At 44.3% G+C, this 288,358-nt stretch overlaps 6 protein-coding genes and 1 long non-coding RNA gene across 12 annotated transcripts in view; 4 read left to right on the top strand and 3 right to left on the bottom strand.

Annotated features, from left to right (window-relative positions):
- Positions 1-8,544, bottom strand: part of KCNG4 (potassium voltage-gated channel modifier subfamily G member 4) — a 23,969-nt gene extending 15,425 nt beyond the window's left edge. For both annotated transcript variants that reach the window (XM_090063858.1, XM_090063859.1), the window contains exons 1-2: positions 7,935-8,544; positions 6,332-7,128 (exon numbers count right to left, since the gene is read on the bottom strand). In XM_090063858.1, the coding sequence (XP_089919984.1) occupies positions 6,332-7,078 (747 nt within the window). In that variant the 5' untranslated portion in view covers positions 7,079-7,128; positions 7,935-8,544. The remainder of the gene's footprint in view (positions 1-6,331; positions 7,129-7,934) is intronic.
- An 82,380-nt stretch (positions 8,545-90,924) lies between these two features.
- WFDC1 (WAP four-disulfide core domain 1) lies at positions 90,925-110,240 on the top strand. The gene is made up of 7 exons (XM_090062989.1): positions 90,925-91,532; positions 100,545-100,740; positions 101,302-101,385; positions 102,864-103,004; positions 105,189-105,230; positions 105,902-105,976; positions 106,734-110,240. Exons 1-6 carry the CDS (start codon positions 91,377-91,379, stop codon positions 105,958-105,960), a joined length of 678 nt encoding a protein of 225 aa, XP_089919115.1. The 5' UTR covers positions 90,925-91,376; the 3' UTR covers positions 105,961-105,976; positions 106,734-110,240.
- A 9,947-nt stretch (positions 110,241-120,187) lies between these two features.
- ATP2C2 (ATPase secretory pathway Ca2+ transporting 2) lies at positions 120,188-159,082 on the top strand. Its single transcript, XM_090062371.1, has 27 exons — positions 120,188-120,301; positions 134,783-134,890; positions 136,184-136,300; positions 138,007-138,096; positions 138,178-138,213; positions 138,320-138,381; positions 140,454-140,562; positions 140,646-140,795; positions 140,890-140,958; positions 141,551-141,626; positions 141,788-141,854; positions 143,085-143,209; positions 145,228-145,325; positions 146,249-146,350; positions 147,452-147,541; positions 149,223-149,324; positions 150,229-150,382; positions 151,287-151,457; positions 152,454-152,551; positions 152,647-152,697; positions 153,178-153,344; positions 154,246-154,314; positions 154,415-154,531; positions 155,670-155,817; positions 156,898-156,993; positions 157,307-157,448; positions 158,589-159,082. Exons 1-27 carry the CDS (start codon positions 120,203-120,205, stop codon positions 158,702-158,704), a joined length of 2,829 nt encoding a protein of 942 aa, XP_089918497.1. The 5' UTR covers positions 120,188-120,202; the 3' UTR covers positions 158,705-159,082.
- Positions 159,083-161,491: 2,409 nt separating this feature from the next.
- MEAK7 (MTOR associated protein MEAK7) lies at positions 161,492-175,451 on the bottom strand. 2 transcript variants are annotated; one of them, XM_090063207.1, is made up of 8 exons: positions 175,341-175,451; positions 172,734-172,924; positions 170,291-170,521; positions 169,481-169,625; positions 168,418-168,855; positions 166,244-166,362; positions 164,924-165,103; positions 161,492-163,816 (listed from the first exon to the last, which is right to left on the bottom strand). In XM_090063207.1, exons 2-8 carry the CDS (start codon positions 172,899-172,901, stop codon positions 163,697-163,699), a joined length of 1,401 nt encoding a protein of 466 aa, XP_089919333.1. In that variant the 5' UTR covers positions 172,902-172,924; positions 175,341-175,451; the 3' UTR covers positions 161,492-163,696. The 2 variants fall into 2 exon arrangements, with proteins under 2 accessions (XP_089919333.1, XP_089919332.1); XM_090063206.1 differs by lacking the exon at positions 175,341-175,451 and adding an exon at positions 175,035-175,227.
- LOC149857077 (uncharacterized) lies at positions 175,429-206,537 on the top strand. Its single transcript, XR_016444256.1, has 3 exons — positions 175,429-175,554; positions 191,460-191,553; positions 201,890-206,537. It is a non-coding gene; the product is annotated as an uncharacterized LOC149857077 (long non-coding RNA).
- Positions 206,538-243,776: 37,239 nt separating this feature from the next.
- On the bottom strand, positions 243,777-270,894 carry COTL1 (coactosin like F-actin binding protein 1). The gene is made up of 4 exons (XM_090062454.1): positions 270,513-270,894; positions 270,060-270,142; positions 258,341-258,498; positions 243,777-245,212 (listed from the first exon to the last, which is right to left on the bottom strand). Exons 1-4 carry the CDS (start codon positions 270,587-270,589, stop codon positions 245,102-245,104), a joined length of 429 nt encoding a protein of 142 aa, XP_089918580.1. The 5' UTR covers positions 270,590-270,894; the 3' UTR covers positions 243,777-245,101.
- Positions 270,895-271,090: 196 nt separating this feature from the next.
- On the top strand, positions 271,091-287,059 carry KLHL36 (kelch like family member 36). 4 transcript variants are annotated; one of them, XM_090062452.1, is made up of 5 exons: positions 271,091-271,433; positions 276,258-276,339; positions 279,391-280,464; positions 281,800-281,957; positions 285,699-287,059. In XM_090062452.1, the coding sequence occupies exons 2-5, from the start codon at positions 276,280-276,282 to the stop codon at positions 286,252-286,254; spliced, it is 1,848 nt and encodes a 615-aa protein (XP_089918578.1). In that variant the 5' UTR covers positions 271,091-271,433; positions 276,258-276,279; the 3' UTR covers positions 286,255-287,059. The 4 variants fall into 4 exon arrangements, with proteins under 4 accessions (XP_089918578.1, XP_089918579.1, XP_089918577.1 ...); XM_090062453.1 differs by lacking the exon at positions 271,091-271,433 and adding an exon at positions 275,658-275,888; XM_090062451.1 differs by lacking the exon at positions 271,091-271,433 and adding an exon at positions 275,745-275,884.
- The last annotated feature ends 1,299 nt before the right edge of the window (positions 287,060-288,358 follow it).

The raw sequence follows: 288,358 nt of genomic DNA, 5'->3' as shown, positions 1-288,358 counted from the left end.
GTGGGCATGAACCGTGATGGCAACACTGCTGTGCAGTAGCAAAAAACTACCGCACAGTAGCTCGTTGCTACTGCACAGTAGGGTAAGAAACAACCCCCATGCACCACCGGGACTGCACAGTAACTTTGACTACTGCATAGTCATTTAGTACTTGCTAAAGCTAAAGTGCTTGTTAAGGCAAGTACAAAATGAATGCACAGTAGCAACTGCGCAGTCAGGTGCATGTGTAGATGCGCCCAGTATGTAGTATATAAACTGTCCCATACACTTAATAAGTATTATAATGATTTCAAAAACTTCTTAAACACACAAATCTGTATGCCCATTTTAAAATTTGTACATATTTGTAAAAAGAAGTGTAGAGATTTTCAGTTCACTGTAGGACTGATGAAAGATGCTGAGCCAAACAGATGTGATTTTTCCCATTGTAGTTGTCAGGAGTTATTTAGGGATTGGTATTTAAAATGCACATATTCATTTTGGGCCTATTTTATATACATACAGACTCCACAGCAGAGAGTCAGCTGGCCAGTTATGTATCAAAGCATCTACATGCATATGCTTGGTGAAATGGTCTTTCGATGCTTAACTTTATTAGATCCCTTCATAGTATCTGATGCAGTAGATTGTGGCCTATGAAAGCTCATCTATCTTTGAACCAGTTAGTCTCTAAGGTGCTACCCTGCCTTGCATTCTGCTTTGGGTTTTTTTAAACATCCCATTTATAATCACAACTGCTCAAATCAGACAGAAGATTGTGACTTTGCTTTCAAGTGTCATGTCCTTTTGTTGAAATCTTTGCAGTTGATTGTGGAACCGAGTGTTTTATTCTTTCCTGTAATATGTTCTTTACACATCAAGGTCAGCATGTCAAAGCCCCTTTGAAACTTTGGGTTAGATTCGGATATCCCTATTCCTTCCAAACAGCGCATTACTCTAGTAACAACCCCCACAGAACTCCTCAGAGAATAAGGTTCTGCTCAGCAGAATAATTTGGTCTGAAGTAATTGGCTGGAAAGTTGTCCTTTGGGGTTTTTGTTTTTTTTGGATCAATATTCAGACACTGTGTTATTCAAAATGTCTAAAAAAGGAAATAAACAATCTCTGTCAAAATCTGGCCGTCACATCCAATTTAACCCAGGTGATTGCTCATACCAGCTGGCCAGATTACACATTGATGGGAGGTCCTATCTTTCCAGTACATAAAGTCACCAAAACTGCCCTTACATTAGGTGCATCTACACGAAACACTAACTGCACACTAGCTTAATAACACTGCACAGTAGTGTGCTGGGCAAAACCGTGCTAATACGCTACAGCATAGTAGCATTAGGCTACTGCGCAGTTAGTGTCTGAAAAAACCCGTGTGCTGGTGCTACTATGTAGTGGCACCGATTACTGTACATTGATTTAGTACTTGGTTATCCAAGGACTAACTTAATGCTCAGTAACTACAGTGCATTAATGAATGTGTAGACACACCCAGTGTTGCTTTCTATATGGGTTATCACCTTCATTTTCTCTATGGTCTCAACTTCATCCTGTAATGTGGTCATTTAATTCTGTTCCCAGAGGACTGGCTATAAAGACATGGTGCATCCTGGAGCATTATGTTGCAATATCTTTGCACTTGGTATAATGTCCTTAAAAATCCAGGGAATATCTCTGAACTGCTTCAGTGTCAATAGGTACAGAACTTGGGTAGTCAGAAAACTTAAATACTGGTGTTACCAACACCGGCTCTACAAATACAGCTTGTTGGATTTAAGGTCATTCAAAAGTACGGCTGGAAGGGATCTCATGAGGTCCTCTTGTCTAGTCCAACCTCCTGCTCAAGGCAGGATTATCCCACACTAAACTGTTCTCGTTTGCCTTCCCAATAAGGCCAATAACAGGTCTTTTCACCTGCTCAAAACACTTTCTTTTCTTCTGCAGTTTCCTCAAGACTCCAAGTTAACTTTGAGTTACACTGAAATGTCTTACAGCACTGACAGCAAGCGTACCAAAATCACAAGTAAGGGCTGCCAAAAGCAAGGGATTTTAAATTCTTGGGTTTTTATAAGATGATTGATTCTGATTTCTTATTATTTGCTTTTCTTGAACTCTCTGGAAAACCAGTTTTTGTCTGGGAGACTGATTCTCAGTCACTGTAAATTATCAGACTTCTATGAGAACCAATGGCTCAGAGACAGTTTGCATCAGTTCATGATCTGCCTCTAATTGGATCGTGTCTTTTTTTTAGCTGGCTTGAGGGAGACCCATACCTTGATCTGTGCACCCAAATTGCTTAACTTGTAGGGGCTATTACATTTTGCAAGTGCATAAATGACAGTCCTACCTACAAATACATGTTTGTGTACCTAAGATTTGGGTGCCTTTTCCATGACAGAACACCCATGATTTGGCTATTGCTTTCACATGAGCTAGGGACAGAAATTACATACAAACCAGGATAAGTGATTGGAAACTGGTTCAAATCTGTAACACAACAGGGATTCAATGCACATAAACCACTTTCAAAGTGGCTGAAATGGGTGTAAGATAAACCTGGATGGATGTAGTATCAGACTTAACAGATTTAGGTTAAATTGATTTATTGAATTTCTGTCCCAGATTCCCACGTTAATTCAGTGTCCCAGCATCTCAGGGTGCTTTGCACTTCCCTGTACCACTCTCCCCCACCTCTCTTCCCCTTGCAGAGTGGGTGGGCTAGCCTTGGCCCAAGCTGTCTGGTCCAATGGAGCAGGGAGGTGTGCTCTAGCACTCCCCAGCTTCTGGCCTGGGCCACAGCAGGCATGTGGCTGCCTTTCCAGAATCAAAAGTGAATGTCTGTTCACTTGCTTGTCGGTTCAGTCTATGCAGCTTAGAATAACTTGCAAAGACTGAGTCAATTCAGCCCCTTTCTTTTTGAGTGTTTGTACTTAGCAAAATTGTCTAATCTGTCATGAAACCGGTTTATACTCTTCTTCTGATTGTAAGTTTAGGATCAATGTTGACACCCACCACCATGGACTGATCCAGAGACCCCGTGCAGTATAAGTCTCACTCAAACAGTAGAGGCACAGTTCTATCTTCTGTAGCTATAATTATTCTCTGCAGTCTTGGACCAAATGCATACCCTCCCCACCTGCTTTATTTTACTTTCAGCTGTAGTTGTACCTTTAAGACCTCTCCTCTCTGGTCTGTGCCCATGCCTGGAGAGATGCTTGCCTGCCTGCCTGCCTTCCTCCTCTCTTGTTGCTATGGAAACCGGGTTTTCCCGATGCTGATGCTCCTGATTCATTTTCTGCCATAGCTTTCACTTCCCCTTCTGCCTGCTCTTCTGCCTGCCAGAGCAAGCAGGGCTTCATTGCTACAGCCACAAAGGCAAACGACTCTGTTGCCTGCAGGGGTGGGACGGCTGATCCTTCAGACTGAAGCGGATTCAATTTGTACGGGTTTCCCTCCTCCGCTTGCTTTCATCCTCCTCTTGGAGCTGGTATCCGGCCAGTTCCGATGCCCAGAATGTGCCGGGATGGTGAGAGAACGGAGCCTAGAGGGGTGCACGAGTCCACCGAGGTAAAGCTTTTTTTTTTTTAATTCGTATCTTGAATGTGATAGCCCCTGCTTTCTTCATTAGTGGCCCTGGAGAGTTAGTCCTTTTCTCAGGAAACCTGCGCAGAAGCGGGACCCAAGGAATCTCCCGAAGCCCTCCGACTGCGGGAGTTCAGAATTCGAATGCTGCCACCGCAGAAAACCTGCATGGCAGCCTTGTGCTTGAGCAGGCATTGGAGAGAAACAGAGCACGTGACCTTTGTGTTCAGCCCCAAAAGCCAACGTTTCAGATACCGATTGCTTGTCTTGAGCAGCCACCCCAGGCCTAGGCTCTGTTGCAGAGACGGTTGGGGGAAGAATGATGAATAGAAGAACGAGGAAGGTTACAGGTTGTAGGCTGCAGCCTTTTTTAAAACTGAAATCCACACTAGGAGTTACTTGCCTCGCTCTAGCTGCAGTACTGCTCTTAGGTGCCCAGAAAGGGGAATTTAGGTTTGGCAGCTCCTGATTTTAATCAGATGCATTGACAGGCTTAGCATTCACATCTGGGAAATGCTTCCTAGTTCATGTGGTCTACCTTTCTGCAAGCCACACTCCTGAAAGCAAACTCTCTTGTGCTCTGCTAAGCCTGGTTTGAAATGGCTTGAACAATAGGATTTTTGCCACTTTGTTTTGCATCTGGAACACTGTTCCACCGGATTAGAGACTTTTGTATTATGTAACATTTCCTGATATCAAGACTCATTTTATCCTTTGCCCAGTTTCTTTCCAGTCCCCCGCCTCCCCAGCACACACCCTCGGCAGATTGCCTCTGAACTGCTGCAGCAGTTCACATCATCATCCTTGGTTACACTTTCAACTTGCTTCAAGTAATTTTACAAATAAAAATCTCTATTGATTCACAAAACCTCCATACCCTTCAATACCGTCCTATGGGATAGAACATTTTGATGGCAATAAGATTACTGCAAAGCCAGTTGCAGCTATAACCCTGTGCTAAAAGTGCGCGCCTTTTGGAGAGGGATTTAATTTTAAAAAAAGAGAGAGCGAGCATTAATCAGATCTAGCTGAGATGTACTACCCCCACTGTGTGCTGACCTTTCCTTTTAAAATCCATTATAAAATCATTTATTTAGTGTCTTGAGCTTTAGATGAAATACAGCAAGGCAGTTTTAGAAACAAACTTAGAAGGGAGCGGTATTTCCTAGAGAAGTTTTCATACTCTTTTGGCTTATAACTATAAGAAGGATGCTCTGTATTTATAACTCTTCCTTAGAAGCAGGGAAGTGTCTTAACAGTTTTTACTTGAAAACAGATTGTCTTGTGGGTTAGCTACTAGAGATCCCAGCATATCACTGAAGGGCTACAATCTTTTTATGCAAATATAAGTAGAAATCCAGGAGGCTAAACTGAATGGGGTATGCTAGCTTTAAATTCCAGCTTCTTGTGCAATCCTTCATTTTATTGAAAGACATCAAATGTTATGGCATATCTTCAATGGGGTCGTGTTCTGCACTTGTCTGAATTACTACTCAGGCAATAAAGCACGTAGAAATTTCAGTGTTGCATGCATCACATTGGGCAGTAAATGTGCAAATGGTCTTATTAGGCAATTGCGAGTAAAGTGATGAGAATCTTATCATGTAATAGCACTAATGAGCAAAATGATTAGGGTTGGTTTAACTGTGTAGCCTTTTCAGTATTTTCAAAGGTGTATAGTTATTTAAAAGAAAGAGCTATAGAGTGCAGGTTAGGGAAGGATCCAGTGTTCATTTGGTCATTTTGGATGGTATTATACCTAAAAGTTCATTAAAGTACTAACTCCCTTTTTCTTATTAGAATGACAGATATTTAAAAATCCTGGAAGTAGCTGGATCCCAGGGAACAGTGTTTTAAGGAAAGATTCCATGTGTGATATAAGTTTCATTTATTTGCCCTGAGTTTCTAGCAGGAGATCTGTGTGGCGAAGGCTTGTCTGTGTTTAAGGAGTTAAATTTTCAGCCCCCCCTTCAGCAATGCCTCCGCAAATTTTCTGTGCATACAAATGCAGGGAGCAAAACTTGGGCACTTGCTTTGGAGGCAAGCTTTGGAGTTCTACTTCCATCACAATAGATTGCCGGTATCTCACTTTATTTTAATATCTTTATGCAAATATTGCAGTAACCTCCCCCTGTCTTTTATTTGTTCTGTGAAAATGACTTTAAGAACTATTTCAGTCTCCTAAATTCAAACCACATCAGAGTCCATCTAGTTATCAAACCAGAATACAATGTGAACTTTTTAGCAAAGGAAGTTGGCAGGAAAAATAACTTCTTTTGCTGACATAGTCTTTCAAAGAATTACTGATAACTAGAGGGCTCTTTGGGTAAGACACAGACAGCTGAGGATGAAACTGCTGTGACTGAGTGTGCGATCCTCAGTGCTAGCACCAAACACAATAACTCTTGCTCACCCCTTTTTACTAAGCGGGGAAAAGAAATGCTGTAGGGTAATGCTTCCCCACGTATTTCATTTTCAGAGACTTTTCTGTGTCCCTGGCTAGTAATCGATAGCAAACTTAGTTTCAATTATTTGTGCTTGACTAGCTTTGAAAGAGATAAAAGTCAGTTTAAGTAATTGCTTCCGTTCTGTAAAACAGATAGCATTAGATCCCGTTTCCCTGAGGATCCTTGGTGAGGATGCCGTATCTTTCCTGCCATGCATGTCTAACAATGACAGGTTTGCATCTCATAACGCTAGAGCAAGGTTACGGAGGGCTTTAATCCTAGTTAAAAAAAAAAAAAAAAGACCGACTTACCCTGTCTTCCTCAGCTCTTAAGTCCGGCATTGTGCTAACACAAAGGCTTATGGCTGTGGTGGCCACGAAGAGAATGGAGAGACAAGCAAAGACTTTGCCTGGGAGTCCGGATTGAGGGTTTTCTACCATGTCCCTGAGTCTGTTCATGAACTCTCCGCATTTGGTCTTTTCATCCAAGACACATGCAGTATCCTGGCTCCTTTGCATGTCCTCCTTGCGCATCTCTGCCAGCTCCTGCAGTTTCTGAAACAGCTTTCGGAAGCAGCAGTTCTCCAGGTTGGACTCTTCAATCCCCCAGTACCTCAGCTCCTCCTGGAATGACAAAGCACACATGTCTCGCAAGAGCATCAGCTTCCCCGCTGCCAGGAAGCTGACAATCATCCCGAAAGCGCTGGGGTTCCTATCGAAGAAGAACTCTTGGGTGTCTTCATCGTAATCGTCGCAGAGCTGAATAATTTCCTCGTAACTGCTGCAAAACTTTAGCTTGCTCAGCCGGGTGAGTGGGAATTCATCCAACGTGCTCCAAGGTAACAGGTACTTGATGCCTCCAACATTGATCATGATTTCCCTCTTCAGATCGACTTTACAGAGCTGATCCGAGTGGTAAATCCTCCTGGCTCTTTGGTAATGGACCCCTTTGACAGACGGGGTCTCAACAGAGACAGGAAAGAAACGGTTCAGGGAACTACAAGAAGTGTAGCTAATGTTGCTATAGTCTTGATCGCTGCCTCCCGAGAGAATAGGCATCTCTGAGAGTTCTCACTGGGACGTTCAAAATGGCATCAGGCTGGGGTTAGCTGTCACCCGAAAGATGGAGAAGGAAGGAAGAAAAAATAGTAAAGGTTATAATGGTAGAAACGGCATCACAGATGACTTCCCTACAACACAAAGTGTGTGCGCGTGGAAAAGTCATCTCTGTGCCTCTGCCTGAAATCTGCCTGTGAATGCAGTTTGCTTTCCAGTCTCATTGGTTGTCTGGCAGCACACACTTACACACACGCGCGCAGGCACACACAGAGGAAAAAACAACAAGCCTCGTTCATAATTATTGCTCAGCAATGGCTGATTGAAAGATGGGGTGTGAGCAGAGCAGGCTATTGGTTTTAGAGCACACCTTGGTCATTAGCCTACCTTTTGAATTTGCTAGCACTGGCGGGCTGCTTGCCTCTGTGGCTTCTCTGAAATGCACATCAGCTTCAAAAAGCTGTGCAATCCTTATTGAAGTTTTGGGGGCCAGTTATCAGTCAGCAGCTGGATGCTCAGTTCTGAATTGCTTTAACTTAGAAGCTCTCAAAGTGAAATGCCTCCTTCCTCCCTACACTCTTTCCTGACAATACTTCTTCAGGGTGCTGCAAGGAGTAACTAAGTCAAGTGCTAAAAAAATCGTGTGTTCTTATTAACCCACCCAGATACCACTGCACATTACTGAGAGGACACTGGAAGCCAAAGCGACCCAGAGAACCAAGTCTTCTCCCGGGCAGTGGCCTGATCACAGACTTCTTGGTAAAGAACAGACCCTTCTCTTTGCCCATCAACTGTGCCGATGCTTCACGGCTCCTCTCCAGCATAAAAATCCCAAAGCAACTTCCGCAAAGTTACTCACCACCTTGATGCTGGCTGCTCCCAGGTGCCTGGCTTCCCCGCCAGTGGAGAATGCATGCTGCAAACTGATCGACTCTCCTCTGAGTTACTAGCCAGCAGAGAGACCTGGGGATATTTACTGTATTGATCACATGAAAAATTAGTAGTGCACTCTGCAAACCTCATGCTCCTCTCTCTCTCTTTCTTTCCCTCTTGAAGAGAGGCAGAGTGGTCCTGTGTATCCTTTGCAAAACAGGGACCTTCCCTTGCTATCAGAGGCTCAGGAGGCAGCTCCTGTCCTGGGCTCCTGGGGCTTCCTGGTGAACTGAATGGAGAGAGCTAGTGGAGCCTGCCCTCTGCCTCTCCTCTGCTTCCCTTGGGGACTGTCAGTGAAGTCCTGAAAGAGGAGGGGAGTGGAGGGGGAAGGGCTTAGAACTAATCTCTCCAGCATCCATCCATCCATCCGGCAGGCAGCAGTCAGATGCAGCAACTCGGTAGCAGCCTCAGGGGAAAGGATAGTCCCGTCCGATCAGGTTTAATAATAAATACATTGTGGCAAAGCTCATTAGCAAAATGCTCCCTGTCCCCATTAATGCTTTTAATCATCACATCATTGTTTGCCTTGCAGAGACCAGCCGATTTTTCTCAGGACAGCACGGGCCATCTTCAGCAGGCAGGACTCGCTCCTAAATCCTCTTGGCGAAGCGGTACGTTCAGGAGCCCTAGAAGTTGCTGGGGAGATGGGTTCTGCCACCAGCCAAATTTTTGGGAGAGGACTTTCTTCTGCCGGAGGGGAGGGTCTCTGAGCCTCCTGCCTGGAGGGGATATTTCCCATATAACTACTGAAATGTATCCTCCTGGCTTTGGGGAGTCTGGGACCTTCTCTGCTCTGCCTCACACAGGCAGGAGCTTTGGAAAGAGTATCCTCTCCCTCTCCATATGTGGCCCAGGAGGGGATTGGCCATGCCTGGTGGTTGACATGCTGAGATCTTTGGGTGGCTGCTTGCAGGGCATCCATCAGCATGGAGATCACAGATTCAAGCAGTGTCCTGAGCAGCTGACAGGCAGATCCCAAAGGGTAGAAACCCATGCTCATATTGTTGCCTACATCAGACCTTGGGGGGTCTCTTTGTACCTGGATAGGCTGAAGCTAAATAACTCAGATCCAGACCTAAAATATTCAGATCCCATTGCAAAAATTAGGACCGTTTGCAACAGGGCTCACTGAGTGGATTTCATTGGAACCAGGACTTTATTCCAGTTATCTCTCTGAGATGCATGGCCATAGACTGTGCACCACTTCCACACCCAGGGCTAAATCCTGTCCCACCTACTATGGGTCTAGGTGGTACTTAAGCATGTAAGCATCTAAGTGCGATCCTACACAAGACCCTTTTGAACAGTGGTAAGAAAGGTACCTTCAGTCCTTCACGCACCAGTAGGTGAGTTCCTGCTGCTTTTTTTGTGACCTAATCTTACGGCAAAGATGGAGGCATGTGACAAAGGAAGACATGGTAAGTCCTTTACAGGCAGAGCAGAACGGGGTTGTACTCAGGCACTCAAACTACGTGCCAGTTATATGCCTACCTGAACCATGCTGTAAGGAGAAATAAGCTACTGATGAACTGCAAAACCTATGAATCTGGGTGGCGCAGCTATGTATTAGCAGGCAGCATTAGCAGCAACACTATGGTACAATTCAGGACAGGAAGCCTTCTGGTGTAACCTGGAAATTAAGTGCCTCTCCCTTGGTCCAGAATGGTTCGCAGAAGATTCACTACTTATCAAGCTCCCACACACAGGTGCTAATTATGCCATCTCCTGAGAAGCCCAGATAGATGCCTTCAGGCAACTGAGTCTTGAGAGTGTAGCTCAAAATCACTTGAAATCCCATCCCTTTAATACAGGTAGCTTTTTACACTTCCGATCGGTTGTTCCCATGGACTTTTATGCAAAGAAGCAGCAAACCTGCTCTCATTAACTGTGAATAAATTATCTTTTTAAAGGGCAAAACAATTACTGTTTCTGCCTTACCCCTCAAAACCCTTGTCTCGGGTATTTCAAGGTAGCATTTCTGAGGCTAATCGAAACAAGGCCTGCAGCAATGAATAAACAGTATCATCGAAAGAACAGCCCTGATTTTATCAGCTTTTTTAAAACTAAAAATGCATATTTTGGGGTTAAATATGTCACCCTGAAAATATGCATCTTATTTATTTTGCATTAGTCACCTCAGTTGAACCAGTGCCCCACAACTCTAGAAGATGACTCAGGAAAATGTAATAAAAGTCCCTGCCCAGAAAAGGGCACAGTCTGCATAGACGAGATGGGGAGTGGGTGGAGGGTATTATCCCCAGTTCATAAAGTTAGGGCTTTATGATCCCCAGTTCATAAAGGAGACATAGGGTGCATCTACACGAGATGTTCAGTAGCCTAATAACTGCTCAGTAGCTTAATAACACTGGGCAGTAGCATGCCAGACAAAAACTATGCTAATATGCTATCGTACAGTAGCATTAGGCTACTGAGCAGTTAGCATCTGCAAAAGCCTGTGTGCCAGCACTACTGCGTAGTGGCAACCATCACTGCACATTGATTTAGTACTTGGTTATTCAAGTACTAAACTTAATGTGCAGTAACTATGGCACATTAATGAATGCGTGACAAAAATCAGGATTGACCCTGTATATCCGAGAGTCCCAGGGTGCTGCCTAAACTGCAAGACTTGGCTTCTGCTCTCTTTATGCTGTTTCTCCCAGGTTTTCTCCCCTGATGCTGCTTCTGCACTAATCACCGCGTCCTCTCCATCAAATGCATCAGTCTCGGAGGCTCCCTCCGTACCGCATACTGCAGCGCAGTGGAGAGCAACCCCAGATAGCTTGGGTACAAGAAGCAGAGAATAGCCACAGGAGCACAGAGCTCCAGGCAAGCATTTTTAATGTTTTCAGTAAGGTAAATCAACCAGTACTGAGTTCCTGTGACTTAGCTGCTTCTGGTATCTGAGGTAGCTTGGATGTTTCTAACACTGCATTACGCTATGCAGTGTAGCCATATCTATAGTCTCGTTCTAAGCTCTCCACTACCTGGTTACTTAGCTGCTATGTGTTTTTCAGGCTAGCTCCATACACCTTGCTGTGTGCATCCCTGCATAATGGGGAACCCTCACCTTGTTACTGGAAAGTGGTGTGGCCCATTTAAAGGAAGAGTTTTTGTAGCACAGACACAGGCATCCATCAAAGCAGGGATTAAGAAAAACCCCGAGGTCAAGGCAGCTGACAGAGGAGGTATATGACCGGAAAGGGGCAGGCTTTAGTAGTATATAAACCAGAGCAGGGGGTTAGATATAGGAGGCTGCAGGATAAGGAAGCCTTTCTGTGAGAAGGCTGCTACTGATGACCTGGCAGGGATCCTGGGGAGTGCAACCAGAGGGACGTGATTCAGGGCTCTGAAGAAGTGTGGTAGGCAGCCAGTGCATTGGGCATTTGTGCTGCGGCCAAAAAGCTTATGTTTGGGTTTGGGTTTTGCCCCAGAGGATCAGGGGGGACTAACAAAGGGGTGGTCTGGAGGTGCTGGTAGAGCCAGAGGCAAGCACAGCTAGGGAAAAGAAAGAAAGGGGCCAGGGAAGGCTCAGGATGAGTAGAAGACCCAGGGGAGGCTCAGCAGGAAAAAGGAAGAGTCAGGGAAGGCTCAGAGAAAGAGAGTCAGAGAAGACTCCAGGGGTGAGGAAGAGCCTGAAGAAGGCTCATCACCTGGGGAGGGGTGGGAGAAAAGAAGATGAGGGTCCAATGAAGGAAAAGGGGGCAGTGAGAAATATGGCCTGAGTCCTATAGTCCAGTAAAGTGGGGACTGTTAAAGACACAACAACTGGGAAAAGGCAAGGAGCCATGAACAGACTGAATGGGGAAGGGGCTGAAGGCTCATTGATGGATGATGCTTAGCATGTGTGAGGCATGGGTGTGTCTGGGGGGTGGCTGGAGGTCATGGCTTAAGCCCGTAAGGTAAGCATGATTGGGAGAGGTGACCATTAGAGAAGAGAGCACCTTAGACTCATCAGTCTTCGAGGGCAGCTTCCCTTTCATTCAGTTTTTATCAAGACACAGCTGGCAAGAACGTGAGGTGAGACCTCGAGAGACAGGGAAGAGAGAGAGCCTGGCAGGGATGAGGTGGGCTTTAGGGGACATCACAATGGTCCTAAGTTGCCTAACCTGTTACACCCCCATACACTTCCCTCACTCAGGGTGCCCCACTGACCCTCTTCTTCTCCTTATACCTGCTCTGATCCATCTTGCTTCCTCCTAGATACCCCTCCAAACATGTCATCTCCTGTTGCCTTCTTGCCACCTCCAGTCTAGTCTCATTGCTTTTATTTGTCAACCACCCTCCCTGCCCCTGCTTCCCTTTCCTTTCTCTGGGATGTCTTTGCTATTCAGTGGGACAATGAATCTCAAACTGAGTGAGGCAAATGTAGGGGGGTGTAACAGGTAACTTGCTCTCTCCCTGCCTCCTGCATTTCCTTTCTACCAGCTATTCTGCAGCCAGTTGTGAGAGCAGCCTGACTCTGTCAGGAAGAAAGCAAGAAGAAATCTCTGTGAAGCTGGAGGTGTCCATCTAACGGGAAAACAAACCAAGGGAACTCTCAAAGCCCAAAGGGGTGCCTCATGCAATAGTGATTGATGCAATGCAGCATGGTGAAGTCCACTTAACTTCAACCAATAATGACGGGCTAGATGGTGCTATTTGCTTATTTGGCCAAGTTGGGGAGCAGTAGGAAGTAAGGGTTCCTGCACCCTCACTTGGCCTACGATGGACCTGCTGCCCAGATACACCCATCCGGTGGATGCAGAGAGAGAGCCTTATTCCCTAGTTGCATGCCAGATTGGGAAGTTAGCTGCCTTTATTGAAGGTTGGAGTACTCCAATTCCCAAAGTTAAGAGGGAGGAGAGCTATGAACGTGCATCTCAGTTCCTACCTGGATCTCACCCTGGGGTCAAGCAGCTATATAGCCTTCCTTTCTCAAGACCTGGCTCAAAATGCTCCATCTAGCATCACATGTCTCTATGTAAAATCGTAGTCCCGTGGCAGAACTCTGATTTCAAAAGAGGCAGGAGCAGATCCAACAAATCAAAAATGGCCATTTAAATGCCCAGCACAGAGCCACAGGGTTGGTAGGATCCTGTCAGCATGGTTGTGTGGGGGACTTTTCAGTGTCCAAAGAACGGGAACATAGAAGAGTTTGCCACTAGAAATCTTTCAGACGTGATGGGACACATCCATCTGCAGGCAGAGCCATCCCTTGGGGGGGCTATTTGGGGTGACCTCCCCAGGCCCCGTGCTTTGCAGGGTTCAGAGAGCCGGGTGCAGGAGTTGCGGCCCCTCCTGGCCCCACTCTGTGCCACCACCACTTGCCACTTCCCCACACCGCTGGCTTCACATCTGGCTGCTCACTACCCCTCTTCACCCCCCGCCCCCCGCTCCATGCTGAAGATCGTGTGCCACCTGAGGCACGCAGGGCAGTGCTACAGCACTAGATCTGCCCCAGACCCCCCTAGGGTCAGATCTGGCTGCAGGTTTCCTAAATCTACAGACCCCAACTGTGAAACAGTCAATAATCCTAGGACTATAAATTCTGCAGAATATGAAGCCTCTCAATATCATGGACTCGACATGGCTCACGCAGTGATTTCTTCGCTAGAAGGATTGAATGATCTCTTTTGTTTCCTGGTTCCTCTCCCTCTGGCTGTGCCAGGCAGCAACTGCCAAGCTGTACTGCAGTCTCCCAAGGCCAGCAGGCTCAGGGGGGCTGGCAGTCCACGGTGGTTCTTGCTTCTTGAGCGAATAAAATCATATTCCTCAATGAGCTGCTTATAGATGGCTGGTGTATTGCCTCATGCCAAGGTCCTAATCTGCCAAGGACCACCGCTGTCTGCTGCGTTGCAGAAGTTCAGTCTGACGAGCAGGCCTTCTCTCCCGCAGCCACGTCCCGGCACAGGAGAGAAGAAAAGGGCATTTAGGAGTTAATAGGCTGGTCTTATACCAATTTCCTGGCTGCACTGCATTCCTAGAGCAGCATGAAGCAGCTGGAGCCGGAGCCAGGTCCTGACTTTGTGTTCATGGAGATCATTAGTGCTAATCATATTTGTTTATAGCAAGCACCTCACAAACCACGGATCACAGATTCTGAAAACTTAGATGCTTTTGGGTCTTCCAGCCATTTTGGATACAGTAGCCATGGCATGTAATAAAGACACTATTGTCAGTGTCTCCCAATGGCTTTTTCTGTAGTAATCTTTAAACATAATACGAGGATAATTGCTTTCCCTGGCATCTCTAACAGAGGAGGCATTTCACGCTTCTGAAGTCAGAGAGAAAATAAAAGTGTAAATCGAATTAATTATTTAGAGAACGTGAATGTGCTGAAAGAACGCAAGATGTAAAGAACGCCTTGTCTTACAAAATCCCACCAATATCTTTATTCATCAACTTAAGAAAGATCAGTGGGTGGATCTCACTGGGCATAACTCAATGGAGTGATACCTATGTATATCAGCTGAGCCTCTGGCTCTTCCTGTGCGAGGAAAGATTCATCTCTAAAGCTCTGCCGGCATTCGGGCCTTTATGTTGCCAGTGCCACATGAATTCCTAGAATAAATAAAATGATTTTCAATGTTATTTGCAAAATAATTCAGACCTGAGGTTGAAAGAAGCCTTTAACATTAGAGAATTAGTTGAAATGCTTTCATTGTCTTCACAGTTGATTAGCACTTCTGGAATTAATTGGCTTTGGATAACCTTGCTACGTGAAAATTCAGAGTGCTTTTAGTTTCCTGTATGAATCTTTTGGATATAAGAGGAGAGCTGTCTTCTTTCTACATTTAATTATAATGTAAGAAATCACCAGGTAAACTTTTACACTGGTGTTTCATTCAAAGCACCAGTATTAGCCTCATGCTACTTATCTCCCCATAATTTGCTCTTATGGAGCAACAGAAATACCCTTTATTGCCAAATGCTTGTTTTGTATGGATAATTAAATTGACAGTAATAGGCCACATTTACCACTGTATTATTCCAGTTCTACCTTGTCACGGGCGTATTCATTCCAGCAGAGTTGTGCCAGTGTTGACCTTGAATTACCCCGAGATGAAACAGTCAATGCCTGCTGCTGACTTGTTAAACATTGCAGTTATAGAAGCTCTCGTCATGGCCCACAACTCGATGATGCTTAGCACTGTCCAAGCGCAGAACAGAAGCATGGGCCATTACTCCTTTGGTGAAGCCAATTGCCCTTGGCTCTACTTGAGTCTTATGCAAAATCAGCAAACGTTTTTTCTCTTTGGAGTTGTACCACCTCCGCAGGATGATTTACTCTGAGGCTAATCCTTGATGCATCAGAGAAAGATGGGGTGGGGGAATGGGGGAGGAGAACAGATCTAGATCTGGATAACTGCATCAAGAGGGAAGCAATCCTTCCTGACCTCTGTAGGCAAACTACAGAACCTAAACATGAGATCTGAGTAGTCATTGTGTCATTGTGAAGCTGCAAATAAAATGGGTACCTTGAGAACAAATTTCCTGTTCTCTCCATGGCCAATGAAGGAAGAGTACAAACAGGGAGATCCATGTATTCCAAGGCCAGAAAGGACCACTACAGCCTCAGCCACAGCCATCTGAGGCCATAAAATTTATCTTAAAGGCTGGATTAAAGCATGCTAGATTAGCACCCAGAGCTGACCTGAAGGCCTGCGGGGGAAAGCAAAGTGAGATTGCTTGAAATAAGAATTCTCTTGGCAATCCAGACTTTAATTTTCCCTCTTGCTTTACCCATAGAATTTGGACTGTGCACTTAGCCATTCCTATCAATGGAGAAAGTGTTTCCAAGCTGTGAAAAATGTGTAGCCTGATAAAAATCGGAAATGCTATAAATACATTGTTTCAAAGTGCCTTTGATCCTGAAGCTTCCCAATGGGCTTATTAAGCATACTGTGCTTATGCTACGTGCTAAAGAAGCCACTTCAGCAATCTGGCTCTAGTTTGAAGACAATAACAGATGAATGCCCAACCCCACTGTATGGTAGTGTGGTGAGGAAACCATGTAGCCTCTAGTCTTCCAGAGAATGCCGGCAGCAATACTTGGCCACCAATGTTTAGACTGTTTCAGCTATTTTAAAGTAGCTCTGGGGTGAGCTACAGCAACTATAGCAGTAAAAAGAAGCAGCAGCTGGTTGCTTCTAACAGGCACTATCCAAAGAAGACTGGTTGCCTTTAAGAAATTGCAAGGTTTGGTGGAAGGAGGAGCTCTGGAGAAGATCAGAGGTTGGACAGGTATGTGCACCCTTCCAGAACTTGCAAGGTTTGAGGGAGGAGGAGGTCTGGAGAAGATCAGAGGTTGGACAGGTATGTGCACCCTTCCAGAAATTGCAAGGTTTGAGGGAGGAGGAGGTCTGGAGAAGATCAGAGGTTGGACAGGTATGTGCACCCTTCAAGAAATTACAAGGTTTGGGGGAGGAGGAGGTCTGGAGAAGATCAGAGGTTGGACAGGTATGTGCACCCTTCTAGAAATTGCAAGGTTTGAGGGAGGAGGAGGTTGGGAGAAGATCAGAGGTTGGACAGACATGTGCACAGGGAACAATACTACCCATTTGAAAATAGCACAAAGTGAAGATATCACAAACTGGCTGAGTTTAAGAAGAACCCCGCTGGCTGTGTCCAGTCCTACCTGAATGGGCATTGTTACTGGGTTGTTGGGGAAAATGCATATTCATATGGCCAGGTATACTTTTAATGGGCCACTGATCTGACAACTGCCATGGAATTATAAACCATAATAAAAATGGTGTTGAGAGAAGAGAGGGTCATGTGGCTACGCCCTTGTTCTGGAATCTGGCTTCAATACCTAACCCTGACAGAGCTTTCTCTGTCACCTCAGGTGATTCACTTAATTTCTCTGTGCCTCAACTTACCCACCTGTAAATGAGTAAATCACACTGCCTAGTATTATAAGAAATCTGTTCCTGATGGCACACTGATAAGGTTCAACACTGATGGCAAGCACATATTTAAAGGGCAGGATACACAAAAATACTTCCCATCTTCAGTAAGTATGTTGGATGAAACTTTTTAAATAGGTGGCTAAGTTATTGCTAAGCCCAGTTATATGGTTCTCTGAAGAACATAATAAGGCAATGCTGTTAGTTTGGAGGTAGAAAGCAGGAACAGTGTTAAAATTATATTAGCAGCAGTGACGAACTACCAAATTAAAATGTGAATCCCTAAGCAGGAGAACTAGGCTTGAATACCGAATATTGTTGATTTCCCTCCTCCCCCCTCTTCCCTTTCCTAAAAGGATTTATTTCTGGAATCATTTAAAAACTGCTGAAAGAAAGCCTGGGAATATTATTATAGTTGTTACTGGTGAAAATTGATTGCTTCATCTTGTTCCTCTTAATAGTGTACTATTAAAATGAATTACCATACAAATCCAGTTCTGCATTTATGATGCATTAAATGTCAAAAAAGAATTATTCTAATTATATTTCTTACCAAGGCATCAGATTATACAATATAATATAAGGCAACTTGCATAAAAGACATTGTTGTAACCACCCAGTTGTTTAAAAATATTCCCAGGCTCTTAGCTTCTGTTCTGCCTCACTGAGGTGCGTCTACATGTGCGTATTAATGCAAAGCAATAAACTCTGACACTTACCATGCCAGAGTTTATTGCTCCCTGTTGCTGCTTTTATATGTGCTCTGGGACTGCAGCATGTTGAGCCAGGTTGGAGCAGCTCTGGCTGGCAGGGGCCCCAGGAGGCCAGCCTGCTGACCCAGGGCCATGCCGGCTCAGCTTAATGTGCTGCGAAGGGGTTGTCTGGGGCACAAGGTTGCTCCAGTGCAGGGCTAGCCGGCAGGCAGCCCCCCACACTGAAGGACCTTTGTATCCCAGCCAGCCCCATCAGTGTCTATACATGCAGTGCTGTGGAATAAAAAACTCTACAGCAGGGTAGTGCTTGTATTTACAGGTACTACTCTGCTGCAGATTTTATTAGTTTCCCGTGGCCTGATAACATGTAGATGCTGAGACTTTACTGCAGAGCCAATTAATCTGTTCCAGGTAAAGGTGTCTTGTAGACATGTCCTGAGACCTTTTCCCATTACAATCGGTGGATCCATCTACATGAGACGCTTACTGCACTGTTGCCTAATTAGCTCCAAAGTAAAGTGTCACCATTAACATGAGTGGTGCTATTAGGCCAAAGTAAACTTATTAACTCCACCATAGGATAGTACTGCCCAGCACAAATACTATCCTACGGCAGAGTTATTTAATCCACTGCAACACACGTGTAGATGGTGACTGCAGCTGGCTGGAGCATGAGGGTGCTACAGTGCAGGGCTGCCTACGTACTAGCCCCACTAGTAGTACCCTAGTGCCCCAGCCAGCCCCTTTGCAGCATGTTGAGCCAGGCTGGAGCTGCCCCAGGCTAGCAGGCTGGCCCCCCAGGACCCCTTGCCAGCCAGGCTTAAGTCATTAAATTGCATCAAATTAATGTAACATGTAAACAACATGCTCAGTGAGCATTTAACCAATTCCAGCTTGCATATAAATACTTGAGGATGTGAGCTATACGTATCTAGCTGAAAGAAAATGATGGGTTCTGTTCAAAGTCCACTGTGCCTGATGAAAAGCTTCCTAGTCACTGGGTTTTGAATCAGATTATAGAGAGGATAGAGATGGGCTTTTCTTTGTGGCTATGGAGGACAGGACTAGGAGCAACGGCCTCAAGCTACAACAGGGAAAATTTAAGCTGAAGATTAGGAGGACCGTGCTGACTATGACAGTGGTCAAGCGTTGGACCAGGATACCAAGAAAAGCTGTGGAATCTCCATCCTTGGGCACTTTCAAAAGCAGGTTAGACGGACATTTGGATAGGATGATTTAGACAGGGATGAACCTGTGCTTGCTGCTGCCATAGGGGAATAGACCAGTAGGCAAGGGAATACATCTGGGCCATCTTTACTCTTCCGATTCTAGCTGCTCCATCAGCTCAGGGGATTTTTGTAGCTGTAGTATTTTAGAGCAGCCTGAAGGGTCCTCTGCTTTCCATCACAGAACTGGCTCAAAATGCAGGAACCCAAATACCAGGGGAGTACACAGGGCATCTTTGTCCCCCTGAACCCTGCGCTGCAAGGGTCTCTTCGGCCTGTTATTTCCTGCAGACTGTTTACTCTTTTCTCGACCTGTAACTTTTAACTTCTGCTTTGTGAAGTCAAAGGAAATACCATTGACCAGTCACAAAATACCTAAGGGGAAGAGAATCAAAGCCTGTTTCATTTATTTCAATTTTAGAGCTCTCAGCACAATTGACTCTGGAAAGGCCTGACTTCTAGGGAGGTGATAGGATACATGATTCACTTTTATAACACAGCTATTGTCTTAAATGCTGCAAAGGTGCACTAATTAATCCTAAAACCAAGGGAAACATCCAGGAGGATATCAAGAGAGAGACAAATGGAACTAGAGAGAATAAAGTAGATGCAAGGCATTAATAAAATTATAGCGAACCTAGAAAAAAGCAAGCTACTACTACTTGGTGTAGGGGGATAATGTATAGGAAACATAACTATATAATAGGGAAGGAGGCATGGGACATGAAAAGGAAGCATCTGAACACCTGTTGTGATGAATGAGCTTGTGATGTGATGTGATGTGATGTGGTAGCATAAAAACCAGCATCACATGCCCAGTTGCCGACTATCAAATGAACGAGAATACACCGGCGAGGATCTAAACATAATGCCATGAGGTCAGTCAGTGTGGGATCAGCTCAAGTGTTGTGCCCCATTTTCTGGATTTATAGAGAGATATTAGATATGTGAAGGCACCCCAGCCCAGGGAAGCTTTTATCAAGTTGGCTGAAGATTTGGAAGTGCTAGCTTACGAAAAGAGCAAAACATTTAAATAGAGGACTGTTTATAAATGATACGGTAATGGCTTACTGATATCAAAAGGTGTCCACATTAAGGAAAGTGTAATATTCCTGAGAGTGATCCCTGCAGGGACAATTAGAAATAACTGGATAAAATCAACTATTTGACTATTCAGCTTGAACAAGAAAAATGTCCTTCCAAGAAAGGTCCCTTCTGCTCTTTCCATGAAGCTTTTCACCTAGAGCCTTCATTTACAATGGGGATCTGCTGTGCCTTCAGGCACTGGTAGCCAGCCGCCAACCCCGTGGTACTACGGCATGCTCCACGTGTGATCAAGGTAAGCTGCAGGAGGATAAAGCTCATGGCGGGTGACCCAGTTTATCATCGTTTTGTGCTGATGTCAGCAGTACTAATGCAAACCGTGGCACTGGATTGTTAGCCAATGGGCAGTAGGTGGAAGGCGTGGGCCTCATTTCTTCTCCTCCTTGAGCAGCTGGACCCCAAGCTTTTATTCCTGGGTTCATCTCCATGGCAGGAAGATTTCCCCAGTGAAGAAAGGTGAGGAATGGGAAATGATTTTGTCTCTAAAGCTGTGCACAAGTTGACTATTGTTCAGATTGGTTTCCTTCCTTTTTTTTAAACCCACTAATATGAAGTCCATATATAGGTATTCCTGCAGTGTTTCCATCTGAGACCCTTCCTGTGATTCATACTCATCGATACTCCATCCTCTGCATTTTTATTACTGCCTTGGTACATGCGAAGACATGAAGGGATGGGAGCTTTTCTTGGGATATTGCTATGCCTCAAAATGTATCCAACACTTTCTCTAATAATCTGATTTTCTCCATCCTCTCTCTGTTTTTTCCTGCCTAAGAAATCCCGCTGAGAAGTTGAGCTACGTATAAATGCACGTTGTTACTAGCAAGGAACAGAGGGAGTCAGGCAATTTGATGGCAGGGATGAACCTGGAAACCAGAAATCGGGATTTCTGTAGTTAATCTTGATCACCTTACACAAAAGCAAGCAGTTAATGTAGAGTCACTCTGCATCCATACACTTGGGCTGGAAAAAGTGGCAATGATCATATAAACAGCAGCAGTTTTGAAGTCTTGGGTAAATTAACATCAGTGCATAAGTTTTGTGCAGAACCTGTGCACAAGGATGAATTTCACCTCCAGAATATTCCCTTTGTACCGAGTGTGTTATTAGGAGCTAAAAACCAGAATAAATTAGCAGCATTGCTTTATGTGGAGGTGAACATCCTCTTCTACCACACCATATTTAATCTGGGGTAAGGAGAATCAATATGACGGACTAGCTGGAGAGGAATTATATGGAATTCATCAACCAGGATGGTATCAGAGGCCTTGCTAACAGCAAAATGATGTTGTTTGCTTTGCTGAATTCCTTCCATTTTCCTGTTTTCCTCCAAATATGCACATCGACTTCTGTTGGAAGGAAGTACACTAGAACGGGGATATTCTGTGGGGCTGGGTTCCTCAGCCCCTGAGAAGATTGGAGGTTTGTAGACCTCATGAAATTACATATTGCTGCAGCAAACAGTGACACCGTAGTGCTCCAGCTGAGTGGAGAAACTGTAGCTTGCAAATTAAGTGGGTCACTCCAGCTGGCTAGGAAGGATCCAGACTTGACTATAATACAATGAGCTTTTTAGTCAGGTGGTAGTAGTATCCCATTGCCTGTGTGCTCCAGTGTGGCTGTTCATACTCTGCAAAGGCTTGTAAAAGCAATGCAAATGTGTATTCCTTCATCCCGGCATTGGCAAATGCATCCCCGGATAAATCAGTGCTGGAGGAGATGGGGATCTAAGCAGAAGTTTAAAAGCTTAGCAAAAGGCATCACTTAAAAGTGAAGCCATGGCTAAGTAAATGCGACGCTGTCTTACTCAGCGTGTCTGATCCCTGCGTGTGCTTCGAGTCAGCCCTGCTGATGCTAGTGACAAATCTGCTTTTCTACTGTTTATTTGTGATACCTGACTGTAGAGCCAGCCCTGCTCAGAGGGTCAGGCAGAGCCTTTTCATTTTTGTGCCTTGTCAACAGAATCGTTTGCTGAACTCCAGTCACTTATACCTCTGTGACAAATGAAGGCAAGTGAAGGGCACCTGAGGGCGTAGCCTGGCTTGAAGGGTCTTTATTAATGATGATACATGAGAGACAAAGAACTGGGACTAGCTGAAAAGCCTGGGACAAGATTGTGAAATGTGTCACCATTTTTTGCCCCCCTCCATCTTTTTCTTCTTGGGATGAAATTTAATTTTTTTTGTGAAACACCTCTCTGAAATGTGAAATTCCATCAACATTTCACTAGCCAAATCAATAAAAAAAAAAGGTCAGTAGTCAATTTTTGTCTTCAAGCTGGGCACATTGAACCCAGAGTAACTTATCACTTGATGCCAATTCTGATATCAGCAACCTCCCTGTTCAGCCAGCTTTCCTCCAGAGCTCAGATCTGAAAAACAGGGAGCGTCGGGGGTGTACTTCTGTATAGACTCTCCAAGTTTCCTGCATTGCATGCTCCTACATTTTAACCTAGAGCTGATGATGCTTTAATATTGACTACCAATTACTTGTATTGCAGTAGTATCTAGGAATCCGCGTTATGAATGTCTTTCTTACCGAGCTTTGTGTCGTACGCTTACAGAAGATAAAGCTGGTCCTTGTCCCAGATGGTTTCAGCTTTCAGCTGAAATAGCCATGGAAGTAGGTTTGATTGGACCACAGCACTCTATTGTAACTGGCACTTAAAAGGCGAAAGGATGCCTCTTTGTAGCTCTCCTTGACTGCAGGGTGAGAATCTGAAAATGCTTCATCATCATTCTCACTTAGGCTTTTTCAAGTTAGCAGCAATTGCTCAAATGTTGGGGAAATATGGCTGTGAGCCAAATCCTGCTCCCAAATCTTATCCATTATAGTTGTGGAAGTGACTTCCCCGTTAACAGTCAATGGGCTTTGTCCATGTGAGCTTGGCTGGCAAGATTTAACAGCAAATGCTAATGAAGTGCACATGCCAGGTTTCCTCAAGCCAAGGCCAAGACTGAATGTTAATAGGATCCATTATTAGAATACTTTGCATTATATTGTGGGCAGGGAAGCTGATGAAAAAGGCTTTAAATCTCCTGATATCCCCAATTTTAAATTAATATAATGTCTCATCCAGGGTGCAGAAAGCAGAAGTGTCCTTGGACAATATTAGCACATCTTAGGTTGATGGGTCTTTTGAATTGTAATCCTGTCCAGAATATATTTACTGTCAACTTAATTGGCTAATGGTTATACACTGAAACATCCTCAAAAATAAACTCATATGACAATTCCCAGCTATTCCAAACCTTCTCCCTATTAGATTCATACCATGCATCATCTCTTCAAAGGTCTCTCTGTACAATAAAAGCAGATGGCGGTTTTGCAGTCGGTAGCTGTACTCCTTAATAAAAGATTCAGTGTTTTTCAAAATACCTTGTTTTAGACAGCTTTCATTGCATTATATTTACAGGTATAATAAAAAAATTATGGATGACACCAACTATGACTCGTATTCTATACACAGCATGCTTGGGAGTGAATTTGTTATTCATGAACATGACATTCAAGTAACCCTTCTTGGAGAGAGAATTGTAAAACGTAGGCATTGCATCCCTTTTCCTTGCACGGCACCAATCCCATTCCTTTCAGTTTCACGTCTTGATACTAACTACAGAGTTTGGCCAACTCCCAGTCTCAACATAATGTCCGTCACCTGCCTTGCTCCAGGACCTTCTGGACTGGCTGTGGGGAGGCCTGGACAACGTGGATCCCCTGCGGTCCAGGCTTGCAAGACCCCAGGTTGGTTTTTCTCATCAGGATATCACCAGATACTGTAAGGATGTAACGCAGGATCAGGAAATGGCCAGCACACAGAGCAGAGTTTGATCTGGGCTCAGCAGCCTTGAAAATGAATAGCAAATCTATTTACTTAGTAGTAATTATTATGTTGCTTGCTCTGTTTGGAGCCTCTACAGAAATATTATCTTAATCGACTTATGAGAGCTTGGACTCCTGGGAAAAGACCAGCCAGGTGCCAAACACTTTTCTATTAACCTTAACATTAAGAAGAACAGGGCTACTCTTAAAAACCCATAAGACGTTTCTTAACTATTACTATATCTGAGCACCTGTTGCAGACAGCTTCATACTTCCCTCACTAGCTGCCTTCTAATTCAGTCCATAATTAATTGGAAAGTGTTTTTATTGCTTTCTTTCATAGTATTCATTTCTAATAAATGAACTCGGAGAGGAAAAAGCTAAACTCTCTTCGAGATGGATTAGCTCTGAGAGGGTGGTAGACTATTTCCATAGTAACATCTTAAAACAACTGCCTACCATTCCAGTTATTAAACCTATTAGTGACAGTCAGGATGAAGCTAGGCATCTGATGATCAGCCTGTAATTTGTTTGTCTGTAATAATATCCAAATCTGCTATTTTGCATGCAAACATGGTAATGCAGCAGCTACTTGAGCAGATGCAAAGAAGCCTAATTTCAGTTCTTTATTCTGTGGGCCAATCCCACCATCTCCCTTACAGCCCCGTTGTACCACTGTAACTTCTACCCACCTACGGTCTCCATACTTCAGCAGAGAAAAGTGCAGCCATAGAACCAGGATCCCTCTGCCTCAGGTTCCCATCTATGAACCGGGAGTAATAATACTATTTTTCTCCTAATTGTTGACTGTCTTCTCTCTGTCTGCCCCAACCATGTGTTGGTATAGTGTTCAAATACAGTGATACAATGGGCCTCCAAGCTTGGTTGGGCTTCTTTGCTTCTGCAAAGAAAAATTATGCTTAACATCAGGCTTTGCCATGTCCAATGCATAGGAGATTTAGTTCTTCAGATCTGTCTGAGATGAATGACCTGTGTCCCAAATGAGTTGTCATACGATGGGTATGCATCTGGAGTCATTCAGAAACAAGGAACCTGTAGTGTCTTTGATAGCCTGCTAGGGCTACTTGCTTTAAGAACATACACCTTAAATAGAGATAAATTGTTTGACTTTTTTCCCATTTGCACATGAGTCCGATAGGAGTATATTGGTTTAAGTCAGGAAATCAGGTCCTTATTTCTTACTTGCTATTTAATTTGTATGTGGTTTTAAGCTGAAGATGTTATAGAAGGTGTAAGCCATGATTTCATACTGAGCCTATCTTGATTTTTTTTTTGGATGCTACTCTCTTGGTCATTTATTGTTGGAAGTATTTTAAATGGAGCTGCCAAAAGTTCGGATTGCCATGACATTTCGCTTTTGCTGAGTCTTTTGTCTGATACTAAGCAGGATAGAAATGTAGATGCATGAGCCAATTTCTGTTTTGTTCTGGCATCCTGATCAACACAGGAAGGTCAGCTGTTGGCTTCCTAGACCGTAGCATCTGGTTTCTCAGGTATGGACAAACAAGTTATAGAAAATTGAAAGAATGTGGGGACCTACAGTGCATCAGCTGTTGCGTACACTCTTACCCAGGGTAAAAGCAAGCTAAACTGCCATGGCTGATCCCTCTTTTACCCTGATCTTTACCTACTATGTTACCACTCTTCACAGTATGTATGTCTGCACTGCAGTGTACCTGAATCTGGGTGCCCCAGGTAGCCTAACCTGAGAGTAAGTATGTACATGGCAAAGATGCACTCAAGCCATACCCATGCTGCTAACTCATTTACAGTGGTGTTTCACGGACTTGCACAAGGGCACATCTCATGGTTTCTGGTGGTTCTCCAAGCTATCCTGCACTATTAAAACATTATGGACGGATGTCTCTGTTCTTCCTAATCCCCTGTAAAGAAATATTCTTAGCCCTCCAGCCCAATAATTCATTTCCAACTTGGCCCCTCTAGACTTCCATCCACAGACTTCATTCCAGGTGGAAATGTATGGATCTAGCTCACATCTGTTAGAAGTGTTGGCGGTACTGCAACTCTTATTTTCGCCATAATGTTGGATGGGGTACACCACCATCAGTCACATTTATTACCTCTGTAATTCTCATTCTGTATTCTGTGAATTTGCCAGTCATCTTTGGACTAAATGGTGCTGCACTATGGAGGAATCAGCCCCACTCACTTCCTAGCAGCAAACAAATGACTAAATAATTTGTCCTCCTTTGAGTTTTGGAGCTATTCTCTCTATCCCCCTATTTGTGGAGCATACAAGCCAGTTGCTGTATTGGTGTTACTTACTGTTGGCTTCACTAAAGAGCAGTGCTTTGACCAAGGTCCTCCCCTGGGTCCAGGTGACTAAGAAACTATTTGTAAAAGTAGTGATTTTCTCATTAACAGGATTGCTCAGGGACGGCCGTCTCAGAAGTTTAGGACAAAGGCACCCATCTCAGGAATATCATGTTACTCTTGAAATAAGACTACTTGGTGTGGTTTGCCTGGTAGACAATCAGACTGGCCTGTCTTGGTCTTGCTTTCCTCCTGCCTTTCTTTGTGTGAATTAACAATGATAAAACCTGCGGCTGAGACTCCTTGCATGCTGCATCTATCTAGACACCAGCTCATTAGGCAGCTTGTCTTGTCTATCTCAGACAGCTGCACTGGTCTATGGTGGCAGTTGCAAGACATAGGTGAAGAGGGCAAATAAGGAAAAAGGGATAAGAGTACTCTTCATACCTCTACACCATGAAAGAATATACTTGTTATGGAAAGAATATGACAAACTGTTTATATTTAACTTGTGATAGACCACATTCAGCATGGGCATTGCAGCATAAATACTAACACTTCCTAATGGTTGCTTTTGTGCAGAACACTTTAATATTATTCTGCTGTGTTAAGTTTCTCATTTGTATTCACACTATAACTCTGAAGGATCTCATCATCTCGTCTCTGACTGCTGGCATATATATATCTTGCACAGCGACTGATACCTGGCTTTGAGAAACGTACAAGGCGAAATCACTTCTCCATCTCTCTGTGTTAATAGAGGAACCTCAGGGCTATTATTTGAATAGGAGCCATTAAAGCTCTCTACAGCATACCTAGGAGACTGGTTCATAAAAGGCAGAAAGAAGTTTAGCTTTATGATTTGCTTTAAAAAGATTTAAGATCCTTCAGGAGGAAACTTTGTATTTAAATGTTGTGTGAGATAGCTGTCATTTTTTTTTTTAGCTGGAGAAATCCCAGACAGCCTATTTCCATAGCCTGTAGAGGATTCACACCCGTTGGTCTGGGGTGGACAATCATGAGCTTTATACTGGCCATGAACTTGGGGGTGAACTAAACAGGGCTGGGCACAATATCACCTTTGTCCTTTCAACACATGTTCACAGATAGTTTAGAGTTGCCCTAACACTGTCTTAAATTTGTCCTTGGTCCACCTAGCAGAACAGCCAGCCGCTCTAATAATGGGGGGCATGGCTTTCAATGCTCATAGTAATTTCTTATTCAGGAATTACATTATGGAACAGGCAGATGAAGTGCTCATATGGGCACACAGATGCAGAGCACCCTGATCTGGGTGATGCCGACAGATTGTACTCCTGCAATGAGCTTTCCCTGAAGGGACCTGGGGCGGGGTGGACTCTCCCCTGCCTTCTGGGTCCTTCTGCCTCGCTCATACCCACATACCCAATAATCAGGGCCAGAAATTATTTATAAATCACTTAGAAAATCTACTGAAGAAATTGGCTTTAGGACAACCAAGATGATGCTTGACAGAAGGGAAGGACGGGTGGCGTCCAGAAGAAAGGCTGGGATAGTCGTTCTTCTACCTGACGTTCTCCTATAACCACTATGATACCCAAGCACTTCACAATCACAATGTAAGCATCCCTCTGGGATATACGGGTAGGGAATTGAAGGCATACAGAGACGAGGAGGCAGATCCAAAAAAAAGGACCTAAGTGTCCAAATTCTGATCCTGAAACTCCATGCTCAACTTCCGGGTAAACTTAGGAGTACCTTTCATAAGTGCCTCAGCTGTAAAGCTACCTGATTGCCTAAAATTTTGCTCCTGCACATCCCCAGAAACACCTCAGTCCTCACAGTACTGGTGAGTTGGTGCCTATTACATGCCCAAATTGATGAGGACCTACCTCTTAGACCTTAAACAGATGGGTCCTGTACACCGGCACCTATTGCATGAAGGCCACACACAAAAGCAGTAGTCGGGACTGTCTTTGACACAACTGGAAGAGGAAGAGTCACCCCCTCTTCTCTTTATAAATTAGCTCAGTGGTTACAGCACTCTCTTGGGATGTGGGAAATCCAGATGAATTCAAACCTCAGCCTGACAGCGTTCAAACCCACATCTCCCACTTCCTCCCTGGAGGGTGCCCCAACTTATTGGCTATAGGTTATTTGGGGTGGGAACTGGGAACTCTTCCTCTTGGAGGCTGTTACACTTTGCAGAAACAGGTTCAAGGTTTATTGAACTAAGTGGAAAGAAAGGGAAAAAGGAAGACAGCATGAGTCGGTTGTCTAGTGGTTAGAGTATGAGCATGGAAGAAGGCACCCCTGGTTCCTAGTTTCTACTTCAAGGACTATTTAATGTAACATTTCTGTATTGCAATTGAATTGAACAAGGTTGAACCAAGAAAATGTGTTTTTTTCCCCTGCAAGAAAAAACAAATCAGTGAAAGGTGAACATGCTTTTGCTTTTGTCAAAAAGGTTTTTTTTTCAAATATGAGTTTTGTTGAAAAAATCCAACTTGAAAACTAGAACTTATTTGAGCTTTTATAATATCTGCCCCCAAAGCTATGGCTTCATGGTTGCTGAAAACTGAAATATCTTCAGTTTTTCATGTTTCTGGGGTTCTTCCCCACCATCAGAAATCTGAAAATTGTGGAAGAAAATAGAATCTTTTACATAATTTTCTGCTCTTTCCCCAAAATATTTTCCATCAAAAAATGTTTCAGTGGTAAGTTTCTGATTGGATTTGTAATGTGGTTCTGTCCTGCAAATTGATTCAACACCTCCAGAGATGACTGAGTGGTCCAAGTTCAGATCTTACACATAACTGCTCTAAAATCAATAAAGTCACGCCAAGCATGACTTTATGCCAGTATGTTTTAAGAACGGGCCTTAACTGACTGATTTCTTCCATGCTGAGGGAGGATGTCATTTTTCATCAACAGAAGTTGGTTCAGCTGTTGAGGACAAAAACACTTTGCAGGGAAAAAGAAGAATATCGGTTTTTAATCGTCGGTGTTAATCTGTTTTTTTGTGGGAACTTATGCTGAGAAGTTTTGTGTCGAGAAGTTGTGCCGAGAAACAAAGCTGGGCTGTGCACCTCTGCAGCGTTCCTACCAAAGCACATTGATAGGTTCAGAGCAGAGGAGCGGCTGCTTGCCAAGGTTGGGTATAGCTGGGTATTTGAGATGCTTATCCTGTCCGCTCTTTCAAATACCGATCTACTGTTCTGCAAAAGCTGATTTCCTATCTGCTGCTTATGGGTCAGAGCAGAGCGCATTCTGGCAGGAGAAGTTAAGCAACAGAAGAGAGAGAGGCCTGGATAGTCTCTCACTCAGGTGCCTTGACCAGTGCTTCTCCTCTCCCCCACTCTCCCCACATCCCGGTAGGCAGAAGGGAACAGATATGAAGAACGTGCCACAGTGGGGTTGTGCAGAGATGGAAAGGAGCAAAATATCTGCGTGGCCCCTAGGTGGGCAGGGAAATGTGGGTGGAGCCAGAGGTGGTTTTGTGGGAGGAGCCAAGAGATGAGGCATTAAATGGCATGCTGCCCCACCTGAAGGCTAGAAATAGCTGGGTGGAGAGGTTACAGGGCTGCTTCATCCTGCTTCAACTTTTCCTTGTTGCTTTCTTCTCAAGAGGACAAAGTCTTTGTCCCTGTGTCAGTAGTAGTCTCATCGGGGTTATTGGGAGCTTTGCCTGTTTCAGGACGGAGTGCATTGTTGGAGATCTATAGGATTACTAGAGATCACTGACATCGCTTGAAAAAACAGGGGGTTTTATTTAGAAATAGGCTTTTACAGGGAGTGGAGGGGGGGAAGGTTTTGTGAACTGTCAATGTTGCTAAAGGTTTCTTGAAAAAAATGTTCACGCATTTCAGTAGTTACGAAGTTATTTTTACCCAAATCTATTTTTTAATCCATAAAGAGTTTCAATGATTAATTTCATAGCGGCTTTTTGCTCACATTTATAATAAAAATTGCTACCACTTGGAATAAAATCTTTGGCAAAAAATGCTGAAACTTTTTAAATCAGACCCATTATTAAGTAACATGAAATGAAAGCAATTTGAAGTTATATCATATATATGTGTATGTGTATGTATCTATGTGCACGTGCGTATGTGTATACTGTATATATGTTTATATATCTATATGTGTGTGTCTGTGTGTGTGATGAAGTAGGCTGTTGCCTATGAAAGCTCATGCCCCTCTGAACCAGTTAGTCTCTAAAATGTAACCCTGCCCTACCTTCTCCCTGATTGCAGACTAACACAGCTAACCTGCCTCTCTCCTAAGTTAAAAGCATTGTCCAAATGTCGCTGCCTGTGCATTCGAGTCCCAGGCTTCATGTTCTAAAATTGTGAAGGTACTTTTTTGAAAATCTGACCCTACATCAATTCCTCCCCATAGCTTTATTGTTGCTATTCATGGAGCGTAACAAGTAACAAGGCTTTTCTAAAAATGAGGTGAGCCAGTTTAAAAGCTGCAGATGCATTAGGACATGTAAAGACAGCAGATGAAAAGTCTGGTGTACACACCAGGATTATGGAGAACTGAACCAGGGGAATAAATTAGGTACTGCAAACCATTTTCAAAGGCCCGCTGTTTGGAGTTAAGCACTTTCTAGTGTGACCTATATATTAATTCGGCATGGCCCACATGACTGGAAATGAAAGAAGCACATTATTCCTTTTGAATGTAATGATTCTATAGCAGAAAGTCATCCTTACAAGGTTAAACTAAGTCCTTGTTTTGCTGGCCTATTTTGTTGGCTCGCGTCTGTATTTTCCAAACAGACCACGATGACTTCCTTGCTCCAGTTTTAATGACATATCCAGAGGGGTTTTATATGTTTGTTTTTTGCATGTGTAACAAAATTTGTTGCATTTGTGTCAATATGTATTATGGAGTTTGTGGTTATCCAGGTTCACACGTGTCTCCAGAAAGCTTGTAGCATACAGAGTGGCTATCAAAAATATGAAAGCATATTTGCAGAGCAAAACGAAACAGGATTCAAGGAGAATAGGCTATGGTGGATCTGTGAGCTAGAGCAGAACACTGGCAACTCCTTGAACAATATATTTGATATTAGACTTTACTGATTTCCTCTAACTCTGCTTTGACTTGGTCTCCCACGATGTAAATTTGGGGAGCTGCGACATGGATAACCCAATTTTTCTGGTGACTAGAAAACTGGCTCCGAGGCAGGACCCAGAGAATAACGATAGATAGAACTGAGTCAGCATGGCGCTTCGTGACCAGTGGCCTCCCGCAGAGTTCAGTACTCAGACCAGTACTTTTTAACATATTCATTAATGATTTGGATTTGGGTGTTAAAAGCGGACTGGCATAATTCTCAGATGGCACCAAATGATGCAGGACTGTAGCCATGCTGGAGAATAGGTTGGGGATACAGGCTGAGCTGGACAGGCTCACAAGGTGGATCAAAACCTGATGATGTTCAGTACCGAGAAGTGTAAGGTGCCTCACCTGGGGAGAAACAACCCACAAAATATTTACAGGTTTGACAGTGCTACGCTTACTAGCACCGCAACCGAAAGGACCTTGATAGACCGTACAATGAACATGAGCCACTAATACGATGTCGTAGCCAGCAAAGAGAACAAAGCGCTGGCGTGTATCTACCGATGCATCTCAAACAAGACTAAGGATGTCATCCTCCTGCTTTACTCAACCTTGGTGAGGATGTAGCTAAAGTACTGCATCCAGTTCTGGGCACTGCACTTTAGGAAAGATGTGGAGAGGCTTGAGAGGGTCCGGAGAAGGGCTACACGTGTGCTCCGAGGTATGGAGAGCAGGCCATACCATGAGAGGCTGAGAGACATGGGTCTGTTTAGCCTGGAGAAGAGGAGACTCAGAGGGGACTTGGTGGCAGCTTTTAAGTATATAAGGGGTGTACATCAGGGACTGGGAGAGCGTCTGTTCACAGGGCTTCCCAGGGGAAGACTAGGACTAATGGGCATAAATTGCTAGAAGACCGCTTTAGATTAGACGTAAGGAAAAACTTCTTTACAGCTCGAGCATGCAGGGTCTGGTGGTACAATCGCCTACTCTGCATATCTTCAGAAAACGTCTGGACACTCATGTTGCTGGGGTCAGCTGACCCCAAGTGTCTTTCCTGCCCGAGCACAGGGGGGCTGGACCTGGTGACCTTGAGAGGTCCCTTCCAGCCCTAACATCTATGCATCTCTGCTGTCGGTAACTCGCTTCTATTCCAGGGTGGGAGAGAGATTCTGGAGTTCAAGTGCTCCTTCTTGAAGGTGCCACTAATTATGAATATCATCGAAATCAGCTCTGACTGGTGAAATACAGGTGACCAAAGCATTTTGGCCCCCAACCTATGGATGAGGTAAGCCCAGACCATTTTTATGTCTCTACACAAATTCTAGAGCCATCCACACGCCAACCTGTAATGCACTGAGGCTCGTTGCCTTTCAAGGGCAGCTGCTGGTTTGGGGCACAGCAACAAGAAACACTGACCCCCTTCTGGGAACAGCTTCTTGTAAAGCACCTGCTAGTCTCCACCTTATCTTTCCTCCATCACTGCTTGGCCAGTGTTTCTTGAATGGAAAATGCTAATTGATGTATCCATGGCCAGATGGGAACAGAAATGGATCTTCTTATTCCTCTTCTTGCCTTTCTTCAGGTTCTTTATCATTATTACCAGGGAACTGTAAAAGAGCTGGGGACAAAAAACGTGAATGCAATGAAATACAATTCACGGTAGTAGTACTCGTGGTAAAACCCAGATTAGACTGATAGGCTGTCTTCACATACCACTATGCATCGCTGCTGAAAAAGAAATCCCCATCTGCAAAGCAGCTAGAAATGATAGGCTTCTGACTTCTTCCTCAGATAAAAAGAGGTTCAAAGGCTTGTCAGTACTGAGCTACAGAGGCAGCTCTTGTGTATCTGACAGGATCTGTGTGATGGGGGTGGGGGGAGAGGTAGATGAGAGAGAGGAAAGATTAGGCAGAGAGGAAAGGCATAAGGCAGTCAGGCAAAGAGAGATTGAAACACAAATTGATTGAATGACAAGTGATCTGGAAACAGGTACCGATGAGGAGACAGGGGAAGTGAAGGGAAGCAGAAGTTGTGGAACAAATGAGCAGGAAGGATCAAAGGAAACAACAGGCAGAAGGAAGCAAAGGTACCAACAAAATGAATGAAGATAGAACAAGAGCGGGGTTGGGGGGGGGCAAGGAAAGTTAAATCTTAATTTGCAGTGGAGTATATCATGGTTGGCAAAGCAAGAGGTAAATGCTCTCGTCTTGCTCACCAGGGAGAATGTTTGACACAGGTGTTTGCCGCCTTTGCAAGGATGGCCAAGAAGTTATCCCGGGGGTGTATTGAGGCTGAGCTCAGCTGGAGTGAAGGACTATCAGAGACTTCATCAGGGAAGCAAACTCAACGAGCATCTCTCTTTTTCAGGGATTGGACTGATCTCAAAAACAAGGTGTGATAGGAGCCCTTTAGTTGGCTTTGGGGGGGGGGGGGGCGTATTTGAACCTCGAAACAATGGGTGTTTTGATTTCTTCTTCATGCACATCTGATTCTCACAGAAAATACCCAAAGAAACTGAAACATGAAACCAAACTCATCAGGCAGATGGTGAAGCCTGACAGTTTTTTTTTCCCCTTTTACAGCTAATTAAGTTTGCAAAGACAGGGAGACTAATGAGGGCTTTGCTCTCTTAAAAAAATAGCCTTAAGAAATTTGAAATTTCCTCATGCAGCAACTATCCTCTCATGTTTTATCCTTATTATGTGACTGTGTAACTGTTACATTAAAGAAGACTGATGCCAAAACTCTCTATTTTAGAGGGGAAAATGGTTTCCTGAGGAAGCATTACACACACAAACACACGCACACACTTTTTATTGAAGACAATGGGCCACCTGAATGGCTTCTATCAGCCCTGGCCACTATTAGCTCATTTGGTCAGAGCGGGTTAAACTCATCAGATGCTTTACCTATTGTGTCACCACACTCCCTATGCTGAAACAGTCCCACTACATTCTTAAACACAAGGGGATACTTGGAGAGAGCTACTAGTGGCACATGTATCATCCACGAATGCTCAGCCTAGTTTTGGAAGCTCTACTAATGCAATAGGAAGATTTTTAACATTTGAGTTCTTATGAAATACTTCATTGAAATTTCCTCTGCTCCTTCATCCCACCCTTTCTCCCACTTTAAGAAGGAGAAAAAAACCACCTTACAATTCCTCACATGGAAGAATGGCTGTTTTATCCCTTCAGGAAGGTCCACTCTTTAGCCCAACCTGAATGCTGGTTACCTCCAGGCTGCGCACGTATGTTGTTAATGTCCACCGTCCCAACTCCTGAATACTTGCAAAGTGGAAGCATATTTCATGCTAAAGGTAGACCTAGTCTCCTGGCTCTGAACCAACTGACCTCTGCAGATGAGAGGGTCCAGACTTGCCTCTAAATGTTATGACTGGCCCTTATAGCTATAGCATGGACTGATCCGAAACTTTAACCCTGAGCACTAATATACAATAAGAGAGGTCAGCTGACCTTTGTCATTGGATCATAAGAAAATCAGGCTGGAAGAGGTCAGGCTACATGAGGTCATGTAGTCCCGTTTTCCCAACTTTTTCCAGCCCAAGGCACACCTACATGAATAAAAATTCTCTGAAAAACACCTGTTAAGGCATTCCTCAGCCCCATACTTATGAACTCATTGTAGCTCATTGCCATGACACAGCTGTTCAGAGTCTCACAAGCTGTGCATCCCCCACAGCCAACACATGTGCAGTAGATGAATTTCCTTCTGCTCGGCTGGTTCTCCCTCTCCCCCACAGCCAACACATGTGCAAGTCTTCTGTGAATATCTCATCACTGAGGCTTATTCGTTAGCACTGGGCAGGCACACATGATCACTATATTGCCATAGTGTGTTGCACGGCAAAGTAGTATGCTGCTACGTCACTGGAGGGCAAGGGGTAGCTGCGCCCTGCTTGTTTTGCATTTTATACATGTGGAACTCAATTTTTTGCTGGACTGTAGAGGAGTCTAAAGCAGCAGGATGGGAGGCATTTCAGTATTTCATGCCATCGATATTTAATGCCTTAAATATGCCAATGACAGTTTCATATTTGAAGGATGAAAAGAAACTTGTATTTCTGTCCATCTCAGGCTGCCAGAAGATCGAGTCCAGTATCTGCAAGCTTGATAAGCAAGTTTGCCACAACAGTTTAACCATTATTAATATTACATGTCTCAATATGAATGAGTAAGCTTTTAAAAATAAGTATATAGAAGTCAAAAACCCTGTTAAAGTCAATGAAAAGATACCCATTTTCCCCCAGGAGTTTCTGAATTAAACACATTCAGGTAGTTATTTTGCATTATTTCATTGGTATGAGATTGCACAAAAATTAGTATTATGATTGCACGGGGATAGTGGGTCACCCTAAGTGACTCCAATGACATCTTTGTTCAGCATCCCATCATCATCCATTGTATATACCTTTTTAACAGAAAACTGTATTTTGCACTTATTTCAGGAAGCCACTAACTGTTTCTGATTTTTTTTTTTTTGCATTTGTTGCCCTGTAAAGACTTAAGGCAAACTATTTTGAAGGGAAGAAAAAGAAGACATTTGAAAACTTCAGAGAAGCTGTCTAGAATAGCCTATTTATAAAAATTCACAGCTCTATACCGATCTCTTGGCATCCTCCAGTGCTAAAAGCAAGTCAATTGTTGTGCATCCCAGTGGAAAATTTGCTAATCTTCTTTTGTAAAATGTAGAAAACTCTAATTCTAGCCATGCAGGGTTGCTACAGCAGAGACTTCAAACAGGTCCTTGTTCGAAGTCTGAATATTCTCCATACTGCACCACAGTCTGATTATGTTAGTGGAGATTTCATGCTCTGGAGGACAGAAGAAAAGTTTTAGTGATAGGTTTACTTTCCTGGGAGGTGCTCAGTGATTTATAATGCTGGAAGCCATCCTAGCAGCAACTGAATGTGGGAGGAGAATCATAGAATCATAGAAAAAGGTGAATTGGTTAAAGGAGCTTGAGAAATGTCATTTATCAGATGGCTTCCCATTTTGTCACATGGATCACCAGCACATTATAGCTGGGGCACAATGGGGCCTCAGTCCAAATCTAGGAACTATGGAAATATGGCTAAACTAATGCAGAGTAATAATTAGTGTCATTCACCTTTCCAGGGACATGATTTACATACTTTATTTCACAATGTTAATTTGCATTGTTGTTGTTGTGGTTGTTACATGCATTTTTTCTGCTCTTCCAGAGAATGAAAAGCAGTCACAGAGGAAAATAATATAGAATTACAGGCAATCTTTAGGCACTTAGGCTAAATACAGACAGTCAAAAAGCCCAAGGCTGAATCGATTCAATCTTTGCAGGTTAGTCTAAACTGCATAGATTGAACCAATAAGCAAGTGAACAGATATTCACTTTTGATTCCAGAAATGCAGCCACATGCCTGCAGTGTGGCTCAATCCAGGAGCTGGGGAGAGGGAGGGGGGGAAACACTACAGCATGCCTCCCAGCTCTGCTGCAGCAGACAGCTTGGGCCAAGGCTAGCCTGACCACCCTAGGGGCGGTGGGGGGTGTTGTGAGTGAGATACAATGCATCCTGGGCTGCTGGAGGAATATGAATTCATTTGAATCTGGGACAGACATTCAATAAACCAATTTCACCTAAATCAGTTAAGTCTGCTGCTACGTTCCTGCATCTTTAACTGGTTTTGGCCATTTTGAAAGCAGTTTATGTGCACTGAACTTCTGTCGTGTTACAGATCTGAACCAGTTTCTGATCACTTACATTGGTTTATGTGCAATTTCTGTCCCTAGGCTATGTGATACGGTGAAATCTAGTGTACTAGTACAGTCTTAAAATCTTCTACAAAGCATGATTCACTAACAGAATACTTAACCTTAGCTGATTAAAACTAAAGTATGCTATAAGTACATGGAGTTTATATGGAGGGAGGGAGGGAGGCAAAAGATCAGCCTCCCTGCTCAGAGTAGGAACAAGGGGACAGTCAGCCTGCAGAAGGCTGCAGTGTTCATAGTGTTTAATTCTTAAGCAACCTCCTATTTTTAAAAATTACATAAGAAATCTTATCTTGTTTCCAGTGAAGCTTATGGCAAAGTATTTATATGTCTATACATACTCATGGGCATGGACTGATAGATTTTAAAGTCAAACAGGACATATTAGTTCTTCTATTCTGACTTCCTTAATAACAGGATACATAGAACTGTATCCAGCTACTCGTATATTGAGCTCAGTGATTTGTGTTTGAATACAGCGTGTCTCCTAGGAAGGCACAGCCTTAACACGAAGAGCTCAAGAAGAGGCAGAATCCACTTATGACCTTCATAGTTTGTTCCAGTAAATAGCATTAAAAATCTGTCCTTGTTGCTTGTTATGTTTAATGATATATTCAAATAAAACCCAGAAAAAAATAAGGAAATTCTGTAAGATGAGGAAAGAGCTTGATGGAACTTGGTAAATTTTTGTCCTCAAATTATGGTAGATGCTAAATATACACCATGACATGGTTCCACATTGAAACATTAAACACTTGCTTTTCTGCCTTTCTTTTTTTTAGACTCTCTCATTAAAATAAGTGGCATATGGAGGAGCAAAATAAATAAATGTCCAAGAACTTGGAAGCCAAAAAAATGCACCGTTCACAGGTGACTCAAGGGGAGAAAACGCACATGTACAATGGCAGTTTTCGTGACAACGGAACAGAGTACCGGCTAGTTTAGACTTACAGAGGCCTGGAGGGGTTGCAGCATTTTGTGCATAGAAATAAGTAATAGGTAAATCTGACAACAATGCATTTCATTTATAGACTGTCTCATGGGTGCTTTGGTACCCAACAGTTTCCCATACTCATCTTACTACAACCCTTGTACCAAAGAAGGTGGGGGGAGTTAAGGCAGCACATTAAAAAAAAAAAAAATGTCTGCATTGGTACAACGATATTCCCCACTGCCTGAAAAGTACTTTGCTTAGAGAATAATGTCGTCTGGGATCCGGGAGACAGAGCCACTCTGGAAGCCCGCTGCTTTAAGGGAATGTGGAAACCACGCTAGAGCCGCACACGGTCATCCAATTTAGAGCCCCGTGGCTACATCATTTATTGTAGAGGACAGCAGCATTGTTAGGTCCTGGGGCAGGAATTGTCTCTTCACGTGTGCTGTGGCAGCACTTAGTGCAGCACTCTCACCTGGGGCTTCTAGGCATGACAGCAATGCAAATAAAAATAATGAGGCCCCAGTCCTGCTGCGCTGATGCCCATGGACATTGTGCTATTGACTTGGAAATGGGTCAGCGCCCTGGTGAGAATTATAACCGTTTTCTTATAAGGCAATTCTGACAACCCAATAATATGCCAAGCATGGAAAGTGCAGGCTTGTTTGCATAATGGAATATCAGGGCAAGGCATATATACAATAATTATTTAACAAAAAATAGCAGCACAAAAATAGGCTGGATTGTAAATGAGCTACATAAAATTAACTGACCCAGGTCCTATTGAGAGTGTATGCTCTGAATATTTCTAGCTATATTTACAGAAGAACTCTTGTTTCTCATCCTCCAGGCTTTAAAGTTATTACCCCACTCATTATGCCAAATATATTTTGTGTAAGAGATAACGTAAACCATCCTTCGTTTAAGCGGATTACTAGAATTAAATACTACATTTCAACAGAATTTAAAAGGAGCACCAAAGCAAGATAATACTTCCACCTATGTGGTGAGGAATCATTTATTAAATGCTGCCTATGAAATAGCTATAGATTCCAGCTTAAAATGTACAGATCATTAGGAGTTGACAGCAGCAGCCTTTAGAAATGAACCAACAGGGTTTAATGTGAAAATAATTTGTGTAGCTAGCTATTACTCTGTACATCAAGCACTCAGGTTTTAGTTCTGTTGGGTGATTAAAACCATATCTAAACTAAGGTGCCAGATTTACTGTAATAAGTTCTCATTATTGTGTCACAGCACTGGACTATACAACATATTTTCAAGGAAGGAGATAAGCCCCATAAAAGCATATTTGTGGTTTGCAGAGAAAATAATTCTCTCCAGGTAGAAGCATCACTTTCTTCCAGTGATCCATATTATGAAAAGGTAACATTTGGAATATAACCTGGTTGACTTGACAAATGGGATCCATTACTGAACGGTGTGAATTATGAGTGTGAATTAAACACAAGGAGGCCAGAAGGTAGCTGAAAGTCTATAAGAAACATGTTTCTATGGCCCAAATCTGGTTGTCCTAGCTGGTTAATAATAGTGGCAGGTTCTTTAGGGCATGCCTCCCAGAATCTGTGCAGGCTATCCCAGCTTCCTCCCCCTTCATGAACATGAAGGATTCAAGTAAAGCAGCAGCAGTGGTGTCACTGGTCCTCATTACACTATACCCAATGCAAGGCCTTTTGTATAAAAACTACCCATGCATCTGCTGCTGTCAGCAACAGAGCAGCTGAGTGTTGTCATAGATGTCCTCTAAAGAAGGAGAATTGCTTTAACAGTTCTGGAATACACTGCTGCACACTCAGTTATAAGCTTGCCTTTCTGCAGACCAGGGCCGGACACAGGCATGGGCAAAATGGGCATCTGCCTGGGGCCCGGACAGAAAGGGGGCCTAAAAATGGTGGAAATAATGATTATTATTATCATTATCTCTGGTGAAGGGGGGCCCAATACTAAAAGTTTTCTCAGGGCTGCTAGGAGTCTAGGTACAGTGCTGCTGCAAACACCCCCAAAATGTGCTGTGAAAAATCTGCTGCTGTGCAGAAGTGCTAAACCGCGGAGCCTGCCCGCCTCTCCCACGCCTGGGGGCTGAGCTGCTGGCATGGACCAGGTAAGGAAGGGCAAAAGGTATCCCTGTGAGTTTTTCAATTGTTACTGCTCTGGGTGGAAAACTGAGGGCAGAATTTTGCTCTCAGCTTAACTCTGACGGACCATTTCTTGCTTGGGGGTTATTTGTTTTATAAGCACCTAGATCTAAAACTCTGCACTCTCCAGTTAAAGTGACTTCCTATATCCATGTATTGATTTATTTCCACCTCTGGCTCATTTGTTCCAGCTTCTATAGCAGCTCATCCTCTTGCCACAGTAAATTTTAGCTGTCTTGGAGTAAAATGTACCTACTCCTTGCCAAGTGCTGATCGAAAAGTCCTTTGCTATTCTATGTCCAAACTTAGCCTCGCTCATCTATGAGAGTGGCTTTCATCCTCTGTTGTCTGATGGGCTGTGACAATTTCCTTGGCATTTCAGGTGATGAACTGCAGTGCACATGGTATGCAGAAATAGCCTGACTGCCTTCCAGCAAAATGTCATTGCACTGATAAAACTAATAAAAATCCCAATAGAGGTCTCTCCACTGTAGAGTCTACCTCACACTTAAGGTGAATGTACATCTGAGGTTGTAGGAACACCCATCTGTTCAACCTACATCATGAAGGGTATTAAATTACACGGACAATCTAATTTCAGTAATTTATGGAGCTGGTGGCCATCACTAAGAAATGTGCTGGAGTCAACATGAAAGAAAGAAGACAATGCTAAGGTCAGCCACGTGATATCCTCCTTTGTAAGGTGTGTGTGCTACAGTGCTCGTTGGTGTCTTGTACCTCTTTTAGCCGGGTGATAAATATTTGAACCAATCACTTTATGTTGTTTTTTTCTGTGGAAAGCAAAATCAATCTTGAAGATGGGCTTTGTCCTGGAGCCTACATCCAAGTTGGCCTGCTTCTTACATTTCAAACGAATAAAAATTTAAAGACAGCAGACCAAATCCTTCTTTTGGTGATGTTGGTGTAAAGGTAGCATGACTCCACTGAAGTCAGTTAAATTACTCTGGAATTGAGCCAGTGTAACCAAGAAGCGTTTTTGCCCTGTTTAAAGAATAAATGGTATATCTAATTCATTTTGCAATTGTATAACTTTAAAGGGGAGAGTCTAAACCTAGACAGCATAAAGCCAGCCCAGGAAAGCTTACAGACCCATCTCAAGTGGGCTGAGCATGAAGACCGGACATCTCAATCTGCCTCTGCTATTCATTTACTGTCAACCTCACGTCTCTTAGCTTCAGGTTTCTCATCTGTTCACAGAAATACAGATGGACTGTAGAGCTTAATTAGTTCATATTTGCACAATGACACATCACAGCTGCTGGGAAAACAGGACTCTTAGCAGACTGTTGTGCTTGGATTACACATATATGATCTAAGCTCCCTGAATATGAATAGGCTGTGGCACTCTGGTTGGTCTCTTTGGCTCACTTCTGGGCACAGAAACGCCTCCATGGAAATAGCACTCTATATTCCAGCCAACCTAAGCCTGGTGAACCATTGCTGAAATCCTGTAGACATCCAGGGTACTTGTACACGTGATGACATGGCCATGTACACGTGACAAAAAGTGACAAGAACTCACCATTAGACTAGAATGACATCATCACCATGTACACGTGCACAATGGGTTTTTTGAGCATGGCAACTTAGACCACCTCTGTTGTATTTTAGTTTGGTCATGGCAAATTGTCCCATCATGGACAAAGAAAATCTGTCCTATGTACATGTCCAGGAAGGCAGCAGGAGGGCGGCTGGGTGTGCTGGTAGCCGGAGAAAGCAGCAGGGATGGTGCACAGGATGCTGGAAACCTGGGCAGGCTGGTGGAAGCTGAGGCTGTGGGTCCTTTACTAAATGGGGGACGCAGCCTAGTGACAGAGGATGCAGAAAAGGCTGAAGTGCTCAGTGCCTCTTTCATTTCAGTCTTCACAGGCTAGGTCAGCTCCCAGACTACCACACCAGGAGCAGGTGACCGGCCAGCTGTGGCAAAACAGGTTAAGGACTATGTAGGAAAGCTGTACATGTGCAAGGCCATAGGGCCGGATGGGATACAACCAAGTGTGCTGAAGGAGTTGGCCAATGTGATTGCAGAGCCATCGGCCATCATCTTTGAAAACTCATAGTGACTGGGAGAGGTGCCAGACAATTGGAAAAGGGGAAATATAGTGCCTGTCTTTAAGAAAGGGAAGGAGGAAGATCCAGGGCACTACAGACCAATGGGCCTCACCTGAGTTGCTGGAAAATCATGGAGCAGATCCTGAAGGAATCCATCTCGAAGCACTTGGAGGTGAGGAAGGTGTTTTAGGAACAGGCAGCATGGGTTCCCCAAGAGCAAGTCATGCCTGACCAACCTGATTACAAGTGACCAGCACAGTCACATAGTGCCATGGTCTTTCTTTTTTGTCACATTTTCCTGGTGGACACATCTGCCATGGAAATACAACAAAATTGCTACCCTGGCACTACTTTGTAGCATCATGTTTGCAATGTCATAAAACATTTATGATTAAACTTGATTTTTATATGGTCATTAAGTGAAAGGAACACACTGCCAGTGAAGAAAGCAAATACATATTTTAGTAACATTGCAGTTTGACCCACCGTGGTTTGCCATTCTCAGCTCAAAGTTTAAAATGAAACTAAAACTCACGAAGCACTTTTATCTCCTTCCAGTTAGGAATTGTCGTTTCTTTAGTTTTAATGTTTATGCAATGAAAAATGGACTTCAGTGTGTAGGGGGATATGGGAAATGGGCAGCCTTAAATTTCAGTGTCACCTGTGCAATGATTTCTTTCAGATAACCTTAACTTAACCAAATACTTATGCATGTATTCAAGCTTCATTGGCTCCACATAATTTTAATCATGTGCTTAGAAGAGCAGGGCCAACACTAGCTGATTAAAAAAAAGTCATGAGACAAGTCATCCATAATTAGAAGACTGGCTTAGAAAGCAAATAATTTTTAAAAGTTGGGCAGACTTTTTATTTTCTTTGTGGTTATAGATCATGTAGAGCAGGGGTAGGCAATTATTTTGGGCAAAAGGCCGCTTACTGAGTTTTGGCAAGCCATCGAGGGCTACATGACAGGCAGCCCGCGGCAGATTAATATTAATTTTCTAAATTTTTTACTGGCCCTGTGGGCTGGATAGAATGGCCTGGTGGGCCGCATCTGGCCCCCGGGCTGCAGTTTGCCCACCCTTGATGTAGAGTGCACTCAAGTCAGAGTCTCAGTCTTTTGTCCGCAACCAGAAAGGCTTTTAAATAATAACCTGCTTTCAGAAATGGGGATTTCATGGACAAAGTTTCCAACTTTTAGAAATGGCCAAATCTCATCAGAGTTAGGTTCCATCTCATTGAGAAATGCATAAACTTTCATAGATGGCAGCCTGCTTCATCAGACTCTATGAATGGACTTGCAGAGAGCAGGCCTGGAAGACAGTGAAGGTTGGAAACGCTGTTTTAAATGTGTGCGTTGTTGCATCAAAGCCTTGAAGCATGAAATCCATTGAATAATGCTAAGTTGCTGTAACCAAGATGATCCTTCTTGGCAGGACAGCTGGAATTTTAGATCTCTTGGGCTAGAGCTATTTTGTTAGCAACACCAAATTTTATCTTTTCAAAGAGATCTCCGGGGGAAGTACTTGGCCATCTACACCATTCATCATAAATTCTGGAAATTTAGGAAGTAGACCATTTTATTCCAGCATTGAAACATTTTTCTAAGTTTCCGGTCTGATTGAATGTTGACAGCGGAGTGCGTGAACCGTTGGAACATGAAATAACCTCCCAAAAGAAAAATGCTTGTGGGCTCTACTAAAATAATCAGATTTTAAATTCATGCCCAATCTTTTCTCTGAATTACCATAACTGCATTGCCTCGGGTTTAAAGATTAACGGCTACAAAGTAATAGGGGCGGACGGCTGGTACTGTGTGGGAAACGCTGGTCTCATTCATAATGGTGAAAATTTACAGAGGCTGTAACGCGCTGGCTCATAACTTATTGAGAGCAGAATCTGATCCCTGTCAAACGTGCCCGGGGTTCTGCTCTCCCAGGCGATGAGCTTTCTGGTCGTAATTTAGTAAAGCACATAGACATATGCTTCACGCGGATGATGTGCGTAGATCTACTGACACAATCTGAGAGCGTGTGCTGGAACGCTTTGCTGGATCCAGGCTATAAGGCTTGCAACCCCGGGTCCTTAACGTGCTATGGGCAATGTATCCAAGGGCCAATTATTGACTATTTCAGGCAAATATTTCATTTGTTGCCTCTCTGATGGCAAATTGCCCGTTAATTGTGTCTAGTGCCTGCTTCTTGTCCAGATTAGCCAGCTATTTGCATTGCTACAAACGCCTCACCGGCTGCCTCGAACCAGCTAGAAGACTGGGAAGGGGGGTTAAATCCTAGGCAGATTCATACCTATCTGTCTGGCCTGTCTCCTGGAATAATTCATCTGTAATTTGCAGAAATACAGCCTAAAACTTCCCTCAGAGCCAAACCCTCCATAGCAGCCAGTGGGAGCTTTGCCTTAGCGAGGACTGCAAGACTTGCCCCATTTCCAAAGGGTGACGGCAGCAAGGTATCAAAATGCCATTGAAATGAAATGTGAGTTTTAAGCCTAGTTCCCTGGGGCCTTCTGTGTTATCCCAGACACACTTTTTTGCTGTTTTCTAACTGTACCCTTAAGGACAATGTGTTTTGTTTCTTGTGGCTCTTCTCTCCCCCAAAGCCCATGGCCAGACTCCCTGCATCTATCTTGTTGCTCATCCTCCACCTGATCACTGCGGGACACTGCCAGTAGTCCCTTATCTCTTGCACTCCCACGCCTTCGGGCTGCAGCAGAAGGGATACAAGAACAAAGGGAAAGGCTGTGTAGTAAAGATAGAGAATGAAAGACTACGGAGCCTTACAAATAAAGAAAGGAATAAATATCGTGAGATAAAGGAAAACAAGGATAAGAAAATACTGACATTGCAGAAGTCAGGTTTGGCCATTGGCTTCAGCGGAGTCTCATTTCACCCTGTAATAATTCTGCACTGAATAGTCAGCCATATATGATCATCTATAAGCATTAGTTTTAATTGTGTTTCCTAGAGAGTTTGTGGGGACGCAAAGCTGAATTCAGAGATACAAAACTCTATGCCAGTAGGCACTTAAAATGAGAAAGGCCTGATTCTCATTTACACAGTGCAAAGTGGCCTGAATATCACTGTCAGAGCCGTGTAAAAGAAAAAGGATAGAACTGCCCTTGGAAACTAAAGGAGAAATGGTGTCTCCCCCGCTCCCACCATTGATCAGCTGTCAAAGTTTGCCAGTAAACTACAAAGGCCATTCTTTGCAACCTGCCTTCAGGCTTCACAGTTCTGTATTTTTTGCCTAGGTTCACAAAGACTAAAGAGGAAGCAAGGAAAGTGTTCAGCAAGTGCAGCCAAACAACTCTGTGCCATGCCTCCATCCAGAATTGCCGCTCGCTGATATGTTCTGCGTAAACTCGAGAACCTCCTGTTGCCCCCAAGAACAAAAATCTCACAAACCCCTGGGGTTTTGTGTGTTGAACTTAATTGTTTCTTCCTTTTACAGACTTAGTTATTGCTTCCTTTTACATGCTAACAACCCAGTATGCCACTAGATTACCCAAGATAATTCGAGGGAGAAATATGTGTCTTACTGTACAATGAGAACTATTGGAAACCCTGGAGCCTGTTGCTCAGTGTAGCTGCAATTTTGCTGAGTGGAGCTGGCATTATGGTCAGTGCTTTACAGCTACTATACAAGAAGAGAGAGAGGAAATGAAGAGAGAGAAGAGATGTGCTGATTCACTTGCCTATATTATCTGTGTGTAAGATAGATGCACACAAACGTATCGGTGACTGTGTCCTTTGTTTAATTCATAGTGTGGAGAATTGTAAAAACAATTGAACCAGCATCTCCATATCCATTTTTTCTAAACTACAATATACGGTGATTAGCTGAACCCAGAAGCATTCCACCAGCCCTAGACTATGGAGATGTCCAGTCCCACACTTGAGCTTTTTATCTTGACCCTGTCAGGATTTTTACACAATTAGCTGCAAATTCTAATCCTAATTCGTTGCCGCAGTGGTGCGCTAAATGGGGGAGTGCACCGCAACAGTGACATAGCTGCCAATCACATGTAGACCCACGTTATCACTATGTTGCCATAGTGCCCCATACGGTGATGCAGCACGTTGCTACGGTGATGTAGGACGATGTGTGGACATGGCCATAAACTCTGTAATCCTTCATGGCATCACAACCACCAACACAGTTGCTATTGGGATGAATCCACTGATGAGACTGCCTTGGCCTCAGAGCATCAGACAATTTTTTCTGACTTGCTCCATAATCCTAACAACCCCAGTAGTGACTGGCATCCAGCCCACTGTGAACTCGAGTTCATTTAAAGATCAACTTATTCGTTGACTTCTAAAAACAGATGCCAAGAGAGCGATGCTTCGTCAGTGTGGACAGATGGTGGCCAACCATTTAAATGCTTCTAGCAATGCGGGCAAAGCCAAACTGGGCAGCGCTGCAAGAGATGTTTACCACGCTTTCTCTTTTAAAACCAGATTACAGCAATGCAGCAGTTCAGTCCATTAGGGATTTCTCTACAGCGGCAAAGGAAATTGTGTGCGGCACTGTGTTCGGACAGAACCGTAACAACAGGTGTTCTGGTGTCTGCTGTCAACACTTCCCAAGCCAGACCCGGAAAGCAAAGACTAACTGCAGGCCCCTAATCTCCTGCTACATTTCATAATTGTTTGTTCCAGCATTTGCTCAAGTGGCATAAACCTGGAAAAACAGTGGAAAATATTTGGTTTGACCTTTCAGAATTAACCAACTAACAAAGGAACCCACAATATAGGGCTAACAAAAATGTAAATGGAGAGATGAGCCAAAGTGAAGACTCTTATTAGGAAGTGACCACTACCAGTAATGAGCATTTTCTATGATTTTGGTATTTGATATCCGTCCATATGGTCTGAAGATATTGAATATTTAAACACAGTCATTATGAATACAATTTCTTTTGAAGTAGGACCATGAAGGGGGGAAAGCATTTCAAATTAATAGAAAATAATCCCAGGTTTGTGTTCTGCTCAGTGCTTTGGAGTTAGGGTTGATGAAATACAGGCTCGTTTTCCAGCTCTGCCAAAAACATTTGGTGTTGCCCCCAGCAAGTCACTCTGGTTCTCTTCTTGCAGAATAGGAATAGAAGGAATGAGGCACATTGTGAGTAGAGCTGTGGGACTAGTTGATTTTTTAATGTTTTAATTTTTTTGGATTTTTGGTTGAGTGGAAGAAAAATTGAAAGAGAGCCATTTGTGCCTGACTCAAAGTAAAAGTTATTCAGTTTTTCTGGTGAAACGAAAATCTGGAAAAAATTCATTTTAGCATTTCTGGGTGAACAAAACCCATTTTTCTGAGCCTGAGTGAAATGTGTGGTTTTTTTCCTGCTATTTTTCCATTAAAATGATCTAAATTTTGATTTGAAACATTTTTGCTTTGTAAATATCAATGCAAAATTTTTCAGTTCCTTTAATTTTCCCCCAAAATAATGAAATGGATTTGTGAATTGTTTCCATCATCCTGAGTCTGCATTCTTGAGCGAGTGAAATCCTTGACTGAAAAAATGTCTTCAGCTCTAATTGTGACTCTGAATTCTGTAAGTTGTGTGAGCCATTCAGAAATGTGGGGACATTACACATACCTGTTTAGATGTAGCCCAGGCCAGATCAACTCAGATAAAAATAGGAGGTGATGTCACTATGTAGGCAGCACTATGCTCCTGTACTTGTAACAGCATATTATGGTATTGTGGCATACTTGTATGGGGGATACTAGCTGAGCCTCTGCAGATAAGAGGAGGTGGATCAAGAATGATTTCTCATCCATCTTCAACATAACCCTTTGCTGACTTTGCCACTTTCAGTCCAGGTGGTGAGTGCATGGAAAGCAAATATTGCCTGCTCTAGAGCTGTGTGTCACATGCAGACACCAATTTAAATGCATTTTTAAGAAAGGAAAAAAATACTTCTAGTGATGACTTAACCTAAATTCAGTAGAATCTGTAGGAAATTAGCTGACACTATAGGGGAAGAGGCTGAATATATTTAGAAATAGATACATGCTAGAATATAGCGAGTGGGTTTAGAGTGCAGCTTCGATGCCCCAAACTTAGACTCAGACTTGATCATGGAGGGTCAATAAAGAAGAAGGTCCCTTTGGTTACGTAACAACCATCAGCAAGTATCTCGCTTAAATCTGGATTATGTAATGCGGGTGAAAATACAGTATTGGCCAATAGTGTCACATCTGGAGTCAGGAGTCGGGAGCAGGGGAGCATTCATGAAAAATAGATCTGTCCAAGAGTTAAGATGATTACCGGATGTGGTTCACAAGATTAGAGACGTGGGACATTTTGTCAGGCTGTTTTGTCCCTTGACTGCGCAAAAAGCCATCGCTGCGCTTCTCCAGGGCTCGGGCGGGGACTCGAGGCTCCAGAATTCACTGGAGAAAAGGTATGGAGAGAGAGAAGGAGAGGGGAGAGCCGCAAGTGGGGAAAGGTGTGGGGAGGTGTCTTGCTTGCTCTCATCTGAATTTTGACAGCTTCTTCCCTCTTCTCCTCCTTTGTAAAGCAATGTATAAAGCCAGAGCAGAGCATATAATCAATCTCGCAGAGATTTACATGTCTTGGGCAGTGCAGATGTAAATTATTAACACGACCTTCCTCCCTGTGAGCCTTTTCCGTTCTTATCTTTACCCCATTTGGTGAAATGGCAGAAGCACCAGAATGACTGCGAGTTATCCTTTCCTTCCCCGGGCAGGGAGAGTGATGGGGGTCAGAGCTGTATTTGAGTCAGAGACTTTTGGACAAATGGGTGGACTACTAGCACAGGATACATTTTATAGCTCAGGACTGGAAATCTCAGCCTGACTTCCTGTGATGGAGGAGGCTGGGTGAGCTGGATTCTCACCTGCAGTTCCAGTGGGGAGCACTTTGGGGGGGTCACCATGGGCAGGCTTTACCACAAATAATACTTGCAAATAGTTCCCTAAGTAGGACGTCTAGATGCTCTTTTCATCCCTGCAGGAGATGGCACCCTGGGTCTGGCGGCAGGGCCCATAGACTGCTCCTTGGCTGGTTCTCCATGACAAAGTTTCTCAACCTGTGGTACGTGTAGCCCTGGGGGTATGCAAGACATGGGCAGGGGGTATGTGGGTACCCCAACACTATCTCTTGCCCTCTTTTCCTCTTCCAAAACTATGGTAAAAAATCCCCCAGTAATAATTTGGCATGTCACGCTTTACGTGGCACTGGGTTCAGCCCTCCTAGCTCTGGCCAACATCACTTCTACCCCAGGTACATACTTGAGTTGTGCACCCCTGGTGTAAAAGGTGGCAGCCCTACCCACACCAGATCAGACATCTGTCATATCACGGCCTTGTATACACAGCCCTTCTTCCAACATACAGCATGCATTAGTCTATAAATATAAAATCCCCTGGAAAATTGAGTGTTGGGGTATTTATTAAAATTATCAGAAGTTAGGGGGTACTTGCTACTTAAAAGCTTGAGAAACACTGCTCCATGACATAATATTTCATTGTGTTGGGTGGAGGTTGTCCCTGGGTGAATACTAATGGTTTTGCTGCAAGCGGGGCTGGCTGAGCCTCAGGAGAACGAGTGAGGCTCGGAGAGACCTGGGAACGGAGGAGGTCCCAGGAAGGACAAAGCAAAGTCCAAGTGAGGGAACTGCAATGGCACAATCAAGACTGTTTTCGGACCAGTCTGCCGGGACATCAGCACTCAGACACTTCTCTTTAGGACACTGGCACTCAGCTCCTCTTCTTTAAAGAAGGAAGCACCCCCTCCAGCCCAGAAACCGGCCAAAAAGGAGGAGCTCTCCGAGATGGGGTGCTATCCCCATGGAAGAAATGCTAGGGCTAGCTCCAGGCGGTCCTCAGAAAAGAGGGACTGAATAAAGGTGCTTCTTGGGGATTCCCGAGGAAGCATTTTCCTCTTGAAAGGGGCAGTGTGATCCCACGTGACACATCCCAGTGGAAGAGCTGTCTGAATTACAGGTGGTTGCAGCAGGTTGGGCAGATGAAATCCAGCTCACAGTTAGGTTTGCCTGGATTGATGCTCCTCTCTCTTTAGGAGCACAGGACTGGTAGAGATTTCTTGCACTGAGTCCCATTCCTGGTGAGCGTAGTCCTCCGTGTAATAAATGAGAGGGAGCACAAGAACATTTGCTCTGGTCCTCGGTTTAGCGCTATCCCCAAGCACCCGAGGACAAACAACTCAGCACGGGAAACCAGCAGGAGAAAGCCCTTTGTTCATGATCCCTGAATACTTGCAGGATCATTCTTTCTCTTAATTTTATTGGTATAGCTGCTGCTAATTGTAGGAGTTCCCCTATAGGGGGTGAACATCTATGTTCACTGCCAGTATCTGAAAATCTTATTCATTCGGCCAACTTCCAGCCCTCCAGCCAGGGAAAAGAAAACTCATGTGACTTTTATGTGAATAATCACTCAGATTAAAAATAATCCTGATTAAAAATAATCCCAGATGGTCCATACCCACTAATTTGCTTGGACAAGTAACATGAAAAACAATTAGGAATAGAAAATGCTTTAAGGGGGGAAAAAAATCATGATCGGGCTGCAAAGAGGAAAAAGGGTTACATTCATCAAGGAAAAGCTTACAAAGAGTTTGCTCAGCCCTGTCTAATTCCAAGAGGAGACCGTGTTAAGAAGTTGTCAAGCCATGTTAATGAAGTGCAAAATCAGTGCTCAGTCCCTTGAATACAAAGCGCCTTTTCCATGTTACCGTTACTTGACCGGCACAGTCTGTGATCAATACGGGATCTGACCCGTTATGCTAGAAATGCAGACTCTTGCAGTCACTTTATAGTCGCTTTTCCCACCGGTAGTTTTCTATTGGGTAGCTACAAAGATACTGTCTTAACTGTGCCTGGGTATTACTCTGTTTACATCTATCCAAACTATGTTTGCACATAATATAGCCTAAGGAAACCTGCTTTTCTTACTGCCTTCACAATGCAAGCAAACCTATGGTTTGGAGACATTTGTTCAAGCTCATCTACTACAAGCAGAAGTGCTCCCTCAATAGTTATTGTAGCATGGCACACACAACCAGCCGGTACTTTCAGATTCCTCCCATCAGCAGAAGCAGGGGGATGAGATGGGCTCGATGTCTCAAACAGTCACCTCCAACAAAAGAAAAGCCCACAAACCCAATCATCAAGGCCATTAAAAGACAGCGGTATCTCCTAAGTCGAATAGCTGTCTCCAGCATGTTACTGGGAGCAACCCAGTGCTGCCCTCATAAATACTAAGATACAGGGGATCTGTGGGAATTAAGTCCTTAGAAAGCAGCGATGTTGTGCACAGAGTCAGGTCGCTCTTCATCCAGCCAGCTTGCATTTTGGAAACGTTTTGTCATTATATAATCCACGCTCGGCATCAGCTTTGTGGCGTCAGTCTTTTCCCATTACTCTAATAACTCACATCCCTGGCCACATGCACAGTTTATCTGAAATATGTAAATGGATAACATAAACCTAAATCAAGCCTGTAAAACCTGCATCTCATAAACTGCAATCGTTGCTCGCCAAGATATAATTAATAGAGCCTCGTTTAACCCAGGGAAGCTTACTTTTTATCTGCAGAAATATTAATACCTTCCTCGTGATCGAACTCTGCTTAATGTCAGGGATTTCGTGGAGATTAAGAGAAGGAAAGAGTGGAGATGGTTGGAGGCAAGTTTATATTCATCAGCACCTGATTCTGCCCCCGGAGGACTTGGGGATTTTTTCCGTCGATTAAATTATAGCCGTGTGTTGCTTGTCCTTGAAATTTAGAAAACTGAAAAGGCAATGGGGCAGAGAGTTACGTTCTTGTTGTAGCATTAAAAAGGCTCAGGAGACAGGAGAGCTATATAGTCAAATTTCAGGCTCCTCTTTGTATTTCTGGACAGGGACATCCATTGCTTCCCTTATTGCTCTCAGGTCTCTCTCCTGGGAGATGATTTTCAGTTTTTCCATTCCTGTTCTTAGGACAGAAACAGAAGAAAAGGCATGGGTAGCTTTTGCATTGGCTGATTTCCTGCAGTTGTATTCGCCAGAGGCGTGATAGGAGTCAAGGCTACGGCAAGAAAGGCAAGGAAAGTGCTTTGCCCCGAGGACAGGGCATCACATGGTCGAGGAAAGATGTGTTCAGAGATGCCTCCACTGAGAAGACCTAGAGAAGAATTAGGGGCCAGCGGGCCTCTACAGTGAGGATAAGAGATGCTTGAAGGGACCTTGATTCCCTCCAGGCAAAGGGCTCAGACTGGATTTTAGAAAAGCCTTCAACTGCCAGTCCACTTTTCCCTGAGGAAGAATGTCGTTTTTGGCATAGAAAGTCGGTGATTAGGGGAAGAACTGGAGGGAGTGGGAGCAGGTAGCATGTCTCCATCAGCAGGCTATAAAGGAAGCTTGTCATGAAAGGGCTACTTGAAAGTCAAACTCTTGAGGGTCTGAAACTTTTGTCTGACTTTTTGCTTACCCCAGAAAGGAAGGAGTTCGCCAAAAAGTTGTTATATTCCAGTCCTACAACCGTCCTCATCACTAGTCTCTGAGCAACCGCATTAAATGATGCATGAAATGATTTGTCTAACATCTGCCATATGTGGCTCACTCCTTTTCTCATCCTCTTCCCTGGGGGAGAATTGTTCATGCAGTGCCGTTTGCTGCCGTGGTGTGTTTGGAAAGCTAACCTATCAATCAATAAGTGGGGAAACTCAGACGGCTTCCTGAGTTAAAATGCCATTTCACTGTGACACGATCTTGTTTGAATAAATAAGAATCGTATTTCTTTAATGACGTGAAAAGAATCACCATGCCGCCTATTGGCTTTTTGCACCGTTGCACTCACGGGGCATTCATTGCCCAAGCTGCTGCTCCATTAAGGCATTCCCTTCCTTTTTGGGGCTATTTTATTTCTATCAAATTATTTTCTAAAGCTCCTTATGCCTTACTGCTAGGTTACATTTTTGATCAGAGAAAATCTCTTTCAGAGCCCCCGATCTGTTTGCCAATTACCCAATCAATTTAAATTGAGCCTTTGTTCTCAGCTTATATTGGCACTTAGTGGGGCGTTTTTTCTTGGTCGATTGTTTTACAACCGGTTATGCTCAATGTTTCAGTACAGTTGTACCATTTGCTCCCAATGTGTCCTTCTTCACAAGTTTATTTCAACTGATTTTACTTCTTAGTACTGTCTCAGTGGGATCTGACTCTTAGAGGAAGGAGAATAGTGTGAAAGAACAGAAAGAGTACTGGAAGTACTTAACATCCAATGTTTCAATCAAATAAATGACTCAAGGACTAATTTTTTGCCCTGTGTTTTTGCAGTGCTTAGCACAATGGTATTCCTGTCCATGACCAGATGGATTTTAGATACTATTGCAGCACAAATAATTAGAATAAAAATTGCTTTGTCACAGCAGCCATGGAAAGGGGGCAGGAATCTCCAATGGCAAGGTCTTAGCGAAATTAAATTTAGCTGTGCTACTAGGTAATGCATTCAGCTACTTGGATGGAAGATATCTAAGGAAAAAATAAATGTAGCATAGTAAAGGAGGACTCTTCCTTCATGATGATGTTTACAATAGAGAAATGTGTACTGTCCAAATAACGTTGCTGTAGCTACACTAATCCAAATCCTTGTACTTAATTCGGTACATTACAGCATTACAATGACTTCTCACTCAGTAATATCCCACAGACTAAATATACCCTAAATCAAGTATATTCAAGTGCCCAAGGCTGTGAATATTGAAGTTACTGTATTATTAGGGCATTTATGCTACGTCTTTTATCTCTAGACCTTTTCCTCACTGTCACTGGAAGTCTCTGAGAAATGTGCACAAAGCATGCCCTAATGCCTACTTTCTTCCTAGCAAATTTGTAAATGATGGTCATGTTATCCATTGTCTCCTGATAAGTCTGAAATTGTGATCGCCTGGGATCAGATATAGCACTTGTACAAACACTCTGTAATTCCTGGTTATGATACATCTGACTGAGCCATCAGATCCGATGAGAGCCAAGATAAGCTCTGGACATAGAAGTAATTGTTCATTACAGTTTTAAATGACAGAAACCAAGCTGTGAACTCCACGCTATCTGATCTGTACAGCGTATTGAAATAAATCCCTTGACTCTCTCACACTCAAGAAGGAGAGGGACAGTGGGAAGGACAGTAATGCTCAATAAAATGTTTCAAAAGTGGGGACATCTCAGAGAAAAAGAGGGCCTACCAGTATCTCCTTTCTCCATTTACTTTTGAACCTTCCAAAAGATAAAACTATCAAGAGCTTGGTCTGAAATGTCCACAAGTCAATGGGCATTGTTTTTTCCACTGATGTCAGTAGGCTTTTGGCTCAGGCTCTGTATGATTTGCAAACAGGAAACATTAACATTATCAATCAGTAAGGGTTTCTGGCATGCAACCACATGTGCCAAAGGTCATGGCTGTACAGAAACAGTTCAGCACTAACTATAATCAGATCCTATTCTGCCTTACAGCCACATAGTCATAAAGCTTTGCATTAGAAGCGGACCTCAGATCTTTCTGGAAGTGAACTTTTGTTTTCTATGAGAAAACATTTCAGGACAGTATATTGTAGGTAGAACATCTGCCCTGTTCAGATATCTAAGATCAGATGCCGGCCTTTGTATTTTATGAATATGCGAGTTTGCAGTAATTCTCTGGGCAGCCAAATCCAGACAATGAATTCATAATCCTTGTTACTTTCCTAGCTTCCCTTCCTTATCATGGTGGAATCAGCATGCTTTCTCCTAAATGCTAATGAAAAGCAGGAAGCCTTTATACCCAGGAGCCAATGGAAATGAAAATGCACGTCTGCAGCCGTCAACAACTGGTCCCTTGCTTTGGCTCTTAGGCTACAGCATTATTTACTGTGTGGAGTTGAAATGCCCACAGAAATGCTTGCTTGTGGAAGCACCGGTGGGAATTTGCAACGGTGTGCATCATACGGTTCTGTGTGTTTAGTTTTGCTTTTACCTCCCTTCCTACACGGGATGTGTTGGCCCCAACATGGGTGGGAGCTGGTGGGGGGCAGAATTCAGAAAAGTCCAAACGTTTATTTCACATGTTTCCAAATGAAGCATTTAGATTTCTTTTTGGTTTTTTTGGAAGTGTTTCCAGTCCAAATTTACCTAAAATTACTGGGCAGAAATAATAATAATAAAACGCAATAGCCAAAAGCAAAGTGTACATAACGTTCATTTGCATAAAAAAATGGAAAATTCTGGGTGTTGTGTTTGTTTTGGTGAGAAAAATTGAGACGGGTTTGCTTTGAGTCTTTTGAAAAGGAAAAATCAACTGCGTGCATAGCTAGGCAGGTGCTCTGTGAAACAGGCTTGCACGAGGTCGATGTAAGATGTCTGCCTAGAAGCCACCTCGTGCTCCAGGTGAGCTTTGGCGTTCCTTTAAAAATGTGAACCACCAACCCATACGAGTGGGCCCACTTGGCCGGGGGAGGGTTTCATACCAAGCAGAGACTCTAGGCTGTCTCTTCTGGTTGCCTTCAAACCTAACCCTACTCCAGGCTGAAAGCCATCATCACCTTATTGACTGACCGATGCCCTAAGTGAAATGAGATGCTAACCTCTATTCAATTCCTCACTGATATGAGCTCTTACAAGGAAAATCTGGCAGTCTTGGTAAATAAAATTAGAACTGAAACCCAATGGCTGGTGCTTAGCCAGCCCCGGCCTTGGACGATCACATCAAGGTCAAGGAGTCGTGAAGCTTATGCCGCCCTCTCTTGTGCTGCTTTTGTTGGGTGCATGGAAATCTCAGGTTTCTAGTGCAACCCCATCTGAGATTTTCAAGCACAACTGCATTTTACTCAGTGGAGGGCAGGGCATGGGCAGGGAATACTATCTGTATTCAACCATTATTCTGAGCAAAGGAAAGAGCTGTTAACTCTTTGACTAATTTCCTCCTGATTTATTTCTCATCTGATGGCATCCTCTTGGAAAGCCTGTGGTTAATTTGTAATCTTTCGTAAAGTGCCATATGGGAAGTCATTTCACTTTCAGCTCATCTGAAACGAAAACACTAAATCAGGTCTCTATTTCAACACACGACAGTTTTCATCAGATCCACTGCTTTCTCCCAGCTTTTCCTGCCTGAACTGCATTATCTGCGGTACGCACTGGGCTTAACTCTGTTAGTCCTCAAAAGAAAGAAAGAAAAAAAAAGAATCCAATTTATGCGTTATGGCTGTGAACTTTTAATCTAATTGCATTTCTCTTTCCCCCCAAATTGGATAATTTTAAAAGGGCCTCGTGATCCACCACTAATTATAGCTAATGTGACAGAAATGCTGGACGAAGGCCACTGAAGTCTATGGCAAAACTCCTATTGACGGAGGAGCTGGGATATTGCTTGTTTTGGATGCTCATGAGGGGCATTAACGGTTGCATGATGGCAGCATCTGGGAACCCCCTGCCATGAATTTTGCTTTGTGGCAGTGTCCAGGCAAGGAGATCGTTCTTGTTCCAGCACCTCACAGTCTACATGACAGGCAGGAGCAACCAGGTGGATGAAACAATACACAGGGAATATGGGGCAATAATAAGACTAGCAATATTTTTAGCATAAAAATGAACAGTTTAATTGAAGAATGTAGTCACGGTAGAGTGAAAGGCTCATGTTTTATTTTCCATGGGTCTGTGGTCCAGACCCACGATCTAAACCTTTAGGTTCACAGAAAGTAGGGATGGAAGTGACCTCCGGAGGTCATCGAGTCCAGCCCCCTCCTCAAAGCTTTAAGGTGTTTGCACATGACAAGTCAATGATGTGGCATTCAGGTATTTTGCTGTAGGAAGGCTTTGGTCATGGAAAATTAACTGTTGCAGGTGCATGGGAACTACTTTCAACTTTGACTGTACGTTTGAGAACATCTCTGGGTAGTCTAGTTGCCTTTCCAAGCCGTTTCCTGTTACACAGGGTGTGAAAATGTGCAGCTCCTCAAATGCACGCAATTTCAGGGAAGTATATAAATATGCATATTTATATGCATATTTAAGGTCAATATACAAATATGCATATTGATAAATATGCACGTGTTGCCCCACTGTGCCACCTACAATAGTGTCGGGGTGGGGGTTGGTTGCAATTTTCATCACTCTTTCCTTCCTCAGATGCTGCACAGTAAATAGATGAATTTCTCTCTTCCCTGTGGAGGTCTCTGATCTAATGTAGTTCAGGGAGAAAACAGCATGAGGGCAGCATCTGCAAAACATTATTTATTTCTGCACTTCTCTGTTGAACAGAGGGGGCCTAGAGTCCGACATGAAAGTCACACTTTTCCAGGTTCCTTTAATTCCTCTCGATGTTGAGCTGTTACGATCTTCCTTTACAATCAAAATGTTGCCATCACCCTCCCATCGCCCTTTCCTGATAGTACAAGAAGCAGAATTTTTAGTGGGGATTCAAATGGTCTTGTAGGTTGATATAACAGATATAAGACGTGTTAAGCTGGGACCCTTGGCTCTACATGTACCCTTGAAATACGTCAAAAGAGATGTATCCCGTCTTGTCTCCCAGCCGCACTGATTGGGTAGTTTTTTTATTTCATCTAGAAGGTGAAATTTGGTTCTCATCAGGAAGCCAAAGCGTTCATTAAGTCTCCACTGCAGCAGAAGTATGCAGTGGTTTACCTCCTAGGCCGTAATCGTTAAAGGGAAGGTTGTTGGAAACCCCCTGTAGCCTCCAGACAGCTGTCTGGGGGGTGTTCCCATGATTCTTGGGAGGCTTGTGGTCAGACTTCTGCACTGAAGAGGTTTCCATGAAACCTGATAAATATTTTGTTCGTCGCAAGCCGTGTCTCAAGTGTTTTTCCCTCTACTCAGTATACGACATGCATTTTTCCCCATTATAATTTGAAGGTTGCTCAGCTCCTGTTACATAAGTGGCTCTGGGGGCTGGTACGTACGTAACCTGCAGCGTTTTGCTAGGTTTAAGTACAAACTTGCTCTCTAGTTTCCTCCAATTTTTTGTCCGGTTTTAATCATTATAAAGGACCAAGGGAAGCAGCTCAGCCCGACCACTTCTGAGACGCTTCAGCATGGCACACCGTAGGCCTAGCTGCGCTTCTTTTTCAGCAGTGGTACAGCTGATCTCTAAGGAGTTTTTGGCACTGTCATGAAAACCTGCTCTGAGCAGACTTTCCTGATGGGAGGACAGAAGTGCCTGTGCTTATGCTGTTGCTGATGCTATCCATTGCTGAAGAGTGGGTAAAAAACAAAAGCATATTTTCAGGACAGACAAGGCCGCAAAGTAGCAGAGAGATCATCTTCAATTCTAAGCAGGGCATGCACCGTATCGAGAGCATACGGTAACTTTGTACCATATATAGCATCTTTTTTGTCATCGGGAGGATAGATTATTCTGCTCATTTTTCTTTCTTTCTGATGAAGGAGTTATCTCTTGCAGGTGGGAGACGTTTAGGGCTCCATGGCATAGTTGTTGCTGTTTTGTTCTGTGGGTTTCAATTCTGTGGAATAATAACCAACTTCTTAATGGTCTACTATACCTGGCCCTATGCAGCATACTAAGGACCTATGCAAGTCTGGAAGCTGAAAAGCCATAATGTAGAATGCAACTACATTTTAGTAGTAGTATACTTTATGAAATGTGTCCTCGGTGCCTATGAAGGCTGCCAGATTGAGTATATTTGTCTGTGTGTTCAGAGCAAGTCATCACTTGCTTCTTGTTCCTACTTGCCAAGGAATCAGACGTGGCATGTTGTAGACAATGATTGCTTCTCAGCGTGTTTCCTTTTCGCTGTACTCCTGCATATGGTAAAATAACAGGAACGCTGTTCTCTGCTCATTAATGCAAAGCTTTGGTCTAAACATGAACCAGCGGGGGATTGGATTGACTGATTGATTGATTGATTAGTTTCACTAAATTTTTCACCATTTCTGAACCAAGAGTTCTAGATTTTTGCGTTTTTATATATATAAATATATTTATATATATACATATATATATATATATATATAATTTGTATCCAAGGCCAAATTAGCCAAAACTAATTCCAAATCCAAGAGTCCAGAACCATAAGTGGCCCTACTGGCAAACATCCTCCACTTACACCTGGGGCTTCAGATGTTTCCAAAATTTTTGGCGGGCATCCTACTTGCAGGCCCAAGCCTGGAGGCTTGGAGTTCGGGTGCCCCCAAGTTTTGCTTGTCTTCAGCCATATGGTCCTTGGCGCAAGCAAGGGAGGAGACTCCCATTTCCGTAAACTGGACTTAAAGCCACTGCGCTTGGCTGGTGCTGAACCACACCAGAAGAGCAGTTCTTCTGCAAAGGAAAACTGCCTTCTTGGACACAGATACATGGTATTTCCCCTGCCAGGTTAAGAAGCCATGGTGCTTGATTTGAGCCTTCAAGAAGCCAAGAAGTGCTTTTTGCATGTCACCAGAGCTTTACATTCAGTCGAGGAAAGTATATCTAGGATGTTGCATGGGAAGAATTACTGCTGTCTAGCAACAGGTCTGTTCAATTTGCAGTGAATAAGAGAGTCAATGGAAATGCTGTGCCCCCCATGCTGCCCAGGAATTCAAATGTTCCCTCGCCATGGATGGATATCTCTGCTCATTTGCAACAAGACTGTTCTTGATTGCACAGTGGAACAGATTGGGAAGACTGTGACAAAAACTCTTTAAAGGCCACAGCTCTTCAGACAGGTCTGACTTCCACTCTTTGAACTTCAGGAGCTCTTCTGTGTAGTAGAAACTCTGCTGCAACAGAGGGCAGGACCAAGGGGAGCAGACAAAGAGGGTTGCTGGACACCACTTGGGTTGGAGAAGGGTTTCCCTGCAGAATTGCACCCGACAGCAGTAGCTGATCAGAACGAGGGCAGCTCTCTTTATGGGATGGCAGATCCCCGAAGAGGGTGATTTCTCATTTAGTCACTGATATGGGACAGCAGCACTAAATTAGGAGGCTGCTTGGAACCCTATTGCAAACCATGCTGGAGGTACTTTCATTAGCTAATCTGCCCCCTGAATTAGCTAATCTCCCTGTTATTTCTCCCTATTAGAGCTTTAAGAAGTGAAGGTAAGGGCTGTTATCCGTCCCCCCATCGCCAGTGCAGAAATGGAGGCACAATGCTAATCAAATGCAAGTCTTCAGCTGCTGTAGGTCAGAGTGTTTCCATTAACTCCAGTGGAAGGATGCCAGTTTGCCCCACCTGAGGACAGGCGCCCGCCTGCTCTTCCTCCGACTTGTGCAATACGTCTTGATGCTGCTTTCAGAATAAATCTGCAAGAACTCCACGGAGAATTTTGGTGCAAGGAGTCTGACCTATGCATCCCCTCTGATCTCCGCCGAGTTCTTCGATGGGACGCAAATGCCACTTTTCCTTTACCATAAATGTTTTACACCCCGGTCCATGCATCTTAATTGAAAACGGAATGAAATCATCTTTTTGCCTAACTGAGCCTGACGCTCATTTGTTAGTTGGTCATTGATCCGACACCTATTACGCACATGAAAGGACAGCCAGCATGCCATCAGCTCTTCAGATCTGAGCTATACGCTGCTTAAAATCTGCAGGGAATTCTTCGGCGATTTGGAAGGAAAAAACATTTTCAACCCCTCTAAATCCAATTACTTTTGATAATGTTACTGCATCAAACGAGCCTTTGCTGCTGTGATCTTCCCAGGGATCATTTGAAAAGGCATGGCACGTATAGGTTGTCAAGCGACTTCTCAGGCAGGGTGGGGAAATAAAGACAGGAAGAGGAAAACTGATCAAAACAATTTCTCAGACCTGTGGTCCTAAATTGGTATCTATAGATTGGCAAACACCGGCGTGCAGCTGACAGTCTGAATAAATCAAAGCAAATAAATATGGAAACTAAACTGAATAAAGAGAACTGGGCATCTGGGGACAAGTGGCTTTCCAAAAATAAATAAACAAATGAAAGCAAGCAGTAGATAAATGGCACTTAAATGTAACGCTGCTCCGTACAACAGCTTCAAGTTAAATGAAAAAAATAAAGCAGCACTCTACCATCTTTTCTTTTTCTTTATTTTAGGCCTGCTCAAACGGGCATTTTATTTCCCACAAGTGGGAAGGAAACTTCAAGGATGATATGACCATAAAACAACCAGCCAAATCAGGTTTCAGTAAAGCAAATCTGGTCTGATGTCAATCCCAAGTAAAAAAGACCCCTCTCAAGTCTGACCCTGTGAGAGCATTAACTAAAATGCATGGTAGTGAGCTGGCTTTGTTAAGCTAGATACCCAGCTGGGCTTTAGATGTGTGCATAGGCAATGAGTATGGGTGACAATTTTTATTTAAGGGTGTCTGATAGCAAACGGGGAGCCAAGGAAGCTAGGGAGGAGACGGGGTCTTCATGCTGCCTCAGGGGACCACCTGTATAGTTGTCCTTGCAAGATGTGGCTCTAAACCATCTGCTCAGAGCTGAGAAACACATTGCATTGCATCTCTGCGATGTATTACTTTATAATTTTTTTTCTATGTAGTTAGTTAAAAATAAAGTAGATTCTGATTAAGTCTCGGGGAAAACCTTCTAACTGTGATATCTGTAGGACAATGGAACAAGCTGCCCAGCGAAGTACTGGAATCTCCTCCTCTGGAGGTTTTCAAGAAGATTTTGATACACATCAGGTAGGCATCAACTCCCTATACAGAACAGCACATCCTACATCTGTAAAGGGAGTTGGGCTAGATGACCCTTAAGGTCCCTTCCAACCCTATGGTTCAGTAGTTCTTTCAAACTAGTCTTTTGGCACTAGAGAGGCTATGGCCACAACAATCACACCTGCAGCCTGACTGGTGTTTTCCAAAAAGTTCAAGTATGTTCTGGTGAGAGGTTCTCATTTGACCCAGTATGTAGTTTCTGATGCCTTTGAGACCTGAACTGCCCTAACGTTGTTTGGATCTATTCTTAGTGGGAATTCCTTGGACCGCTTCTACCCAAGCTGAGTTAATTCTTAAGCTCCAGTGTTCAGAGTTTGTACCCTCAGTCAAAATCTATAAGGCTAAGTATAGATAGTCAGAAAAACCTGAGGCTGAATTGATTCAATCTTTGCAGGTTAGTCTAAGATGTGTGGATTGAACTGATAAGCAAATGAACAGACATTCACTTTTGATTCCAGAAATGCAGCCACAGGCCTGCTGTGGCCCAGGCCAGTAGCCGGGGGATGCTAGAGCATGCCTCTCTGCTCAGATAGGGCCAGATAGCTTGGACCAAAGCTGGTCTGCCCACCCACTGGGGCGGGGGAGGGGGGGTGGTTAGGTTGCTGGGGAGATGCAAAGCATCCTGGGATGCTGGGGGACTGTGAGCTAACTTGAATCTGGAGGGGATCCCAAACAGAAATTCAATAAACTGATTTAACCTAAGTTAGTTAAATCTGATACTACATTCATCCAGGTTTATTTTAAACTGGTTTCAGCCATTTTGAAAGTGGTTTATAATGTGTACTGAAGTTCTGTTGTGTTAGAGTTGAACTTCTTTCTGATCACTTATACTGGTTTATGTATAATTTCTGTCCCTAGCCTGAAAGAAATAATGCCATTCTTTCCTTTCAGTGGAAAATCTGACAACTTAAACCTGGTACAGTGACAAGAACAATCTTACAACCAGGCTGAAGGGTAAGATGATTTTGTGATGAGTCACTTCTAGCTTACCAAATACAGCATTGCATTTAATGTTAAATATGACATTACTTAACTCTAAGGCTTTTGTCTCTGATGCCTATACCAGTGTTTAACAGTGAATGTAACATGAATTTAACAGTCAAATGCAGAGGGAATAGTGTTTTACTTTAGCCGATATTGCAAATAAAGAATAATTACTGAGCTTCTGTTGATATTATTCTGTCCTGTTGATATTCTTTCTGGATTCTTTCCTAGAATACAGGAAATCCTAGCATTTAAGGTTCTTATAAAGGGCATTTCTTTTAATGACAGATGCTGTCAGTTGTTTAAATGTAAATGTAGATGTGCTGGAACATTCTGTTCACTGTCACTTACTTGTTCAATGTCTCTTAGCTAAAAGAGAGGCGTACACCCAATGGAAAGGAAGGGACATCACCGGGGAGGACTCTACTGCAGTTGCTAGAAGATGTAGGGGGGCAGTCAGGAAGGCCAAGGCAGAGATGGAGCTGGGACTAGCTTCCCTGATTAAGGACAATAAGAAGTCCTTCTTTAAATACATAGGGGGTAAAAAGAAGGTTCCGGGTAACATGGGGCCCCTGCAGGACGCGCTGGGAAATTTGGTCATCACACCAGATGACAAAGCCAACATGTTTAACGATTTCTTTGCCTAAGCAGGGACCGGAACAGCCACCCCCCCTCAGGGCCCCCTTCATGTCCCAGGGGAGGCACACCTAGGCCAAGGGTTAGTGAGGAACTAGTTACAGAGCTTCTGGAGGGACTGGACGTATTCAAGTCAGCCGGTCCAGACAATCTCCACCCTAGAGTACTAAAGGAATTGGCTGAGGTCATTGCAGGACCCCTGGCACAGCTTTATGAGCACTTGTGGTACTCTGGTGTGGTGCCGGAGGACTGGAAGAGGGCCAACGTGGCCATCTTCAAAAAGGGGAAGAAGGAGGACCCAGGAAACTATAGGCCAGTTAGTCTTACCTCAATCCTAGGCAAGCTGTTCAAGAAAATTATTCTGGCACACATCCACAAGGGGCCAGCAGGGGATTTCATGCTTAGGGGCAACCAACACAGGTTCATCAGTGGCAGATCCTGTCAGACCAACCTGGTGGCCTTCTATGATCAGATCACCAAATCATTAGATGCAGGGGTAGCAGTGGACATAGTCTTCCTGGACTTTCGGAAGGCCTTCGACACTATCTCTCACCCTGTTCTCATTAAGAAACTGGGGGACTGTGGTGTCAACACCTACACAGTCAATTGCGTCGCCAACTGGCTGGAGGGCCGCACCCAGAGAGCAGTGGTGGATGGGTCATTTTCAACGTGAAGGGACGTGGGCAGTGGGGGTCCGTAGGGCTCGGTCCTTGAGCCCGCACTGTTCAACATCTCATCAGCGACTTGGACAAGGGGGTAAAAAGCACCCTGTTCAAATTTGCTGATGACACTAAGATGTGGGGGGGATGTGGGCATGTTAGAAGGGAGCAATAAGTTACAATCAGACCTGGACAGGTTATAGGGGTGGATGAGAATAGGATGGGATTCAACACAGACGAGTGCAAAGTGATGCATCTGGGTAGGAACAACCAGCACCATACCTACAGGCTGGGGTACTCCCTTCTCATCCGTACAGAGGCAGAAAAGGATCTTGGAGTCATCATTGAGGCCAAGATGAACATGGGCCGGCAGTGTGGGGATGTGGTCAGGAAGGCCAACCGTACTTTGTCATGCATCCACAGATGCATCTCGAGCAGATACAAGGAGGTTTTTCCTTTGTTACTCCCAAATATTAATACTGGGTGTTCGCCCCCTAATACAACCTTAGATGCCATAGAGAAGGGATATCTAGATCTAGTTTTGCAATGGGCCCAAGTCCTGAAACTTGCTTGAGAATATGATTCAGTACCAGGCTGTGAAAAACATGAGGATGCTCAAGTTCTGCTACAATCCCTTGTATAGTCAGATGAATGTATGCCATGTCAAAGGGATGTTCCTGTTTAATGGGATGTTTTTGGTGATGTTAAAGTAATTACAATTGAATAGGTAAAATATATTGTTCTTTTCAAGTTAAAGCTACAAGGGAAGCAAAACAAAATTTCAATGAGATTTGCAACTGAGCTTAAAAGAGCAGTGGATGCCATGACCTTTGAGGATGACACTAATAGCAGCATTAAAAATAAATGAAATGCAAGCCATTTTTCTGAATGCCTTTTATGTTAAAGTCATTAGAATGCTTTTTGGGTTATTACCAGCAACAAGATTAACATGGAGAGGACAAAAGAGTATATCTATTTTTTGTAATTCATCTTTCACCTTACTTGATGTGAACAAAGTGATAGTGGAGTCTCAACCACAGCTTAAAATGGGGAACTGGTATGTTATAAAAATGCAATTATATCCAATAAGAAATCCAATAAGTTCCCACCAATTAGAAATCTTGGCATTCCAAGCTTCCACTGTCTTGCTCAGACAAACAGATGATGATGGTCAGTTGTACTTACAGCAGAGCTAATTGTCCTTGCAGTTTTGTTGCATGAGAATTTTTGCACATATATTTGTTTCTGCCAAACCACAGTCAAAAAGAACCAATCCCACTCAGTTTCATCTGAACATGGAAAATTCCTGAGGACAGCCTAATCAACCCCAGATTGCTCCAAAGTATATCTAACAACTACAAGCCTAGAGTGACTGTCTTACAAATTCAGCCTAGGTTTGAGTTTATAACCAGAACCACTACTTCTGCTTTCATCATTAATGCTTCAGTGCTGTAACAGCTGTCTGATTGCAACACCTCAGCACTGAATACTCAGCCAAACTGGTAGGGTGGACTGGGAAGTGGGTGGTTGGTCCAAGGGATGTGCTAGAACAGGATTTACTGTGGAAAGCACTAAACTCAAGCTAGTTATCAGTCTAAGTCTGAGGTATTAGGGCAATACATGGTCAAAGCAGGCTGTTGGTCCCACTGGGAAGTCTAAGCCAGGGCCAGGAACCCTATGGCACCGACAGGGCAGAATCGGAGCAATCCAGGCTAGGAACAGGCAGGCATTGTAGCAAGAGCAGGAAGGTACCAGGCAAGGACCCAGGTAGGAGTGAGGTACAGGTTAGGCAAGATGCTGGCAGGATCTAGGCAGGAGCAATAGGGTTCCAAGGAGCCAGGAGGTACACCCAGGCAGTCTGGTGTTCAGCCAGCAAGCTAATACCTGCTTGGGTGTATAAGGCCTGAACAGTTGGGCCTCTTTCCAAAGGCCCTGGGGATAATTCAGCCAGGGCCCTGATTACCTCCAGCTGGGGCCTAGAGGTAGATCAGCCCTGGCAGGGCCTAGACTCATTTCACAAACCATCCGACCTTCAGGAACATAAGAAACATGGATTGACTTAAACTGCTGGAAGGGCAGAAATGTATGAAAGCTCAAGTTTATTGGCATATGGTTTTACTGTTTAGCTTCAAGGGTGTGGAGCTGGCATGTGATATATTGCTTTAGCTTGTGCTGAAAAACAAAACTGAGTTTGACTTGGGCAGTGAGTGTATTTGCTCTCTAAGGCACCACTTGAGGATAGATAGGGGCTACTGTTAAGCTTAGAGTGTGGAGTTCAGACTTAGGCCCGATACAGACATTCAGTTTCTCCTGGGAGAGTCACTGTTCTCCCAGGAGAAATCCCGAGTGTACAGATGTTGAAGGAGTTTGCTCCAAAAGCAAAACTGGCCACTTCACATTAAAAAATAACTTGGGAACAATCAAGGTTAAATCACTCCTGGCACAGTTTCTCCTGGGAAAGCAAAAGTCTGTACATATTCTCTTCTAAGAGACCACAGCACAGTCCTGCAGCATTCCAGGTGCTGCAAGGTTTGTTCTTCAGGGGCTCAGCATTCAACTGTCTGTTCAGGCATCTCTGGGTAATTTTTTCTACCAGAAAAATAAACCTAGGAGTTTCTCCCAGATTATTTGAACGTGTGTACAAAGCCCTACATACACACTTCTCTCAATTTGCAGATGTTTGGCATAGGAATCTGATTCAGCCAGTTACAGCATTGTAAGGCCAGTCATTGCACAGGTTGAATGAAGATATTGACTGTTCCAAGGTCAGAGTTTATTCATACTTGAATTGCAAGGCCAGCTGTGTACGAACATCAAGAGGCTGTGACTTGACTTTCGCTGCTGAGGTATAATCTTCTCTAAACATACAACATGGAGAGGGTCCAGCGGAGGCCACTCACATGGTCAGGGGGCAGCAGGGCAGGCCCTACAAGGAGAGGTGGCGGGACCTGAACCTGTTCAGCCTCCACAAAAGAAGGCTGAGGGGGATCTAGTGGGCTGTTATAAACTAGTCAGAGGGGACCAGCAGGCACTGGAGGAGTCCCTGTTCCCCCGAGCACCGCCAGGAGTGACCAGGAATAACGGTCACAAGCTGGCGGAGGGGAGATTCAGACATCAGGAGGCGCGACTTCACAGTCAGGGCGACTAGGATCTGGAACCAGCTTCCAAGAGAAGTGGTGCTGGCTCCTACCCTGGGGGTCTTTAAGACAAGGCTTGACAATCACCTTGCTGGGGTTGTCTGACCCCAGTACTCTTTCCTGCCATGGCAGGGGGTCGGACTCCATGATCTGCCCACGTCCCTTCCGACCCGACCAACTATGAAGCTATGAAAAGGAATGCGGTTGTAAATGAGATCTGAATCAGCTCCATAGGGTGCTATGGAAATGCAAATACAGTTCATGATCCATGCTCATTAGGCAGAAGTGTAACAGGGCAGGTCTGTGCCTTGGGCAGAGATGGCACTCAGGGAGTGATGCTCCTCAGTTACCGGTGAGAGCTGTATTTTTGTTCCCCCTCTCCCTGAGACAGCAAGCTGGGCTATTGGCCAGGTCATGCTTCTCTCTTCCCCACTAGCTATGCTACTGTCATAAGGAGATGGTTATACAGCTCGTAAAGAGTCCAACGTGTTTTCTGTATTTCAAAATTGATTTCAAGATTTACTCAGGTGAAGACAGAACAGAGGAAATTTTACCTGGGTCCCTAATGTTTTCATGATACTAATTTAATTCATTGTTCAAGGGTCTGGTCCTGATTTCCCCTGGCAAGTCTCCCACTGAGTGACTTCTGTAGGACCCAGAAGGGAGCTGGAAACAGTACCCAGCAAACACAAGCCACTGCATTTAAAAGAAAAGGTTTTGCAATCCATCCCCCAGGTTCGTCCCTCTCTGCAAGGACAGAAGTACTCATACTTTTGTCTTCTCCTTTGGCCAGTGCCTGATGCACTCATTGTTTTCTCTGTGCCTATTTGACAATTTGGATAGGTCTTGTTTGTTCACTGAAAACCTGACAAGACATCTCCACAAACAGGGTTAACATCCAGATGAAGATCCTTTCCCAGCCAGTTAACCCAAGCTCGCTTGATCGGTCTCGCGCCATGTGTTTAGGCAATGGAGTATTTCTAAACTTTCCACCTTTTTACAAAGTTTTGCAAGTCTTTGCTTCGTGTGTGGTGAGGACCCAGCAGAGGGAGCTATAATCAAACCCAAAGGCTGTGTCCGGGAGCATGGACAAAGCAGGCGGGTGAGATCCTGACATTTTTCAAAGCTACCGTTTCAGGCATTCAGATAAGACTGAACTTGCAATATCAGTTAAAGCAACTGCCCCATTCAGAGAAATCCTCTGGGGGTATTTTTTACATGTGCTCTCGGAGGCAAGGGTGGGCACTTTAATTAGCGAGCTGTGATAATTAAAAGTGCTAGAGCATCATGTGTATCGGCATCCCCATGCTAAAAAACGGGGGCAGGGCAATTTGAACAAAAGCTCGTTGAACAAGCTTTAGTTCAAAGCGCCCCACCACCATTTTTCAGAGCAGGGACACTGATACATGTGATGCTGGAGCCGGCTGGAGCGCATGCATTTCATAGATTTCATAGATTTCATAGACATTAGGGCTGGAAGGGACCTCGGGAGATCATCGAGTCCAGCCCCCCGCCCGACGGGTAGAAAGTCAGCTGGGGTCACAGGATCCCAGCAAGATAAGCATCCAGTTTGCTCTTGAAGGTGTTCAATGTAGGTGCTTGAACCACCTCCGCTGGCAGACTGTTCCAGACCTTGGGGGCTCGGACAGTAAAGAAATTCTTCCTTATGTCCAGCCTGAAACGGTCTCGCAGGAGTTTGTGACCGTTCGACCTCGTCATCCCTTGGGGTGCTCTGGTGAATTTCTGTGCTCTGGTAGACTCGATTAATCCAGTCTGTGCCGACGTGCTGGACTTCCCATGTGTTAGAGCAGGCTCCCTGCAAGTGCATAGGAGCCTTATGTGCACAGACAAAAGTGACCATTTATTTGCCTGATCTACAGGTATCCTGGTCTTCTCTGATTAAAAAATATCCCCAATTTTGGTTAAAAAAAAGTAACCCCAAATTCACATTTTTCCATGATTAAAATGAACCATCACTATATACATATATATATGTGTGTGTGTGTGTATATATATATATATATATATGTATGTGTGTGTGTGTGTATATATATATGTATATATATATAGCAAAGAAAATGCAGTCTTCTTGATTGCATCTTTTGGATGGCAACAGCCATCAACTATATGTAACAGCTAATATATATATTATATATATATAAGTGGTGTTTCATTTAAATCACAGAGAAATGTGGATTTGGGGTTATTTTTTTAAAGCCGAAAATTGGGGATTTTTTTAAATCAGAGAAAACCAGGATTCCTGCTGCTCTGGCTACAGAAAATTGTCTATAGTCATGATCAAACGCAAGTGCACGGCTGCAGACAGTTTTAAAAATGGCCGATCGGGTGAAAATCTGACCCCTTGTTGCATGAGGGTCAGAAGAAAATGTTTCAGAAGAGAGAATCTTCTGTAACTTCTGTCTGCGCTGTATGCGTCTCTTCTTTCTCTTAAATATAGTCACTGCCTAAATTGCTTTTGGAACTTATCTCCCAATTAAAATAAAGGATGCATTATCCCTGTGACCTGCTGGAATGCATCATTTTAACTAATGTGCATTTAAAATACACTTCTTTGCTTCTCTTTCCTCTACCATATTTGACTCCATGTCTGCTGTTGCCATCAAAAAAGATACAATCAAGAAGACTGCATTTTCTTCTGACACTGAGATCTATGGTTGTCCTAATGCCTTCTGGAAATGAGTTCCACGGTGGATGGTGCCATCAGCTGTTGTGAACATTTCGCCTCCTGCTCTCATGAACGTCATCCCCGGGGCCAACAGATCAGCAGTGGAACGATGTAGCTCCTGAGCATGATTGGTGCTAGAGAGGGGGGGAGAGAAACTTCTGGCGTGGCTCTATGGACAGCTTTGCAAATCCGGTCTTAGTTAGAATTGGTCTGGTGTTTTGTGGACAGGCATTGTAAGGGGCCAGCCCCCAAAACCATGTTGCTGTGTGTGCAGACAGATGGTTGAACAATTCTGGCTGCCCGTAGGCAGTCATTTCCATTCCTAGTGCAGTAATTTCCAGTAATCTGGCCAGTAGGCAAGAGATGAACGGGCTGACACAGCCGAGGGGGGGGCAGTCTCCTACCCACCAAGAACCAGCCATGGATTTGTTTAATTACACTGCTTCTGCTGCTGGAAGGAGCGAATATTTGTGCTTTGAACTCCACCACAGAAAAGGGTCATGTCAGGAAACAGAGGAAACCATCTCTCAAGAAGCTGCTTGAGGGACAACATAACATGAAGTGGATGATGCCTTCCGCTTTGGCCCTTTTAACTCTTGCACCAGACACCAGGTCCCTGCATTTCTGGGGTTTGAATGCACGTAATGTCCAACTCTTCTTAAGTCATCTTTGAAGGACCTCCCTCTTGCCCTCCTTTCTGTCTCTGCGAATTGTCCTGCGCCGACTCAAAGGGGTGAACCCTCCACCTCACGTTTCTCATCAGTCACAAGCTGGCAGAGTCTCGTTTAAGGTTAGCCGTGGGCCAGTGAACCTCTGCCCTTTTAATTGGTCACTTCATTTCCAAGTGCTCTCGAGTGCATATCCTGAAACCATTAGGGTGAAAAGACAGATGAAGAAAATTAAAATCATGTGCTTAGGAACAGCAATCGAGGGAACATTTAATGCAATAGTTTTAATGTGTTCCTGTTTCCTCCTAAGGAAATGTGCAGCTAATTAAATATATGACATTTGTTTGACAATAAAAAGTGCCTCATGTGCCTCAGAATTATTTGCTAAGTAAGAGCTTTTCCTAATAGAGTAAAACGTCCAAATGAAACGATAAAATATGTTTGCTCGTGGCCTTTCTATGTTCGTTTGCTTGTAGCCTTTCTGTGTTCCTGGTAAAGAGGTTTCTGATGCTGATTAAGACCAAGATGTTGCCAGCAAGATGCTTCCTGTACAGCAGGGATAGTTTTCAACCTTTCTAGACTCAAGGCACCCCTTGTTAGACTTGCCTCCCCCCACCCCCCTTGGAAAACTCTTAATTTTCACTCGTTTTTGACTACAGAAAAATAACAGAGCAATTATTCCATTGCAAACAACATAGGAAGACCACAAAAGGTCACAGTGCTTTAATACTGTGGATTCATACTTGAAATTTCTAGAAATCTCGGGAAAACTGGAATATTGCGTGGCACCCCCATGGCACCCTTGAAAGGATCTCAAGGCACTCCAGGGTCTACAATCACTGCCCTATGGACTAGAGTGAGGAATTTGCCACATAAACTGGACCAGGTGTTTGAAGCCATGATACGAAGAGAAAAGGAAAAATAAGTGTTTTATTCATAGCAATCATGCAGTAAATGCCCCTTGTTATTCTATATCCAAGATCCTAGTCTTGTGAGTGAGCACTAGCTCAGAAATTACAATGAAAATCCCGGCAAAGGATCATTTATACTGCCAGCCTTGTGGACCAAGGAAGAGTTGAAAAAGATGAGCCTGGAGGCTGGACCTTGCATTTCCTAGAGCTCTTTATTATGTGACAGATGGGTATGTGCCTTGGTTTCCTCTCAATTGGCTAGTCCACAAAAAGGATGAAAACCTACTTTTGCTCTCAGCCCACAAAAGGAGCCTCAAGAGAAAAAGACTTGAGTTGAAGGCCCCAGGTTCAAGCCTTCCTAAAATCTCATCATGCCACTCCTCTCTCTAGCAGAGTCTCTCTGATATTTGGGACTATCCGCACAACTGAGGCAGAGTGCATGCTTCCATGGTGTTGCTAGACTGAGATCAGGCTGCTCATTATCTGGCGTGGCTACACTGAAAAGCACCATCCCGGAGCAAGAATAGATGGGATGATTATAACACAAAAATCATAGACAGACTTCATTGGTGACTGAGAGATCTTAAGGTGTCAAAATAAGCTACCAGCAAAATCAGCCTATTAGTTAAAGCAACTCACTGTAGTTTAGTCCACAAGAAATTGCAGGCATGAGCAATCTCCAACTGGTAATCTGGCAATTGCCTCCATTCTCAGGATTAAGCATAGATTGTCTCATAAAAGCACAGAATGGAGAAGACTCAGTTATGTAAAAGGAGCTTTATTGTTCATCGCCTTCTCTTAAAGCAAAACTGCTTTGAAGTTCTTCAAAGCGGTATTAATTCATCGTTTTGTTTCTACACAGGGAAGCAACTTGTTTTCATGTCCCATTCTGCTTCATACGGACAAGTTGCTTTCTAGTTTCTACACTACTTGTTTTCATCAAATGACACCGAGAATCGCCATGTTGCATAAGGGCCAAGCGGGGAAATGGTTGTGACTTGAAAACAGAAGGCTGCCTATGTTTCCCGCTGAGCCGGCCAGTCTCTGAGCACGGCCCCAGTTTGCCCTAAGGAAGGATCCTGTACGTGTACGAGGAGAAAGAATCTGCCTCGTGTCTGTGTGCATTTCAACGCAAGCCTGCCGAGGGTTCGACACCTCCCCTGCGCGCCTGGCCTGCATCGCCTTCCTTCTGGCAAGTCTAATCCCGTCTAGTCAAACAGAGTCGTGGGGGGTGGATCTTCACACACGTTTTTTTAAGCCTGTTCACTTTGCTTTGGTGCTCAGCACTGTATGAGTTGCGTCTGCTTCTGGGGGTTGACTCTGTTGTAGCTAATTGAGGATTATTACAAGGGCAATAATTAATATTACAAGGGAACAAACCAGGCAGCTCAGCTCAGCACTGAGGTACTGAGTTGCATCTGACAGTCAGTCCTAAAATCTCCTTCTACTTTTCCTGGGTACAGTAACACTGGGACAAGACCTTTTGCAGAGGCAATGAAGGGAGGAAAGGGCTGAATAGTAATTCACAACAGGAAAGGGGTGGCGAGTGGTGGTGTTAGGCAGTGTCAGGCTTCACCAAGTTACAGTAAAGACCACTGAAGTTGCATTTTTTACCCAGAAGCTGAATGTCATGGCTGCAGGATTGTAGGATATGCAGAAACCACCTCTAGCCACGCAAAAAAGATCAAGTCAGGTTATCTAGGTGGCAAAGAGACCTGAGTGGGAAAGGAAGGCTGGCCCACTGGATCAGGACTCAGGAAACTGAGAAACATTACCCTGCTCAGGCATACCTATCCTAGGCGACATCTTGGCTAAGTCTTCAAAACAGTCATGACAATAATCCCGTTCTCCATCACCTCTATATAGATTGCAAACTCCCTGGGGCAGGGACTCTCGCTTAGCACTAACATGTACGGTGCTTCGGGTGCCCTCACTTCAGGGCTTTTGGTGATATAAATTGCACATTGATGCAGGACTATTCAACCTTATGCAGCCCAGTTGGACCACACTCTTCCATCCAACTGTCTATCCAACAGTGTAAAGCCACAGTGATGAAGGATGCTAAGGGGGATGTGGCATTGCTCCTGCTGACGGGTGAGACAAAGAAGACGGCTTCTGTTCAACTTATCCCACATCGAGTGAAATCAGTGGGACATTAGTTGTTCTCTGCAAAAAGGACTGTAACCAAACCCAAAGGGCTGTCTGTGTAACTGGTGTAGTTCTCAGAAAGGGAGTTGATTGTTCTTCAGTTATAACCTGGCCCCTCCGAGCACCCAAACTTTCTTAACTTCTGGCTGGACGGCTTCCACCCTATTTTTCCCCACCTTTTCAGATATCAATTTGCATTGGCAAAGGCAGTGGAGTCACACAGTTGGCGCTGTGGATGGGTTGAGCGTTTGGAGTGGGAGGAAGCCCACAGCTACCTCCCAAACCAGAGGAAGCAGTAGAGCCACATTCACACAGTACCATGCAACATCATCCTGTATCACCACTGGGCTGAGCAGAAGGAGATGTTGGGGCACTGGAGGTCAGAAGAGAGATCAGCGATGCAGAATCTGGATATATTCTTGCTTCATAGTCACCTATACCAGTCCTGGAACAGAGACGGTCGCCAACAGCATACCAGAGAGACCCACTTGCTGAGGTCTCTGCTCAAACACCCATGCCTAGTTCCTGGGATTCAAATGCACCACAAGAACTGACTCCTGTTTGAGAGCCAGACAGAGAACAAATGCCACGGCTGGCTGCCACCGATCCCACAAAGATTGCACCAGAAACGCATCATGTTCTTCGAAGCCTAAAAAAATCCTGCTCCCATGCCAGGAAAAAGAAATGGCGAGACTATGTATAACAGCACCACCTGGTGACCACTGCAATCACTATGTAAGCAGCTACTGAAGCAGCGAGTCCATGAAGTGCTTTCCATATGCTTTCTTGTTCGGAAAAGAAAGTTCAACAGATGCTGTGACAAATGAGTTTAAGAAATGGACTTTGATATCTTGAGAGACAGCCTGTGTCAACTCTGCACCTTGATAGAGCAAACCGTCTCCTGTGCTATATTTGGACCCTGTTATCAATTTAAAATGCCAACAGGAGATTAAAGTGCTAACATGGAACAGAACGGCCTGAAAGGTATTCCCACTGGATTGTGAATACCCAACCCATTGAATGGAAACAAGCCAGTCTTGGTGTGAAATTATTCATCTGTTAAATGCAAAATCTTAAGCTAAAATATTTGGAAGGAGAAAAATCGTCAAAGAAGAGAGACTGAAGGTTTCTTTCCTTCCTCCTCAATGTTTATCATTCTTTAGAAACTGGAAACTATTTCCTACTCAGGATTTATTTCCTCTAAATAAACAGAGGTTTGTTATTTACTGTTTCTCTTGAGGAAACCGAGCTGCTGATGCCTCAAGGTTATATATATTTATTTAAGGAAAGAGAACACCAGGCCAATGTAGCTGGTAATGTAAGTCTTTAATCCAGAGTGCCCAAATTCTTGGCTATGGGCATTACATTGTAATATTTAGTCTAAGGGGTGAGACGGTATTTTGAGTCTTTTCAGCCTGCCAGGAGAGTTGCATTTGAACAAAACAGAGGGCATCTAAAGTGAGTCTTGGTAGAAATTTGTCTGGCTTTATCTGTGGACGGTATAATGAAAATCAGGAGAGAGCAGGACTGGATTTGGCGTTTCCTGCTTGGTCCTTCGGGAAATATCGCAGTTGGGACTCATGCTCTCTCCTTGGCACTGGAGTTGCTGTCAGCCTTTGAAAGCAATTCAGACAACATACTGGGTAGAAATGAAGCTCCTTAATTCACATGTGGATGCTATTTGTTTAAAATAGAAATAATTTAGGCGTTCGGGCTGTGAAGTAGTCAAGACTACTTTTTCAATAGCTGAGAAAGGTTTAAACTGAATCAAAAGGATAAGGGCATCCATAAAACAAGGGAGGAACTGTTGGGTGTCTTTCTTTTTCTTTCTTTCTTTCTTATCATCCTTCATAAACACCTGCCAAGGTATTTATTTATGCCGGATACTGGAAAGCCTTCAAAATAATGGGAAATCTTACGCTCATGTATCCTTATATTTTGTTACACTGCCCCCTGTGACCTCGGTGTCTGGGCCAGCACGGGTACCAAATACCGTTCTTCTTCAATAATTGCTTGCCAAAGGTTGGGGTCAGTGGTAGGGCGATGTGGAAGAGACTGAAACTGCATTTGCTTCTTCTGAGCTCGAAGGCTTTTTGCTGCCTGTTTTTCCTAGCACGTGTGATCCCTTTCATTCAGCCCTGAACAAAAGACATTTAGCAAAATTCAAAAACAAACTTTTTTTCCCTGGTAACTTAAAATCAAAGAGTCCATTTACTCCTAAGCACTAGATTTAGGTTTTTTCTTTTATTAGCAGCACAGAAGTTTACCTCTGCTGCAGCTTAAATGACAGGAAAGGGAAATCTCCCGTGAAATTGCAATTGTATTTTCAGAAGTTGGCATCTAAATGGTTGTGAACTTGCATTATTTCTCAGAAGAGGCTGCCTTTGTAAGCTGCCAGCTAACTAGGGATTCAAACTACTGAAACACATTCCTCGCATCCTCTCTGATGCTATTTACGGGATGGCTGCCTCAAATGATAAGCACATCCCATGTCTTTCATGAAGTCGGTGTTCATGCAGCAAAGCAAAAATCTCCCGCTTGAAAGATGACACTATGGGGGGACAGGGTGAAAAATATATAGACTAAGCAACCAAACCCCCTGCTATTGGCAACAAGCAACGTTGTACACACGCATATAGGGGATCTCAGTAAGCACAGCACGTATATAGGGGATCCCATGCTGGCCCAGACACTGAGGTCACAGGCTGCAGCGTAACAGAATATCAGGGATACATGAGCATAAGATTTCCCATTTTTTAAAAGGCTTTCCAATACCCGACATAAATCAAAACCTTGGCAGGTGTTTATGAAAGCTATTTAAAAAGAAAGAAAGAAAGGAAAACAACCAATAGTTCCTCATTTGTTTTATGGATGTCCTTATACTTGTGATTCAGTTCAACCATCTCTCAGTTATTGGGAAAGTAGACTTCACTATTTTACAGCCCAACTGCCTAAACTATTTCTGTTTTAAACAAACAGCATCCACATGTGAATTAATGCTGCTTTATTTCTACCCAATATTTTGTCTGACTTGCTGAAACAAAGCCTTGAAACACAGGGAGTCAGCCGAAAAGACCAGATCCATACCAGACTGCTTTATGACGAATAAAACTACGGGCGTTTTGAATAGATGTTGAGTTTCACTAGTCAAGGGGAAGCTACTGCATAACTGTCTGGCAAATCCAGCTAAAAGAAAAATGTGACGATTATTTTAAGGCAGTAGTTATTTCATTACCACACTAAAGATATTGCTGTCATTTAAAGGACAGTAATAGCAGTCTGTAATATAATTAGAGATGTTAGATGAGATGATCCAGAAAAAGCGATACTGTATTCAATGACTGTGTTATCTACACTTCTTTCCTGAAAGCAATCAATCCAAAGGGTTGTGTCAATGGAGCCTATTGTTCTCCTTTCCCCAGAGTCCTATCCTTGTACAATCAATGTAAGGTTTTTCAGGGATAGCAACTATATTTTTCCAGCTGGGCTAAATAGATGAAAACTATGGGTGAAGGATTCATTGTTTTGCCCTCATTTCAGTTTTTCTCTTTCTAGGCATTATTATAGTCCATATGTCTAAGGTCATTCATTTATGGCAAGCGTGCACATTTGCACCCTAGCACTAATCTAGAGCAGTGTTTGGGTCAGGACCTGTGGCTCGCGACTCAAAAGTGGGTCACAAGAATATATGAAAGGGTCGTGAACAAACTTTAGAAATGGATTGATGATCTTTAAAAAATAAATTCTCCTTTAATGGAGAAAAATGTGAGAAATTGTGGCTTTTCCCCTGCAGGCTGGCAATGTTTCAGCTTGCAAGGGGCAGCTCACACCCACCCTCTGCCCTGCACACTGCGGGGCTGGGGCCTGGGGGAAGCAGGCTGGGAGTGAGATTGGCCATTGATGTTAACAAAAGTGTCCCGGTACAAAAAAGGTTGAGAACGGCTGATCTAGAGCATCTTCAGGCATCATTGGAGTCCTCTGCATTAGTACTGTGGGTCACAGGCTCTTGGACTTCAAGATGAACTCTTGCATCATTCAAAGCTTTAAAAAAAAAAATCAAGTCTCTACCTTTTGGGGCCATAGTTTCCACTTAATCTCTCGAACAAAGTTTTCATTGTCTTCACTCAAGAATGCACACGACAGCTCTGCAATATGTGATGTGGCGCTATCTGCAAATATTGGTTCAGGGGGTGTTGTTCAATGCATTCACTATGCTGTGAACATGCCATTAAGTGGCTCAGAAATTGAACGATTTAATTTTCCCAGCATAGGATAATATCTAACCTGTCTGGGTTACACTATATTTATTTTTTCTTTCCATTGCATGAATCAAATTCCACTCTGATTCATATCTGTCCAAGCTCATTGACGTTAACGGGGATTACACAAGTGTAACCAAAGGCAGAATTGAGCCCCATATTCATATTCTGCAGCTCTGAAGCCCTTGAGGGGTCCAACAAGCTGGGAGGACTAAGGTGAAATGTCTGATTCAATGAGGCTACCACTGACTAATGATTTTGAATCACAATTGGTGCCACTTTTTTAAAGAGGAAACCTTTCCTAAGAATCACCCCCCCAACCCAAGCCATCAAAACCCCAGCAGGCAATCTCCATAATCATGCACTGCTGCAGCAGTCAGAAGAGATTAACAACATTTCCCCAAGGCTTTCCAGTGGAATCAATGCTTGATAATCTTTAGAAAATTACACTAACAAGCTCCAGGCCTGAACTGCAGGAGTTCAGCACACCAGTCTCTGAAATCACGCACAGGCTGGTAGTATATCAGGGCTTTAATGAACCAGAAAATCTGTACTAAGCAGAGGCAAGAAAGATGCCTTGAGGTTCATGCCTTTCAAAGCCTGATATTAAGATAGTCAAAAAGGAATGGAAATATGCTACTTTTGAGGCTGAGCCAGTCAGGGGCTGCCCCCCAGATCCTGAAGGTGTTCTGGGGTCTAAAACCCCTTGATTTCAAAACGGCTGGGGACTTTGGTATGAGTTGCCTCTTGGTGAATGCTAAGCAGTCTCCATTCATTAAAGTCAGAGCTTCTTGAGAGTGAGGCCATCCTATTTATGGGCCAGGAAGTTTGGTATTATCTTGGGAAGGAAATTCTCATTTCATCAGTGTCACATGTTCCCTACTGCCTCAGCCGGCAGGAACTACCAGAGAGACAATGGGAACATGGGACTGATCAAAATATAATTGCAAGAGCAATTAATATAAATTGCAATTTAATATAAAACTGAAACATTGGCAGAATTTGAATGATCAAATCATAATTTACTCTGGCCCTTCTCTCTTTTTTTTTTTTTTGCAGCTAGTCAAAAAAGTTACTTCTTGTGCACCATTCTGCTTTGGTTTCAAAGGCAAAATATTTCCTATCTGCAGCACTCATTGGAGCCTGGAAAAAAAAATCAGCATTTATTTCATTCACAGTTTGGGTCTGATTTGGTTTCATTAGGTACCCATACAACTTATCCTGGAGAAAATAAGAAAATCGACAGGTTTTCCTCAGGAGGAATTGTAATTTGTGATCCCAGAGAAGCTTGTTTTCAGTATTTGCTTTAAAAGAGACAGCCTGAAACTTTTTCTTATTGATCCCACAGAGTTCAGTACCATGCACGTGAGGCTTTGCAGAATCATCTCCTGACTTAAAGGTTTCTTCGGTTTGACGTTCATCTGACTACAACCTATGCCATCCTTCCTATTATCTGCCGTGTGGGTGCGGTTCATTCACTGTTTTCAGAAATGGGGCGAAAGTTTTGAAAAGTGAAGGAAACAAAAGTATGAAGCTGAGAAAAGGACAAAAAAACCCCGCAGAGCTCAAGAGAAAGGAGCCTGGAGCCAATCACAAACTCTCGGAGGGGTAGGAAGGACATTTTTACTCTCCCCTGCAAATGATTGAACACAACCCACTGCATATGTTGGCACGAGCACCAAGAAAACCGCCCTTTAATGGTTTTGAACAGCACATCAGTGGACTGTATGCTGTCTGGCATCCCCCTAGTTTCCACATGGTGTTTTTCCACAGACAAGGTCATGGGAGCCTGCATCTTCTTGTGTGGTCTTTCTATTTGCAGTAATTGAAAAAAATTACGCTGTGTCTTTGTTTGTTTTTTCGGTCAGATATTCAGCCTTTGAATCCACAAGGATAATTTCTCTGAAACCAAAGGCCCTCAAACACAGAACTGAAACTCCTTTTGGTCCCTGGCCATGGAGACTGTTTTCAGATCTGGGACCTCTCCTCGTCTCAGCTGTAGCTCTTTTCCTTTTGCCACGTCTGCCGCAGACAGAGGTCTAATGAAACAACGCTAAGGTTCATAAATGTATCGCATGGATACATGAAAATCCGCATTCTCCTGTATCGTATTTCTGATTTCCTTAACCCTTGTGAGCTCCTTTTTGCAGATCTTAATAAATCAAACTGTTGTTCTTTGTAATATCACCGGTCTGGCATGATGAACAAGAAAATGTTCACTTACATTAGGCCCTGAGTTAAAATGCTGTTGAAACAAAACTGTGTGCAGGCCACAGAAAATAATCCCCTGCATGAAACTCTGTGTCAAGCCCTAGGAATGGGTAAAACCCAAACTTTTCAGCGCTCGTGCAGGCATCCCCGCCCCACTGAAGCCAATGGGAGTTTCTGACAGTGTTTCAGGCCCAACCGGATAGCCCTCACTATTTTTATTTTGTGTTTGCCCTCTGGACTTATGTATGAGCCCTTCCTGGAGCAGGATGGCACAAAGCTTGCAGGCATTGCTTCTGTCCTTATCTTTGGTTTTTGCCTTCATCTGCAAAGGGGGTGGGACCGTGCAGCTCTAAGGGGCAGCCAGTGGATGCTCATGAGGCTAACCCAGCTGCCCTTGAGTTGGATGGAAAGGTTTCAGCTGGCTTCCACAGGAGTTGGATCAGACCCATGGCTCGGGGAGGAGGAAGCTTGTCAGGGTCTGAACAGCAGCAGAGGCGTGGACGTGACACAGGGCCCAGAAATGCAGCGCGGAAGCCAAGATTCCCCGTGGATTTGCAGGCTCCCTTTAGCTCAAAGCAGCCCTTTCCAGGTCCCAGGGATCTCCCGGTAAACCGTCTGCTTGAAGAACAGCATGTCATGACACTCCCACAATGCACAACGAGCACTCTCCTCCCCTGGATGAGTTTTGTCCCGGGCCCAAAATCCTCAGAGCTGACTTACAACACCCAGATGCAAAAACACACTGCCAGCGTTTCAGCGAAGCCAGGAACAGATCGGTTCTCCTGTGAACATACGGAGGAGCAAGAGAAGGTCAAACTGATTAGAACAAATGTGCGAAAGTCAAACTGCCCGGCTCTATTTCCAGCATCCCCGATGAATGAAATGCACAGGACAAACAAATAGGGAAGGATGGATCGATGTGTTTTTGGAGGGGATCGTGGCATCTGGGGAGCCTCTGTTTTTGCCAGGAAGGAGAATAATATATTATATTCTATTGTATTGTATTATATTATATTGTATTATATAGTATAGTATTATAATATGGGATATAATATAATATAGTATTATCATCTGAGCTGGACATTTTAAAGTAGCCTCTTATTGAAGCCTTGGCACCACATCATTAGGAGGAGGAGATTTAATAATAAACTACCCTACTTCAGGGTGACCACCAGAATAGACATATTTCAGTGGCGCCACCTCCTTCGTTGTCTGCCTACCTCGAGACGAGGCAGCACTGAGTCACTCCTTTCAGTGGGAGGACTGAGTCTAATGCTTTAGGGGATGCATTCCTGAGTCTTTGCATTTTGGGTCATCAGTGCACTGGAAGTGCATCATTTGCTAGTAGCCTTTCCAAATTAAGACTCTAGCTCTGCAAAAGTATGTTTTCCAGTACTAGCAGGGTCAAGGCCTGAGGGGAATACTAAATCATGAAATGTTTGCGATGAAATAATGTCGCCTGTGATTATAAACTTAACTGAGCTCTGAGACGAGGTGCAGACTGATGGCGCAATGCTGTTTAGGATCACAAGCTCAACTGCTGCTGCATATATAGTAATGTCCACTTCTAAGTTTTCTCAGAGTGTTTTCCATGGTACAAGGGTCCATCTCAACAGAGCAGTCTGTAGGGGCAAGCCAGCTGGTTTCACATTAGTGCCGTGCTATGGATTTGGAAGATGGTTTCCAAGCTGTTTTTCTTTGCTATACCCATGGGCAAATCCACAATAATGTGCTGTTCTAAGTTGTTCGGCCAGTGTGGGTTAGTAACAGGCAATTTGGAAAACAAGCAGGATTTGATAATGACTCTAGGTACCTATGCATCAACACTTCTGGGGAGCTAAAAGACAATGCCTGAGCTATCAAGTGGGAAGATCCTACTTCTTTGGCCCCAACACAATGTACAAATTGTTTTGCCGTTGCATCCTATCAAGGGAAAAGCCATATGGATCCTTGAATCTATCCAGAAAGCCCAGAGAAGATGGAAAATCCCACCTGTTCACTCTCTGCGTGCTTGGCCAGTGTCTGAAGTGGCTGGCTGGATCTTTTTGGACAGCACACACAGGACAAAATGCCTTTGAGGGAAACCTGCAAAATTTGGAAAGGAAGTTTTTGCGCTCATGCAGGCATCCCTGCCCCACTGGTAGCTTGACTGGAAAAAATCTGCACCAAAAAAAACAACAAAGATCTCACCTTTAGCATCTCCTCTGGGACAAGCACTACCCCTGCCCACAAGGGCACAGAAAAGGCTGTGGCCCCTGTCCCCAAATCTGAACAGAGATCTGCACAAGGTGCAGTGCTTCAGTACAAGCATCGCTGCAGCCTGGCTCTCCTGCTGTGGCTGCTCCTAAGAAAGGCTTGCACAGAGGGGAAAAAAAGCCAGCCCCAAGCTATGTTATGTACAGCTTCTCCTGCAGCCTCCCAAGTCTTCACCTGTTCCCTGCCAGAGGCATCAGGCCAATTCAGTGTCTTTCACAGGGCAAGCAGGAAGAACATGTGCTGTGGAAGGGGACGTGTCTCCTGTTTACTACATCCCGCTGGGGAAAGGAAGCCCAGGGCATCCCCTCTAGATGTGGGATCCTAAGGGAGTGATGCAGAAGTTGGATTTAACCGCATAAGAAGCTGTCACTTGAGGACGCCACCAGCTCTTCGGGGGATTTAGAGCCAGTAAGATGCACAGGAATACCATCGCTTTGCCAGGCATGCAATATAGAATCCAGCCTCATTGGAGCCGTCTCTTGGCAAAGATCTCCAGCCTGCCAGATTTAAGTTGGAAGCAACTCAGACTGAATAGAGACACTTCAGAGAAGATGAGAGGCTTCAGAGAAATGCCTTCGGATGTTCAATTACCTCCTGCTGCACAGAAGGGGTCGGAGTGAAGAAATGCTGCAGAAAATCTGGGAGGGTGAGGCAGAAAAGAATGGCCTTTTACAACAGGAGATGCACGCGAGGATTAACTTCTGGCAGATGCTTTAAGGAGGTTGCCTTGGAATAAGACCAGGATCTTGTGCAAAGCCAGCTGCCTATATGTTATGTGATCATCTCAGTCATCTAAGGCGGGAGAAACACGCTCAAGAAATCAGCCAGAATATCATTTCCATTGCAGGTTAACTGCAGAAACGTAGGGCCAGGTGATTGCTGGCTCACTCTCCCTTCTGGAGAGGAGACAGGGTGCTCCATCTCCACGTACTGCTCCCCTCCTGTGGTTGGCGCAGAGTAGGGATATGTATGGGGTAGGGCCAAAGGGGTGTGTAGGGCTGTGAGCAGCCCCGTAGCAGTTGGTGAGACTGGTGGAGCACGCCCGAATGACCATGGAGATTAGCCAGGACAGGTAGTCCACAACCTACATGAAAAATGAAGTGCTACTAAGTGCACTCCTAATATGGAGATGTTAGGATATTTCTCCATGACCTTTCTTTAGGGGCAAGAAAAGAATCAGGAATGTGCTGGAGATGAATACCCTGGACTGAAACTAAACTAAATCCTTAGCGTGTGCCAAGAGCAGCTGCTCTGCACGGAGGTGGGAGTGTGCTCTCATCAGAGTCCAGGGTTTGGATGGGCTGGAAATCCTCAGATGTGTAGTGAGCTCATTTCCAGCACCGCTCGTCTGTGTGCACACAGCAGTTCCCTAGGCAAGGGCATAACCCGGGTCAGCAATAGCCCGTCTGTTTAGCATTGCTTCTCATCCACGTTCCAATAGGGCGCTTGGGGCTTTTTTTGATTCATTAATGTCCAGTTTGCGCTTCTGCAAAAAAAGGCTCATGGCTGATCTCTGTACATAATACGCATTGTGCTCATGTTCAGACAGATACCAGTGTTTCTCAAGTTATTTTCCACAATGTGAGGGCTCCCCAGACTTTTCCAAGCCTGCATCTTCTTTTCTGAGTAAACAGGTATCCCAGAATCGAAGCGAGCGTACAACACCTACCCTAGTGTAGTTTTACCCCATTTTTTCTCAGGGTAAACCTACCTACAAGTAGCTCTGGGGTAAGATTACACCTTGTGTATCTGCTCCTTGTTAATACCTGTGGAAGGAAGGGTTACAATGTGCCACGAACAGGCCCAATGCTATATGTATTTTTAGTGCCATCTCCTGGCACCTAATCTACTAACAGATGATTACTATGCACACAGCCCGATAGCAGTCATGCACAGGGGATCATTTGTCTCCCAAATGATACTCAATCACTACTCAAGTCTCCTCCAGGTCTGGTGAGTGGGGAGAGACTGACTAACCCTTAGATGCGGGAGGTGAGAAACCACCTGTTCTGGAGGGGAGAAAGGTCCTACCCCTGGGAATGACTTTAGTCTTCTCCTAGGACACATTGAAATAACGACAGCCACACACTGGATCAGAAAAACTGAATTGCTCCAGACTAAATAGATGTCCCCGTTGTAATTATTGCAATGTTTTGATCATGTATGTCAATGCTTAATGCCAATTTGGTAAGCAGGGCTCAGTGTCAGGAGGAGCATTTCCCTAATAAACCTTCATCTGTTTAGCTTCTGGCTTGTGCCCCATAAAACTCCTTAAAAGTCCAACTGCTGTGAGTCTCTTTGCAATGCTTTCCAACCACATGGGCCTGCTTCTAGTTGAACTTTTCCGGGGTTGGGGATGGCAGAAGGCAGACGCTTAAACAGAATTGCCTGCCTTCATTTTGCATGGCCTTTGATCTTTTATTTGGTGGTATAAATTCTCCGAAGCCATTGGTTGCAAACATCAGGTACAGCACCCTACAGCCAGACTTCCCTGCTCGTAGACAGAAGCAAAGATGCCCCATCCATTCTCTTGGGCGGCTACTTTAGCCTCAGCCTTATGCGAAGAAGTGTCAGATGCATTTGAAATGACCCATGGTATTAGTGCAGTTCTTTCCTGGCAGGCATCTATTAGTGGCTGGCTTAATTATCATTCCTTATAGCGTGACCTCATTCCCTCACTTCCACACTCATTCACCTCTCACTGCACATTTGCCCAGCAAGCAAGGAACGGGTCCCTTCTCTTACCCTCTGCCATGTAAAAGCCCTAACTGCTGAAGGTTGTTGCTTGACATTGCCATAATAGAAAAAAAAATTATGATGATATTTCATTTGAATGAGGCATATGATATGCTGAGGTTTTTTTATGCCAGAAAACACAAGTCCCCTATCTTGTATCCCAGGACAGGGTTGATGTCTCTGGCAGTTTTACTGAAAAAAGGAAAGCAAGATGAGGTGGAGGGTTCTGCAGCAAAGTTTCATTATCAAAAAAGAGGAATGGTAGATTATAGCTTAATTCCCATCAGCTAAAGCCAGTTACAGGGTACTCAAGCATCTACCCAGTTATCTGTAATGCAGCACAGCGTTCATCCTGATGCCCAGAGGATTGCAATCCCCTGACTCCCTGTCCCAGCAGGGAAAGCAATATGAACACCTGGCATGAAGAAACTATGACTGCAGCCAGCCAGAACAAGCCCCCATCTGCCCCTGGCTCCTCCCTGGGTGACATAAGCTGTATGTGCTCAAAGGAAACGCTCCATTTCACCTAACCACTACAATGGGAGCTGAGATGGGATTAAAACATGAGGTCTGTTTCAGTGTCAGATGCAATTTGAAGGGTAAACTTTCAATTCATTGTTACATCCCAGAGTCCCAATTTTTTCCCCAAACTCCCATTCTCCAGGAGGAGAAAGTTCAATACAATATTTTATCCTGGGAAGGATCTTTTACAAGGGAGCCCATGACATCTCTAACTTTTATATACATTTAAGGCCTGCTTTTTGTATTAGGAGATGCTTTTTATCATAACACTGTTTATCGCAGCACAGTTATACAGGACAAAGATGCCTTATATGAAGTTAATTCGTCTACAAGGAAGGGTATAGTAATCTAAACACCTTTTATACTGATATATCTACATCCACCATGGATGGGCAGGGTCGTCCCATTTTAACTATGTCAGGATTGTAGAAACGGCACAACTCGTGTGTAGGTAATACATGATTCAGCAGCCAGTTTTCTCTCTGTGCTTAATGCCTAGTGTGTTTTGTTAAACACCTAACACTTAAGCAACACACTTTCTTCACTGTAAAGTCATTAGGCTAAAGACTTTCAACAAATTATGACAGAGGTTAAAGGATATTCCTCTGAAACTTCTAATTATTGCAGTGACTGTTTGCTGAAGATTTGCACCTGGTTCCTATAATTACTTTCCAGTTTGCCAGGAATCCTTTATACTAATTGTAGAAGCCAGAAATCTGCAGTGACAAGCTTTGTAAAACAGAAGTTTCTTCCGAAAGTCAGAGCTCCTTTTTCTGAATGGAGAAATATTTCCCAGCGTAAAAATGCACTTGACAAACCATGAACAAAGCTGCACCTGTGGAGGTCAGACATCATGCCCTTGTGGGCTCAGTTCACCCTGGTTTAATTTGGCAGTGGATCTACATGGCTCCACTGGGAGTTAAAATGATGAAAAATGAGCCAATCTCCCCTCGATCAGTTGTCTTGCAAAGACTTGGAATATCCCTAAACTGGGACAACCAGGAGCATGGTTGTCTACCATGGCTGACAGATGCAATTTCCCCCCCTATTTTCTATTGCTTGTGTCGCTATTGAGCCTACAGACAAATGCAAGTGGCCTTCTCTGATCTAGTTTCTAGACTTACGGTGAAAACATGCCTTGGTCCTCTCCCCTGCACACACCTCCTTATTGTGCGCAATATACAGGATGAGGCTGTCCCAGTCATGGTGAGTCTATCCAAGTAGATCTCTTCCATCTCGGACTTTCTGAATTCTCAAATATGAGGAAGCACCTGGAAGCTTTGAGTAAAGCTCTCCAGGCTGTGATCAACCATGTTTCAAAACACAAGAGCACTTCCATTCAAGGACCTAGGGGTCTGGGACAGACCTTGCAGACACTGGTTTGACCCAAATCAGTTAAGTCTGATGCTACGTTCAACCAGGTTTATCTCAAACCGGTTTCAGCCATTTTTAAACTGGTTGATGTGCACTGAACTTCTGTTACAGATTTAAATCGGTTTCTGATCATTTAAACCGGTTTGTGTGTAATGTCTGTCCCTAGCCAGGGAGTGGAATAGGGTGGAGTGGATCTAGTCAAGTGGACAGGGATCAGGGGGAAACATGTAGAGAACTAATAGCTTGTACTATGACTTTGGAAAGTTACTTAGTCTCTTAGACTGCACTTTTCCCAGTTGTAAAGTGGAGATAATAAAGCTCCCACAATTTGGGCTGGTGTTTTGAGAATCTAAGGTGCAAACTACTGAGTCGAGAAGTGCTAAGTATTATAACACTGATATTTGGTAGCAACTTGTCCTGCTGCTCACTGTGATCACAAACACCTCTTGCTATTTAGCATGGCAAGAGGATTCCTGCTTCCCCAGGGTACGATTGATCAATTGTGACACACCTCCCTTTCTTTCCAGTGGGTAAATGTCAGAGATGCATTTCTTCCAAGAAAAAGGCCAGTGAATGCTTTCTACATTGGCCATTAATCTTCTGAATGAATAGGTCCCTGTGCAGGATTAGTAGGTCCCCAGTGTATGAAATCAGAAAGAGTTTTTAGCAAGCAACTGTCATTTCATGCCACTTGGCTTCAGAGTTGTAGTGAAGAAGTGAAATATCTGCACAAAGGCATAGATTAAGTGGACGTAGCACAATAAAAAACACTTGTTTATTCTGGGCATTCAGTCTTGCCATTTATTACCCAAAACGCAAGAGTCAGAATACCCAGAGGCAGCTACAATTTGTGTATGAAAGAAGCTTTATCAAGCTGCTGTTATTAATAACAATGACAGAGAGAGGAAATTTGTTCTCAAAATAAAGAAAATAGTTTGATGCAAGCTATGGAACATGATAACATTTTTTGAGCCAAAGAAGAGACAGCTATATCTCCGGGGTGAATTTATCTCTGGATGTACTAACATTTCTGGGGGTGTGGACACAGCATATTTATGCTGGTTTAATCTGCCTGTATCTCCTTGTAAACGTGGAGCAGACACACAATGGGGCCGCCCTACACCTGTAGAAGCCATTTCCTTTGGGGTAAAATGATCTCCCAGAAAGTCAGACATAATTGCTCTTGAATGCAAGGGTTGGGTGTCCACAGCTGTAGTTAATTTCATCCCCGGGATTTATGAAGAAAACGACCTGTTTAAAGGAGAACCAGTTGGGGATCTTGTTGGGAAAGGAGGCCTACCCCAAGGTGCTCAACCCAGCCTCTTAAACTGTAGGTAGACCTCTGCAGAAGGAAGTAATACATATTCGTTACTGAATGAAAAAGCAGGTGCTGCATGTGGTGCACATGTGTCTTCATAGCCTTCAAAGCTCAATGAGGTGGTAAAACCAACCATCCATGAACCATGAGAGAGAAGAGTTCAGCTCCCAAACTGTGGCTGGAAATCAAACACCACATGGCATGGGAAGTTGACCAAGCTATGATCAAGGCACCTTGGTGCCCTCACACTCTTGAGCCAACTATGTATTCAGGGGAAGTAAAGGCAGTCCTGGGAGTGACACAGTACAAGCAGGCCCATTTCTGGTGATGGCACCATGCTTTTTGAGGCTTGGGGAGAGAAAGGGAACATCTCTCTCCAACTGCTGGGGAGAGAGCGCTCCATGGGGATTCCTCAGGGGGGATCTGTTTTAAGGGGGAAAGGGTCTTCTAGACCTAAAGGCAGTGTATCTTAGGGAGGGGAGGGAGGCTGAGTTAGAAAGCAAAGAGTTAAACGGGGAAAGGAGGAAAAGGAGCAGGGAAGAGAAATGTAGGAGGGGAAAATGTAGAGTGAAGATAAAGTGAAAATTTTGGTGTAACATGAATGCAATATGTGTAACAGCAGGAGGAACTGGGGGCAGTCTGAAGAGCTGTGCTGAGTGTTAATTTGGACTGCAACTCCCAGAAACCCCCAGGGCCTGGGGGCTAAGGGAAAAAAAGGAGACAAAGCTTGAGGCTGGAGTAAGGGGCAGAGAGCAGCGTGCAGGTGGAATCTGGTCAGGCCTACCCAGAGGAGCGCAAAGTGGAGCTGGAGATCTCGCTGGCTCGGACAGCCAGGACTGTGGACTGAAGGAGCTGAACTCAGACTTGGGGACAGTGGCAGCCTGATGTTTTAGTGCTCTAGGGACTAGAAGCTTGTTTGGGGACACTCCAGAGGTGTGGGGTGGAATTACGTTTAGTGAATGTTACCACACTGTTGATGGTGCTTAAACATTTTTATCTGGTCCCTCCCTTTGGTCTGTTGGCTTGTGACAGTAACTCTTATGATTTTCTCCATAAACATGGGAACTCCCCCTTGCTTCTTGTGCCACTTTCTGTGGCTGCAGGGTTTGCACAAATTGGTGCCAGAAGTGGGATTCGGAAGGCTCTCCCACAAGTGCGGCCAATGGGGATTGGTGGTCACAGGCCATAAGGAACAAGGCAAAGTGCAACAGCATATAGGTTTTTGTTTGTGTGGGCATTTGATCAGGGAGGAAGGGTGGCCTCAGTGGGAGGGAAAAACAAATGCACCCCATCTAGTGTCTCAAAGCCTATATTCAATCCAGCATCCTAAAGAGAGGAGCAACAAGACTAAGGTGACTGGTATGAGCAACTTGAAATGGCAGCTGAATTAAATGCGTGGAATGAGAATACCAAGCTAAAATCCCTAAGCCTGTTCCTCACAGCGAAGGCAAGGGGGAGGGGTCCTACCGTGGGCTCAGCAGTGAAGCCAAACAGAATTACAAGCACCTGACAGGCGTTCTCAGGAATACCCTGGACCCAGGTGCAGGTCCAGACTGGGATTGTGCAGCTTGCTTTAAACTAAGAAGCCTTCAGCAGAATTGGTGCAAGAGTTTGGCATTGCCCTAAGACGATTTTCTGTAAAGGCCTTCCCACAAGTCAGCACAGCTCTGCAAACTGCCCCCTGGTTCCTCCTGCTCTTACACACCTGACATCCACATTACACTGTCAGAGAAAGGAAGAAAGGGGCACAAGCACGCAGCCAGGCTGCACAGGGCAAGGGGCACCCAGTCAAAACTGTCAGAAGATCTCAATCGTCATGTGTACAAGCGCCCACAATGCCCACAGGTCACAGCCTTGGCTATTTCTGCAGCTGTAGTGGCTGGCTGGCCCCTCCCTTGGTCTACACTAAATTTGGGGGGTGCCTAGGGTGGTGGGGTGGGATGGCTCCAACTGGGCCTCGATTTCTCCCCTTCCTTGGCTGCGTCTGCAGCTGCTCTGACCAGCAGGAGCCTCTGGCTAGGCTGGAGTTGCGCTTGTGTGGTTGGTAAGGGGCCCCTTCACTGAGGGGAGTGGGAATAGGGTTGGCTGCTATATGCTTTTCTCGTTCCAGATGCCCATCATCACTGCACATCCAGAATCACTGTGTTTTACCTAAGCTACAAGCCTTATCTTCAAACTCTGCTGCTTCAAGATTAGTGGCAGTGATTTGTTGCTGTAAGTTCTTAGGTGCAGTTTGATGGGCATAAAGCCAGTATTTATCTGCCTAAATATTTAATTAGATGCCTAATCCTAAGCAATTGAGTTTGCAAACAGGACGGTGTAGGTTCACCCAGGGTAATGGTCCCAAGTCCAGTTGCTCGGTGTTGCCCCTTGTCAGGCACATGGACTCATTCATCCCATGGTCTATAAATGCACGTCATGTCTATCGGAGCATGTCATTTCTAAATCAACCCCAGTACTTACTGGGCTCATGTTTCCCTAGAGGCCATGTCTTCCCCTATTGTAAAGGAGCCTGGGAAAGCTAAAGTTTTAACTGTTTCAATTAAAGCACCCGTTTGTTTGACAGGTTTTGAACAATAATTCCCCAGTGGAAACAGCTCTGTGTACAGAGTTACCAGCCCAGAGAGCCCAAATTGGAGAGCAGTGCATCTACCTGTGTAGGGGAAGCACGCCACGGGAGTGCTTATTACCTCGGGAAGTTTGGGGCAGCTGGTGGCTGCAAGCTGTCCAGCCTGCTTTTCCAAGACCTTATCCCCCCTGCCACCCTCCTCCCGCAGCTGTCATTTGATCCCCTGCCTCGGCTTTGAAAGGAGCTCTCCGAGGAAGCCAGATGTTGTGAACAAAAGTCTAAAAATAATCTTCCCATCTCTCAGCCCAGCAGCATGTGTGCTCTGTGCGAACATGAGATTGGAGAGCCGCGTCTAACTTGGAGCGATTAAGTTCAACCACCGCTCCTGGCTCTGGCTTGGGAGCTCCTAACCCTTTCGATATTTCCCTCCCCGCCCAGAAGCCTCGCAGCAAAGAGCAGCTCGCTCCAGCCGTCTGCCCTCTCCCTCCCTCCCAGGACTCGGACTCGCCTGGATCCTTGAAAACTCAGCTCCCTGTTTTATCTCTCCTTAGGAAGATGGATGCCAGCAGCCAGAAGCTGGTGCTTGAGCCGCACGTCTGTAGCAAGATCTTTGCCACAGCCTTGTGCATCGTAATCTTGCTCCCAGCTTCAGGCTTTACAAAGAATCTCTGGAAACGCTCTCTCCATCTCAAACTGACAGAGAAGTATGATGTGAGTAGCCGGCTGCGGTGGGGAGGGGAGCGCTGCGTGTGAACTCACGGGAGGCACTGGGAATAGCACGTTTTCGTGCAAAACCTCGGCCTTTCTCTCTTGGGCGGGCTTCCTCCAGCTCGTGCTAAACGCTTACCCCCTCCTGGTCGCAGGGTCGGGGTCTTGGGGAACGTCGCGAAACTCCTTTTGGAAAGGAAAGGAAGCTGAATAAACTTGTTTCTGCTGAAAGCTTTGTAAAAATATCACTTGCCATTAGGGATATAGAAGAACTGCTGTTATGGACCTACCCAACGAGCTCCCACAGCTCGGGGGCTTGGTTATTGTTCTTATATAATGAGCAGAATTTGAACGCTTCAAACGGCTCCATTTGTGCTTTAGAAAAACTTTTCAGAAACAGGGTCTGAAGGTACTGTAAACTTATTCACAGTATTCCTGCAGGCAGCCGGTTCTGAAGGCATCTGCCGTTTAATTATATATGAAATGTATATTTATGTATATGTTAAAATGTATATTTAATTATACATGTTAATAATTTAACTCCAAACAATACCTGTAGCATTAACAATCCTAGGAATCCCATGCTTGCAGAAAAACAGATTTTTAGTCGTTACACTGTCTGTAAATTATAGTCTATCCGGCTGGTTATTTAAAGGAAATGGTGATAAATCACGTTGAACTCCATTTTTATCTGTTGATAAGGAATAAATTCAACTTCACATAACTAGGATTGTTTTCCCTCTACAACTTTGTGTTACAACAGCAGCAGCCTAAGCAGCCCCCCTGCACGTCCAGAGGCTGCAGACGGGGGAGAAGGGAAACCTCGAACGGACAGAATAGGAAAGCGATTGCAGGTGGCAATACTCATGCAATGAGATAAGAGGTGCCAGCACATGCTCGCAAAAGTCAAGGGATGCGGTTCAGTGCTCAGAGCAGGGGGGCTGACATGCTGTGACCTTGGTTAAGCTGTTTCATTTCCTGGTGACTCACTTTACCCAAGATGCGAAATGGGGATTATCTATACCGCATTTCACTAAATTCACAACAGGCATTTCACTGTGGAGTGCTGGGCTCCACGTGTAACAGGCACTAGAGGGTGGGAAAGCGGCCGCTATGACTTAAGTGGCTCACAAAAGAATCCGTCCTCCGCTCTGTCTTCTCTTTCCTGTTCCTTGGCAGTAGCCATGCCAGGCAGCCATCCCGGGCTCCTGGCAGGCGTTCATTAATGCTGCTTACTGGCGCCTGCTCCTGGCCCACGGGCCGGCAGCTGGCACCAGCCTCACTGTTCTCATCAAGCCATCAGAGCTGAGCACTAACCAGAAAAGTGCAGGAGACTTCCTGCAAAACCCTGCTAAGTTGAGCTCAAATTTCTCTTGCCCAGCAGTGGAGTTGCAGTGGAGGTGAAAGACGATTCTGTGCTTAACGAGTGGGTTGCACAGTGGTATCCACCCCCAGGACCTTAATTTTGCAGATCTGGTTAGCAGGAAAGCAGAAATGGGAACTGAAGAGGCAGAGAGCTGATGTTTGCACAGAAGAGGTGGGGAAGGGTGGGGCTAAGAAAATGTCTAATGTTTCAGGTGTTCTTGTTCTCAGGCCAAAAGACTCTTCTAAGCACGTCTGTGGAAGCACAAAAAAAAAGCAATAAAATTTTTATGCAGAAGAATTTACAGGATAAAAATGCTGTGATGTGGCTTTGGGGTAGGAGAGACAATAAAATAGCCCCTTTAAAAAGTTCAGCTCAGCCTTGTCTCTTTAATAGCTTGTAATTGCCACTTGCTCTTGCCTCTCAAATAGTTTCCTGCCAAACTCACGTGGCATCCACTTTTTTTATGCAGAAGTCTGCCTGTGCCCACGAGCATAAGACTCATTTTACCTGTGCACCCAGGCCTTGCCTCTAACATACAAGGAGGTGTTTGAGCCCAGAGGCCGGTTTCAGATTCCTTGCTGCAGTCAGAACAAGGGCCACGAAGACAACAGGCAGGATATTAGACCTGGGGAAGCAACTCTGACATGCTCAGGAGTAGACTGACTTTCTCCCAGTGCTGGGTGATTTGTGAAGTGCAGTGCACCCACCTGACAATCAGAGAGAGGAGAGGGAGGAGGGATAGGGAAAGACATTACATGTAAACTGGTTCAAGTGATCAGAAACTGGTTAAAACCTGTAACAGAACAGACATTCAGTGCACATAAACCAGTCTGAAAATGGCCGAAACCGGTTTGAGATAAACCTGGCTGAATGTAGTATCAGACTTAGCTGGTTTGGGCCAAACCGGTTTATGCAAAGTCTGTCCCAGACCCCTTCCTGGTTGAAGTTAAATCAGAGTCCCCCAGCATGCTCTCTGGGCTGGGCAAAGAGCTGTGCTGGCTCCTCCCCTCTGCTCCCTGGATGCAGCTCCAGCAGAGACTTGCAGGTACAGTGGGGTCTGTCTGCCTTCCCCCTACCTCCCCTCACCACTCGCTGCTCAATCAGGGATGCCTCCCGCCCTCCCACAGCACAGACTGTAGCCAGCATGTGGTGTGCTAGCTAATGCTGAGATGTCTGTGTAAGACAGACAGGACAAAGGCAGACAGGACAGTGTCCACTTAGGGCTTTTTGGAGCTAATCAACAGGTAGATGGTAATGTCCCTCCTTGGAATGTTCCCTTCCTTGGGAAAAGTTATTTAAGAAGAGCTTGAACTAAGGAGAGAGGCTTTGTTTTCTGATGGGGTGTGAAAAACTGATAACAGAGCTGCTAAATGCTCTGTTATCAAGAAGGGGTAGGGAACCCCTCCCTAATTAAAGCATCCTGCCAGGGCCTGGTCACCCCCTGCTCAGCCCCGTGAAAGGGAAGGGAGGGCTGCTCTAACACCCCTGGTTTCTAGCCTGAGCCACTGCAGGCATGTGCCTATATTTCCTCCGTCCAGAGAGAATGTGTTTACAGTTACAAACAGGTTCAGCCTAACCAGGTTAGACTAACCTGCAAAGATTGAATCAATTCAGGCTCAGCTTTTTTGAATGTCTGTCCCTAGCCGAGAAGCCTGCAAAATTCCCGGCTTTCATTTCAAGAACAGCAAAAGCACCCTGACGTCTCAAAGATGCCTAGTTATTTGTCAGTGTGAAATTAGCTTCCTCTTAGCTGTCTCACAATCCCTCCATGGATTCCAGTGTCCTTTTGTCAACATTTTGCAATATGGACAAGGAAAAGTGTTTGGCTTACTAAATGTCTCATTGCACTTCTGGAAAAATTAATGATTACTATTATGTCTAAGAAGTTTCAGAGCTTTAACTCCCATTAGCTGTTCCTTCCCCTCTCTCAAAATAGCAGCTCAACTTAAACTATAAAGCAATTGGTACCAGAGATAGAAAAGCAGTAAAACGGGGAATTAGAACTTGCTGTTCAGCTCTCTTGTTCTGTAATGGCACAAAGCCTGTTCCCTCAGGGATACATCATCTTCCTTCAACCTGCGGTTCTTCAAAGGGCTGTTTTTCCTGCCTGCAGTTAATCCAGGAGCTACTGATCTGGCAAACTCATCTGGACTTACTTAGACTGAGAAAAAATTATCTACAGCAGATGAATGTGGCGTAGAAGATGCGACCTAAGATATTTCCATAAATTCCTAAATCATAAAGCCGGAAGAGACCATTCGGATCACTCTGTCTCTTCTGTGTCTATAAAAGGCCTTATGTCTTCCTGAATTAATTCCTCTGTGAACTTCAGAGAATCTTTTAGAAAAGCATCCTGTCTTGATTTAAAGATTTTCAGCAACGGAGAACTTGGCACTGTCTTAGCCAAGTTGACTTAAATTCCCTCTTTATTAAAAATATTTATCTTCTTTCTGGGCTCAGTTTTATCCAGCATCATCTTCTGGCCCCTGGATCTTGTTATGCCTTTTCCTGCTAGACAGAAGAGCCCTCTCTTGTCCAATTTCTGTTCGTCATGCAGGTGCTTATAGAGCATGATTGAATCACCCTGACCTCGTCTTTGACAGCCGTATGTATTTTGCCCATGGAGGCTTCCACCGTAAGTCCTCGTTTTCAATCTTTTAATTATTCTCTTGACTCTTCTAGGAATGCTCTCCAGTGTGTCAACATTCTTCTTGAATATGGACATCATAACCAAATACAGTTTTCCAAGAGCAAGCTCATCCATGACCACCATAACCTTTGTATTCCCACTCAATACTGCCCTGCATGTTAAAGGATGCCATTAATCCTTCTGGCCACTGTGTCACACTGGGAGCTTGAGTTTCTCTGAGCATCCCTCAGATCCAGATTGTCCCGGCTCAGTCTGGCTGGGATGGTTAAATCAGGGATGACCCTGCCTTGAGCAGGAGGCTGGACCAAATGCCCTTGTGAGGTCCCTTCCAGCCCTGCTTTTCTATGATCCTATGATCTTTAATGATATATTTTCTTCTAAATATGAGATGGGATAGGGCCAATAACCCTATCCTCCAGTTTCCCATGTGTAGACATATTGTCTTCCTAGAATCCTAGGGTTGGAAAGGGCCTGAAGCATCACCTGGTCCAACCCCCACAGTCCTTATTGTTTCTCTGAACAAAGGTTTTTGTTGTTGTTTCAGAGGAAAAGATGGCTTGGGGCCAATGGCTGAACAAATCATACCATTCTCCCTGCTTCCATTGAAGTCAATGGCAAAACTCCAGCTGACTTGAGGACCAGACTTGGTTGAGCCCTGCACACTGCCTCACTAAGGCCAACATCTAGAGTTATGGGAGGAAGCACTAACCATTAAAGAGCATACAGGCAGACAGGGTGTCAACCAGTGCAGCCCCATTGACTTCAGTGGTACACAGATTTGTACCAGATGAGAATGTAGCCCAAAATCTCTGTCAGTGAGAACCTTATTAGAAATCTCTCTCATTGGGAGTAATATTATGCTGTAATATCCTTGTTTGGAGTGGAAACCTACTTAGAATTCAAGTTACAGAAATTGTGCTTAGAGACAAACCAGATGAGAAAAATATAAGGGCTTTATGGAATTTTTATTAGGCAGGTCACGTTATTGGAAGGACATGGGATTTAGTGAACACTTTAAAATAAAGAGACTTCATTCAGACAGCTCTTCGTCAGGCTGCTCTTGGCTTTCTGTGTTCCTCAGATGAACTCCTCATTCGTTCTGTCTCAACTAGTGCCTGGCTGTCTTTAATGCAGAAATTTCTATTAAAATGTGTTCATAAGTCTTCTGGGAAACAGAAATTTGCCTCCTGGATTGAAAAAAATATCCTCAAATGCAGAAATTTTAAGACTTGCCAGGTTCTGTAAAACTTAAAAATCCAAGTCATGCTGCAAGTCAAAATATAAATCCTAGGAGAGCTTTTAAGTAGGCCATCGTGAAATCCATAATCTGAAATGGCAACCACTGCAGAGTTAGTTAAAAAATTGAGACATTTTTTATTTGCTATTTTTCTTCAGAATTCTCTGAAGCACTGGCAGCATATATATTGCATAAAAGTTTTATAAAACATAGTCTACTGAAGTAAATGTTTCAAGAGATCGATTATTCAGAGCAATAGGAGAACTAAAAAATAAAAACAGGGGAAAGGTCAAGTAGAAAGAAAGTCACTTTGGGAATTGTTGGCCTCAGAGCTCACACTGTTCCAAAAAGAAAACTGCATTCATTAAATAGCTTATGAATGGGGAAAAAAACCTCATTTTAAAATGAAAAAATATATATACATTTGATTTTTTTTGGATTTTGAAATTCATAACTTCCTGATTGGGGAATTCAGAACAACTCTCATCTCTGGTTACAAAATGGATTGGGGGGGGAGGCGGGGGTAAATAAAGTCAACCACAAATTGAAATCAGCTTTACTAATTATTAATAATATGACCTATTATATGACTTAAAGGGGAATTGAGTAGTGCACTGTTCCATGGGTAAGTGCTAGTCCAAAATAGGGCACTGTTACTAGTCAGCACGTGAGAACCTGTCTGAGTGTGAATGGAGCTTGATGCTTCATCCATGGAAATATTTCAAACTGAATCTTTTCCCTTCACCATTCATCCAGTTAAAAAAAAGCAAACCATATTCTGGATTTCTCCTCCCACACTCCCTGATTTACATGTTCAAATTGTCTATCTATTTATATTTAATGTTGCTGAGTTTGCCTTGAAATTCTGGGGTAATTAAATTAAATGCAATTCAATCAGTGGGCAATTAGACACATGAGAGAGTATGGGTTTTTTTTCTTGCTGTAATACAAATGAATAAGATTGGCTTTAATAAAGGAACAAAGACTATATCGTTGTAACTATACATTATGGGTGGCCCATTGCAAAGACGATGGAAACACATCTATCGCATCAGCATTATAAATAAATATCGTTATGGCTTATGTCGAAGTGCTCATTTTGTACAATTAACCATTCTAACTGCTGAGGGAACCATGGATTTTGTCCAGAATACATTTTAAAATAACTTCACTCATTTGTAACAATAAGGACACATAGGAGAAGAAGCTAATTCCAAAATTAATTGACCTAGTTAGCTGCATCTTGCAAATAACTCAATTGTTGCAAACTGAGGCCATCTACTGGAATCTAAAAGAACTGCAGCAAAGCTCCCCAAATTGACTTTTCCTTACATACTGAGTGATAAGAATATTTGAATGAAAGGCTCCAAAAAAAAAAAATTCCCACTTCACCTTTACCCCCTGTCTATATGCTTTGGGAAAGGAGAGGAGAAAGTGAACTGCAAATCTATTTCTACTCCCAGTTGGAAAAAAGAGGCAGTTTCCCATACACCCCCAGACCAAAGAAAGGAGGTTAAACTCTTGATAAAGTTCTGTTAGCTGCAGATCACAGGGGATTGTTTATATGCATTAAACCTATGGGTGCATTGAATAATAAAAGCATAGCACTCAACCTTATACATTTGAGGCAGAAGTTGTAGGTCTTATAGGGGGGTCTTTTGGTATCTCCCCTGAGGACGTGTATCTTGCAAATGTGTCTGGTGCAGTGAACTGTATCTCAAAGGCAAATATTTGCTCTGCAGAAGCATTATTGAGTCTCAGGTTAGTGCTGATTTGGAAACATGCAGAGAAGGAGACATCAATGTCACTCTAAGTGTCTCTGTCACCTGGGGGTAGAATTTTCCCCAAAGCCGCCCAGAAAATATCCTGGCCATGGTGGCATTGTGCAGTACAGAACTTGGCTTTTTGTCACTGATGCACAGATATTATAGGGATGGACACCCTTCTGAGAGTGCACACTGGGTAAAACTCTATCCCTTCAGGACTCTTCCTAGGACCGCAATGAAGCCCAGCGTGTGCCCACTTGGCATGCACTGCCTCTGGAAACCAACGTAATGTTACCCCAGCTTTCCCGAGAGAGTTCATTGGCACATGCAACGAGACTGAGGTGCAGTATACAGACAATGGGCCCAATTCTCCCCGGCACTTCGGTTGCTTTGTACTGTATTGCTGGCATAAAACGGCTTGAAGGCTGGCATAGCTAGCCACAGAACAACTGCTTCAGTAGCAGAGCCACCCCTTATGACTCAAAGCCATAGAGTAGCTAACCTTATTGGCATAACCTCTCTAGAGCTACCCAATAGCAAATTTTATCCATGAGGAAAATGTATGTGATTGGGGAAAGGACACGGCTGGAATTTCCTTCATTGTCCACTTCCCCAGTTGATGCCTTACAGTAGATAGCAGCAATTACATGAAAGAGCTACACTCAGGTTGCTCTAACAGCCCATGGATCTGGACCAGGACACCAACAGCAGAAGGTTGAAAGTTTTCAAGAAAGGTTTCATTCCAGTTTGGTGCCTACGTATGAGCATACCCATCATACTGGGGTTGTACTGCTTGCTCCTCCGCTAGAGCCTGAACTAGGATTTGAGCCAACATATTTGGACTCAGCGAAAACCCTTTTTCCTTTCTGGTGGGAACCACAGCTCTTCAGCGGCTTTGGGGATCCAAGGGGACAGCTGGTGCCAAATAAAATGGCACCCCACAAAAGCTGAGGGCTGCAAGTTTGTCTGTATAGCTGTGTAGCGATAGGTGTGATCATTGGACCCAAAGCCATGATTATTGTCACTATCCTGAGCCACTCACAGGGGGAGTGACAAAGCTGAGGCTGCAGGAGCATCAGCAAAATAAAAAATGGGGAGATTCCTCCCATCCTTTACAAATTCTGTTCCTCCTGCTCTTGGCTTCCTGTAGGAGGTGGAGGGGAGGAGGAAGAAGGTGTTTCCCAGGCTGAATGTACCATGGGATTTGTAACAGGTTGCCTCCCCAGCACCACCTTCCCTGTTAATCCGCGCCTTACATGGGGCGCCCTTGGAGTCCCCTTTAAGGTTCCTATGTCCCGCTTTCTACTCTCCTGCCACGTCTTGATGGAAATTATTATGCTGATGTTCTTGTAAGTGGGAGACTGCTTATTGTATTTCATATGTTGGGGTCTTTCACCTCCACCGAGCTTGACCCCAGTCTTTCTCTAGTTAGGCCTCTCCATCTACACCCTCCAAATAGGGTTTGACTATGAGGCTCTAGCCTTTCATTGTCTTGAGGCTCGTGGCCCTTTCTTCTGCTCCAATCTGGAGCCCAGCCTCCCTGGCCTAGAGGCATGGCCACTGGCCCCACAGCCAAGTCATAGCGTCTCAGTCCAAACAAACAAACAAAAAAATTGCGCCTCAAGTACACCAGACCACCCTGATGTTTTAAGATCGTGCCCTCTGGTGCTGGGGTCAGTGCACCCCAAAATCCCTTGCCCACTCTGGTGCTGGGGCCTATGCACCCATAACACTGTGCCTTCTCTGGTGCTGGGGTCAATGCACTCCAAATCCTGTGCCCACACTGGTGCCAGGTCCCCACGCTGTTGTGGGGTTCCAGTGAGGACTTCTCCTTCCCCAAATAGCCTCACCCAAACCACCGGTGTTACTCAATAACAAAAAGAAATAAGACCAGTCCTGTCCATCACCCCATCTGTTCCAAGTTACAATGTGTTTGGTGTTGACCACACACTCTCCTTATGCCAAATCTTTGTTCTCCCTTTTTCTCTTCTGCAAGGATTATGAGTACCCTCTTCATTCTCACAGTGCCCACTACCAGAAGAATGACCGCTGCCCCCCACCCCCCCAGACTTTGCCGGACCAAGCGTGTGAAGTGCCCAGCTGCCGCTCAGATTCAGAGTGTGAAAGACACAAGCGCTGCTGTTACAACGGATGCATCTACGCATGCCTAGAATCGGTGCAACCCCCTCCAGGTACGGCAGCCTGCATGATCCAACTTCATCAGATAGAAATGTTTGGGTTTTTGCCAAGTGGCAAATAAAATAGGTCCAGCATAATTGCAGACAGTAGAAAGTAGATAAGCCTACCTTAAGTTTAGAGGGAGGAGTGGGGGTTTGAGACTATGCCTCCAAAGGAAACAAAAGTTACGACCTTTGTGATGCCACGAGTCAGGTCTTCTTGATGGGAGCTGCTGCTCCTAGGAGCAATCTGAACAAGGGCAGATCTTATTGAAAGAAACCCAGTTAAATCCTTCCAAGAGGTGCTGCCTGATCAGGAGCAGGGCCAGACACGGTTGTGGGGCAGAGTGGGCAGCCACCCGGGGCCCAGACAGAAAGTGGGCCTGAAAATGGTATTTTTTATTATTATTATTATTATCATTCTCTCCGGCAAAAAGGGGCCTAATATTAGAAGTTTGCTTGGGGCTGCCAGGGGTCTAGGTACAGTGCTGATCGGGGTGGGGGAAATCAGTTTTGTAAAACTAACTGTGTGTCCAATGATTGCTCATCCTTGATACTGTGCTTTTTTTAAAATAGTTTTAGACTGGTTGGTGCAGCCCAAGCCACGCTGGCTGGGAGGAAACGGTTGGTTGTTAGATGGACCAGAGGAAGTGTTACAAGGTACGGCTTGTGTCACTCTTGGCATTTTAATCACCTGTGCAATATTGGTTATTGGATACTGTTGTACAAAGGACTGTGGGTTGGAAAACATGCAAGTTAGCTATAGAGCAGATCAGGGAAAGGTCCAACAAAACAGATCTTCAAAAAATGCCAATTTGGCAAAATGGAAATATTCTGTGGAAATATGTTCTTGGTAGACGTCCAGCAAGTCTCCGCCAAGACCATTTTAGGCCGGGCATAAGGAAAAACTTCTTTACTGTCCAAGCCCCCACGGCCTGGAATAGACTCCCCCCAGAGGTGTTGCAAGCACCTACTCCGGACTCTTTTAAGAAGCATTTGGATGCATATCGTGCTGGGATCCTTTGACCCCAGCTGACTTCTTGCCCCTGGGGCAGGGGGCTGGACCCAATGATCTTCTGAGGTCCCTTCCAGTCCTAATGTCTATGAAATCCATGACATAGGCAGGTTTCCTACTCGTTCATCTGACAGGCTGCTGGAGAGGCTGGCATCCATGGCTCATGGGATTGGGAGGAACCTGGAGTCCCAGAGACTCTGGTAGTCAGCAAGTCAGTCTCATATGAATTTGGGGGCTTAGCTACAGATAAGCCAAAGCATGGGCTCCATCAGTCAAATTTTGTTTAGAAATTTTTAAAACAAAACCTTTCAAAAGGAGGGAGGAAAAAAATCAGGCTTTCCCCTGGGAACCGATAATCCAGCTTTCAACCAGCCCTAGTGAGATGCAGCTCAGTGTTGATCAATCATCCGTTCCCAAAGCAGTTTTGGAGAGGCTGTGGTCTCAGTTCAGCCCCTGAAGTTTCTCTGTAACACCACTTCATCTGCACTGAGTAACAAAAGCAATCAATCAGTGTTAGCCCGGAAAGAGACTTCCTGTAAATTAATTGTCCATTAAATGACCTTCAGCCAGTCTTTTAGACTTTGGGGTTTCAGACATTCAGATTCTGGCCTCAATGTTAGCTGCCCATGTGATTTTGTGTTTCCCAGGCATGCGTGATTGACTGTGGAAAGCAGGTTTGTATGGAGAAATGCAGGCCTGAAGTCTTCCAGGAAGGCTCCTAACCCTGCTGTACTTTTCAAGTGAGCCTACAATGACCTGCTTTTTGGGTTGAATGAGCTAGTCAACAGTTCTTGAAGGACTTGGAAAACCTGACTTGGGGTTCAAGCTAATTTCTCTCTGCTAGAGGCAAAGGTGAGGCATAGTTTTGGAGGAATTTTCTCTCTCCTTTGCCTTTTGTGGGGTTCTTGCACCTTGCCCTGAAGCAGCTGGTGCTGGCCACTGTCAGGGGCAAGAGGCTCTAGGGATGTGTCAAAGCCATTCTCTGCCAACCTCTCTGTAGGTGTTTGGGGCCTGGGGAGCACCTTGGGATTACTGAGGGGCTGGAGAAGGACACCACCGTGTTACTGTCTGATTCTCCAAGTTAGTACAGTCTAAGTTTATGACTTGGTGGCTTATTTTCCAGCTGAGGCCTGCAGCACTACTGAGGATGGAGATGAGCCTCTGCATTGTCCAACAGGATACGAATGCCACATCATTAATCCTGGCAACACAGCCGAAGGGATTCCCAACAGGGGACAATGTATCAAGCAACGTGGAAATCCTGGTCAGTTCATTAGAAAACATCTTTCTGCTCATATTGTAAGGGACTACATTGAGGGACACCTCTGTCCTGAGGTAGAGACTTTTAAAATATCAGGTTAGGTAACACAGGGTTCCTAGGTTTGCATTTCCTCTATCTTTAATGCCAGTTTTCTCTAGCCACAAATCTGACCTTTCTACCCTCCTCAAGGCTGCTTCTGGAGGCATTACAATTCCAACTCCAAAAAGGAAAGGCCTTTGCTATGGAGAAGGCTGTACATTATCACCTCTGCCATCCCTCCATTTCTCATGTCTCAACTGAGTGGGTGCTTCAAGAAACAAGAGTCCCGTGGTCATGATGCTGTTGATCAAGCCATTGATCTGGGCTTAAGATCAGTGGATGGCCAATATGAAAGCAAGGACAGAATTTGAAGCACATGTTTTTATGGCTAGTTTTTGCCGTAGGTTTGCTTCATTATCCAAGTACAATACTTGAGACCAAGAGGATGCAAGGAGCAAAATCACTTAATTTGGAAGAAAACTTTATATGAGAGATTAGGTGCTTTAAATTAGAGAGAACTAAACTGAAGCCTTGGAAAAATTTAAAGGACACAGTCAGTACATCACCTCTTCTACATGATTTTTAAGGACCTCTTGGGAGGTGATAGTACTTGTATCCCCATGGAGCTCAAAAGGAAGCAATTGCTTGGCAGTTTTCAGTAACAGTCCCACAACTAACTCCTTATAGCAGCTCTGTTTGTTATTCTGTGCACAGCACATGGCATTTTGGACCGTGAGCCATAGCCTTAGCTGATGTAAATGAGTGTAGCCTAATTAAAGTCTTGACTTTAATCTATATTAATTTACAGCAGCTGTGGAGTCATCCCCGAATGTTTGTTCTACATGGGCACGTCCGTGTCCACCCATTTAATTTTTGGCAGGAACACATTTATTCCTTTCTGCATGGGATGGTCAACTTTAACATTAAAGTGATAAAACTACAGCAGAGAATCATGACTGACATCGTTTTCTGCCCTCTGACTATGGGTCCTTGCTTTTGGAGTCAAATACACTAGTGTTTGCCAACAAGGGAGCTCAGAAAGGCTGATTTATTTTCCAAGACATTTTACAACCTGTAAAAGTGTGTGCCGCTTCCGTGAAAGATATGTGCGTATACTAGGATACAAATCATCACAGGCTCAAAACATTAGCAGTCTCTATTCTTACTGCATCACAATAACAGCTACAGAGACGTCAAACTGGACCCTGTCTGTGAAAGAACCTACAGATTTTCTGCTGACTTTCCTTTTTAATGTCCTCCTTAATATTTGTTTTATTTATGTCCCATGATCCCTAATTATATGTATAATTATATGATCCTGTAATTATGGTGTCCTAATAATTTCTCTGGAGTTTTTCATGTATAATGTGATCCTGGTAAACAAAGGAGATCACTGGTATGAACGCACATACTTTTGGAGCTTCATCCAAGGTTAAAGTTGGAGCAGTTTTGTGTCTTTTCTTAATTATCTACATGTAACAGCTAGGGCATAACAGCTGCTGCCCTTTTGAAATGGCTCCAGATATATGTGTGTTCAGATCCCAAGCTCGAATCTGAGTTGCAGAGAAACCTGTTGGCTCAGAAGACCGCTCGAGCCTAGATACCCATTGGACTCATGCGAATAAAGCACATCAGATTCGATAGATAGCAACAAAGAAGGAAGGGATGTTGTTAGCATCGTGTTGGGCTGCCTTTGGCCCCCGTCTCCTCCCTCAGCCCAAATGACCAGGTACCAATTTACACCTGAGGCAGCCTTCAGTGATCCATAGCAAGATGCCATAACTAGTCTGCCCCCGTGCCTCCAAACCTAGTGATATTGTCTTGAGATTGTAGCGATGTCTTCTTTAATCAACGCCTCCTATTTAAGAAAGTGTGATTCCTTACGACTAATAGAGCTCAGTGTAGATGTCATAAAGCTCAGACTATCTGGGATAACGGTGGTTGCGTGGATCCACTGGGGGAGCTCCACAGCGGCCTGTGGACACCAATACTCGGCAGCAGCTACAGATGTGTTGGGGATGAGGGGATAATCCTAGCCCCAGGGTCATTCACCCATGGCGCTCTCAGGCAATGCACCAGGTCAAAGATTTAAGCCATGGGAAATAGTTCAGGAGATATGTTCTCATAATCTATCTTCTTGCCTTCCAGATAGCCGCAACCTAAGGCATAAATACTACAAGGAATATTTTGGTAAGACATCAGCACTGAATCTTTTGTATTGCTGAGCTTTGCATGGGTCAGTTTGTTTAGGAGGCTGTTTATGAAAGGAAGGGGCCAGGCATAATAGGGAGAGATGCTTTAGAGGCTTCTCTGTGGCTGCGTCTACACGAGACATTTACTGCGCAGTAGCGTTGCAGGGCACGAACCGTGATGTGACACTACGGTGCAGTAGGAATGCGCTACTGTGCAAGCAGCATCACCAGGAAGCCGCGTGGGGAACTACTGTGCAGTCATGCCAGTTACTGCGCCGTCATTTAGTCCTTGGGTGTGCAAGTACTAAATGACTGCGCAGTAGCAACTGCGCCATCAGCGTCTCGTGTAGACACAGCCTGTGTGCCTCAGTCTGTGCCTCTGAGTTCAGGCGTGCAACACACCTCAGATCTAAAACATAACAGTCATTTCAGGTCTTGTAACAACCTGCCTTGTTACACTGATGCTTCCTAACTGATTTGACATGAATAACCCAGGGCTAAATATGCTCCCCAACCTTAACTGCGTCACTGGTACAACACTTCCACCAAAGAGCTGCAAACTAACACAGCGCTCATTCAAAATAGAGCTAGAGGTCTTTCTTTTTTTTTTTTTAAAGGATTCTTCATTAAAAAAAGGCATAATTAATTGTGCTGAGGTTTGTTCTACAGGGAGTAATTCCAATAATGTGGTCGGCTATGTTAAACAGCAGCAGAAGCACTTAGGTTAACCGCAGAGATGTCCAAGTAAGTACCATCTAAGCATACGGACAGCTATGTGATACTGAGAGCAATGGGATACTATGTGACTAGTACAGGGGTTTTTTTATGGATGCTCTTCAACTGGCTTTTTAAAGACCGGTAAAGTATGTGCACCTTAGGACTTAAAGTGGCTCTCCTACACAGAGGTGAAATAGATGCACTGGAAGGCTTCGGCTGACAAATGGGAGGTGTCTTTAACCCTCCCAAGGTCAGACTGCATTGCAGAGAGATCTCTGCAAACTACTCCTAGTGCAATTCACCCAGCTTTCTCCTTTTGGTTCACGTGCACAAAATTAAAGAACCTCTGACATTTGTGGGCTTTCTTTTTCCATTGAGAATACATTCTGAGGATGAAAAATGGCTGCAGAATTGGGGGGGGGCAGCTATGAATTTCAAAACATCTTTTAGGCAAAGCTTAAACATTTGCATCCAAATAGTGTCGGTTGTTTTTAATTCTACTACATGCTCTCGTGTTTTATACAGCACATACTAGGGTCTGGTTTTAACTCACATGTATCTTTCTCAAACCCTGACCCTCTCTACTCTTTATCTTTCAAAATGAGAAGTGACAGCAATAAGGCACCAGTTACAAATACATCAGTTAATGAGTTAAATCTCTTGTCACTAAACTTTGGTGAGAGTCATGGCTGAGATCGTATGGGCATGCAGGGGCATGTTCTGTGCAAACATCACATCAATGGTCAAGGTTTTAATTGCCTTTTTTGTTTGATTTTTCACACAGTGGGACCTAGGTGATAAGAAGCTTTAAATGAAAGATATATCCAATAGTTGTCGACTACAGGAGAACTCTTGCCCCACATCACCAGCGGTGTCCATTCAGCAGCTCCCTGATCTCTACCACTTGCTAACAGAAGAACTGTGCTATGCAAGAAAGACAGTTTCAGTCCCTCAGAAGAAACCACAGCCCTTAGAAGCAGCTCCTCTACAAACGGACCATGCTGTGTTGCACAGATAATCACTCTGAAGCACAGATAATCACTTTGAAATTCATTTTTAAATCAGAAGAGTACGTGCTGGGTGTGTCTACATGAGACACTTACTGCACATTAGCCTAACGTCACTGCGTAGTTGTGCGTCATGGCAAAAAATGTGCTAATAGCCTACTGCGCAGTATTATTAAGCTAATGCACAGTAAACGTCACTAAATAACCGTGCACCAGTGCAACTACAGAATAACTTTCAGTACTGAGCGGTTAGTTAGTACTTTATTAAGGAAGTACTAAACTAAATGTGCAGTATCTAAGGTTCATCAATGCATGTGTAGACACGCACACTGTAATGCATATTAAAGGACTGCTTCTGATTTCATTTCCATGGATATCAATCAGCAGTAGCATCGGCCTAAAAATGATGTAGATGAGTTCAGAGCAAGGCTCTAGGTATCTACAGCTTGATTGATTTTTGTGAAGTACGTTCAATGAATACAGGGAATGACCTACATACTGCACATAGGTTGTTTTAACACAGGTCAAAAGTTCTCTTACTTGTAAGGGAAGACTTTGGCCGCTGATTTATCAACAGCATGCATAACTTGAAGATGTTCCCTAATGAAAGTGAACTCTGAAGAATGGATTTCCTCCAGTGTATCACACTACCATTTTATAATTTAGCATAATAGGTACATATGTGTTTTTTAACATGAAGTGAGGGGTGTCTGTTATGGTGCTCTGTTGGATACTCTGTTGAGAAGTACAGTCTGTGCCAGCCTTTATTCCCCTGGGTCTCAAATCCCTACATGGCAAAGGTGGAAGTAGAAGTACTGAACATTTCATTGTATGGTTTATCACTTCAGAACAGGAGACTGGAAGGGGTTCGTGGGTCATTACGTCCAGCCCCCTGCTGTCACTGGGTACCACATTATTTCATTCCTTTTCTAAACCAACAAGCAAAAAATCCTGAAAGCTTTCTTTGTCTATTTATAACCAGAACAAGCTAAGAAATGAGCCCAAGCCAGAACCTTGGATCTGAAATCCTCTTGACTTAAGGAAGTCTGAGCCTGGATATAAACTTCAAAGCAGAGGCTATTTCTATGATGGGTTTAAGCAGTAAGCACCAAGGACCTGTGGGAAATGCAGATATTGATCCAAAAAACCATTGCCTTTCCTACACCCCTGTGCACAGAATGGTTCACCCAAACATTTTATCACAAAAAGTATTGGAGTGTTTGGGAAACGTGAACGTCTTCCCTTTATTTTTAGGACGTGCCAATTTGTGTTGGCAAAATAAGATCTGCAGAACGCAAACTGTGCTGGAGCTTATGTATTGACAGTTATAACAGCCCAATTTGTGGCCACGCCAATTGGAGATGCAAACAAATGGGCAAATTAATTGCTGCAGTATGAGTCCCCATCAAATAGGAAGCTACTTAGAAGAAATCAGGTCCTTTGTACTTCCTTCCACAAATCCTTATGTCTGTCTGGGCCCCAGACTTCCCTTCTAGTGATCAATGTTACTAAAACAGAGGGGGCTCTGCAACGGCTTGGTTTCTTTTGGAATAATGCACTCAAACCAACTTCTGACTCTTCATTTTGACTCGTATTCAAAATGAGTGGCTGTGATATTTTCACAAACATTTTGCCCATGTCCCATGTACATAGATAAATATGGCATGTTATCAGATGAGTGGTTGTTGCATATTGTAATAATCATGCAAATGCATGTTGGTGCTTTCCAAAGTATATAGGTACCAAGCTCAGGGGCCTGTATAAACATATGAGACTCTGCATAGAATAATATATGTGACTGAAGCCAACTCAGAGATGAAAGATGCTGATTATTTTTATTTGTAGAGGCACATACCTCAGAGCTATTGCCATACAGAGGAATGAGTTTACAGTTCCTTCTTTTCCTAAACCTCTACATCCATTAGATTGTATTTGCTTGGCTGAGACTCTGCATTTACCTAAAGTTATTAAAGGCATATTTATGTGCCTATTTTAGGCACATAAGGATAGTTCCTCCACTTGTTTTTTCGGACAAAATTCCTTTTCCCAACTTAGCTGGCATTAGATAGATTTGGTATTATAATATCCTGTAGATCCAGTCTAAAAATACTCTATCAAAGTGCTACTACCTTTTACTACCTCTACTTCTAAAACATGCCTCTGCATTAAAGACAGGTTCCATCGATACCACAAAACACCTCAACCCATATATCACAGAAATCTAACCGGAGATCCTGATCCTGAATGGTGCTCAGAGAATTGCTTAACATTTTGTAAAAAAAATGAATTTTCCATCGAGCTTTCAAATTGCAACCAAAAATAATTGAGCAATTCTTTTCATGTAATATTTTTCAGTCAGCTAAAGAATTGTTCAACAGTTGATTTTTTTTTTTAATTCTTTTTAAAAAAATCAACTGTTGAAAAATGCTGAAAATCCAGTAATAATATTCATGAAATGTTTCACTAGTCTTTTGATTGGCTCTTTAACGCTCACAGTGACCACTGAACAAGGAGATGGAAGGTTCTTTGGACCTAGACATTTGCTGTCTTGCTTGTTGAAGGCGTCTACATCAAGGTCAAGGTCAAGGTCAAGATCAAGCGTCTAGGCCGCCATCTAATCCCAAACAGCATTTAAGCATGTACTTAATTTGAGCAATCTGTTTGCTTGAACTTCAAGTATAAATAAGCATAGATAAGAATAGATTTGAATTTGCTAGATAGGAGCTGTGGAGCAGAAATTTGATAAATTGACTGTAAAGAAAGAAATCTGATAAAATAACAAACTGTTGAATATTCACTGTGTGCCAAGAGAGAAGTCAGCCTTTCGGTTGGTGCTGTGCTGCTCTTGTAAGGGTCTTGTGAATTGCCAGCCTCGGTGGAAAGCTGTAGAGATCTGTACAAACGCTGGATTTTCAATCATCAAGTTCCTAATGCTTGTACAAATATTGTCGACTGTCCCATACATGTTCCTGATATATTATTTCTGCCCAGGAAAATGTGTTTTTAAGAGCAGCACGACAAAGCTTGATAGGAAATCGGCACTGTTTGATTGTCTCTTTTTCCCATGCTGTGTTTAGTGCCATTTTAAAGCGTGTCTTGGTGCTACGATACACTTCTCATATAACAGTACGCGCTCGTTAGTGAGGAGTGCTTCCAGCTCTCACAGGCTGGGGGTTTGCTGCAAAGATTGATCCAGTGCTAGAAGTCGCGGTGCCTGATCTTTGTGTTTAGAAGTGCGCAGATTTACTATGGTGCTCAATAAAAATACCCACTATATTTTTCAACTCTGTCTCGTTTCAAGTGTGTATTTTTCTAGACGGACTTGGCATTCCTTGACATTAAAATAAAAAGGGCATTTCACATGACTGCCAAACGTTAAGGAAGCTGCAAGATGGAAACTCTAGGAGACTCCAAACTTTTGTTTTGCCAAAGCTCATATAGAAAAAGCACAAGTTTCCTTATCCATGTCCTCCTCGTGTCCATCCCTACGCACCAAGTGACCCTTCCTGGACCTGTAGCAGTCAGCTGGAAGCTGGATTACCATGGCTTGTTCAGTTCTTGGCTTGTCTGTTGTAGCTGTGGACAGAGGGATGGATTCAACAGTACATTGTTATGATGTAAGTAGCTCTTCTTCAGGAACTGAGACCAATCAACTCACTTTCCTTAAGCCCCCAACCATCCACTCAGCACGTTTTGGTCACTGCTGAAGGCCTTGAGCTCATAGCTCAAAGCATGAAAGGACACTTAATGGCCCTCTGATTGAAAGGATGTAGGAAAAGAAGGGCTGATTTATATCTTCCCCCATATAAGCGAAGTGAAGAAATGCTAGTCTGGTTTTCAGTGCTGGTCACCTCAGTGGGGATTGGTGTTAGCAACATGACTGCCTTTACATACTGCTAAGCAAGTGGTTTCTAGATACTGGTGCCTGAGCCAGCTCCAGCTCTGGGCCCATCTCCCACCCCCAGCAATGTCTGTGCAATACTTGCTGTAGCTTCTCCAGAGGAAAAGCCATGCGTGCTGTTGCCCTCACCTTTCTGCAATTGTAGGAGGGATACAGGAGAGGGAAGATGCCATTGCTTCAGCCAGTGAGGAGAAAACACTTGTTTCTAATGGTGCTGTCTATAGTTTTGAGGGGGAATATGGGGTCACATGGAATTAATGCCATGGACAGTTTTGGTCTAGCTGTAGAGATTTATGTAGACTACCTTCACTCTGCAAAAGCATGGTTCAGCACAAAACCCAGTGCAAGAGAAAGGCTGTGTGCAATGCATGACCAGTCTGAGTACAAATTATAATTATCTCAGCAGAGTTAAAGTGTGCAGAACTTCCCAAACTCCTCCGTGTACTCCAAGAAATGTCCCACTTCTGAATGGTGCCAGGCAACAATTACCACTCCTCTGGCTCTGTTCCTCCATCCTGCCTTTCCTTTTAGCCCCAGCTCAGATCTCTTCTGGAACGAGTCTTCACCTGTGAATGAATATCATGCCATATGCCATGATGGCATAGCCTGCCATAATCAGCACAGGATGGGCAGAGGAAGATTTAAAAGATATATTTCATCCTTAGCTCTATCCCTGGAAGGGGCCATGTGGATTCTTTCCTGAGATGAGAAAAGGGGCTTGTTTAGCTGGCTCAACTTTGGATGGGGACCAGGAAAAGGACATTTTATTTTAATAAGGATTGTAGCTTGTACTGTGCTGGAGGAAATCTGATTTGGAAGCCAAGCTAACAGGCTGGTTCCCACTGGGACAGAGAAGCTGCAAACATCCATCCTTACCCTCCCATCTCTTTCAGCTGTGTTTCTGCAAAGTAAATGGCACTGAAAAACTCCAGAGTTAGCAGTTTCCTCTAGGCCAGGAGGGTTAGAAATTGGCAGGAAAAGGTCTAACAACTGAATCCAACATTTAAAAATGGGCAGTTAAATTACAGCAAAGCAAGAGAGAGGCAGATTCCCAGCTGTTGTAAACCCATGTAGCTCAACTAAAGCAAATAGAGCTAAGCCGATTGGCAGCAATTGGGGATCTGACTCTTAGAGTTAGCTCCGAGCACTAAATGAATCATCTCCCTTACTGGCACCAATTGAGTAGGGCATCGCTCTTTGACCAAACTCTCCCCTGTTGGCACCTCTGTATTGGGAGCAAAGGCAGATTTTGTGGGCTAACTAAGCCTACTGTGAGCTAACCACTTTCTAGCAGTTGGCAGCTCCTTAGCGAGTGATAATTTTCTAAAAGTTCAGTACAAATAAAACTGTCTATGTGCAAAGAATCTGCTTTTGACAAACCAAGCAAAAGCCAAGACGGAGCTAGAGAGCACCAGCTGGTATCGGCCAAACGGGGAAGAAGAACCACTAGGGAAATGAGACGGTAATTCAGACATCAAAGGTAGGATAAAAGAAATATGTCAATGGTCAAGGAGATGGAAGGTTCTTTGGACCTCGATATTTGCTTTTCCAGTGGGTGTCTCTAGTTCGCAGGGGGCTGTGGACACGTGCCAGCGCGCTCCCCTGGCTTGCAAGTAACTTGCCGTTATTTATAATTGCTCTTTAATAAAGACTGGTTGACCTCAGCGGCTGAGTCCCTTTTCAGTGCTCCTGGATGATAAAAGGGGAATGTAAGCGTGTACAACAGCACGGCTGCCAAAGAGGCGTTGTCCATTTTGGTAAATTTGAGTGCTATGACCGTAAAAGTCATTATCAGGAGAGTAGTGCTAAAGCAAATATTCAGCTCTAAAGTAGAGAGGCCTCATTCTGAGCACTCCTCTGATTGCAACTAGATTTCTTTTTCCTGCTTCAAGCATCCAAACAGCACATGCAAGGAGAGATCAATGTCATGATGTCAAGACAATCTGCTGGAAGAGAGGCTTCAGAGACTAAGCGTAAGTCTTTGCAGCTATGGTTTGGATATGTTCGTGGATATATTCATGCATGCCGGTCACTGACGTGACACCTTGGGCTGCTTTCTTCTAAGGCAGCGGTGGCCTGATTGCTATCTGTGTTACGACTTTACCACCTGCAAAAACAAAAGAGGCACAATGAGGTCAAAATGCTCCATGCCCACATCTCCCACTGATCAGAGAGAGGACTTGTGTAGGGGAATTGGTTTTGGAGGGTTGCACAGGAAAATCAATTTTCCGTTTAAGAATGGCTGCACTTTCTCTACTAATGGAAGAGAACTAATGGTGGGGCCCGAAGGATGGAGTCAGAGATGATGTTGAATTGTTAACATGGGGAAATTTTATGAGTGTCATTTTAAGAGAAAAATAGGAAGAAAAGAACAAGCCCTGTTGATTTGAATAGTTTACCTCAGAGGAGAGGGAAGTCAGGTCAATCATCTTGTTTTTATTAATAGTTTCCTGTTTGTTGCTGCCAACCTGGGATGCCAAAGTAACAGGTGGAATAGGAAAAGCCATCGCAGGCATGCCTGGGGTGGTTTAGGAATAGTGCATCCTGTATCTGTACAGGGGATTGGACAGTTGTGACTATGGGCAGATCCAGTGGGGACCTCCAGGAGATGCAACTGGACCCTGCTTTGGCTGCGAGGTGCAGTCAATTGAGATCACTGGCTCATCACTACAGCCCTATCAGGGCCTACAATGGCATGGCTCCAGAACCCAGGGGGTGAATGCCACCACCAATTACTTTTCTTCTGCCCCAAATGCAGTGCATCCCCTTGTATAACAGCCCTATAGAGCTGGGCAGCAAGGTGACAGAATGAAGTCATGAACCCAACCTTGATCCTCGTCTTTGCAAGCTAATCGTGGGACAATACACAGTACCAGACTCCGTGAAGCCTTGGCCATTAGTAGAAGAGAACTTCATTTGCAATTTAAACTCCTGTGTAGAAGCCTTCTCACATTTAGATCTCTATTCATAACCAGCACAATCTCTATTCTGCATTTGGAACAAGGGGAGAATATCAGCTGCGTATGAGTAGTGAGTTATAGTCCTGACTGGCAGTAAGTTCATCCGCCTCCAATACACCCTCATTTTCTTCATCAGCTAGGTAGAAAGGGATCTTCAGTTTAATGAACTTGAGACCCAATGAGTGTGAGGAACTGTATCTTGAAAAGACCCCAGCATGAGCCAGTTTGATCTGGAGGCGATGCTATGTTACCTAAGGGTTATATAAGCAATGACTTCTCTCCGAGTGGTGTGTCTAAGTGCTCCTGATGCCACTGACAAACCTTATTCACTTGAAAGACCTTCCTCAGGATTTGCGCTTGACTTGTTCTCTAGTTCTAGCAGCGTAGCTGGTTCCCCTACAGCCACCAGGATAAATAGCATCGTGGTTTTTACTACAGGGTTATGTAAGTTCAGCTGTGGATGGGATCTGATGGCCAAGATGCATTGACTAAGCAAAGATGTGAGCCTCACGGTGATGGCAGCACACATTTCCATGCGTACCTTGATGTCTCTCAATATTAAAATTGTCTCGCTCTGTGTGCTTCCCAGACTTTTCCTTCCTAAATACAGCACACTAACTAAAATGTGGTGGAACCTGACCTCAGCCTTCGCTACTTGATTAATGGCCATCTCCTTGAAAGTGGGTGTTATCCTGAAGGGCATGATTCATAGCGACTTGACAAGCTAAATAACTGCAGCAAAGACCTTAATAACTACAGCAGAAAGCGGTTGTCTTAATGCTAGTGGCTCTGCTTTAGATCACCGACAATGGGTGTGCATCTTATTTTCCTGCTGTGCGTTTATAGTCGCTGGGAGGTAATGACATTTATAACCACTCTGCGTGTGTTGGAGAAAAAAAGATTATGATTATGTGTTTAAAATACAGATATTTCTAAAATTACTTTAAAAGACCCTGAAAAGATATAGGATGATAACTGTGTGATAGGGATCTCCAACGTCCTAGTAGCCAAGGGCTGTTCTCACCACATAGATTCATAGATTCATAGATACTAGGGTCGGAAGGGACCTCAATAGATCATCGAGTCCGACCCCCTGCATAAGCAGGAAAGAGTGCTGGGCCTACATTACCCCAGCTAGATACACATCCAACCTTCTCTTGAATACCCCCAGGGTAGGGGAGAGCACCACCTCCCTTGGGAGCCCGTTCCAGAGCTTGGCCACTCGAACTGTGAAGAAGTTCCTCCTAATATCTAATCTAAATCTGCTCTCCTCCAGCTTGTGGCCATTATTTCTTGTAACCCCCGGGGGCGCCTTGGTGAATAAATACTCACCAATTCCCTTCTGTGCCCCCCTGACGAACTTATAGGCAGCCACCAGGTCGCCTCTCAACCTTCTCTTGCGGAGGCTGAAAAGGTCCAGTTTCTCTAATCTCTCCTCATAGGGCTTGGCCTGCAGGCCCTTAACCATACGAGTGGCCCTTCTCTGGACCCTCTCCAGGTTATCCGCATCTTTCTTGAAGTGCGGCGCCCAGAATTGCACGCAGTACTCCAGCTGCGGTCTGACCAGCGCCCGATAGAGAGGAAGTATCACCTCCTTGGACTTATTTGTCATGCATCTGCTGATGCACGATAAAGTGCCATTGGCTTTTCTGATGGTTTCATCACACTGCCGACTCATGTTCATCTTGGAGTCTACTAGGACTCCAAGATCCCTTTCCACTTCCGTGCCACCCAGCAGGTCATTTCCTAGGCTGTAGGTATGCTGGACATTTTTCCTCCCTAGATGCAGCACTTTGCATTTCTCCTTGTTGAACTGCATTCTGTTGTTTTCTGCCCACTTGTCTAACCTGTCCAGGTCTGCTTGCAGCTGTTCCCTGCCCTCCGGCGTGTCCACTTTGCCCCATAGCTTAGTGTCATCTGCAAACTTGGACAGAGTACATTTCACCCCCTCGTCCAAGTCGCTGATGAAGACATTAAAGAGTATCGGTCCAAGCACCGAGCCCTGCGGGACCCCACTGCCCACACTCTTCCAGGTCGAAACTGACCCATCCACCACAACTCTCTGGGTGCGACCCTCCAGCCAATTCTCCACCCACCGGACTGTGCAGTCATCCAAGTCACAGCCCCTTAACTTGTTCACCAGTATGGGGTGGGATACCGTGTCAAAGGCCTTCCTGAAGTCCAAGTATACGACATCCACCCCTCCTCCTGCGTCGAGGCGTTTTGTGACCTGGTCGTAAAAAGAGACTAGATTGGTCAGGCACGATCTACCTGCCACGAACCCGTGCTGGTTTCCCCTCAGCATAATTTGTCCTGCCAGGCTCTCACAAATGTGAGCCTTGATGATTTTCTCAAAGATTTTGCCAAGGATGGAGGTGAGACTGACTGGCCTATAGTTACCCGGGTCCTCCTTCCTCCCCTTCTTGAAAATGGGAACCACATTGGCCCTTTTCCAGTCCTCCGGGACTTGACCCGTGCGCCACGAGCGTTCAAATATTCCCGCCAGTGGCTCTGCAATGATGTCGGCCAGTGCCTTCAGTACCCTCGGATGGAGCTCATCCGGGCCTGCCGACTTAAAGGCATCCAGTTCCTCCAAGTGACCCTGCACCACCTCAGGGTCCACGCATGGAAGTCTGGTGCCTTGCTGCTGCCTCCCTACCCTCCCAGTGAGAGACTTGTCGTGCCTCTCACTTAGGAACACTGAGGCGAAGAACTCGTTGAGGAGTTCAGCCTTGTCCCCTCTGTCCGTCACCAATTGTTTCTGCCCATTTAGCAGGGGTCCTATTCCTCCCTGGGCCTTCCTTTTACTCCCTATATATCTAAAAAACAATTTCTTATTGTCTTTTACTTGGGTTGCCATCCTCAGCTCCATGGTAGCTTTGGCCTGTCTAACTGCCTCCCTACAAGCACGAGCAGAAGAGGTATATTCCTCTATGGTGATCTCTCCCTGTTTCCACTTTTTATGTGCTCCCCTTTTGGCCCTTAGTCTCCCCAGGATTTCTCTGGTCAGCCAGGGAAGCCTCCTGGCCCCTTTCCCTCTTTTACCTCGCACGGGGATCGTCTCGCTTTGTGCTCGAAGGATAGCTTCCTTAAGGCACAGCCACCCTTCTTGGGCTCCCATCGTTTCAAAACTACTACTCTGCAGTGCATCCTTCACTAATCGCCTGAGTTTGCTGAAATCAGCTTTCCTAAAGTCCAGCACGTTCACCCTACTGGTTACCTTACCCACTCGACGCCTTATGTTGAATTGTACTTTTAGGTGATCACTGTCCCCCAGATGGCTACCGATCTGTAGGTCCCCTACTATGTCATCCCCCGTTGCCAATACCAGATCCAGTAAGGCATTCCCCCTAGTGGGACCATGTACCTCCTGCATCAGGTGGAGGTCCTGTACACAGGTTAGAAACCTGCGTGAGCGGTGGGACTTTGCTGTCTGTGTCTCCCAGCAGATGTCTGGGTAGTTTAGGTCCCCCATGACCACCGCCTCTTTAGCTTTTATGGTCTCTGAGAGTTGCCTCAGGAGCCCCAAATCTATTTCTTCCCCTTGATGTGGGGGTCTGTAGCAGACCCCTACCACCAAATCCTTTTCTCCTTGCCCCCCATGTAGCCTAACCCACAGTCCTTCTACTTCCTCATCCTTTGATTCTGTCTTGATAGAATCAAAGACAGAGCATAGGCTCCCCTTGGTTAAATCTCTAATGAATATTCTCAGTTAACAGCATTTTTGTTCTGTCTTTATTCAAATGAATCACTATTAAAATATAATTCAGTCATACAGGACGTAATTCATAAAAAGGCCCATAGTGCTGATCTTTACTTAGAGACTTTTATTCCATCTAAGAGTCCATTGAACAATGGGATGTAATTCATGAATGAGGCAGCGGATGTTACTATGTTTATCAAATCAAATTTCTTCATGTCTGTGTTCTGGCTGTGTTGGTATTTTCTCAGGCTGTACTTCTTCTGTGCTAGCTACTCTCCTCCCATAGATGATTAAAGAAATGAAAATATCAGGCCACATTTTATATTGGTGTAAATTGGTTACGCTCTTTGGATATCAATAGGGTTGCACCTGTTTTACGTGGGCATAACATTTGGCTTCTATCTGTTTTTGCCAAGAAAAGCAAGTGCAATAAGGAAGTCTGAAAACTGTTCTTGCTTAATCAAACTCACCACCACCCTCATCTAAATAAGGAAATGATACTCAGTCAAACTGAGCAAAAACTAGGAAATTGAATTCAGGGCAAAAAAATGTGCATAACCTAATTATTGCTTCCACAACTTGGACCCCATGGAGATTTGGAAGCCATATTGCAGTAGCTCGTCATGCTAGACAACACACCAAGTCAACCTGTGAGAAGAAATAGCCTCTTCTCCAGGTGAAGCTCAAGAAAATCTTCTGACCACTCTTGCTGCCTGAGAACGTTACAGCAGTTCAGGATGATCCCGGGGCAAAGAACTGCTACAGCCAAGCTCAGTTCAGTAGCAGAGTTCATTTCCTTGCCAAACAGGACCAGCTATGCCCTATCTACACTGAGCCAGCTGGCACTTGTCCAGATCCTTATCTATTCTGCAAAAAGACAGAAACATGCAAAGCGGATGTGAGCTTAAGTCAGGGTCTCCAAGATAGCGAGGCGCCTAATTCCAATGAATTTCAATGACAGAAAACCACCTAAACACATCTGAGGCTCTGAGCTTTGGTTGTATTGGTGTAACAATGGCTCCAAGCACATCACAGCCTCTCATCTGACATAAGCTTCTGAGACGTTTGTCACGTCTGTGCTTGAGCATGGCGCTACGTCCACGATAACACACGTAACGAAAGCGTCACGATAAAATTCAACCTGGTGGAACATCTGGCCACGGTAAAAATAAAACATGTCGGAGGTGGTTGATTTTGCCATGATAAATCAAAGCCTACCATGATAAAGAGTCAACATGAATTTTCACATGTGACTAACCTACCAAAATGGTGATTTTGGGTGCCATTTCATAATGTCTATCTAAAAAATGCACGTCATGTACAAAGACCCTAAACCCCCCCCCCCAAAATATGCAATGATAACTGTATGGCTCCTGGAAACATGCCTGCTAGAGGCCCAGTGGTTTTGTATCCTCACAGCAGGAAGTCAGAAATCCTCTGTGGGATCATCTGGCTGCTGGAAGTGCTCGTTAGCCATGACCATGGGAAAGTGCCCGTTTTGATGAAGCTTCTGATTGAAACCGGGCAGGGCATGAGGCTGAGCTCTCAGGCTCCTGGCCCTCAAGTTGCTCATCACCTTCACTGGATATCCACTGCACTGCCCCAGAACAGGGAGCAGAGACGGCACCAGCCATTTTGGGGCAATCCTGCTGCAGAAAATGCTGCATATCACACTCTTTGCTCTGATTTGAAATAATTCCCCTTCCTCTCCCCAGCCGCACACAAAAAATGCAGGCTTTCCTGCGGGAGGGTAACGCTGGCTCCTTCACGTCTTCAGAGCCCCCAAAACTTGAAGCTGTACTGTAATGCCACCGTTTAGATGTAAGAGGCAAGTTGCCAAATGCGGGTATGAATCTCTCTATTTTAACCCCATGACCTAAAAATCGACAGGCCTGGGAGTGCTGTAACTCATTAACCGTGGTTCCAGTGTTTGGGACTTGACCACAAAGGTGTTCTTTGTAGCAAGGGAAGGATTTCAAAAGGTAAAGTAAAAATAATCTTCCGTGGTATTTATTAGGAGAATAAATATCTTGAGTCCGCGCCACTTTGAGCGGCAGGAACTTTGTGTTCTCTTAATCAGCAGGGTGGGAGTTTGTGCTCTCCCCATCTCTCCTGACACGCACATATTTATTTGAGTGTTTCCAAAGGAAACTTCCTCTCATGTGATTCCCCCACAACTTGAGAGCTCATTGCACAGGGTGGAGCAGCCTCTGCAAAGCAATCCTCCCTTCCTACGTGCCACACTGCTGCCGCTGTAGCATTTGAAGGGGGGTGGGAATAAAAGAGCCCTGAGCACACTATCTGTCCTTCAGCGGCTACTGGATCTGGTGTCGAGGTAAAGGTCCCTCTGCTTGTTCACAGCCGCTGTTCTTGCTTCAGCACATGCAGAATTCCCTTGGCACTCGGGTGAGACGCAGTGTTTAATAAGTGAAGCGAACCAGGCAGTGCCTGATGCTTTGAGCAGCCAAGGTGAGAGTGCGCAGCCTCTCTGGCACCTGTTGTTGGCCAAAGGCGTGGCTTCCCTGCAAGCATCAGGTAACACCTGCCTCTCCCTTTCTGGAGCTACAAGCCCAGGGCTTGCAAGGGAATTCGAGCCACAGCAGGAACAGGTGACATTGAAGCAGCAGCAGCAGCAGCAGCACCTCTCTCTGCTGCTGCTGCTGCGGATGAGACCCAGCGAAGATGGTAGAAGGACGCTTCTCCAAACTTCTCCAGCAAGGGTCCCTTTTCCGCTTATCCCAGAAATATCAGCCACTTGGGAGTGGGGAGCCAGAAGGAGAGGTAAGGCTTTCCTGTGCCTCTTGCCTGCACGGTAGGAAATGTCTGCTGTAATCGGGGGCTGAGAGAGACTGTGCCCTACTGGCAGCCCTGCATCTCTCCGGCGATGCCAGCATTGCCGTGCTACTCGGTTTTATCCTCGTATGCAAAATGGAGGATGAGATTAATGACATTTCCCTGCCTATAGATGTCTTGCAGAGGGGGGTAGTTCACGTGCGCAGAATATTTCCAGAGTACAGAGCACGGGCCTATGTATTAGTGGTCATCTTCGTAGGAGAGAGGTTAAAATGGGCTTCGCTCACTAATGTAGAATTTGCAGCCTGGGCCATGATAAAGGTCCTCGGGCCATACGGATTTAAACAAGGTGTCGACATGAGTCTCGGCAGACAGTTTCCCGGGCTGTGAGTAAGCACTAAAGCTATCTTTTTTCTAAATGAGCGGTCCCTCCTGGTCAGAGTCCAAGCTGACCAGTGGATGGGATGAGCGATCCAATCCTGCTGCATGGGGGATACTGGAGTATTGTTATTTTTTAACTAACAAAATAAAACCAGAAAAGAATTTCACAAGCCATTTCTTGGTCCTTTTCAAGGATGAGTTTTGGTTTTCTTGAACGATTCCCTAAATTTTTACTTAGGAATATCATTTTTATCCCCTTTTATCTATTTTTTGCTACTGCATGTGATAAGCCGAAAAACTGGTTGGTGTGTTTCATATTTTCAATATTCTCTTTCGGCTTTAGGCACTCTAAGTTCCTTGGGGCTGGGAAAGTATTATTTCTATGGGAGCTACTTGTTAAACATTTATCTGGCACAAAAAGACTCCGATCTCCTTTGGTGCATCTGTAATAGTGTTATTGTAATAGGAATTATAATAATGTGGGATTGGGCATTTTTGAATAACAGTATGCATGTAGGATCCTGATCCTTTTCTTCCTCAAATGAGGTTTGATAACATTCAAAGGAGTAAGATAAGCCTGATTTCTTCAGCATCTTTACCTTCAAGTAGGTAGTAACATCACCATTAAGTACCATGTGTTCAAGCATAGTAGTAGTAGGCAACTGTTGATCCTTTCGGTTCATGGTATATGCATGAAAGGTCACCAGGACCGTTGACATGTACACCTAGGCAGGAATGGGGATGAATGAAGGCTGCCCAGACCCTCTATCCCCCCCTTAGACAGTATCCAGGTCTAGACATTCGGTGCCTCAATAGCTGTAGCTATATACACATCCAGGAATTGAACCCAGGTTTCCGACATGGTAGACAAGGAGTCTGCCACTGAACCACAACGGCAGGTCGAATGATGTAGATTGCAGCTAATTCTTTCAATCTGCCCTCATAAATCATTTCCTCCACCCTTCTCTGATGTTCTTCCAATCTGTTGTTGCCTTTCTAATATTGAGTAGGTCAGAACTGCTGGTGATGCTATGATATACAGTCTGATGGTGAGGAAGAGAGGAGTAAAACTGTTCTTACTTTGATCCACTAAGCAACACTACCGTAGATTACTCAAAATCCCAGTCTAAAAAGGAGAAACCACTCAGGTGCTAAAAATTATGCTCTATCTTGCTCTGATGTGTCCCTAGTTAGAAAACTGTAGCAGTGCATCCTTATGGCTTTCCCATTCGTACTACATCATAAGAAATATTTGCTACCTGGACATGGGGCCTTAAATTGCAGGTTAAAGCCTATGCAGAACACAAGGCCATTATTATAATATGACAGTACAATGACCATGTTTTTTGATGTAAGCCTGGGAAAAAAACTGAGAAAATGTGAAATTACAATGGGAAAGCAATTTCCATGCACCTTCACAGAGACCCCATTATGATGCAAATACAGCGTCAGAATGATTTCACTGCAAGTCTGCAGAGACCCGGAGACAACTGAAGAATAATTTCAGTGAGGGCCTACACAATCATTTAACTGTACACCTGAAGGTCTCTCCACAATGCCATTATGATGTGACATTAACATGTCAAAACCATTTCAAAGATAATCCACAGAGAATCTATTGGGATGCCCTTATATTGTGAAAGCACAAATCTTGACATGATTGTTACATGCCCGCAGAAAAAAAAGGCTATCATTAATTCTACACAGAAGCACAATGAAAATATATTGTATTATTGCCACCAATTATTATTATTATTATTATTATTACTATTAACTGTCATAAAGCAAAAAAAATCAATAACTGAAGAATAAATTCCTGGTTTCTTACAGTCTGGTAATTGACTCACTATAGATATGCATTTTGCTTTTTATTTGGAAATATTTTGCTGAAATCAATAGGGAAATGGAAAAAAAAACCCCACTTCAGATTACATTTTTGTCCTCTAGCCATGATAGCTTTTAAGTTCAGACTTTGGATCTCTATTCATTTCCTAGTTTTATTACAGATTTCTTATGTCACCTTAAGAAGTCATGTCATTTCTGGGTGCCTCAGTTTTTCCTCACTTTTCAAATGGGTAATAAGCATTCTTTATTTGGCTGTTTTATTGAAACTGTAAACTCCTTGGGTAGGGACATTCATTCAAAAAACCTGTGCAAAAATTGATTCAATCTTTGCAAGTTAGCCTAACCTGGCTAGGCTAAACCAGTTCGTAACTGTAAAGACATCCCCTCTGGTCTGAAAAAATGCAGGCATATGCCTGCAGTGGCTCAGACTAGAAACCAGGGGGTACTAGAGCAGCCCTCCCTTCCCTTCCACAATGCTGAGCTGGGGGGGGCATAGGTAGGCCCCAGCAGGATGCTCTGATTAGGGAGGAGTTCCCCCCACTCCTGACCAGCCCAGCAAGGAGTTGATAACACAGTGTTCATCACCCCATTAAGAAAACAACAGAGGCACATTACCAGCTCTTGTTTCTGCCTTTGTCCTGTCTCCCACAGCACAGACCATAGCCAGCATGTGGTCTGCTAGCTAATGCTGTGTGTCTGTGTAAGGTAGAGGGGGTGGGGAAATCCCTGCTTAGAGGGGAGGTGGGGAGCAGAAGCCAGGCAGATGCCTGCAGTCTCTGCCGGAGCTGCAGCCAGGGAGCAGAAGGGAGGGGCCAGCCCTGCTGTGGAGCAGAGATCCCTGCTTAGCCCAGAGAGCATGCCAGGATGCTGGGGGAGTCTAACTTAACCCCACAAGGGCTCTGGGACAGGCATTGCATAAGCTGGTTTGACCCAAATCAGTTAAACCTGATACTGCATTCAGCCAGGTTTATCTCAAACGGGCTTCAGCCATTTTCAAACTGGTTTATGTGCACTGAATGTCTGTTCTGTTACAGGTTGAAACCAGTTTGTGATCACTTAAACTGGTTTATGTATAATGTCTTTCCCTAGCCCTTGAGTCAGAGTTTGTTTCTGATTATGTGTATATGAATGAAAGAATAGGTCATCTGTTGAGATGGAAACCAAGGCCTCTGCTTCCAGAAGCATGAACTGTCACAGCTTGAGCTAATGGACTGACTGTTTTTGACTAGGTTAGTTGTATAAAGCTGATAAACCTGGTCTGCTTCACACAGTCTATAATTGAAAAAGACACACGAGTGCGGTATAACGCACAGATCAGTGTCTCAGCACTATAATGACAAGTCCCAGAACAGCACTGCCTTGCCTTGTACAGACATACCTTTGTTTCTTGTGCTGTCCCATGTGGAAACAGAGGACAACTGATCACTATCTTCTATCACAACGTCCTCTGCATTTGAAAACTGTTATCAAATCCCCTCTCGGGTTTCCTTTACCTAGGCTAAATAATTCCAGTTCTTCCCACTTTTTCTCATGTCATGTTTTCTAGATTTCTAATAATCTTCTTTGCTCTTCTCTGTTTTCTTTCCAATTTGTCCACATCATTCTTGAAGCGTAATCACAAATGGGACACAATATTCAAAGCGAAACTTCTTCAGTGCTGATTTGATGGCAACAATAGCTTCCTCTGACTTGCGTGTGCCATAATTGTTACGCATTCAGTTATCCATTCCAGTATGCTACAGGGGGGTTTTGCTGCAATAATTTTACACTTGCCTTGTATGCAGCTTGCTCTTCATTATAACTGCCAGGTCCTTTTCTTCAGTATTGCAGCCCGTTATTCCTGATTTGACATTTGTGCATTTCATTATTCCTTCCAAGGTACCTATCCTTACTGAATTTCATCCTGTTTATTTCAGTTCATTTTTTCCAATCAAAATCATTTTAAACCCTAATCCTAACCTCTGAAGTGTCTACTACCCATCTCCACTTGCTGTCACCTGCAAACTTATTCTCAGTTTCATCTTCCAAGTTATTAATGTTGGTATTTTAAACAGTGCCAAACCCAGGACAGGCCACAGATCAATTCTCACATTGTATCTGCTTCTAGTGAGGCACTGAGCTCTTGATGACTGCCATTAGAGCATGATTATCTAACCAGTTATGTGCCCTGCTGATTTCAATTCGACTACATTTCTTTAGGTTATTTATGAAAATGTCATAGGAGGCGGTGTTAAAAGCTTCACTAAAGCCAAGGTATATCACATCTACTGCTCCTTCCTGTACCCACAAAGCCCATTACTTTGTCACAGAAGAAAATAAGGTTGGGTAGCTGTGACTTCTTCTTGATAAGTCACATTAGCTTTTACTTATTACCCTTGTTATTCTCTAACTGTTTACAAATCTATCGTTTGATGGTTGGCTCCAGTATCTTTCCAGTGTCCTTTCACCTTTGAAAGATCTCCTTCTGGACCCTGGGAACAGTAACTGCATGTACTGATGTGGAAGCAGCTTCTTCAAAGCCAAGTATGGTTGTATTTGCCCAGTGATGCAACTGCACTCAGAGAAGCAGAAAGAAATCTCATAAAGAGATCTCTATCAGATCGTCTTACTCATGTTTGACATTCTCTTCACATCTCGAAGTAGGCATGACTCCGCTTTGGTGAGCCCATTCTCTTGACAACCAACTTTCAGCCTGTTGGCTTCTCACTGATGAGCAGTCCTTCCTTTGTTGGGAATAGCCTGACAAAATGTGGGGTTTTGCTGGAAAATGCTAATTCATCAAAACTTTCCTCGGGAATGTCTGTATCTGTTTGCACAAGGATGGGATTTCTTATTGAAACAAGGGAGAGACTGGCCTAGGTTTTCCACATCCCAAGTCAGCCAGCAGACTGTAGTCTTTTTCTTTTTGTCAGCCTCTTCCTTTAGACATGTACCATTTTCTACTAATATCATCAGCCCAGGGAACACAAATTTATACTAGAATTGTGACTATACCCCAACTTGGGGTTTAGTCACAATTCTATTATAGGCCTGACTTCTTAATTTTTACTATCTGCCAAACTGGTGGTATGCACATCTAAAAAGGCCTTTCCCATATTATGTTTTTATTTCTTAATGGAGGTCCATATAACTATTTATTGCTGCTGTTCTTTACTTTATATTTTTATTATTGAACCATATGTTTATATACCAACAGCAAAGCCTATAATATGTGTCCTTTGAGAAAAAATAAAAGTACCTGGAAGGAAAAGAATGCCATATAGAAGCAGACAGAAAGAGGGGTTGGCACAGCACACCACACATCAATAGAAAAGCAGAGCTTATTTACATAGTCTGTAAAAGTTTGATTCAAAGACTTTATAAATGAACAATTTAGTTGGCTGACATAGCTGCTCAGGGGTCATCTCGTCCTCGATCCTTCTGAATTGGTCACCGTGAATAGGAAAGGTGAGACAGGCAGTCACACAAGCCATACTGCTGTAATAATGAACACATTTTGCTTCCCACTCAGGTGCCCATGCCCTTGGCAAATTATACTTTGCTACAAAGGTTTTAACCAAAATACACACAGTTTATTGCCGGTGTGGGAGGGAACGGCCAAGAAGGCTTATATGGTTTCCAGCAAGCACGGGGTTAACTTCATTCCTGGAGGCCCCACAGGTTTATAGGATAGACTAATGAAGCAGGATGGACCCAATTAGGGTATCAGAGAAAACTATATAAGCCGCTGTCTTGGGAAGTTACGGTCTTCCTCTCTTGCTGGTGGGTAGCTCTTGTCTCTGTTTGGGGAGAGGTGTCTTTATGGAAAAAGCCTTATTTTTTGATTGTAGCCTGTTTGAACCAGAGCATCAGTAGAGATGGAGGATGCTGAGGTTTGACTGCACAAAGAGAAAGACGTTTTTCTAGTCTGCAGGGCTTGACTTTAGATTAAGAGAAAAGAAGAAAGAGCATTGGTAGCAAAAGGGAGAGAGCTCTGTAATAGTAACAGTCCAGATGTGTTAGAAGGGCCTGTTCCCACAAACAGGTATGGTGATCATTTTGCACCATTTTGCAAGTTTGCAATGGTGATCATTTTGCATCATTTTGTAATAAATTAACTTCAAACCATGAGATTTTAAAAATAATATATACTTGGGGATCATTTCCTTTCAGATTTGGAACAATCTGAGCCGGGCTGATCTAGTTTCTACTATGCTGGGGGGAGCTCCTTTTTTTTGAAAATTGAAAGATGAGATTCTGGAGGATTTGCATGACTTTGCGAATTAAGAGCTTTGGGACGTCAAATATCGTAAGGCTCTTAATGAAATTGCAAGACTTGGCAACACTCCTTGAAGGAATAGCACAGAAACAGGATTACTAACAAGGCACGGCAGAGAACAAAACAAAGCAGACCAAGAACCTTGCTGTGGGGAGTCCTATACAGGTTTTTATAGTATTTGCATTTCTGTATACATGGATTTTTTTAAGTATTACCCAGTTGTAATGGTACTGTCTTCCTTAAATACATTCATGAAGGAAATGTGAGAGTTTGAGGGTTGGTTTTGGTTTGCTTCCAAACATGCACACTTAAAGTTTCACATTTGTAATAGCTCTTTGTTGGACTAAGTAACCTATATTTCTTTCACATGTGAATAAACTGTATGGTGTCAACAAGCCCAGTTCAGTCAAGGAAGGCAGAGGAACCCAATAACTTCTCAGAATAAACCAATTTAGCTGAATGGAAAATAAAAGGCCTGTGATACCCGCTTCTGAAAGCTGAGGGTTTGAGGTTCATGGGTCTTATGTAAAGAGAGACCGGCTTCCTCAACCCATCCTGTCCAGGTTGACTAGCCCTTGTTGCAAGTGAGGAATTAGTGTGCCGCATGAGGAGTGCTACATCAAAGACTTAAGTAATTCTAGAGTTAAAAGAGGATATAGAGTTGACTAAGCTGTGGTATTTGGCCCTTAGCATTAGACTCATACCTTGCAATGCCTTCTGACCTTGTTGAACTATTTTCACTTCCTCCTACCACCCTTCCCCTAAATGACACACTCCTTATGTTTAATTTTGTTGCATCAAGTGTAAAGTTGGTTTTGTGAAGCCACTTGTTCAGCAGTTAACCAGCTGCATAAATAGTAATATGCATTATTGGATTATGGCTGGGATGAGCAATGTTTCCAGTGCAGAAGTCCAAGTGGCAGGGAAGAAACCTGTGATGTACTTGGATTCTGAAGAGGTGAAGCTCTTAACCATGGGGAGGCACTCAAACAGAACAGGTCCTCACACCCTTCTAGCCATTTGCAACTCATGTCAAACACTATGACCACTAAGGCTAGGGACAGACATTCAAAAAGCCTGAATTGATTCAATCTTTGCAGGTTAGTCTAATCTGGCTAGGCTAAATCACTTTGTAACTGTACAGACATCCCCTCTGGACTGAAAACATGCAGGCACATGCCTGCAGTGGCTCAGGCTAGAAGCCAGGTGGGCTAGAGCAGCGCCCTCCCCTCCCCTCCCCCCCCCAGCTTCCACAGTGCTGAGCTGAGCAGGGCATGGCGAGGACCTTGGCAGGATGATCTGTTTATCCCCACCTCTTCCTCAGCTGCCCAGCAGGGCATATTTATCACCCCTAACTCAGTGTTTATCAATCCACTAAGAAAACAAAGCCTCATTAGTTCAAGCTCTTCTTAAACAGCTCTTCCAAGGAAGAACATTAAGCTACCTGTTGATTAGCTCCAAAAAGCCTGTCTGTCTTTGCCCATAGTACAGACCATAGCTAGCATATGATTTACTAGCTGATGCTGAGGTGTTTGCATAAGGCAGAGGGGTGGGGGAACAATCCCTGCTTAGCAGGGAGAAGCCAGGCAGATGCTGTGTGCCTACAAATCTCTGCTGGAGCTTCAGCCAGGGAGCAGAGGTGAGGGACCAGCCCTGCTGTGGAGCAGAGAGCCCTGCTCAGTCCAGAGAGCATGCTGGGATGTTGGGGGAGTTTGGTTTATCTTAAATCAGCAAGGGGTCTGGGACAGGTATTGCATAAACTGGTTTGACCCAAATCAGTTATGTCTGATATTACTTTCAACCAGGTTTATCTCAAACCAGTTTCAGTCATTTTCAGACTGGTTTATGTGTACGGAACATCTGTTCTGTTACAGGTTTAAACCAGTTTCTGATCACTTAAACTGGTTTATGTGTAATGCCTGTCCCTAGCCTAATAGAAAAATGGTTAATGTTCACTTCCAGAAAAGTCCTAATAAAAGCAATGGAATTCAGCAGTAAATTTCCCTTTATAAAAGTACAGATTTTTTTAAACACATAGCCACTAATTTATATATCAAGAATAATAATTAAAAAATGACTGGATTCTCACATACAACCCAGTTCCCACTTGATTAAAAAGACAGAGCATGTGATTATTTAAAAGAGATCCATCAAATGGGTAGATGCTAGTGCACTCAACTCAAGACACCTGGAGTTTATATACAACTATATTAATCATTGGCTCCGTAACATTGGGCATGTCTTCTGTGCCTCTGCTTCTCCTCCCAGCTTTGATGAGATTTTGTATTATGCAAATTCTTTGAGGCACAAGGGCTGTGTCTGACCATGGGCATATGCAGTGTCTGGTACAATGGTGCCTATAGAAGTTAATGCGATGCTAGCAATAATTGCTTATGTACCTTAGCTACACCTTGATGGATTCTTAATCAGCTTCAAACTCAGGAAAAAGGTCTGGGATTTGCAGCTCAATAAAAGCACCATCTGCAAAAATATTCGCATGAGAGTGATGTTGTAGCAGGACAGACAAGGCTCTGAGGAAAGGACAAGAATGGCAGGTTCTATGGGGAAAACTGTAGTCCCAAGGTGGAGGAAGATAATGAGGGAAAGAAAGATGTGTCAGGTCAAAGTTATGCCTAACAGCCCATTAGGACAGAGTGGTTAGGGCACACCAATTACCCTAGTTCATAACCCATGAGGGAGTGACATAGCTAGCCTCACATCCAACAGCTTTGGATTCCCCTGAAGATGACCAGGTGAGTTGACTATGGGCAGTCTTATATGTAAGTCTAGAATGGGGCTTCATCTCATCATGCCCCTAGAGTCCTGAACTGCTTTCCTCCCCCTGCACTGAACTGCTTTCCTCCCCCTGCACCCTGGCATTTGTTCAGGTATAGGGCTAAAAACCTACACACACATATTACTGTTCTTGAACAAAGCGATGTCAGCTATCGGTATAATATTGGGTCAGGCGTAGGACTAGAATAGGTGGCAAGTGCATAGTCTCCTGCTACATAGGCACGAAGAGGGGTTCTAAAAGTGGTTCGGCCGTCCTGAGAAAACGACAGCTGGGTGGATGAGTGTAGTCCAACATGGGGAAACTATAACATTAACTAGGACAAGGGCAGGGCTAGGTCATGCTCGTGTCTCATTTTTACGAGTCCTCTATTAGCACCCAAACAGAAGCCAGCAGGGTGCAAGAATAATAGGAGGAAAGGGACCATGTGGCTTCCTCACAGGCTTTATTCTGCAAGACATTGTCTCTCTACATCTCCTACAGATTTTGCCTTCCTGGGGGGCTCTCTGACTAGAGCAGGGCTAGGGTTTCTAGCTAAAGGCCCACCACAGTCCAACCTGTAGGCAAAACCAAGACCCTCAACACCCTTCTCAGCTACTGCCTAACCCATAGGCAGCTACATTTCTGACCGTACTGTCCAGGAACCAAACTGAGTGAGGCCCAATGACGACAAGCTACTCAGAGCTTTTTCTCCCACTCCCGTCTTGCCAGGGCTCTCCAAGTAGGCCTGCCCCCACCTACCTTCCCTGCCAGGCCCAGCCCAGTGCTTTCAACATGGCCCTACCACTGCAACGCTCAAATCTTTGTATGGCCCCATAGCTCCAAATAGCCCCGTGCTCAGCCCAAGGGTTCAGACGACGACTGCAACAGCAAGTATGATTTCCCGCAATTGAGCTGGTACTCGCAAGCCAAAAATGCAACCGTTCAGCGGCTGTTTCTGTTGAATGCTGTAAAGCCCAGTCGTTGGCCCATGTGCATTTAGCTCATCAGCCGCTGTCCAGCTTTAAGGCGGCATTGGGTTAATTCGTTGCTCAACCTGCATCAAGGCAGTGTTGCTTTTCCAAGAGCTGGGTTGATTCACGCAGATCCAGGCAGAAACCATAGGTAAGGAAACCCAGTTAATTAATCAACGGACAGAGACAGCTCTGTCTCCGTGACAGCATGAGATTTTTTTTTCTAGGCTTCCTTGTAACCCCAGAGGCACTCTTCATTGCACGAAGCACTTCATAATCACTCTTTCATATCATTCTCTGCCTTTGTAGTAAGGAGGGCCAAGATTTCATGGCACATCATCCCTTCTGGAAAGGCGGCATGGAAAAGTGAAACTGAAGAGGGGAAGAGGGTCAAAAAAGTGTTTTTAAGCCACCTTTGCTCTGGGGGAGCTGAGGCTCCTAAGTGCCAATGGCAGAAAACCCCTACAAGTGCCAAGTGCCCCAGTGCGACCAGTTCTGTCTCCTGCCCGCTTGCGAAGCAGCCGGAGCAAATCAGGTCTTGGCCGTTTCTGCCAGAGAAGGGGCTGTAACCCCTTTTGATTATCATTAGCTGGCCCTGGGATTCTGCCCTATGGTCTTTTCCTTTTGAAGCGAAGAGTTTTTTCCTTTGTTTCACAGCAAGCTGTCAGCGAGAAACCTGATGCGTTCCCATTATGGTTCTCGGGAAGGGGATGGGGAGGTTTTCCCCTCTCCCTTTTACATTGCAGAACATAACCTTTTATAAATAAGGAAAAACTGGTTTTCTGCATGTTTGTCGAGTAAGGCAGTGTTTGCCGAGGAGCTGTGCAGCAGACTGTAAGATGCCGGCATGGGAAGGAGTCTCGTAGCTCACTAGGAGAGGTGCAAGCACGGCAACCCGGGCCTTGTCGGCTACGAGAGAGCTGCGGGGTTTTCTTAGTAACCTGAACTCTGTTACATTACTTGCTGATCAATGCTAATAATGACTTCAGCACATCCTTTTCCAAAATCCTCAAGGGCTTGTTGGAAAAATATTCCAAAGCCATAAAACCAAGGCCAACTTCAACCAAGTAAGGTATTCCTCCCTGTTAGAAAGTGCAGGGGGCTTCAAACTCACTGCAAAAGACCTGGACTAGCTAAGGAGAGTGGAGGTCTGTGATTCAGTAACATCTCATCATACCATTAGTCCCTGCACATCACAGGAAGGGTGGCCAAAATTTGAAATGGGCTCCCAAGGGAGGTGGTGCTCTCCCTACCTTTAAGAGGAGGCTGGATAGGCATCTGGCTGGGGTCGTCTGCCCCCAGCGCTCTTTTCTGTCCAGGCAGGGGGTCGGACTCGATGATCTGTTGAGGTCCCTTCTGACCCTAGAAACTAGTCTTCACCCACAATTGCATTTTCTGTGGATAGGGCATCAGCCCTTTTCTGGCTGTATTTGTGTTTTTTCTTGCCCGTCTTTCATGCTCGGAGGCAAAAGCCCTTTACAAGCATTAATGAATTCAGCTTCGCAGCTCCCTTCACTCCTGCTGTGAGGAGTTGTTGTCGAGAGGGAAAAGTGAGGCATAGAGACTTTAAATTTTGCAATGCCACCTTGCGTGCTGCACAGCCAGGATCTCCCATTTCCTGGGCCGTGTCCATGAGAGCTGCTGGGCAAGCGGCACAGAGATGCTTCAGAAACCCTGGTCGTGGATCCTTGTCCCCCGCAATATAGGGAGATGACCCCTGTCTTGGCAGGTGGGGAGCTAAGCCTCAGAGATGCTCACCCGAGAAGCAAAACAAGTGCATCTTGTCTCTTAGACAGGAAGGACGGTCTCCTAGAAGTGCTTCTAGATGCGGGAAAAATCTTCACTTCCTTCATGGATGCTGTGAACACGTACTCGTGCTTTGTTTTGTCACCTTGCAATTCCTTGTTTCAGTAAGCTGCCAGGGATTTCATGAAGGGCTCCTAATTTATGATGACTCCGTTGAATAACCAGGCTTTTTCCCCCCCAGGGATAAGACCTTTCTCTGTACCAGGAGGATTTTCCTGTTGTTTGAAGGAGGAAGGGGCTAGTAGCTGGCCAAAAGAGCAAAAACTCAGCAGATTCAAGTCGACTGGGAAATTTCAGAGCACAAGGCCTGAGTGGGACTTGCATTCCCCAGACATATTCCTAATAATTTCATTAAGCAATTCACTGGAAACACGAGATAATGAGAGCACAGTTTTCTTTGCTGCAGCTGATGGAGGTTTGCTAATCTCTTAAGCAGTCGGACTAGTCGGAGCCAGAATCCAGCTACAATACACTCGAATTACCAGCGCCAACGAGTCAGATGGCAGAGCAAAGCAGGATGGAGCAGAGTTTATAGGATTAATAGTCATTTTCATGGTAATAATTTATGCTCTCTCATAGAACATCATTATTGCCTGATGATAAAGTTATGCTCTGTAATATGAGAGAGCAGCAATGTCCTGGAACATGAGCCAATGTTCGGTGGATTTTATTTTATGGGCTGCTCTGATCAAATCCCTGCTGTTTTAAAGAGGTGGTGCCCCGTGCGCCGTCCCCAGGCACCCAGCCACACTCCTGCACTGCCCCAGGGGCAAGCCAGCCCATTCCTGGATGGCCCCGGGCGTCCTGCCAGCCCCAGGTGCCTGGTGACGGCAGAAGCGGTGATGCACCCAATGCTTTTTTATTTTTCGGCGGAGCCTGCCTCCCTCTCCCGCAGCCGGGGAGTGAGCTGCTGGTGGGCCAAGCGGCCCCTGGTCCTTCCCTCCATGGCAGCAGCACCCACTGGGGCCACCCGTCAGGCTGCTGGTGAGCTGGGTGCTGCCCCAGCACAGCATCAGGGAAGAGTTTGCTGCCCCAGCTCGGAGGCAGCAACTATCCCCAGCAGTTTGGGGCCAAAAATAGATGAGAGGATATATAGCTAAAGGTGCCAGTGCAGATGCTGACAGATCTAACTGAGAGATTGAGGCAAGCCTGGGACAGCCTGGGCAGCCCTGGGGGGCACCGCTGCTGTGGAGGGAAGGACCGGGGCCCCTTGCAGCTCAGTGGTTTGACCCCTGACCGTGGGCAGGCTCCAGCTGTGACCAAACCAAAAAAAAAAGGATCAGGCCCTTCGCAGTGATGGAAAACTCGGCATGGTGAGTTTCAATTAAACTCCCCCATTTCAATTTAGGGGGCATTGAATCAGCCCTGAGAACTAAACACCCGTCATGTGTACAAGCACCCTTAACGTTAGCTTCTTTCAGTTTTGCCACAGTCCTTTTCCTAAGCCCCCCAGAACAGGTTTATTATCCAGCAAATTAGACGGTTGATCTCAGGCCTCTCTCTGCCCTTTCAGCTTTGCTCTCCTGCACATTCCTCCTTCCCAGTCATGCTTGGCTTCCTGCTTTCTTGGGTTTCCTACTTGTAGTCCTCGCCCACTTCTGCAATGCACTCTCGCTGTCGAGACCCAGCTTCCTGACCAAATCCGCCGGGTGCACACGCCCCTTGTTGCTTCGGGCACTCACATCTGGTCCTCCTCTTCTTTTGCCATGGTCTGAAATGTTCTGCAAAATCCTGATTGATTTTTGTTTAGCTGACAAAGATCAGTGAGGCATGCAGCGTTGGTAATACGCCCCTGAAAGGTATTTCTGTGCCCCACGTACTGTCAGTGAAGAGAAGCCCCTGACTGGCTATGTGCCCTTACTAAGGAAGGCTGCATAACATGGGCAACCAGGATTACCCATCCCTAATATTAATATACGTCAGGATAATAAGTATTGTAGCCAAGATGGTGAGGAGCTTGCAAGCTTTTAACTCAGACATGAGTATACTGTAGACCGATTTTCCTGGAAGTTTGTCTTTCATTTTCAAAGTAAAATAAGCACGTTCACGTGTCCAGGGCTCAGGAAGAGAGTCCTCTCAGAGGCAAAGACCAGAAGACTCGAAAAGAAGGCATTACCAGCGCCTATTGCACCTCTGACAATGAGTGCCTCTGTGGCCTTGGACAAATCCTTTAATCTCTCTGTCTTAATCTTCCCTAGCTGTCAGATAAAGATAAATACTAGATACTTAAACTAGAGGGGGATGGTAAAGATTTAGTAGCTAATGGTTGTAAAGTGCTTTTGAAGACCAAGTGTTTTGATAAGCAAGAGGTCACTGGAGAGGTGACTGGAGAGATAACAGAAGAGAAGTCCCGTAAATGGAGAAACCCAAAGCCAACGTGATGCTTGCCCTCGCTGCGTCCTTGCCTAATCCTTGCTTTCTCTGTTACTCAGACTGAAGAATGCGAGCTGGAAGTAGTTGAACAGGAGAAGGATGTCACAGCTCTGTCCTCCAGAGACGCTTGCAAATGCCATAAAGAAGACTTGGCCAAGGCTCTGCATGTAAGCGTGACCACAGGTGTTGTCACCTCAATCGAGACTCAACATTTATTATTTTGGGATTTCTTTTCTTGCTGGTTAGTTTTGTGTTACTCAGGGACGGAGTCAAGCCGCACGGTTCAAATCCACTTGCCAATGTGACCTCCCCCATAATTTGTGGGTATGCAGATCTGGGGGGGGGGGGGGGGGGGGGGGTTGGGAAGAGCCCTCAAATTTGGGATGACTTTTATGAGAGCTGAATAACAGGAGTTACCTTGTGGGGACGAATGATGGTGGCGAACCATTACTGAAGCCGTCCAGATGATTCATGACTCAGGGACTCTTTGTCTATCACCAGCAGGTAGGCGGTTCAGGCCCGTTCTGCCAACGTCCATCCAATATGCACAGCTCTGACCTGCTATGTGGTCTTCCAGCTCAGTTCTTATGTGGCATCTTAGTGGGCTGTTGTATAGCCTCAGGTTCACGACTTATACCTACTGCAGTTGTAGGATCTCAAGAAAAGTTGCCTTATGGGTCTAGACCAGGAGATACCTCCTCAAAATACCACCTGATGCTTTTGCAGGCCCTCAGTCGTGTGCTTTGTGTGTGCTCGCTGAAGTGGCAGGGGTGAGCTGGGGTGCACATATATATTTGTGGGGTGTCCCACAAAGAGCACAAGGAGAGAGTCTAACTCAGGAGAGCTATTAGAGACTCAGCTTCCATCTGTGTTTCAAATCCAGACCATGGTTACTCAATTCCTATTAAAACTCCTCTCATAGGAGAAACTTAATACTACGTTGGGAGGAACGCACGCTTGGCCATGGATGTATTAGACTAATAATCCAAAAGCCACTGACTAAAGAAGCAAGGAGTGTCATAATTCAAAGTATTTTCTAAACTTCCCATATATTGTCCGCTTTTGCTGTCTTTTAAAACTTGCAGTTGCAATTGGTTTCTTTTAAAATATTGTCTCTTTCATATGGAAAAACACTGAAGTATTTTTTTCTAGTGAATCCAGAACTCGGTCCCATGTTTGCTTTTTGATCTGCCGTTCAATCGTCCATGTGGAAGGAGGTTTTATTAATTTATTTATGCCTCTTCTGCAGGTTCTTGGACAGTAGATGACAAAACTGTAGCATACTCTCCTGGTCTCCAATTTCAGGTCATTCTGAGTATTCCAGTTTGTACAGCCCATCTCATATAAAAAACAGCTCTAACACTTAGTCAAACATTAGACCCAACTTCTGTCCAAGCTTATTAACAGCTTTTTAATGTAGCTTTGTACAGTTATCCACTATGATCTTAATCACCCTCCAGGTCGATTTACAAACGGGACTCTCGGAGTTATCTGTGCTCCATCGCAGGCTGACCCATGGCTGGAATGAATTTATAGTAGACAATACAGAGCCAATATGGAAGAAATATCTAGACCAGGTAACTATTTTGTGAATTTTTTTAATGCCTGGATAAAGCAACCAAGATAGCCATATATTTCTGCAATTCTGTAGTACTCAGCTGTTAAAAAACATCATCCTGAATTCTGTATGGTAAAACGTATACTGGTTCATGAGCCCCCATTCTTTAAAGAAGTACTTGGGCTATCTGTATCCCTGGGGAAATCGCTGCAGGCTAAAGACCCCTATTTGCTGTGTCTGAAGATAAAGATCTTTGCCGTGTGCATAAATCACAAGCTTTGTCATTCATGTATCGATTGCATTAACATTTGGAGCATGGTCCGGTGACGGAAGAATGAAAGGTTTGAGAAGGAAAGTAATAAATTGGTCTCATCCTGATATGAGTTATTATATGGTTCAGCGATCAGCACTAAACCTTCAGCAAAAATGCCTGTGGCCTCTAAAGCTCGGATGAAAGCTGACTTTCAGCTCTTTGATATGGTAATAAATTTGATACTGCAGATTATTTGGAAAGGTCAATGATTCAAACAAACCCACAGAAACAAGCAATGGGGATGGGTGACATTTTTAATCTTATTCTTCTTCAGTTGAGTAATCCTTGCGCAGATATAGATTAAATTTTCCTTTCACCAGTGGATCTCATTAGTTTTATCTATCTTTCATGCCTACCTTAGAGCAGGATTTTTGTTGTTGTTGTTGCAGATTTATTATTTTGGGATTTCTTTTCTTGCTGGTTTTGTGTTTCTTTTCTTGCTGGTTCCATATTAGCCAGATCTCGAAGGCCTTAATTATTTTAAGGGTTACTTTTTATTTCAGTATTTTTTATCTGACCTGATCAATATTCTTTAAGCACGTAACACTTAGTAAATCTTCTAACACGTTCTGCACTCCTAATCAAAAATTTTTAATACATGTTGAAACTTTTTTTTCCCTTAATCCTGACTCTTAGCAAGTTATTTTCCTTTGAAGTTACCATATTAATTCTTCAGTTATACCTGCACTTTCTGACAATGCTTCAGTCTCTTTGGCAGTTTTGGTGGACCGCGTAATTCACACACAAATGTGAACGATCCTTAAAACCAGACTTAAATTTCAGCATGGTTTATTCATGTCACTAAACTTGTAAAATAAATGCTATGGATCTTAGGGTGGCAGTGAAGTGGCATTGACTGCAATGGGAACAGAATCAAGCCTTCGCTCCTTTAACATGTTAAGCCGTAACTCATCTGCCATGGCAAGCAAAGACTTCTTTCTTCTCTTTCCTTCATCCTAATTTAATTGCATCACTTGTGGAAGTAGCTAAGTGAAGCTAAGATGTTTACACACTGGAGCTTAAAATTAAGCCCCATATTCATATTTAGCACCTACTAAAATTAACTCAATTTCAAAAATACTAAGCTTTCACTAGCCAACAGCAGCCAGAAGCACACGTGCTGTGGACTGAGCTTTTATCTTATCTTCTTGGTCTGTGCCCCAGCTCTTCAACGCCTGTGCCCACATGAGCAAGCTAAGTAGGATTAGATTGAAAGGTAGCAGACTGGATTTAATTTCCCCAAGTCAATGATTACAGACGGATGCTGCTGGGGAGTCTTAGGGGGGATTTCAATGCAAATTATGTGATCCTGGCTGTTTTGAATGAAGTCTGGCCTTAAACTGCTTCTCGGTTCACCTTTAGTGCTGGATTTTTCATGCACAATTAAAAAAAAAGCCCATTTTGGTTTTTAGTTTAAGAACCCGCTGATTCTGCTGCTGCTGGCTTCTGCCTTAGTGAGTGTCATCACAAAAGAGTACGAGGATGCTGTGAGCATTGCAATGGTAAGCGACTGCCCCGTCCACGCTAGCATGTTGTTAGCTGTAGTCCACATGCCCAAGAATTTACTACCTTTTTCTTCTTAGGCCGTGCTAATTGTGGTTACGGTGGCCTTCATCCAGGTATGTCATGAGCGAAACCTCGTAGCGTAGCTTTCCAGCTCAATTTATAGCGTCGTTGGAAGCCATCCTGCTTTTGTGACTTTATTCTGTGCTACTTTCTTATCAGGAATATCGCTCTGAAAAATCTTTGGAAGAGCTCAACAAGCTAGTCCCTCCAGAGTGTAACTGGTATGTTGTACATACCTATTCGTTTAAGTTCTGGGCAGCGAAGCAGATAACGAAGGCAATGTTTGCACATGCAGGGAGCTTCAAAACCAAATAAGCGATAAGCCTGTCTCTGGATGGGACATGAGCACCCTGCATGCATACAATTATATCTCCCATGATAACTCACCTCTGTGACTACAGAGCTCTGGTTATTCGTGGCTATGGGAGTTCTCCTTTAGCTCAGGCCTGGGGTTTGAGAGCTGAAGATCCTGCGTGTGATACCAACGCTTTGCAGGGGTGTGGGCACAAGTACTGCAAAGCAGTAGATGTGGGCTATAATGCTAAGAGTCCAGCCATTCCTATAAATCAAATGTTGGTTTCCCAAATGTGCATATGGAAATGACTGTATTAGCATATGAAGGGTTCGCATAATGTTTAGGCTTCCCAACCTTTGCTAAATCACTATAGGGGGTGGGGAAAGTCATATTTCTCATGCTATCAGATCATTATTTGATAGAATCATAGAAAATGAGGGTTGAAGGGATCTTGGGAGGTCACATCGAGTCCAATTCCTGCTCCAAGCAGGACCAGCCCCAACTACATCATCCCAGTCTTAAAAACCTCCAAGGATGGATACTCCACAAAACCCTTTGGGTCACCTGTTCCAGTGCTTTACTACCCTCCTAGTGAGAGAGTTTTTCCTAATATCTAACTTAACTTGCAACATCGCAACTCAAGACCATTGCTCCTTATTCTGTTCTTTCTCCTTCCTTTGTTTGGCCTGATAACTGCATGCTCAGAATAATTTGCAGTTGTGTTTTCTTTTATTATATCATATACTAGGCACATCCAAAGACAGTTTATACAGTTTCAAGAATAGCAAGGACTAGATTTGCAAAGTAGTACCTAGCATGCACCCACAGATCCATCCTATTGAACAGCCTCACTCCAGGATGGCTACGCTGCACATGGTGAAAAAGCAGTGGCAAGAATGAATGCCTTCAGGTCATCTTTGTGACCTGCCCACCATCCTGGCTGGCTGAATGCCAGACTGGTCTCCAGATATAGATTACCGCAACCAGAAGGTTGTTTAGCTGCTAGCGACCCACAAAAGTGAATCCATTACCTGGAGATGACTAGGGTGTAGGGAAGGCATAAATATGCCCTTTGCGCTCCTGTAGATTCTCCGAGGCAGGAGAATCCCAGATTAAGTATATCTTCTGACTTTATTATAGCTTTGCACTGTGAGACTGAGCCTAATGGGTTGTCTGTCTTTTTACAAGCTGAGATTTCTGTATACACATAAACATATGTATATGCAAATTAACACCAATATACAAATACCCAATTTACATGCCTAGATAGGCACTTGGGAATAAATTAGCTACATGTTAATGCATGCAATTGCACGTGCCAAATTTTGAAAAGCATTTCTGTATGTACCACAAGTCTACATTGCACTGAAGTCTACAGCCGTGTCTGGTTCATCAAATCTGACTCGCCTGAGTGCTCTCCAGTTTACAAGCCCATTTTGCTATAGTTATCTCTGAAAATCAGGTCTTACATAGCCAGTGGAAATAAGCGGTTCCTGGAGAAGTTATAACCATTGTATCAAAAAAGAGGTGCAGCTTTTTCTACATTAAAGGTCATGCAACTTTGCACCTTCCAAATACTCTGATCACCTTTACCTGTTTCTTTCAGTGAATTGCGTTAAAGAGGCACCAAATCTTTTGAAGGTCAAACATGTAGGACAACAATACCAAAAAAAAAAAACCCCCAAAAAATCAACCATAATTCTACCTTTCAACAGTCTGCTGAGTCTTACAGGATATTGAAGCTGCATGTAAGCTCAAATAGCAGGGATAATTCTCTAGTTGTAGACACTTGAGTTAAATGAACATACTATTGAAATCCAGTTTCCAAATCCAGCCTTCTGTTTACAGATTGAGAGTGTACTCAGAGTAGGGACATAATTGCCTTTCCTTAGCATGTTCATTTTTTAGGATGGGGGAGAAGTTCTCCTCCTCTTTCCCTAGCAAACTGTGGGGCTGCTACAACTAATGCTATTTACATTCATTTTCAATGTAACGCAGCATAAGGGAAGGGAAACTGCACCATCTTCTTGCACGGGAACTTGTCCCGGGAGATATCGTGTGTCTTTCTGTTGGAGACAGGGTTCCTGCAGATCTCAGACTGATAGAGGTAAGCTCCAGCTCATGCATAAGGGATAACATGCAGTAATCAATGCTGGGTGAAAAGCCATGAACACTTACTTTTTTAATTAGGTTACAGACCTGTTGGTGGATGAATCCAGTTTTACTGGCGAAGCTGAGCCTTGTAGCAAGACTGATGGTACCTTAGTGGAAGCTGGGGACATAACGACACTAAGTAATGTTGTTTTCATGGGAACCCTGGTGCGGTATGGGACGGGAAAAGTGAGTCCTCTATGCGCTCCACTGCTATGTCGCCGCAACATGTCTTAAGTAAAGTTGACAACAGGCGTGACTTCTCTCTCTCGCCCTAATTCAGGGAGTGGTTATTGGAACTGGCAAAAACTCGCAGTTTGGAGAAGTGTTCAAAATGATGCAAGCAGAGGAGGTAAGGGAAATGAACTCGGTTTTGTTGGACGAGGGCGGTAGCTATCCTGCGGGGGCTCTGTGGCATCAGCGTCTGCACGCTTTTATTAAAATATAGGAGTCCACTGTGTTTTGGCATGGCATGAGGGAGAGCTGGTTTGAGTCTCTACTACTGTCTGACCTGGGTTTGGGCTGTTCTGGCAGCCCTCTCCATCCCGTCTCTTCAGGCTGTGCCATGGTGCAGAAGAGAAACCAGGGCCATTCACTGCCTGTGCAGCCTAGAGAATGGGGAATTTAACTGGAGGGGGTTCCAGCTTCGAGATAACACGGCTTCTGCATTTTATCCAGGGACTGTATAATATCAAATGTATGCATGCAGCTTTCAGCTCCCACTTCGAAGCATTTAACTTTCTGGCCTGTCTTGTGCATTTAGACTTAGGCTCCTGAAGGTAGGGGCTATGTGTGCGTGTTGCAACAATGCCTGATCCACGTCTAATCTCAGTTTGGGCTTACTTGGCGCTGCAGGAGTGATGACTGGCATATTCATTTTGTCCTCAATTCTAGACACACATCACGTTTTATGTAACAGGCATTATTTTCATTCATGTTTCCAGACACCTAAAACTCCTCTGCAGAAAAGCATGGATCAGCTGGGGAAACAGCTTACCCTCTTCTCCTTTGGCATAATCGGTGAGTTCGTGAGAACTCTACTCGCGTTCGGTTACGGACGTCTGACTGGCTCTGGGGCCGGAGCAGTCAAAAGCTGGGCACTCAGATGCAAAGGTAGCTGGAGGAGAAGAAGATGGCATTCCCTAAAAAGTTCGATTGATATTGTTTTTTCTCCATTCTAGGTTTAATAATGCTCATTGGCTGGTTGCAAGGAAAACATCTGCTCAGCATGTTTACTATTGGAGTTAGGTGAGGATTGAAAAGACTCCTTGCTTTCTTACGTGCAATAAAATCTCTCTCTCAACAACATTTCTCATTCAAGTGGCTGACACAGAGACAACAGAGGGCAATTTTTCTTTGTCCAGAACAGAATTTGCTACTCATGTAAGCTCTTCAGTATAGCTGTTGATCCTCAGCCTACGAAATTAGTAGGAGTTTTACCACTTGGACTCGATGACCTCTTGAGGTCCCTTCCAGCCGTACCTCTCTATGATAAATTCACTTCAGTAGATTTAGAGCAAGGGTGAAAGAATGTACTATTTCTTCAATGACAAATGAAGGAAATAAAAGCAGGTTTGAAGTTTTATTTCTGGTTTTATTTTACCAGTGCATTATTGCATTGGCATCAGAACTGCATTGTGAATGTGCTCCTTCAGCAAGGCATATCTAAACTCAGGCTTCCCCACCCACGTTCCTACTTCCCATCGTACGTGTCCCACCATACCTATGCTATAAAGTAAGAGGGAGTGTTACATCTGCAAATATTAGCCTTGTTGGTCTTATCTGATGAAGTTGTCTATAAGGCAAGGAAAGTTATATTTTGATGTGATATGAAAGTGCGTGCACAGCCCCTTAAATAAATACAGAGAACCATCTGTTTGGGTAAGACTTGGGAAAAGTACGTTAAGTGTTACCATGGCCCCAAGATCATTATTTTTCTAGTATTTTGCATTCAAACAGAAAAGAAGAGAAACTAGTTTGGTTCCAGGGTCACTACAAAGTGAGGAAGAAGAAAAGGATTGAAGTCAGGATTTTAGGAGTGGTCTCTAGGTTTGAATGGCACGTTTGAATGGGTTGTGACCCTGGATTTCCTCGGTGCTGAGCGGTGACGTTCCTGTTGGAGTGCAAGATGCTGATTAGTTCTTAGGCAAAAATGTGTGATGAAACAGTTTCAGTTGGAAAATGCTGTTTCACTGAAGTGTTTCACAGATCTAGGGCATTGGTTAGTGTGAGAAGGAGCAAGAAACCAGAATAGACTTCTTTCTGGTAAGAGAGAGAATGGCAAAATAGGAGTCCTTAACATGTGGGAAACCCAAGTTCAATCTATTTCCAGTCCCGATCTTATCTTTTGAGGCAAGAGTCCCATCTCATGCGGTGCAGAAACATTGATTTGCAACATGCAGTTAGGTGGTGGGTGCAGCACAGGGCAGTTTGAACACATTGTAATGGAAAGTCTTGTCTCTCTTTACTGAAACCCAGCCTGGCTGTGGCTGCCATCCCAGAGGGCCTCCCGATAGTGGTCACGGTGACGCTGGTCCTTGGCGTTTTGAGGATGGCCAAGAAAAGAGTGATCGTGAAGAAGCTGCCCATAGTGGAGACGCTGGGTAAGGCATCTGCCTGTCCCCTGCATGCGGTCAAAGCAGTGACTGCATGCATGGCTACCTGCTTGCTCAGGGCACCTGGCACCAGCTGACTGCAAGCCTGTGACTTGAATGAGAGAGCCAATAAATAGTCCAAATTCCCTGGAATAAGCTCACGCCTCATCTCCACTCCCACCGACATTTCTCACTCCTCCCTGTAATTTCCCAGGGCACTACAGCAGCCCTCAGGACCAGTTCGAAGTTTCCCTTCACTCTTTCAGTCCTTGACATTCATGGAGCCAGCTCTCCTTTCTTTTTCAGGCCTGCTTATATACCCTTAGATCTGTTCCTTCGCTTCCTCCCCCAACTTTTGCTCCAGAGGCTGTTCCTGCTTGGCACCTCACTTGGAAAGCAGCTCTCTGCAGTTGATCAATGGGCATGACTGACTCAGCTGCAACTTTGCTGCTATTCTTCTGGCTCCTTTTATCTTCCAAATACCTCCCCTTACCAGATACTGTACTATACCAGAATATCATATCACATATCATATCTTATATGGCATGACATACAATATATGATATATCACATATGATATGTGATATATGATATGATATGGTATGAAGTATCATATCATATATCATACGTCACATCATATCCTACTATCTCAGAATATCATACTATCCCAGAATGACTGCATCCTTGGATCTGTCCCCTGGGAGTTTTGCCTTTGTCAGAGGTCTGGCTTGCTAAGCAGCAAGGGAGTCCTAGCACCATTTTCTACATGACGTCCTGCTTTAACCAGACACAAAACCAAATGAATTCTAGTTTTGAATGGCCTGTGCCAGCCAATAACTGGGACCTCGGCAGTGATGCCCAGGGGTGACAGCAAGCAGGGCTCATCTAGGCTTACCTACATTCAAAATCTGGGGAGCAACAGATGTTCCCATCTTTATCCAGCCCTTTTTTTTTAATTCTAAAAATATCAAACCTCCCACTAATTAAAGGAAGTGATTTCACTCTGGACCACTTCTCCAAAACTGCAGTTAGATGCTGGGGAGGATGATGAATGTTGGACTTGAAACCCATGGAATAAAGTAGATTGGCCTGTAATTCAGCTAAATTCAGCCCGTTTCACCAGCTCCAAAGCAGTGAAACAGATTTAGCAAGTTACGAGATTAAAATTAGAGGGGTGAATTTTTCTCTATGCTAATGCCCCTTTCCCCCTCTCTCGTGGTGTAAACTGGGCTTATTGGCGCATTGATTTAACTTGCTCAGTTAGCTCCTACTTTACAATGCATTTAAACTGGTGGAGTGGTGGTAAGGGACCTAATGTATATGAGAAGCAGGACCCAAAATACTTCTACATGGTTGAATGAAACTCTCTATGATTTCCACCCTTTGGGATGTGTGATTGCTTCTCTCAGCATCCCATAACTCTGCTAGAGGTGCGTATCTGGGATCTGCTGCTGAGGTATCAGAAAGTTTTGCAGTCATTAATGTGCCTATCCTTCTATCACTCCAGTGAGGAAGAGAAGTGCTTTTCTGCTCATTTTGTAGATGGGCAAATGAAAGGCACGGAAAGGTTAAGTGATTGATTTGCCTCAGGTCATAGAGGACATCTGCGGTGGAAAAGGGCTTTAAAAAATGAAACCCCATCTTTCCTCCCAGTGCATCAGTGGCTGTTTCACGGGAGTGTGATCTTGCTCAGAGGCATCACTTAGTTCAGAGGAGGCAATGAATCCTGAGAAGCTATCTACCCTGTGACTGATTCAATCTTTCATCAGCTCTCACTTGCCAGAGGCTGGCCCCAAATCCTACCCATGGTAGCACAATGTGCTATTCAACTACTAAAGAGGCATAGTTATATTTGGACTGAATTTTTCTCCAGGAAGCTCCCCCAGCTTTTTGTACATTGTTCTTTGACTCTGGCGAGTCCTTTGCCCAGTACTGGCTGGTGTTTCTGACATACGAACATGTTGCAGCATTTCAAGTTGTCCCCTTGCACATGTGGTTCGTTCTGATGGAAACTTTCCTTGTGTCAGGGTGCTGCAACGTCATCTGTTCAGACAAGACGGGCACGCTGACGGCCAACGAGATGACGGTCACTCAGCTCGTAACCTCAGATGGATTTCAGGCAGAGGTATGACCGGTCATATTAGGAAGACTTCTCCATTCAAACACCCAAGGGACAGCTCTCACTTGCATCACTATGGGCCCAAACTGGCCAGCTTTGGGCAAGCCAGGATTGTAGATCAGTCTGGGTATGAGAATTAGCATTCCTGCCCTAGGCTCTATTCTAGCCACTAAAATAAATGACTTGAGTTGCTTAAGGAGTGCAGAAAGCGGGCCTATATTCACAAAAGCCGCTCATGCACTTACCTCCTCACAGTGAGCATGCTATACTTGAATGAGCATGTGCACTGAAACGGCACGTGCATTGCACACACTCCACTCCACAAATATCAGCATAAATGCAAAAGCTGGAATAATGACTTAGTCTTGTCCCCAGTCCAAGTGCTGTTCTTTGCATTTCTCACAGGAAGATTTATAACGGGGTGACACATTCCTTACACTTTTTTTGCTAGTTAAGGCCTCGTTCTCTGCTGCCTTACTCCACATCATCTTTTGTACTAATGCAAAGTAGGCACAAAATGTTGCCAGGCAAAGATAAAGATGAATTTCACCGGCACTAGCCAATAACACAGCACTCTCAATGCAGGACTATGAGCTTGTGTGATGTCATATGTCAGGTGGTAAAATCTATATATATATATATATGTGTCTAGCTAAATTCGGGCCCAAAGATGGCACTAGAAGCAACCTTTTGAAACCAGGCAGATCAAGTCAATTCAAATTAAGGCAACACAAGTCTTCCCTAGGCAGTGTTGAACACTGAATATTGTTTGTCCACTTAGCTAGAAATATCGTTACTGGAAAAATGCTAATGATTACAAATCTGCCCAAAGACACATGGTTGTACAACAAAAATGTACTGAAAGTTGGACATTTCAGTGAGACATTGGGAAGTATTATTTATACATCTTCCACATTCATTTCCCCCAGGTCAGCGGGGTTGGATACAATGGGAAAGGGAGTGTATGCCTCTTACCATCCAAGGAAGTCTTAAAGGAATTTTCCAATGTCTCCGTAGGAAAGCTAGTAGAGGTAAGTGTAAAGTGTGTGAACCAAGCTGCTGTCTTTACATTCAGGTATAATTTAGGATGCTTTCCTTATATGAATGAATGTGACAAAGTTGGGAAGAGCAGCATGTCAATCTAATAAATAAATAATGAACATTTCCTTGCTCTCCCAAGGCAAGTCCCAAAGGGGTTTTGTGTAATGATTGTCTCCAGCATAGCCCTGATTGACAGCAGGTGACAATCACAGGTAGTATCTAGGGAGAAGCCTGAATCATTAGCTTGAAGAAATACTTTACAGTTGCAGAAAGAAGTTTGTGCATTGGTGATGTGTAAAGAAATGTATTAGGTTTGGGGTTTTCAAGTACCTTTTAGAAGGTAGTTGGTTTCCAAACTTCAGCCAGTTAGTTAGGCAGTTTCTCTAGTGGAAGCAAACATATGGGAAGGAATGCAAGTTTTGAAGAGACATCTGTGCAACTTTACACACTCATGAGTTGCATGCTGCTACCAGCTATTTGCTTGTGCAAGCTGAAACACATGGGCTTAGTCCCTACCCCACCCCTCAGATTTGTTTTGTGTTTTAGAGCAATTATCATTAGGGATTGCTTCTCCATGTCTGATTGTCTGAGATGATCCAAAAAGCAAGGGAAAGTAAAAAGACATCATCAAAAATATTCCAAGATTTGAAATTTCACCAATGCTAAAACATATTGCCCAATTCTACCGCTACCGAAAGTGCAGCAGCTGATCTCGAGGGAAGGTGCTGCTAGTTTGGACCAAAAGCTTCTGACGTGTCTGTGCCAATGATCAGACAAGGTTCTTTGGGTGAATCTGATATCTTTTATTAGACCAACTTAAACAGCTGGAAAACAAGTGTTAAGCAAGCTACACCCCTGTGCCATTGATCCATATTCTACCGTCAGCCTTTAGGCCAATCCTGAACATGAGTCTTAAAGTATCTGGGGTCTGATTGCCACCACATCCTTAATGTAGACTCTACCTGATGTGAATCAAAGGTTGCCCCAGTATGGATATCATTGATCTGCCCTATTCTGGTTGTTCCTCAGTATAATGAAATGTATAGTATTTGATACTGAGAAAATAACGTGTGCGGATGTGTCATTTTTAGGCTGGCTGTATAGCCAATAATGCTATTATTCGAAAAAATATTGTGATGGGTCAGCCAACGGAAGGGGCTCTCGTCGCTCTTGCTATGAAGGTAGGATTTTGAGCGTGGGTTTGTCTTTTGCAGATTTCTTCACGTTAGGATCAAGATTTATGTCATTAGTAAAATGGCAGATTTCTTATGAGTGCTGTGAAGAGAGAGAGAGAGAGAATGGGATCCTTTATTATCCCAGAAATTCTCCAAAAAGGGGGGTGGGAGGAGATTTAATGGGGTAAAATTCATAGAACATTATCGATTGTAATTAGCAATTGAACAGATGGATTTCAAGACCCTGTCACTGTGTTTTTGATCCTTATTTTAAGTGTCTTCTCTTTTCTACCCCAACTCACATCCATGCATACCTTATGCAGCTGACCAATACATCCACACATTGTGTTCCAGTGACAAAATAATAACAGCCTTGCCTGATTGCTCTAGGTAATTACGCTGCACAATGGATTTCTTCGGGGTTGAACCAGGCTGGCTTTCAGTTGTCCTGCAAAAAGCAGGAAGAAAATGAACAGGCACCAGACAAATTAGAGGCAACGGCATGCGGTCTTCCTGTAGCTCGATCACCCATTAGTTTCTGACCTATTTGCCCACAAAAGTGTAAAAACAAGGCATTCTGCTGAATGTCCTATTGATGATCTTGCAAAGAGTGCAGAGAGCTGTCCAGAGCCAGACTTGATTTGTTCAGCTGTACAAACGCTACCACTATGGCTTGAAAACACAGGAGTTGAGTGAGTGTTCAAGTGCAGTCAACCAGGACAACAGGAAACAAGCCCTAAAAGGCATATCAGAATATCACTGTTTCAAGGAAGGGCATGCAGCTCATTTTTCTATTCAGCTTGTGTTTAAGTTTGGACTATTCACACTGAACAGCTGAAGGAGGTTTTGGCAATAACTTCCTTTGTTTGCTTCGTTTTCAGGAAACAAATTAACACATCTACAGCGATAGCTTATTCAGCCCATTATTTGACATCTCCCTCTCCTTTGCGGTGAATTGGGTATGAGATAACAGAAGTACAGGGCACGTCTACACATGCACAGGTACTGTGCAATAACTTAGATTACTGCACAGTTACCAAAAATTACTGTGAAGTACAGGCACATGTCTACATGGGCACATCTGTGCTGTGTGGTAACTATGGTGATTTATGCTTACTTGGGTGTAAATTTGCTACCTGCATGATGCAGGTAGCAAATTTACGCCTGAGTAGCTACTGCGCAATAAGGCAAATGTAGACGCCTTACTGCCCAGTAACCCTATGCATGTGGACTGACTTGTGACTAACTTTAGTCCCAAGTCAGTCTACACACAGTGTTACTGCACTGTAATGCCTGCACGTATAGAAGACGACAGAAAAACCACAGTAAATGCACATGTAGACATGCCCACAGGCTTAGAGTTTAAGAACAATACCAGGAGTCAAGACACCTTTTTCTTTCTAGCTCGTTCACTGTTCTAGTAGCCTCCATTTTCAGGATGTCCAGTGTATGTCTCAGGGAAGCTATGTTCACAACAGGGTCTTAGATTGGATGCCCACTGCGAGCAGATGCTTATGGAATAGAAGGCCTTAATCTTTCTATGCTTCTTTGTCCTTGGCTATGAAACATACTATGTAGAGATATGCGCTAATAGACCAATGCTTGTGTATAAAGGGGCTGTGTAGGATGCATGCAAACAGCTGGCTTTGTTCAGGTTACAACAACCTATTTGTTTCCTTTATTTCAGATGGAATTAAATGATATAAAAGATATTTATATAAGAAAGAAGGAAATCCCATTTAGCTCCGAACAAAAGTGGATGGCAGTAAAATGTATATTGAAAAATCAGGTATAACCAGTTCTGCTTACTGTTTTTATGTTTCTAATTGCATGTGTGAACAGTCCACTGAATAGAAGTCTCATAGGGATAGGCACAGATAGTCTTTCATACACTGGTAGATGGTGTGTTTTAAAATGTTGTCAGGACAATTGGCCAGAAAATGCCAAAACTGCCAATTGCAATGATATTTTACATACAAATTCTAAATATCAGAGAGTAACAGGATGATTTTCAATGGATTTTATTTTTTTTTTAGGAAACAGTCATCCTTGTGGTCAACCAGCTATAAACTGGTCAATGAACTTTTTCATTAAAATTCAGTGGTAATACTATAGCAACACTTTAAATGAAAATGTAAATCTCCTTTCCCTACCCTCCACCTTTAACTTGAGCATGCACTCACATTATTCCCTAGCTTTAAAAAGAACAGAGCCTTTGCTATCAGATCACCCATGTCTGGGTATATCCCTGTGCAATGTAAAAAATAATCACAGCATAAACATTGCATTCTCTAAGGGCACCTATACATGTGCGGCGAGGCTGCTTCAACGCACTGTAATTACAGCACATCAGAGCAGACTCGATTAATCAAGTCTGCTGGAGCCTGGGAATTACTGTGCTTCAGCAGACTCCAGCGTCATGTGTATCAGCATCTCTGCACTGAAAAATGGTGGTGGGGGTGCTTTAACTACAGCTTGTTCAATGAGCTTTAGTTAAAGCACCCCGCCACCATTTTTCAGCATGGGAACCCTGATGCACAAAGCACTCCAGGTGCTTTAATTTAAGTGTCCCCTCCCCAACTCCCAAAGCATGTTTATAAATGCCCTAAAACACGACCTGATCATAAAAAAAAAGCGTGCCTGTATCTAGGAGGCAAATCATTTAACAGGCAATACTTTTTATATGTTAAAAGGAACAGGAAATTTACTTTATGAAGGGAGCCTTTGAAGAAGTGATTCGCTATTGTACCATGTATAACAGTGGGGGCATCTCGGTGCTACTTACACCACAGCAGAAAGCCATCTATGTCCAGGAGGAGAAAAGAATGGGATCTTTAGGCCTGAGAGGTCAGTGGACCATTAAACCAATGTGAACACCTGTTCATTTCTCTAGTGAATCATGGAGCAGCTGCAGATAAAGCAGCACCAAACACATCTCTAGGGAATCCTCCTCCCACCCCCTCCTACCTTGACTGATTTATTTCTTCCTTGCCCTGTCTACAATGACTCTGCTTGGCTTTAAGACAGTCCTAACCCCCAACTTCTTCAGATCTTGCATTCAAAATGTGGGCACGAATACTTCAGCCCCTATCAAGGAGAAGAGGTGTTGGGGGTCATCACCATGGCACACATCAGGTATCCTCAGTCACACCAGTAACTGCTGCCTGACGTCTTTTTATACTCGCCGGCTTTGCCAAAGGGCTTGTCCTTGTTTTTCTTCTAATCATTCATCGGTGATTTGAATCAGAGAAATGCAGAGGAACCGAAGGCAAAGGCCTGCATGTTCCTCCTCCATGAATGACTTCATTTGTCTGAGATACCATCTGCCAGTTTCGTTAATGAGACAAACCCTCAATGTTGCAATCACATCTGCAACCAAGCTTCACCTTCAGAGAAGCTTTATCACCAGCCACACACAGCATGTTTGGGCTTTGACTTTGGCACCAGATTTGTCATGTGGGGTTGGTCTGGCTCCATATTTGTAAAGGGAAAGATAGATCTTGCTCTGAGTTTGACTCTTACTTGGCTTCAGCACGTGACTTGCAAAGTGTGGTGGCAGCGCACATGAAGAAGAGCTTGCCCAGTGGCAGGAAGCCATCAATTATTCAGTGGGTCTCGATGGCCTGGCATCATTACCGCTTCTGCCTTCCCATGTATATGGCTCCAGCCCCTTTGTACTAAGCTGAATGCACAGTATAGATTCAGATCTGGAAGCTGATGGGGACTAACTGGATCTTTGCTTTCTGTTTAGTCCTTGCCTTGGCTTCAGGTCCAGAACTTGGCAGACTGACATTTTTAGGCCTGGTTGGAATAATTGACCCTCCAAGAGCTGGAGTGAAGGAAGCAGTCCAGGTCCTGTTTGAGTCAGGGGTATCGGTGAAGATGGTGACAGGAGATGCCTTGGAAACGGCTATGGCCATTGGTAATAAATTAGCTATCTTCCCATTGCCTAACTCCCAGACCCATGTCAAATCTGATGTATTTATAGAGTTGCATAAAGGTCATTTTGTCCATTCGCTGTCCTTTTCATTTGCTGCAGTCTATATTTTAGTCTCAATGTGGAGTACGCGTGTTGCTTGTCTATTGGAACAAATCTAGCTAAATACTGTGATTAAATAGATATTTATATAAGGCATTATAGCTCTATTTCCTGTACTGTAAAATATGTTGTGGTGGCACTGCCAATGATACTAAAGTTACTTCTTACATGGTGACATAAATGAGAAGTGAATAGCATCATTGGGATTTTGGGCTCTTACGTTCTATTCAAATGCAAATATCTCAGCATTCCCACTTACCGGACCTAGGGCTTGCAGTTTGCTATTGGAAATAACTGTGCAATCAGTTGAAAAGAAAGGGCTATAGCCTCAGCTAGCTTCACTTGGAGCAGATTTGCTGAAGTCTAGTGGAGCTTTACTGAGTGTCACCATCTGAAGACATGACCAAAAGGTTTTATATTTAGTTAGGCATGATTATTCTTTCCCTACTGTACATTTGGAGATTAATCCATTGCAGCATATCAAAAGATTTTAGCTGCTTACCTGGCTTTTACCCCAAGAAAAGCATTAGGAGGAGGCTGAACTTGGAAGCATGACGTTTCCGTTCCTTTCTGCACATTATTTGCCTTGCAAAATCAAATTATCCTGGGTGAACATGCACGTTGGTTTTGGTACCCATTCTGAGCATGTTACTCCGCACTCAAGCAAAACCGCCTTTGAGTGAGGAGGGTGTGAGCACGCTGTCCTAGACCTGGAGAGGTTTCTTTTGTCTCCAGAGGTGACACAGCTCTTGCTCCTGGTAATCAGCTACACAGTTTGTCCTGAGCCTCTTAAAAGGCTGCTGGTTTTGTTGCCAGTGAGAAAATAAGTAGCCTTCCCTGGTGAGGAAGGATGAATTTTAGGCTGGGTTTTCATTGCAGGACGGAGCATTGGACTCTGCAATGGGAAGCTGAAAGCCATGTCTGGGGAAGAGCTGGAACAACTGGCAGAGTCAGAGCTATCATCCACGGTCAAACAAGTAAGGGTGTTGCAACCAATTGCAGAGATGCTGTATCGTTCTAGTTAATGTAGCTCCGTCTTGATATATTTCTCCGTTCTGTCATCATCCTCCAGGTTTCCATCTTCTTCAGAACCAGTCCAAAGCACAAACTGAAAATCATAAAGGTATAACTTTCCTCCCAACCCTGTGCTTTCAAAGGGGGGACCTAGACTTTCTCTCACCCACGTCAGTAGAGAGTCCCCTTCTGAATGGGATTGGGCTGTTTGAGAGAGAGAAGTTAAAACAGAGCCATAATTACGCACACGGCATATTCAAGTATTTCCTGCTCCTCCTGTGGACTCCACGGTGAATTGTGAGCGCTAAGCATTTCTGCAAATCTAGGCTCTGTTGGAACTGAAAATCCTTCTCCTGTGCACTACACAGATCACTCTGCACAGTTTTGAGCTGCTGAAGTTCATTGTCTTATCTGAGGTGTGCAGCTCCCCTCCTCCTATGAAGCACAAATTGCAAATGGCATACTTGCTGCAGGCCTGAGCTTGTTTCTATATAGTTCATAGCTTCATAGTTTTTAAGGACTGGAAGGGACTCATAAGAAGGAGACATCCTTCTGGCTAGGCAGTCATTCATTTTTTCCTTTTACCCAGGCTTTGCAAAAGGCTGGTGCCATTGTGGCCATGACAGGGGATGGGGTAAATGATGCGGTGGCCCTCAAATCTGCCGATATTGGGATTGCAATGGGACAAGCAGGCACCGATGTCAGCAAAGAGGCTGCCAACATGATCCTAGTGGACGACGATTTCTCAACTATCATGTAGGTAGAACGTCAGATGCTTTCCTGACAGCAAATGTCATGAGTGTTTATGTGACCTTGTACTGAGACTATTTTAAGAGCTGTGTCATGAGGTGGTGCAGCGTACCTTGCAGTCCATGAAGCAATGTCTTTCTGACCTAGCTGTAGATTTGGGCTACAGTTTCTTTGCCATCCCCAAATACAGTGATAACTTGGGTATTTCAAGTGTTTCAGCGGGGTGGTTCTTGCGAATCCCATCTTTCACCAAGATAGGTTGGTAGCTGTTAGTGGTTTGAGGGTGAAGGGGGGAGCTTGAAGGCACAGCGAAGAAGGTGGGGGATCCTGTTCCTTGCTCCATTTGCATCATCCAGGATACAAACAGGAAGGACGCTTGTGCCTTTCAAAGCACGGTGAGCTCCCAAGAACAGAACCAGCTGGCAGAGTGGCAGAACAATTTAAAATGCCACACGGACACGTCTCATCTACTAGTCTTGACAGAGCCCCTTAGCCAAATGTGAGGAGGAAGGATGGTCTAGTGGTAAAGATGCTAGCCTGAAAACTTGAGGACCCGACTTCCCTGCCCTGCCACTGACATCCCATATAACCCTGAGCCAGTTACTTACTCCCCCTCCGAGACCCATGGAGGACGTGTGCTTACTGCAGTGACCTGTGGCTCCTTGGTGCAATTCCTCTGATACCATTGGCACCAACATCATGCTTGGACGATAGATACAGGATTCATGGCCCCTGTCTCATTAGATGTATCCCAAACTAGCATTTGAATTTCCATGAAATAAAGGGTGGGAGAAGGGCATAATGAAGGAGGTTATAGCATTGACTATAAAGTTTCAAAAGTGTTTGCTAGATAGGAAGTAGCATTAGGATCTGTCAGTCTCTACAGTCTCATATCTCTTCCTTCCAGGAACGCAATAGAGGAGGGAAAGGGAATATTTTACAATATAAAAAATTTTGTCCGCTTCCAGCTCAGCACGTAAGTACATATCAGCTCTAACTCTAGTGCCGAGCAGCTCTTTGGCTAGCTAGGCTGTCTGGAATAATATTCTATTATTCGTACACTATGTCCTTTGCAGGAGCATTTCAGCTTTGAGCTTAATTACTCTGTCAACAGTATTCAATTTACCAAATCCACTCAACGCCATGCAGATCTTATGGATCAATATCATTATGGATGGCCCACCGGCTCAAAGGTAACGAAAGACACGTAGGGGCAAAAGTAGTCTTGCAGTACGTGCATGCAATTCCATTGACTTTAATGGTGGTAAGAAAGTTGACTTTGAACTTAAAATTGTAGAAGCTGTCTTGATTCTCTAAAGAACTGTAAATCTTTTTAGGGATCTATTGACCTTCAATAATTTTTTTCCCCAACTCTGCTTGTTCTCATTCCTGGCTTTATTGCATATATTTTATTGTTTCTTATATAACAAGTTTTAATTATGTTTGAAAGTTTTGATTATGGTTGAGAGTCTTAATTACGTTATATTTAGGACAAATACGAAGTAGAAGCTTAATCAGATTCTTCAGATCACATTTCTGAATGATTTTGCAAATGCAAATAACCAGTTTAATAGCTACCTGGCTACAAGTCTATGTACCATTTGGCATCTAATGCAAATGTGTATGCAAAATCCTAAGCATTTGAACCTATTATGCTTGGTGGGCTCAAAGGGTAATGGGTGCTGAACTGGTTTATTGATCCCAACGCATCTATTGTGACTGTTACCAAGCTCCCTATGCCTAGTCCCAGCCCTTCCCAAACTCTCCAAGAACATCTACCCCAAGACCTGAGCTTCTACTGTATGTCTGTCTTGAGGTTGAATCTCCAAATTCTTCCACTCTTGGACCAGGAATGAGTCTGCTATGCCCCATAAATTACTGGAGCATGGTTACCCGCTTTACTTCCTTCTGGGAATCTGTGTTCAGGGAAACAGAAACCAATAGCTTTCTTGAAACAAAACGTTTGTATTTAGCTGTTGGAAAAAAGCCCTACTGCCTAGGGTATCAGTGGTCTTGGAACTGTAAGATTGTACAGGGGTCTGAATCATCTGATAATCTAGCACATCACTGTAGAGACCCAATACATAAATCACATTGTGGGGAATAAAATAATCCCTACACTGCTCCCCTGCATTCATTGCATTCCTGCCACACACAATGGAGGCAAAATGGCATTGCATTAGAGCAAGCACTAATGATCCTAAAGCTCTGTCTGTCCAGCGAGCAATGGATTCAGTCCCCTAGGATTCTGGCTCCATTCCACAGCAGGGGGGGAAAGTGGAGCAAATGAACTGTTTTGTATTAATTACATGTGATTTGTGTTTGAGACAGCTTGGGAGTCGAACCAGTTGATAAAGATGCCATCAAACACCCTCCCCGGAGTATTACAGGCACAATACTCAGCAGGGTGCTCATCCTGAAAATCTTCATGTCTGCTATCATCATCATCAGTGGAACCCTCTTTGTCTTTTGGAAAGAGGTGAGAAATACCTCTAGTCCATCCTGTTTTCACTGGCGCCGAGAACTAATATATATCTATATCCAGGGTAGTTAGCTTGCTAGAATTAACATTGAGAACAATTGTCTAGGAAGGTAGGATATTCAGTAAAGAGCACTCGGTCAGGGCTGCATGTCAGGACACCTGGGTTGGACTCTCAAATCAACCACTAATGTGCTTTCTCCACCTCTTAAATACCGATTTTTCCCATCAATAATAGAAAGATAATCATCGTTAAAGTAATCACAGGTTCTTAGATATCTAGAGGTCAAAAGCACCCTGTAAGCATTTTGAATTCCTATTATTAAACCAGTACTGCTGAAGGGTTTTAGCTTCTGACTTTATATCATAAAGTTCAACTATCATGTAATAATATCGACTTTTTTGCCCGCTTTCTCAGCTGCATGCAAAGCCAGGCAAGTAACTATATAGTGAGTTTATACGTTTTTATTATATACATGATTATTAAACCAGCAGAATTAACTCTGCATCAAATTGCCATAAACCACCCCATGCGGCACTTGTTATACCTTTTAAAGCTGGGGATGTGTCACTCTACAAATTAATCCTAATGTCCATGTTCAGTAATAAGATTAAATGAGATTACTGAGAAAATTTAAAAATACAACACATGATCCTTAAATGGATTTAAGATGCTGGGTTCGGAGCACATGCTATCTGTAAAATACTTCAGTAGTCCTTTGCTAATTGGATGGAACTAATTAGCAAATTGTCGTGATGTTTGATCAGAATTCGCCCACTTGGCTAAGAATTTAAGAGACGAAATGATTTGATTGTAAGCACAGTGCTGGCTTGGATTGCAAGCTGATTGTGACTTTTTAAACAGCAGCGGTTACAGACCGCACTCATAGTTTCATATTCATAGACATCAGGGTTGGAAGGGACTTTGGAAGATCATCGAGTCCAGCCCCCGCCCCAAGGGCAGGAAGTCAGCTGGGGTCATAGGATCCCAGCAAGATAAAAATCCAAATGTTCTATGAGTGCATTTTTGCATGGCTCCAAAGGCTATTTTTAACGAGTCTTCATTTCACATGTTTCCAGAATCCCGAAAGTGGCATAACCCCCCGAACCACAACAATGACGTTCACTTGTTTTGTGTTTTTCGATCTCTTCAATGCCTTGACGTGCCGGTCTCAGGTGAGGTGATGGACACCTGGCAACCTATTGGGTCTTTAGTTGGGAGCCGAAATGCATGCCTGACCTTCCTGCTAAGACAAACTATTCAGAAACAGGGAGGGGACTCATTTCTTTGACTAATTTGGAGGAGCTCTATTTTGGTCATGCGATCAAAAAAAGGAACCAGCTTTGCTTAATTACGACAATGGCTGTGTGTAACGAATAGACACCAAAGCCGCGCCTGTCCAAACGATGATTAATGTTGCAAAGCAGTGTTGAGTTCACCTGTGGGCAGACACTGGGAAATGTTTACATTTCTTTCTTTTTTTTCCAGACAAAGTTGATATTTGAGGTAGGATTTTTCCGGAATCGTATGTTCTTGTACTCCGTCCTGGGGTCACTTCTAGGGCAAATGGCTGTGGTGTACGTTCCTCCCTTACAAAAGATCTTTCAAACAGAGAGTTTAGGAGCATTAGGTAAGTTCGTAAGACAACAGCGACATTATATATTTAACTGCTTAAGATGACTGTGAGATTTGCTAAAGTGGATTTGACTGCTGAGGGCATGTCAACAAGGGAGTGCTGTCCTGAAGTGCTCCACACAAGATACTGCACAAACCCGAATGAGTGTGGCCAGGTTAGCACACTACTGAGCATGTATTGTAATGATCTCCCCTAAAAGGCAGAGGTTATGGGCACATGTCGGTTCTGGACACAAGGACGCGTCTACACATTCATGAATGCACCTTAGATACTGTGCATTTAGTTTAGTACTTGCTTAATAAAGTACTAAATTAAATGTGCAGTGTTACTGTAAAGTAGTGCCAGTGCACAGTTATTTTGTGTCACTTACTGTAAATTAGCCTATTAACACTATGCAGTATGCTATTAGCACGGTTTTTAACCGCCACATTACCGCACAGCGTTATTAGGCTAATGCGCAGTAAGTGTCTCATGTAGATGCGCCCCAGGTGTGTCAGGTGTCATAGTGCAATGCCCCATCCTGGCACATTGAGTTTGTAGAGATGTGCCCTGAGCTACTTAACACAGGTCCAGCCACTATGTGATGGCTCAGAAGAAGGGGAGAAAAAATGAATAAAAATGTAGTCAGCCTGCTGTCATGTATACTGGTGGGGAGGGGGAAATTCTTCCTTATAGGTCAGTTTAACTTGATTTTTTAAATCAAATGCAAATGTTAGTGTTAATTGTATTATGAATCACTTCCTCCTATTATCCAGGCTAAATATGACAGCATGAGTATATAAAGTGTTTCTTTGTGGTTAGTAGACTTCTGTCTTCATTAAAGAAACCAAACTAGTGGATAGTTACACCATTACAAAACCCTATTGTTAGACAGTGCTCTTCTTCCATTTGGTGTATGGCTTGCTGTCAGATCAAGTCACAACAATATGAACCATGCTTTTCATCAGTGTGTTGTATCAATATTGGGAGGCTGCGCGTGCATCCATGTAGTGACATGTAGAGGTGTAAGTGCATCCTTGTACTGACATCTTTACAAATTTCTCTAATGGAGTCGGGGCCTTACTTGGGTGCTCTTCCAAGCACAAAATCCATCTGACCCATTGGGTTGCACTCTGTCCCCTGCTCTGTTGACAGATCTGTTGTTTCTCGCCGGATTGGCTTCCTCGGTTTTTATTGTGTCTGAGCTCATCAAGGTGTGCGAAAAACGCTGCTGCAGAACAAAGCAAGTGAGGAGCCACCCTGAGGTGTGATGGACAAGAGACTTCTATGAAGAACGTCCTTTGAACAAAGCTGTGACATTTTGTAATCCAGATGTGTCAGTTTGTGCCTATGCAAATCCCTTTTTGAATACCTCGTCCCTGGATAGGCCTTCCCACACCAGATTACAGTCCTGTCCTGTTCTTCACCAACGGCATTTCAGCTTTCCATAGGAGGCTTCCAAGCTGCCACCGGGCACCCACCATTACGTATATTTTCATAACACATTGATCTGTATTGTTTTATCTGAGACAATCACTCTGGGTCACACGGCTATACACCCAGACTGAAAAATCAACTATGCATAAACGGAAGTTTATTTATTTAAATCACAAGGACTTTTATTAATAAAATTGCGTTTCCAATGTTTTAAACACGACGTTTCTGAGTCGATCTCAGACTGGCCTTGTTAAAAACAGAGGTTAACGCTTAAATAACAGCCAGTTATTTTCTCTTTGCTTCCATGAAACCTTATCCTATTTCCTACAGTGAATGTTTATGGGGTGTGGAGCCCAGATCAGCTGGCCTTAAGAAAATGCAGTTCATTCAGTTGGGTGTCTAGAGACCTGAAATGGGGGTTGTGCTTGCTTTGTTCTCCACCGCTGAGCAGTCTCCCTAGTCTCCCTCCAAGTGAAAAAATGCTTCTATTCCCAAGACAAAGAAAGTGGTGGTGCAACCATCATCCCAACAGGGCATGATTACATCCTGCTGACTCCCAACTGGGGGGGTTGGTAGTTGGTGTAATAACTTGTTCCCAATGGGGCTCTGAAGTGGGAAAGCACAGGCTCGCTATGGCCTGGCTTGGCTGAGTCACGTCTGCCTCCATCATACACAATCATCATGGATGTCTCTCTTACACACATCACATTTGGTAAGAGATTTAGGGCCCATTGCTCCTGAATGCCAAGGGGAAATTCTTACAAGTGCAGGGCTTTGCTCTGCGGGCAGGTTCCCGAACGAATTGCAGAGGCAACAGAGGATGTCTTTGTAGCATCAGCCGTGGGACCAACCTGGATCGCCGTAATGAACTGACAAGCCAGGGGCACAGCGGTGAGCTGAATCCAGACAGCGTGCATGTAAAGAGCATAATGCCTGTGAAAATGAGCTGGGATAAGCTTTGCCAATGGAGTACTGACTACCTGAAAGTATGTAAGAGATGCTTTTAGGAGAAATGGAGTCCCAGCTACTGATGGAAATCTTGCTCGAACCTTCTTGTGCATAATTTTGCAGAGCTAGCTGCTCAGTCATTTCAAATCCTTTTCCATTCAGCTAACTTCACCATATGGAAATGTTAGGTGCAAAGCTGCAAACTCCCCAGCCCTGTCAATGGCTTAGCCTGGTTTTCACACACTTTCCCACCCCTTAAAGCTTCTTGTGAAGAAAAGCTGCTTGGGGCAGCAGGTGAAATCCATATGGGACTTAGGCACCTCGCTGCCTTTCTTCACTTCCTAAGTCCAATATTTAAAGATTGCACAACTCTGCTCAGCTACAGCCTAACCCTGTGTATCCCTAAAGCCCTTGGGACCCCAAATTTGACAGCCCCATATAGATGCTGCTGAGCTTCTTGAAGCTCCTTTTTTCCTGTATATGATCTGATTTAGGGATAAAAAGTCTATAGCCTGATTCTTCATAAACTGCAGGACTTCACAGGAGTGAAGCGGCTCTGCTGAGGTGCATTAGCTGAGGATCAGGTTCAAAGCCTTGACAAAGCTGCCCAACACTGATCTTTTCCGTGCTGCCACAGAGCAGTTCAGAGGAACATAAATCAGCTCTTCAAATCCTAAGTGTGAAGGTAAAGAACATTTCTGCAATTTACTGAAGTTTTAAAAAAAGCCAGTAACTCCCATAACCATTGTTTGGCAGCATCAACCTCTAACTGTTCATGCAGATCATTAAATATTAACAAGCTCTTTGTGAATCTTGGGTTTTTAAATAAATTATAGCCTGCTTAGAAAGAGAAATCTGTGGCTCAGGTTAGACAACCCCCCCATGCCCCTGGAAACACACTCAAATGGAGAAGTTGCATGATGCCTTTTTCCAAGAGATGCAGTGACCTATCTTCTCCGTCCCAGTCCATTTTGACAGCACATGAGCCCCTGTCGTGTAGAAGCTACTGGACTACATTAGTAGGAGCACTGCCAGCAGATCAAGGGCTATGATTCTTGTCCTCGATTCTGCACTGGAGAGGCCACATTTGGAGTCAAGTGTCCAGTTTTGGGCTCCCCACTACAGAAAGGATGTGGACAAGTTGGAGAGAGTCCAGCGGAGGGCAACAAAGTTGGTTCGGGAACTGTGGTGCATGACTCCTGAGAAGAGGCTAAGGAAACTGGGCTGATTTAGTCTGGAGAAGAGAAGACGGAGGGGATTTAATAGCAGCCTTCAACTCGCTGCAGGGGGGCTGCAAAGAGGATGGAGCTGGACTGTTCTCAGTGGGGGCAAACGACACGACAAGGAGTAATGGGCTCAATTTGCAGCGAGGGAAGTTAAGGTGAGATATTAGGAAAAACTTTCTCATTAGGGGTGTAGTAAAGCACTGGAACAGGTTACCCAGACAGGCGGTGGACTCTGCATCTTTGAAGGTTTTGAAGACCTGGGTAGATAAAGCCTCATTTGGGATGATCCAGTTGGGGCTGGTCCTGCTTGGAGCAGGGGGTTCGACTAGATGAGACCTCCTGAGGTCCCTTTTAGCCCTCATTTTCTATGATTCCATGAAAACTGCACAAGAATCAGGGGATTTCAGGAAGCAAAAGTTTAGGGGGAAAAAAAGTGTGACAGAAAAGTCCATGCATGTATTCATTTATTTTCGACACCATGTTTGCTACATCATCATTGAAAAGGATCGTGTAATCATTCAGAGGAGAAAATAATCATGTAAAAAAGGCTTAATAATTATTCAACAAGGAAGTTTTCAATGTGTTAAGGACTCTGGAGCCCCTCTTGATCACTTAGGACACCTATACACTTGCCGGATGTCTGCTCCGACGCACGCTAATTAGCATGTCAGAGCAGACTCCATTCTGCTGAAGCGTGTTAATTAAAGTGCTCCAGCAGCCTCCACGTCATGTCTATTTAGTGTCCCAACACTTCAAAATGGTGGTGAAGGTGTATGAACTGAAGCCTGTCGAATGAGCTTTAGTTTAAGCACCCCCACTGCCATTTTGAAGTGCGGGATGCTGAATACACATGATGCAGAAATTAAAGGGCTTTAATTAAAGCAGCTATCAGAGCAGCTTTAATTAATGCACTCTCTCCCCTCCATCCTGGAACATATGTATAGAGACCCATAGGTATAGGTATGAGAATACTGGCTCAGGCCTGAGATATCCTATGTGTCTAATATCTACCATATACACCATAACCATCATTATAGGTAGGATACATGTGTAGCTGATTACCAGGAGCAAGAGCTGGAGGGATCCATTCACATTCCCCTTTCCAGAACCATTACTTTTCACAGTACACATTGAAGGCACAAATGCAGGCCAATTGAAACAGCCTACTTCAGCACCCTATACACAAGCACCATGGTAAAAGGTATATCAGAATATACTTTCAGGATAATCTTAGGCCTAACTGAAGCCTATATGTAATTATCTACATATATACTGTTAGAGGATGTTATTTGCATTAAGTTGTGGCAACAGTGAAAATTCAGGTCGCCTCTCTGACAACAGACAGTGGAATAGGAAGAGTCTTTGAAACCATCTTTTTTACTAGGAAAAGGCATGCTCAATTATACGTGTTAATCATGAGAACAAATACTGAATTTCACTTCCCTGTTTCTCTACCTGGGATGGAATGGTCCCCAGTGCAAGTAGGTGTTATTAATTAGTTAATTACATAGTTGGAAAGTCAGCAATAGTCAAGCTACCAACGTACTGGTTGCTGGGACTGGAATCTAATACAAAAAGCCCTGAGTGTAACAGCCTGTAGCTACTCACCAACAGAGACAAGTGCAGTAAATAGAGAAATAGGAAAAGTAGCGGTGTACTGGGAGTTAAGGTACTTTTAAAAAATATATCCTGATTGTTAGTTTTTCTAAAACCAGAGTATGAAAAAAACTCTTTTTCCAGGCAATGTTAAACTTGAACCATTCAAGAAATCTGTGCAGGGCTTGTGACTTACCACTTCTTATGGCCTAACCCTGCACTCCAGTTATGGATGAGGCCACCAGTGAAGTCATTTTCCATGAAATGTGTCAATCTACCCAATGGGAGTTATTCCTGAGTAAAAAGATTACAGGACTGGGTCAACTGGTTAGGAGTCCTGTGTGGCCGAATGGTTCTCTGACCTTTTCATTTTGCTAAATTTAAAAACAACAGGGCAAATTCTATACCAACTCATGAATTAACTAGAACTTGAAACAAGAAATGTGTAACATAATTCAGTGTAATGCCAGAAACACTATATCCAGTGCTCTGTATTTCTGCATAAAATCCCGTACCTTAGAACGTATTGAAAAGCTGGATTTTGAAACATTTACAGTAACAAAGCAAATTAAGTGAATCTTCCCTAAAAGATTAATTGGACTGTTGTGTGTACAGAGTTTAAAAAATAACACACTGCTGGACCTGATTTCATTTGCCAGAAATAAGTTTTCAGCTGAGTTATCAGAAGCTTGTTTGACATCTTTGAACAGTCTATATATAGCTCCAGTTAATATTCCATGTCAATAAGCAGCAGTGCTAATATTTGTTCTTAATTCTACATGATGAGAAGAAGATGGGCCTACTAAGAGGGCTATCCAATTTATATAGAGCTACAACCAGCACAGATTAATAAAGGGCTTAATCAGTTATTTAAAATACTGACTCTCCCTCTCACAAATAACCTAGTCATGCCATCTTCCAGAACCTACATATTACATACTCATACTTCATGCTAGTTTCAGGAAATTATGCAGATAGAAACAGAGGAGAAAATCTCCTGTCTGAGAAAAATCAGGTCTCCGAATCAGGTAGAATTTCCCGAGTCACGAGGTCACTTTAATTATCATCGTCTTCCACCGGTGTTCGCAACCCTTCGCTCTGACGACTCTTCCCTGTCATTTCCAGCAAGGCCTGAGCCTCAGGGTCAGCATCAAGGACACTCTTCTTACCCTTTGTCTGAAAGAAAATCACAAGGGTAATTTAAAAGGTAAATGGTGCCAGGTCACAAGTCAGTGGCCTCAATCATATACAACCTGATTGTTTGGTTTTCCAGCCTTCTACAATGAAGGTGCGTGCTGTCCAAGCAAGGTGTCTACAAACAGAACAGATTCACCATGACATGCTAACAGCTCTGCACTGCCCTGGTAATGCAAGCCAGTCATAAAGCTGGCTGAAGGGACCAGGTGAGCATTTATGGTTTATTTGGGTCACAAAGCAGCTGGAACAAACTGTTTAATCTGACCCAACAGTTCAGCTACAGATGGGAACATCGAAAAAGATGATGAAAACACAGCCTGACAAGTCTTTCCTAAAAGACAGGCTCTGTTGCTGTTTGTGAGGCATGCATCCATTGTATAATAGCAACCATGCACCCACTGTTTAATGGAAGAGACACCTGCTACAGTAATCCTTTCTTCCCTTGATGCCTCCCTGTTCCAAGTGGCACCTACAGTGTCTGTTAACTTCTGAAGTGCAAATATTTTGCTGTCATGGCAATGAGTGCTTTGGAAATAAATGACAGGATTTTTCACAATACACTTGACACTTGTTAGCAGCAATGTGTTGGTGGCCTGGGGCTACGTTGCATCTAAAGGGCTGATTCTCTTATACAGAGTAACACCTGAAGACGTGGTATGGAAAATATCTGTGATGAAATACTGCTGCTAACTCACAAGCTTGGGTACTACTAACACGTTGCTGCAATTAAGCATCAACCCATTGCTAAAAAGTAAGCACATCTGAAACCCCAACAGAAACATGTTCAGTATTATCCCATGTGCAGTTCTGTACATTTGCATTCATTTTGCCAGAGTTCAATCTGTCTCAGAGCTCAAATCAGAAATGAGACATCCCATGCTAACAAGTTCATAGCAACCATGCTGGCATCACAGCTGCTTGTGCATTAGCAGACACTAGTTACTCCAAAACCTGAATAAAGTACGTTCATTGTATATCACTATCCACTCGATTGTCTTTCTAGTATTTCTGGCTTGATTTTTACACTATGTTTTTTTTCTACTTTAGCATTTCCTGCTGCTGTTTTCAGACATTATATTGACTTACCTCTTCAGTTTCTGGGACCTCTCCTACTGCCCACACTTCCATGGCATCCAGTGTAAAGTTTTCCTTAGCTGACAGCTGAGGACTGTTGTAGGTGGTACATCTAGATTTTGCTTTGCTGTGTCCCTTCCCATAGTCACAGTCTATCCAGAGTCCAAAGTACTCATGCTGCCCACCCATGCCCTGTAAAGTAAATGAAACACTCACTAAGTATATGTAAAATTAGAAACTGAGCTATAAGTGGTAACTTGTAAACCATTAGTTTCATCAACCTATGACCAAACTGTCAAATGAAGTGTTTCAAGCAAGTCTGAATTGACGTACAAAAATCAAACACCTGTGGGTGCAACCCAAATGTTATCTGTACCATACACCCTTGAAACAGGGCTACAAGAAACGGGGTACTTTGCAAACACATCAGTTGTTCCTTGCTTGAGAAATTTAACCCACTGAGTATTCTAACACCCGCTACCCGTTCCCTTTTTCAGTGAGGGGATGCTCATGTGAAGCCTTCTCCTAAAATGAGTGAGTACAGTTTGATGTTGCTTTCACTAAAGCAAGAGTGAAATGAGTGATTCTGAGCTAACTGCTGACACCACGCTGATGTGTTTCATGGCAGAACATTTCCCTTATTGCTTACAAAAATGTGAACTCCACCATGGTGTGGCAGGTCGGTTAGGGTCCTAGACATGGGGAATTTCTAGCGAAATCTCTGGGCACCATTTGAACTGGGAGGCTCTGTGTATGAACCCAACATAAACCATCAGGGAGGGTGACACTGCCATCACACTAAAGATAGGTTGTCTGGATCTTCAGTGTCTCAGGTCTGGTGGCTCTAATGCTCTTTAAATGATGTAGAGATGGGCAACCAGCTCTTTCAGCCAACAGCCCGAGCATGACAGCATACAGAGCACTGGATGTCAGATTTGCACATGTTCTCAACTTGCGTGTAGGTTTTTACTCCCCAGCTCCTCCAGAAATTTGATCTTCATAAATGATAATCATTTTGGTTAGATATATATCAAGACAAATTTAAGCTACTTAATTCAGTGTGTTAGCATGAACTTTAACTAAAGTAAACTGGTGAATTGGCACCAATTCTACTACCACTGTCCAGATACTACATTGGATGAAGACACGTTAAGATGAACAGTTCGTCTATGAAAAGTCTCAAGACAATATACCAGTGCCAAGATGAAAATCTTCCTTGAGAATCACAGCACATGAAATAAATGAGCTTAAAATCGCAGAAGCAAATTTACAAGACCCTTTAAGATACCAGCTGTGACTCTACTTTCCAATGCGTCATTGCTTAGTACTTACGAGTCCATTTGGCATAGTTTGCTGCCCGTGATTCAGGTACATGTAGTGGTCATTGTATCCAGTGTCCAAGTACATGGCAAGAGACGGGAAAATGGAAAACAAGAAGCATCTGTTGTCACCTGCCAATTACAAGAGGATAAAGTATCAGAGACCAGATGAAAGGCAAGAACGTGACTTGCATACAAATATGGTAGGTAAGAAGATCTTAAAAAGGCCCAGCTAAATAGATCCAGACAAGTACTGCCATGGCAGCAGAGCCAACCTCAACTGTAAGCAAGGCATGTAGTTACAGTGCTCAGTCGCACCCTTTGAGGCCCCTTTGAAGTCAAAAGGAGTGCGTGTCCGTCAGTGGGGGAGGAATCTGAGGTCTCTCAGGGCTGTCACAGTACTACAGATAAGCTAGTCTACCCCCAATACAACCAGTTCACTTTGGATTGGTTCAGTAGACCTGTACACACATCCTGCTTCTGTCTACAATTGCACAGATGTCAGTTAGCTCAGCTTGGTGGGAGATGTGTATGTGCAAAAGGGCTTTGCAAGGCCCTTACTTTCCAATGCTTTGCCCTTGCTGTTGCTTATACCTGTGCTAAGATGGTACAAAGTACTATCCACCCAGCATGGTTGAATATTGTATTTGCTACTCACTTTTCACGGGGGTCATCACACATATATAACGATATATTTATTACTGTGCAAAGAATACAGACTAAGGGGTAAATTAAAGCCAAGAACATTTTAGAAATTAGTCATATGCAATGCACTGAGTCAATCTATGTCTCAGGAAGTTTTTATTAGTACATAAGAACTCTCAACAGCCTAAATTGTCTGTTGAGTCAGTGCAATGTTGAGTCACTGCAATATTTTACTAGGATTATTAGACCTTGTGTTTCCAGCTTAGTGAGTTAAAACCACAAGTTAGAAAGTGTCTCTTGCAACATCCGATTCTGTTATCCTGCTTGCCATGACAGTTTATTGAATGCAAGCCTTACAAGTCTTTTGCAAAACTTCTCAGCAATTAAAATATGTACTAGAACATATGATAAGTAGCATTTGCAAATGAAAAACTTGACTATTTAAATCTTCTAATTCCTCTCCTTAGCATGCCCAAATGCACCAAGTAATACACTCAATTAGGCACTGCCACATGTCATAACACTGGGATACTAGACACAAAGCAATCACATTGAAATGCTACCTTGTGTATGTTTTCCAGTGCTTTAGTTTAAGAGCGCTCCAAAGTTTGTCAATGAAAATGCAGTTGAGCCAGCATAACTTAAAGTTTTTAGTCAACAACCTCCGCACCACTGTAATTTTAAACTGAAAACACTGACAAACAGTAGCAGAGTAAGCTGTACTGTATGCAGTGGTACTGTTTTTACTATTCTGCCTAACTGTTGCTCCAGAAATAAAAGATTGCCATCTACTGGACATTTGATTTAGTCTGCAGTTTGAAGGGCTACAGTGTCTTCATCATACCCACATAAGTCCAAAAACTCAGGGGGAACTCTATCCAGGGTGTTTATTCCACAGGCTCTTCAAATTGTCAGTGAATAACAAACAAGCTTTAGGCAATCACCCCAAATAGTTTTGAGTTGGCAACAGCAACGAATACCTAGACATTTATTTTTTAATGGTATCCCAGATGAGACTTTGCTTTGGAGCACAAGGAAACACGCAATGCCTGTATTTTACAGGAGGATGGTATGTGTTATCAGTATCACTGGGGAATTATCAGGTCCAGGAAATGGATATCAAAGGGTATCTGTAAGGAACCACAACTCTGGAACTGTACTTTCATTACGAAAACTACGTTTACTCTAGCTACAGCACGAGCCTGCCTGGTAACGAAAGACTGTCTAAGGAAAACAATAGTGAAAGAATGGTTTGATGAAATCCCAGTTTGTAAGAATTTCTTCTATTATGATTTTGTCTTACTAATAAAATGAACAACTGTGGATATGAAAAAGAAGAGAGAAGTATTACAGGTTCAAATTACTTTCTTCCATGGGGCAGATAACTTTAATTAAAAATTCCTAAGAAAAGGAGCAACTTGAGAACCCTGTAAAAGTTCCTTTCTGTCTTTAAGCCAAAAGCTACTAGTAAAGTCTTCAGCGGTACATACCCGTGCAGCTACTGTGCGGTATAAGATTTAGGCAGAAAAATAAGATTCTTACCTTGAAACTGCGGTTTAACTTCCCACGAATGGGATGCAAACCCGCCAAAGATGTATCCATCTGTGTCCTTTATAACCAGTAGGCAGGGGCCCTTACTTACAATATGGCCACATAACTGTGAAAAACTTTCTCCGTGAAGCCTAGAAGAAAACAGAAGCCTCCATTTGTGCTGCAGCTCTGTTGGCAGATAGGAGTTGATGTATATAATGGATGGAATGTCAAGGAGACTAACAAATCCTTCTCCTTTGAGGCCTTTGCATTTGGGAACCAAATTGACGAGGTCTTTGGCCTCATCTGGAACTGAATGAAGAACAAGGAGCCCCAGCCTGATAACAACGCTGAGGAAAGTAGAGATCTGTGGCACTCGAAACACCCAGTCCTCAATAACACTTTGATCGCACGTGGCATCCTGTAGATCAGCACCCACGATCTCTCCACCTAAATACATAGTAACACAAGTTAGTGGCAAAGCTGCTTTGGGCCTCAAGTCTATGTAATTCCTTAAGAAAACAAGTTTTTTTCCATCCAAGATCCAAAAATCAGTATTTCCAATTTATTAGCAATGTATGCTAACAGAGCAAAAGATAGCTGAAACTGGCAACAAGATCAACTAAATATACCTGGAAAGAAGGGCAGCAGCTTGAAACAACCAGTAGCTGTGCGTAAAAGGTGGCAAGGAACCATGATGTCTTTATTATAACATAACAGATAGTAGGAAGTGAGGGGTCTAATATAATGGCTTTAAAGAGAACCGTAAAGGGATACAGATGCCCCAAAACGCCCTTCAAAATGCGAGCTAGGTGGTTGTACAATGTTTTACAAAACTTAGCCGTAAATCAGCAATTGGGACTGAACTGGGACTTCAAGGCCAAAAGCCACTGGAACTCCAAGAAGCAGCTTGTATGGGTAATTAACAGTCCCAGATCTGATCTCAATCCTCAAGTCTTTGGTTTTTGATCTAATTTAAATCCAAGGCAGATATGGCTCAAGGAAACAGATCCCACAGAAAGAGTGGATTTTGTGAGGTCTGTGCCTCATGCTCCTTCAGTATGTTCAAGCTCACCTGCAGGTCTCAGTTCTGACACCAGCTGAGAAGCCAGAGTCTTTACTCCGCTGGCAACATCTTGAGTCTTTTCCAGATCCCAGCCCTTCAGCTCCTTCCTGTAGTTCAGTACATGGACTGCAGCAGTGACCAGATGCTCTGTGAACTTAGAGGTGATTGTGATCCCATTACAAACTCCATATTAAAAGAAAAAAATCATCAAGAACCTCACCAAAGCACCCCACACGCTTAGCAGCAAGGGCGACCATCAATGCAGATGGCAGTTATTTGACTGACCAAGACACCTACTGCTATACTTAAGTGTTAGAAGTATCGCCCATCTGCATTACACCCTTCCCTCAAATGCTTTATACACCTCTGCTCTCTCAACATTTTTGTAAGAGACAGCTCTTATACATGGGCAAACTGTGACAGAAATAAAGGGCGGTGACATTTACAAGTAGCCCAAACGGGGCAGCGGCAGAGGAATTCTGCTCAGTTTTGCTCAGTTCTCCGGCGAGCAGGTGGGTTGTCCCCTCCTGACTGTCCTCCCATTGAGCCACTCCAGACCAGCATTGGGGAGAGCAGTATGAACAAGGAACAGTCACTGAGTTCTTCTAAGTCCAGCCACTGGCTTGCAAGAGGGCTACCCAATGGGCACAGCTCAGAGAAGGCAGCAGCGGAAAGGTCCACAGTAACACCTGCCACACACACCTGGCCCCAAAATACCCCCGAAGTCAGATCCAGTTCTAATTCTCTGTGCTGTGCTCTAAACACTACCTCCAAACAAATGTCCAGTTTTAAACAAAAGCCAATGAATTTCCCCTTCACCTCTTGGATCTGTTTCCCCGTCACAGGCCCTGCTGTCTCAGAGATCATTCCCATTATGATGCCAGTCTTCTCATCTGCCAGGCCTTTTAAAAGGTATGACATAAACATTACGAACTGCTCCTTAACGATCTGTTCGCTTGGCCCAGCAGCCTTCCCAGGCAGGTTGACACTCCTCATTCCATTGAATAATCTGACAGTCATCTGCTCTGGTAACGCTTGCTGTGTGTAGGCCTGTCAGGGAAAGAAGCAAGAGGGACAGGTTTGAACTTGGAAGAAGAAGAATTCTATATAGCATTAAAGCTCATATGTGCCTAAGTGCAGTGGTTATGACCAACATCTAATAGATATGAATAGTGTGAAGCCTGTACTGAATCACTTCTTAGAAAGACAATCCCCATCTTTAATCAATCATTTTATAGCATCCCCAGTTATAGTGTCCAGGTTTCCAGTAAGCTGTTGTTTGACTTTCAGGTACATGATAGTTTTACAACAACTCTGTTAGGACTGAATTTTGGAAGAGTTAAAAAGACACAAATCAAGGCTCTCCATAAGAAAACATGGATTCAGAGGTTTGCAGCTCAGGGGTCACCAGGCAAAATAGCAGGAACTTCACTCAAGCCTTTGCAGTAATACTGGTATAGAGGCAGTAAAGTCCCTTTGTTGGATTAAATTTCACAGGTTCAGTTTTATTTCTAATGAAGCCAATGAAAATGCCGTGGCTGCATCATAGCAGCCATTACACATGGCTTTAACCCATTCCCGCTGACATCAATTGTAAAATGCCCACTGATTTCACCGGGAGCAGAACTGAAAGCAAGTCTTAGACACGACAGTATATTGAGGGCAGAGCTGCTTTAGGAAAGCACCACAGGAGCCTGCAGTGAGGCAAGCTGCAGGAAACTCCTGTAAGCAGCTTACCTGATGACTTCAGAGCTGCATCACTATCCCACATCTCCCTCTGTCATCACTACAACTACACTGTTCTGTCCTAGGAGATACAGGATGGCTTAGCAGGCTCATACACGAGACTAACACCTATCTTTGGCTTCACATTTCCTTTTTAAACGGGGTCTGAAGAGAACTAACGACACTAAAATGACAGCGGTCATTGTTCTCCTGAACAGATCCAAAATAGCAAGAGTTATATTACACCCCTCAGTCAGCAACTTATTATTTGTTTCAGGGCAACAGCTGGAGCTCCCAAAGAGAGCAAAAGCTCTTGTACCATGGGAGATTTTAAAGGGATTCAGGCAGATGGGAGCTTTTCTAAATCTCCCTAGGTCCCTACCTGCATCTTTAAGAATATAAATAGCTTTAATAAAAAGAGCTGGCCTTTCTAATCTAAATAGATGGGAGAGAGAGACTAAGGGTGACAGGAGAAACTGAAGAAATGTGATTGTCCAAGGCCACAGCAAGTTAGTGTCAAAGACAAGAAGGGAACCTAGGTCTTCAGGCTACCAGGTGCTAGATATTTAAAGATCTCATTGATTTATGAGTTAGATACCTAAATGCTTTAAATATCTGGCCCTTCACCATGTTGCTGCTTTCCTTCAACTTTATTTCAATGATCCTGTAGCATGTGAAGCTTATATAAAAATATGCTCTTTGTATTGTCATAACTTACATATTTGCCTCCTGTCCCACTCAAGTTGTCAAGGATTACAAAAAAAAATATTTCCCCCTCTTTTCTTGATTACAAAATCAGTGCAAAGCAAATCAGTTTGGAATATATGTTAATGAGGTAAAACATACAGCCTTGGCTTCATCAAGCAAAATTAAATTCTCTCTCTTCTGGCCAAGTGTGAAGATTAGTGACTATGGGTACGGTTGAAAGAGAACGATATGAGCAAACACGAATCTAATTATGTTACAACTTGCCAAGAATTTCTGTAAATTACAACACATCATCAATTCTGGGGAACTGCAATATTCTCTCCCTTGGAGGGTTTTGACAAAAGATATTTGCATATTTGAGTTAGTTCATAATTGGAATTCGTGTTGTTTATTCTGTTGAGTGCAATTCAAAAGATAATGAGTACAAAAACAGTGACAGTTAACCTTAAACTGTAAAAGAAAACTTGTAAGAGCCTACAAATTCCAAACCGTGTCAAATAAGGGGCCCATGCTGACCCAGTATCTTATCTGATGGGGCAAATAGCAGATGATTTAAAAGAACTATATTAGAAACAGGGCATGAGTAGAGTTATTCAATCCATCATACCGGGGCTACATGCCTAATTATTGTATTTAATAGCCCCTGATGGACCTGTGCTCCATAAATCTAATCCCTTTCTGAACCTCCTTCTCCATACAGACATATTTAACGTGATATTAAAATGTAATAATGTCCATAATTAACTGTCCACTAGTATGCATTTCTCCTCTAAAGTAATATTCTACACGTTACATTACAGACATATCACGATTGATGGACTGTTCTTGCCTTTAGCTTTGCCAGAGTCACAAATTTTCTGGTGGTTTTTTCATTCTTTACTCCTGCTGGACCATCCACCCCAGATAAGGTATCAAACACTTTATCAATATCCGTCTGTTCTTCAGGAAGAAACCTGGAAAGATGATTCTGATAGGAGCTGCTTTCTGTGTTGCCCATCTTTCCAGAAAGGTGATGGAGTCCTGCGATGGAACAAAGAGAGAGAAAAAAGACAAAAAAAGCATGAAAAGATTGATTTAGAGGGGAGGAAGGGAGAACCAATCCCCCCTTCCTCCCCTGCCCCCAAAACACACCCACACCTTGGTGATAAAAGAAAGAATTCCTGACCTACAGGCACAAATTTTGCAAGTTGAAATAATTTAATTACATACAAAGTACTGCCAGTACAGCAAAAACAGAGATTGAATGCACTCAAAGGAAACAATATAAACATCAAATAGTATTAAAACACCTAATGTGTTTTTTAAACCACACACACTACGCTCGCCCTTTCTACCAAAACACACATCACTTAAGGCTTATCAAATGGAAAAATCGATAAGATCTGACAACTAAATTAGTTTATACAGAGTTAATGTAAAAATGTCAGTTGGAATACATCAGGAGAGGCAAACCAATTAGGTTGTTTCTTTCTGACGTTTCTTTCTGATGGACTGAAGCCAACCTCTGCCAATAGCACTTAGGAGCAAAATTGTACCTGCCATAGGCAAGGAGTCAATAATGCAGAACAGGTGAAAACTTTTTCTATACACCGAATCTGTGCACCAAATTTTCAAGGCTTCTAGGATGAGACTCGTCCCTGTCATTTTCAGTAAATTGCAACTGAATTGCAGACTGTCCACAATTTACTAAAAATGAGTCAGTCTGATAGCTGCTAGTAGAAGCTTTGGAAATGAGGGGAGATAAGAGCTATAAAAGTGACTAGCTCAGATCTGTGTCAAGGTTTCTAACAGCAACCCTCTGACAGCTCTTCCTCGTCACCATTTCTGTCTAGTTAGCAAAGATGTCATGAAGCAGACAGTGAGGCTGAAAGATACTGGGCACTTACACAACTTGTGTACTTCAGTGATATGCGGATAGCTACAACAGAAACTATCAGTAACAAGCAGGGACCACTGTTGTGTTTATGGTGTTAAACAAATATGTCACTGATCCAGCAGTGCACGTAGGTGGAGTACGATCCAGCAGTGCACGTAGGTGGAGTACACTGTGCTCAGCTGCCTCCACGGCCCTTGAGGTGCGTGTGGGGACGTCTTCACAGCCGGACAAACAGTACCAGCGGAGTGACTCAGAGCAGGCAGTGTAAAGCCACCTTTCCTGTTCCTCCACTGCGCTTGGGGCTGAGCGTGTCTCAACCAGCAGAGAATCGCACCCTGCGTGGTTTAGTTAAAGATTACACGAACTCCCACTTCCTTTCTATTGTATTGATAGTGAATAAACTGCACTCCTTTGGTTGGCAAGCGGTGCCTCTCCTCCCTGGTTTTTTTTTTCTTTTAAAGTTTGCCAACATTTCCTGCTTTCCCTGGTGGTTTGGAATCAGCTTCCATCTCCTGCCCTTTTCACCCCGAGATGGAGAAATCTGCCATCAGAGAAAGTCAGAATGTGTTGAAATCAGTTTAACCGGAGAGCTTAACCCTTCCTTCCCTGCCTCCCCCAAATCCCTACGAGCGCCATGGTACATAGGTACACAGCAAGGCATGGAGCTGCTTCGGGGCATAGCCAGATTAACGCCCAGGCCAGGACTTGCTGGTGGCCCCAGCACTGCCGGGTCCCAGCTTGGCCGCGATCCTGTGTGTCAGCTGCCAGCCGGACCGAGCCCTGGTGGGGCAAGCGGCTGCCCCGGAAGCTCGGTCACGACCATGGGGGTCTGGTCGAGGGCCTGAGGACTGGTCCAGAGCCAATGGTTGGGGTCCTCATCCCCAATGCCGGGGCTAGGAGAAGCCAGCAATGCCACCCCCAGGCAAACATGTGACCCGCCCTTAGCTTGCACGGACATGAATATTAACTCATTCCTGCTCATGCATATTCATGACCCCTCCCTGTCACCCAGGCCATGTGACATCAATGGCCAGCAGCAGGCCATAAACAGGAATAACCAGCATCTAATTAATAGGTGGAAAGAGACATGCCCCCTCATTAATATTTAGAACTACAGTGAATGCATATGGTAAACATCACAATTAATTACTAATAATTAGATTAATATTAACAATATGAACTGCCTGGTTATTACTATTAATCAATATGCATGAGCAGCGGCACTGCTGATTTGCGGCACATGGCCACGCCCACCTTTCATTATTATGAATGAGGCTGTTTGGTCACGCCCATTTCCTCGCGACCATGAATAGCAATGATGCTCCTTGGCGGGTGACCACGCCCATCTCATGAATACCGATGACGCTCCTTGGCGGGTGACCACGCCCATCTCATGAATATCAACGTTGCTGCTTGGTGATCATGCCCTTATCATTAATACGCATGAGGCCAGTCTCGGACCACGGCCACCTCTCGTTAATAGCCCTGGGGCCAAGCAACCAGCACCTCCCCGCCCTTGTCTTTAATATTCATGAGGCCACGCCCCCTCCCGTGACTCACCGCCCTTGCGCGCGGCCCCAGCGGACCCGCCGCTCTCGCTGGTTCCCCGCCGCCGGCTGCAGCGCAGAGCGACCCCGCCCCCGCCCCTCGCCCGGCTGGCCGGGCGGCCCCGCCCCTCACGCGGAGAGACCTGACAGACAGGCCGCTCCGCCAATAGGAAGGTGGCGCAGGCAGGAGGCGAGCCGAGTGTATAGCTGGGCGGTGCGACTAGGAGGTGCGTGATGACGTAAAAGGAGGGCGGGGCTGTACGGGGTGGGGGTGCGATGCGGGGCGGGCGCGTTTTGTTTGCGTCATCATGAAGGTGGGTACCCCCCCCCGCTCGAGGCCGTGCGCGTGCGCATTGCTCCCTGCCTCGAGTTCTGAGCCTTGTAGTGCTGGGATGTGATGGGGAGTCTCCATGGGAGGGGGCTTTTCTCCCCCCAAGACACCACATAATTGCCCTGAGGGGCTGTACCCCCCAAAAACCATATAAATGCTCTAAGGGGCTGCACCCCCCCCCCGAAACACACCGTATAATTGCTGTGTTTTGCTATGGGGATTTCCCAGGTTTTGGGGCCTTCCTGGTTGCCCCCGTCCCCTCTTTCTGCTGCATGTCAGGGGGGTGTAAGCCTCCCTCGGGGGTGTCGGCTGGGGACGGGGACTGGGCTGTGCCAATGCTCCTGCCGGGACCAAAGCCAGAGGTTCCCGGCTAGAGGGCCTTGCCCCTGCGCTCACAGATGATGCCATATTTGGGGTCAGAAAGGAATTGCACCCCATGGTCAGACTGGTACGGACTGGGGTGGGGGGGTTGCTTTCCTCCTCTGCTTGGCGTCTCTTGAGTGGATAGTAACAAGATTTTCTAGAAGCAGGACGTTGGCTGCCGTGCGCGATCCCCCTGGTTTACCTGTGGCAGGTTAGGGCATTGTATCTTGTGTTGACAGTAGTTGTATGAAGCATTTAGATGATGAATTCGTATAGGATGGCTTGGAGAGGGATGATCCTGCCTCAGGCAGCGGGTGGGACTAGATGACCTCTCCCTTCCAGCCCTGCTTTCGTGATTTCTATGAACCAGGGTGTTGTTGCACCCTGGGGTGCTTTGAGATCCTTTCAAGTGGGCTGCACTGTCAGATGGGCGCATATGATTCACCCAGAGATTTCAGATAGGAACCCATAGTGTTAAACACATGCCCTGCTGTGGGCTTTCTCAGCTCTTGGCAAAAGAAGAATTGCTTTATTATTTTTCTGTAGTAAAAAAAAAAAAAAGAGTGAAAACGAAGAGCTGCTATTTTCCAAGGGAGGCCCTTGAGCCAATTGAGAGATGCCTGAAGTCTAAAATTGGGTAAGACCTACTGCTTTGGATGTTTTGAGGAAGCACAGTGAAAGGGTTAAGCAGCTGTTTACACATGGGCCAAGTGATGCTTACTCTGCCAGTTTGCTGACTGCAAAATAAAAGCTATAAATGTGCAGAAAGGCAAAAGCAAGGTCAGGAGGACAGTGCTGCGAGGGGCGGGATGTTCCTTGGATCTGCGATCTTAAAGATTTATGAGAATGTTATTACCTGAGTAAACTGAGAGATGCAAAACGGCTCATTGCAACTTCCCAGTTTCAAATCAGGGATGGTGCTTGTCTACTTCCGGGCCAGAACCATCAGCAGAGCTCCCATTTATTTCTTGCATTATTAAGTCTGGGTCATTGGTGTTTTTTCAAGCATTGCTGCTTAGTCTGGCCTGGTTTTGTTTAGTTCCTCGTTTGTACTCGGGCTTTGGTACTGATTATGAAACCTGAGAGGAAAACAAGCCACTCCTTTTGGAAGCTAGGGGTTTCCCCATTCTATGAATCAGCAGTTTTCCCATGTAATGTTCAGTAACAGTCTGATTCAGTCCTTCTACAGAAACCAGCTATATCACCTTTTTTATTTTTCCCAAATACAAATATAAGGGCAAATCTATTAGAATATTTACTTCAGACAGTTCTTTTTCTTTTTTTAAAACATTTAACAAGAAATAAAAATATTTAGCAACCTCTCCTATTAAAACTACAAAGTCCTCAAGATAGAGTATTCAGTAAAGTTTCTAGCAGCTCATGGAGGTCAAAGCTCACTGCTGGCACTAGACTCTTTACTGTGACATATTTTTCCTCCGGATGGGAGAATTGAATTCACAGAACTTGAAGTCTAGGTAGTGAATGAGTGGATGGATACTTTCACTGTGTTATTGCCACTTATCACAGTTGCATTTTGTTTCCAGGGGAGCAGGCAGATGACATGCAAAGGAACAGGTGCACTCAATGAACATATACAGGGCTTGTTTTAAACATAAATATTACCCCTTTTTAGAAAGAATCTCTGTTAACTGACTCGGCTTCAGCAGAAATCGACTACAGGAGTCCTTGTTATGGACTTGGGCATAACATCTCTGCACTTCCTTTTTAACATACCTGATCCCAGCTGTTCAGGAAAGAGGGTATAGAAGGTCATCTCCAAAGCATGCTTACTTTTTTTACTGTATAGATAATTCTTAGGAGAGGAGGCTGTTCATTTCAGCCATATAAATTCATTATGAAATCCTTACCAAGCCTAAAACCCATATCCTGAATAGTTGTGGTCACTGGAAATCCCAAAGTGCTTTATTTGCAAGCATGTTAACATATTCTGATTCAACTGATCTCTTTCTACTACCCTGAATGAAAAGAGCTCTGCTTATACCCTCAATTCAATTGGATGCATAATTCTTCATTTCCATTCATCCTCTACCAGGGATGACAAGATGAAAAAGGACACATGCCAAACTGATATCCCTGAAGAACAATATTAGAACAGTGGTGGCTCGATTTCAGGCTTTGTAAAGGATAGTCTACGTTGCAGCAATCAGTTCACTATAAATTAATGGAACATTATTCACTATAAATGAATGGAACATTATTATGAGTCAGAACTTGTAAAAATTAGTGGTTTGTTTAGAGATCTGCCCAGATTGGTCCAAGAGCCACAAGGTGGCAGTGCTGTGCTTGCAACCAAAATTTTGAAAGTCAAGTCATCAGACCCTTGAGAAGGTTGCACTCTTCTGTGACACCAGACTTGGCCATTCACCCATGGCAAGATAGTGAATTTTGATGCAGAGTGAGCAACAGGAGCAGGGGAAAATGAATATAGTTTCATGTAAAAGAATAAAAGACTTTATGCCACCTTTGTAAATCCTTAGTCCTATGGCTAGTATGTCTAATAATTTGGAGTAGACTCAAGGAGCCTATAAAGTTATACCCATTTTCCTTGGTCCCCAGAGGCTGCTTTGGCAGGAAGAGATTGCTAAACATCAGCGATACTCTGGATCTGCTTCCTTTTCTTTAGTCACAGGCATTGGCTATGTCCACACTGCTCAGCGCAGGCTGATCTCAGCCTATGCTGTGCTCTGTACCACTGCATGTAGACTGTTTTCAAGGCCCCAGCTACTTACCTCCACACTACATTGCAATGTTCAGTAAAGACATGCCTTTGCAGGCACTGGACTGGCATGAAGTCATCTGGGTTTTCTCCCTTCTGTAAGGAAATTCCCAGGTAACAGGGTCAAGAGATCTTGTGCTCCCTTTTATCCCATGACAGACAACAGCAGAGCTGATCAAGGGGAGCATCTAAACGTGTGTTTAACTGCACAGTAGACTAATTTGCTTTGGTGTAAAGCATCACAGTCTACATGTGAGATGCTATTAGGCTGCAGCAAACTAATTTTCATCACCATAAGAGAGTACTGTTGAGGACAGTGTTATCTTATGGCAGCAAAAATAACTGCACATAAACACACATGTAAACACTGACCTGGGTATAAATAGCACACAGTTAGCCCACTCAGCAGGGAGCCAGACCCCTTCCTGCTGCCTAGCCACACGGCTCTGCTCTTTGGGTACTCTCGTGCCCCAGGCAGCCCCGATGTTTCCTGACACCGTGACTTGGGTCCCAGAACTGCGGCAGAGCCAGACTCAAGCATGGGTGAACCAGGTGACTGCCAGGGGCCTGGACAGAAAGGGGGCCTGAAAATGGTAACTTTTTTTTTTTCCATTGTCCAATTATTATCTCTGGTGAAGCGGGGCCTGATACTAAACATTTGCTCAGGGCCTCCAGGAGTCAAGGTACAGTACAGCTTCTGTCAACCCTGGGTCTCCTGTGCCCCAGCTCAAACTGCTGTTGTCCCAGGTGTACATGTAGACACTGTGCCTGTGAGTTGTTAACTCTGGCACAAACTGCACTGGAGTTTATTGCATTGCATTAATGGCACATGTAGATGCACCCTACAAGGTTAACAACTAGACTACCTAGCTTTTCTATCATTCTGCAAATAAGAAGTTATTCTTTAAAGTATATTTACCACTATTTTGCCCGGTCTAGATTCGATCATCTCGATCAAATGACAGAACCTCCCCCAGTAAGAAATAGACAACAGATGAAAAAGCCTTTAAAGGCAATTGAAGAAAATGCTGTTATATTTTTTTAAAGGGAAGAAAAAGGAAGCCACAACATTTTGGAGGGATGTAGCCAGTCCTGTGCACTAGCAATAAATATATATATTTGCAGAGCCACATAAAAAATGCTGTAGTTACTCCACAAAACGAAAGAGATTATATTCATAGAGCTGTTTATAGGCTTGAGTACATCAGAAGTTATTTCTGTGTTGCCTTGCCAAGGCTATAGAAACCTACATTTCCAGAATGAAAGCCTGATTGTAGCTGAATAGATAAATACTATAAATAATGTTTCATTGCTAGCATTACGTCTCTTGAAAATGAAATTCCAGATTGAATTCCAGAATATCATATTGCTTCCTACAGCTGTTATTCCGAAGGAATTAAAGCTGACCTCTCCACCTCAAATTCTGTGTCATGCACACTTAAATACCTAACTTGACACATTTGACTGTGTTGTTTAAACTGATCTTTGTCTTGAATGTGAGGCAGTCTGGATTGTTTCTTCCTCAGACCCATGCTGACCCAATCAGAAGCTAAAAGCACCAGCGTAACATATACACAGGTGCAGGCATATATCAAAGCACTCTCAGCTTTTGGTGGCAGCTAAGCTTTTCATGTATCCTCAGCATAGACCTTATTCTGCTTCCTCATGGTGTGGTCATAGGGTTAGTAGAAGACCAGCAGGCGATGAAGCCTGATCCTTATAAGCACAAAACAACAGATAGTGGCTACCTCAAATTGGTTAATATTAACTATATTAATAGACACACACAAGGAATACAGAGCTCTTGGAGACTGGGAAGAGAGACTCTGTGAATCACAAAAGTTGATGGTGTGTCCTCAGCAGCATTTTCGTTCACTGTCATCTCTAGCACCTCTAGAAACTACGTTATGGCACACAGTACTTCCAGGCTTTGGTTCTAGTGAACTTACACCGTAGCATTATTCAAAATGTCCTGCATTTAAAATCAAGTGAGGGGAAAAAACCCCCAGTGTTTGCTGGTGCTTCTAACTTCTGATTAGAGATTGTTCTATTCATGCTGCATGGTCAGTTCTGGGACTCTTGTGAATGGGACCCTGTTCATCCCTTGCAAGTTAAATCTGATATCATGAGTGAGGTTATTATTCATTAGTTCTAATGGAACTGCAGAGAAGGAGGTGTCAAACTTGTAACTAATGTCCCAGGTTCTGTGTTGTGTGCTAATTGTTGTGGGTTTCTAAAATTCACATATAGACTTAAAACACTGCTGGAGTATTTTTTTTTTCAAGTTGACATTCAACCAGAACAACTGTAAGCCCAACCCACTCATCTCCTGTGTAATCTGAGCTCTATAAAACAGTAGAGCACATCTGTTTTGACCATAAAAGGTATAAATAATCTAACATGCTGATGCTCTCATAAGCATATCCTTCAGCTCTGCATTTAGACATCTCCTGTGGTTTTTCTCTGTGGCATCCACGGTTTTGCTGATAACGTACCTGATTTGCCATTTCCTTTAATGGGATTGCCATATATGGTTAAAAAAGACAGTCTCACTGTGAATCAGAAGCATGTCCTTAGGTAGTCACAAAGGAAGTTCTGGGTTTTGCAAGAGGCTCTATGCTCCTCTGTACAAAAAACGTTGTTGGCAGCAGCTGACATCCTTTTGCAGAAGTAGAAAACACTTAATTTGCAATTATTTGCAAAGGAAAAGTTAAAACACGTAAGGAGAGCATGTAAGTGAGTCCTGCACTTTGTGTCATAGGCCATCAGGCAAGAGGTATCTTGTCACCAAAAAACATCTACAGCAACATATTCTTTGGTGTATTAAAATATAAGCATGGTATATACTGCATGGTATGTATTTATAAAGACCGCTCTAAACAATGGGTTGAATTTAATGTATAGAAGCATTGCAGAAAGCCTGTGTCTTATTATTATTAAAATAATGCCAATCATCAGACACTTAAAATTTACCTAATAATTATGTATGTAGTTCAACCAGTTCAGTCCTTGAACTGGAAGCAGCTATATTGTTCTCAGCAGGTTCTCTCAAGAGTCCATTTTAAATGAGGAGAGATTGGATAAGAGTTTCATTTAAAATACACTCTGGTTGCCAAAGTACAAGGCATCTGGGTCAAAATATTCTCTCTGATGTTCAGACCTCAAGATCTTCACAGATGGTCACAAGCATGTGTGATTGCTGTTGCAGCTGCTGTTGTGTGCACAATTGTAATCACGTATGCAGTTGTGAAAAGCTTTCTTGTCCACTTAGCGGGAACGGGGGGCTTCTGTTAGCAGAAAGAGAATTTGGCCAGGACACAAGCATGATGTCTCTTACTCCTCTGAAAAGCTCCAAAGAACTTATGATGTTTTCAGGTGTTCTCAGTTTTACATCTGCCACGAAGCATAAATACTGAAATTTTGGAAGAAGTTTGTCAGAATCTGTGCTGCTTGGTGACTTCACAGCTGAACTAATCTAGCCCAGTTTCACTTCATATTCATGGCAGTCTATCCCCGTTGTTCAGTGTTTTCTGTTATCTCGCTGACGTTGCTATAAGAAGGAAATGACTGTTCCATCCACTCCTATTCTTAGGACATTTATTATATTCTGTTATTTGTGTTTATAGAAACATAAAACATAGGGAAGGAAATAAACTTATATGATGAATATTACCTGCTGAAGGCTATATTCTCTTTAAAGTGCTTTTCCATTATGCTGGGCCTGAACACTCCTATTCTTTTCATGGTAAAATCCATTAAGGATTTATTCTTTCCCAAATTCTCCTCAAGTCATTCCACATGCAGCAATAAAGCTTCTATTTCAGTTGAACCTTCTAGTTTGAAGATTGTAACACTTGGGGGTGAAACCATACACCCAAAGTATCATTCACCGCTGCCGTTTTCTGGAAGTTTAGTTCTCAATTTATTTTGCCTGGTTTTCGATCCTCATGGCTGCAGATTCGGGAGGAGCCAGGCTGGGCTATTTTGCCTCAAGTGGCAAAATTTGCCCCAAGCCAAAGTGCATGTCCAGGCACGTGCGCCGAGGCAAAAAGCCCCGTCTCAAATTTGCACTGCTTCTATTTGAGTTGCTGCAAGCGCACGTGCCTGAATGTGTGGACGCAGTTCAGGAAGGAACTGCCTTGAGGTAGAGCAACTACTTCCTTATACGATGAGACACGTTAAGATATGCCTTGTATCATGAGCAAAGTATCCCGATCCATTGCACATCATAACAAAGGTATGTTGTGCCCCACTGCTGAAGCTGGATACAACTCCTAATTTAAACTCACAGAAACCCAGTGAGGTCTACAGTCTCCTTAGTTTATGTGAGGCAATAAAAGCAGAATAGCTTAAGTAGCACGCCCAAAGTCAAAAGGAAAGTCTCTGAAAGAAAATACAACCACATATCTTGACTCTCAGATCTCACCGCAAACTAGCCTTTCTCCTGGTAATAAAAGGTGTTCTTTTGTTATGGCATGCAATTTTTACATACTCAGGTTTTCTTTAGATTTCAGTTGCATCCCAGTTCTAAATTAGTCAACATTCACAATGTTTACAATTGTTCTACATAACTGCAAATCAGCAGAACCACATCAGGGTCAATAATGGCACAAATTGAATGGCCTTCAACAAGTCATTTAAACTTTCTTTGTCTGGGTTGCCCTCAAGGATATGGAGAGGATTAATTACTGATTGTACAGCATAAGTGCTTTTCAAATGCTATATATTATAATAGCATTATATTATACAGAAAGTGATAATCAAATAGCTCTATAAATAGTCAAGAAGAAGCCTTACAAGATGATCTATATAAGAAATGATGTGCCGGGCTTATATTTCACTATAACTTTTCCTCTGCCTAAGCAGCCTCGCATTCAGAAACCGTATTTCAGTACAATCATTAATGTAATAAGAGACTCAGCTCTTGTTATAGTTAGTGCTATGGCCCATGTCTTCCCAGCTGACTAGTTTGGGCTCAGCATAAGAAAGACCTCCAGGTTACTCTTACAGCTCCCTGAACCAGGCTTCTAAGTGTTTCTAGGCTGCTCTGTTTCATACTGGGTGCCGTTCCAGTTACCGGAGATTTCCTGGACACCGCGTTACTAGGTGAGGTGGAGACACTGTGTCACTTGAGTAGTACATAGTAGGCCTGAGGGTTTGGCTCTCTCTGTTTTATGCAATCATTCCTGCCCTGACATGACAGCACGTGTCATAAGGATGCCCAAGAATGAGCTCCTGAAACAGGTCCTATACTTCCAGTGCACCAGTGGTCACCACTCTAGAAGCAGGCAAAAGAAAATATTCAGGGACACCCTGAAGGCCAATCTGAAGAAATGCAATATTAACATCAATACATGGGAAATTTGTGCACCGAATCTTATGCAATGATGCCATTATGTAGGACAAGGCATCAGTCTTTTTGAGCAAACTCGCTTTGCTATGGAGGTAGATAGACGAGAAAAGCAAAGAGGAAGAGCTGTGACTTGACGTCATCAGGACCCATTCCTTCCTTCTGGAACTGTTTGCCATGTCTGCAGGCAACCATGTGGATTTCGGATTGGCCTATTTAGTCATCTCTGGATTCACGGATGACTTCCCTACTTACTGGAAGATGGTCACTCTTATATTAAGGGGTTGCCCCCATTAATGCAATCATTCATCCAATATATGCACTAACTACTGCCATGGCAGTTCTCTCAGAAGAGTACTCCTGTCAAAGATCCAGGATCACATGCATCCCTTCTTTGGAAACAATCAGGGGCATCACAGCAGGGATGAATGTATAACAGGGGTGGGCAAAATGCAGCCCATTGGCTGGATGTGGCCCGCCAGGCCATTGTATCTGGCCCACGGATCCCCTAAAAAATTTAGAAAAATAATATTTATCTGCCCCGGGCTGCCTGTCATGTGGCCCTCGATGGCTTGCCAAAACTCAGTAAGCGGCCCTCCACCCAAAATAACTGGCCGTCCCTGATGTACAGCTACTCATATGAGTAAGCATGAAAGGACTGATTTAAAGAGAGATCAAGTGAGGTTCTAAGTGGTATAGGTACAAACAGCTAGGCAGACAGAAATGAAGGTACAAAAATTAAGGCCCAGTTCATACCTAATGAACTCTCTCATGTATGCTGTTCTGAGTTTAACTCGATATTTCACTGTGGCTGTTCATGCCACATTAATCATGTTCAAAGCAAGTTTGTTCAGGTCCATAGGCATGTGGTAACAGCTCAAATGATAAAACTCAACTGAATTCTGGGATTCCCTAATTCTTGAGTGTTTAACACTCTTTCAGTACTGTTGTTTGATAGTAGATATTTATAAATCATTTGTGACTTAAATTATTCCACAGTTTGAGCCCCAGAGGAGAGAACAAAAACCTTGTAGAAGATAATCTTTGCTTTTACATTTAATATGCAGTAAATTTAATATGATAATTCACCTTGTAAGCAAGGGAACATTTTTGAAAATACTTTCATCAGTGCTGGCTAAATGATGGCTAAGTGGTAGACAGTCACGTGTCTATATTTTCTACAGGTTTTCTGCTCATCACAGACTAGGTTTGATTGAAGTATGTCAGTTTACTTCCTATATTGCCTAATCTGTTTCTTCTTATTTGCAAATAACTGTAATCAGTGTAGACTATAAAGGACTGACCAGGTGCTGTCAACTGTAACTGAATGAAAGGAATCGGAGGGAGAGAATTCTGTCTTCCTGTGAATATAACGAGTTCTTAAAAATGATCGGGCTCCTTGGTCCTTGAGGGCTTTCTATAATTGGATGAGACTTTTTTTTCTGTCCTAATGAGGAGGTTTTCCCTGGAGTCTTGTGATTCACAACTTTATATATTTCCTCTATAATACTGCCCAGTCAAAAGCTAGGGATTATTTGGCCTCCAGTGGGAAAGGAAGGTCTAATTTTCCAAGCGAGCAGCCTATATTTCTGCTGTTTCACTTTTTGACATGGAGAATGTCATCACCATGTTCCAGATTTTTAGATCGAGGCACGGTCATACCTGGTTCTGAATAAAACACCCTAGGGGTGTCTAAGTGGCCAGTGAGCTTTCTAATGAAAATGAATTTGTCAGTTCCAAAAATATGGACGTGTCGATAATAGGGTAGGAGTGGAGCAGTGTTAAACTTGAATCCAGCAAGGAAGAGGTGTGGGAGTGGGAGTGGGAGTGGGAATCTGGGGTAACATTCCTGAAACCTGTTTCACCCTTGTTTGCTTCTGTCTCACACACTGATTCACTCTCTTTCTCCAAACAGTGGGAGAAAAAAACCTTACAAACATTTTAGACTTGCAGCTATAAGTAAAGGAAATCTTTTTCAGCAGGACAGCTGTGATTCTTGGCACAGCATGGTATTTACACCCACCATGTAACAAGAAACCAGTGTTTTGTCATCTGCTGCATGGTGAACTCTTGGGCTTTGAAAAGAGGCTTAAGGCTCAGAAAGTGACAGAAAAGGGATCCGTCTTCTCTGAACCATTAAGTTAACCAGTAAATTCCCTGCTATTTTGGTTTTCCTGCAACTAATACTGCAGATCCACAATTGTTACATATAGCTCTTTTTGCATGTCAGTTGCTGTAGCTTCTTCTTTTAGTGAATATATAGTTTAAATTTTGTGTTGATTTGCTTTGTTCAGTGTAGTTTATTTTCCATGGTATTTTATCTTTTCTCACATGTGACTTACAGTTTTTCTTACAGGTTAAGGGTAGAACGTGTGCTTCTAAGCATATGTTCTATTCACAGGCAACATGTAAGTGCTGCCAGTGGGAGGGCATACCTCCATGCTGCCACTGCTGCCCCCGCTGTTGCCGGGCATTATGTCTGGCCTGGCTACATCCCCATGCTTCACTGTAGGTACAACAACCATGCCACTGCCACCACCTCAATTTCTGCCAGGCCCTGGCTCTGGCCAGGCTGAGCCCAATGCCCTATGTCTTACTGTTGTCACAGTAATCTGGGGGGGGGGGGGAGGGGGCACATGCCCCCCCGCCCACGCCTCCCCTGATGCATCACCAATACATCTGTCAGAAACCCGGGAGTTGTCTTTCATTGAACAAATGTTTGCCACCTGATAGCACCCTGACATACCTTGGGTGAGGCAGACTATTAGGTTTTCTGACAAAAGGACTGACCCTACAAAGTATATTTATACAATGCGTAGTGCCTTAGTAGCCTTGATTTCAAAGTCCAAGTCATCATTCCAGGTATCACTGGCAAAAGTACTTCTTGACAGATCATAGATGTAGCCAGTTGTCACTGATTAGCTAAAGCTGCAATCCCTGCTCCAAAAGTTAAACTAGTTTCCACAAGAAGAGAACAGAACATTCTTAAATATTATTCCTTTTGCTCAAAGTACCTGTGAATTTGGGGACACTTCAGCTTTGGTGATTTTGGGATCATTGGTTAGGAACATGTCTAGTTTGAAACATAGCACATTATATATATATGTCGTGTTTCATTTTAATCATGGAAAAATGTGGATTTGAGGTTGCTTTTTTAAATCTGAAAATTGGGGATTTTTTTTTTTAAATCAGAGGTGACCAGGATTCCTGCATATCGCTACATCACTGCTCTTTCCTTAGCTTTGGCTGTTCCTCCTGGGTTGGCTAAATCTGATTCCCAGTGGCAAGTAAGATCTGAACCCTGGCATTCAGTGGACAGATCTGCCAACGTGCTAGGGAAAGGAAAAAACTTCAACTTCAAAGTTTGGGAAGCTCAGACTATAAACAAGAGAGTATGATATGTTCTTCAACCAGGTGTAGTTTTGTAGTGGATCTTATCTCTTTGCTCCCTAATTTCCAGTGCATATTTCATGTGCCCCCTCTTTATCTTTCTGCTCTGTCAAAGTGAAAATATCCTTATTAGCACTGATCTCAAAGGTAAAAACCTTGAATTATAAACAATCCTGAACTGAGGGGTGCCTGAAGACCTGTTGTAAGTTTTCCACAGGCAACGGGCAAGGCAGGCACTTCCAATCTAGATTAGGTGCATTTTATATCATGGGAATAATGAAAGAGAGAACGCATCTCAAAGAGAGCACAGTGTGTACTACTCAGCTAGCAAAACCAGCCATCTTGAACCAATTTGGGCCATGCTCTCTGGACAGAGTTAAGGGTGGAAGAGAGCATGGTTAAGTAGATACGGTGCTAAAGTGGGAGCCAGGAGACCTTAATTCTCTTCCAGTTCTATCTCTTCCTGGCTAGATGACCTTGAGCAAGTCAGCTCTTCTCTTTCCTGTCCATTGTTCTCGGCCTTATCTATTTAGATAGCAAGCTCTTTGAGTCAAGGTGTTACGTGACCAGGGCATGGGTGGTTGAGATAGGATCAGTAGGGATCAGAAAACAAGCTCATGAGCCATGAGAGAGGACATCAGGGATAAGGCAGCTAGCATGCAGGTAATATTGGTGTTGAGCAGCCTGCAGACCATTGTCAAAGGTGGGCTTAAATAACAACCAGTTGCCCTTTTAAACCAAAGAGGTGATGTCATCATCCTGATGCATCACCCGGTCAGGTATTGCTGGGGTGCCTGACACAATCACTGTCCCTACAAAGTATTTGCACAGTGCCCAGCACAATGAGATCCTTGGAGCTCTTGTGTAATGCAAATAGTAACAATACAAGAAGAAAGCAACCTTGCAGGTTACATACCTACATCGTGGTATCACTTGCCATCTCTTCTCCTTGTTAATACTACTGCTCCCTTCTCTTACAGGTATCTAACATTCCTGCTGTGCCTTCATATATAATGCACTGAAAAATGGGGAGAAGTCATACAAAGGGAGACAACCTGATTCCAGAAGAGTAAAACGTATCAGCAAAAACATAATGAACACCACCAAAATAGTGTTTATAAGTGGGAGTGTGGAGGTCACTTACAATGTTGTCTTTTGCATGCTACTTTGCACTACTCAGAAAGAATAGGCTGTTTCTATGACAACCACTGTCTCTTTCTCTCTCCCTCCCTTGTGCATACACAAGTGCCATTTACTCCAAAGAGTTCCCACTGTTTTACAGAAAACAATCATTCACATGGGACCCTACACTGCAATGTTTTATTGTGCTACTGGGTTCAAGTTTTAGACCACCCCTGTAATATGTGCACTTGTTCCTTAGGGACCTTTGTGTAACCATACTTTCGAAAATGCTGCTTCTCATCTCTGGTATATAAATGCATCTATTTAGACCTCCAAGACTCTGTTCTGGTTTCTATGACAACGGCCTTGATTTTGAGATTAATGTGGTCTCACCTTGCTTCACCCGGTGTACAAGATGTGACCCTCTGCCCACCTTCAAATGGGAGAAGACCAAAATAACTTTGCCTTGAGGAAAGACTGCAAAGTTACAGCCATAAAATTGGCCAACCTCTTTGCACTAGGCTTGAAGTACATCATAAGGTCCTGATCTTGTTAACATGTATTTTATAGGCTTGCATTTTACTTTGTGCACAAAGTCAAGCGTGTGTGTGAAGGGAGAATATGGTTTACATTTATTTAGGTGTAGTGAGTACTACTGGGTGTGTTTGCACAGTGTAAGGCAGAACCAACCAAATGCATCTGAGCCATTTCCTGAACCAGAAGCAGTATAACCCCACACATATGACATTGCATCCAGGGTAGTAAGACCTGCTCAGAAGCAAACCTAATTAGTCCAGATGCAGCACCATGTGAACACAACTTTAATGCTTGTAGTTTGTGTGCTTAGTGCCAACTCCAGTACCTCTGCATGCTGCTGCCATCAGCAGTGTAGATGTACCTACTAGTGCCCAACAACTTGTCTCAGCCTGTAAAATTATCCATCACAGCTAGATAGGACAAAGCCCAGGAAGGCAGGTCTCTGTCAGTCTATACAGATTAGGTATTAGGGCTGTGCAAAATTTCGCTGGTTATTTTGATTTGACACCGTTTCAACGAATTTTGAGCTCAAAATGAATGGCTTTGAAACAGCCTCAAAACAAAACGAGGCTAGTGGAAACATTTCAAAAGTTTGGAAATGTTTAAAGTTCTGAAGCCAGCAGCAAGAGACAGGAGAACCAGGGCTGCACTTCCAGCATGAGCTGGGAGCGCAGCCCTGGCTCTCCCTGTCTCTTGCTGCCAGAGGCCGATAACAGTGCTGGGGAAGCCTGGGCTCAGTTCCCCACCCCAGCACTGCAATCTGGGGGGGGGGGGGGGGGCATGGGGCGCTGCGATCCAGCGGTGGGAAATGGAGAGTCAACCCAGCTGGGCTCATTCTCCACCTTGCGCTGCTATCAGGTGTGGGGCAGAGAATCAGCCCAACTGGGCTCACTCCCCTACCTGCGCTGCGATTGGGTGCGGGGTGGAGAGCCAGCACAGCTGGACTCACTCCCCGCCCCCGGCACTGCAATCGGGTATGGGGTGGCGGGGACTGAGCTCAGTTGGGCTGACTCTTCGCTCCGCCCCGCTTGATCTAGCACCAGGGATGGGGAGTCAACTCAGCTGGGCTGACTCCTCGCCCCCTGAGCGATCTAGCACTGGGGGTGGGAAGTCAGCCTTGCTGGGCTGACTTCCCACCCACAGCGAAATGTTGAAACAGCCTTTCAGTTTCCACGGAACGGAAGAGAATAGCTGTTTCGAATTGAAATGAAATTCGAAACAGAACGCTGTTCCTTCAGACAGTTGAAACTGAAGGCAAAATGGAATGGTGCCATTTCGCACAGCCCTATTAGGTATCTAGATTTAGCCTAAAAAGCACTCATACTTCATTTGTTGAAGCAGGATCTCACGCACATTTGCATGGTTTGCAGAGGGTTCATTTTCATGCATGAGTTTCTGGGAACTCGTCCTTTTTTGTTGCCTATTTAAAAAAAGTCTCTTTTCAAAAATCCAGCTGCAACATAGCAGGACCAGATGTCAAATCCGCTTAGTTGCCGTTGCAAGAAAATGAACATATTCTGTTAATGAATCATATGATTTACATGAATGATGTTGTGGGACTGCATAATTATATTAAATAATTCATGTTTGCAAACACAATATAAATATTAAGTATTACCATAATTTTGCCTTTCTGAATTCCTGAAATTCTTCTGTTTGATTTGGAGAACCACACATTTGTCCAACATATTTTTTCCCCTCATTTTTTCTCCCCCTGACTGGATAAAGAAGTTTCTCCTTTGTAGCTTGCTTTTTGCTCAGGGATTGTGGCTCAAAGGAACGGGACTCAGAAAGCCAGCTGCCTCAGAAAGCTCCTGGGATCCATTTAGCAGCTGTCTTCCTTTCCATGAAGAGGTGATTTTGACCATGGAGGGGCATTTATTATAATATGCTTTCAAGCATTCAGAATCACAGGTGCCTCTACCATTATGGCGATGACACTGAAAGGAAGGAAAGAAGCTATTGTTCTTTTGCTTACCATAGAATTCCTCCTGATTTGCACCACTGCGGAAAAGAAGGATTTCTATTTCCGGGTAGTCTATAGTTGGACTGTGACACAATACATGAAGCCTAGAAATCCTGCTTAGGGGCAGGAAAAAACTGGTAGGTCCAATCCTTGACCACTTTATTCCATGTGTTTAAAAAACCTGAACACTGAAGTTCCCATCATTTGTTTGGGGACAGTGCTTCCTAGCCCAGCACTGTTTGTGCAAATAAATAAAGAAATGCATTTAGGAGGTTCTCATGACCATGCTGTTAAAACCTATAGAGAGAAGGATCTAACCCTTCGCTTGTTTTACAGGCTAATCTTCGAGTCCCAAACAAAGAATGCCTTGTCCCTACGTAAAAATCAACCCACAGTGTGCCTCATGGCAGGATCAAATTGCCTATTACACGTAAGTGTCATTGAAAACCAAGCACAATTAAGAGTGAATCAATATCAGACACGACACAAAAGCAGTTAAGCAACTGCCTTAAATAACCTCGCACAGGTTTTTTTTCTCTTTGTCATGACTAAAACATGATGATCGGACTGCACTAGCAGCAAGTCCCTCAGTGGGAATGAAGTCACAGCAGCACAATAGCTAGTCAACCAGCCAAGTAGAGACAATACAAACCCATTTGTGCTGTATGCCTTACCATTATGATGAAAGGGTTTAAAAAGAGCCAAGCTCTCCCATGAAATTATACACAGCCACCAGCATTGGGATAAATCTTAGGGATAACCCAGCATTCTGTAACTAGCTGATGATAAAAGCACAGCGAGGACATTTGCTTTGACTAAATCAAAGGAAGGAAAGAAAAACCTAGACAAAAATGTTCATGTTTGAGTTTGAGTTGTTAATGTATTTTTATCACTATGCTAGCAAGAAAGTTGTTTTTTGTGTATTTTTAGTGTTGTGAAACCAGAAAAGAAGTGATTTTAAAAATGTTTGCTTGTTTCCAGTATCAGTATTTAATGCGATAGCTCATCTAGCCACATGCTGTTGCTGGAATAAGTGCAAGCCTTCTGCATTTTGTTGGTCTCTGGCGCTATTTGAAAATTCCTTGAAATGGTCTGATTCCTGTTTTGCTGTGGCCACAAGACGGGTTTTGAGGAAATAAAACATCAGGAGGAGCTAATGGCCTTTCACTCCTACTATGATAGAGAGGAGCCCTGCAGTTATTAGTAACTCAGCTTTTTGTGACGCATTTCTCATGGTACGGGATAAATTTCATGAGCTGCCGTTCATTTTTTTTTTCAGGAAGAGGCTTTATTCTACAGGTTCTAAAAATAACAAATTCTCATCAAAATGGTAACGTTCTGCCTCGGTGCCAGTTATATAAAAATCGAGGCAAATATGGGATCCAAGTAGAATCTATTTGGAAGGCAACTATAGTATATTCATGTTTCTGTGACGGGTGGTTTTCAAATGTGAAGGATAACTTTAAATGGAAAAAAACCAAGGATATAAGCAACAGTGAAGCTAAAAACTACTAAGAGAGGTAATCAAACCCTGTCCTTTTTTGTATGCCTCTTATTAATAAATCACACCTTCCGGAGCTGCTGTTGATCGAGCAGTAGTCTGACCTTTTGCAGAATGGGAAGCCAGTTTGATACCCTAGTTGATCATAGAGTTATTTTTATTTTAACACCATTGGAATGTGGCTTTACTTCCTTTAATTTAAATGTATTCAATCTCTACTGAATGATAAAAATTCCTCCTCTTCCTAATTGCAATGTCCGTTAACATACTAGTGTTTCCTTCCATACAACCTCACTTTCTGTCCTGTACATATTTACTTCCTTTCATCCTTCCTCCCCAGTACTTTCCCTCTGGTCCCTTTTTTTCATTTTGATTATTGTTATTGATCAAGTGTTAACAGTACTGCCCCAGTGGTATTTAAATGTCAGTGAAGCCCTGGAAAATGTCACATAATCAAAGGCAACTTGATAGATTATGTTCGCCAAACCTGGGCACTGGGAGATCTGCTCTGTAGGCTATCTCACCTAGTTGTTTAGGCCACCTCTCACAAGAGTGGGAGGTCACTATTCTGTGAGGTGGGGTAGTGCTGAAAGTTGATACTGGATTTCCATGTGAAATCCTGATCGTTTTTGCTGGTCCATCTCTGCCATAACCTGATAATTGGCCATTTGGAACAATCAGCTGGCCTCATTTATTATTCATGCTAACACATGGTGGAACCAGTTTTGCAGATTTCATTTTGCTGGAAAACGCTGATGTAAAGAGAACGTGGCCATCAATATGAAAAATGTATACACCATATAATCTGAGAGGGGCAAGGCCCCAAGGACAAAGGTTCAAGGGAAGGACTGGGTAGAGAAATGGCAGTGCATTCTGTTTCCTACTCAGGTCCACGTCTTGTGTTACATTAATGTGAACTACCCTGAAGAAATCAGGAGATCCCTGTGAGTGCTAAGCTAATGGTGCTGTGTTGCACTGAAAACATGCATTTACATTACCATGCATTACAGCAAGTGTTTAAGATGCTTGATGGGAGAGGTGGTAAAGAAGGCATGCTTTATGTACACTGTATTCCACAGAGGACTAAATGCTGCAATGCTCATCCATCCATTTGTTTAGCTCCCCTGGGTGTTTATATAGGAAAAAATATAGCACTTGAGGCTATAGAGGGCTCATCAAGGTAGGGGATAGAGTGTGAAACAGCTGTAGCCCATAAACAGTGTTTGAAGGAGGCATTTTGCCTCCATGAGTATGTCAAGTAATGTAGGGCAACATGGTGAGCCGTGGTATTAGCTCCTGCTTGCTACTAGCTGTAGAAAAGGTGCGGGTGTAGGAGGACAACCTACTCTGCAACATTACAGATGTGCTCCCTTTGATGTGTGCTGCACTGGCAGCCACATTGCTGGCAACAGATCCATGAGTTCATGCTGTTCACGTGCTCATAAAATGGCCATGTCTTGCACAGGGAAGCTGGAAGAAAACTCTTCCTCTGAGAGCGTTCTTCAAAGGCTTTCAGCACCATAGCAACAAAATATTGCTTGAGTGTGCAAAAAAAAGTCCCTGGAGCTGTTATATACTGCCCAAAGTCGGCATTCCAGTCTGAAGTCTAGTGCCAAAGTTTTTTTCCAGCTCAGGACTTCCCTAGATAAGGATTGCAACTCCAGCTGGTGTCACGGTACTTGTGAGCCCTACGGAAGTTCAATTATAGCACTCGGGCGTGCACAAGAAGTTGTGCCATGAGCTGACCAGATGTGGTGTCATACATGTATGAAGATGGGGAACAGCTGCTCCAGCTGCTGCCTGCATTGTATCTCTTATTACACGTATGATCACCAGGAAACATATGGTGTATTATCTTCAGAGCTGTATAGATGTTGCTTTAAGCAGTTGCATGGGATATCAAAAGGAAATAGAAATGCTGGCTCGAAAGACTTACCTGAGAGAGAGAACTGAGTTCCTTCAAAGCCCTAAAAAGCTGCGGATGCCAGTGAAAACACCATGACAAATCCCCATCCATCTGGAATCTGTTTCCATAAACCACTACAGATAGCCAATTAATTACACATTCCATTCAGTATAAATAACAGGCCATATTCATTCTTAATGTAATTCTGCTGGAGTCAGTGAAATCCATCATAGTAACATTAAACAAAGCCACAATTGGATATCAAAGGCCCATTGTGCTTGGTCCTGTACAAATAATAGTCCCTGAGCTGCAGAATTTACCTAGCAGAGCACAGAACCGCATATTTCTGTTGAAATCTAAACGACTGTCTGGTTCTCCTGAGATCTGCGGATCTCTGCCAATTTACATAAAGTAACTTCACCCATTTTCCCTTGAACACTAGGAGCTGCTTTTATAGTCCAGCTGCCTAGGACATACTGGTTAAAGTCTACTTCTGGGCAGGGAAGAGACGGCAAAGAGCTTTGCTGGTACAATATTTGCAGATTTGGGCTTAAAAGGAGATGTGTTTCTGTTTATTTTGCTGCTACTGAATACAGAGTCTTTTTTTCCCAGCTCATTTTGAAATTAAACTTCCTGCTCGCTCAACCAGTTATTTATTAGGAAGATTTCCATTCTTTATTTTAATCAATTTTATCCCTGCTCCAGTGAACATAATGCAAGTGATGACCTTTCCCAACATCAAGACCTCGGCTGTTTTAATGTTTTACTGTACTGATTCTAATCTAGACAGAGACACACAATGAATAGTTATTGATCCCCAAGAGGAAAGAAGGCGGGGGGGAAGACGTGTGTATTTCTAAAATCAAATCAAACTGCCATGGAGAATCACCAACTACTGAGGAAAACACATCTTGACATTTTATTTGCCTTTAGCACATATAAATTGCTTCCACACACCTGTGATAGCAATAGAAAATGCATGTCATTTTTCAGTGTTGGGAATGCTTTGTGAAGTTACTGGGGTGTTATTGAAATGATTTACAGAAAGTAGTACAGGAGCTTAAATTTGGGTGAATCCAAACTTGCTGTAACAAAGTCCGGATGCAGTGTAAGTTTGAATAATATTATTCCTGTGGTTCAGTTTTGCCCTCACTTGACTCCTGGAACAGGTTTTGGATTATTTTAAATGCTTATTCAGCATTTGCCAACACAGGGGCATCCCAGCTGTAGCCTTGGCTGTTGGGACAAAACCTCTATGATTGTTATAGAGTATGTCCTCTTTTGAATTTCCAGTGAAGGATGTTGCTCCTCTGTTTAATAAGGAAGATCTTCAGAAACTGCAAGGGGGATCATTTGGAAAGGAAAGCATGTTTCTCTCAAGGAGATGCAAGTCCTTTTGTTTCCATCCCTCTTTCCAACATCCTCATCATATGACAGATTAGACCAAAATACAGCTGTAAACTGCAAAATGTATGAAAAGCAGGATTAGAGGCTGCACCTTCTGCCCTCTCATGTATTATGCATCTCAAACTCATGATAATTTCATAAGATTCTGGTCTCTAAAAATAGACCCTTTACAGCCGTGAGCCTCTGTGGCTTCCTAGCAGCAGGAACCAAATAAATTAAGCATTCAACTCCACCCCACTTTTGAGCTCAGGATTCATCCTGGCCCAGTGCTCCAACTGCTAGTCTTGCCTTTGCGTAATGGCATTGGGAATGCCTTTCATTGATTGCCTCTGAAACCATGAAGGAGTTGCCTCTGCTGGGGGAACCACCAGGCTTTTGCCCCACCACAAGCAAAAAAATTCTCATTATAGATTGAGGGTAATCTTGCCTTTCCTAATTCATCATGACCAGTCAGCTCAGCAAATCGCATATGGACCGGTGTGTTGTCTTGTCACTGTACTGGTCATAATGGAAATTATTTCCTGGCTATTTTCTTAGTTCTGAAAAACCAGAAGTAGTAAGTTTAGCATCACTTACCCAAAGACAGTAGCAATAGGAAGTGCCAAACAGAACCATGGCATTTGGGCTGGTGCTAAAACTGGAGTTCTCACATGAAATACAGTTTCCAGCATAAATCTGCTTCCAGAAGAAGTCCTGCTGCCCCTTAGACCTCTCTGGAGCAATGGAAAGAGTATTCCACTTCTACGTCCTTGAACAAAATTCCCCTTGCAAAGCTGAGTCTCATGCATGTAATGTCTCCAGCACATGGAAAGCCTAGAAAACGCAGCTGGTGAATATGAAAATGTATTTCCTGTAGCACATATACTGTAGCACATGTATTTCCTGTAGCCCAGTGTCTGCTCCCACGTTCTAATTAGAGCACATCAAAGCAGACTTGATTAATCGAGTCTGCTGGAATGTGCTAATTAGCAGGGATCCTGGTTTTCTCTGATTAAAACAACCCCCAAATTTTCTAATTAAACCCCCCACTCCAAATCCACATTTTTCTGTGATTAAAATGAAACACCCCACTCCAGCAGCCTCTGTCTCGTGTATTCAGCGTCCCTAGGCTTAAAAGTGGCAGCATGGGTGCTTTAGCTAATGGCCGTTTGACGAGCGTTAGTGAAAGCGGCCCCGCTGCCATTTTGAAGCATGGGACACTAAATATACGAGACATTGCAGGCACTTTAAATAGAGCAGCTGCCGAGACCACCCCCACTCCCTGCCCAGGAATGTAAAGACATTCAAATGCCTGGTTGAATATGGCGAAGGGCTGGAAGATCGCTGCCATTTTTTACTCTGCTGTGCAAAATATTCAATATAATGATAATGTCCTAATCTTTGAGAATAAGGGCATTTTGTAGTGGCTCGTTGCAGCCCCTGTGCCACCGGTGCCTGGCCCAGGGGGTGCAGCTGCCTGCCCCCAATGTAGAGCCATAGGCGGAGCAGCCAGGCCGGAGCCCGGACAGCCCAAGGAGTCGGGATTGTCGCTCTTCCACTTGAGCCGCTCCATGCATAGCGGTGCAGTTTGTAGAAATAATACTACAAAAATGTCTCTACAGAAATAGCAAGGACATACCCAAAATACTGCATGGATTTTTTTATTGTAGTATTTAAAGAAACTATTCTCCTAAGCTGTCCCTCACAATTTTCTCACGCCTCTTTAGCTCCATCTTTCTTCTCTTGAGTTTGCTCCCTCTCTTTCCCACTTGATTGCTGGCTTCATTTTTTAAATGATGCTGTAAATGCATACGGCTCTACTGAACACAGGGTGTTTTTTACACCAACTGAGAATACTACTTACCCAGCAGTTTATGCTTCTGATGTGACTTTCTCAAAGCCTATTTTCTGATGCAACTTTCTTACTAGCGTGCCACAGCTAAGTGGTAATGAGAACTGACAGTTCCCTTTTAAGTATATAGCCCTATTATTTACTTAAAAAACAGGACTTGCCCTTGTAAATCTAAATCAACGAGGATTCAGGGCAGTTCGTTTAAAGACGTATCATTTCACTATAATTGCCAAATCGTGAGCAAATGCTAAACGACTGCCTGAACAACAACAGAGGTGAAATAAAGATAGCCACTAATTAATTCCAGCAACGTTGTAATTAACTTTGGCTGAGTTGATCAGGACAATATCACTAAGACCTGCAGACTTTGTGGCTTCCGTAAAGAGGACTGATCACCAGCTGCCACTCTGTGATTTTCAAAAGCAGATGGTGCCATTTTCAACTATGGGTTGAAATAAAATGATGAGTGGGTGAAAGCCCAGAGTGACTGACTGGTCTCACATGGGCCTTGAGATAGACTTGCTAGAAAGGATTGTCAGCAGTTTATATTTTGACATACGTGTGCCCCCAAAATCTTTAAAATGGCTGAGAATTGATGTTGTTCATTGTCTTGTGCTTCTAAACCTGGTTGATGGCATAGATGGTCAGGGGCCATTATTCTGCTGTTATGAGAAAATGAAAAAGCTTTTACTAGGCAAGGATGAGAGTTTTGTAGCACGCGCTCTTTATCAGCTTCACATCAGGAGCATGCTAACTGTTGTAAGGGATGATATATAAGCAAGATCTCCAGGGTCTTTACTGATTCATAGGCCCCCAAGATGAAAAAGGCCTATTAGATCATCTTCTATGTTCTATCAATCAGTGTAGAATTGTTCTCTACATTAATATACAGAGAACTATGGTAAATAATTCATAGCAAATCATTTCAACAAATCCTGTTACTTTTTCTGTTTGCAGACAAACTGCAAAATTCTCATGCGTATTTGCCATTAGAGATATTTATAAATGTCACCAGCACCTAATTCTCAGCTTGCAAATTATGTTGTGCACAGCTTCTTGAGAATTGTTAGCTACATGAACTTCAAGATGTATAGTGTAGTTACAGAAATACCCCAGCATTGTTCATATTCCCTGACTGGATGACTTAGAAAGCTAGACAGTGACAGGTCAAATTTCAAATCGTGTTTTTGAAGGCAAAATATGCAAATCAGGCTTAAAAATATCTTTTCTGCTATCAAAGTGCTAGAATATTTGCAGAGCAAAAAAGTCCATAAAACATGCATAAGTTGGATAAAAGTAATTTAAAACAAAATGTAACAATTATTAGTGGGAAAGCTTTGAGCTATTTGGCCAGCTCTCATGTATGGTATGAATGAGTGGTCTAATATTTAATGATTGAAATCATATATATCATAGGAGATCATTTTATAATCTATTTGTTTTTGTTGATAAGACAGCTGTCTTGACTTTGAATCTAAATTTCCAGTGGCTAAATTTCACCCTGTTATTCCTCGTGATAACCCCTCAGACTACCTTAAATTATTCCTTTCCTTGATTAATGTTTGCACTCCTCTAATGCTTCCTAAAGACCTGATCCAACACTGCCTTTGCAGGCAAAGTTCCCACTGTGGCCAAAGAAAGAGGAGAAGTTTCTTTGGAAGCGTGAATATGTGAAAAGAAAAACTTTGCTCAAGAAACAAGATTAACAAGCTAAACCTTACACAAAAGGCATCCAAACTCCTATATCGTGTGTGCACCAAATTAATCTTTGCAGCATGCAGGATACACAGTTCAAGTCCAGATCTGTTGACATGTGCTGTTGCTTTAGTCTGAGAAAGAGAACGTCTTTGATGTGTTTGTTTCAAGAAGGCCGGCATGCCCTGCTTTTCCACTTCATCTGTTTCTGTTACCTTGGCTGTTACCTTGGCTGTACCGTTGGGAATCCTTTTGTAGTGCTGTTTCATTCAGAAAGACAGCAGTACTACACTTAGCATCTTTCCATGCTTAAGGACAGCCAAAAGGTGGGATAAATGATCATCCTCCCTGTTTTATATAAGGGGAAACAGCATGAAGTTGACATCTGAGCGCCCCCCACCTTAAATCAAACATAATCAGCTGGAACCGGTGATCTCGTGAGGTCCCTTCCAGCCCCTAATGTCTATGTCTATGAAATAATTTTGTTGCTGACTTTAGTGGGGCCAGGATCTCTCTTGGAGAGACTAAGTGACTTGCCCCACATCATATAAGAAACCTGTGGCAGAGCTAACATTTAAATCCAAACACTTTGAATCCCTGCCCAGTGCCTCAACCACAGTGTGATCAAAAGGATCATTATAACTAACTACTCCCATCTCCTGCACTGCACAGACCACCAAATTTCACGCAATAATCCTGGCATTATCATCCCAAGTGTTGTCTCTTGGATATGAAGTTCCCAATATCTGACCAGTCCTGATGTCTGTAAATCTTTTGTTCCTTCCAGATACAATTTGGAAGGTGTTAAGGTTTCTGGGAGATCCAAGAGCTATTCCCAGCTGATGCTGAAGTTGGAGAGAGCCATTGGGCGTTCTGCTCTTGCCAATTAATACATTTTGAATTAATTTGAGACAGTTTCTGTTCTTTAAGACGTTCTTTCAGAGATTTCAGGTCTTCCTCGATTCCACTTATATGCATTTCTAAGCCTTGTACCTACAGCCCTCCTACTGGAACGCAGCAGTACAGAAATTTTCCACCTACTGAAAAATCCTGTAAAAACTTGTCAGTCACAACCAGACTGAGACTCAGTTGTGGAGGCACTTATTGACCAATGCCTTTCTCCTATAGACCAGCATGAGCAGGCACATGATTCATTTAAATGGGCAGATTTTTAAATTGCTTGTACCTGTCTTCTTTGTCCAAGGGCGGTTTCTATTTTTCAAATTTCACGTGGGCTGTTCTGCTGTTAGGCAGACACGGGACCCCTGCCTGGTGATCTGCAATACCAAAGATTGAGGGAATTCTGCTGTTTTGACAGCTCCTGTCTGCTGTCTGCATCAGGTTTATTCAGTCATGTCATTAAATTAGCTGTCGTCCGGCTTATCTGGGCTCAGGCAGTGTGAGAGCAACAGAAATCCGTCTCCACACAGTAACCTATTGGAAACCTCAGCCTGGCCCTCATTCTTGATGCAGCCTGGCCCTATGCCTTCTCAGCATTTCAAAAGTCTTCCTGATTAAGCTTTTAAGGGGGCAGGGGCGAGGGGACAGGAGTGGGGGATGAGAACAATGTACAATCCCCTCTGATCAGCCTGTTTCAGGCATTTAATGTGCTCCATCTATGATGCCTAGAATATAAGAGGGGGTTTTAATTTGGGTTCTTTAGTTTCCACACACCAAGATTAGTGCTCGGTCCACGTAATTCAGGCAGGGGTGGGTTTGTGATGTGGGCTGTGCTCTGTGTAAACTGAACCAGAAAAGCAATCCTAGTGACTTCTAAAAAAGGGAATACATATGCCAAAGCTTCTTATGTGCTGGGTCATCATCAGTGCCCCAGAAGCAGCATCCTGGGGTGAGTCCCAGAGGGGAGCGGTTGCAAATGGACAGCAGCCACATATGAAAAAGCAACGATTTTTTGGCAAGACGAGTGCTGATGGAGCAACTCCACGTAGCTCATTTCCCTGTTCGCTTCCTGCTCCAGCCAGATGATGACGCTGGCAGCGGTGGTGCCAGATTCTGCAGAGTGGGTCACCGGTGCTTGGGCGCGTGAGCATTTCCTTCTGAAATGAATCCCGTCAGATTATTGCAGCTTTGCAGCTGTTCTGGGTCTGGTGGCTTTCCCGCTTCCCCCCACCCTAGGCAAATCCCCGCTTAGACTCTTGCTGGTCTCCACTCCAGCTAGCTGCTTAGCAGGATCACAGAGAGGTTATTTTACTTTGCTGTGGACTTTGACTCGACCCCACAGCTTCGGAGCTAACTGGCTCACCTCCCCCAGGGAAACATTGCCTTGAAAATGTGTTGAAACAGGCTGTCCCCTGAGTTACTGGGAGCCCATTGTTGGGCTGTGACAATCCCTGAGATGCTAAGTATGTGGCATTTAAGAAATATCTTATCTGACAAGACTCTCTCTCATCTCTTCCTGTCGACAGTTGCCAGTGTCTCCTGGCTCGCGCAGCTCTGCTGTTTGTGAGACCACGTCTGACAGCATGAAGCACGTCTCTGCAACATGAAAAGGTGGCGAAAGATCTGGCTCACGCTTTGCAGTTTCTCCCCTGCCTCCTCCTTCCAAGGGCTGTTCACAGCAAAATTCAAAGGACTGGATTCTGCCTGGTCTACCCTGAAGCAGCTTCAGTGACTTCAGGAGAATTGCTCTAGACGTACATGAATGCAAGAGACATCAAAATCTGAACCAGCTGAATGCCACTGTCTCAGACCAGAAAATTGCCTGAATTGATGCTGCCTTTTGATTCGTGAGGTCTATCAGCTATGCATGTAAAACAAAATCGCCTCCTAAATGGTTACAAGCCATCGCTCTACCAAGCCATTCCTTTTTGTCCCTGACCTCATCCTTGACCCAAGCATTTTGTAAGAAAGCGGATTAGGGATCTTTTACAGAGAGAAATTTGTCTCAAGTGAGGAGGGCGGGGAGTAACCACACCCTTTTTCTAGTTTATTCATGTATGGCCTTGATATCATGACACATGCTGAGCAGTGAGCATTACTTCACTGGGCAAGAGGAACAGGCCTCTAGATTTCAGCCAGGTGTGAGTAAGGAGAGGGAGACTCATCTCAGAGAAGATTCACCACCTCATACCCTTGTTTGCATTTAAACTTGGAGGGAGCCAAGCTTCTCAGTCCAACAGCCTTTAAATGCAACAGACACAGACTTTGCTGAACGAAAACCAGGAAGCTAGGAAAGAAAAATAGTCATCTCTTCATTCTTCCCCAGCTCATCTAGGCTTCCCAGTTTGAGATGCAATCAAATGTTCACAGTCGCCATGCTCTCTATCAGCAAACCCAGTGGAAAAAAAATATCGGACCATTTGTTTAATCCTAGCAAAGATGACTGTCAGGCAGTGATTTTTCCTCTGTTCCAATGCAGCTGTAGGGAAAGGATTGGAGCAGGTGGGTTTCTTTGCAAACTAATTCTCCCATGGCAGCAAATCTGAACTGAAATCCAAATTTGGCCCTGGAGATGATCAAAGAAAGCAGGTACAATAATAAGACTGTAGTGTCCAGTCCTGTCAAAAGCAACTTTTGGGATTGGGGCCAGAGTTCTGTTGATTTCAAAGTTCTTCCCAAAGGAAAGGAACTATTAGTCCTTTTTTCCACATAGGGAAACTGAGGCAGACAGTGGCAAGCTAATAATAGAGTTGAGAGTAGACTCAATTCTCCCTGTCTCCTCATTTGTAGGATTCCCAATCCCCTTTGCCTCACCATAGGTTCATAGATCTATAACTCAAAAAGGGAATTATCAATGGAAAGGGACCAAATGGGTGAATAGGAAGGCACTAACTAGACAATTGTGTATTATAAAAAGTATGATAACATGCTGTTCATAGAAAATTTTCTATCTATGTAGCAGATCTTGACCAGGTTTTAAGTTAGCATCCTTTTGGTTTAGTACTAAGTGGCACAGAATAAATTGGGCTTTAGCCCAATGGGGACTTTTTCACATAGCTTCCAGTGAGTCTAGTAAAAAAACTTAACCTAATCTCAAAAGAGACGATTTGAAAAGGGAACTAGACGCCCACGCCCTGTTTCCACACATTTCCCTTTTTGTATTTACTCGACTCATTTTGGTTCTACCGAGTTCCCTCTTGAGTGACACACAAATGGACCTGATAAAGTATTTCAAGTTGCAGCTTCTGAGACTGAAGGCGTTTCATGGTATTTTAGTTTTGCTTCCTTTGTCAGCTCCAAGCAGATTCTTCAATTATAAGACGCTTCCTTTCAGGCTATTTTTATTCAGCATGACATTTGTCTGAGTGAAACAATTGGAAGTAGAGGACAGTGCTGCTTGGTCCCCCCCAGGGTTTCCCTCTTATCAAGGATTTCTTGAGCAACGTGGAGAAATTCTTGAGATAAAACACAAACCTGGCCTTATTCTGGGGATTCAGAAAAGCCCTTCATATACCCACACACAGCTTGGCCAATTCCACAGCTGTCATAAATCCCCATTTGCAAAGGGCTAGGTTGTTAGCTAGTTGAGATGACAGTAACTCTACTGATTTCATTTGCACTGAAGTAATTTCCCCCAGCTGAGGATTTGGCCCCAGACCCTTGTCTCATTTGGATCCTATTCTTTGGGAGTCCTATCAAATAGGTGTGGAAAAATTGCAACATTGTAAAACCCTCCTATTGTTTAAAACCCTGAAGGGACAGATGGGTCATTTATTGGGTCATAAAAAGTGGAAAGATGTATTTAGCCATGTTAGTCTGAAGTCAACCAGAAGGCAAGGTAGATTAGCACTTTCTAGACTGACTGAAGCGCTTGGATATAGGTATACATATATAAAGTGTCATTTATTTTATGACCTATCCAAGCATAGATCTGCTTTTAAAATCCAGACCCCCTGGTTCAGCGTCCGTGCTTGAAATGACACAGGTGCACATGAGTGGAAGAACACGCCTGTACAGATGGTACCAAAGTCAAGAGATTGGTATATGGTTGGTATAACAATTGGTATATGGTACCAAAGTCAACGGATCCCTTTATAGTCTATTCTCCCAAATAAAAATAATGGTAAGTATTCATTTACAGCCAGCTGATAGAACTAAGAGTTAGAGCATTTAAAATTACCAGGCAAGGAGCTAGAAGCTTTAGCATACAGCCTGTTTCCACCTTAAGTGGGAAAGCATGTCTGTTGTCATTGTGAGCTTTTAATCACTCCAATTACAGTGCTTTCCCCACCCTGACAGCTGGCGTGCACTGCAGTCCCTTGTTGGAGGCTGTGTGAGGGGTGGGTTTGTATTTTTGCTCATCTAGTAAATGACCACAGCACCAACACAATCCCAGTGCAACACCCAGCAATTTGCTCAGCTGGAGAGTCTGCTGATTTCACCCAGCATATGTTTAATGTGGTGCTAAGTATAATGCTAACAATTGCTGACCTGCCAGGGTGCACAGCAACACAAGGCAAGCTGTTTCCAGAGGGTTGTTAAAAAGCCACTGTACCAGAGTTATCGTTAAACAAGAGCTGGGCTCAGAAAGAGGTGTTTGGTATAGTTGGGGGCTAGGAATACAAGATATTTGGCTTCTGAGTCAAAAATTCAGCACAGTCTATGGTAATGGAAGACAATGCAGGAGAGTGTCAAAGAAAATGTGTCTTGCAGCCTGTATCAAGGAGGGGTTTTGTTATTAGCATTAAGGAAAGGTCCACGGGTTGGACTTGAACCAAAATAGTCTTGCAGCTTTTATTCAGTGGCTACGTAAGATGCATCTTTCGAGCACATGGACCCCCAAAGCAGTCACTGAATGAAGATCCCTCGCTTTACAATCCCTAGCGTTTTCATATGGGATGTTACTTTCCAAGCCTCTCGCATACTCTGAGTCAAAATCTCCTGCTGACACTGGGAGCTGTCACTGGGCATACGGTTTGCCTGAATAGCACCCCCAGATTCTGTAATTCTTCCTCCATTGCAGCCTACGCAGGTATTAGGCTCCGCAGGTATTGTAACCTTCACTGACGGGGCAAAGAAATAAGTGACTCCTTTCCAAGTCAGTGCCACAAAGTCAGTGCCGCAAAGGGGATTACAGCTCAGAGCAGCTGAGTGCATGTTTCTTTGGCTTTTCAGTACAAAACCCCTACTGGAGACCCCTGAACCTCTTCCTGAATGTTGACCTTGGCACGTCATCAGGCTGCATCTTCTATTAGCATTTCAGAGCCTGGGATGTCTCAGAGCAGTCTGCTCAGAAACAGGGAGGTGCAGCGAGGTTGGCATCGGCCTTCCCAATACACACAAAGGAGACTTCTAGAGCCAAGACACATCAACGAGGCACAAATGTCCAAGAGAAATGTGTCAGGGCTGTGATTCTGCCCCTACCTCCCGTGCCCTCTGTTGCCCTGCTGTAAAGCTTTCTGTTTGCAAGTTGTAGAATAAAAGTTGCCATGGGATCCTATTCCTCTTCAGAGAGACACAGAACTACAGACTTCCCATTGTATGTGACCGCAGGATTACGTGGACCGCCTTTGCAAAGTTGGAAATGCTGAGCACTCCGAAATCCCACTGGAGTGAAGAGATGTTGGCACTCGGTACGTCAGAGCCCTGGCTCTCTGGCAGCTTGTTTGTTGATAAATGTTATAGCGTTTTAGTCTTTTTTTTCATTTGGGGCCTGTCCAGCTCTCACTGAGGTTCGTGGTAGAACAGCTATTGACTTCAACGGATGCAGGATTGGTCCTTTAGTTCTTCAGCTGCTCTGGGGAGGGCTTAATGCTAGGGAATCTCTGGGTCCAGTTTGGCTGGAGGCTGAAGATCGCCGACTGGATGTGTAGTGGCTACAACCACTCTGATTTCAGTCTATCTAACGTTGGAGTTACATAGCAGCCACGATGGTGCAGGAATTATGCAAAAGAGAATTCCTGGGCCATCGTGGCTACACCATCACTCCAACAGAGACCTGGGGAGGAATGCCCTGCATTCAAAAGCTTGGCTGACTATCCCAACCATGCAGTTGGAGTTGCTCCAATAAAAGATATTACCCACACCAATCTTTGCCTTTCTTGTAGGTAACTAGATGCTTAGCTCCCCCAAGGACCGGGTCCTAAAGCAGGACTCACCTCTTAAAAACGCTGATCGTTAACAAAACAGCAAATGATACAACAAGAGCTCACTGTCACTGCTTGGTGATGCTACAGTCCCACTCACAGACAACTTGGGTGCGTCTAGACGTGCTTTAATGCGTAGTAGCCTATTTTACTAGGCATTAAAGTGTCACATAAACCATGCAATTCCACTAATGTGCACTTTCACTTTAAAAACATGCATATTCATTACTGCACATTAAAGCAGTCCAATGTGCGTTTCTTTAGTACCTCATATTGGAGGTACTAAATTTAATGTGCATTAGAAAAAGCACCTTAATGTGCGTGTAGACGCGCCCCTTGATATGAGTCATTGGTGTCCTAATGATCCTCACATGCCAGGGAGGTCCCATTCACTGGCAAGTTGAATGTGGCTGCAAATACCTACCTTAATTTTGAAATCCGATATGATCACCATGACAACCCAGATCACAAACTGTATCTTTCCAAATCCAAACACAGGCTCACAAACTGTTCAGTGGTCTTCCTGTCTTTATTTCTCCCCTCCCCCTATCATGGAAATAGCTTCAGTACAGAAGGGCCTGAAACAGCTTAACTGTGAGTCTTTGTGTTTTCTAAGTGTTCTCTGTTGCCACCTCCTACTTATCTATACCCCTGAACAAAGAAAGCCCATCAGTCCTACATGTTCCTATCCTCTCCTTCTCAACATCCACTACTTGTGCAACTTGTTAGCAATCACAACTTTTTCCAAGTCACTTCTACTACTGCATCTGCCACTGAGAAATTTCCCCTTCATTGTTCAGGATCAGGTGAGCCCATGATCAGTGCCTCCTTTTGCTCCCTGCCAGGAGTTGCATTTTTTGGCTGATACAACTGACTTGGCTTCATCAGTGTGTAAGGAATGACACCAGTTTCTGAGGATCTGGCCATTTGCTGGACTGAATGTCCTCTGGGTCCATCTGAGAATTTACAGTACTGGGTGTGGTGCGGAGATTATGAAACGATCCATTTGCACTTTACACCCGTCTACTGCAAGGGGAACCAGATGGATGGGTGGAGTGTTCCTTAACTGAAACAGCAGATAGGGAAGTTCAGCCAAAAGTTCTCTTGAATATGTAGAAGACATGCCTTGGTGATTTTTTTTCCAGGCTCGTTGGGCTTCCACTATCATATTTGCTTGACAGAATTCAAAGGGTTTTCTTTTTTAAACTGAAGCTCAAAATTAACCCAGCAGAAAACCAATAAGAAGAATTTGAAGAACTGCCCATATCATATTGCAGGCTAATTAAGGTGAAGTTAAGTTGCAATTGTCTGAACGATCCCTATATTACAAAACGTAAGACTGTTAGTTCCTCAGAAGAATCCAGAGATGTTTGCACTACCCTAATATATTTGCCATGCTGCATACTTCTGTTTAATCAGGATGTTAGTTGAGTAATATCTTGATGTGAGCACCAGGAGAGATTTCTTTCTTCTTGTACTGCCAGGTTGATGAATCTGTTTTGTCAAGTGATGTATCTTAGTGCAAGGAAATTCTGCCGGCTAGGAAATTAGCAGAATGGGATGTAGAATAGAAGTCAGCAGTTAGGAGGTACGTTGTTATCCCATTCATCCTGCTCAGGGTGCGACCCATCAGCTGTTTACTGGAGCACAGCAACATGCCGTGCTATGCCATGCCACACGTTTCAAAACAGCATTTCCAAATAAACAATGGCAGCATTTCTCTCCAATACAGAATGTTTTGGCATTGCTGAGTGTTTCATTTGAATTTCATCATGAAAGTTCATAGAAATCAACGTTCCCACAAAAATTTAGACAACTCACGAGTGGCAAATGTTTCATCAGTAAATGTCTGACAAGCTTTACCAGAGAGATCTGATTTGCAGTGCAGACTCATGCAAAATGCAGGCTAAGTGTCTAATTTGCTTCACAGATCCAGTTAGACCGTCAATTGACCGCATGCCTATGCAAATACTCAGTTTGCAAACCCAGCTGCACTACTTAATCCTAAAATGAAAGGCATGAGCTATTAGACATCTGTACTTAGGAAAATCAAGGCCTTAGAAGCCACATGTGGGGAAGGTGTTACTTGCATGTCTCAGTCATAATGAAGGAAATTCAGAAGCAAAACCACACTGGAGATTAATACCATTGAATTCAGTAGCACTTGCCAGTTTGTCAGCCACACATGCAAAACTCAGTCTTAGCTGGTGAGGATACAACTCAACAAGTTTGGCCCCAGGCTACACTACAACCATGTTGACATCATCTGTCGGCTCAGGGAAAGCCTAGATTAGATTTAAGAGCCTGCATTCCTCTTGGGAGGACAGAGAGCCGATAAGTCTGTCAACAGGGTCTTCAGTGGGGCAAAGAGATGTCTTTATGCTCTTTAATGCTGGAATTGATTCTCCTCTGACTTGTTGAACATCACAGGAGACCAGGGAAACAAAGTAGTGGGGAAATCGGTATCCAGGTTGTAGCCGTATTGGTCTAGTGGCAAAAGCAATCAGGACTCATGGTAGAGGTGATATCTTTTATTAGACCAACTAGATCTTTGCAGGAAAATAAAGATTTTTGTGTGTGTGTGTAAAAATCTAGTTGGTCTAATAAAAGGTATCGCCTCTACCACGAGTCCTGATTGCTAGTAGGGAAATAGACACTTGGACTGCTGTAAGCTCCCAGTCTCCATGCATGGGAGCAGGAATAGGACTAAAGGGGCAAAGCCTGGACTTTGGTCCGCAGCTTACTTGGCAGTAATGTGGGCAACCTACTTTTTGCCAGGCCCAGGAGAGTTTACTCTGTGACCTTCTAAGTCACAATGCTCAGGGCTAGGCACAGGCCCTGAGCACGATCTAACCTGGCACTGGGAAGGCATGGCTTCTGGTTCCCAGCCTTCAGTCGTTCACCCCACAAGTAAATAACTGCAGCTGTTCTCAGCTGAATCATGCGATAGAGATGCACACTATATGCTGTAGGATTAGATACCCTTTTAGCTGGAGATTAGCATGTCTGGAGTAATGTTCATGGTCCCTAAAGAAGAAAGTGGAAATAAGCAGATCAGAAGTCCTACGTGGTGTGTTAGATAACGATCGACTACAGTTTAGCCCACTCCCACTGGACCAGGAGAGTGGGTTGTTACCACTAGTCCTCCTAGTAGCTGCTTAGGACCTATCAGGGGTTAATGGTCAGATTATTGGGTATGTTTATAAATACAGACTTTCCTAAGAGTAGCTGCCTGGAAGGATTTCCGAGTCAGCAAACATGGAAAATAAATCCACAAGGAACAGACTAGGCAACAAGGATTATTCAGCATGGAAAATGGCAAAATCAGTCTCCGCTCCCTTCAGCAACAGTCATGGCTCTGCAAATGAGGGAACATCTCTTGGGAAAGCCATGTTCACTGAAGACGAAGAGTAGTGTTTTGTTGTGGATTATTAGTCCTGGGCTTCCATAGTAGAGAAGGTAACCCTGACTGAGCTGGCATGGGTCAGAGAGGTTCACGTACAGGGATGTGGTCCTGAATCACATGAAGGATAAAAAGTGCTATCAAGGATTCCTTCATCCTGTCCATCTAGAAACCTGCTCACCTGAGTGCTATGCAGCAAATAAAATAGTGCCTTACAGACGTGTATCATTGCTTGTTCTCAGAGTTTGAATTACCCAGCTGGACTTTCCCATCTGGCCTCAGTAGGACAAAAAAGGCTCAATCCTGTTGAGAACTAATGGACCATAAATGCCCACAGGCTCCTGCCAGATGCTGGGCAGATTCAGACCCATATGGAGAAACCAGGAAGCTCTAAAAAGACAGGTGAAAATCCTTAGCTGTAAAGCCTGCAGCCTTCTGAATGTAACGCCAAGAAAAACTAAGGAGAAAAACTCTTCTTACAGCCAAAAAATTTCCTGCATATGCTGGCAGCCAAATTCAAGCAAGGAGAAGACAAGTGAAATGCAGGACAAAGAGTTTAATGCATTATTTGTCCACAAGATAGAGAGGAGATTAATTTAAGAAGAGGGACAGAAGGCAATCTTAAGGAAGAATTTGAAGGAGGAAAGGGAAAAGCACAGGAAATAGGAGGCTACAGCAGCGAAAGGGCATAGCAATATAATGCAAAGAAAATTTTTATGAAGCAGAAGTGGGAAGGTAGGAGAGAGAATCACTGTAGAAAAAGAGAACAGAAAGGTGGACAGAGACCCAGCATGGGATGAGGAAAGAGCAGGAAAGCTGCTGATTATTATCCAGTACCACCAGAAGCCCGTCGAGTGGGCTGTCTCCCACCTTGGCGATCTCAAAAGCATTACTTTCCATGGAACTTGTAAAGCAGGATGCAGTTCATAACTCATTGTTTTATGCAAGGTCTCTCTCCTCTATCAAGTAATTCCATCTTCATTAGCACAGGAAAGTCCATGAATTATATACATTTAGTTCCATAAACCTTGCTCAGATGCTTGTTAAAGTCAAACACACCAGGAAGCATAAAATGGGCCTGACCTAGTAACTAGGGATTAAGTTGATCCAAATTCTTTAAAAACTTGTCTTTTCTTTTTTTCTGACTGTAACAAAAAAACTACCCCATTCTCAACACTGGGGTGAGCTGAGGCCAGTGGTGCTTTGAGACACATGCTTGGAGTCACTTATGATGGTATTTTTGTGGGTTATTGGTTTATGCCTTGGATAAAGCCTTGAAGGGATTTTGTGAGAGGCAGAGATACTGACACTCGTTTCTGTTGTACTGTACTCCAGAGGTAACTGCTGGGCCATAAATCCTCATTCCCATCAGTGTAGAACATGCTAATGAGAGTTCCTGGGGATAGTTATATAATTGTAAAGAGAAAAACTCCCCAGGTGCTTAATGATCCTAGAAAGAGGTGCAATGAGGGCCTGGTTTTGCTTCTATCTGCAATCTAAGGCAGTTTTGCCATTGATTTCCCTGGGGGTCAAATCAGGGCATGCAGTCACTTAACATCAAGCAGGCTAATTATTCTCCACTATATTTCATGCAAGGGGAATAAAATGAGATGCCCCGGTGCAAATGTCTTTATTTGAACTCAGCCAGTTTCTTCAGCTCGTGTTTTTCATTCCCCTGTGTCTTTGTTTTAGCTACTTTTATGGCACGTTCTTGAACAATCTCAGAGAGGGAACGAGGCTCTTCCAGATGCATAGGTCAGTTTGAATGTCCCTCCCTGCAGTAGCTTTATAATAGCGCACAATCCGTTTGCAATGGAAGGGAGTTTCTGGAAACAGGCACACCCTAACAATCTGGTGGAGGGGATGCGTTAAAAAAGTAGAGATGAGTAATGAAGCTGATAAAAAAATGGACAGGAAACAAACCAGTACTGTGAAACAGTCCACGAGATGCAGTAGGAATCATATCACAGGAACATTTTTGCGGTGGCATGAAAGAAACAATGATTAATAGTAATGACCACAATAACAATTTGACTTGACTTGAGGAGCTGGCGGAGCATCAGGCACATTCAGTAATGAACTCTTAGAGCGGTGCTTTGGAGAACATATGAACATAGATGCATGATCTTCCAAGGTCCCTTCCAGCCTTAATGTACAGAAGGGAGGAATTAGTGAATATAGACTCACTTAATATGTGTGTACGCTATGTTGTCTGGCTGTAAAAAGAGGATAAAAATACCTCACTCGCAGGGTTACTGGGGGTGTTAGTTAAAGATGTGGGCCCACTTGAAGCCATGCTTTAATAAAACCTGAACACATCAGATTTTCAGTTTAAAGGCTGTCAGCAATCCTCCCCCTGGTCCCTGTTGAAGACTCCTCAGTGGACCAAGCTTACATATTTTATTGGCCAGAGCTGGACACCATTGAGAGTGCTCTGACAGCCCTATGCCCCATCCTAAGAGTCCTCCTAGCAGAATTTCATTGCTTCTGTTTTGTCCCAGATTGAGTTCATCAGTTCACTCCCATGCCCTTCTTCTTCTTTAGTCCATGGGAAATCCCAGAACCTGCTGTGTTCATGATCAGTGAAAAAGGACTGCAGAGTTGAGAGTCATCCCCATGTTGGGATCACTGCAGGCCCACGCAGCTCACCTAGGTAGGTCTGCGCAGCAATACATGCCAGACTTGGACACACAGGCATGTGGCACAGCAGGCAGGCTAATTGTCTTGAGGCTGAGCTAATGAGAACTGCCTGTAGCAGTAATTAAATGGCCCACAGACAATCACAAGGTCTGTGGGCTGTTGTGAATGTGGCCTGATGCAGGAGACAGCCTGTCCAACACAGGGCTGTGTTCGAGAGCACCAGTGCTCAGCAGGGAAATTTTCGGTGCTGATGTGCCCATATAGCCTTATTGAGAAATGAAGCCAAAGGCAAGACTCCCACCCCCACCCTGAGTTTAGAGAGCTGTGAATTATGATCTCTCTTCTCAAGCAAGACTTGCTCTTACAATGAAGACGAGAAGAAGGGCTCCAGAAGCCCCTCAAGCCTGAATGCACACCATGGTTTTTGTTGTCTACAAAACAAGGGAATGGTGGTGCCGAAGGGCTTCCCCATCCACTCCCTCGACGCATGTCAGATGAGTCAACCAAATCAAACGCTCTTGAAAGCTGATGGCACGGCACAGATAGCATCAGCAGCTCCCTTCTGTTTCTTATACAGACACGCATGTCCATTTTTTAAAAGAGTTGCTGCAGGTGACAAGGTGACACCAAGTGACAAAAGGCACTGTTTGCTGGATGTCTTACAGGAGGAATGAGCTGTGACATGGGCAGAATTGTCAGGTGACGCCTGTCCAGGTCCATTCCAGTCAACGGGGCTTGCAGGATGAAGTCCAAGAAGTGCGTGCTCACCTGTTTATCCTAGTTTACTTTCCTATTTATAAAAAGCCTGTCAGCGAAAATAGGGGGTTATTTTTAGACAACTTGACTCCAGCAAGTTGCATTTGAAATGAAAGAATTTAACTCCAGTTTTCTCCGTGTCTTTTTGTTCTTTATGAAGCTATATATATAAGACACAACACACATGAATATTTTTATATGGTATGTGCATGTTTTCTTTGCCAGTGATCATCACCAGCAAGTCCTGAAGACACGTACCATGTCAAGGTAATCCAGGATTACACAGTGATAAAGCATTAAAAGTAAGAGCTCCTTGGCTCATTAGTTATTGCGATTTTAGAATTGCAACCAATTTCTTTCATATGCTTGCTACGGTTTTGCTTATACCATATATGAGCACATGTTAAGTGCCGGCGTTCTGGTCACTTCACCCATCTGAGGGTTCAGTCAGCGCCTATATGTTCCTCTTTCCCATGGAAGATCAAGAGTGTGAATCATAGGAGATGATGTCTGCAATCTCCTATCAAAAAAAATGTTATGCTCCAGTTTTCCATACTAAGGCTTAGTCCAAGCGATTGCTAACATTGCAGCCACTGTCTGCCTAGTTATGCCTCTGCAAAGAACTTAAGCTAATTGTTCACAGTCTTATCAGATCAAATGGTTCATTTCTAAGAATGGGTTCTGAATCCATTTCAAGCAGCTGTCAAAATTCAGCTCAAAGGGCTTTTTGTTGTAATAATGTATTAACTAGCCAGATCTTTTCTTAAGCCAGGCAAGCAGAAGACTCGACAGGACGGAAGCTGACCTTTAAAAACAGGGATAAGCGTCCCAAATTGAATTAATTTCTGTGTATAATGAAGAGCTCTAGGCCTGCATCGGTCTGTTCTTTGAGCTCCTATCACATTCCTGTGCCTTCTCCAGCTCTTATTGCTTGACTGAAAAGTGTTCAAAGAGCTTCTGGATCACCCAGATAGGGGTATGGTATTGTGAAGAGGTCAGAGGTAAAATGGTAGCTTCTGCTGTAAGTTGCTCTTTGTCTTTAGTGATGCCGCATGCCCCTGGAAGACCCACAGAGATCCAAAATATGGTGGGGCTCCCCATGGACCTTATTGCAGTATTTGCAGCCAAAGACTTTCCTTGCTTGAGGAAATTAAAATGTCACAATAATGAATGTCACAGAAAGGTCACCAACACCAGTCACATGAGAGCAATGAAGTGATAATCGCCTTGCAAAGAAGTATTGTTGGGTCTTCTCTGTTGTTTAAATATGAATCATTTCAATCCCTCCCTGATACCCTATCCCTAGGCTTGCTAAGCGAAGCCAGTGGAGAAACCTCCAAGAAGGAAAGCTGAAGCATATATGAGTGCTTTCAGGAGGATACAGTTCGGGGGGGCTGAGACTTACTATCATTTATACTGCAGTAGCCCCAGAAGGTCCCAGTTGCACCAGCCACTGCACAAACAGGCAGAAGACCTGGTCCTTGTTTCAGAACTTAGTCCTAGAAGATGTATGACAATTAAGGGATAGAGGGATATAACTTCAGCCAAGTTGGTATTTTACAGTACTTCTTTCATTGCACCATTACTCCTCTGATTTTAACTGCTACCCCTGGCCTAATTTCTATTTTAAGCAGAACCTGTTTCTTCCACTACTATGTGATGAAGGAAAGGAAAATCCCTGTGTTGGCTCTCTGCTCCTGGGGCCACCTCTGTGTCCTCCAGACTCCTGTGACTACCACATGCCACCTCTGCCATGTACTCTTACATTAGGCTCTTCAGCTTATGTTAACCTCTCCTCTCAGTGGTCCTCTTTCCTGCCATCCTTCTCATCTGCTGTCCTCCTTGCTCCATGCCATTCTGCATGTGTCTGTTGCTGCCCCTCAAAGAGTTTCAAATCGCTCGTTGATAGTGGGGTATGGATCCTCCAGATCACTAGTTAAGATCTATTTGTCTATAGGGAGTGCATTTGGATTACACTATCCATGACTTGCGAAGTATAATACTAGTGTTAAGTGAAGCCAGCGGTAGACTTCCTCTTCAGAGAGCACTGTGATCAACAATATACCAAATACTGTGGCTGGTGCTAGAGACACGTGTTCATGCATTACAATTACATAGTTCAGTCCATGATCCTGATGGCTTCTGAACTTCCCTTTCTTTTCCCAAGGCACTGACAGGCAAAGGCAGCAGAAATTTTGCAACTGTTCCCAAGTGATCCCATAAGAACTTCTGAGAATAGCAGCTAGCTGACTGCAGCTCTAATTAGATGCTACCTCTTTTCTGACCTTACCTAGATTGTCTGCACTATTTTCACAGCAAGATAAGCAGCAGCGAATATCTCAGTCTCAGAAGGGTGCAGCATTGATCGGTGGATGACCCCCTGTATTTGCAATCTCCAACTTTCTTGCTATTAATGAGTTTTGATGTATATCAGCAAGCCTTTGTGTACCTTCCAAGTGCTTTCATTTAATCTCACCAGACCCCAGACAGGGCAGCAAATGATTTAATTTTTTCAAGTAGTCAATGATTAAAGATGCTAAAGCTAAATTAAGGCAATAGAAATTAAGTAGATCCGGATCTCAACATCACAAAGTCAGCATCATAGTAAAAATTAGTATCAGGAGCGCCCAGCTTTCAGGTTAGGACTGAGCCTTCTAGACAGCTTGGTACCTCTCACAAAGATCTTGGCTCATTTTGTCATTCAAGATCCTAGTTGGGCAAAATATTTATCTTTTTAGAAACCTAGAAATAAAAGGATAACAGGACACAGGGTCACCGAGGGTTAAAATCTTTGGAAGTGCTGCTCTTTCAATACCTTCAGCTGTTCTCTGCACACTTAGAAATGCTCTTTCAAGAACTGGTCTTGGAGGGGTAAAGCACCAGGAAAAAAAACAATTATAAGATGGACAGCATTCCTCCTTCCGAGTGTGCTGAATACTGATTACCCTTGGCAGGTTGTGAAAAACAGACTCATCACGGTCCCCTTTCACTAACTGTTTTGTTCTCATGCTTTTAGGATTTAATAACGTGTCAAATTAGGGTTAAAGTGCCCTATTTTCTACGCTTCAACTCTAGCTCCAGCTTTGCTGGCCATACAAAAACAACACTACATTGCATTTCTATGGAACTGTTCGGATTATCAAATGTCCCAAAGGGGCTTTACAAAGCACTTAATTACAGAGTGGTAAAGGAGTGACAAGTGAAGGGAACATGTAAACACAGCAGCCATTATGTCCACAGCAATATGCTACGTATTGACACGAACACTAGCACCAGTGAAGTCAGTGGTTGGTTTCATTTCACATGGGAGATGCTGGCTCGGTTACCAGAGTTACTTTCTGGCCTTGTTTGGAAAACCTCCATTCAACTTCTACCTGAACAGCCAAGAGCTCCTAGATGAAAACTCATCCCACGGTTATGGCTTTGGAAGGTCGGCTCCAAGAGGCTACGAAGCCTTGGATCCAGCCACTAGTTGAATGAGAAAGTTCAGTAAGGAAAAATGTGATGTGACAAAGAAGGAGCTACTTACTATTCACTGCCTTTTTAATATTCAGTCAGTGTCTCAGCTAATTATTTATTAACATTAACAGCTCTAGACTAGAGCTGCTTGTATTTTATGATTTTAACAACAAATTACATTTTTATCAAAAATGAAAATGTTCACTTTTTCCTTGGGAAAAAAAAAATCAAAAGCTAACAAGTCTTTGGTTCTTTTAATGTTTTATTTGATCTTCCTTGCTATCTCCCATTTTTTAAATCTGCTCTCCCGTCTTTTCAGTAGCAAAACAGGAAACAGCCAAGGGGGCTGGGAAAGGAGAAAGTTCTGGGTTTTGGGTTTGTTTGTTTTTTCATTTGACTGAAATTGTGATTCCTCGCATTTTTTAATCTTTCAATAAAACCTTAGAACTATTTGATTTTTTATGAAAAATATGTTAGGAAACAAAATTATTACAAAATCATGAAACATACAAACCACTCTACCAGTTCAGTCCAATTCTGAAAGTTTCTGAAACCCTATTAACATGTCATATATTCCTGAAGTGTGTAGATTTATTTCAAAATATGGCCCCAAAGTGTTTGTGTGGTCCATAGCGATGTGTAGCACCTTCCTGACTTGAAGAGTCCAAGCAGATGGAGTAGTTTGACTCTTTCTTTGACTGCTGGATTGCCATTTTTTTCTTTCCCATATTGCCCCCTTGAAATCAGACATGACATTTGCTGATCTCATTGCCAATGATCATTGTAGAAATTGGCCTTCCTAAATTAAAACGAAGTGCTTGACAGTGTTAGGTCTGTGCAAGGTTAGGCCATAACCAAAGGGTGGGTTTACTACAATATGTGCCTTTCTCCTTCCCTATGGTTATATGCCCTCTATAAAGCATGTTTATATGCCTTAAGTTGAAAGATTTGTAGGATACCCGGGTTGGGTGATTTCTCCTCACCTCCACCAAATAGACAAGAGTGTACTGTTGGGAGCTGAGTCCTTCCCATGTTTCTGAGAGAGGTCTCATTAACACAACTCATTTGACCTGTAGGTGAATGCACATCCAAGATGAACTGGACCATCAGTCATTTTGGAGAAACACCTCATGTGTTATTTAGTTTGTGGCTATATGAAAATCAAGAGGTTAATGTGTAATCAACGTGCACATATCTTCTTAGTTCACACAATCTGATACTTTGACTAACATCATTGTAATTCAATTCTCTGCTGTCCAAGCAATTTCAGGCAATGCAGCTGGCAACCCTGCATTCATCATACAGTTCTGATGCATAGTTTAGGCCCTATAGGTTTCTCCTCTTGGATTGTGCACTGATACTAAACAAAATGATCCAGAAATGCATCTTGCTTTCTGCACGTCTTGATTTACATGCAAAACCTAGCCAGTCGTTTGTAGCATAAGCCTTTTTTGTGTGATTTCCTTGGAGTTCTCCAATATCCATGCCTCAGAGGTCAAGACTGGGCAGGAAATCTAGCATTGAATGGTTTCATCACTGCTCTGACTGATGATGCTGGAGGTATTGGCATAAATTTTCTTATCCCCGCAAACGGGGTGCTGGTTGTAGCCGTGTTGGTCTAAGGACATTGGCAGACAAGGTTCTTTGGGTAGATGTGATATCTTTTATTAGACCAACTATATAGTTGGGAAAATTGTTCTTTGCAAACTTTCAAGCACAAACACACTTCTACAGACTTTCCATTTGCCTGAAGAATGGCGTTTGTGCCTGAAAGCTTACAAAGAACAATTTTTCCAACTGTTTAGTTGGCCTAGTAAAAGAAAGCACTTTTACCCAAAGAACCTTGTTGGCCTTATTTATCCCTGCAAGGCACTGGACGTAGCAGAGTTCAGTGTTTCTGTGCCTCCTTTTTCACTCAATAACTACCCCGGCCTGCTCCCAACATTCACATCAGTTCACACTCGCACAAGAGCTTGGATGAGTTGCTGCTACAGGTAGTCTCTAAACTGGAAGGCTTGTTAAAGATCTGTAAATAGAGAACAGCAAAGCTTAACTTTATCTTCTACTTTCCCACCCTTTCCTTCGTCTCAGTATTGTTTTATCTCCCACGCGCCTCCTCATAGACAGGCCCCTTTTCTGCGTGACCCATTCATGAAAGCAAGAAGCTTTTTGCATTGTATTCTGTAATTAACCTGTCTTTGTAGCTGTGCAGCGCATTAGTCTAAAGCAATACATTTGGTGGAAAAAAGAACATATCTGCTTGAAAGAAAATTCTTGTTCTAAATAAAATATAGGAAAGAAAAATAAGGTTAGAGTCTCAGCTGGCTAAATCGTCCAGAAAATGTAATGATCTGCCATGCGCATAGGTCTGTTTGTCTTGCAGCTTATCCCAAATTTAGAATGAAAAGCAGAGCCACTTGAGCTTGCTGCAGAAATTTTTGGATAAGCCCTATGAGAACAACTCAGAGAGGGCTTTTGGGAACCTGTTGTTTTCCAGGAGTGAAGATCATGTTTGTCACCTGTCCCATATGGAGAATGTGTTGCATATTAGAGAGAGGCTCAACTCAAAGTCCTGAAGGACATCTCAGCTACAGCAAGGTTCAAATACCTGATGTGAATCAGGTAGAGTGGGCCTTAGTATGTGGGTTTCCCATATACCAGGTGAGTGCCCAAGTTTCTTGGCCATTGGCTGAGTAAGGGTTCCTCCCTTTCTTAGTAGTTTGGACCAGAAATCCTATCCTTGATCTGGTATGGGTGTCTCTACAGAAGCTTTGGGTTCAGCAGTCAAAATTTTCCTGTGAAAAGTTGGGTTTGGTTTTATATTTTTTGGAAAATTCTAACCAGTTTGAATTCTGACCACATTTAGTGCAGCGAATGCCTGCTTGCAGCAACACCTGGTAAGAGCAACAACCTGTGAACAGCAGTTCTTCCCCGGGAACATTTGCTGTGCCATATATTGAAATAATAACACTTCCTATCCGCTTCAGAGAAACATGGCATGGGGGCACCAACACACTGCTACCGAACAGGCATCAAGTAATAGGTTTTGTGATTACCTTCAATAGCTCCCTCAATTTCAAAGCAAAGTTGTCTTTGGGTCACCGAGCTTGGTTCAGGCCCTTCTCTAGCACACGTCTCTGGGCCTGAAGGCATTTATTAGGATCTGGATGTTATTACAGGAGGTGCGGACCGGGACAAGAGAGTACTTCCATCGGCACCAAATCCTCTCAGCAGGATGAAGACCAGCAGCTGCACATAAAGCTCATTTCAAAGGACTCTTCCTGAAATGCTGGCGAGACTGAGGAATGGGATGAGATATTACAAAACCACAAAGACACTGTGAAACATCAGCAAAGTGCCTGGTATGCAGAACTCTTCATCTTCCCACCACGGCAGAGAAGATTTCCTAAGAAATTAGTTAGCGGTGACTTCTCTCACAGCCCCCAAATCTTCTCAAAAGGACCACGACAGTCGTGACTGAAGTAGCTTAAAGGCATTTTAGCTGATTCAACAGAGAGATGCTGTGCAAAACTATTTGGCTGATTTGCCCAACTCCTTTGCTAATGGCATTGCTTTGAACCAAATGCAGGATATTTTCACCCAGAAAACTAACCGACCACCCAAAGACTGTGTTTCTAGTGCCCTGATGGCAATCTTTCTTGAGCTCTGCTGTATCTTTTTTTATGCCTTGAAGTCCTTGTTGCATTTTCTCAGGGTTTTGACTAGTCACTTCTTTCTTTAGGAAATGTGCAGCTGTGTCACGTAGCCTTAATTTTAATTGTACTAGCAATTCCAGTCAAGAAATGTCTTCCCAGTACGCCTTTGTAGGAGAGTGAATAATCTGTTTTGGAATCTGAAGGAGCTACATTTTGTGTTTGGTTGCCAGAAAGGACCACACTGGAAATGTATCAGATTTACTGGAAGCTTTCCTTGTAGCCCCCAGCAAGGAAAAACAGTGCTGATGCACGCTACTTTGATAGTAAACTCTGAAATCTTCGGTTACACTCAGACGAGTCAGCAGAGTCCCAATTGTTTTGCCTTCCAAAGAACAAGGGATCTGGAGCAATGAAAGCAAGGACTTTCCAAAGAGAGATCATGCCTATTTCTCCGTGAGCTCGGTGAAATGCAGCATGTTCTAGCGCTTGCTGCAATAAAAGTCTTGAGGCCGCGGGCAGATGAGCGCAAGTATATGGCACTGCAGACCCTGCTGCGGCACCACACACCTCACATTCAGGCATTTCCTGCACTGCTACCTTGCAGCATGAGGGGTTTTGTTGACCCCTGGGGATCCCAGGGTCAAAACAACCCACACAGAAAAAAAGTGGGGTGGCGTACATGCAGGCAGCGCATGCTGCCCAAAACTGGAGCCTGGCCAGCCGGAGCTATACTCCAGCTGCTGGCCAGGCTACCAGCTTCATATGGCTGCAGCTCCCCAAGGTCCCCAGGGCCCCAGATAAAGCTGCTGGGGCCAGCACAGTTGCTGGCTCCAACTTACCCTACCCCACTTGGGGCAATTTGCTGCATGCCAGAGGTTGCATGGAATGGGCATTCCCAGGGACAACTAGCAGAGGCACAAGGTATGCCACTGCTAGTTGTCCCTGGGAAACCAAATGTCCACGCTCATCTGGACACGGCCTGAGTGTTCAGTCTGTATGGCACAGATACCTCCAAATTGCCTTAATGATCAGTATTAAACATAACTGTTTACGCTGTTCTTCTCAGGAGTCTTACTGCTTTTAGAGGTTCGCAGAAACTGGGCGGCAGAGTCCTTCATCTGAACAACAGCTATACTCATTCTTGTCTCTGCTTCTCTTTCTCTCTATCTGCAGCATCAAATGCTAGATGGGATGAAAGTGTGCACAACGATCAGTTAATCGATGAAGGTATTTCTGATACTTGTGCTATTCTTTCAAGCTAGCAAACCTCGTGTGCCGAATGGATCATTTGTAAAGTAGTTCCCCCCAGAACCTGACATGTCACAATGGATGAGATTTTCTAAAGAGAAAGAGCCCTAGAGACAGTTATGCAGGCTTGGTGTTGCACTGGAGACTGCACTGGCCTGCTGGCTGGGTAACGGTTAGTGGTGGTTAATAATAGGGGGAAACGAATTCCACCATCAAACTTCAGTCATTCTTGAATTCCCTAGACTTTTTTCTGTACAGTTAGGAAGCTTCTCCTGAGATTTGTGCTTTGGGCCAGCCAAATCTTTCTTTCTGTAGTTTAAAAACGGCAAGCAGATGATGACAGAGAGCACAGGGTCAGCCCATCGTGGCACCGCGAGAAGTCAAACCCAGGTTTTCCTGCTCTCAATCCTTGTGCCAGTTTAGTCACCTGCTTACACCAGTGCAACTGGGCCTTGCTGTCTTTTTCATAATCATATAATACAATCATAGAGAAGTCAGGCTGGAAGGGACCTCCAGAGGTCACATCTAGTCCAACCCCCTGCCTAAGGCAGGATCATCCCTATCCAAACCATCCTATACAATCCATCAGCTAAACTCTGCATAAGATTACCATCAACCCTGACTCAAAACAGATCTACTACTCTAACCTGCCACAGGTAAAGCAGGGGAAACACAGCACCCAATGTCCTTTTTCTATGAAATGTTGTCAATATACGCTCAAGAGATCCTGGATACAGGGCAAGTTGACTGACGGTCATCAACAAGTTGACCATTTACCTTTGTGCACTCAAAGAGAGATCCATACATCCAAAACTTAGCAGCTGAAGTGTCCTATGGAAATCCTTACACATTCTTGGTTTGCAGGATCTTGGAATACTTGTGCCTGTTTGTCAACAGCGGGATTTGGCAACAGTGGGATATTTTAAGACCCACGCTATTTCCTACCATCTTGTTCTAAGGAAAGCAAGTGGACTAGTTGACGTTTTTCATGGTGGATGAAGACTGTGAAAATGGATCAAAATAAACAGTGGTTCTCCAAGTGTCACACAACAACTAAGGCATGCAGCATCAGAATAATATACAAGCTAATTCCCACTCCTTTGAAGCTCAAAGCTCCAAAAAAATGCATGTGATAGAAACACATTTTCTGAATAACATCAGAGACATTTGCCATTGTACCATGAATCAATATTTTTGAAGTCTCCTTGACAACAGTCACCATGGCACTTTAACAAGGCCTAACGTGCGAGACTCAGTCATATGCATGCCAGCCATATGTCCAGAATTCCAGTTCTCCCATTATAATGTGTTATAAGAAAGCCAAAAATGTGGCAGGTAGGGTTGAGGTCCCAATTACTACTACTAAAGCATTTAGGGTAGGTGAATATTTTCTACCTGTCAGAAATAAATATAAACCAGAGGAAGGCATCTATACCAACCAAACTCAAAGCTTTAAAGAAATAAGAACATGGGGCAACGCTGGTCCCCCCGCAAAAATCACACAGAATCATTTTCCTTCTAAAAACCTCATTTTTGTCAAAATAAAAATTTCCTGCCAGTTTGGGCCATGTTTGACAAAACTTCATGTTTGGACAAAATGAAAAAAGGAAATATTGAAGACATTCCAATATTTTCAGAATAGAAGCAGTTGAAATTTTGAAGGGACTTTTTGTTTCAAAAAGGCTTTTATTTAAAATGCTTGATGTGTCAGAATCAACGTGAAAGGTTTTGATTTCACGGTGTGGACTTTTTTGGGTTGTTTTAGTTTGAGGGGAGAGGAAGTTTGTTTCACAGCAAATCTGAGATCCATGAAGCCACATGACAAATCCAGGGAGAGAATGAACCGTTAAACCCACTTGTGGCCAGTTGGAATCAGGGACCTACAACGCTTTCTTGGAGGCACACAACATCCCACAGGATGTGTAAATAGTCTATACTTAGAATTATTTGGCATATTACAGCAAAAATCCAGCTTCTCTAATTAAACATGCAAACAGCATAAAGAGCACAGTAGGTTGCTCAGCATGTGTGATTAGATAACACAAATTTCACGAAGCTCAAGAGATGTATTTCAGGAGCAGGAGTTGGAAACACAGCCCATAAAAGGTTCTTACCTTACCCTCCACCAACATAATACAGTAGGCCTGATTAAGTACTTTGTAAGCATTGATTTGTGTGCATGGTAAACAGCCGTCTCGATCAATGTAAGGATTTCACCTTGCCATATTTTTTCAAAACGTTCTTCGGTATTTTTTTTTCCCCTCTGAAAACTCCCATGCTATTGGTGAACTTATTGTGCAATCGTGCATATCAAATGATCTCACACCATGGGACTAGGACTAATCTGTGTGCCAGTTATTTTTCAATTTACCATTTCCACTGGTCAGATTGATCATTTAGTTACATTCTATGAATTGTGCAAGCAGAGACACCCATGCTAATCTATTACTTTGGGTCCACTGAGCCAAGTACTACAAAGATCTCAAGTTTCTAAATCCATTAGGAATTTCTAATTGAAATATTTGCAGTGTGGGCTCCCAGGGGTCACTCTAGGACTTCTTAGACTAAATTCCAAAGTATGTAATCAAGTCAACCCTATGCAAGTCATATCACAGAAATGTAGAAGTCAGAGATGGAAGATATTCATTAGGCTGCCTAAGCAACCCAGATTTCAGGTCATCTTAGGTAACTTGTAAACTGTGGCCTAAACTTGAGTAACTGTGGGTGTGTGTTTCCAGCCAAAGGAAACTCTGCTTGCTTCTGCCCATCAGCATATCTTCTGTTTTGCTCTAGTACAGCACTGAGCTAAGTGTATGGTCCTGGTATGGCTATATATCATGAAAGAGAAGAGGAATTGTGTGTCATCTGTATCATGCTAGCACCTGAATCCATATGTTCTATTCACTTCATTTGGTGGGTACATGTATATGTTTCTGGGGACCCAAAAGAGAGAGCTGATTCTTACAGGACCCTATACACAAGGGATCCAGTGTTGGAGGTACAGCTGCCCGTCGTTTTTCTTCAGTATTTTGTTCAATATTTTCATTGAAGACCTGGAAGATGGGATGGAGTTTGCAAGCAAGTTTGCAGATGACATCAAGTCAGGGGGTGCAGTTGATACACTGGAGGGTAGGGCTAGAATTCAGTGACCTTGACATATTGGAGAATTGCACCAAAAGAAATCTTATGAGGTTCAGTAAGGACAAGTGCAAAACTTTGCACTAGTGCACTTAGGAGGGAACAATCCCATGTGCCAGTACAGACTGGGGGCTGACTATATAAGCAGCAGCTCTACAGAAAAGGACCTGGAGGTGACAGTGGACAAGAAGCTGAATATAGGCCACGATCACTGTCCATGGCATGCACTTCTCTAGGAAAGACTCAAATAATTTTAGTTTCAATTAGATAGGCTTGCAGTTCACCTTTGAGTAGTTTTGCTGTAGGCTTGTTCAGGAATGGGAGGTTTGATACTGGGCAAGAGCTAGCCAGAACAGATGTACCCAACCTGGCTGTATTAGCGGGCAAAATTTTATGTGGCTGTCCAAGGATGCCCAAGCAAGAGAAAAAGGTGTAAATCTCCTTTCAACCCCTTCCTACCTGCACAGGGTCTTGCTGCAGTCCTGATCCTTGTTTTCCTCTTTGTACATGCCCACAAAATATGGTGCAAGGCCCTCTCACAACCAAAAATGAATTAGGAGGAGGAGGAGGGGCCTTGCCCACTTCCCCAATGGCAGCAAGTAGTGGGGCTGGCATGTCCTTTTATGTGGCAGTGCCTTGAGAAGCTGTCACCATGATGCTATGTCCCTGTTCTGCCCTTAAGGTAGAGTTGTGCTTTACTGGTGAAAACTTGGCCCCAGTGACGTCAAGGGAGGATTTACCATTTAATGGTATTTCCCTCTGCCCACCTGCAGGCTCTGAACTTGTATCCTATAGTAGCTGGGAAACTTGGATGAACTAAAAGGGTCTTTTCCATCTTTAATTGCCATGATCCTCTTCTTTGAACACTAGCAGAGATTCCCCTTGAAGCTGTATCTTATCTCTGCACTGAAGAGGTAGACATCACTTATTTCCCACCAGGGCCCTCAGAACAGGTGTTTTACAGGGGTAACATTTATCCTAAAGACACAAGAGAGGCTCTGTCTTTTCTTGTGTTACTAATCACTTGGACAGATACCAGGGAAGCAAATATTTCATTAGACTGAAAACTAAATTGTCTGGGTTTTTTTTTTTTAATGAACAGCTCATGGTTTCCCATTTAAACAAATAAGCGGAGCTCAGATCAGCCTGGCAAGCTGTTTGTTCTCTGTGGTTTTGAGTATTTCCACACCCACAGCGTTCAACAGATAATGTCAAGACAAAGGTGTCGGAGGTTACTTGTCATTGATATAAAACCAATGCAGTTGGTTAATTAGGTACTTTCCAGAACTTGTTCCTGAAAACGTTAGAACTGATACAAAAGCAAAGGTTGGCATCACCACTCAGACCTTGTTCACAAAGGTCAGTCTGAAAAGGAATTAATGGGATCTGGGAAAACAAATATTGCGCCAGCAGACCCGTCTTGGTTCTTTCTTCCTTCCTTTCTTTTGTTCTTTCGTATGGTCCTCAGGGAAGGGATTGTCCTTATGATCTATGTTTTAATAGTACCTTCCGCTACAAGTTTTTGCGAGGTATGGCTCGTGCTTCTAGAGAGTACGTGTAGTACAAATAGTAAAGAATAATAATAGTTGATTAAAGAAGTAATTGATTTCCAAGAGATGTAGCTGGACAAATCACACGGCATTCATGCGATTGAAGGGCTCTGGAATACAGACAAGATACATATATGGACCTGTGTCTTCTCACACCAGGACAGGATTTCATAGTTTCATTATAGCTTTTAGGGGCTGGAAGGGACCTTACAGATCATTGGGGTCAGCCCTTCTGCATTTGAAAAGCAGGAAAAACCGCTGCGTCAAGACGCTTTTTGAAGATCACCAGGGTGGGCGCGTAGTAATTATAATGCTCTGCAGTCCAGGTTTGTGCTTCTCTGCCTGCCTAACATTTCACAGGGGCAGCATGCAGGTAGCTGAGTTCTTGTTTGACAAGTGCAAACATCCCTCAGCATTTTTTAGGCTTCCAATCTGTGTAGATGAGCTGAGAGTTTGTTGGTTTCCTTCTTCAGGCATGTGTCACTCAGGCTTTCCCTTCCACTGTACACAACACCTTGCAAATATAACAGGTCATCGCCCTGTTAATTTACCTGTTTGTGAAGTGACACATGGGCATTTTCTGAGTGTGGACAAAACACCGGCTGCCTGGGAACTGCCTGGGAACTGGGCTACTTTACCTCCATTTAAATAGCAGCTGAGGAAAAGAGCATAGAAGAAGCAGGTGTTCTGGAAGGAGTTAACTCCATGCACTTTTCCAGATAGCTTTGTATGCAGAACAAAGACGCTGCTCTCGCTTTAGTGCCTGAAACACCTGGATGCACCTGCTTAATGAAGAGGAAAAAAACACTCCTTGGATTTTCCAGCAAATCAATGCAGAAGGACAGATACCCTGGAATCAACAATAAATTGCAAACAGCAAGAAAGAAAGAAATACATCTCATTTGGCAGCCAAAAAAAGTTTGTTAGAAACCAAGTTTAATCTTTAGTAATAAAGAGATGGTTGTAAATCTATGATATTATGAAACATGCATGGATAATGCTAAAGTACTTGCAGATTCAAGTACTGTATCGGTTTAACATCAGATATGGCCTCTGTCTAATTGACTCTAGCCTGGCCTTACAAGAGTACTTTTGAATGTAGGAGGATTATATCATATAGGGGGATTTTCCACTAGCATAAAGCTGACATATACCCATATGTCCAACTCCCTTCGCTCTAGCTGCAAGGATAAAAGCCTTGGGTGGAGGAAAGGAGAACATAGCTGGGATCCTCCTCCTTCCACCAATCTCCAGTTGTGGGTGGGCTCTCTTCAATCCATTGGCAGCCAACAGAGGTTGGAGCAATCTTCAGTCAGCTCTGAGTGAATGCAGGGAGTGTGGACATGAGATCTGGGATGCATGAAGCTGCCATCACTGCCAGGGCTCTTCTAAATATACCCGAGGCAGTTTTAAACTACCATAGGGACTAGGGCAGCGCACAGCTCAGCACCCAAGAATTTGTTGGGCTTCCTAATTTTTGGAGGGCACACTGAGTTGCAAGCTACTGTACAAACAGCAGCTCTGCAGAAAAAGACCTGGAGGTGACAGTGGACAAGAAGCTGAATATAGGCCACGATCACTGTCCATGGCATGCACTTCTCTAGGAAAGACTCAAATAATTTTGGCTTCAATTAGATCGGCTTGCAGTCCACCTTTAAGAAGCTTTGCTATAAGCTTGTTCAGGAATGGGAGGTTTGATACTGGGCAAGAGCTAGCCAGAAGAGTTGTACCCAGCCTGGTTGTATTAGTGGACATTTTATGTGGCTGTCCAAGGATGCCCAAACAAGAGAAGAGGGTGTAAATCTCCTTTCAACCCCTTCTACACTGCTAGCAATATGCAAGCCATACGCAAGCTGACTCACGTATATCTAAATGAACAGTAGTAACAGAAGTGACTGCAGTATAGTCCTATCCTTGCACTCGAATTGCATTTCCATCTACAACCAACATTTGCGCCTACTGGCAGGCTGTGGTGTGATATTCTACAGTACTTGAAAGACTGACTTGGATGATGCATAAAAGGGTTTTTTTTTCCATCTCTGATTCCTATGATCCTCTTTCCTTTGAACAACCCCATGGCCCCAAGTGTAACCATTGCTATATTTCTGCCTTTGCAGGAAAAAATAGATCTGAAAGCGTTCTTATTAAACAGCCTCCTGGCGGGACTGAATTATAGAGCTGTGTTATCTGAGTGCTCCAGAGTGCTCTGAAAATAGAAGCAGGAAAAATGCTCCATTGGCAGAGAAAATATTTGTTATGAAAAACTCCAGTTGCCTTTTCATAAATGTTAACAGGCAGTTTGCAAGGCACTGGGGAGCTGAAGGCATCTGCCTGGTGAGCTCCTTCTTGCTATAACAGCCCCAGGGACTGGCTCAAAAATTCCTTCTACATTGATTTGTTTTTCAGCAGCTTTTCCTGTGAAAGGCCTCAGGAGGACTTATTACTACTGTAGGTCTTTCTCTTGGAGACTGCCCTTCTCCTCACTCATTGCAGTGATGAAGAGTCTTCAGCAGGCATGGATGAACGGTGAGGCCGCCTGGGAACTGGACACAGGCATGTGTGAACTGGGAGGCCACCAGAAAGGGAGCCTGAAAATGAAAATAAAAAAATACAATTGCAAAAAAATGTTTTAATATTGTGCATATATAGGACTGGCGATGTTACCAATTGAGGATGAACTATTTAAAGACACCAATGCCACAGATGTGATAAAGACATTTGCAGCAAGTCAGATTATTATTAACATTATCTCTGGCGAAGGGAGGCCTGATACTAAAAGTTTGCCTGGGGCCGCCGGGAGTCTAGGTATGGCACTGGTCTTCAAAGTTGACCAGTCTTCTCTGAACACATTTTGCTCATACTCCTCTCTCATCCTACTCTGCCTTTCTCTTGCTCTTTCCACCTGGGTCTCTCCTACAACCATTGCTTGGGTCTGTAATTAAAAACAGATTATTTCCACCGTGATCATGTCCCAGGGCCCCAGACAGACTGCAGCCCAACGGGACTAGCCAGTGTACAAATCTACGCGCACAGCCCCTACCTCAAGATGCTTACGAATGAAGTACAAGGTGAGAGATGACAGGGTACAGAAGATCAGGAGAGCACAAAGAAAGAGAAAAACAATGAGACAACAGGCAGTTCTTGGACATTTTTTCTTTCTTAACACGCTTTGCAGCCACTGCTTCTATTTCTGCTTGGAGAGAGATGGATGTTTCTCTTTCAAATTTAGTTCTCTAGGAACTTATCTCAAATGGGTGATTACAATCCTGGACTGGTGTCTTGAAGATATAAGCACAGGGTAGCTTAAATAGGTGAAGAGCTTCCTGTAGCACTGTGGGCATGTGGCTGAGCTGGAAGGAAGAGGGTGTTTGCAGAAGTGGTGAATTTGTTTAAATGAGCAGAATGAATATGAGCATACCTAGCAGCTGCCAGCACTGACATCCATATCTCTACACACAAAGCAGTGCAGACATAAAGGATCAACAAAAGTAAAAGCCAAGAGCTTCCCACTCTACCCGGCTAAGTGCTCGGCCCCAGCCCAAAACTCCTTTCTCCCTTGGGCTGAGTATCCTAATCACTCCTGACGCACATGTGGACATTCATATATGATGATGTCTGTCTGGAAGTCTGTTTTTTAGATGCATCAACAACTATTTGGATATGAGACATGTGATGACTAACCCCTACTGAGCCACTGAGTTAAATCGATATCCGTAGTGCATGTTCCCAGTTCTCTATGCAGAAACCACGGCTCCAAGTGTAAAAACATCTGTGTGTTTACCTATGGGCATTCACAGCTTGCATTCATTCATTACAAGGCCTCGGGGAGTATGCGCATCTTTAAAACTAGCTCAAATACAGATTAATTGTATGTGGTACCCCTATCAAACTGGCAGTACTGTGTATGATTACAATCTGCTGCAGCATCTCTATGAGAGATGTCCAGTATCTCCCACCGAGGACCAAGGCCATTCGTCTACATATAACAAACTGCCTCACAAAGGAAACAACAGCATGCAGGTCTTGAACGACATCCGAGTTGAGGTTTGATGCACCAATAAAGAATGAGAACCACCCATTGTGAATGCCTTATGGTGGACTAGAAGGAGGTCTCCTGATCAGGCAAACGGTCCTTTCAAGACTACCTCCAAATATGAAAAGTCATTAAGGGTGATTACATGGTGAATGGAGCTGACCCATGCAGAGCAATGTTATAGCCGAGGGAAGCCCGTTTTCTCCAACTGCTTTGAGACAAGACTGGCCATGAAAAACTCCCAGTCAGCAGAAGAAGTGTTGATTCCAGGACTTCTAAACTCGGACTAACCAATATCAAAAAGGGCACAAAGGGCTTGGCTTCACTTCATCATTAGCTCAAGATCTAACTTGAGGTTTGCCCCTAGTGCCATTCCCATCCATGCACAGGAGCTTGAGCAGCTGTTGTGCTGAAAGCAAACCCTAATTGCAAGAGAGAAAGAAGAGGGCCTGTGATTAGGAAAAGAGATCCTGAGATACCTGATCCCTGATGGCCCAAATGGCTCTGACTTCAGCCCAGAGAATACGCCAGAGAGGTGAGGAAACTGAGGCAAGGACATGTTTCTAGGGGAAAGGGCTTACTTTTGTCCAGAGCTGTAGCTTTTGTGCTATCTGCAGTAAAGAGTAAATTCTGTCTAGAAATGCTTGCCAAGCACATCTGCCAGCTTTTCCCCATTGCTCATCCTTGAGGAGGGAACTGTAAGGCCAGAGGGAACGTGGAAGTTGTCTCTGGTCCAGTGAGGCCCCATGTCTGGAAAGACCTGGCAGATCAGACCTGTCCCCGTGAAGTGTGCTGGAGAGGGTGAGGGCAGAGAGGACGCTGCAGCCGACTCAGACGATGGCAAGGAGAGGTCTGGTATGTTGGTCCCTAGGACAGGGCCATTGCCTATATATCCCTATTGGCTTGTAAAGTCCCCTCTGCCAACTCCAACGTCTCTGATAGGATCTAAACCGCATTTCCCTTACAAAGAAGCTTTCAAAGGCTAAGAATTCAAAAAATCACCGCTATGAATGATATGAGAACCTACATTGTCAGGAGCTCCCCAACGGGCTTTTGCCATGGCCAGTTTGTTTGTGAGCTTTGATTTCTTGACCCAGTCATGGGTCCACTGTCGCACGCGCACACAGAGCGCTTTTGTTCCCTTCACTATGAGAAGCCTGTGGCATCTCTCTCAGTGAAATGTCTTTCAGTTCAAAATGCAACGTGCCAAAATCACCGGCTTCGAAACCATCTCTGTCCGCACCAGGGTTTCCCCTAAAAGAAGGTACCCCCAAAATTAAATCCACACCATTTTTTAATTGTTTGTGTGCTCTTTCCAGTGCATCTCTATGCAACAGCTGGCAACAAAGTGGGAATTCAGAATGAATGCACCATTTACATGTATTTTGGAAGGTACTTTTTAACAGAGCTAGTGGCAGCTCCTAGTGCACACCATCTGAATACAGGATTTCAGAGTCATGCCAAGTCCAGGCACTAACCCAGCCAAAAGATCAAAGTAATTATGGCTGGCCCAGAGCTGCAGATGGATGCTACTGTCTCCGAACAGAATAAGAGAAGGGGGCATTGCAGACTGGGACAGAGGAAACATTGCAAGGTAACCTGAGGAGCAGCCAGCTTGAAAAGAAAGCTTATGCTGAATTTGCTTTGTTATTGTGATTTCAGTTTCCAATAGAGCTGAACTGGGGGGTTGGGGGTGGGGAGGGATTTCAGGACCTTTGGTGCTGCTTCGAGCCTATCGAATGTCTCTAGCTTACAGCATTTAATTTTGCACCTATAATTTGTAGCTCTGAAAGTTGCAAAAATGCAGGGCAGCCGCTTTGATGAGATTCCTCTGACTGTTAACTTCCAAACTCATCAGCATGACTGTGCAGGATACCGCATGCAAGCGAAATAGTGAATAACCACATTCCCCTCGGCTTAGCACCCTTTGTAAACAACGGTTGTGTGTGTGACAGCACTTGCTGCTGTCTGGAGGCCAGCTGCCGTTTAAATGTGAGAATGGAGAGGATAGAAAGTCTACGTGCAGTTCACCAGTATTTATTTCTTCTTGCAATCTTGCTTATTAGTGAACAAAAAAATGCTCCAAGCCCTGTTCACTTGAACACCCATATTTGCTTTGCTTGTCATTCAAAGACACATTCAGCCAACACTGCACTGAAAAGAGCTCTCTTGAGGCTTGTTCTCAGTCCCCTAGTATTTACTATGGTGTCTTTCTGGCTATCTCCTTGGCTTCTGCTCTGTTTGTATCTGTTTCTCCACACTTCCCCCTCCTACACACTGACTCGCTACTCCATCCCAGTCTGTCTCCTGCTCCTGAGATGATTAGAGCCCAATGGAACCCGCCTATGGCCTCAGATCTACCTCCTCCTTCAGCTTTGCATAGGTCCTTGTTCTGGGCAATTGCCCTTTGTGTATCCGCTGTCAGTTCTGCAAATTAACTCAATTGCTTTTTGCATGAGAATCTGTTTACATGCTGTTCCACCCACCGGCTTCAATGAGGTTTAGCATATCTGAAAGCAGTCCAAAGAGAAAGAGTGAGAAATGTCCATTGCTTTGGTCTATGCACACGTCCAAATTAAAGCTGGTTCATAGACCAAGCAAGACCATCACACTCACTCACAACAGCCCCAAGGCTTTGAGAAAGCAGTTGGCCTTGAATAGCTCACCAGACCACTGAGTTTCATTATATACACAATGCAATAAAATATGCACATTGTGCTCTACCGAAGACCATAATCTAACACCGCAGAGAAAGCAAACAGTCCTACAGTTTCTCTACATGACTTTGCTCCTTTCTCATAGACCCTGCTAATCTTTGTTATGTTTTCCCATTGAGTGACAGATATAAGATGCAGTCCTCCCATTTTATCCCCTTCTTTCATCTGATGAAGGCCACCTTGAAAACAAGGGCCTAGGATTTTGCCTTTTGTGTGTGAAGGAGGCAAAAGCCACACTGGTGAATTCTAAGGCAAATGACTGGCCCTAGGTAAAGTTAATACTTTTTAACAAATGTAAGATGCCGTGCCTTTACCAATTTGGTCAGACCCATTCAAATCAAACTTGCTTTAAGTTGGCTTTTATAAAACTGTGTCTCTAGTATCCATGAGTGGATCTAGACTTTTGAAAATGCAGGTGCACATGGTGAGGGGCATCATCACCTATAAAAATAACGTATTTTCCTCCAGTCTCAAATAAACTAGAAGCTTTTCTAATATGATAGGAGCTCTGGGCTGAATTATTCAGTTTAGTTTGAAGCAAAAATATAACTTCATTGGAACGAGTTAAAAACAATCTGCGCGGCTGTGAAATAGGAGCTTCATTACCAGGAGCAGGGAACAGACAGGAGAATGGCAGAAGAAAGGATATCTTGATTGGTGGAAGATCAAGACCATTAAAAAGAAGAAAGGATTGTTGACACCTGAGTAATGAAGAGTTTAGGAGGGATCTGTTAGATTATAATGAGCCATGAAGTCACTGCACTTCTGCAGCACTGGCTGACTAGAAAAGCTGTTGCCCCTTCCAGGCAGTTGGTTTTAAACTTTGGGTGAAGCAGGAATCAGAAGTGTGAAAGTGCACCAGTGTAAACCCCCCACCCTCTGCCCCTATCCATCCCTGCTAGTATCTCATTTGAATTTGTCTGGCATCCGCTTCCAAATGTTGTTCCTTATTGACCTGTGATGGATTGCATGAGACCATCCAGCCCACGATACACCATTTTCTCTCTTTTCTCTGCTTTCTTTCACCTCACTTGACTCTTTGAGTTGCTATATTTTACACCAGAGAGGATTTTGTTCCCTTCCTGATTTCATGATTCTGCCTAAAATATACCATCCCAGTAGCTATTGTTATAATACCTCCTGCATTGGACACACATCTGTGCAAATTTATTACTGATTTCTTTACTTCATACAGGCAACAACCCTCTGATAAATTTTTCAGGAGGCAGGGTTGGGTAGAGACAGTGTTTATCTTCCTAAGCACTTAAGGCATTAAATATCAACAAGAGAAGAAAATGAAAATGTGGAGGGAGAGATTTTAGACTTTGTTAAATTCCAGATCATCCTTAAGTCAGCTGCAAAAGGGTTATCTGCCAGGTTTACACCTCTTCCTGACAGCAGCCTAGTTTTTAACTAAAGGAAAGCAAAAACAATAATTTTTACAGCATTAGTGATTTATGGATCAGCCATAAACTGTTGCAGTTTGTGCAAGGTCATGATCACGTCTTTCAATCAAGTCATTGCCTAATTGTAGCCATATTAACCCAACAGCAATACAGCAAAAAAACTTGTTAGAGAGTTTGAACTAGTGGAAGCTGCTAAATGAAGACACCTTTCTGCAGAATGAGAAACAGGGGCGGTTGCAAGAAGAGGGGAAGTGCTACTTTCTGGTTTCCAAGAGTTTGTGTGTGTAAAATATCCAGTGAAGAAAACACACCAGTTTTCTCTGAAATTTGCCTCTCTTCTATACTGTAATTTCATTTACATACAAAAAAAAATTAAAAATTGTCCAGATTTCCCACAGAAAATCCAGCATTGACTTAAAAACATCACATGAGCTTATTTGAAAACAGCTGCTGCTCTAAGTAGTACACTTAAGGTCTGGCTACATGGCACAGCACAGATCCCTGACCTTGCTCTCCACGAGCACTGTTACCATGAGTCTCAGCAGAGCTAATTAGGCTGGGGGTTGTAGTGAGCTGTTGAAACTACTGTTCTCAGTGAGCTAGCTGATGGATCCTTCTATCGCTCTGTGTAGTGTTGTGCAACCTCACCTTGAGCGCTTGTCTGATTTCACTGTTAAAAGCTATAAACTATTTCATTAAAACACAGTCCAGGAAGTAATTAAAGCAATTCAGTCTATACTAGGTAACAGCTGCTTAAACTGCATCATTCCTGCAGTTTCAACATTCTTCTGAATTTTTCAATTTATATTTTCCTCTATTTGCCATTTTGCACAAACATTTAAAAATATTTGGTTTCCATCCTGATTTGGAATGCAAACACATTTTGAAACATCGACATTTCGAATGAAATTGTAATTTTGAATTTCAACCAGCTCTAGAACGCTCTAATACAATGGTATTCAGCCTTTTGACACCCTGGGCCACAGTCCACAGGCCACACCAGTTCCTGTGTGACCTCAGCTGGCTCCTGTCCACCTGGACCAGCCGCATGTGCTGGGATCACATCCCACATGCTGAAATTAAGCCATGGGACCCTGCAGTGTCCCCACCCAGCTCTGCTTACCAGATGGGTCCTGCAGTACCTCTGCCTGACCCCAAATGCAGGATCAGTCCCCACATCACCCTCTGCATTCAATCCAGCATGTGGGACCATACTACCAGGCCAGGGGTTTCCCACAGGTCTGGAAATTTGTGAGTTGGGGAACAGCCACCAGTCTCCTGCCACCAAAATTTTAGACTTGCAGGCAGGATGGCACCAGTCCAGGGGTCAACTCTGGGTTGAGCACTTCTGCTTTAAGACCTTGGTATGATTAAACACCAATTTAAACAATGCTGGTTAACTCAGTTGGTTAGGGTGTGGTTGAGGATTTGATTCCTGGGGTTGGACTAGACTGGATGACCTCTGGAGGTCCCTTCCAGCCCTACTTCTCTAACATGTAACATGACTTGTATGGGAATGTCTTGTCTGGAGTGAACCTTTGAAGCAAGCCACAAATGCACTGGGGAGGAGAGGTGTTCTTCAGGGAAAGTGCAAAACATCTACCCCCATGGAGAGGTAGAACCAGTACAAAGCTAAGGAGAAGAGGCCTTTTGACCTTGGAGATCTTTAAGACCTGGCTAGACAAAGCCTTGGCTGGGATGACATGGGTGGGAATGGTCCTGATTTGAGCAGGGGGTTGGAGTAGATGTGACCTCCTCAGGTCACTTCCAACCTTCATTTTTTATGAGTCTGTGATTGAACAAAGAGCAATGGTCTCAAGTTGCAGCAAGGAAAGTCGAGGTTGGATATTAGGTAAAACTTTCTCACTAGGAGGATAGTAAAGCACCTGAACAGGTTACCCAGAGAGGTGGTGGAGTCTCCATCCTTGGAGGTCTTTAAGACCTGGCTAGACAAAGCCTTGGCTGGGATGATATGGGAGGATGGCCCTGCTTTGAGCAGGGGGCTGGACTAGTTGTGACCTCCTAAGGTCCTTCCCAACCCTAATTTCTCTGATTCTATGATTCCAGTAAATTCCATAGCGTGGATGGGACCAAAATAAGATTCCTGATCAAGTCCCAGGTCTTATCTTACCTCTTCGGTAGGGCCAACATTTTGTAGCCTAGGGATGTCAACCATACAGCTTACCAGCTGCACCCAGCCTGCCAGGGTGCCAACAAGCCACCAGAAATTGGAGATGTGGCCAGCGGTGGGTGTGGCCTGCAAAATCCAGGGTCCTGTAGACATGGTCCTTTGTGTCAGGCAGATAAGCCCAGGCTGTACAATACATCCCTCAGTCAGCCCACAGCCTCCGGGCCTGCTGCCACTTGGATGCCTGGCATGATGGCAAGCAGCAGCATGGCCTGTAGCCACTTTCCCACTGGTGCCACATTGGCCATTGCCACATGATTTCTGCTGCTGTTGCAGTGGCTACCACCAGCCCATAAGGAGCCCCGCAGTCCAGATCTGGCTTGGGGACCCAGCTGAGTTTGACACCCCAAATTATACATATGCTGTAGTTGCTGTAGTCAAACACATGTATTGAGCTCAGTACAGTGGAAAGTGGGTGAAATGCTGTAGCCTGGGTTATGCCTCAGTCTGACTGGTGATATAATGGCCTTGAGATCTATGAACTGGATGTTCACAGGGGGCCTAAGAGCCTCCACCTACACTTGGATCTAAACTATGCTAGTCACTCTTTAACCTGGTTATTGCTAACGAGAGTGCCATATGGATGCTGTACCAACCACTGTAGGAGTTCTCCCTTGCCTTGCCCACTGCACAGCGTTATAGCATGATTTCCACACTGACACACTATTAGCAGAAAACTCTTTGTGCCCACCAATCAAGCAAACAGCTAGGTTCCTGTTTCCTTGTCTAAGCCCGCATGCTCCGTCTAATACAAGGTTGTCATAACCACACAAGGGCTTGTCACTGAAGTTGACAAGTGCTTTGCCGTTGACTTGACTGAGAACAGCATCAAGCCCAAGTCAGTGTGACTCAGCATGAAATCTTGGCCCTGCTGAGGTTAATGACAAAGTTAATTCCAGCGAGGCCAAGATTTCGCCCTCCGTATTTTTAAAGCATTTAACTATTTCGCTGATTGGAGCCTTGCCCCAGGTATCTGGCTCGCAGCTTAGTAAAACCTAGTTGGAATTGTTGAACAGTTCGTTCAGCTGCTGCACGGAGCAGCTGCGTTGCTGCAATTTGCCAATAGGATGTATTACATCCTGATTATAGTTTCTGTTGAGTGATAGGCTGAAATTACAAGGCAGAAATGTAGCTAATCATGATAAAGGAGATAAGTCTATTCATCTTCTGCCTGAGTGTAATATTCACAGGACAGATGCTATTTGTTCGCCTTCAGCTGTATTTAAATGGAAATGCTCTTTCATTCTAAAGAAGTCTAAAGGTTAATGAAAAACCTCAGAGGACTCTCTGATTGAAAAAAAAGAAAAGTGAAATATCCTCATAAGTTTCTTTTTGTCTCACAGCAGTATTGAATCTACACAAATATATTTGCCCTTGGAAGATGAACATGACTACCACCCACAGGCTTGTTCAGAGCCTATGGAAAGGCTGGAGAGGCCATCATTTTAACATATGGCTAGTTGGAGCCAACCAAACTGTGAATGCTGAAAAGCCCTGCAGTAAATGCCCTTTCATTGCGCTAGTTCCCGTAAAGCATAACGCAGCATATTGCAATGCAAATGTTCTTCTGTCAGACGTCGCCCAGCTGTTTTGTCTCGTTGGCTCAGCGCCTCATGGTGGAAGTCTTAGCCTGAGACTGATCACAGAAAATAAGACATTTCTGTCATCAAGCACAAGCGGGGTCTCAGCAGCAGGAGGTCACCTACTATAGCATTCAGCCCCGTAGCGTCAGACTGACCTTAGCTCCTGCTACTTCCTGTTGCTGAGCCAGTGTGATATCTGCCATGGGGTCAAATCTTATGAGACATATGGACAGCTCCTAAGCACCTGATACTCTTCTTAAGATAAATGAGTAGGAGTGGAGAGTCCGCAAGGTTGCACTTCCGTTTGGTCCTTCTGCGCCTTCCTTTGGGATGTATAGTTGGCCTCGTGCATAGAAGCATTCAGCTACTACCCTTCTCCCCACTCCTGGATCTTTTAAGATCTAACTTGAGAGGATCTACTACAGCAGTATTTCCCAACCTTTTCCAGCCCAAGGCACACTTACATTACTACAAATTTCCCGCTGCACACCCGTTAAGGCGTTCCCCATTCCCATACTTATGAGCAGCTCATTGCTGCAGCAAAATTCTGCAGCATGGCTGTTCAGAGGCTCTCAAACCGCACATCCTCCATAGCCAACACATGGGCAGTAGATGAACTTCCTTCTGCTTGGCTGGTTCTCCCTCTTCCCCGCAGCCAACACATGCACGGGTCTTCTGTGAATATCGCATCGACACGACTTATTCGTTAGCGCTTGATGGCTAGAGAATTTTCTTCTCACTATTCCAAAATTCTCGTGGCACACTGATTGAAAAGCTAGCACCACATCCAAAAGGGACCTGGATGTCATCATTGACCATAAAATGAATATGAGCCACCAGTGTGTTGCTACAGTTAGCAGAGCAAACAATACATTGATGTGCATCAACCGATGCATCTCAAGCAAAACTAAGGAAGTTATTCTCCTGCTCTACTTGGCACTGGGGAGGCTGCAGCTGGAGTAGTGCATCCAGTTCTGGGTGCCGCACTTCAGGAAGGATGAGGAGAAGCTTGAGAGAGTCCAGACAAGAGCTGCTCATAAGATTAGAGGCCTGAAGAGCAAGCCATACGAGGAAAGGCTGGCAGATATGGGACTGTTCAGCCTAGAAAAGAAAAGACTTCTGCAGGATTTGGTGACAGCTTACAAATATATCAGGGGAGAGCATCAGGGGCTAGGCCAACAACTATTCACCAAAGCACCCCAGGGGCAAACCAGGAGCAATGGTCATAAAGTCCTAGGAGAAGGTTTCAGACCAGATATAAGGAAACACGTCTTCACGGTTTGTGCGACTGGACTCTGGAATAGACTCCCAGCGGGGGTGGTGCAAGCACCTACCCCAGAGATCTTCAAAAGGAGACTGGACGCACACTGTGCTGGGGTTATTTGACCCCCACAGTCTTTCCTGCCCAGCACAGGGGGACTGGACCCGGTGATCTCACAAGGTCTCTTCCAGCCCTAAACTTCTGTTAATCTGTGAAATGATTACCGGACACTGTTTGCAAGGTCTGATCTCTGCAGCCAGGATTGCCTGATTCAGCCCACTTCTGTTTTTTGGTGAAAAGGCCCAGCCTCTGCCTGGGGTCACACTGGCTGCAGAGCCAGTCATGAAGAGGAGGAGACGCATCTGTTCTCTGACTCGGAGCAAGCTCAGCAGCCTGCAGTGGGCAGATGTGCTTTTTCCTACAAAAACACATTGCAGCCCGATGTGCTTTGGCGAACAGGAGTGCACTACCCCAGAGCTCTTCCCTGCTAAGAGCTGAGGCTGTTTTTACATCTCCTGCACTGATAATGTGAAAACCTTTCGTGGTGCCAAATGTAAAAGTAGCATGCAGCAGTTTCAAGCTGTTCTATGCCAGACACGGCCCTCCATGAGTTGTCACTCCCACTAATTCATGCCTTTGTTTTGACAAAGGATGCTTAGCAGAGAGTCCTGCGGGCATCGCCCCCACAAAGCCTGCAGCGTAAGTGATGCCCTCAGAGCAAAAGTCCCCTAAAGACTTGGGGTAGTGATTCCTACTCAGGGTGCCACGAGGTCTTCTGAGGGGTGCTGCCAAGGTATGAGAAGATAAGCAGATCAGTACAGGCTCAGGCTTGTCCCTGCCCGGCTGTTCTCCTGCTCTGTAAGGAGGTGAGCACTGTCATAAATACTTTCTTTTAATGGGGTGCCACTCAGTTCCCACAAGGTATGAAGTGAGGCCTGGAGTCTCAAAAGATTGAGTGCCGCTGACTTAGGGGCAGTCATAACAAGGAGCCAGAAGCTTTCATGCACTGATAGTTGCTTAAAGCCTAATAGAAGAGGTTGGGGAAGGAAGAAACTGGAGCTTCAAATACAATGTAAAGGCAAAAAGAAGACTCTGGAGGTTTGTTCAAAACTTACAGCTTAATATTCCTTCCATTAAAATATACCCCAGAATGGAGTACCGTCAGTCACACTGCAAGGCTAACACAGGGCAGAGAGTCACGATTCACCTCTCATTGGACATGTCTACACAAGCTACCTAATTAGCTCTGCAGTAAAGACTCAGCATCTGCATGTGCAGCCCTATTAGGCTGCAGGAAATTAATTAACTCTGCCATAGGTTAGTACTTGTAAACACAAACACTACCCTATGTCAGCGTACTTTAGTGCGTAGCAACTTGTTTAGGTGCTGTCGGGATTGGCTGGGGCACAAGGTGCTTCAGTGTGAGGGCTGCCTGCCAGCTAGTCCTGCACTGGAGCACCCTTATGCCACAGCCAGCCCCACCGCAGCATATTGAGCCAGGTCAGAGCATCCCCAGGCTGGCAGGTTGAGCCCCCGGGCTCCCTTGCCAGCCAGGGCTGCTCTGACTTGGCTCAATATGCTGCGGTCCCAAGCGCACATGTAAATGTAGCACCTGGGAGCAATAAACTCCAGGACAATATGCGCCAGAGTTTATTGCGTCACATTAATTTCACGTGTAGACGTGCCCATTGAGTAGTATTTTACTCTTGAAGTTCTCTGTTGACTTCAGGACTATTCATGGTACAAGGTCCCCTTCCAAGAGAGTAAGGGGCTGCTCTGTATTGAGCTTTGTAAAACACTTTTGAGATGTGAGTAAAAGCATTCTGATGAAGATAGATAGGATGATGATTAAACAGTGATAAAGCATGGAAACATTTTAATTGGACAAGCAGCAAAAACAAAGGTATGTTCTTCTTCCTGCCAGAGAAGAGAAAAACCCTAGAGAGAAGGTTTAGCTAGCAGAGGAGATGATAGCAATATTTTCTGAATATTAAAATCTCTACACAACTTAAGAGGCTTTGCTGGATCTGAACATATGAGTAAAAGTGAAGATGTGGGATTAAGTACTCACAACACTGGGCGCATCTACACGAAATGCTTACTGCGCATGAGCCTAATAACACTACACAGTAGCGTGTCATGGCAAAAACCATGCTAATACCCTACTGCACAGTGTTATTAGGCTAATGTGCACTAAGCATCACTAAATAAGTGTGCACCAGCGCTACTGCACAGTAACCCTAGGTACTGCACATTTAGTTAGATACTGCACATTTAGTTTAGTATTTCCTTAATAAAGTTCTAAGGCACATTAATGAACATGTAGACGCGCCCACTGAGTGCTGTAGAGATCATATGACATCACGGCATGCTCTGCTGGTACATCATCACTATTTTAAAACACATGCTGGTTTTATTTCTCATGTAAAAAATTATTATATCAAAGCATGAGGGTGGTGCAGGGGACGGGGGATAGGAAAGACTTGATCCCTTAAGGTCTGCCCAACTTTAAGATCATCAGCTCAATTTGCAAGCAAAGAAGGGTGTGCTTTGAAGCAATTCTTTGGTACAAAGTTACCTTGCCCTTTTCTGGGGTCAGACAAGCGCGGGCCTGACTAAATTTGCTATTGCATTGCTGTTGAGAGACTAGCTCTCTAAATAGGGAATAGGGGTGGGGGTTTCAAAAGTGCTTTGCACTTAACTTAACTGCTTTTGCACTTAACTGCTTTCCAGTGAAATCAGAGACTGAAATTCTGGATTTCCCAGCACCAGCAGAAAAAGCTCTGCTTCAGGGGCTCATTGATATTCATGAAATCTAATTTGGATTCAGAAAACTTCCTTTATTGTTCATGTGATTGGTCACGCTTCGCATCTCCTTAAGGATTTGTCCTGACTTGGTATCTGGAATAACGATTTTCTGCTCTTCCTGTTTTGCACAAGTGAGATTTTAGCAGTTGTGACAGGTGCTCCATTTACATTGCTGGCGTCTGACAGTCAGATCCTCATGATCACAAGAGCAGTCCTCAGTACAGGACCCGAGAATGGAAGAAGCTAAAAGTAGTTGTGCATCTTCTCAGTCTCCATCATGGGGGGGAAAATTAGAGCAGCCTCAGGAAGTGGTTCTGGTGACCAAAGATTACTTGAGCGTGGTGACATCCAGACCATGCCCTCTTTCCCCAGTTGCTCCCCTAAAACTTCCTGTGCCAAAGGAGAGAAAGGTGGCAATATAGAGTTGACTATCTAGGGATTCTCTCAGTCCAGGTAAATCCTTTGGTAGCTGGCTGAAAAGTTTTTGGAAGTCCTGTGCTGATGGGCTGGAGCAAACCAGCCCAAGCAGAAGCCAGGATTTGGTTTCCACTTCCTCCAACCATTTAAATGATACAGCACAGGTAACATTGGTGTTCCCATCTCCATCTTGTCTCCATGATGTGGCTTTACAATGATGCAAAACAAGCACCTCCACGTGTGAGAGCACTGTCCTTGTTCACTGCATCAAGGCTAATCAGGCTTCAAAGCTGGATGTGATGGTTTTTGTGATAGAGTCACCAAACCTAGGAACTCAGCTGGGGCCACCTGCACAGCTGCTTCATGTAGGCTGCCAAAGAGCAACGACTTAGAAAAAGTTGCTTGACCTGGACCCCATGTGAACCGATGAGTCAGAAGTCCGAGCTCCACACACCATCATTCCCTAAATCCTCCTTCATTATTGGTTTAACTTATCAGAAAATGGCCACTTTCTTCACCTGAAGCATAAGCGTCTGGTTTGATTCACCCAGAACTACAATGCAAAGCACCAGCCATTAAGGAAAACTGTTAAATTTAGTACATTTTTGGACTCCTTGTTCAGAAATTTACTTCTGACCTCCCTTCTCCTAAAACACGTGCGTGTGTGAAACTCCCTCTGACCTCATTACAATTCCAAGATGGTATTTGTGGCCCTGAAAATTTAAGACAACAGAAATCCTTTAACAAAGTGGTGGACTGTGGTGCTGTGCTAGCTGTGGTGACCTCCGCCCTGCAGGATGGGGAAGAACAGGCAGGGGCTGTGAACACTAACATCATCACTTAAATTAGCATTTCACTTTGCTAATCAGAAGCTCAGTTGCAAGAGCTGCAGCACCTCATGCCCCACATCTACCACAAATGCTCAGAACTGAGAGCCACCAAACCCAGATATTATGCATTCTCCTTGCACACCAGTTAAAGAATGGCACCATCACTGGAAAAAATTGTTCTTGAAAAACATTTATTTCTGTAATGGTTGTTTTTTTGTTTTTTTTTTTATAGCGCTGACTCCCAAACCCCAGTACAACACAGGTTTCCCTTAAATGTAATTCAGGTTTAATCATCATAGACGAAACAAAAAAGCCATACAAAAAAAAAATGGGGGAACTAATAAATTGTGCCTGTATTATTTTTTTTCACTGTTAAATGACAAGTGTTGACCTACTGCGGTTGAGCGTTTTATTCCAAATGGACAGGTCCACTTTGCTCCTTTTCTTGGGTGATGAGCTACAGCGTCATTGATTGCCTTAAGGCCTGTGAATCACGACAGAAGTGGTAATAAACCAGCCTACGCGAGGGCACAGATACGTACACACAAAAAGGCTGCTTGGATTCCTGGATTCAGCGGCTGTTATTTTTTTGCGGGTATTTAAAAAGAAATCTATGCGTTTGAATTCATTCTCCTTGGCCCCTGCCAACAATGTATTTTTTTACTTTAAGAAATTCAGGATACAAACCCAGGCACCAATGTACACAAAATAATGAACAAACGTCCAGACATTTTATTTCGATCTCCAGTTGACTGTTGCCATGATAACCTCAAAAAAGATGCCAATCATGTTGGATCTGATCTTTAAGGGGGAGGAAAGGATGGAGATGCAGCACACAGCTCAGCAACTGTCAAGCAATTTTTAAGGCAAATTGATATCTTTCCATTTATTAAGAGCTGAAAACAATATTAGCTTTGTTTTTAAGCAGCTAATAAACACGATCTCTGCTGGACACTTAAGCTCAGAAGATTGAATCCAAATTTAAATGGAGTCAACTCAAGTTGTCCTGAGGCTTGGAGAACAAAAATGATTATTTCCCAAGAATACCACCAGGAACAACTGAAAATAACACTCCATGTGCACAACACTCCTGTTGGTAAACTGAGACCAGTGTGAATCCCACCAAAACATACATACCCAAAAAAAGACACAACGGCAGGTCTCTAAGAACAGCAAGGTTGAATCTGACTAGTGCTGGGGCAGAACAACAAGGTGAAACCAAAATGCCATCAAAAGCATCAGCACGTGCTTGTGGACTGAGGTACGTGTGCAACGCTGGTTAAAAAAAAAAATCAAGAACCAGATCATATGGAAGAGGGAAGTATCATTAGACAGAATGGAAAATAAAAGTCCATCTCGGGAGGAGGGAAGGGGCTTCTTAGGTGTGCACAAATAATCGGTGTTTTCTCTCATTTGCCTCATCGCTCGATTCTGTTAGTCGGTTGTGCCTTTCCCCTCCCTTCCAGATCCAGGCAGATGGTACCAGGAGGTTACTGTGCCTACTCAGTCTGTGCATCATAATTAGCACCCCCTGCTTTCTTCAGCTCGTTCTTGATGTAGTCTTCATCCAGCTCTTTGTGGTCGCTGATCACAAATTCTTTGGCAAAGTTCTGGAAGAGAGACAGAGAGAAAGGGGTAAACCAAAAAGAAGTGACCTCCCTGGGAACCAGGATGTGGACCACTGTGTAAATGAAGGAAGGCTTTTTCCACCTGAACTTCCTTTGGCCCAAGACATCTCATGCTGTGTCTCCTTCTCCTGCCCTTACTCTAGTTAGACTGCAAGCTTCTTGAATAGGGACTGTCATCCACTGCAATACAGACGACACCTAGCACTACGCAGCCCAGATGTGGGCTCATGCTTTTATGTGCTGTGGTGAAAGGGATGGTACCTGTGATGAGATAGGGGGCTTTGATGGCAGTTTTTCTATTTCTTCAGCCACATGGATACCAGTTATTATGGGTAGACACAGCAAAGTGTCTGGAACTGGACGTGTCTGGTCCTAGGAAGTGCCAACCTCTTGCTCTTGCAGCTGTTTTTGTTGCCACCCTCGTGCCACGTTTTGCAGCACCCACCGCCATCCCTCTACCCCCAGCACCTCCCCGGCAAAGACAACCAGCAATTGTGTCTGTTTCGCTCAACCCAGCAGTTTGAAAGTTCAAGCAATAAAAAGCACTTGTCCCCATGAATTAAACAGAACATAAATTTGAAAGTGAAGATTTTAATTGGTATTTTCTGAGACCAACAGCCAGAGGCCATCTTGATAATAAAAATGTCTTCACCAGCCACATGGGAGACTAATTTCTAGCTTGCCTAGTAATGAATAAGAAACATCCACAGCCTAAAAAGTTAAATTCTTCATTTTTTTCCCTACTGCTTGAAGGTTAGACATTGGGTTGTGAGGGTATGTCTGCATGGCAGGATGCAGTGGTACACACACACATCGGCAGTAACTCCGGATAAGTACAACCACATTTGTGCACCACCTTCCCCAAGCTTATACACCCTGCTTCTTAGCAGAGCTATGTAGCCCAGGCTGAGCATTACACTATTGCAGCTGTAATATTTCTAGTACCGGTGCTACCTTGTTCAGAGTTGCCTTGAGTATCTCTTCGTGACACTGCACCGTGCCACGTCGATATACTTTTAAGTAGCCAACCCCCTTGAGGGGCTCTATAAATGATAGCAGGTACTGCCACTCGGTACTGCTCTCAAGCTGGGTTCTGCCAATGCAAGAGAAAAAGACTGTTTCCAAATGCATTTTGCTGACTATCTACAGGAAAGAGGAGATGCATCTCATGCAAGAGAAGAAAGGTTTAGCAAAGTAGATCATTAAGACAGGTTCCAGAGCACCCCGGGAAAGCTTGGGACTACATGAATGTAAGTCATAGTCAAAGGCTCACGAGTTGCTTCTTGCAGCACTGACTCAACATTTTCATGGCAGTGATGAAACAGCTGCTTATACCGCATGTATAAGCAGAATCACCTTTTACTTGATCCTTTCCCTTCCTTCCCTAATCCTGATCCCTCCAGGCTGTCGAAAGCATTTGCCCTTTCCCCATTTCAGATGCGAACACTTAGTCGACACTAATTAAACAGAAAAAGTTATGTCCCCTTGCGTTCTCCGTGAATAGCAGCGGCACTGCTGACAAAATGCCCGGTCCGCGTGCCCAGACCACCTCGAGAAGTCAGCAAAGCCAGGATGCCCGGTTAATGAATGCTCAAAAGTTCCCCTCCAAGAAAGCCTAGCAGAATTAGGCAAAGGCTTTCCCGGGGAAGCAGCTGTCTTGTTTGGGTCTAGGAGCTACAGCCCTGCCAAGAGTGTGCATATGCCTGAGTGGGGATAAAAGGGGGCTAATATTGGCATCCGATTTTCAGCCACATGGAGAGCTCTGCGCTTGGCAGTTTCTCAAAAGCCTCATCTTGTGATCCTGGTAAAGCGAGGTGGAGGGTAGAGGAGGAACAGGGACTTGTTTGGGAAAAGACTTGTCACTTCTCTCCTGCAGTGGAAAAGGGAAGAAAGAGAAAAGACAGATCCTTTTCCCCATGCTCATCCATGCAGTGGATGCCTGAGCCTATTGCATACTGTAGGGAATCCTCCGAACCCGAAACGTACTTAAAAAACCCCAAATAAACCTTTTGGAGTTAACCTTTTGGTCTGGCCTGCCATCATTTACCAGTGGTCAGTCCAGCAACATCACAGCCCACCTCAAGCCGTTTCTTATCCAGCAATCTGTTACGTCCTAGGGTCAGGACAGTGTCACGATGTGTGGTCAGCCACTTCTGGGCAGATTTGAGTTGATAACTGAAAGAAGCAGGTTCTTTGTGTGGGAAAGGAGAGAGGAGAAACCCCAAGGGAGTGAATCCAGTCATCCTCAGCTGTCTGCAGCGTGGCAGCAGGGGAGGATGATTTCAAAGACGTGCAGGTTTTGGGAGCCTTTCCTCAAACCACAAGCCAACACAGCTAGCACGCATCCAGTCGGTCTGCTTGGAGGTCTGCAGATTCTTGTGAATTCCCAGCAAATGGATTCCCAGCAATTTTGCACTGTCCTGCTGCACATGATTTTTGCATTTAACCATTTCAGTTTATTCATGCTAACTTGTTGAATAAGCCCTCCCCGTCTCAAAGCACGTACACCTGCCAGGGTTACATTCCTTTAATTACTTTATTACATTACTTTAATGCCAGCCTTTCTGTTGTCTTTAATGAATGTTGGAGGAGACCAAACATATCATTTATCACATTGTCTTCCACACCAAATGCACCCGGTTTGTAAATGGAGCGATTATTTTCCTTAACTGCCAGGTCTGGAAATGTAACTGGGTGCTGAAATTCAAGCCTGGGTCTTTACTAATCATGTTGTAACATTGTCAGTAAACCCGGCCCAAAAGAATTGCATTGTGCAGGAGATGCAGTCAGACACTTGAGGAGGCTTTGCTTGGAAAATGCATTGCCGCTGGGGCAGGGCGAATGCTTGGGATGTAAAAAACCACAAGTTATTTTCTCTTTGTAAGCTGCCAACTCCTGGAAAGAACTTAGCAGAGTGGAGCCCTGATCTCTCAAAGTCAGAGGTGAAAGAGGACCATGGCCCAGGAAAAATAGGACAGTTGCCGCATCTCTCAATCTAACACTGTTCACGTTACTGGTATGTGGAAGACTGGGCAAGGGGCAAAAAAGAAGAGAGAAGGTTAAAATTAACCAGATTGGATTGAAGCTAAAGGGAAATGCAACCTAGGTAGACTGTAGGGTGGGCCAAACTTTGGCTGAGAATTTTTCTTGCCCCAGTTTTAAAAATAATTAGGGAGAGTGACATATAGGGAGACTTGATTCTATTGAGATGAGCTCGAGTTCCTGTTTGGGGGTTGGTTCTCATAACCAGATAGATCTAAACAACAATGAAAGCCATTCTGCGGCAGTTTGAGGAATGCACTTTTGAAACCACATGGTGCTATCTTCTCGGACCGTTACGCAGCCAAGAGAGTTGCTTTGTTCTACTTGGACATGGCTTTGGGCAGGGTTTGAAGAATTTCCCATGAGACACTGGTATATCACAGAAGTTATCCAGGTTTTATATCTCTAACTATACTTTGTGGTTTTCTAATATTTTATTAGCTGGTGGGACCAGTTCTTATGTTGGGTTTTTACTCTTAAGATGCACTCTAGGTCACAGTTATAACAACCTTTCTTTCTTCCCTTCTGTCTTCAGGTACAGTCACTGCGCTTTGCACTGGCCTTCATGAAATGTACCTGCAAATAGTGAGTACCTTTGAGGTCCTGAATGGCCAAGACCCTAGGGGAGGGCACGGCAAGGAGAGCACGGTGGTGAGACAGCTGGGCTCAGTATCTTGTGACCTTTCACAAGTTACTGCCTCTGTGCCACAGCTTCCCAAGAAAAAAATAGGGATACAGGCAGTCCTTAACCTAAGGCATTTCGAGTTACAACGAGTGGCACTTACGACATTTATAAATTGACACAGTTTTTTGGAACCAGTTGTGTCATAAGTCTGAGGTCTGCCTGTATGAGCTACCCTACTGCGTTTGAAAGGATCAGTTCATTAAAGGGTGGAAAGCCTGCAACAATCTAGGTCATATAAGTACCTTAGACAGGTATCTGAAACCCTCTCCTGCTCTATATCCCATCAAGGCCTGGACCAGGCAAGATGTTCTTGGTCTTGGCTCTTGGGATTAGACATGCTGTGACCAACGGAAGGGTTTTTAGAGTTGGGGGCCGTCTCTTCTGGAAGTCACTTTTCTTCTGGCCTACAGGACAGCCGGAATATGTGGCTTTAGAGATGCTCCCATTGACTTTAGCTTGGCTGTGATTTTTGTTATTTCCATGACGTTCTTTCTGGATGCAACTTTTGTTTGTTGTTGCAAATAACCTGGCAAGAACTAGCCTAGCTCCGACTGTGGCTGTTGCTTTAAGTTATAGCTGCCAGTTAGGTCTGGAGTGATGTAGAGCCATTTTGGCCATGGTTCAGCTGGCTAAGAAAGTGTTAGTCACTCATTAACCGCTTTAGGTGGCAAGTGCAGGATATACAGTGAGTCTGGAAACTACCTTCCCACAAGAACCGAGTATATGTTTCTGGCCACCTGAGTGGGCACACAATACAAAATGATCATCTCAGCAATTAGCAGAGGAGGCTGGATTTCTGCCACGGGGGCTTCAAGCAACAACCTTCGGTAATCACCATTAGCAGCTGTCTTTGCTCACAGGAACAAAATCAAACACGGTGCCTGGCATCTGTTTACTCCCAACACAGTCCTGTTAAGTGCTATGAACTGTAGGAATAAATAAATCAGATCAGCAAAGTACTAGCTTCGGCTCTGGTCTCTGTCTAAGCCAAGCCTCATTAAAGGTTCAGTTCAGTCCTCTTTCTCCCAGAGATCACCCACAATACACTTGACCTTGCAGTGGTAGGTTTTCTCCATGAGGACCCTGCATGATGGGACCCAGTTGTCCTCTCAGCTGGTGACCTCCTTACTGACCTCACTACTTCAAAGAGGCTTTTGAAGGCTCAGACCTCAGCCTGCATTGTGACTCTTCCCCCAACCTGAGCTGCTAGGCACAGAAGAGCATGGGGGGGAGGGGGCAAATATGGGGTGATATAAGGCTTTATAATCAAATTGAAACTCAAATATTAGGCAGATTTCTGCTCTGGCATCAGCTCTCCCCTTCCAGTCTGCACAGCCTCTTATTAGGGGAGTTGGGAGATACCAGAGGGGAAGCCCCCTCTTTTTCGGACATTCATGCAGACACACACACAGAGTTTCCTAACTCCTTTGAAAGGAGCTGCAGACAACAGAGAACAGGCTCAGGCCTAGGGCACAATTCTGACCCTGGCCCCTGGGGTTATTCAGGACGCTCTTGATTTGCCTCTTCCAACCCTTAGCCTTTGACAACATCAGCAGAGCCCTTGGAGTGAATTCCAGCCTTTGTATTCACCCCAGGGCCACCAGTGAGCCTGTGGAGAATAAAAACAATGATGCCATTTATCTCTGTCCACATATCAGGGCACAGCAATAACCAGAGCGCCTTTGCTTTGCCTCTCAAACCTTCTTACGCAACATAGAAAATAAAAATTTATACAAAGCGTGGCCATCTGGGGATCCATTCGTTGCCTGGCTTTTGGTGTGCTCTGCAAAGGAGAAAGCATAGCCAAGGCCTCGATCTTACCATTTGCAGGCAGGCTTTCTGATCCCTATGGGACTCTGCACTGGGGGGGAAGAGCCCACCGTACGAGCCCAAAAGAAGCCTTGGGTCCATTTCCCCCACTTATGGACCAGGAATTTATGAAGCAAGTGCTGTCAGGCTCTTCTTTGCTAAGCAGCATTGGGAGGGATTTGTCTTCATTCAGTTTCTAAATGTCCAATATACAGCTCACGTCTGCATGTGCATTTATACCCGCTTAAATTTACTGCACAGGAAATTACTGGGTAGTAAGCAGGAATCAGCCAGCATCTACATGTGCAGGCATTAAAGTGCATTAACGCTGTGTGTGGACTGATTTGGCACTAAAGTTAGTCCCGTCGGTCCACATACACAGTGTTACTGCACAGTAAGGTGTCTACACGTACATTACCGTGCAGTAACTAATCGGGCGTAAATTTGATACCTGCATGATGCAGGTATCAAATTTATGCTCAAGTCGGTGTAATTTCTGTATTTACTGTGCAGTACAGGCATGCACGTGTAGACATGCACCTGTACTGAACAGTAATTTTGGTTATTGCGCTGTAAATGTGCACGTGTAGACGCTCCCGCAGGGCCACAAAAGCTTCTTTGCTGAGAGAGAATTTGCTTGGTATAAGTATTATTCGTGCCCTGCACAAATCCTCATATAAGTCCCCAAATGTTGGCTGGAAAGGTATGGCAATATCATACAGCTATGTGGATTCTCAGCGATGGTGGGTCCTGATTTAGAGCAGCTTCCTGAAGGCAGATGCTTCCAGTGGTCTGCCCTGAAGCTGAACGTCCTCTATGGAGGCAAAGCATGAAATTCTGCCTTTCATCTTCCCTGGAGGCTTCTTCTGAGACCAAGACTATGAGTTCTAGTCATTTCACATCCAGTTTTAATAGCTATTAGATTAAATCATAAGCAAAGAGAAAAGGGGAAAGAGTGGTGGCGGTGTGAAGACAGAGGCACAGTTCCTGTTTGGGTTAACAGAGTGAGTCTCCCTATGCCTGACAAAGGGTGTTTGTGCCCAAAACCTTGCAAAGACATTTTTTTTCCAACTTCTTAATTGATCTAATAAAAAATATCACATTTACCCAAAGAACCTGGTTACCAGCCTGCCGCTCTCAGAAGCATCAAAGAAAACATGCCTGGGGCGTTCAGCTCGGGGTTAAGACTTTTCACCCTGCCTGAAAGGAAGTGGCTCCCTGGTTGCATCCTGCTAGTTCACAAAGCAATGTGCTGCCTCTCCATATATCAACTTGCTAAATTGCCTCAATGTTTTTAATGGCATTGAAATATGGGGTCCAGGTGGTAATGAGAAATGAGTTGCTCTGCCAAGCCTTCAGCGACTCTCCGGGTGCTTTCATCACTCACCACATCAGAAATTTACCCTCACTTCCCCCTTCATCCAGCTCATGTGCAGCAGAGCCAGTATGATCTAAAGGCAGCTTTTTGCAATTTAGAGAGAGGCTTCAGATCTTTGTCAAGTATTCTGTTCTCCAGAAGAAAAAGGGAAGTGTATGCATTAGTCACACCCAGGAGAGCAGTGCACACTTGGGTCCAAGGCCTGTGTTACAGCCCGCACGATACAAGAAATGCATAAGAAAAGGTATCCATTGCACACACTTGATCCTGGCCCTACCTACTATGTGATCCTCTAGCAGCTATCAGACCACAGCACCCTGCGCTGGAGTGACCCACTGCATCAGGACATACAGACCACGGCAGAGCAGCTTAACTGCAAGCCCCAGCCTGTTTAGGTAACAGCAGAGAGCAAAGGCCTGGCTCTTAAATGCAAAGCAGGAACTAAACAAGTCAGTCTGCCTGTCATCACTGAAAGCAGAAAGATTCCTCAGTGCCAGAAGAGTGAGGTCAGAAGAAAAGTATATAGTGAGTGCATGCAAGAGAGAGTTTGGTAATCCAAGGATATTTGGCTGCAGGAACCAAGCTGGTTTTTTGTGAGTTTGCTTTAGAGCCATGGTGCCTGACCTGGGGGCAGTGTACCCAACCTTTTCACCCTGTGGGCCAAGTGGGTAATCTCAGGTCCGTCCATGGGCCGGATCCGGCTGGTGGACTAGATCCAGCTGCGGAGGGGTGCACAATCTGACCTTAAGCTATTCACCCAAGGGAGTGGGGAAATGTGGGGCAGAGGGGAGCAGCCTGGACCTGATCTGGATGTGCAGTGTGAAGGAGGGGGGTCAGTGGCAGGGTGGAGTGGCCCCGATTGGGACACATGCTTTGGGGTCTCCTTCCTCCAATCTGGATGTGGTGGAGGGGGACACAACTGGGAGCAGCCCAGCCCTTATCCCACTGCATGGCGGGGCTGGATCCAGCCATGCACGGCTCCCACCACTTCCCCGCTGCCAATTTTTCTGACCCATGGGGATCCTTGTGGGCTGATGCCATGGCTCTGCAGGCCAGAGGTTGAGCACCCCTGCTTTAGACCAGTAACACAGCAGGTGACTTCACAGGAATGGGGGAGGAAAGAGGGAACAGTCAAGATTCACAAAATGCTAATGATAAAGTAGCAGATGTGAGGGCTCACCCCTGATGCCTGACAATCCAGCCAGGGACCAGACACTCCCTTTTTTATTCACTCACACAGAAGAGCTGAGTGATTTAAGGAACAGAGGTATTTCCTGCCTAACCAAGCATCACATCCTTAGTGAAGATAACTACGCAATGAGGGAAGAAAAAGAACTGGGGGTTTCCTTGTAGCAAGGAGGACCAGCATCCAGCCCTGGTTTTCTGAACAGAATCGCTCTGGGAAGTGGTGGGAGCACCACTAAGATGCTGCTACCACCACATACCTGCTCTCTTTCTTAATGCATCATGCTTGCAGGCAAAATGGGGTAGATTGGCAAGTGCCACGTTCATGGAAACTCCAGCCGCACTCAAACAGAGAAAGGCTCAGCCTGACTATCCAAGGCTGAACAATCATTTAAGGCAGCATTTGGCACACAGTTTGCATTGGTGTCATGAGTCCCTCAACCAGAGAACAGTGCACACTTAGGGACACCGTGCCTAGGCCTGTCTGTTTAAACAGGCTTCCAGGTCTGCAACCCCAGAACCTCCCAGCCCCTTCCAGTCAGGGTCAGCTTTGTCAGTGGGATGCTTGTGGGACCTCCACCACAGGCCTGTGTGCAATCTTTGCATCCCTTCTGGTGGCCCCAGGGGAACTGGAATGGTTGTGGATCTCTGCAATATAAGGGGAGCCCTTTCAGCCTGGGGAACTGTATGATCCATGCTAGTACAGGTGAGATTTTGTTCCACACTAGTGACTGGACAACTCCTTAGGTTAATGAGTTAGTTACTGCCCTATGGGAATGGACTTAGTCCTTTAGCTCAAGGAGTAGAGACTTTGCTTTTTGGTTTCAGAGATTCTGGATTAAATCCCCATGAATGACCCAGGCAGTGGCATTGTTATAAACCCATGCCATGAGATGTGGAACCTGAGATGGGACGTGCAGATATGGCTCCAACAAACTAACTGGAACTCCAGTAGGGACCTGGATGTACACAGGAAAACCTCCAGTCCTTAGTCTCTTACCATCTACTTCAACTTTGGGTGATGCCTGCTTGACACTACCACTGCCACCATCCATATCCAGCTGACATTGCAAAACAGTTTAATCCTACCTTATGTGAGCTGGGGTGGAGGTGGAAAATGAACGGGTTCTTCAAGGGAGCCACCTTAAGGTTTCCTTACAGCCTGATTAAATGAATGCAAAATGTCTAGACATTTCCCCACAGCTTAAAAGTAAGGGAATATTTTGGAAACAATGGCAAAGAGCCCCCCAAATAACTGGCTGAGCTAGATCTTTAGCTGGTACAAACGCTCTCATGGAGCGATGCTGACTGGTAACAGCAGAGGATGTAGCCCAGTAATTTCAGAGCTCTTAAAATATGGCCCCTAGAAGATGCAGTGCACCTGCTACCCCTTCCGCAGCAGAAACCCATTTCTTTAACCATAAAACAAAGGACTGTCTTCTCTCCGTCCTTTGTGGCATTTTTATTCTTTTGTTCAACAGCCCCTAATCCATTCCCGAAAGTTTAATATCCCCAGTGTTCCCTTATGGCAGGTGCTTCTAAGAGACCGTTAATAATTGCCATGTGCGACTGTTCTTTATTCTAAGACGCAATGTGGTGGATTTCATTAGCTTGGCAGCATTTGGTCTGGATTTCTCTTGCATTTAGTAACTCAGTGGAAGAACAATGTGGACTGGCATTCATTCAGCTTGGAACAGTGCTCAGCCTGTAGCCTGTGAATGCATCTACAAAGTATAGAAGATTGCAAAACAGGCCCCCTTCACACAGGAGCTCTGGTCTCTCATAGAGAGTGGCAGCTCAGCTTTCTCTAATATTATATCATAGCAAGTGTCTTTTGAGTTTTACGAAGGTGTCCTCTCACCAAAGAGCTGCTGTTGGAAACCCAAGGCTTTCCTACTCCCTGTAAAACCCAAAACAGTTACCTGCCACACAAAACCTGCTCATCCCACACTGTTGCTTCTGGAGTCAAACCACGTTGCACATGGGAAATGGGGAAGAATGTATAACTGCATTTACCATAGACCAGACAACAACAGAAACCTGCCCCCCTCTACCCCTACATAGTGAGAAACTCACCAGGGCTTTTAATATTATTATTTTTTCTCAGCTGTCCTACTCAGTTAACCAAAATTGGGTTAAACTCATGCTTTCTAATAATGAAGGGATGACTGTTTTTGCTCCCTTCAAGCTCCAGTGAGTGGAGGTCAGTTGACTTTTACACTGCATGAGTCAGCATGGCATCTAGGAGCATTGATACTCATCCTCTACTTAGGTTGTATTAGTTTAGAGTCAATAATGGACATCCCTGGGCAGCGTTTGTGTTCACAGCAGTTAAGTTAGTCCTAGAACTTTACTTATTCTGCAATGACTGAAAATTAGGAATAATGAATATGTTTCGCGAGCTGTCTCTGTAGCAAGGAAAGAGCACAGATGCACTATTGGTCCCAATCCTGCATTATCAGCAACCGGATCTCTGGTACAGGCACATGCTCTTACATGGATTTCCACTAATGTCACAACTGCCATGGGATGCATTCTGCAGCACTCAAGCATGCTGCAGGCAAAGCAAATCAGTTTCAATGACCTTAAATGGCTCAGCAAAACATGCTCTAGATAATTTTCTAACGAAGGTGGATCAGAATTGTCATGACATCTGAGGATGCATTGGGGTGGTCTGCGTTAATGGGGTTGCTGAATATGTGTAATCTTGAGCTAGTATTCCAGGGAGGTTATATTTCAAGTTCAAACCACCTACCCTGGTATATATTGATTAGCTGCAAGATCAAGGCTTTATGTCACAGCCAAGTATGGTGAGCAGTCCAATAGTCTATTAAGTCAAATAGGCTATTAACTCAACTGTATAAGCAACAATCTAAATTTCAAACGAGATGTAGCAGAAGGGAGGCCCAGATCCTAAAAAGGTGTTCAGGCACCTAATTTCCAGTGATTTTAACTGATTGATTTGTCAGCACTCTATCAATTTCAGCTTGTGTTACAACAACACAATTTCGACTACTTTCTAGTAGCAGAGCTTGGCTTGGAGAGCTGCCATTTATAATGATGAAAGTTCAGAAAGGATCTTTCAGTGTGATTACCATAGTGAAAAGGGCAGCAGAAATGGCTATTTCCTAAGAAGAAGGCTTGAATTGAGGCAGGCCTGGTCACATTTTTTAAGGACTGTACATTCAGATTACTTCTAGGGCCATATAAATTACAGTGTGAATTGAAAAGACCTTCATTTTCAGCCTCCAGGAAGCGCTCTCAGGAAAGAGGTCTCTTAGCATTGACAGGGGCAGAATTATTACAGAACATTATTGCAGAACAACAAAGGGTATTCTCTGGCACCAAAGAGAAGCATTCAATGTAAATGAGTTATCTAGTAGTCCCACTCTAAACAGTTCTTGGGAGAAAGCACGACTGAGCCATAACATCTGTCCGGTTGTTGTTGTGCTGCTCTTGGCTACAATCCCCTTGCCACACAACAAGAAGGGTTTCAGAAAGGAGGGTTTCGTTCACAGCATTCCCCAACCATCTTTTACAACAGCAGATGTTCCCTTCCCCTACTTATTAGTTTACCAACATATGCTGAACTGGAACATCAGAGGGTCTATCTACATTGGGTCCTTGGCTCTCCCATTCCCACAAAGCCAAACCTAAATAAGGATTATTCCCCACTGTCCCTCTCAAGCATGCAGGAATCATAGATGTAACCAATGATGTCATCCATTGCCCTCAGGGTGGCTTAACTGCCACTTTCTAGGTATGTCTACATGTGCATTTACTGTGCGTCTACATGTGCATTTACTGTGCAGTAAATTACTGCGCAGTAAATGCACATGTAGATGTGCCCAGAAAGAGGTTTTTAGGCCAGTGTCTACACTTGCAGCCATTAAAGCAAAGTAACACTGTGTGTGTGGACTGACTTGGAACTAAAGTTAGTTCCAAGTCAGTCCACACACACAGTGTTACTGCACAGTAAGGCATCTACACATGCATTCCTGAGCAGTAACTAATCAGCTGTAAACTTGATATTTGCATGATGCACGTATTAAATTTCTGTCCAATTTGTAGTAAGTCACCATAGTTATTGCACAGTACAGACGTGCATGTATAGACGCACGCCTGTACTGCACAGTAATTTTCAGTTACTGCAGTAACCTAAATTACTACACAGTAAATATGCACGTGTAGACATGCCCTCTAGGTTTAACACGTGAGCAGGAGCACTGGGAACATGTATAGACATACCTACAATGTCATTATATGCCTCTAAATAGTTAAATGACACTATAAACTTGAGTGAACAAACTCCACTGTGATAGCTCTGAGGTGTGTACTAAGCATACACCTCGGCCTTCCTGTTACACCCAAGGCCAAACAGTAGGCTATTCAAATTGAGTTAACTATTAAAAGATGCTAGTTAATTAATACTGATTGCAACCTCAACTCTTTCTTCTACAGCCTCCATACAGTGACATAGCCAGAAACTTTGTGGCTTTCCAAAAATCAGCCAAACAGCAGAGATCAAGAGAAAAGTCAAGTAGGAGTGTAGGCAGATAGTTCTTTGGGTGAATCTGATATCTTTTATTAAACAAACTTAAATAGTTGGAAAAAAATTCTTAGCAAGCTTTTGAGTTTATAAACCCTTTGTCAGGCTGAGGAAGCATTGCTTTCTTGATTATCCAGTTTCACTGCCACGTTATCGCTCTTATCTTTCAATCTTAAGTTGCTTTTGTATATGGCAGAGAATGGCTAAGACATAACTTTATGCAGGCAAGACGTGTATACTTTTATCACTCTGCTCAGGGCTGTGAAGGCTCTAAGTTCAGAGGCACTTGCTTTAAAGTGAGCATTCAAAGAACAAATTTTAAGTCTTGTCAACAGGAAGAGAGGGTGAAATTAATGCTTTTCAGAAGAAAGTAGTTTCCTGAGTTAACAGAGCATCCCGTTTCATTCTCAAAAGCTAGAAACAGTCAGACTGCTAGTTAGGGTTGGAAAGATATGAAGTTACCTGTACTACTTCTTTGACCAGAGTCTTGTCAGTCCCGGTTTTGGCTCTCTGCAGGCCACTAACGCTCTCTCCAATCCACGTGATCAGGGCAAACTTGACTCGCTTGCTCATGGCATCCCCGGTGGTAAATCGGATGAACCCGAACAACCTGATGTCATCTTCAAAAAACAAAGAGGAGATATCATTAACGCGGAGACAAGCAAAGAAACCTTGCCAACCATATCTGAGCACAGCCAAGAACAAGGGCTCCTAATCTGAATTCCAGTTATTTGATAGCAACGCTCTGGAGTAATAGGATAATATAAGCTTTTGTAACATGGGAGATATGTGCCCTTGTCTGTAGGAAATGCCCCTTCAGTGTTAGATCTGCTTCTTGCAATGAACAAGCGTTATCTGGCTGGCCCAGGTCCACCAGGTTACCTGAGCATGCTGCCACATTGTGATTAAACACTTGCAATGGGCAGGTCATTAAAGTCCACAGAGCTTACCCAGATGATGTACTTAGCCTGTGGCATGGAGGTCAGGAAAGGGAAGAAATCTATCACGGTAGCCTCGATCTCAATGAATCGGCTTTGGGAAGGCAGGAATCAACACACAAAAGGCAGCATGCATGACAGCAAGCTGCCGGCAGAAGTTGGCTAAATTAGGAAGGGTGCAGGCTACTCAATACACAAAGTCTGTATAAAAGGGAAGACCGCAGCAAAGGACCTCCCATATCCACCTTTCATTCCTCACCACCCACAGATGAAAGAGGACCCTCAGCCCCTTAACTCTGAAGACTACCATAAGCCTCACTTCAGAAAGCAGCTTTCGCTTTGCTATGCCAAACTAAAGCACAGCTCTCTCCCCTTTGCAGCGCAGACAGAAGTTACGGAAGACGGTCTGTTTTGAACCGTCGTCATCTGACCCCTCATACAATGAGGGGTCAGATTTTCATCCAATCGGCCGCTTTTGAAGCTGTCTGCAGCCATGCACTTACTGGGTCATGGCTATAAATTGCTTTTCGTGGCTGGATCAGGTGAAAAGTGTCACTTCTGTCCACACCCCGCCCCCGGAGTCTGTCAGATTTGGGGATTCTTTTTTGCAGGATGACTTACCAGCTCATTGCTGAGTGCATTTGCAGTTACAGATACATAGTACCACCCTCTCCACTCTTTTCCTTAGAGCATGTGGGAGGTGGGAACCTACAGCAACTCTGACCCTACCATGGAGACGGACAGGTTTGCCAGCACACTCCATTGCAGCTGCTTCCCTGGTTTCTATACATCACTCGCAACAACTTTTAATGAAACAAGATGATGCTGAAAAGCAGCATAAACTAACCAATTGGGAAATGGAAACTTCTTTTCCAAAAAACAGAAAAGATTTGTCTGTTTGATATTTTTTCAAACCTCTCCTCTCTCTCTTTTTTCCCTCCAAATTTTGTCTTTTTTTGCCAGCGGTTGGCAAAGTTTTCTGGCAGGGGGCTGGAATGACCCAGCTCAGGTCCTGGACAGGCTGGCACCAAGACCCTCCTGGTGCTGCCACAGCCATTGCCACTTCTCCTAGTGGCCTGGCCCCAGCACAGAGAAAGCTTCCTTCACCAGCATCCCACCAAATCCCCTGGCTCTGTGGGTTGGATCCACACCACAAACTATAGGCTGCCAACTCCTGCTTTCTGCCATTGAAAAAAGAAAACTGGAAAATCAATGTTTTTTGTTTTGTTGAAAAATGGGAAGAACCCCCCCACAACCCCAAACCCTGAAAACTTCTTGTGAATTTCCAATTCTGAAAAAAGTTATCATTTCTTTCTCTGTTCAGCCAGTTCTCTTGAAAGACAACCCTGACCAGGCATCAAACTGTGCACGAACAAGGATTTTCTGTCTCTAGAAGAGGCTTATTACTGGCCAGACCTGTGGCGAGAAATTTTAATTTTCAGCAGCAAAGCATCTCCTTGTCAACAACTAATTAGAGCCATAAATAAATCAGGAGCAAGAGGAGGGATATAGATAGTAAACCTCCCTGGTGAAAAGACAGTTAAAATCCTCTTGTTACTATTTATACGGGCTGGAGGGCTAAAGAAACACCTTGCTCTGTCAGAACTGGAGCTGACGGTGAATTGCTATCGCAGATGACACAGAGTCGTGTTGTGCTGGGACCTGCGCTGTGGTTCCTACAGAGATACAGGGAACATGGGACAAGAAGAAAACCCCTGGGCCATTGAGACCAGTAGCTATTATCGCAGGCAAGCATAATTTCTTCCATCAGTTTATCAAGACGATTTTAAAAATAATTAGCCTTTTTTGCTCCTAGTGGAAGGCAGTTGTAGAACCTCACCGCCTCGACGGTTATTTGGAAGCATGCCCGTATAGGTGATATTATTATGATGATACATGCATAATACATGGTAGTTCTAAGATAACACTTTGTGACAGCGGCCAGAGAGCTTAGCCATGTGGAGGGACTTCAGTTTGACCTGTAACCCACAGAGTTGCGGCTACAGTTGAAAACATATTTGTCAATGGAAGAGCAGGAGAAGAGGCACGCAACTTTTTGTCCGCCTACATCTGCATGCCTGCTAGCTCAGACAGAGGGCAAAAATTTGTGAATGCAATTCGAGGCGAGTTTGTGATCCATGACATCACTCGCCATTTTGCTCAGCTGCCTGTGACATCACTATATTATAGTCTAATGTGTTTAACAAATGCAAGAAAGGCGACATAGGAGAAGAAAGGGATGGAGGATAACTGCTAAGAGGGCGACAATAAGAGCCGTGGGGCTTTCCAGCAGGGTTCAGACAGAGTTAGGTAGCTTTCCAGCCGCCCCGTGAGAGTCCCTGAGCAGAACCAGCTGAGTTTCACAATGACTCTGAAGCATGTCTGCAGTGATAACAGAATCCGGGAATAAGCGCTTCCATATTCATAGACTTCCTCTTTCCAAGCTAATCAGTCCTACCCTGCCAAATCTTTTCATTGTGCGAGAAGTCATCGTCAGCAGCATCTGTTCCAGCTCCCCTCCCCAACTAAAAGCCCGAGGCATTTTCATTATCTCACTTCCGCTCCAGGGGGGAAAAAAAAAAAGCTTAAATTAGCTCTAAGACATAGATGTCCACTTCTTCCTGTTGATCATTTGTTGTTGTTTGTTTTTGCTCTTTTTAACAAATGTTAGAGAAACAGCAGGTTTCCTCTGGAAGAGGAAATCCTGCCTAATTCCATACAGTCATCTTCTAGTCACTAAGCCTCCACTACAGCCCAAAGGAAACAAAAGAGCATTGTTAACAGAGCTGGATGTAACGCAGACAGTGGCTGTCTTTGGGAAGAATTCATTGACAGAGTTGGCAAGGTGTAACAACAGCAACCCATTTGCTACTAGTGCTACCGTCTCTACCTGAAGTGCAACTGTATGGTACCAGGAGTGGAACGGATGCCTTGTAAAGAATTATACGATGAGCACTTCAATTAACATCACTTAACTTCTTTCTCTAAACTCTGTTCCTCACTGGTAGGCTGTAGTTTCTGTTTGATTTCCTTGATGATATTCCCCTTTTTTATCTAGGTATGTAATGGCGCTAAAATTTCTGCACCATGCAGAAAGGCAATGCTGTAACATGAGTAAAAACTATAAAATAAAATGATTATCTGCAAAAAATAAATGCGTTGGAAAAAGGCTGCTGGTTATAAAGCCGGTGGCTCTAATGAATGGCAGGCCAAAGCCATTCTGCGATAAGGCTATCACGCCTCCCTTTACCACTCCTAACCATACCCAGGTACTGAAGGAGTCATGTCACAGATGTCTCTGTCCCTGATACATCGTGTTATGAGTGCCTCAGCCCAACAGAGTGAATTATGGATAGGAAGTGGTACATTGCATCAATCATTTCCTGACTCTTATTGCTTTCAATCTGGATTCATTCAAACGGAGTGTGAAAAGCACAACTCTTCACCACCTCTTCAACATAGTCTTGAATGCACATATCCTTGGCTAGGATACAAAATGAATTCAATTTACCATCCCCCTCATAAGCATGGTAATAAATACAAATGAGCCACAGAAAAAAACAGTCTTTGCCCTATGCTTTCTGAAGCATCCACATCAAGCTATGACATCAAGCTACTTTATTGGGATGTCACAAGGCAAGTATATTACTACAGCGATACAAAGGAAAGAGTGGGAGCAGAGCCTTTCTTTTAAAAGGCATTCAGATTGCTTTTGGTTTACTCTGGAGACATTTTCTGGGTGGTATCTCTTCTAACTGCTCTAAGGAAATCTATTTCATATTAAAGTTAATTCAAACAACACTTTAAACACACATGGACTCTATGAATCTATGGAATATAGCTTCAATATGGTGCTAACTGTTAGGGCCACATGTTTATATCAAGGAGAAATGGGCAGCTAAGGTTTTGCTTTTCAAGCCGTGAACGTCATGAGGGCAGATCCTCAACTTTTGTAAGCTGCCATGTATCAGCTGAAGTCAGTGGAGATGCAATAAATGACACCAGCTGAAGTTCTGTATTTGAGACATCACAGGACACATCTACACATGCATTAACGCACCATTGTTACTGTGCATTAAGTTTTCGTACATGTAATAACAGGTACTAACTCAATGTGCCAGTAACTGGTGGTACTGTGCAGTAGTGCCAGCACACGCCTTTTAAGTGACACTAATGTGCACTAGACTAATTCTACTGCGCATTAGCACGGCTTTTGCCGTGACACACTAATGCACAGTAGAATTAGTCTGCTGCATATTTAGCATCTCATGTAGATGCGCCCACACTTTCTTTCCTCTTTATTCCAATGAAAAGCAAAATATTTTCTGCTTACTCTTAGCAAAACCATTTTTTGTAAATCCAGAAAGGTTTTTTTTTTTTTTTTTTTAATGGTTCTCAATGTCCATATTTTGGTTAATTCATGAACGGTAAAATACATCTGCTCCTATGAAAACCCAGCTAAACTGGGGGGGGGGGAAAGGAAAATATAAAGCAACCCAACCAAGAAATCTGTAGAAGCTTAATTCCAGTAACACATGGCTTGTCTGCATTCAAATCCTGGCAAATCTGCAACTATGTTTTTAGAAACCATTGGGGGAAAGTAATTATATATAAATAGCCCATAGTAACAGCCTAGTGAGCTCTCAATGAAACCAAAGGGAGTTTGGCATGCTAAGGTGGTATCATACAACTAAATGCCATTATAGCCTTGTATTAGTTTTAGTCCCAAGGAACACTGAGAAATAGGAAACGGGACACTCAGATGTGGCCATCTCATGGCCTTGGAGATCCCATTTTGACCCAGGTGCACTAAACATGATGTTATGCAGCCTAGACACATCCCCAGTGCCAGGGGAACACTGAATTAAATGAACCAGCTGGCAAAGGATGAAAATCCTCTAGTCATTTAGCATCCAAACATTTGGTTTCCAGATAACAGGATGCAAGCACTCTTTCCCCTTGACTTTGTGTGATGCAAGCTAAATGTGCGGTATTCACAAAGAGGAAGCAAAGATCTCTGAGCTGCCGTTTTAGAGCTCTATGACAAGGAAACACAGTGGGAACGGATGTTGTCTGAGAGAAGCTTGCTGGTGGCGACACCTGGAAAGGAAGGTCATGGTCCTAATTTGCAAGGGAGAAATAGCCCAGTATCTGCAACTTGGCTGGATGCCGTTCTTCACCACTTAAACCCTGTTCTGCATGCAGACACCTAAACCTTTCGAACCACCCGACATGGATTGTGCTTGGGGCGCCCACCCTTACCTTCTTATCACCCAGGCCTTCACCTCTGTACAGCTCTTCTCTGACACTAGTCTTCCTCTCCTAGCAGAGCAGTTCATCCCTGACACAGCGCAGGCCGTTGGGCTTTGACTCAATGCCCACTGAAGTTATGACTCCTTCCCCTGGTTTTAACAAGTTCTGGGTAAGGCCCTCCATCTTCATTACAGACAAATGCAAATGTTTAGCATTGAGACTCTAAACAAAAGCCGAAGTGTAGGCAAAACTGAAATGCATTCCCCTCTAACAGCCAACCGCAGACACATACATTTTGCACATCAGACATAGAGAGTCGTCAGCCCAAGCTGAATTTCCTGGCCTTCTCCCATCAATACAGAAAAGGTTAACGGAAGTCTTCAGGGTCTGTTACCCTAGGGGGTATCTGAAATGCAAACTACAGTCCAGCCCTATTGCAGCTAAGCTATTTGTTTCTTGTAACAGTCACATGCCAGACTGAGAGCACCCTGACAGGTGCACGCTGATGCACGACAAGCACAGCATCTTGACCTGTAATGCAGGCCAGGAGAAAGTAAACTTCAAAGTCAGGAAAGCTCCACATTTATGTAGGCTGCTGAAGTGCAGCTGGGGCCTGGATTCCCCACCCTTGCCCAAAATCCACCTGAACTTCCATTGTCCATACCTCAAGTTAATGCATCCCAACAAAACATTGATTTGTCATTGCTTAACTGTACAAAGGAACCTCCGAGAGTCATAAACGGGGAATAACCTCTATGTAATTGGGCTCCCTCACTAGTCCTTGCGGTCACAAACTGGAGGCATTGAATGATAGGTGTACCCCGCGGTCTATAGGAGAATATGGGAAGCAGAGCTTAAGCCAGAAGAGGCTGCTCTGATGCTGGGGGCCAGAAGGCACTCTGAACAAAGGAAGCATCAATTCCTGCCCCATATGGGGATGGTGGCACTCAGAACAACGGCCACGATGTTTAAATTACAGACTCACTGAACACACACAATTAAATGTGGTTGCCCTTTCAGATGAGGTTTACCTGATGCTGCTGCCACTAGAACTTGCAGGGAAGTACCCTACAAATACATCACTGAACGTCTGGGCCCCAGATGGCCATAGGGAAATGGCAGTCAAACAGATGCCACTTTTATCTGATCCTCTAAGGAGGTACACACACAGCCAGGGGAGGGCGGGAGGCTCTGCAGATGGGAACACAGTGTGAACACAAAACACACACACACACACACACAAAATTGCCATAAGGATGGGTCGTCGGTTTTCATGGGTTTGTCCCTTAAATTTGAGAGAAAACAGAACTTAAGTGAACTTTACAGGGGGAAAAAGCAGTAAGAAATAGGTATTGTTGCACCTAAATCTGCAGGCAGATGCAGAGTGAGAAAGCATAACTTTGGCATATAACCCATGAGCCTGCTCAAGTGCTTTTGTAAATCCCAGACACGTGCCTGCATCTTTAGGTACAAAAATACCTTCAGAGATCTGGCCCCAGATCCTTCCCTCCCAAATTCTAGACTTACTGATTATAACCCTCCTGTCTATGAAAGAGGTTACAAGCTCAAGGGTGCCTGAACTACCTCTCAAAAGTTTATTCCCAGTACTGCTATCCACCTCCAATGCTGTAAACGGCATTTACTTCACACCACAGGCTCTCCTTCTCTGCGCACCGACTGCACATTGCCACCAGCCTGATCTTTACAGACATATGAATAGCTATTCCATTTCATGCTGTCATAGCAATTTTTTATTGGTACTGGGTCTTTCCAGCCCAAGTAATCCTTTTGTCAGAGCCATAGAGAGAAACTAACATTTACAAGGGGGAGACACAAGATCTCTCAGCCTATACTTCATTGCCTTGCACCCAACCATAAATTAAAACTAACTGCGTATCAAGGCTAAGCCACGCCATGTTTCTTTAATAACAATCCCGAGAGGCCAAAACAAACTGAAGTCGGCTCTCAGCTGGAGTCCGACGTCGTTGCGACACGTACAAAACCTTAAATGTATGTTTCTGACTGATGTCGTTTTAGTTCAAAATCCGAACTGGGCATCACTTCCCTTCTCGGCAGTCTATTCACCAGCCCAATTTTGCCTTTCAAATAAACACACGGTTCTGCCTACCCTCCTACAGAACAACCTTCAAACTTTTACCAGGGTTTCTGGCTCTGCATTGAGCAATTCAGCTTTTTGTCTAAAAGCGTATTGATGGCACAAACTGTTAAATGCCAAATTAATGCTATGCCTGGACCCATGCCATCTACCCAGGCAGGAGCTGTGTTTGCAAAAATGAAATGGCTCAAACGCCTTGAATTAAATTCTTGGTTAATATAGAACCAAGGTACTGGTGAATCCTGCTGGTGAGGGAAGAATGATTTGTTCCCCAAATTTTCTTCCTATTCAAAAATTGCACCTATGGATCTGCAGCATCCCAAAGCAACGGAGCGGGAGAAGTATCAAAGTTTGCATGATATTGTATGCAGATGTAGGCAGGCAGGCATCCGTAGTATCTGGGGAATTTATAATCTTCAAGTATGGATGGAGGGAGTTTTCTGGAGGTCTGCAGAGAGCTGGCTGGTCACAGGGTCTGTGCTCTAGATGTTAAGCCACATGAAAGGAAGCCAAAACGACAGGGCCGACTGCCCTAATTCTCCCCATGTAGGCAACTGGACAAAGATTGTGGGATGCCCACTGGGCAGGCACATGGTTCAACCTCATTGTGAAGGAAAATGATGATCTCCATGAAAAAACAGCCACTCATTTTGATGCAGTCTGTGCTATATGCAAGGCAGAAGGTGCAAAAGGCAAGCAACCCGTACGGCCCCCGGCAAAAGCACTCCACTTCCGGTGTCTGTGAGTCAAAGGAATTAGCACATCCTGACTCTGCCTGCCCTATCATTTAACACCCAGGAGGAAAGCAATATGTACAGCACGCCGAAGGTGCTTTTAATAAGAACAGCTATTAAAGAAAGGAGCCGCAGATGCTTTACACTTGAGCGGAGTTGGAACAGATGGGTTGGTAAGTGGAGCACGGCAAACTTGCACCGAGGAGCCTCAGCCTACACGGCAAGCTGAGGTTTTGTATTCCAGCTCCCACTCTCACCTTCAACAACTGAATCACTCGTGGCTCTGCAAAAGGCAGCTGCAGTATTTTGTGGCTCGGGAGCTGGTATTTTTTGGGCAACAGGAATTCAAAACAATGAAGTTTATGCTGAAGCCCAATGCACTTTTTTTCCCCTTTAAGCCACATCTATCAGCTGTGGTCTTGGGCAGCGACTCTTACTGCAGGCCGGAAGGCAGGGGAAATGTTTATCAGGGGGTGGAGAGGGGGTGTGTGTGTGTGTGTGTGTGTGTGTGTGTGTGTGTGTATTTCACCAGCTTCCTTCTCTAGTAATAGTTGCCACCTTGCTTCCAGATGGGAAGGGAAGCTCTAACTTTAGAGCTGGCACCAATCTTGTTTTTCGACTGATGTCTAGTGGTCCGACTCGGGCTGCTTGCACAGATGAAGTCACTAAAACTTGCAGATCTTCCTTCCCCAACTCATGCAGCATCTGTTAATTTGTGGGTGGAGGAAGTTCCTTTCTGATATTTAGCCAAGAGCCGGTACCTCTGAACTTGCTCATGGTGTCTTAAAGCTTCCAGTACTTGCACTTCAGAGAGATGGTACTGTCAAGGGTTGATCTCCTCTTGCCAGCTTTTATTTGGGGATAACACCCTTCAGGGACAGCCTTGAGGGCAACTGCACACAGGGCACTGCTCTAATGGGTGTTATGCTAAGGCCAAGGTCTACCCTGGTGATGCCTCTTATCTGAAGCTGTGAAGATGTTGTAGAGTTAGCAGGGTCAGTGCAGCAATGGGGAATTCATAGAGGGAAGATGGGGTGAATGCCTTTGTCTGTCTGCGTGCATCTAAGTGCCTGCCTAGCAAATGGACCTGCCGCGCATAGCGCAGGCAAGAACATGAGACAGGGTCCTAAGGGGTCTCCAGCGTTGGTTCTTACGTAGGCAACCCTGGATTAGCACCTGGCTCTGCCAAAGCCTCTTGCCTCCATTTACTTGTGACAAAGGGGAGAGAGGTAAGAACCATTCAACGGTAACAGTCACAATCTCCCCAGACAAAACTGCAAGGGTCAGGTCAGACAAACCGAGAGATTAACCCTTAAAAAATGCATTGCAGAAAATATTAAGTGTGGAGAGGTTTGTCCATAACACTCACAGGCCCGAGGAAGCTGTTCAGTCACCCTAATCACAGGAGAAGGGGAAAAATAATGAAGGTCCCTCAGCTACCCATCAATCAGCCTTGAACAACCCGTAGCTCCATAGCTGACCCTTTCCTGAACCGCACCAGTGTGAGATTCACAAGTGCGGAGCGCCCCGAAATCCCAGTGCCATCAGCGGTCAGTTCAACACTTTTGGGGAAAAAATTCTCAGATGTGTCCTCACTTCAGCTGATGCCCTTTGGCACAGCTGAGAATAAATACCCCTTCTGCCTGATGATGCCTCATCCTCATTCTTATAAGGTCAGAGATCAAAAGAGCGGTATGTCCCCAGATCAGGAATTGCAGCACATCCATGGTAAATACATGAACTGAACCAGATCAGTGCCTGATTTGGAAACACATTTTCCTTGAAAAGCACTTGAGAACAATTGCGGACTCCTTCTTAGGAGGTACCCATAACAAGCCAATACAATCCCACAGCCCTACCATTGAGACTCCTTGATAAAGCATATTAAAACTTTCCAATCACTAGAGTCAATTTTTTCCCTGGTGACGCCTATATTTTATTTAGAAATCTGTTCTTCCCCTCTGCTTAAGTCCATGGACATTTCTCCACTGAATTCAATACAATGGCAGCAGGCCTAAGGCTGGTTGGGCCAGTTCTGGCTGGATAAGACCCTCCACCCCCTTCACAATACCCACTGAAAGTCCTACGGACAGTTATACTACCATTTCCTTCACCCCATAAGGGAGATTGTCCAGCCTCCACAATACAGGTATGACAGAAGACTAAAAATCAGACATGGGATGGATGAGCTAAGGAAGCCCTGCCAGAATTACAGGGCAGTGCTTTGAAATGAATTCAGGCTAGCACTGAATCGAATAGCAATATATATATCACATCTCTTACCTTACGCTTTAATGGAAAGACTTAGATCCAGGAGAGGTAAACAGCCGGTATGGGAGACTTTGAAAGTTGGGTGGGGGGAGTGATTCTGATAAACATTTCCAGCAGCAAAATCAGACCTCATTCAGAGCTTCCTGGTTTTCTGCATGACACCTTGCTTTAATCTCCCGCTGCACTGACACAGCTGAACGTGCAGCTGCCGGTTTGAACCCGGGACTGCCACTGTTGGGATTATGCAGTTCCAATTGTTTTCAAGGCTGGTTGTTTGTTCATGCAAATCTCACTCTATTTGTTCTGAGGTTTTGTGTTTCCAAACCAATGCTGTGCTCATTTTAATTGCAGAGTTACTTTGGCACTATTCAGAGACTGTATTGGAGAAGGTCCCTGTCTCAGAAAAGCCAGGGAGGGTCATTTTGATTGTTTTAAGCATGCTGTTTTGTAAAAAAAACCCAGAGTTTGGCCACAATGATTGATAGGGGGAATCTTCTCCCTCCAATTAAAGGGATTTAATCTTGTAATGAACTGCAGATTTTAACAATAGGATCTGAGCTGATAAAAGAGTTTGCCCCAGCTTATCCAGATGCTGGGAAAGCACTGAAAATTACTTCATCCATTGTACAGGAAACGGGGGGGGAACCCCTCTGCACAAGACTTAAGTTTATGGAGGAAACAAAGGAGTGACTCAGTTCCAGAGTTTAGCTGCTATGGGAGTGCCTTGTGCTAATTCGACCCTGTGCACTGAAACAATCAGAGCCCGGTCCACTTTACACAAGTTCACAAGTTGATGCCAGTTCTTTGTAATGGGCACAAAGGCATATCAAACCGCTTTTCACATTCACAAGCAACTAGACCAGCCTTACCTGTGCATTTCCTTGTAAAACCTTCATAGTCTGTTCCTTGGTCTCCAGGGACTATTGTGGACCCATCATACTTAAAAGTCACCCTTTGGGAAAGGGAAAGAGGAGACGGTAAAATGTGACTGTTTGAATGGGGTCGGCGCTTTAAGCAGGAATGTTAATACATTTCACAGACAAGCAGGGATTGCAGTAAATCAGAGGGATTACAAACTTGTAGCACTCAATCAGACTCTCTAAATCGGTGCATTGTACTGTGTCCACGTTCGCGACCAATCACCCTCTCCCCAATATTTAAGTTTGCCGGGGAGAATGTATTAAAATGCTCCCATCATTTATTGCAGGCATCCACACGCTTTCTCCGTAGGAGAGAGGGGTGTGGTGGTGCTGAATTTTATTCTAGGCTGAGCTCAGAGAAAGCTCGCTAGGAGTCTAAGCAAGCCGGGGGTCAAAACTTACCAGTTCACATCCGAGCCGTCATCCCTGACCAGATTGTAAGCTTCTCTGCATGCCTCTTTGTCGATTTTAGTTGCCATTTGCTCAAGGAAAACCGGCGTTCGGGGGGAAGACGGGATTTTGGCTGAATGAAAGCTCTGTCCTCTTGCAGGGAGAGAGAGAAAAAAAAATAAAATAAGGAAAATTAGAGGTGAGGAATCTTTTCTGCGGTCAGGGCTTTGACCCAGGCAGGCTCTGTAAAGGTCCAACAGGCGATCTGCTGAGTGGGCAAGGAAATAATGATGTGGCTTTGCGCTCCGTATTCCTGCTGCAGCCAGTCATACAGTATTGCTCACAGCCTTACTGAAAGATCAGTCCAAGCTCAGCTTTACCCCTTCACTGCCTGACTGCGCAGAGCTCGGCTCTGCTCTGCTGGAGCTCTGCCTCCGGGTCCCAAGGCAGGTGGAGGCAGGGGAACCAGCCTCTTCTGAGCTCCTTTCTGCCAATCAAAATGGGAAACGGTGGAGGAACACCCCTTGCTTTGCAGCCTAGTGGTGGTTCCTCACCCCCTCCTCTTGGTTTTTCTCCCCCCATTCTCTTCTGCAAAGCATTACTGGGATTTCAATGTGATGATGTCATGGTTTTAGCTCGAGGATGCAGGAAGCCTATGAAACCGAACCAAATCCTTGCCAGGGATCTGTAGTGGGCCCCAGTGGCTTGATGGCCGAGGTGGTCTTTTTTTAGACCGGTTTGAAGGCAAGGGTACACTGGCTGGAACAGAAAGTGATGCATTACACACTTAGGAAAGCGGGGGATCAGGAGACAGGGGACAACACGGTGCAAGAGGAAAGCATCCCTGCCAGCACCTCTGGTTGGAGAAGAGCTTCCAGAAGATGTGGAGGGAGCAGAACAGGAGGAGACCTGACAAGGAGCTTTCTGGTGCAGGTAGGAGCCGTGAAAGAGAGAGGTTGTATCCTGACTGGGGAGAGATGGGGCATTTTCCAAAGGTGGGGAGCCAGCTACCTAGGGAAGCAGCCTTAGAGACAGGAGGACAGGGTAGATACCACAAAAGCTCACACAAATACAGAGGCATTTTTATTTCTTTTATTTTTTGCTAATGCAAGTGAAGAAAAAAAGAAAGAAAGGTAAAATAAATATGCTGCATGCAAATAGCTGGCTGTAGGAAGAAAGGAAGCCACCAAAAAGCATTACCCCAGGCAGGAATGCTAAAGATCATGAACTCTGGGTGGGGATGAGCTCGCATTTCCCCCAGCAGGGTTGCACAAGGTCTCCAACTCGGGCTTCCTGACGGGTGACTGGGGCAGTGACAGCTCCTCCGTCCCTCAGGCAGTGTGTGTGTGCATGTGTGGGTGTGCGTGCCTGCCTGCGGATTTGCCCGTTTCAGATGCAGCTACCTCCCCCTGTTGGGCTGAAAATTAAAAACATTCATTTCATGCTCACAAACACAAAACCCAGCATATATTGTTGGTACGAGGGTTACTCACGGCTTTAGAAGGCTAGAGAATAAAGGAGTTTATGCCAGTGCTGGGGAGGAATTAAAAATGACCTTATCTATTCTACAGAAGAGGTGGGGAAAACCCCTCTACATGGACTTAAATGTATAGATGAACCATCGGGACGATTAGATCACACGGTTTAGCTGCAATGTCAGTGCATTGTGCTAGTTCAGCACTTTAGACTGAAACCTGCACCTGCATATCTGCACCTACACACATGGAAAAAGCATATCTGAGTCTCAGCCTACCTGAAAATCAGAGGTTGGACTGCAAAGGGAGAAGATCGCAGTTCTGAAAGCTGGGCGATAGCACTGGAACCCCGGCAGTTCCAAAAGACTGGGGTGGCCATTGTGAACAACTGAGTTTTGCAAAAAAATAGACAAGCGCAGTAAAAAATAAATGAAGAAAAAAGCGTGTTCCACCTGAAAATGAACAGGACTTTGTTCATAAATCAGTTATGATTATGCCCATCATTTCAAAATCGGCTGCCACATCTGATGTGGTCTTAGCAGGCCAGCATGCAGTTATTTAGTAATTGCTGAAAAGCACCAGCCTGCATGTTAATGATGAAATGTGGCTTACCCCTATGCAGTTCAAACCCCTGGCCCTGCAAGCAGCGCCAGGCAGGCAGACTCCTGAGATGACATAGTGTCTTCGGCAGCATCGGGGCCTTACGCTAGCTTATTACAGTAGGGAATGCCACAATTCACACGATATCGAAGGCAGTAGGAATTAAGAAAAATTCCCATTAAAGTCAATTAAAGTGGAAGGTGCTTAGTGTGTGGGAGGATCAGACCCAACACTTTTGTAGGCTGCTGCCATCAGCATGATTGCAAATTTCCCTCCTTCTTTAGTAATATATATGGCCTTGTTCTTGCCCATATATGTTTAGTATATATATATGGCCAAGAACAAGAATGTGTGTGTGTGTGTGTGTGTGTAGGTTATACACACATACACACACAGAGAATATGTGTGTGCGTGTGTATATATTTTTTTTTCCCCCAGGATTCATAGCCATTTTTCTTTGTTAGCCAGTCATTGGTCTTCTGTTTTTTAGTCTGCCATTCCCATCCTTCCCATAATGCCATCTGCAGCTGGTGGCCTTGTTCCTGTCTCTTCACCCCAATTCCTGAGGTTACGCTGTGGAAAGGCGGATGCTGCTTGATCTCGCTGTACTTGAAAGGAAAACATAGGCGGGTGGTCAAATCTCAGTCCACTGCAATTCAAAGGAGCCCCTTCTGTGATCTTCTGCAGCTGGAAGGGATCTCTATATACCCAGGATCTCTATATCTTAGTGGGATGTGCGGTGTTCATTTTTCCATCCAGGTTAAATCCCTGTCCGTAGCAGTGTAGAAGCCCCAGCCACTCGTGCCCTCACCGTAGGGCCACATCCTGCATTTTCACCAACACACATTCGCTCCTTCCCTGCTCTTCATTGTCTTTTCCTTCTCTTCATGCTCCAGGTATGTTTAAAAATGGTGTTTATTTTTAGGAGCATGGAAAATTAAAAGTTGCTCTGAGCCACACAAGTATGACGTTGGAGGGGGGAAAATGATCTGCTTCGTTGCCTTCAGTGACCCAAGGCCAAATTTGCCTCTGTGCAAATGAGAGGAGGTTTGGCCTCTTCCTTTTATTATTTGCAGCAGAATTTGCCCCTTCCATGATTTCCCTCAGAGCTCAGGCGGTGCCTGGGGGGAAGCTAAGGGACTTAGCAGGATTTCCTTTGCAGGATAATACAGGCCCCCAGTGCTGTTAATGGTCTCCCTCTCCTGTTGACAGCAATCCCTAACGAGGAATCTGGGGAGAGCCGGGGAGCAGGGTCTTCCCCAGGGCACAGAACTGTGATGCGGTCCCTGGCTCCAGTGAAGAGAGGGATGAGGCTCGCCATTTAAAGCAGTTTCTGTTTGGGGTCCCAGACCTCTTGGGTCATGGGAGACTGCAGGCTTAAAGGGCATTATCGCTTGCCATCGCTGCTCATCCGTCACCCTCTTTCTCCTCATTCTTCACCTTCCTCTTCCAGCTCTGTGTACCCATCCCACTGGTCATTTGATACAGAAAGTTGCTAATGAGATGGGACTCCTCCAGGAGGACAAAAGGATCAAGGCTGGGGACGGGGACTGGGCTGTGCCAATGCTCCTGCTAAGACCAAAGCCAGAGATTCCTGGCTAGAGGGTCTTTCCCCTCCACTGGGGGTCAGACCGACACCGTATTTGGGATCAGGAATTTTACCCCTTGGTCAGACTGGTAGGGACTGGGAGGGGAAGGGGAGCTGCTTTCCCCTGCAGCAGGGACCGTAGCCTCTACCTGGGATCTCTTGAGCCCAGAAGCCGGACGGAGGCTGCCCTGGTCCCCCTGCTTTGCCTGGGGCAGGTTCGGGTGCGAGGCCTGCGTTGTGTCAGGGTCGACGGTCGCGTTTTACGTAGAGTTTAGAGGTTGGATTGGACGGGATGCTTTGGACAGGGATGATCCTGCGGCGGGTTGGACGAGGTGGCCTCTGGACGTCCTTCCAGCCCCACTTCTTTAGGACTCTTATGAGAGCAGGGGTTGGTCTTTGCTGGGCTCCACCTGGCACCGAGCCCTGAAGCCTTACTCCAGCTCGTCTCGGGCTGGCCCTCAGGCTCCGTCTCCAGCCACCCAGGGCTCAGCAGGGGTGCATCAATTCTTTGCCAGGGCCCAAACCTGCAAGACGTGGGGCCCAGCGAAGCCAGGAGACCGTCAGCCGCTCATGCAAGCAAGCCCTGGAGACCTGCGCTGGGGCTGAGGGCTGGGCAGAGCATGGCACTCAGGGGTCCTGCAGCCTTGTTCACCCAGAGGCGATCAGCAGGAGTGGGGAGAAGAGCCACGAAGCCAGGACAACTGCCTAGCCCATTTTAATGGGAATCCCCAGGGCTTTCTAGGTGCCTGAAGGGGTGACCCTGATCTCCCAGCACCTGATCCAGGTGTCCCTGATGATTTCCAGCCCCTCATCCGGGTGCCTGAAGAGGCGACTTCGATTTCCCAGACCCTAATCCGGGCGTCTGAAGGAAGGGGGCGATCCTGATGATTCCCCAGCTCTGATCCAGGCACCTGCAGGGCTGACCCCCATCTCCTAGCCCCTAATCCAGGTGCCTGCAAGGGGTGACCCCAATACCCCAGCCCCTGATCCAAGTGCCTAGTTTCCCAGCCCCGGATCCAGATCCCATGAAGGAAGGGGGCAACCCGGATTCCCAGACCCTGATCCACGTCCCATGAAGGATGATGATTCCCAGCCCCTGATCCGGGTGCCCGAAGGGGCCGCCCTAATCTCCCAGCCCCAGATCCAGGAGCCTGAAGGAAGAGGGCGGCCCTGATGATTCCCAGACCCTAAAGGGGTGACCCTGGCCTTCTAGCCCCCAGTCCAGGCCCCATACCGCAGCCAAGGGGCCACCCTGACCGCCCAGCCCCTGACCCAGGTGCCTGAAGGGGTGACCTTGATTTTGCAGACCCCGATCTGGGCGTCTGAATGATTTTCAGCCCCTAATGCAGGCGCCTGGCCCCTCATTCGGGTGCCTGAGGGAAGGGGGCGATGGCGGTGCTGACCCCGCCCCCCCAGCCCTCGGCCCGGGCGCCTGCCGGGCGGCCCCGCCCCCTGGCGCGGCCCCGCCCCCTGCTCCGCGCTTCCTGCCGGGCGGCGCGGGGGGGCCGGCGGGAGCCGCTCCGCCCCGCCCCGCCCCCGGCGCCGAGCTCGTGTGGAGAAGCCCGCCGGCAGGGGCCGGGGGCCTGCCCTGCCGTCATGGCTCGGCGGGGGGCAGCGCGGCTCTCCCACGAGACGCCAATCCGGACACCGCCCCAGACTTAAGTTAGTCCGGGGGCCTCCGAGCCCCCGGTGCACGAAGCTAAGCACCCAAGTCCTGGCCTGTGGGTAATTTCGCTGGCAGCAGAATGAGTCTTTTGGGGGTGGGGGTGTCAGGTCTGGAAATAATATCTCATCTTTCCCCCGTCGCCCAGCTGCGCGTGGCTGGGACGGACCCGTGGCCGCCCTTCGCCTAGTTGCGATGGCGTTGGCGCCTATCGGATGCGCCGGAGCAGGCTGGCCTAACGCAGCCAAAGACATGGCAGGGTCAGTAGCGGGCGGGTGAAGGCGTCGATTCCCATCCCCTCCGCCTCTTGAAGTAACGGATCGATAGGTGCCCACCGCCCTGCTGTTCTTCTCCGTTGGGCCGCTGGCTGTAGTGAGGGGGTTAATTTTAGGCGGAGAGCGGGGTGCTTTATTTTCTGTTTTCTCTTCCAGAAAGACCACGCGTCGCGCAGTAATGGAGGGAACCCGACAGACTAGAATCTCTCGCCCGCACAAAATAAGCGAATCCTCAAAGGTTTGTGAACTTAAATCTCTCTCGCTGCCACCTGTAGCCAACAATGATTTCTCTTGGAAAAATGAAAAAAGTGGTGAGATCCCATCCCTCTCCCCAGTTAAGAGCTGGGAAGAACAGGAGTGAAACAAGTTGATATTTAGCTGCGAGGTTCATGGTAATGGAGTACATTCAACGTTTATGCAAATGCAGCTTTATTTAAGAATTGCAATTGGAAAACTAGCTATTGTTCAGAGAGGTACAAACCATGAAAAAAAGCCAGTGCGCCATCACAACTGGATAGCTTCTCTGGGGATTCTCTGGTAACTCAAATGGTGGAGGTTTGGGGGGAATTTATATACTAATTTCTAAACTTTTACAGTTTCTTTTAAATTTATACACCAATTTCTAACCTTTAAAAGACACAATTTCTGGTTGTTTCAGACCTGACTTTTTTGCTTTTGCAGAAAACCAGAGCCCTGATTTTGCAAATGCTTGCATGCACAAGCAGAACCACCAGCCTCCATGGGACTGTCCACAGGGCTAGAAGTTATTTTCAGGGTATTTGAAGATTCAGTTGGGGGCATGGATGCATCCCTGCATCAATGCGCCGTTCGGTTGACTTCAGTTAGGATTCTGCAGGGATCCACACACTACATCGCTGATGTAGAAGTGAGGCCTGTGTTTTCTAAAACCCTAAAGTCAATAGTTTTATTAATTCAGTTTTGGTGAAAAAAATGCTTTTGTTTTGCGGTGTGTCTTCTGCTTTGATTGGTATTTAAACATGGCTCTGCGGTACCTACAGTCCGCGTGTCCTGACTCTGCTAGTGCACAAGAGCCAGAAAACCTCTGGCTCCGTAGTCTGGCTCAGTGTGTTCTTCAAAGCAGGAAAGCCTCACCACTGCTTTTGCTTCATTAAGGATCAAAGAAGCTTCATTAATGATCCATTAAATAAATGAGACGTTCAGGATTTTGTTGGCTGTAATAACGCACATTAAGATAGAAGCAGAGGACTTGTTTAAAATAATGCATTTTTAAAGTAATGTGGTCTCTCTGCCCAAGCATCTTAATAATTCATCCCATTAAAAATTCATAATCTTGACAGTGTTGTTTTGGGGTTGTTCTTTTTTTGCTTATACAGCTGCTGTCGCTCTTAGCCTCGGACTCTCTCGCTAGTTAATTTTAAACCTTGTGTACAGAATATACGCGGGGAAACTGTTTGTTTTTCATATGAAACGTGTCTTGGTCTTGAAACATGCAGTTATTGGGCTCATTTTTTCTCACTGTTGTGAGAACGAACAAATGACTTGGTAAGTGGATGAAGTGTATTAATCTATTCTGAAGCATTGCTTTGTAACATCACGCGTGCTCATTTAATGCTCTGTTGTGAAGGGGGAGCAGTTCCCCACAGAGACAAGGAGCTGGGAATACAACTTGTCATCAACAGTCGTATTTGGGATTTAGTCCATAAGGGCCTTTGGTAACATGTAGTCAGCTGTAATCTCGTTATGCACAAAGAACGGCATTAAAGCGTTTGCAAGAGCACTAAGCCCGTTTCAAAGAGGAGAGGATGGGCGTTTTTTGGTTGAATTCAGTAATTTTGAATAAGGAGATTCAGAATAGGATGTTATAAATCTGTTTGTCCTCCAAAAAGGAAGGTGAGCCGCCCTAAAATTACTGGTTTGCCTTTTAGAGGCTCCATATAGCACATAGTCATTGCATGTTCCGCCTTCATTTGGAGTTATTTATGACATTATTTCTTCCTCTCAGCCATATTTATTCAGAGGTAACATGACTTTTAAATGCATTCTGTGCCGGGCGCAACTTGCCTTGGAGCCGCTGAGAACATTTGAACGCCCTATGATCCTCTTCAGATGTTTGTCACAGTGGTAGTTACAGGCCCTGCTTTGAGATAAGAGCCTCCTGGTACTGAATAAGCATGTCGTTCTTGCTTCAAATAATTTAGACTAATGCTCTGTCTTTGTAGGAGGGAAAGATTTTTGGGAAGATATAAGTAAAGGTGCAAATTCAAGCCAACATGGCTACCTTCCCCTTTGCTGACCCATGTAGACCGCCGTATTCCAGTAGGAAAGTGTTTTGTTTTGGTTTTTTCCCAATGTAGCTTATCTTGCCCAGGAAATAGCTTGTTCAAGTAAAAATAAAAAGAGAATACTGGGATATCAGAGTAAGGGTGATCACCTGGAAAAAGTATGACTATAACTGGTAAAGCTTTCTCCAGGGGGACAAGGCCCAAACTGTTTCCCCCTCACCTCTTACTTTGCCTCAATCAGGAAGGTAAGATCACGCATGGAGAAAAGTGCTGGCAAAGCTTGGCAGCGTCACAAAGTATTAGTTTGTGCTTTGTGGGATTATATCGGTGTAATTCCACTATTTGTACACTGCAGTGTATAACATATGTTCTGACATGCAGATCAAATGATATCACTTTGGAAAAAAAACCAACCCCCTTTGTCAGCGAGAGAAAATCCCACTGGTCTGTCATAGTTGCCATCTACTTAATCTGCCTGAATTTGTCACGTCTGCGTAGGACTCTGTTTGAAAGATCCTGCGATGAAGTCAGCAGAGCCCTGCACGGTGCAGGGGTCTGTTGCTGCATGTTATCGAATCCGGGCCTTTGTCTCAAGTGCATGCTTAGCCCTGCATTTTTCCAAGTGAGGCCTGACATTTCCTACCTTTAGCAACTTGTGTTATATTACCTGGAGGGGATTTACATGCCAGAGTTGAAGTCTCAAAGATAGGCTGCTTCCGAGTTCCCCTTCCCTCTTTTCCATTCCCAAGCACCCCAAATAAGAAGAGGCTGCAGCGAGGTAGGAGGAAATGATGGCAGCGATGAACAGTAACATGCAACGAGTTATGTAGTTCCTTGTCAGCAAGGGCAAGAAAGTTGTACTTGAAATGCTTGGTTTGATGCCAGACTGAGCTACTGCAAATTGGGATCTGTTGTGAATGCAGAGTAAAAATGTGCTTTTTCTCACCTTTCACAAGAGAGTGCCTGCTTTCTGTGAGCCGGCCTACTGAAGAGAACAGCCGTCTGATATTGTTTCTCTATTTCAGGTGTACCGATGGGCTGACCACTCCAATCTGGTGCTTCAAAGCCTGAATGAGCAGAGACACCGCGGCCTCTTCTGTGATATTGTTCTAGTAGTGGAAGAGCAGCGAGTTCCTGCCCACCGCAATCTCCTGGCCGTTTGCAGCGACTACTTCAACTCTATGTTCACCATTGGCATGCGTGAGGCCTATCAGAAAGAGGTCGAACTGTTCGGAGCCTCTTACATTGGTCTCAAAGCCGTGGTGGATTTTCTCTACGGCAGCGAGCTGTCCTTAGATGGCGGGAATATTGACTACGTGCTGGAGACGGCCCATCTGCTGCAGATCTGGAAAGTGGTTGACTTCTGTTGCGAGTATCTCGAGAACGAAGTCAGCGAGGAGAACTACCTGTACCTGCAGGAGCTGGCTTCTATCTACAACCTGAAACGCCTGGACTCCTACATTGACTCGTTCATCCTGCAAAACTTCGGCACGCTCTCTTTCACACCAGACTTCTTGCAGAACATTTCCATCCAAAAACTCTGCCAGTACCTGGACAGCAGCAATGTGCAGCAGGAGTGTGAGCATGACTTGCTGCAGGCTGCCTTGCAGTGGCTGACACAGTACCCAGAAAGGGAAAATGAGGCTTATCATGTCCTGGACAATATCCATTTCCCGTTGATACCCAAGAGTGACCTTCTTCACCGAGTCAAGCCCGCCGTGTGCTCTCTTCTCCCAAAGGAAGCCAACTGCGAGGGGTTCATAGAAGAAGCAGTGAACTATCACAATAATGTCACGGCCCAGCCGGTGCTTCAGAACAAGCGGACAGCTCTGCGTACCAATGAAGAGAGGCTGCTGTTTGTGGGTGGTGAGGTTTCAGAGCGGTGCCTGGAGCTGAGTGATGACACTTGTTTCTTGGACACCAAAAAGGGGCAGTGGGTAGCAGAAACACCGCTCCCAGCCAGGCGAAGTCATCACTGTGTTGCGGTGCTGGGAGGTTTCATCTTCATAGCTGGAGGCAGCTTCTCCAGAGACAACGGAGGGGATGCAGCTTCAAATCTTCTATATAGGTATGATCCCCGCTGTAACCAGTGGATAAAGGTGAGACTTGAACTGTATTACATCTTTTTCAAAGTCCTTAATGGTTATTTGCTTCCCTCTTTGGTGGTGGAAAGAGAGAATGCTCATCATGCTTACTTGCATACGATGACCTATTTATGCTTAAAAATTTAAAGCAGTCAACTATATGTAGCTACCTGGGCCATGTCTTTAAATGCCTGATTGCACAAGTGATGAAAAACTATGCTGCTCATAAAAATATCAGTGTTGAGGAGCCAGATTCTCAACTCCTATTGGGAGCTAGGCAGCCATTCTGAAAATCCAGCGTGGTGCCTGTCTTCAGCTTTGAGTGGCTAAATACTTTGGTTGAAAATACAGTGCAAAAAGCAACATCTATGAGGCTAATTTGCTTTCTTCCAAGTCAGAGCCCCAGTAGGACAGGGCACGTATAATGTTCAGCTGTGGACTGTGGACTGATCTTCTGTCTTTGGGTGTCTATACACGAGCAGTGAGGCTGCTCCGATGCTCTGTAATTACAGCACGGTGGAACAGCCTTAATTAATCAAGTCTGCTGGAGCGGGGTAATTACCGTGCTCCACGAGATGCTAGTGTCTTGTATATCAGCTTACCTGCGCTTTAAAATGGCGGCAGGGACGCTTTAACTAAAGCTCGTTGGACAAGCTTTAGTTAAAGCACCTGTGCCGCCATTTTTAAGCCCAAGGACATGGATACATGAGACGTTCCAGGTGCTTTTAATTAGAGCGGCTCTCAGAGTTGCTCTAATTAACGCCCCCCCCCAAACACACACACTCTCTCTCTCTCTCTGTCCTGGAGCGTGTGTATAAACACCCCTAGTGCCTCGGGAACTTCTGGTGGCTCAATTTTTGAGTCTTTCAGAGTATCCCTGTACACGTGTAGTACTACAAGGGGATTTAGGTACTGTCAGAGCATAGGGTGTTTTGTCTCATGCATGTTTTCCATTGTCTCTGACTTTTAGTTCCAGTGCTGACATACGATTTAATGTAGAACAGACTTTCATTGCACGAGTGCAAGATTATTCATATGCTTGAGAAAGAAGGCTATTTTATCTGCGATGGATCAAATATTTTTAACCATAATGAACATGCACCCAATCTAGTTGGACTGAATGAGCCGAGCTTTGCTGAGGTGTGAGATTATACCCTCCAGCTGAAACTGATATGTCAGCAAAGTACTCGGCACAGATACCGTCCTGCCAGCAGAAGGATGCTTTTATCAGCCTAGCTTATGTGTTTTAGGGAAGTGGTAGAAAGAGCTGTGACAACAGGACTGTAGCAGCAGGGGTTTTGTAGTCTAGACAAGCCCTTGAGGATGTCAGTGCTCTGTGTTTTTCTGCAGGTTGCCTCCATGAGACAGCGTCGAGTCGACTTCTACCTGGGAGCCATTACAGACATGCTGGTAGCTGTTGGTGGAAGAAATGAGAACGGGGCACTTTCTTCAGTGGAGACTTACAGCCCACAAAAAGACTCATGGTCTTATATAGCAGGCTTGCCAAGGTAACAGCAATCTGTTCAGAAACCTGTTCTGTAGAGAGAGGGATGCTCTGAGAACCAGTGTGGCCTGGCCATTCAGTCAGGATCCTGGAAATGAGGAGGAGGAATATTCCTAGTTCATGGTATTTGAGCAACCCTCCTTTCTAGGTAATGTGAAAACAGTCCCACTGATCGCAAGCAGTCTCCATCCTAAGGTAACAGATCAGTTAGGTAGCCTGGACCTGTGTGTTGTATCATTAAGTTAAAAATCAGTTTTCCTTGTTTAGAGGATAGTACCCTGAAGATGAACCCTTACGTTGTACTTGCCTCCTGAGCTGATGTCTAGATGTGGATGTCGATCCTTAGTCAATGATGGGCTTCCGCTAGTCTACCTGTGTATCGTTTGCAGGTGTTGTGATAGCGCATGAGACTTGAGGTTCACCGTCTGAGCAGGATGCCCTGAAACCTGTGACTTCAGCAGCGAGGCTTGCCCTCTTGTTCCTGGGTGACATCACTGATGAGACCCTTCAGACGATCTTGAAGGGAGACTCATGGTATATTTTTATCCTCTGAGCTGACAAACTGTGGAGACATAGGCAGCTAGCAGGGGCATACATGGCAGAGGCTTCCTTTGTCCAATTCTATTTTGAGCAACCTTGGCTGAGACCAGCAACTGGGCTTTGGCCCAGAGCACTGCAGGGGAGCTAGCTGTGTACACATTCTGATGTACATGCAAGCAGATCTGGCAGCTGAGCATGTTCTAGCATGCTCTGTATATGGCTGAGTACATTTGTTTGATTTTATTTTTTTTATACCCCTCTCTGCTTAATTGGACGAGGAGGAAGGGGATTCTTGTCACGCCTCCCAATGTCAGTATGCTCAGCAATACACTTTAGAAGGCAGATATTCCAATGCGCAGAGGACAGTGAAGAACCTAACTGCCATACAGATCTTTGGAAAATCACCCACTAGTCTTGTGGATAATGACCCTCTTCATACAGAGTTTTAAGTGTCTTCTGAGGCTTTGGGGATCATCTGGCTGCTCCGTGACCACGACCCAGGTCCTGAGCATGTTTCAACCTCTCCTCCATCAAGTGGGACTAGAAGTCTAGTAGTCTGCACTTTGTCTCAGTGACCTGTCTGCCTCCTTCTCAATGTCAGAAACCAATCACTTCTATTTGGAAAACTTGTTAGGGGGCTGCCTGGTCATTGGAGCTTGTATGCTTCTGGAATAAAAGATGTCTTCACTTCCCTCCCAGGTATTTTCTTTTCAGGGTAATTGTGGTTCGCTACTTTTTGCCCCCCTCCAAGAATGCTTGGAACGTAGATGTGGACAAAGATAAGGTAGTAGGTTTGCTGTGTCTGTGGCTGAGAGCAAAGCTTTGCAGGGAAAATAATCTGCATTGCTTTTATGACCACAGTGGGTCCTGAGTCTGGGCTAAAATGAGTTGGGGCTAAATTATTTTAATCTGCTTTTGCTTGCTACAGGGGTTGGGCCCTGAAACTGTTAACCTCACAGCGGAAAGCTAAAATGGCAGCCCCAAGAAGCATTTGTCTTGAGGTCCTTATTGCAAAAATAGGAGCGATCTCTGCCGGCGCAGTCACTGGGTAGGAAGTACGGTGCACTACACTAACTTTTTTTACCAGCTCTCTGTGTCTTCATTGTACAGTAATGTGTTAGACTTGAAAGGGCAGGAAAGAGGAAGCTTATGATAGGATCCCTGTAAATTCCTTCATGGCAATCTGTTTTCTGATAGGCAGGAAGTGTTTTTTAGTTCAAATCTCTGCTGCAACAGAACTTCTAGAAATAATAAATACTTAACGTGGCAAGAGCAGAGGACTAAAGAATGAATGAATTGCTTCTGAAGCAGCCGCTAAATAAATTTACTTTGTGCATGCGTAGAATATCTTTTTTAGGGAAAAGTAGGAGAGATTGCTAATAATCTGACACTTGCAACCTTGTGTGTTGTTTGTTTTTTTTAATCCACTGTTTGAATTTAATTTTTAAAAACCGAATTATTTAATTATGAAACAGTTGCATGAATTGAAAATGAGGGGAGGTCTTACTGTGTTTCGAACTGATCTATTTTAACAGCTTTCTGTGTCCTCTATCCCACAGTAGGGGGAAGATAGACTGGTAATTTAGCACCTGTTTTATTTTGGAGTAAGCTACCTCTGTATACCTTCACTTACTGTGGGATAGGCGCAGCCATACATGCACACAGGTGGTACAGGTGTTTTGTCAGTTCACAGCCACAGTTCACAGGTACTCATTTAGAAGTGAGGAAGACGGGAGTCTTTTACAGTAGTTTGTCTGGCGTAAATGTGGCCTAGATTCTCCAAGAAGAGAAACCGTTTTAAACTCCACACTCGGGAGTTCTGGGGAGAGCATTTGTGGCGTCTCTGGTTGCCTCAGACTAGCATAATATCTTCCAGCAAAAATTACAGTTATAATTTGCAAAGGCAGGTGCTTATTCCAGATGGGAGAAGATTCTGCCTCTGTCTGAGCTCCCTTTCTACAAAGGTGAAAGTGCTAGGGACCCTCTAGGTGCCTTGGAGCTGATTCTCTGTGAATGGTGATGATACCTGATCAAGCATCAGAAAGGCCTCTGGTATATGGATACATAGCGGGGTTTTTAAAAGCACTCGGCCCTGGACCAATTTCTATTGAAATGGAGGGGAATTTTGAAAATCCTACCCCCTGCCAGTGAGTTGTACTTACTTTGCTACAGCTCATCTTCACCAGTCCAAAATTTATATAGGACAGGGGTAGGCAACCCTGGCGCACATGCCAGAACATGGCACGTGAAGGCATTGTGCTTGGCATGCACGCGTTGGGATGGACAGTGGGGGAGCTGCAAAGGGACCGATCCTTGTTGTGGTAGTGCAGCCCTGGCTCCTTCCCTACTGTCCACCTCGAGGCGTGCGTGCATCTGTCTCTGGCAACAAGCCGAGGCAGGGCTCCATGGACCGCGGTGCAGCGGCTTGCAGCCTCCCCACCACCTGCTGCAAACAGCCTGGGCTCCATGGTGGGCAGCAGGGACCTGCCCAGAGCCTGGGCTGGATTGGGGCAGGCAGCCAGCAAGCAGCTGCACTGGGGTCCCGGGAGCCCCAGTCTGACTTATTGCTGGCAGATGGTGCACGTGTGCCTCGAGGCAGATGGCAGGGAAGGGGCCGGGGCTGCGCTGCCACGAGGATTGGGCCCCTCGCAGCTCCCCTGTCGCATACCAACATCTTACAGGTCAAGATTGCAGGGGTTTGGGGCACTCGGCCCAAAAATGTTGCCGACCCCTGATATAGGCTATGTTTTCTGCGAATTTAAATGCCACCTGCTGGAAGCCAAGGGAAACACAGACACGGAGAATCCTGCCCTCTATCGGTAACGAGTCGTTACTTAGCAAATCTTTCTTTCTTTGTTTAAAATGGCTTATTTTTCTTTCTTGGGAGTCTTGTGATGGACCCAACATTTAATAATAACGGGTAGGAGAATTTATGCTTCTCTCTAGAGCCTTTTTCTGTTGTTGGGGAAGTAGAACAACCCTGTTTTCCAAACAACCCTTGTTGAGACTTATTTAAAACAGAAATAACTTTTTAATCACTTCTTAATCTAAAAAAACCCCCACAAGGTAAACAGTAGTAAAGAACCACAAGGTCTCTGTTTGGGTTTCACTCCATAAAGACCAGGAATGTTCATTACTAAATATGAGCGCTACTTGACCAAAATCATAAAACCTATGGTTTCTTACTGTTGTTTTCCTCTTCTAGGTTTACCTATGGTCATGCTGGTACCGTTTACAAGGAATTTGTTTATATCTCGGGAGGTCACGATTATCAGATCGGTCCCTACCGAAAAAACCTGCTCTGCTATGATTATCGTACGGATGTCTGGGAGGAAAAAAGGCCAATGATCACAGCTCGGGGGTGGCACAGTATGTGCACCTTGGAGGACAGTATCTACAGTATTGGTGGCAGCGATGACAACATTGAAACTATGGCACGCTTTGACATCCTGAGCGTGGAGTCTTACAGCCCGCAGTGCAACCAGTGGACCAGAGTCTCCCCCTTGCTGCAAGCCAACAGTGAGTCTGGAGTGGCCGTTTGGGAAGGCAAGATTTACATTCTGGGAGGCTACAGCTGGGAAGATACAGTCTTCTCCAAAGCTGTCCAGGTGTATGACAAGGAAAAGAACAAGTGGTACAAAGGAACTGACCTTCCCAAAGCAATCGCTGGGGTATCTGCCTGCGTCTGTGCACTGAAACCCAAAACAGAGGACAAAAAGAAAAAGACAAAAACAAAGAAGTATGCAGATCGAGGGAGATGACTACCCGTGGATAACCCCCCTCTGCGGGCAGATTCCAGAGGAACTTTGTATTTAATCATCGCTTTCTAATTTTGATTTTATTTTTTAAGGAAGAAAGAAAAACTGCTGAAACCTTGGAAAATATGCAGATGGACATTTTGGTTAAGGTTCATTTGAAGGACAAAAGTACCTATGGGAGTGGGGTAGCAAAGGAAGTTCTGCTACCCCACTGTATATTTAGATGTAGTTTGTTAACTTTTGTGGTTCTTGGCATTTCCACACATCTAATATTAAAAGTAAAAAGGCTGTACAAAAATTGGCCTAGAAAATTAAGTGGTGGAGAGGAAAAGAGGACTAAGTTATTCTCTTTGACATTACAAAGCAGTACAGAGAAGTATAGAAAGGATTGCTACTGAAAACTGATCCAGATCTTGAAGTTTGGTGTAAATCCTGATTTATTTATATATTTTTCTTCATGAAATATCATTTGCAGTATGTTCTAAATTATTAGTATGAGATTTCTGGCATGAAGTTTACTAGTGAAGGTAGAAGTAAATACCAAGGCAACTTGATGAGTATAACTCTACTGTACCCTTAAATTTGAGCGACTATAATTAAATGACCAAAGAGTGGATGGTTTGATCAGTGATGTAGCAGACATGGCTGTACAGGTGACGTGGGTTCAGGTTTTTTGCTCCACTGGTCTTTTCCCTGGTGCAGTGATCTGTATGGTCCAGGAGATGCAATGTAACCCTAAACTCACTGTTGGAATTCACAAACCTTGTGCAACAAAAGCCAATAATATCTTTTGGTTTTCTTGGTTTCATCCACTTCTTGGTTGTGTCTTTAAATCTTTCTTTGAACCTGAGTTTGGGGAGAAGCTACATAATTTGGTGCTTGTTTCAAAGCAGTTGGAATGGAAAAACTTCACCATGGGCTTTGGGGCTTTGTTGTGAACTTGAGACAAAGTGTAAATCTCTCCACAACCCTGTCTCACCAAGGGCAATGGCCTGAAGAGACAAGTTTGCAAGGGGTGGAAACTGTTGCGTTCAGCGTGGTTTTTGCTGACCGCTAATAAGGGATCACATGCAGTATGGCTATATTGTCATCTCTCTCTCTCACCCAGATGTGTTTTTAATGTGACTGGCAACTCCAAGTGAGCAGACTTTGGTTAAAACAGTAGTAAAGACAACACAGCTTGGGTTTTTACTCATGCTCAAATTGCCTTGTTTTTCTGCTGTTTTAACCCTTTTAAAGTTAAATTTGGGTCACGCTTCTTGTGCCCTAAGAAGAGTCCAAGCCAGGACTTCATCTGGGACATACAAGATGCAAGTGGAGGAAGAAATGCATTTTAGAATGGCATTGGAAGAAGTGACCTTTATGCCCGCCAAAGTAAAGAGATTTTGATTGAAATGGCATTGTTTCTGGAGGATACACGAAATGTCTGCTGGAGGCTTCAGGTTCACCAGCTGTCTGGCCAGCTTGTGACTGTTCACCCTAAAGCAGGTTAAAACCTACCTTGTGTTTATGACAGGTTTGCAAGAAGTTCAACACCAGCAATTGGATCCAGCCCTTGTGATTGCTATAATTATGCCATGCCACGGGTTACAATTTCTACTCCAAACACAATGATTTTTAGAAATTTTTGGAACCTTTTGTACTTTTTTATAACACATTTTGCTAATACCTAGTCACTAGTTTGCCATATGATGTTATTTACTCTTTTGAAGTTGCAGCTCTGTCGTTATTGTCAGGGACTCATCTTTTGGTGGCTCTTTCAGGTTTTGTGTAGTAAGTTGGGGTGCGATGCAGCTGGTCAAGCGGCATTTGCATTCTCAGTCCTGTCCGGCAGCCAGGGCTATAACTGGGACTATTGTGAGGCCTCTTCACTGGCAGTTCAGCTAGTCAGATGTGGTAATAAATGTTCTTTATTGTCAGTATTGGTGGTTTCAAGAGCCTTGGTTTAAAGTTCTGCTGGGTGCTATTCATGCATTCCCCACCCTTCAGTTGCTTTCCAGTCCTCCTCTTTGTGCAACATAATCATGTATTTCGGATCTGCCTTTTTCCTGCTGTCCCACGTACAACTGATGCCCTGTCTGCTTCACCCTACTCCCATATATTCAGC

Source organism: Crocodylus siamensis, chromosome 9 (assembly GCF_052110815.1).
Source record: "Crocodylus siamensis isolate JL-2025a chromosome 9, ASM5211081v1, whole genome shotgun sequence".
NCBI classification, from domain to species: domain Eukaryota; kingdom Metazoa; phylum Chordata; order Crocodylia; family Crocodylidae; genus Crocodylus; species Crocodylus siamensis.
This window is presented reverse-complemented; position numbering and strand designations above follow the sequence as displayed.

What these genes read in the sequence shown, in the direction of transcription:
- WFDC1 (XM_090062989.1), top strand. Translation starts at nt 91,377, where the DNA reads ATGGATGCCAGCAGCCAGAAGCTGGTGCTTGAGCCGCACGTCTGTAGC. An exon ending in ATCGGTGCAACCCCCTCCAG is followed by an intron (nt 100,741 to 101,301) that starts GTACGGCAGCCT and finishes TTTTTAAAATAG; the next exon opens with TTTTAGACTGGTTGGTGCAG. An exon ending in ACCAGAGGAAGTGTTACAAG is followed by an intron (nt 101,386 to 102,863) that starts GTACGGCTTGTG and finishes CTTATTTTCCAG; the next exon opens with CTGAGGCCTGCAGCACTACT.
- ATP2C2 (XM_090062371.1), top strand. Translation starts at nt 120,203, where the DNA reads ATGGTAGAAGGACGCTTCTCCAAACTTCTCCAGCAAGGGTCCCTTTTC. An exon ending in ACTTGGCCAAGGCTCTGCAT is followed by an intron (nt 134,891 to 136,183) that starts GTAAGCGTGACC and finishes ATCACCCTCCAG; the next exon opens with GTCGATTTACAAACGGGACT. An exon ending in ATGTTTACTATTGGAGTTAG is followed by an intron (nt 141,855 to 143,084) that starts GTGAGGATTGAA and finishes ACTGAAACCCAG; the next exon opens with CCTGGCTGTGGCTGCCATCC.
- MEAK7 (XM_090063206.1), bottom strand. Translation starts at nt 175,170, where the DNA reads ATGGGCGTGGTCACCCGCCAAGGAGCGTCATCGGTATTCATGAGATGG. An exon ending in GTCAGAACTGAGACCTGCAG is followed by an intron (nt 168,856 to 169,480) that starts GTGAGCTTGAAC and finishes CTATGTATTTAG; the next exon opens with GTGGAGAGATCGTGGGTGCT. An exon ending in AGTTAAACCGCAGTTTCAAG is followed by an intron (nt 166,363 to 168,417) that starts GTAAGAATCTTA and finishes TGTAATTGGCAG; the next exon opens with GTGACAACAGATGCTTCTTG.
- COTL1 (XM_090062454.1), bottom strand. Translation starts at nt 270,589, where the DNA reads ATGGCAACTAAAATCGACAAAGAGGCATGCAGAGAAGCTTACAATCTG. An exon ending in GACGGCTCGGATGTGAACTG is followed by an intron (nt 270,143 to 270,512) that starts GTAAGTTTTGAC and finishes CCTTTCCCAAAG; the next exon opens with GGTGACTTTTAAGTATGATG. An exon ending in TGGTCAAAGAAGTAGTACAG is followed by an intron (nt 245,213 to 258,340) that starts GTAACTTCATAT and finishes TCTCTCTTCCAG; the next exon opens with AACTTTGCCAAAGAATTTGT.
- KLHL36 (XM_090062449.1), top strand. Translation starts at nt 276,022, where the DNA reads ATGGCGTTGGCGCCTATCGGATGCGCCGGAGCAGGCTGGCCTAACGCA. An exon ending in AAATAAGCGAATCCTCAAAG is followed by an intron (nt 276,340 to 279,390) that starts GTTTGTGAACTT and finishes TCTCTATTTCAG; the next exon opens with GTGTACCGATGGGCTGACCA. An exon ending in TATATAGCAGGCTTGCCAAG is followed by an intron (nt 281,958 to 285,698) that starts GTAACAGCAATC and finishes TTCCTCTTCTAG; the next exon opens with GTTTACCTATGGTCATGCTG.